Consider the following 288,358-nt stretch of genomic DNA (forward strand, 5'->3'; position numbering starts at 1 on the left):
GTTTCCTATATTAAATGTTCCCTGGTCTGGGAGTAAACTGGACCTTGTGGGTCCTCTGTGGCCAGTGAACAGATTGGTGGATCTGGAGGGTGACATCTATCCCTGGCTCCCTCCCAGGGTGGCAGTGAGGGGTTTGCTGGGAAGGCGTTTCTGCAGGCCAGGTTAGCCCATAAGAGCTCTCACCTGGTCTGTTACTCGGTGACCACCAACCCTCCATGGCGGGGCCATGGGCATCTCCATGTTAGGGCTACCTAAAAGGTATGGGTAGGTATTTTCCAATAGGAGCTTCTCTCATTCCGGGTCTCTGACATGAAGAGGTTCAACAAATATGTACTGATGACACCAAATTGGGGGTACGGATTCACAACTCATTGTCTGAGGTGTTCACAATAACATGCTCTCTTTCCTGCCCTTCATCAGTCACTGCTCTGCTGTTTCTGTGCTATAAAATGTTTCCCACGTCCAACCTGCAGAAAAAAAATATTCTCAAATGGTGTGACTCTCTAAAGAAAACTTGATTTTTATTTTGCAAGATGTAGTTTCCTAGGAACAGCCTGGATTTCTTGGGTTAGTTTGTGGGTTTGCTCTATTTCAGGGTAGAAGATCATGGCACCTGACCCTATAAATGGCAACTGCTGCAAAACCCCCAAGCAGCCCCAACCCAGCAGCGTCCAGTTTGTTCCAGACACCAAATCATGTCTTGAGATCAGGCTGCTGGATAGCCTGCCTGACCCAAACTGCTTGAAACTCCATTCTGGGTCATCCTGCAGCTATTTCCCCTCGCTCCCCAAAATCAAGACTTACTTTTAACCACTGCACAGGCTCTATTTTCTCTTAACAATAACTGTGATTACAGAACATCTCTGAGGCCTTATCTGGCCTCTGTTGCCTCAAACATGAGCTGAAAAAACACAGCAAGAAGACTGAAGAAATGCCTGACATGTAGGAGAAGGCTTTCCATGGAGAATTAAAAAAGCTGTATTTTGGTGCAAGGTCTTCTCTTCCTTTTTGTCTGTGCCAGTTTGCTCATTTGGGATGTAGTTAGTGAGTCATGAGGTGAAAGTGTTTCAGGAGGGAGGGCAAAACCTTATAAAAGGAGGATTCACAGGTTGCCTTGCTTTGGGAGGAGGTGGGAACATGTGCCCTAGGAAGCTGCCTGGCCTGATTTGTGATGATCTTGTGAAGGACAGCAGGGTAGATGCTTGTGTGTAAATTTTGCTGTGTTTCTAAAGCCCTTGCTCTTTCTAAGAGAAAATGATGTGTTGGAAAATTTCTTTCTAGAGACTGTAGCATTTGTGTGTACTTCACCCTTGCAAAGTACAAGGGTGATACCTGTTTTAAGTGCTAGTATTTTTTAATGTTAGCTAAGCATATTTTTTTTGACTGGTTGTCTCCAAACCCAATTTTTGGGCGGATGACATGGAAAGGCAAGATCCTGTATTTTATTTAAGTATTTTGGTGCGGGAGAGCTCCAAAGCAGCAGGGTAAAGGGCTGGACATGTTCTGTCATGGGCAGGTTGGGGAAATTATAGCTTGAGGTTTCTCTGTCACTAGGCTTGGTGGTCTTGGAGCAAGGCTGGCTGGTGCTAGTGGAGCAGAGGGAATTTGAGCTGGGGTGAGGCTGATAGTCACTGGTGGCTGGAGGTGGAGATGTGCTTTGCTTGTGGAAAGGGAGTTTTTCTAGGGGAGATGATGTGTGGTGTGGAGGAGCTGCTGTGAGCCATGAAGCCAGCATCAGTCTGATTTGTAGGATTCAGCTGCTGGCAATGCATTTGTTAGCACCACCCAGTCCTGCAATAGAAATATAGATGTTTTCATTAATGGCTATTAAAATTGTCTTAAAAATTTCCCTCAATCAGATGCTTCTTAAAACACATCTGAACTTGGGTTTTTTAAAAAACTTCTGAAGATAAAAGGCTTGTCTTTCCCACCCACAGCCATCTCCTATTTGGAAAATGTTCACCTACATCAGTCTGGTTTTCTATCAGCCTAACTATCAATTTACACTTACAAAATTACTTCCCAGAAAATAAACCCTCCATAAAACCCATGGCATATAGACAGGCTGCCTACTTTTAATATCTTGCAAAGAAGTACTGACATGCTATAATAACAGTACCTCGAGGTGTGTGTATGTATAAAGTTATTGTATACAGTATATAATTTGGGGAAGGATCAGTATTGTGGAAGGGAGCAGATCTTTGCCTAGTGAAGTCAGCAGAATTTGTGGTCTTAAACCTGTCTTCCTTCTGCAAGTTGACCTGTGTGCTTGAAACAGCCTAAACACAAGTCCAGCTTGCAATTGCGCAATGTGGTAGCAGATGTGGGTCCTCCTGTCATCTGGATTTCATATTCTGATGTGCCATATTTCAGGGTGTGGATGGATCCTGCCAAAGAAATACTGGCTGAGCCTTATCTTCTGCAGGTGATGGAGTCACTGCATGGCAGATGACTTCTTGTCACGCTGGGTGGGTTGTGAATTTGCTATGTTCAGGACAGGACCCTTGGGATGTACTGTCATGGTGCTGCTTTACCATGCTGTGCTCCATGTCTGAGCCCACTCTTGGCCTTTGGAGCAATTCCCTAGTGTGAGGTGTCCCTGCCCATGGCAGGGGGGTTGGAACTAGATGATCTTGAGGTCCTTTCCAACCCTAACTATTCTATGATTCTATGATTCTCTTCTTGTCAAAGCCAGGAAGAAAAGAGCAAGGTCTGACATGAAAGCAGGTTCTACCTTGCTCTCCAGTACAAGGACAATGCCAGGAAAGTGTTGGGAGCTGACCGTTGTGTCTCTAGTGGCTCAAAACAAAGCTTCTTCTGTTCAGGCACTGTTCAGTGGCCAAGAAAAGATCAAGCCAGAGATTACTTTTCGGTTGAGGACACTGATTAGATGATACAGATAGGCATCTAGCTCTGAGTGATATCATGTTAATTAACTTTCTCTTTGTGAATGCATGATACAGGAGCTTGTGGCAGATGCAGACTGGACTGAAACTCAACATGGTATTGGCCAATACTGGCTGGGTTTGAATCTGGAGATTTAAATCTTGATGGTATTTTCAGGTATTTGTGGAAGACTCGTAGTGCGTAGACATAGAAACTGGAGCAAGCAACCTTCCTGGAAGTGAGTGACCTTGGTAGCAGATGCTGTCTAGATGAAGGGTTGGATCCTTGCCTTGCTCAAAAAGTCCTGGCTCAGCATTTAAGTGAAGTTAGTGTAGCTGTGTTGGCTCCTGTCAGCTGTGATATGGGCATGAGGATACCTCAAACCGAGTAAAGAGCTTGGTGTAATGGGGATATTCATTTGTGAACCCCCGTGCACAGCCACTTCCCCAGCCCATTGGTGCACAGGGTGTATACAGGCTGGCAGGGTGGGGACTAATTTCTTGTCTAATGTGAGCACTTGTATATGAGAAGAACTTGCAGGAGAGTTTCTTGTGTACCTGCACCAGTGGGTCATCTTTCTGCACATGTGAGGTGAAGAGGGCGCAAATCCCAAGGAAGCCACAGGTAGGGTCTTTGCCTGGAACTGGACGTGGAGGGTGGCAAATGCTGTTTTTGTGGGGAATATGACAACGATTTGGTTGCTCCTGTTACCTTTCCAGGGTGAAATAATTTGCCAGATGCCTGATACCTACACTAGTGCTGTTCTGGTACAGTATGTCACCCATCATTAGAAAACACTTGTCCTATGACACATGATAAAGCTTAAACCACTGAGGATGAGTGCCTTTGCTTTGCAGTAGGTTGGTGAGCAGCATCCCAGGTTACACCAGCTGTCCAAATTTGACTTGCATTTCCTAAGTCTTTTCTTCCACTGCAAATCATCTGCATGGAACATTCATTAAAAACAAAAAACCCAAACAAAGCAAAAAAAAAAATCCTATACCTTTATAGAATGGTAAGGACTTGCAATGGAAAGGCAGGAAAAGGGTTAGAAGTTCTTCAGGTGTAAAAAGGTGAATAATGATTTCCTATCTTGTTGGAGATCAGGCCAAATTCTCGTCTCCATTCCTCTGAGTGGCAATGCGTTGGTCATGAAAAGGTTATCTTGTCAGTTGTAGGCCTTCTGAACACTGATGTGGAGGCTGACGCGCTTGTCTGATTGACGTGTATAAGTTCACAGGCTGGGGACAAGCGTATCCAACTGCAAACCATGTCAAAACACTCCAAGTGATCAAATACCGACAGCACTTTTGGTGAAGAACAGCAGATTCCCACTGCCTCGGGCCCTCTGAGCTGCTGCTTCAGAGGGGAGATCAGATTTCTCCTCTGATGACCCTGAGAACAGGGGGCTCATTCAGAGGGTTGCTTGGTGGGTTGAATTGTGGTCTTGGAGCAGACTAAGTCCGTGGCAGGAGGCAGGCAGACCCTGTGGCACAGAGACGGAGAGCTGGTGGTGAACCTCAGCAAGCATTGCCCTAGGGTTCCTTATCAGCTTGATGGCTTCAAGAGAGGTGGAGAGTCAATGACCCTTTCCTGACCAGTCTTATTTAGGGCTCTTAGAGAGCCCAGACAAGACTAGTGCTCTAGAGAGCTCAGCTTTGGTATCTCAGATCAACACTCTGGCTAGCACCCAGCAGCTCTGGCTCTCCCCTTGACTCTGTTCATTGAAGTACAAATGCAATAGTATCTGCCTTGGAGAGGAGAAGCTGGGAAGGGAGGTATCCATGGAGCCTTGGGCTTCTCTCTGCTTTCCTGAGAGCATCTGCGAGGAAAAAAGTCTGTACTCAACACAAGCTCAAAATGCTCTGGAAGCACAGAGAGCGAGAGCCCTGAGGCTGTGCATGAGAGTGAGGAGGAGATGGGAAACAGTGAGCAATTACCCATTTGCTGAATGAGGCAGGGACCGTATGGAAAATATAGCATGAGATCATGGAACTAGAGATGTAGCATAACACCTGTGCCTTGGGTGGCTGATTATGTTGTCCTGACAACCTTGCACTGGTGTCCCAGGCTTGCAGGGTTTGGCTTTGCAGCCGCGTGCATGTAGGTATTTGGAAAGTAACTGGAGAGCCCTTGGGGAGTTTGGGAAGAGGAGAGTGGTGAAACTCTTCCAAAAGGATTAGCTGGAGCATGCCAGAAGCTATAACTGACTGTTGGCTGCTCTATCTCCTCCTGGAGTAGGCGGAGAAGTGAGGAAGGAGTGGTGACATCCCAGCGCTGCCAGCAGATGACCTGGGGGCTGAGGGACATCAAGCCTCCTCCCATGGGGCAAAGAATGCCTTTGCAGGAGCTCTTCAACAAAGGCTGGGGTAGAAGAGCTGGAAACAGGGTGAGAGGCTCAGGCAGGACACAGTGGTTAAAGGACAGGAGCAAATGTGGCAGAGCAGGTCATCTGAAAAACGGGATGTTTGCTGCAGGCGGGATCAGGATGTTTGGGAAGATGAGGCGGTCACTTTTGGGTTAAGAGAAAAGGAACAGCTCCACTGTGGGTGATCAGGAGGCATGAGTGGCAGGGAAGGAGAATAGCATGGCTGTTGTTTGACCAGTGGCTTTTCCACATCAATCTGGGTTACCTGATAGTATGAGGTGGGGAAGGGACACTGAATCTGGAGAAAAATATCAGTGAGTCTTTGTTGAGGAGTTAGACCCGTGAGGATGCCCAAAGGCAGATGTTACTCTCAAAGGCGTTGCAATATGTTGGGCAGCAGTGGGGGGACCCATAGCCTATGTCATGCCCAGGAATAGTCATATAAACTGATCTGCTTGGCTTCTTTCCTGGTCTTTACAGTTCCCATTAATTAAAAGCTAATCACTTCTTTCAGAAAGACTTTAAGTGCAAGCAAGCTTATTCAAGATGATGAAATTGCTTCCTAATTGATTATTCCTGCAGTTTAACAGCTGCTTCCCTGACTTGCTTAGTTTTTCCTTTTCTCAAAATACAAATCTGCTGTTGATATGACCAGCTCACCTCCAGCCAGGAGCTCATGAGGAGCTAACAAATGTTTGCAGCAGTGCTGGCTTCTGTGAAGGGATTGACAGAAGTGCCTAGTGTATTAGCTAGGGCTGGAGCTGGTGGGGAAGAGCTTCCCCATGAAATATGAATATGCAGAGGAGAAGATGCATTTTCAATCTTCCCCATGATGGCCTTAAGGCTGTGATGTGCTGGGGGAGAAGGAAGAGTCGTTTCACCCCACTGCCCTGGGCCACCCAAGCTTAGGTGCTGCCTGACTGCGTGCACCCGGCCAGCCCCTCCCGATAGCATCGGGGTGAATACAGTGGGTGCTTTGTGGCTGGGGGGGATCTGGTTACCTGGGAGCAGCTCTGCTCCTGAGGAAGATGATGACAACATGCTGGGGGGAAGCAGGGCTTGGGAAAAAATTACAATGCCAGTTTGTGAATTACTCCAAGATTGTTTCAAGGTGCTTCCTAAGGAAGAAGTCAGTGGGCCCCCTGCAAGGCACAACGGCTTTGTAGCAGATTACCTCATCTGCATCTACCTGCTCTTGCTGTACTATACCTTGCTGTGATATCCTGAATGCTGTGCTGAGTTTGCTGTGCTATACCACAAGAGACATGTATTCCCTTTTTTAGATGCTATTACAGGTCTGCATTCCCAGCAAGGCTAGTGGTGGCTCTTCTTCCTTCCTCAGCAAATGTTTCCACCTTGCTTTTCTGCTCAGACAAGGCTTATACAGTTACCTGGCCTACACCTACCTCCTTGTGAAAATAATTTTGGGGGTGCTGTCAAATTCCTGCCAAGTTTCATAACTTAAAACATAGATTTCTGTGGGTTTTGCATAGAGAGGCTCTGAAGAGATCTATACATCTGTCCACTACTTCTCTTCCCCTCCATGCGGAGACCTCAGTGTGAGCCCTTACTGGATTTCAGGAATTGCATTGGTGAGCACTGTTATCTATGTCACACCTGCAGCTTAGGTGTGAGACCAGGGCTGTGGCTGCCCACCAGTGGGATGTACAAAGCCATGGAAGATCAGGCTTTCTGGAAACTGGGTTGCTACTGAGTCCTGGCTGACAGGTTTCTCTGCCTGAGGAACCCCGTGAGTTTAGCTCAGCTGAGCTGAGACACAGGAGCACACTTGATGTGAGGGAGCTGTGGAAAAGACGCATTGCTGCTACTGGCTCATTCTTTCCCTCTATTGGGACACCTGGCCAAAATGGGTGAGGGATATGCTGTTGTTTTTTGGCCTCTCATCCAGGTGGCTGGTGTCTTGGCAGGTCATAACAGCAAGTACTTCAACCTTCTTTCTAGCTAAATGTCTTGCTCTCCACCCCTCTTTTGGCAGCAAGTTCTAGTGAATGTGAGGCTGAAAGGGTCCTCTAGAGGCTCTCATTGAGAGTTTAACAGCGTGCAAACTTCTTTCTTTGGTGATGTCTTGAGTTGCCCTAATGCGATAACTGTTCCCGGTGGGGTTTTTTATTGCATGGGATGCTTCCGGAGGGAGCAGGACCCTTAGCTAGAAGGCAAAATTCTTGGGAGGTCTGTGGGAAATAGAGCAGTGAAATATGGAGATGGAGATGAAATTTTGCCATCTGGTACAGAACAAACCAACTGCAGGGAATATTCAACACATACAAATTTGCTTCTGTGATGTGTTTGTAGTCCTGCTGGTGCAGGAACCCACTGGATGTGGCATCTCAGCTGCTGGTCCCTAATAAAACTTACAGTGTACCTGGAAGCTTCACCATTGTCAGTGATGGGAAACTGCTCAGTGCTGGGCAGGTTGCAGTCCTATTGTTCTGAGCTGTGCTTTTGGTGTGCTGCATACTGGTGGGTAATTGGTGTGCCACTCATGCAGCAGGCACTCCAAGCTGCTTTTCCCAGGAGGGTGCACCTGGTTATCCTGTCTGTTAACATTCATGGATTGGAGGACACAAAATACCACTCTCGACACACCACCTGCATGACGCAGCCCAGACTGAGGGCTCTGTGGTAGCCAACTGATAAAACTGTCCTCAAAACCACAGTGACACACGGACTTGGGCAAACTTCCCTTGCAGGGTGAATGGATCCAGTTTCAGTGTTAATGGGTTTCCCAGGATTTGCAGATGTGAATTATTTGCATTCCTGACTCCAAGGTTAGTGCAGGTGCATCAGATGGTCCCTGTGAGCACCCCTCTGGTGTGCTGTCCCCACCTCCTAGGGCACAGGCGGCTGGGCAAGTGCACAGAGCTGCTATTGTGCACTGCTGCCTGTGTGCCAGCTACCTGCCGGACAGCCCATTGGGTGCTCAGGGTGTTACTTGGTGCTGTCTGAGTGACAGTGCTTTTTATAAAGGCATCTCTCCTTTATCTCCTCCAGGAGAGAAGCAGTTTACAAGTCAAAACCTGAGCCTGGCCCTTGGGCTTTTGGTCAGAAGTCCAAGGAAAACAGCCTTTGCTTTAAACCACCCTCCTTGCATCTTCTGTGCTTAAACTCCAGAACTATTTAACATGCTTCAGCTTCTTATGAAGTTTCTGTCAAAATGGATTAGCAGCAGGCTGACAGATTGCTATTACAGCCCCAGTGAACTTTTAATACCTGCCAGTAAGTTCTGTGAGTCCCTTAAATCCTCCTGTGGATGCTTGGGTTGTGGAGCAAAGGCTGTTGTTTATGTGGCTTTTATTCAGGGTACCTCCACCTCTTTCCAAGCTGTCAGCATTAAGAAATGACCTGTAGGGATTTCTGACATTATGTTTCCCAAGGCCTTAAAATTACTTTCTCGACACAGATTGCATCCCCTCTCCCCATGGGGTGAGGTGCTTCTGAGAGAAGGATTGGGGCTGAAGGTCCTCCAGCAGGCTTCAGGCAGAGGAGTGGCAGCAGCACATCTTGGCTCCTGCCTGTCCAGGGAAGTGTGCTGGCATATGAGCAAAAGCCAGGGTAATTTTGGGTGGGGGGAGCCCTTAGGGGCTGCTGTCTGTGCAGTCTGATGGCCAGCATCACAGCATCACTCAGGTGAGACGAGCTGTTACCTGCCCTCTAGGGAGGCTTGGCTTGATCTATAGATGGCCTGCAGTCCAGCCACTCTAGTCAGCAGGCTGGTGGGTCAAATTTCTGCCTTTGTGATTTGTTTATTTTTTTTAATTCCTTATACTGAGTTTGCATCTATGTGAATTTTGATGCACCTTTTCCTACTACTGTCGCCAAAACTGAAGCATCAGTGTAGAGGTGAGCCAAAGAATAGCTGCCAAATGTCCACATAGTGAGGTGGCTGCCATTTGAAGGAGGCGGTGCATGACAGTGGGTGTGCTGGTGTGGGTAACTGTATGGTGGTGCAACCCAAACATCTTGTCTCCAGGATCCCTGTGCCCCTGGTGGGTACCAGCACGCCTCCCACAGCTTTTTTCACCTTCTAATTCCCCAGCTTCTGGAAGCATGGAATGTGCTGGAAGATATTTGCTACACTGTATAGCTTCCAGTTGTGGAAAAAAGTTTGAAACTGCCTTTGCTGAACTCAAAAACCAGAAGTTACCTACTACTTCATTGAGGGCATGGGAGTTTTGCATGCTTAGGACAAAAACTGGAAATGGCTTTTGGCCAGAATCTTTCTAACTGTATCTGAATGTGTGCTGCTCTTTAGGTTCTCTTACTGGGATGCATGTTGTCCCAGTAGGCAACTTGCATCCAGAGTTTCATTAGCCCTTTGAAATGCCATCTTTCTCTTGTGTAGTGTTGAATGAGTTTGTGTAGCTTGGCAGAGATACAGCTGTCCAACAAAAGTCTGCAGCTGAGCATGTTGTCTTGGCATGGCCAACATATCGTAGCTGGTATTTTGGCCTCCTGCCTGCAGGATGTACCTCAAGGCACCCAGCAAGTGCTGTGGATGCTGTGTACCCCACTTCCATAGGTATGCCAAGGTGATGTTTTATGTGGTTCAAGGTGGGCTTTACAACTGCCTCATACTCTAGCCAAAACTGGACCTCTGCTTGGAGCTGCATGTGTAGCCAGCAGGAGCTAGGACACAGCAGTCCCTGTAGCAAATGTATGATGGATGCAGATACAAGGGGGAGCCCCTTGCCAATGGAACAGGATTTGGGGCGCTAGGGGAGCTAAGTCCAAATTTGCTGCTGCTTGGGAAGATTTGAGCATGAGAGAGAGAGACAGACCTTGGTTTACAGGGGGTTATCCTAGCCCTGCCTTGCTTGAACTGGGCTACCTTGGGCATCTGCTCTTTAAGCATCTTTGATATTTTTTATTGCACAGCAAAATGTCTGCGGTTTGGATTTTTTTTTTTTTTTTTGAAAGTTGGGCTATTATCCTTCCAATAGCAAAATACAAGCCCAGAAGAGAAAGGGGTGAGGGAAGGGAGGGAATAAGCACAAGAAGGGGGCCTTTGAAGTGAGCTGCCCAAATGAAACGTGTGACATCAGAGAGATGGCAGATAGCTGGCAGAACAAGGCTGCCTTTGAGCCCTCCTTGGGCCCAGCCAGCACGCACTTTACACCCCACCTCCCAAAGTCGGAGATGAAAGATGCCCCAGGCAGCCTGCCTGACCCCATTGCCTCTGCTATCTCCACTTGATTGCACAGTGTTTTGCTCCAAACAATTCTTCACTGTCTGGGCCGCACAGGTGAATCTCCCAGCTTGGCTTGTGAGTGGAGATGCCACGCATAGCAGGGCTGCTTTGTTGTGGTTGCTCACCTGCTTGTGCGGTGGTTTTCTTAGGACGGGCATTGTTTGATAGCAGGGCATGGAGGAGGGGTGGAAAGGATGGGGCAGGACTGGGCAGCCTGGGCACAGGGAAAGTTTATGGGGGATATGGAGTCTGGGAGAATCCTTAGAGATGGATGCATGCGGGGATATAGGGACAGGGACCATCCTTGGAGAGCAGATTGGTAAACCCAGCAACTTGTGATGGGTGTTCCAAGAAGGGATCCAGGCTGGATTTGAAAATAATCTGCTTCTCCATTTGTTACTGGATTCAACCTGCTTGTGTGTCTAACCATTCTGGTTTCTTCACTTGGGGTCTTTTTGCTTTAAAAAAGTGTCATGGTGGGAGGACACCTGCATGCATATCTACACTAAGAAGAAGATGCACACACAAGTCACACTCTCTGTGTGTGGAGAGTGTGTCAGACACCAGAGTTCCCCTCAGAGAGGCTGAGGATGTAAACTGTGTGAACCTTAGCTGTTTCACTGTCCTCAGCTTCTTTGAAGCTGGCATATACTCATGTGAACCATGAAACCAGCCTTCATAGGCTGCTTAAACAGCACTTTACACCTGCCACCCTCTCACTGAACTTCATAGTCCTGGGGAGTTCTCTGCCTGGAGAAAACTCGGGCCATGTTCCAAACTGAAGACCCCAAACCGTAAGCCGGGACTCAAGCAGTGTTGCCATAAGCAAGGCTAGAATAGACTCCTCCTGACTGGTTCATTTCTGAGCATCTTCCAGCAGTGTAAAGGCCAGGTGAGACCTGTCTCACATGTGTCCACTAGCTGATCGGTCATGACTGTTCTCACGGGACTTGTGTCCTTCAGCTGGGAGGGTAAGGGTAAATACCCTGCTAGTGAGAGCTGGTGGCACACTGTAAGGGCTATATAGCAGGAACAAATCAGAGCTGACCACCATCAGCCCCTAGTTAGATCAAGATGGGAAATGATTGACCACTAGAGCCAGTCTTTACAAGATCAATGGCCAGTGAAACAGTCTCTACATGTGCTCTATAGATGGACAGACTCAGGAAGGTTTTGAGTGTTCAAGTCGTACCACAGATGTGTCAACATTACCTTCTCATTTGGTCCTTCCTCAGCAAATGCAATCACAGGCAATTCCTAGATTCACGAGCAGGGCAGGCTTCAAAACCCTGAAGGGCATTTGAAAAGTTGAGCTCCTGTGCAGAGATCTGAGCACCCTTTTGACCTTTACTGAAAAGATCAGAGCCAAGTTTTCCCTTGCATTCAGTGACTTGTAAAGACTGAATGCCCTAAAATCAATGTTACTAGTGGGAACATGGAAATTAATTGTGTCACTCTATCACTCATCTTGCCCTATTACATTTAGTGATTAGAACTTGGCCTCAAACACATGAACAAAGTGTCTTCTGTGACAAGTAACTGCTGCACAGGAGATGGCAGTGCATGACTTAAAGTCAAAAGCAGAGAACAAAAGAAAAAACACTGTTTTTTTCTAGTCTGATGCAACGCTTTCCTTGCTTGGGTCTACTCAGGTCAGTATGACATCTTGGGAACAAAAGATTAAGTTTGCAGAAGTCTGAGTTGCAAAGGAAACAAAGTTTTCATGACACATTCCCTTACTGTCTCTGCTGACAGGTAATGAATAGCTTGCAGAAATTTGCTCGGTAAGGACTTGTGAAAGGGTAAAGTTAGGGGAAAAAGAAGTAAAATAGTAGGAAATTAGCAATAGGGGAAAGTACATGGAGAAGGTATGTATTCTGCTGTGAACTGTCTTGGAGCAGTGCTAAGGAATAGCACACCAGGTTGATTGGTCGTCTGCAAGTAGGCGCTGGGGCTGAGGGGGATGACTTGCAGGGCTGTGTATAGGCATTATACAGTGACTTCCCAGAAACTGTTTAGGGCCAGGCTGTTTGAAGGTGCGAATGATGTTACTGTTGTGGGCATTTTTGGATCTCCAGCTACCATATCACCCTATCCAAATCTGGCCGCAAGGCCTCAGGGAGCAAAAGGTGTTGATGGTGACCTCTCTGCCTCATCTTCATACACAGACAGCTTGAAGGCTGAGTGAAATGGTCAGGTTGCAGTCATGGCTGAACTCAGTTGAGGTTCCTGATGGCCGAAGGGTAGATATTGTTGAGCTAATTTCAAGATAACCTAGCTGGGTAGCAGTAAACAGGTATGGCAGCACAGAGCTCAGATTTGGGATGAAATGACTCTACCTGGTTACGGTTTTAAGTTCAATTCATGTCAAGCTTAGCTTTAGACTAGCTACTGTGAAGAAATCACAGCTTTCATGTGCACACAATATGCCTGAACACCTTTCATCTTGCCACAGAGCCATGACATTCTGTTCAAGTGAAAAGGTGCCTCTCACCCAAGATTAGTGCTGAACTCTAGGCATCCCCATGTCTTTTTGGCCTGGCATGGCAAGATGCTGTTGGGCTGAAGAGCTATCTGAGGGATGAGAGTCCCCTCCACTCTGTGCCACACCTCCATGGGATGGAAGTTACCTTCCCACTGCAGGCACAGTGTGGCTGGCCTTGCTCAGCAGCAGCTTGGCTTCATCTCTCCTTACCTATGACAATTGGAGGGTTACAGCTTGAGGCAGGTCAACTTGGGAAATCACTGATACTCCTAACACAAGGCTCATTTCTCTAGTGTTTCTCGAACCAGTGCAGGTGGGAGAAAAGCCTTGCTGCCCTGTGGCATCATCCCCATGTTTCCTGCTTTGGCGTAGGGCTGTCCATCAGAGGGCAGAAACGTTGTCCACTGCACCTGAGCCTTGTGAAGGTTGTGATGCTAATACCAAACATGCTTTTCTGCCTCACCAGCACCTGTGTTGGGCTGTACCCAGGCATGGAGCTCAGCACCTCTCTGTAGCTGGTGGTGATGGGACAGATGGTCCAGATTAGGAGCTCTCCCTATGTCAGGGAGGAGTTAAATTTGGGTGTTGAAATTTGGAAGGAGACCTCAGTGGGGAAGAAGGGGAGAAATGACAGCTCTAGCAGGCACCTGGTGTGCTTCTACCCCATGCCCTGATGCAAGGCAGGGTGAGATCTGTGCTTGCCCAGCCTGCACTATTTTCCAGTGACCAAGACTACAATGGTCTCCTGGAGCTGCCATTTGGGAACTTCCCCAAGTCTTTTTCTGTGCTCCCTTCCTCCTTGTAGCAAGAAAAAGAAGACAGGGAACAAAACCAAGGAGAAAGCTCCCTGCTGAGGAGGATGAACTGCAGAGAGGGGAGTCCTGCTCTGTGCTCACCCCTGGGGGTGGGAAGTCCAGGAAGACCTTTTCACCTCTTTACTGGGGCCCAGCTCTAGGGGTGACCCGGGGTTTGCAGCATTGGTGAAGAGCCTGGTGCTGAGCCATCCCATGACCCTGGGCTTTTCCAGCCTCCTGGTGCCCCTTTGCCATGAGGATGGCACCACAGCTGTCCCTCCCTGTGGGACCTCCACTTCAGAGGTGGCTGCAGCAGCTTGGTACCTGCGTGTCCCCTTCCTCCCTCTCCTTCATTAAGGCACTGATCTCTTCCCAATAACAAGGGGGCTTCTGTTCGACAAAACCTGCCAATTAGTCATTCTGGCTGGGTATAAACGTGGCACTTGAACAGCTGAGGGGACGGCAGGCAGTCCTGCCCCTTCTCACGGTGTTGCCAAGCTTGCCATTAACACAATGTGACAACTAATCTCTCTATAGCATCTGACTGAGCAATTTTAATTAATAGCTCTGTACGCTTGCACACACACCCCTACCCCCTCTGCTTCACACAGGTACCGCATGCCTTTAAAGCTCCTTCTCTTGCATAGCAGCCATTTGGACAAAAGGAGGGGGCTCATACGTGGTGAGCTTGGATGCTGCTTTAGGCAAAACTTAGCTGGAGAATGCCTGGCTTGGGCATCCGCTCTGTGCTGCACCCACTGCTATGGCTGTAGGAAGAGAGGGTCCAGTCCCCAGCATGGCCAGGTGGGATGCAGGAGCCTGGAGAAGCTGTGCTGGGCTGTGTGGGTTGCTGCAGCAGGAGCAACATAAATCCCCCACAGAGAGGGAGAAATTGTTGTGGCTGGAAAGGGAACTGAGCCTTTCTGCTAAGGACTGACAGAAAAAGATGGATACAGGAGAGAAAGGGGGAAGACTGGCAGAGTGCAAGGCTGTGGGCAGGTCCCCCCGTTCTCCCTTCAATACCTTAATTTCAGTATTTTGATGCTTCTGATCCAGGTGGTGCTGGCTAGCCAAGACCTAAGGTGGCATCAAGTGGTTGGATATCCTGAGCATGATAAAATTGATCAGGCTTTGAGCACTTGGATAACACATGGGATTGTCTCTTCCCATGGTGACGTGGCTCCACCATCACCCTCTTGCAGCTCCTTTCTGTTCAGGGGCTGCTCAGCACTCTTCCTTCAGCTCACCAGACCAAGTCCTCAATGGCAGTGAAAAAAGGTGTTTGGGCAGAACATCCGTGCTTTCTGCAAGTTCTTGTTCCCATGGTACATGTGCGGGGGAGTCTTGCACTGTCACCTTGGCAGAACAGCTGCAGTGGGTCATGCCATGGTATTGGGAACCCATAGCCTTGAGCAGCAACCCCATAAGAATGTGGGGAGCAGAAGCCACAACTGGTGGTGATCTTGATAGTGCAGTTTGATACTTAATAAATGGGTAGAGCCCTTGCTCTCAAGAAGGAGCTATACTGTTGCAATACTGTTGGATAACACATTCCTGTCTGAGAATGCCCATCTATCCTGGAAGCATTGCTCATTATGGACAAATGCAGGGGCTTGTACTTTGCTTTGTTCTTGTGAAAATCATAGGCTTGTGTCCCCAGGAGATATGCTTCCCACCCTGGAAAGATAGGAGCTATGTGGGACACTGGGGTGGTGTGTAGGAACCACTTTCCTGGAGGTGGGATCTGGGATGAAAGGACCAACTGGCCTCACAACCCTTTCGCTCTGCTTGTGCTCCTCCTTTCTGGCTTGGTGCTTGCTGGTGACACCTGGCTTGGACTCATGTTTCTCTTGGTGCCTCTCCTACCTTCGGGGCTGCCCAGGCTGTATCTCAGAGCTCTGGCTGCTGCTGCTGGAGGATGTCTCTGCTTTGCTCTGGCAGAGAACACATCCTGAATGTGGTAAGGGTTGGGACTTCCTAAGAGTACTCTTGGATTCTAAGGTGACTTCTTGTGCCCAGCACCCTTGGGCAACCAAAGCACAGCACCAAGCTGTCTCACAGTGGGATGTCTCCTCATCCTAGGACATGGGCCTGGCTGCCTTATGCTGGGTAACGCTGCCTGGGTGCTTTGAACATCTTGGCCCTGCAACAACCACGGGGGCTGCTGCACTGCACAGAACTGTAAGAGCTTTCCTGCCTCCTGCTCCCGAGACACTGAATGCCAGGACGCAGTGGAATTGCCTCAGCCAGGCAATGATGAGCTCTGCCACCCGTCTGCACCCTGGGAAACACGATGTGGACCAGCCGTGCCTCCACCCAGCCCTGGGCAGAGCATCTCTGCCCTGCAGTGGAGACCAGCGGATGTGCGGGGAGCGGCGCAGAAGCCGATGCTCTCTGGCACCCCCCAAGCACGGCAACGGCAGGAGAACACGGGACCTGCCCATCTGCCCACACGGCAGCGCAGTGGGGAGCTAATGAGAAGCAAGGTGAGAGGCAGGAGATGGGCTGACAACTTACTGGCTCCGCAAGCTGCTGGTGGCATGCGGGCGGCAGAAGGACGGCATCTGCCCCCGCTCCTCCCCAGCATCTCCAGCCTCATAATGAGGTTATTACTGGCCCGCTGCTTGACGGCCAGCACCAGCAGCTCTTGCCTCTTCATCCTCCCAATTCCCACTTGTGGCTACGGGAGCGGTGAGTCAGAAAAGCACCACCGTGCGCTTGCGCTTTGGTTTAGCCCAGGGTTTCGGTGGGAGGGAGCTACGGTTTTGACCTTGCTTGTGGAGGAGATGGTGCTCCTGTGCTCACTGCCTGTCCATCCCTGTTACATCTCTGGAAGGTTTCTGGCCCGTTGCAGCCTGGTTTGACAGGGGGAGAAATCTCAAAGATAATTAAGTTCCTCCAAGTTTTGTGAAAATAGGCAGGCAAAGGAGGGATGTGATGAGGGCTTCTGCAGTGGGGAGGGCTCCTGACTGGGAGGCTGAGCCAGGGAATGGCAGCTGCCTTGTGGAGCTTGTGGAAAGCCCTTCCCAAGACCTGACTCAGGAAATTAGGGAATGATGCTTAATTAGGGTTTTTTTCCACTTTGGGTCTGCTTGGGGAAGAATGGGATCTCATAGGATATGCCCAAGGGTGGTGAAATCCCAGTGCATCCAACAAAGGAACTTACATGGGGATAACGAAGGCAAGACTTGTCCCATCAGCTCCTTAAGATTTTCTCAGGGATAATAAGCACTCGGTGAGTGCTAGTTACCAGTACAGCACAGTGTGTGCCAGCTCCCTCTTTGCCTGCAGAGCATGGGCTAAAAGGCTCCAAATACTGTTCATCATCCCACTCCATCTAACAGCAGCTGCAAACAGCTTTGCTGAGCCAATCACCCCCAGCATGCTATTAACATTTGTATTAATCACTAATGCAGCATGAGAAACCAGTGTGTTACCAAACTCCTCTGACATCCAAAGGTTTGCAAACTGGGGTGTGGAATGGCTGCTGCTCACCTGGCTCTGCTCCTCTCCTAACATGGTGTAAGGGGCCCACTGGGAGGGACACGTAAGTGTCCCTGCTTGCTGCTCCTGACCTCACAGCTGACCATGGGGATGCACTTCCAGGTACCCACATAGTGCCACGGCAGGCGCTCCTGCAGTCAGGGTGCTGGGCAGGGACTGGCTGGTGGTTTTGCCTCTCAGAGCAGCTGGCACAGATGTCGCAGCCGATCACATCGGGGAAGGAGGTGAGCAGGAAAGTGGTGACACCTCGCTTATGCCGCCCTGCTGTCAAGGGGCAGATGTGGAAGCCGACACATGTTTGCTGCCACTGCACTGCTAATTAATCACCTCCACCACAGGGCCACAACGGCACCCTGCCCCACACAAAGGGTGGGGTGGCTCTGCTGGGGTGACAATGGGTGTTTCTCCCTGCACTGTCCCTTTCAGCCACGTTGTCCCATATGCGAAAGAGTGGGATGATGGGTCATGCCAGCAAATGTTAATGCCATTGGCTTCTGCCTACTGAAAGAGGTTGGAAAGTTAGGGTGCTTCATTCTTACCCTTTTCATGGATGTAACTACTCTATAAATCAGTGGAATGCCTCCCCAGCATCACCCCAGCTTGAGCAGCCATGGGAAATTGGGCATCCTGAGACCCAAGCACCTCGACAAGGCGACATGGTGTCTGTACTTGCAGCAGCATGCAGGAAAGGGATCTCCCTTCTCCCTGGAAGGACCAGCAACTTCTAAATCACACAGACAGCAGGTCCTTTTTTCTGTTTTCTTCTTCTCTCCTCTCAGAAAAATGATGATCCAAGTGGGACTTTGGGGAGTTTTCCTGTTTGCTCTGACCTGTGTGGCAAAAGCCAGGCATTGTTGTTCCCGTTCCTCTCGGTGAAGAGGCGCAGGAATAGCAAGCACCACCGAAGACCACCTTTCCCCAGTTTTCCTACCAACCAGCTGAAAGAAAATAAAAATAATCACAAGTGGGGAGTATCACCATTTTGCTGGGAATGTCTCGCTGAATTTCCTGACAGTTTTGCCCTAGACAGAAGAGTCTTGGGGGGAGTTGACCTCACCAGCCCCCTCTTGCGTGCCCAGCATATCTGTGTGCTCCCGATGGGGACAGTGGTGCTTGGGAGAGGGGCAGAAGCTCCCTCCTATCTGTTAGCTTCAGCTTTCCACTGGGTCAAGCAATTGGCATTTGCGGCAAACCCCTGTAGTGGCCTGGCTTCGGGGATGGAGGATGCAGATACAGTGGTCACCTTCGGGCAGGCTCCTAAGCCAGGCCCCAATCCCTCCACAGGGCAGGGCCCGGGCAGCCCCGAGGTGCCCCCAGGAGACAGGGACAGCGGCTGGGGATGCCGCAACCGGCCGGGACCTCCGCGGGGGCTCTGCGGGCGGCCCGGCCGCTCTCCGCGGGCAGAAGCCTCCATCTCGTGGCCGAGCCCCGAACGACAAACGGGCGGCGGGACAGGAGCGGTGGGGCCCGGGGCCGGGTCATAGCCCCGGGGCTGCGGCAGGACCCCACCAACCCGCAGCCCTGCTCATCGCTGACCGTACCATCGGCTTCCCCCGCTGCAAAGTCATCGAGCGTCACCCCTATTTGAGCTGTTTATTTCTATCGCTCTTGATCTCTTCTGTGTGCATCAGAAGTTGTCAAGGTTAAAAAGCCTTTTTTTTTTTTTTTTAACTAATTTTCCTATCCTCTTCCCCTCCTTCCCCCTTCTAAGTTTTATTCCTGAAGCTGGGCTCAAGGTACCCAAGGAGGCAGCAGGGTATGATTAGGCAGCAGAGCATCCCACCTCTCCTCTGCCTGCTCCTGGCTTATGTGCTGAGGGGTGAGAGGAGAGGGGGGAAACCTCCATAAGCATGAAATAACTTTTCCCTGTGCTGGAGTCCCTATTGGGCTCTGCTGGCCCTTGCTGGGGCATCAGGAACCGGGCTGTGCCTGGGCAGGATTTGCCCCTTGTTTAACAGCCACATCCCCTTCAACATTTGCAGCATTCCTGCTCTCTCATTCCTTAAATGTGAATGCGAGCAGAGCGTGGTTAGCCCAGGGTGAGGCAGGCCTGCATGCCTCTGTTTCCTAATTTCACATGACCTTGTTCTGCCTTTACTTCTCCCTCAGCCTGCCCCTATTCCAACTCCTTTCATTAACACAAGGGGTAGCTCTGCCCTACAGCATCCAGCAGGTTTTTCACTTAAAATCCTCAGCTCACTTAACTAATGAGCTCTGTAGCTTTTGTATTCTAAAGCAATGGGGCCGCTATTATAGGGCAGCTCATGCCTGACTTGGCCACCTGTGCAGCTTTTGCTGTGTGGCCCTCTTGGGGCTGATTCACATTCACCTTGGGGTCCTGTAGCCTCAGTGGCTCTCAGGAGGGGTCACACAAGCAGGAATGTCTGTCTGACCACACTTGCAGGGGAAGGAGGCCATGATGCCACCCATTTGCTAGCCTCATTCTCCCTTGTGATGGATTTTGCATGGGTTGCCTCCATATTTGGCAAACCTGGTTAGGTAAAGGACACTCCCATGGCTCTGGGAACAAAGGAGCCTGTATTAACCTCAGCAGTTGATTTCTGCCTTCCCTCTTCTTTTTAACGTCAATGAAGGAAATCGGGAGGGGTGATCCAGGTTTCGTGGTGCTCTTACAGAGAAGCAGCGTCTCCTGGTTCTCGCTTTTCCCCAGCTGTTACCAGTGGTGCAGGTACAGCACATCTGCCCAGGTGCTTCAGGATGTCATTTCATTTAAACAGTTCCCAACTGCAGCTCATCAGTTTACCCACTGTCACTGGAGACGGCTGCAAGAGACAGCACTTGGCTGGGAAGTCCATTTTACACAGATCAAGGACAAAGTTTGACAGAAAACCAAGGAGACACGGCAACAAAAAGCTAAGCCTGCTGACCAGAGCCAGGAGCCTCTGCCACCCATCAATTAAACCCATGATGTCCAGAGGGAATTAACCCTTTTGTGACCAGTGAGGACCATGGGTAACATAAGGTGACTTGCAACAGGCCAAGCACCACCTTGCCACTGGAAACATCTTGCATGTGTCCTCAAGGACCATGTCCTACCCCAGGGTGGAGATCTCACCAGCTGTGTCCCCACCATCACTGCAAAGCTCCATCCAGCAGTGCCAGTCCCATGCCTGGAGCTCCTCCTCACCGCATTTTCCCAGGCAAGTGTTCAAAATGATGGCATTTCTCTCCAACTCTTTCATTTCCTTGCTTTTCAAAAATTAAGATCTTATTTCAGCATCAGGGAAAGATTTTTATTTTTTATTTTTTTATTTTATTTTTTAGTTTCAGAAATTCCACAGGGAATTTCAGGAAAAATAGAAGCATTTGACATGCCCCAGGACAGAGAATTGGGCTGTGAGCAGCTTTCATCTGCTGCAGCCTTTGCTTCCTGCCCTGTGGGATAAAAGTCACAGCAGAAGTGACAAAGACTCATAAATTCTGCAGAACAATTTAGCTCCTTCTGGAAAAAAACTGGTTGTTCCCCGAAGTGAGAACAACCAAGAGCTGGGTGCGACACGGGGTAAAGAAAGTTTCTGCAAATGTCTGTCTCTTAATTAATATTAATACCTCTCCAGCCTTTTATCTCTGCTTTAAATAAAAGGAATCCAGCCATGGCAGAGTTCCCACCACATTAAGAAACTCATGAAAGTGGAGTGATGGATGCTTTGGAAGATGGCTTTCATTAATGTCTAATCCTTTCCATCCGCCCCACTTGTCCCTGACACTCAGAGCTTGTTAACCATTTTGGAAATGGTTTTCAGGGCCTTGTGAAACTGGGAAGGAGGTGGCATTGTTTCCTCCCCTTTGGTGACAGTGCAATGAAAACCATGAAAACGTAGTTTCTGGTTTGGGTGCAACTAGCTGCTGCTCTTCCCATCTGCCTGGCCCAAGTTTATTGCAAGAGGTCTCTCTCAGGCACATTGTGAGGCCAGAGCCTGCTGGAGGTGCTGATAAATGTTTCTGTTTCTTTATAGGCTAACAGCGATCATTTTTGAGGCTGTGTGTGCTTTATAGCAGTTGTTTCTGGGTGCAGGACCATGGGGTGCTAGGGGGCCAAGGACCAGGGCCTCTGCTCAGACTGTAACTGCTGCCTCTTGCTGCTTTGCTGTGGTGAAGGGCAGTCAATCTGGGGACCTTTTGGAAGGCACCAGCTCCTGGATTCATGGAATAAGTAAGTCACTTTTTTTTTTCTTTTTTTGACACAAAACCACTTTAGTGCATGTAGAAAATCCGATAGGTTTGGGGGCTAGAAAGGAACAGTAAGTGGGTTTGGTCTCTATGGGGTTACACCAAGAAAATCCAGCGAAGGGGCCTCTCCCCTGGGTGTAAATAGACCACCAAAGAACTTTGCTGGGAGAAGAAAACTCGTTGCGATTGTGTGTCCTGGTTTTGGATGGGATAGAGCTAATTTTTTCTTAGTAGCTGGTACAGTGCTGTGTTTTGGATTTACTATGAAAAGAATGTGGGTTTTTTTAACTCTTTGCAACCATGCATCTTTGCATCAAGGGTGTGCTTATTGCAATGGTGATAGTGAAGGCTTCTCTGCTGAACAGCATTTTTCCTCATTTATATCCAGGTTGCAATGCTATTTGAGAATATGTGGCTTGTGGTAGCGCAGATGCCCAAGGAGAAAGGTGCTCATCCCTCTGTGCCAGTCTTGCAGAGTGTCCTTCCTGGGAAGTCAGAGAGCCCTGCCAGACCTCCAGGGATGCAGTCACCTATGCCATGTCCCAGGAAAATGGGTCTGTGATCCTGCTTTTGGTCCTGCAGCCCCCCCTGGCCACTCTGCTGAGGGGGTGCTCGAGATGTCGGACTGTCAGGAGCAGTTCACTGAGGTCTTGCACAACATGGACCTACTACACCCAGCTCGACTATGCAGGATAAGCAGGTCCTGGCCTTTCTGAAAGAGAAAGGCCACCCAAAATCAGGACAATTGCTAGACTCACTCGCATACACCTATGTCTGGGCTCAGAGTGATGGGTTGTAGTGTTTTACTTAGCTAAATATTGCAATAAGACTTCCCAAGTAAGCGGATATAAAGCGCCTTGGAGCAAACGAAGCCCTTGAGGAAGGGGTACAGCCGAGGGCAGCCGCTTCTGTCTGCTTTCCACTAGAGGTAGCTGGAGTCACGCACAACCCGCCCAACAGCCCTGGGATTTCTACATCTCCAGCCCTAAATCAGCATCGATGTAAGTGATTAGCCTGCCGTTAAAGGCATATATCCCATCGCAGGGGGTTGCTCGTCCGCAGATCTCCCTTTTCCTGCTTGTCTCCTCTCCCCTGCCTGCAGCCCCGCATGCCCCGCGCCGCGAGAGCTGCAGTGGAGAAGGCTGCGTCAACACTTTCTTGGTGCAAACCCTGTAGTTCGGGGGCTTTTTAAAAGCAGAGGCAAAAATCCCCACTGCTGCTGCAATTCATCAGTTTCTCAGCCTTGGGGACAGATGTCTGCCACTCTGGAGAAGGGTAAACTGCTTTTAGCTCTTTATTCTGCAGAGGGCAATACGATAGAAGTTTGGTGGTTTAAGGCAATTTTTTTCCCCCTTATTCCCCCCCTCTTTTGCCCTTCTAGCAGGTTTAAGATGTATATTGCCAGCTGACTCTATAGCTGCTGTTTATGGAGAGGCAAGGAATAACCCCCCAGACTGGATGGGGGGCAGTTGACTCCAGCCATGGGGACCCCTCTGGTTGAAGGGATCCTGGGGTGGAAATATCTTTTCCTTTTTTTCTTTCTTTTCTTTTCTTTCTTTCCTTTTTTTTTTTTTTTTTTTTTTTCTGGAAGGGAAAGCGTGTTTCATGTAGAGCAGCTATTTCTGGGGAGCTGCAGTAACCTTGCAATGCAAGGAGGGAAAGAAGGTCAGGAGGAGCAGGGATTATCTGCCTTCTCTACTCCCAAAGGGATTTTAGCCCTGACTTTTAATAATAGCCTAGAAAGAGGCAGGCTTCATGCTTACCCAGAGGAAAAGGCCCTAATAGCATAAAGGATTTACTAGAAAAAGGACTTTTTATCTCTCTTTGCCATCCCCATGGAGACCGCTGTGCTGGGGACTGCAGTCCCCCACCCCAGCCTGCCCTGGACCCTCTACTCTGGGTTGGGGTCCTGGCTGGCACAGGGGATTCTTGTGCCACTGTGATGATGGTGATGGCATGACTTCCCTGGACAAGGTCACTGGTACAGCTCTGTGCAACATGAGGGGCTCATGCATGGGATGGAGGGAGAGTGCTTGGGGCCCCCTCTGTAGCCCCCACGTTGCCCAGTCCTTGCATGGGCTTAGCACATATGTCTCAAAACAAATGAGGTTTCATGGAACTGAATATATGGGAGGAAGACTAAATCAGGGTTGCATGGCTGGGGCCATCTGTAGCTCCTCAGAAGTCTCCCAAGCCTGCGGCATGCCACATCAAAAAGGGTTCCATGTCTTTTCCTGATGCCACTTGAGATATGGCTGCAGGTCCTTAGCTGCATCATCCTTTTTGGTCAGGTCTACTGGTCATCAGGTCTTGTTTGGTTTGGCCAAAGCCATCAGCCACCTTGGCGTTTCCCTGGCAGGAGGAGGCTAATGAGTCAGAAGCCTTTCTGAATGGGGGGGCTGTTACCTTCTTATGCTTCAAACTTCTAAACCAGAGCTGGAAGATGATCTCAAACCCTCCTTAGCTTCTTCTCCAGAGGGTTTGCCAAGGTCTGATGGGTGGCATTTGGGCACGGTGGAGCACCCGACCAGCCCCACAGGATGAGGACAGACATATGCAGGTGAGCTTTGACAGATGAAGACCGTTAATATTGAACATATAATTATGCCGGCCAAGGCCGAGAGTCCTTTCACAGTGATGTGTATGGAGGGCATCAATATTTAGGTGAGTTACTAAATGTATCTCAAAGGTGAACTGAAAGGCATTTTGGAGGTCCTGGGCTGAGTTTCAGGACTCTGCTGTGCTGTGGCCAGTGCTGAGAAGGTTCTTGCTGGCAGGGTGGTGGAGAAAAGAGCTGCTTTTACTGAGCCTCTTGAGGTATCTTTGTGTTTGACAGTTAAAAGAGGAGACAGGCACAGTCACCCCGTGCTGCCGAGCTCAGCCTTTCTGAAATCACTGGATTGGCTTAAAATCCTTATTTTGAAAGACTGCATGCTATAAATGAACCAACCTAATTAAAATAAATCCTCCCAGGGTTGGGGCTTTTAGGGTGCTTAGCTTTCTTCTTCCACCATACCGCTGGAAACTTTGTCATGGGGGGTTTCTAATGCAAGTTATTCTCACTTAAGCCCTTGGTTCCCACTGCTGGGATGCTAAAAGGCATTTTTGGGTGCCATGGGGTGAAGCTAGGGGACCTGGAAATTGTGCTGGTGAACTCCCAGATTCCTAGTGAGAACTTTTTATATATACTTATAGGGGAAAAGGAGTAATTTCTCTCTATCAAAAATGAATGAAATCTTGAAAAACCTCTACCAGGTTTATTTATTGCCTCATCTATTAAAATAGCCACATCTGTTCAAATGTGGGGGCTGTGCTTTACCTTACCTTTTCCATGAGTCACAGAATATGGGTTTTTTCAGGGAAAAGATACTGCTGAGTTTCTCACAAGGGGAAAATGAGCTGTAGGACACAGGGAGCACAACTTGTCATTGAAGCAGCCAGGCAGCACCACCGTCCTCCTGACACCTCTGTTCCACAGCCCTGCATATGCCTCAGTAGCCAGTGCCAGCCTGACAGCCCCTCGACATCCTCACTGGTAAGCCAGATCCAGGGTTTTCTCACCTCCAAACCAGGAGCCATCAACTGCTGGTGAGTGCTGGTTGAGTTAAAGAAGGCAGAGGTGCTCTGGGACCCCTGAGACACCAGCACGCCTACCAGCACTGAACATCTCAAGGAACTGACAGGCTGTCTGTAGCAGGTTTGGCCATTTGTGCCTGTTTCTTTGTGGTGGCACGAAGGAGACACACACATGCGTATATACAACCTCCCATACCTCTCTAGCTTTGCATTCGGTGAAACTGCTCATATTAAGCATAAGCTCCAAATTTCTGCTAAGCCAACCCAATGCAGGAGCTATCTACTTGTGCTGGAAGGAACATGCTCTATTATTTGAACACCAGATGCCCAAAAAATACGTTAATTCAAACCCCAGAACAGAAATCCCCTCCATGTACTTTTCTCACTTTGTCTCACACTGAATTACAAGCTCACAGCAGGACAAGAAATGAAACCTGCTTCCCACAACTGTATCCCTGTGCGTGACTCTGCCTAGGACTTAGCTGCACACCTTGGCATCCCTCTGTCCCCGGAAGCCATCGCACTGAGCAGATGCCACAGGCTGGCGGGCACCTGCTGGAAAAACCCAGCGTGGGAGCTGCTGTTGAACCAGAAAGCTGATGGAGGTGTTTAACAAGGTGGGGACAAGGAGGGGCAGCCCCCAGGACTCCTGCCAAGCAAGCCCTTCTGGGATGCTCTGCCCAGGGCTCGCCTTTCCGCTCCTTACTGTGAACAGGTAGGGACACCTTAGTGAGGGAGACCAGCAGATTTGCTGGTGAATAAACTTTATTTAGAGCTTACCCACAATACTGCGAATACTGTTTGCTGGGCTTGATATTACTAATGGTTTTTATTGTGTACAGTAAGTGCCAGTTTTGGAAGAGCTGCAAGGGCCCTGGCAATCCACAGGGATCGGGCACCAATTTCCATCACATGGAGCTGGTTTTAACTTTTCATGGTATTTTTTTTTTGGCATGAGCCAAGCCAGAGGCACAGCTTGGGACCACTGAGGCCAGTGAGTGAATGCGGCTTCGCTGGGGCTGGAGGAAAGCCAGGGTCACATTGATGGAGACTTTATTCCTTAGGGAATGGCAGGAGGGGAGGCGTGGGGCAAAAGTCATCACTTTATTTGTGTCTTTGGTAAGCGCATCAGCCTGGGGCTGGTGAAGGGCCTGGCTCAGCAGGACGGACAGTGCTTTCTTCTGCTGCCGGTGTGTTCCCATGGGATCCCCACAACAGTCCCACGAGCCCCTGCTCCCCCCACACCCTTCCTGCCCATTCCCTGCCACTGCTCAGAAAAAGCTTTATTTATACTCATTTAGCTGCTTGCCTTCTCCCTAATTGAAACCATTAACCTTCTCGCTTAATGAAGAAGAGAACCAGGGGGATGGGGGGGTGCCAGGGCCAGCAGACCCCCTCCCGGGCTGCTCCGCTGACTCCCTCGACTGGCTGAAAACGTGATTTTGAATTTGGCCACCGGGAGCTGAAGAAAAAAGCCCCGAACAACTGCGCTGTGGTCGGGGGGCTGGCGAGGTACAGCTCCCTGTGCCCCCGGGGCCGCGGCGGGGCTGACGCCGGCGTTTCATCTCGGTGGAGAAGTCATTGGCTCTGACCACGGGGGGACTTTGCCCGCCAGGTCCCACTTTGCTCCCCTATATTTAGCCCATTATGAATATGGAAGAGCGTTGAAAATGATTCGCGCAGACATCCCTCTGTCCAGCTGAATAACGTCAAAAGTGGGAGCGGGGACGGGAGTTGCTCTCCCTGACAGGGGCCCTGGCCCCCTCCTGGCCTCATGGGGCACAGAGTGGGGTCCGTGCAGCCGCATGGGGGGAAATTCACTCTTGTGGCTTCCGGGATGCCCATCACAGGGCGCTTTGGGGGTGCTTTGGGGGGACGCTATGAGGTGCTGCGTGTGGGAGCGCTCCCCCCTCCACAGCGTGCCAAGCAGGCGCCCGGGGTCTCAGCTGGCTTTGGAAGGGGCCGCGGCGGGGCTGCTGCACGGTGCCCAGCTGTGCCCAGAGCTCTCTGAGGGCACAGCAGCCCCATCCCTCCCTTCCTCCTACCACCCGACACCCCTGGACAGCTGGGCACGGCCACAGTGAAGGGCCATGCAGCCTGGAACCTGCAGCCTGGGAACTGCTGGTGCTTGCTGCTTCCCACTGAGCTCCCTCCTCAACCCTCTTGCAGTGGAGATGAGGGATGCTGCCGTCCTGGCCCAGCATTCCCACTCCACTGTGCTAGGTTCTGGCATCAAAAAGGTGCTGAGTGTCCTGTGTGTGCAATCCAATAGCGCATGACTGCTCCTCCACAGCGCTTTGCTGGGCCACCCCTAGCATTAAACACCTTTTCCCAAGGAGAGTCTTGTCTTCCTGCCCTTGGGAGGAACAACCTGCCCCAAAATCATTTGGGCATCCTCTTACTCTGCTCTGGGGCATGGACACCCCTCCTTGGGCATCTGCCCCTTTTCAGCCACTATCTTCCTCCTCCTTGCTCCGTCCCAAAAGCCATGCCCTGATAGGGAGAGGATGTGGGGGGCAACAGCGTCCGCAGATGTGCTCCCCAGCTTGACTGGGTTGGGTTGGGGTTTGAAGAGCACTTTGTGCAAAAGATGACTGTTGCTTTTGGGCATAGCAGGAAACAGGGAAAACAGCTTTATTCAAGCTGTTAATGAAATGTCATTTGCAATTCACTTCCATGCTGTCACGTGGCAGATCCACAGCACTCCCGGGTTGCACCGGTTACTTGGGTTACTTGGGTAAGGGGGGAAGGCGCTAATTCGGGGGGGGGGGCTTGGTACAAAAAGCATCAGAACTCAATTGCCCCATCCACAGAGGCTGGGGGCTCTGCTGCGTGGTTTGCCATGGGTGCTGCTGCTGGGTGCGATGGCTCAGCCTCCCCTGCTGGCTCATGGGGCAATAGGTGGGGTCAGGAGAGAGCCGGCAGAGCAATGCATCTTTTCTGTGGGGTCTGACCCCAGAAATATCCCTGGATTTAATTTTTCCCCTCCTCTCATCACATATCTCTATCCCTCACGTAGCATGTGGGCAGCCACTGAAGTTCCGCTGCCTTCTCCCCTCGAGGCTTGGCGGTGCTGTCTGGACTCCCTTTTCCATCCTTCCCCGTTACCTGCTCCCTCTCCCCTCCTCCACCCTTCCCAGTTTCTGAGCGATCCTCCGCAGCTGTGATCCGGTTTAAGTAATCTTTCTGTCAATGGGGTACTTTATGGAAATTGGAAACCAATTAACATTCATCTCAGCAGCTAATCGCATAGAAAAGCCACCACCTTGGCCTCCCTGCTCTTAAAATCATAATGGCACATGAAAGGGAGCAGGGGAGATCTTGATCAAGCTCAGCAGGTTCGGATGGTCCCAGGGACAGAGCTGGGATGCCTCCAAGACCCTGTACCTGGGGATGGGTCACCTTCTGCTGGTGCTGGACATGGCTCCAAACCTGCTGAACGCATCTCACCTATCCTTCCCTATGGCTACCTCGACCCAAAAGGTGTGGAAAGCGCATTTTGGGGCAATGTAGGGACAGGGGGTGGTGTGGGGCTGGGGCCGGGAAGGAGATGTAGATGTGTGGTCAAAGATGCTCTCGCCCACAGTGACTCATTCGGCTTTAATTGCTCTCTGAAGTTGTTGGCTGCTGGCGGCACCACATCGGAGATGTCACGTTACAGTCATGCGTGAAAAGCTAATGGTCAAGGGTGACACCATCAACAAAACATCCTCCGGGAAGCTGTCAGCGGCAGGGGGGATCAAAGGGCAGGGAGAGGGGAACATCCCACTGCCAAGGGTCAGGGCTGCTGCTGGAGATGCAGGTGCCCAGCGTAGGGGTGATGACAGTGCTCATGGGGCTTCGTGGCCAAAAAATGGTCCTGCCACATGAGGAACAATGCAGGCAGTGCCTGAGCTGAGGGTCCTGGCCCCCTTAGAATGCCTGGGAAAGATTTTCCTTGCCTTTGAAGCTTCGCACCAGCGCAGTTTGGGAAGGCTCATGCTGGTGGTGCTGTTGAACCAGTGGTCTCTGCTGTCTTGTGTGCCAAAGGGTACTTACCCAAGTATGATAAACCAGAACATGAAGGTGGATCTTGAATGCACAGATCCTGTGTCAGCAGCGGGGGTACCTGCCTGTCTCTTTGGTCATCTGTACCCTCCTGCGCCCTGGTTGGGCTGCTGCTGTGCCCAGGCTGGTTGGCACCTACCAAGAGCTGAAGTGAAGACATGGATGAGACCCCATCTCACCAGTGTGAGAGGTTAAGTGGTAAAGCATTGTGGGGTTGCTTTTTTGGATGCTGCAAACAGGACAGGTCCCAGCACACGGGTTCGCAGACTGTGCTGCACTGGAAGCAAGGTGCGCTTTACTGGTGCCCTCTTCCCCAAGGGGTGCAGAAGGACACAGGCTGCTCCTCTGTTTCACAGCAGTTCTAGCATGGTCCTGGTTTGTATTTGGCTCAGTGGTCCCATTTCCAGCTGCTTCCCACTGTGCTGCTGTTTGGTTCAGCATCTCTCCCCACACCATTGCTCCAGCAGGATGGGGCAGCATCTCCCTGCCCTCCATCATCAGGAATGGCTTGCAGAAAGCCAGGCGAGATGGCCACAGTGCTGCGGCACACCGATCAACCTGCCAGAGAAGCAGCCCTGGCTGCAGCCATCCCACCGAGGAGCGCGGCGCGGGAGGAAGAGTTATTGCTGCAGTCACACACCAGCTATTACCTCCCAACAAAAGGCAGCGTCTGCACAGCCGGGAGAAAGCCCGAGGACAGGGACCGCCCTGATGACCTTCAGAGGACACGCAGCAGACAGGCCGAAGCCCTGATCGCCCCAGACAGGTATGCCTGCAGGCGCCCCTCCACCTGGCCCTGCGCAGCAGGAGCCTCCCGGGATGCTCCCCACAAGCCTTCAGCCGCTATCAGCTTCAAAAGCCGCTCTGCAGCCCCTGGCCTCGGTGGATTTTTTATCCCTTCCAGCACATGTCAAGATTTCAGGTTTCCGTGAGGAGGCAGAGGCGAGGTTGTCGTTGGCGCTTAGCTGCTGCGAGGTGCCAGGACGCAGTGCAATGCTGGAGTTTGGATACAGCCCTGCAAAGCAGCATTTTCCAGCCCCTGCCTGGCAGCCGGTGCTTAGCCAGGAACCTGCCTATAATAACTAGGGATCAAGGCTAAGGCGACAGCACCAAAGTCCTGGGGGAGCGAGCCGGGGCTGTTAGTGTGAGACAGTGGGTCAGGATCTGCTGGTTGTATCCCCAGCCTGAAACGCCAGTGCAGGTCAGAGCTCTGGGACTGGAGGGTGATGTCCTTGTACTGCCTCTTGCCGCAGGAGTGAAGGTACCCGCAGGCACCCTCATGCCATGGTGAGAAGCCGCCTGTAAACAAGTTAAAATGACTGCCTAGCTGGGTTTTGGGTCTCTGCCTTTAAAGTGGCCCAAGTTCACCTTGGGAAGTGTTGGGGTGTGTGTACTGTTTCACTGCAGTTCCCTCCTGTTTTTCCAAGCATTAAATGCATTGCTTGTGCTCACCAGGATTACAAATCTCAGGGGGTTTATAGGTCCTGGAAGGTAGCGCACCACCAAGTCACTTGTACCTACACATGTATGCACATAAGTACATTATATAGATGATTTTATGTTTTCTATTTCTTACAGAGGTCACAGCTGTGTAGCCGCCAGCCCTTCTGCACAGCAGACTTTTCCACGAGCCCAGCCATGCTGGAAGCACAGGCGGTTTATTGGAGCCCCCTGCTTGGCACTGGGCAGCTGGCAGAAGCGGTGGCTGGGAGCCCTTGTCCCAGCACAGCCCCGTGGTGGCTGGGCTCCAGGCAGTGCTCCCCACTTCCCTTACAAACCTCTTAGTCCCGGGTTAATTAATCATCATCAAATAACCTGCATGGCTGCAGCTGGGACAGCAGCTTCTCTTTCACTCCTGCTCATGCCTGCAAAGCTGGGCTTGGTCCCAGGGGTGGTGCTACCTTTCAGGGGGCACCTGGGTGAGTGTGCCCAGTGCCTGGGGTGGCTGTTGCTGAAATACAGCTCCTGGAGGGGGGTTCTCGCTATGAGAGGGGTGTCAATAGGAGAGGAGGTGTCTTGAGAGGACAGAGGTCTTGATAGGAGCAGGGTCTTGGTAGTTGGGCCCTTTTTATTTAGCTCTGAAAGGCAATAGCTCAAAGGGCGAGTTTTGAGGCAGCGCAATAGCATTAACCACCTAATGCCACAGTCAGGCTCAGGAAATGCTGCAGACCATGGGCACAGGGTTCAGGAGCTGAAGTTCCCTGTGTTTCGTGGCATCTTCCCATTGCCCCAGGGGCCTGCAGAGCTCTGCACTGGCAGACACTAGTGGGGACCCTCCATGGGGTGTCCCTTACAGGGCTAGACTCTTGCTGCTGGGCGCTGCCTGGGAGAGGCTGGCAGGCAGGAGAAGCAGCATAATGCCTGCATCTGTCTGCACCACGCTCTGCCTGAACAGATGCTCCTGTGCCATAATAAAAGGTTAAATATTTTAATAAGCATTAGCCACATGTTGAAGGCAAAATGAGCTCCTTGCTTTTCCTCTCTTGTTTTTTTGTATGCAAATGAACTGGAAGCTTATTAACAAGATGAGAGGCTGGAGTCTAATTAGCTGCAGGACAAGGGAGCTGCGCTGGAGCTGAGTCAGCGAGTGGGAGAATCGCTGGCGTGGCCCTCGGCAATCACTGCAGCGGTCCCTGCCATGGCCGCTTCCAAAGCACCCCCAAACCCAGGAGAATTGGGCAAAACCCCCATGTTTCTGGAAGGGTCGGGGAGACGAGCTTTGCTCAGGGTCTTGCTCTGGACAGAGCTGTGTGGGTCACCTCCATCTTTCGTTTCTTCTCCATGCTGGGTGCACTGCAGCTTGGATTTTACAGGTTGAGCTAGGGCAGTGTTTCCAAGAATATATTGAATATTTAGGGGCAACGCCACGAAGCCATGTAGTGATGGATGGAGCAGAAATGAGGTATTTGTGGTGTGGGCTCAAGCATGCCCAGTGCTGCTGGCAGGTGACAGGGCTGCTTTAGTCCCCGTGTAATTTGTTATATTTGTTATAGCAAGTATTTGCCTCTGATGTTTCTTTTTTTTCCATTTTGAAGAATCATTTTCATACAAAGAGGTGGGAATGAAACAAAGGAAAACAGAAACAAAACCCCCACCAAAAAACAGGTAAACTTTTTTTTCCTTCTTTTTTTTTTTAAATCAACTTTATTTTCCCCCATCCTCCCTTCTACCCCCTTTGCCCTGCTCTGGAGGTTGCTTCAAGGGGAGGAAAGAGAGAGCCTGTTCCAGCTGTCGGGTGGCTGCAGCGGTGAGGCAGGGGCTGCCCGCCCTTCGAGGCCGGTGGCTGTGGGAGACTGGGACGCGGCTCTGAACGAGAGCCTGCCAACAAACCCTCCTTGTAATTTGCACCTTCGGAAAGTGACAGCAGCCGCGGCCCCATCGTTCATTTGCATTTTTAATTAGCTCGACTCTCCCAGCCCCGCTCAGCTGCTCTGCCCTGGGGCCAGCGGTAGCTGCAGGCAAACTGGGTTGATGCTGGGGGTGAGCGAAGCCTTTTGGTGGCCACAGGACCTGGCAAGGAGGTAATTTTACAGATATATTTCTTCCACCCGGTCTCGGTCGAGCCGTGCCTCTGTGCCATCAGCACCTGTGGTTGTGCCGAGCCAGTATCCATCCATCTGACCCTCCTCTGGGCTTCTTCCTCACCACCCTCCTCCTCTGCCAGCACCAAGCACCCCTGCACCGCTGTCCCTGGGTTCCCCCTTCCCGTGCAGCTCCCAGGGTAGCACTGCCACTCTGGCACCTTGAACAGCCAGTGCACAGAAGGCCACCACAATTTCCCTATAAAGCTATTAAAACTCTAGCTCATTAGCAATAATTAAAAGGTGGAGCACACATTCCCAATAGCTCACGCCTGTGGGCAGGGTTATTCTGTTCTATTCTATTTTATTTTTTTTAATCTTAATTATTTTAATTTGTTTCTAGGCGGCTGCACCCACCATGCCCAAAGAACGGGCAGCATCACCCCTCCACGCCATTCCCACGGTGCTGGCAGAAGAGGGACCCAGGGATGGCCACCATCCCTCTGCCCGCCCGGAGGCAGGGGGCTGCTGCATCTAAGGCACAGTAAAACATTTTACTACAAAGCAGAATTACTCCAAAGACTGATGGGCTGACTTGTGAGACCCACTCACATTTATGGAGGTCGTAAGTTATAGACTCCTGGTGAACTGGAGGAAAACATAACCCTCGCCTTTTATAGGTGATACTTCCTGCTGTATATTAAACTCTCCAGCGAACGGATGGGGGCTTTACTGCAGACAGTAACTTTAATGCCTCCCAACCACTCGGTTAGTTTGGAAGGATTATTAATAACTGGGGTGTGATTTGCCAGCCCTTGTACACCGAGGGTTTGCCCCAGTGATGGCAGTGGCTGGTGGCGTCTCTTGGCTGGAGCCCCCAGCGTAGGGCTGGGTGGGAGCAGGTAGGCAGGAGCCAGGGGATGCTGGCAGCTGCCTATGAGGGGAAAAAGCTTCAAGAGGCATTGTGTGGATCAGGACATGCCCAAGGGAGGGTGGGGGGACTCAGAATGTCCCAGGCACTGTCACCAAGCTGCTGGTTTCTGCTCGCCAAAAGCCTTTTGAAGCTTCTGTGGTGGAAATCTGCAGGGCTTGGTCCATGCCGTGTCTTTCCCCACCCTGTTTTTTTTTTGTCTAAAATATTATAATATAAATATTATAATGTGAAATAGAAAAAGTGCAGGAGCCTGCCCTCAGGGTTTGTTCCCACCAAACTTTATTGCCCAAATGTGGGAAAATACGAAAACCAAAAATCCTATTGATAAGGGAATGGCAGGGGGAGAAGGAAAAGGTGTGGATGCAGAGAGGGTTAAGAAGATGATAGCAATGAAAACACAAACAATCAAGTTTGGTTCCTGTGGGTTTGGTTTCTCTTTCAGCCACAAGCAACCAGCAAGGGCGGGGATGGAGGGAGGAAGGATGCTACACCCAGCCAGGCTCCTCCAGCTGCCCCTGAACGCTCTAGGAGGTTCCATGTGCCCTTTTCCCATCTTAAAATCATCTGCTTTTGCAGGGAAGGGGAAAGATTCGAGCTGGGAGAGGTGCAACATACTCAAACCCACCCTGACACCCAAAGGATGTGTGCCAGGAGCTGCCTGCCCAAGCAGCATTGTATCCCCTCCTCCCAGCACCTCCCACCATCTGCCTTCTTGGGGCAATGTTCTCCCTGGGCCCGGTGTGACTTCTTAGCATTTCTCTGTTTGGAGCCAGGATGAGCATTTATTAGAATTAAACAGCTGGGAGCAAGATGATATTTAAACTGGTATTAGGAGAGCACTGGTGGAGAGAGATAATACCTGGGGCGGTCTGGCAGCGCAGCGGCTGGGGGGCTCCTTGGGTCTCCTGCTGGAGAGCGATACAGTTAATTTGCAGCCGGGGCTGGAGGCTGGCCCGCGTTGATATTGCCATGTTATTTAGAAGAGAAAGGTCAATCTGGAGATTGAATAATCATTGACAAGAAATCCATAGGGGAGCAGGGCAGCAGCTCAAGGCAAGCTCCAGCATCCCTGTGCTGCCTCCCCGGGGGTTCTTTCCCTCCGCTTTGCTCCCTGTGGGGTGTTGGAGGCATTTGTGGCAGGTTCTGCCTGCCTTTCTCCAGGTTGGAGCTGGGGAATCACAGGCACCCCCTTTTTCACCTACTACCACCAGGAACACGGCAGAGCTGTTCCGGTTTTTGTTCCATGCACAGACTCTTTTGAATTGCAAATTATTTTTAAACGTAAAATGAGGTTTTGCTCAGAAATGTTTTCAAAAGGTTTCTTTCTTTTCTTTTTTTTTAACTAAAACCCCCAGGGAAACAGAAGACATCACCAACCCTTCCCCTGCTCCCCAGCCCTGCCCATGCCTGGGTGTGATAGAAAATCCCCATTGCAGCTTTTTTGGAAAGAAGTGCACTAAGAAGTCCAAAAAAGCAGTGAATGAGTAATGAAAATGAAAGACTGAAAATCTGCTTTGCACAGACAAACCTGTGTGTGCAGCAGCACTCACTCCCCCCGGCCCGGGAAACTGAGACATGGGAGGAGGTGCCGGGAGCAGCAGGAATGCTGCACATCAGGCATCACCGCTGAATCGCATCCCTCCAGCTCCCAAGTTCACACCACCAGAAGCAGGACCAAGCATCAGGCTATTGCCTTTGCTCCCGCTGCATCCCAAACCCTTCCTGCCCCCTGCACCCCCATGGGGAAAAGCCCCAGGGAACCTTGTGTTCCTCTTTTTCCTCCCCAAAAAAACGCCAGGTTTGGTCTCTTTTTTTTTTTTTTTTTTTTTTTTTTTTTTTTTTTTGCAACAAAAGAAACTATTTATTTGGAATATGCATTACCAGTACAAATCAGGAAACTGTAAAACCTACACCTTGTTAGTATCGTCATAGAACATAAAAGTCTCAATTGGGATCAGAAAGACAGAGGCCTTTTTTTCTCTTTACAGAAGCAGAAAAGCTTAAAGTTTCAAAACCAGGTCGGAACAGAGAGGTGGGTGTTTTTTTTTTTAGGGTTTTTCTTCTTTTTTTTTTTTTTTTCCTTTTTTAAATATTTGGAATCCATTAGGAAGAGGAAAAAAAAAAAAGATGGGGGAAAAAATATAAAAGAAAAAGCAACTCAGAACAATTGGATCATCTTTACAAGGGATAGAAAGGGCTTTGCAAGAACAAAAAAAAGCAAACCGACAGAACCAACCCCCAGGCAATGTCTGATTTACATAGTCTTAATAATAATAATAATAATAATAAAGGTGTATGAAAACAAAAGGACTCCATGAAACCTTGGGATTAAAAATAATACCCCAAACCCTAAACCATTCAGTGATGTGAAAAGCTGGGTTTTTTTGGGGAGGGGGCACAGGGAAACTGCTTTTAAGAGAAAACTAAAGTGGTGCCCACCAGCATCTTCCTCAGCACTTCTTGAACCCCACTCTGCAGGCACTGGGATTTCAGGCTATATCTGGGGGCATTTTGGCTGTGTCCCACCATGGCTGGGAGGCTGCCACATCCCGTCCCTTGTCCCTTATCTTTCCCAGCAACTCTGTGCCACCGGAGCTTGGGGCCAGGCTGTGAGACCCCATCCTCAACAAGGTCCATGACTGAAATGAGGTTGGTACCTTCCTTGCTCCAGATTAATTTTTCAGCCAAGAGCTGTGGTTGGGCTGATGGGTGCCTCCAATCCAGGGCTCTTGCAGCAAACCTTTGGGTGCCACTGGGATTCAGGGCAGAGCATAAAAGCATTGAAGCCCACTGTCTACACATTTTGGGGAGGATTCATGCCCTTTCATCACTTCCAAGCAGCTAAACACCTGACTCCCCATTACCCCTCAGCATCTACTCGCCAAAACCCCACAGGACTACATGCTTCTCTGGAGATGTAACTCCCCAACTCAGCCCCAAAGCAGCCACCTAAGGATCTTCTGGGGGGGGGTATCAAAAGGAGTGGGGGGCCCCCTGGAAGAGAGACAATTCCCCCCCAAACACCACCATCACTTTTCACATCACTTGGGGCACAGCTCAAAAGCGCAGGGAAAGCAGCAAGGCCGATGTCTCAGACAGGTCAAAATAAACTCAGCATCATCATCAAAGCCCCCCCCCCCCCCAAATAATGCCAAAAAAAGGTAATTTCTGGGTCTCAATGTTAAGAAACATAAAGTGTTAGACTGTACCTATTAATGCTCACTATTCCAACCATTTTTTTCTTTTTAAAGTTTTACAAAATGAATTACTGTCACTTTTTAAACATTGTGTAAGAAGAAATGAGTGTGCACAACTCTACACTTTTCTAGCATTCTTGAACTAATTCACAAATGCGAGAAAATGGAAAAAATAATGGGAAAAACAAACAAACAAACAAAAAGATGAATGTAGGTAGTTCGATGTTATAAACTATACAGGAATGAAGCGCTTGTTGCCACAGAAAGAACAGGGATGGGACCTTCCCCCTGTTCAATTTTGCGTGCTAAGAGGGTCATTTTTTATTCTTTTATTATAAACACTATTAAATTCCGACTGCGTTTTTGGTTTTTTTTTTCTCCTTTATCTGAATATACAAGAACATTCATTATCAAATGTTCGTTATCATCAATACTACAAAGAACGAGACACAAATCGCAAGAAACAATGGAAAATGTTAATAAAGCTGAAAGAATCGTCGAGTTTTTTTTGTGGCTTTTTTTTTCTTTTTTTTTTTTTTTTTTGTTTCTGCAGGTTTTTTGTTAGGTTTTTTTTGTTTGTTTTTGTTTTTTTTGTTTTGTTTTTTTGGTATCGAAGTCAGGTTTTTCTGGGCAGAAAAAAAAAAAATAAAAAAGAAGGAGGAAAAACCCCACAACAGTTGGGGCTGGGGGAAGGGGTGAAAGGGGAGGAGAAACAAAACCCCAAAATAAAGAAAGCAAAGGAAAAGGCAAGCAAGCAGCTATGCCAACACAAACGGGAGGGACCAACTAGGGAACCCAGGAGGTGATCCGCAAAGTACCATGGAGGAGCGAGCACCCTGCCCGGGACAGGGGTGCTGTGGGCAGCGAGTGCAGGCAGGAGGGGCAGCAGTTGCAGGGCAGGGGAAGGCAGCCCCGGCATGGGCCAGCTCCAGTCAGCGGGTGGTTCTGGATTGTTCCCAGTTGATTTCCAAGAGGTACCATGGCATTCCCGCAGGCACAGCACTGCTGCCACTCCAGAGAACAGACCTGACCCAGTTCTGTGTCCCTGAAATGCTTTGCCAGAATGGTTTCATGTAAAATAACCTGGAAACGGTGAAAAGGCGGCACTGGGGGAAGCCACGGGAGGAGGAGAGCAGGAAGGTGCACAGCTTGGGAAGATGGGCAACACCTCCTAACCATCCTCTTGGAGAAACCAGCTTCTCATTGCTCTTAAGATATTCCCAGCTGGGAAGCAGCCCCAGACCTCACCTGTTGCATCATGCTCTGCAACACAGCCCCCAGCCCCAGGCATAGATCCGAAAGGAACAGAATGTTTCAACTGGAGATACAAAAAACCAAGCAAAAGGCAGCTTGTGCTGTTTCTCATCTACCTCTTGCATCCTACTCTGACCCCACCAGCCCGGAAGGAGAAAATCTAACGAACTGGCACCTCTCATATTTGGGGAAAGGCCACAAATTTCAGAGCAGATGTTGTGAAGCCTTCTGGGCTTGTTCCCCATGGAAAGGCAGGCTTCAACCTCTACTTCAAGCAAGTCACATTGCTGGGCGCAAGCTGCAAGGTGACGGCACGTCAGAGCTGCAGGCACACCACTGCTGTGGCCTGCAGGCCAGCCCTCATTTTTTCCACCAGAAGGGTAGAAAATTTTTTGGCAGAGCTGTAATTTTATGTGGTTCCTGCTTAAGGCTGCTCTGCACTGGCAGTTCCCATCTTGAGATGGCTGGCACCAGCACTGGCAGGGTGGGCATGGATGTGCAAGTGCATGAGATGTGGCCAAGAGGTATTCAGATCCATTACAAGGTGCTATTTATGCTGCACCCACAGTGATCCCTATGACACCCAGGATCTTGCCACAAGACGGCTGGACCTGCTTGGATCCACTGAAGAACCAGTGGCCAAAAGTACCACTATGGTATAAAGCTCAGCCCGTTGCCAGGGGCAGACTGGTGCCTCCTCACCCCCTTCTTCAATGAAAACCGTGTTTTTCCAGCATCAGCTGCCTGAAGGAGTGTTTCAGCCATCACCAGCTGTCCAAAGAGCAGACCAGAAAATATGGGCAGAAAATCCCATGAGTTTTCCTATGGTATCGAATGCCACTGTCCAGAGTAACTGGGATAAAACCAGGAGCTTTATCGGAAAGACATCCCCAAGAGGGGCACCCCTTGTCCTACAGAGCTGTTGCTTTAACCATTACTGAAAGCACCCACTGTGCTTACCCCACCACATCAAGCCCCTTGAATCCTGCCGCCCAACCCTTGCTGCTTGCCTGGCAGGGCTTTGGGAATGCAGCAGGTGCCACCATCCTCTGAGGGTCTTGCCTGCACTGGGGAACCCACCTCCTCCTCTTCTGCAGTGCGGCATGATCCCAGAAACACACGCAAACAACCCGTGACACTTTCATCGCCAGGAAGACATCCAACACCAGCCTCCCTAGGTGCTGTGAGAAAACTGATCAGTGTACACCACCGCGGAGGTGCTCAGTGCCTTCGTAATCAGTGACGGCCATTTCTCACCTGCCTCTGCCTCATTTCCTTCTCTCCTCTCCTCCCCTCCAACAGCAAGCAGAGAAGATGGAGGGTTTCATGGCTCATTCAGCCCACAGCAGCCAGTGAGATTTGTGGCAGGGCAGACCAGGAAGTGCTGTCAGTTTACCCAGGGCTGGGAACGGGCTGGTACCTTTTGGAAGCAAAGGGGAGCATGCTGACTTCTTCTCCTACATGCACAGAGGCTGTGTCCACCCACCCATCACCAGCAGTGTGCAGGGGACAGCTCACCGAAGCAGGGCTGGGCGCAGGGAGGCGAGGTGCTGGCTGTGGCCAGGGCCGGCGGAGATGAGGTGGCAGCAGGGCTGCGGTGGCGTTTCCCTACGGAGAGGTAGCATGAGACAGGAGGAGTAAGGGAGGCTGCCTGCTAGTAAAGGAGTGAGACATGACTGAGGTACGTTTGTGGCTCCTCAGAAAGATGCCCAGCATGAGGCTGTACACTGCTTTGGGGTTGTTTTGTGTGGTGGCAGTTGATTTTTGCTTTTCCTCCTTAAAATCCTTCTACCTGTTGACATATCCTTCGGTGGAAAGGGGTGAGGGGAAGGGAGTGGTGTTGTGGCGGTGGCAGGGAGAGAGCGGCTTCTACCCAGAAAAGAAAGGGAAGAGAGTATAAAGAAGTGTCCAGATTGGCTGAAAAAAGCATCCCGACGAAGAGAAGAGAAGAGAAGGAGTCTTCTTGTGTGTGCTGATTGGGTTCACCTCCAGTCTGACTGCTGCAGTGTTAGGAGAGGCCCCCTCCCCTCCTGCCCCGCCGGGACTGGCTCAGCCAGGGATGCAATTTGCTGGGAGATCAGTTGGAGGTATCAGAGTGAACGCTGCCAGGGCCTTCTGTGGGGGAGGTCACCGACGATGGGGTAGTAGCGTCTTGCCAACCTCCATTAGCCTGTGGGAAGGGAGACATGGAGATGTCAGTCACAGAATCACAGAATCACAGAATCCCAAGGGTTGGAAGGGACCTCAAAAGATCATCTAGTCCAACCCCCCTGCAAGAGCAGGGTAACCTACAGTACATCACACAGGAACTTGTCCAGGCGGGCCTTGAATATCTCCAGTGTAGGAGACTCCACAACCCCCCTGGGCAACCTGTTCCAGTGCTCTGTCACTCTTACAGTAAAGAAGTTCTTCCTGATGTTAACGTGGAACTTCCTATGCTCCAGTTTGCACCCATTGCCCCTTGTCCTATCACTGGATATCACTGAAAAAAGCCTAGCTCCATCATCCTGACACCTACCCTTTACATATTTGTAAACATTGATGAGGTCACCCCTCAGTCTCCTCTTCTCCAAGCTAAAGAGACCCAGCTCCCTCAGCCTCTCCTCATAAGGGAGATGTTCCACTCCCTTAATCATCTTTGTGGCTCTGCGCTGGACTCCTTCAAGCAATTCCCCGTCCTTCTTGAACAGAGGGGCCCAGAACTGGACGCAATATTCCAGATGCAGCCTCACCAAGGCTGAGTAGAGGGGGAGGAGAACCTCTCTTGACCTACTAACCACTCCCTTTCTAATGCACCCTAAGATGCCATTTGCCTTCTTGGCCACAAGAGCACATTGCTGGCTCATGGTCATCCTCCTATCCACCAGGACCCCCAGGTCCCTTTCCCCTTCGCTACTTTCCAGCAGGTCAACCCCCAACCTGTACTGGTACATGGGGTTGTTCTTCCCCAGATGCAAGACTCTACACTTGCCCTTGTTAAATTTCATCAACACAATAACACACCCAACCCTGCCCAAGCCACCTATCCACCTGAGACTCTCCTGCTTCTCCCTCAGCAGGCACTGATGTAGGAGGCAAAGCTGTCCCCTCTGGCTTCCCCATCCCACTGCGGACCACATGGCTCCATCAGTGGGATGGGGCAGAAACAATTCTGTTGAAAACAGAGGTTTTGATAAATTGCAAGTGCTCATGAAAATTCTGCTCCCTAAAAAACACATCTTTCTGCAGAAACTCTGACTTCTGGTTGTATGGTGTTTTTTTACCCCCAAATATGACCCTTCCCCATATGGAAGGAGGAAAAGAGCAAACACCTCACTCCAGAAACACTGCCCTGAAACATTATCTGGACCCAGGTGCTATGAACACAAAGAACAACAGGTCCCAAGGGACTGCTGAGCTGTGCTATGTTCTCCAGCACAGCTCCATGTTCCCCTTCGCTGCCTTTCCAGGCACCCCTCCTGCTGCATGATCCTTTTCAAGGGAAGCCATCAGCTCCCAAGCCTTGTTGCAGGAAAGACACATTGTCCAAACACTTCTCTTGCCACTGTGAAAGTTGTATTCTGGGATCTGGGCCATATCTCTGCTTCCAATGCAAAAGCGTTCCTCTTCTACCTTTGTAAGAAAACCAGAAACATATTTCTGCCACCCGGGGCTGACCCTCGATGGTACCTGTAACCAATCCTTGAGGCATCCTAAGCCACAATGCCACGGAGGTGCTTGCTACCACCATATCCCATCCCAGGGTTTGTACAGCGAAGTGTGGCAGACAACTTGTTTCTTCTCCTAAAAACAGATGCAGAGACAAATTCTCCCATCTCTCAAGAGCAGAGCTACTGGAAGGCTCCACTGCTGCAGGCAGTGCACAGAAGCTGCTCCTCCACAGTTGCCATCCACTTTAGAGAGGAGCAGATGTCGCACCCAACTTCCTCTGCTCACTCTGACATTGATTCAGTGCTCAGCTAATGAATCCTTTCCAACCACTGCCCAAGCTCAAGTCAGTAGCAGTTGCTGTTGCAGTTCAAATGTGCTGTGGCTGCTTTGTCCTCTCTGGCTGCCTGTCCCACTGCCTCCTGGCACAGGGCATCCATCACCAGCCACAGTAGTTGGGGTCCCACAGACCCTGAAGTGGGGTAAGGGTAGGAAAAACCTCATGGCCCTAAGGCACAGGGCAACTGTGTGGAACTTGCTAGTGGGTTGTCCATGCTGCTGACCAGCTCCTGCCTGCCTGAAAGGCAGCTGAAATGTGAGGAAAGAGCTGGCCACAGGTGGACCATGGGAATCCATGTTTTGAGGAATGAAACCATCACACAGCAAGGCATGCACAAAGCAAAAAAGAGGCGTGCACACACACAGTGGACTTGCGTGTTCTTCCATGCGTGCATGGTGTTCCAGCAACAGCAAGGAAGACAGGATATCACGACCTAAGCCTGCTAGCAGGTTAGCAAATCCCACTGCACTGTGGGTACAAGCATGAAACCAGACTATGCACAAACATTACCAGCCCCAGGTACCCCCTGCCTGCGCAGACCATGACCACTGTGCCCACAGCCCCCATCAGCTTCCATCTGTACCCAGGCCCTGACCCACCATCCCTGCACTAGTGAGATGCAATATCCATCCTTACACATCTTGGACCGCTGCAAGAGCCAGCAATTACTGTAGATTATCAGCCCGACAATGACAGGCCACGTAAAGAGAGACACAGAGCCAACTCCACCGCCCCGAGACTGGCATATTCAAGTACACTTAGGACATTAATAGCAATTTACGTGCCATCAGTGAGAGAGAACCACAATAGCTACGCTGGCAGCCTCTTATTACCAAGCCTGTTATTTGTTGGAGTTACAAGCTATAATCACAACAGAAACTTTCAAAACCCTTATCTTCCATGACGCACCAAATCTATTTCAGAGCTGTAATTGCTATGTCACCGGAGAGTTTGCTGCTTAATGCACTCAGATGCCATTTAGTGTTTGCAGGGTCATTACGGCGAGCAGGAGGGGGGAGAGTGGAGGGGGCTGCATGGAGCAGGGCTCTGTCCCTGTTGTGCTTAACTATTTTTAGCGAGGTTTTGGCATGCCAGCCACAGCTGGAAGGAATGAGAGGGAGAGCGTCTTGACGGCAGGGACTGCAGTGCCTTGATGCTTAGCACCCTGCCTCCCACAGTGCTGGGGAGCCCCATGGCTCTCCAGATCGGGAATCAGTCTTCATGTATTGTGGGAATTCATGCCATCAATTACCATCTTGGTTGCATTCAGTAGGAAGCCAAGAGGATGCTGGGGAAAGGCTGATCCAGATCAGGAAACCTGATAGGCATCCTTTATACTCATCTTTCCTTTCCTGGAGTTCACCCTGTTGCTGCATGGACCAAGACACATTCAGGATGCATCCATAGCCGGGCCTTGCCTCCTTCTGAAGAAAGAAGATCCCATTGGGATCTGACTGAAGTAAATTGCTAGGGATCTCCTTCAAAAAAGAGGGAGTCTTCTGAGAAGGCTGCTCCTCCTCACAGACTTTTCTGAGCAGCCCCTGCATGCAGCTGTGACTTCCTCAGGAGACAGAAACAGAGCAATGGTCTCTGGGACATCTCTTCATATGTCACCTTATGGTGCCAAAGCACAGGCAAGGCCCTGGCGGCTGTTCAAGTGATGGAGCCTCAGTGATGGATGGCTGAAGCAACTGCTTTTGCTGCCCATTTCCACAAGGTCTCCCAGAAGTTTGGTCACCTCCAGCAAGGCTGGATGGCTCTCTGACTAGGCCTCCAGCATGGGCTTGGGAGATGACTCTGCCAGTTTTTAAAGGCACGTCCTGCTGTGCACAGAGGCTGTCTCGCCATCCCACCTTCTGTGACCAAATCCTTGTCCCACCATCGACAATGCAGGGTGTCAGGTCAGCTTCCAAACACAGCAGACACAAGCAAGTCTGACAGACAGGCAGTAGCCTCAAAGAGGCAGTAGCCTCAAAGAGGTTTCAGACCTCTGCACTTTTGAGAGCTTGTATCAGGGTCTCCTTATGATACACACTGGAACTCTTGCTGAACACCAAAGACTCCAGCTTTGGCTATCACTTTCCGAAGTTCACAGCAGCAGTCTTCAGAACACACCAAGGCGTCCCTAATGGATGGAGCTTTGGCACTGAAGCCCTGCCAGACAAAACTTCCATATCCCAGCTTGTGAACATGGTCATAAACCATAGCTTGATCAGGATGGTGAACTGTAGCTTGCTGAGGAAAACAGAAACAACTTTCATTTCAAGGCTCAAATTCTTAATAGAAAAGGGTCTCAGCATATGTGATAAGGTCTCACCTCCTACAGGTACCAGTGCCCAGAGATCCTCACCAACAACAGCGGATGCAAAACTCAACAGCACACCCTGCTGCTGACCACCACCATCATGGTCACAGACACTGCTCTGTAAACAGGCACAGATCTGCACAACGACATTTTAAATCAAAACCCTTGTACTCTCATGACCTTTAAAAATTGCCTCTCATTTAGATTTAAATGATCCATACATTAAATTAAATAAAGCCCAAAAAGAAATTTCTGAAATGTTTTTTCTTTAAGATTACTATAGCTCATTTCATTCATTGGGAGATAGGGGAACTAAAACGCTCGGTGGATTTACGGCCACAGGGCAGTGGCAAAAAGGGTGATGTTTTGGGTTGGGACCCTCCAGAGAACTATGCTAACAAAGATCCAGCTTGCACTGGAACCCACAAGAATCTGAACTTCTAAATGCTTTGAAACCTTTATCTTGGGACCTCCAGCTGGGTACAAATGCAGGACACTCCTCTGTGCAGAGGAACCAGACACTTAACACCTCTCACTTTATAGTGCAAAATCCCTCAACCTCAAAGCTTGCAAAAAGGGCTGGATCAGGCCCCAGTCACCCCTTCCTTTCAAGTGGGAGGGTCCCTCCTTCTCAGTGCTACCCAAGGCTGGGTATCCTGAAGATGTCTCCAGCCTCTATCAGCCACGCATCACCAAGTGCATCCCTGTCCCTTGCCAGTACTGCTGCTACTTCACACTGTCTCCACCTGTGGAGGAGAAGGCGTCTGTTCTTGCTCTGCCTCAGTCATCACTGTGGGTCACAGGGATCGTGATGGCTGGGACATCACCCATTATCCTGCTAACGATGCAGAACTGACTCCAGCCCTTTTTGCCCCGAAGAGCGGTCTGTCAGCCGTCAAGCAGCAGAGCCACAGAGAGAACTGGGCTTTGGGTACGTTCCTGCTCTCAGCTGTCATGACTTACACGCATTTAAAAATTCATCCTCCATCAAGGAAGGCAAACCCCGAGCATTGTCTCCCCTGCCAAGGTTTGCAGTGGTGGAGCTGGGCAACCTGCCTCTGACTTCCCAGCCCTGACGGGCTCTGGGGATGACTTAACCTCAGCCCTGTGCAGACATCATTGTGACAGGGCTCTTGACTAGGTTTCGGCTCATCTCCTTCCAGCAGCTCACGGGGATGCTCAGATGACGTGGGGATGGCAGCTTTCTGTGTCACTAGCAGGTTTCCTCCACATCCTGCTGCCCTTCCTTGGCAGTAACGGGTTCAGGGGAGAGGCAGGGAAGCCCTGCGTGGTACAAGACAGCCACCCTGCCTGCACTAAGCAGCTCCCCAGGACATTGCCAAGGGTCAATGCTTCCTAGAGGATGGCCACACTTCCGGAGTAGACAAACTGGGGTCCATCAAGAGACCTAGCTGGATAGGAAACCATTAAATGACAATAAAAGCTACAGGCAGGTGCATGCTGGTCAGGGGGAAGCAAAGCATTTGGGGATAGAGAGACAACCCAGAAAATACTTCCTAAACTATGCACTCAGCTCTGGACTCCCTGCCTTCCTCCCAGTGCCTACTACATATTTATGGGAAAATGAGGCATCACCCCTGAACCCGAGTTGTCTCTTTGCCCACTTGCTACCCTGCTCCTCTTTGAACGACATACAGTTTGGGCCTATCTGGGTTCCTCCTCCCCCTGAAAACCAGCCTGAGGAGCCATCAGATGCCACCATGCTGGATCCCCATTTGGGAAGCGCAGGGGGAACTACTGAGCCCCTACAACTCTCAGCTCACCAATTCCCAGTGCTAGTAACACTGGTTCTCCCATTACCACAGCCAGAAACACCAGCCCAGCTCTCCTTATCCTATACAACTTCTGAGTTTTTACTACTTCTTTCTTGTCCTTTTCTCTATTGCCCCCTCCCTGCCTCGTAATCCCCGGCATCAATCCCCCTGCCCCCCCCCAAATTTTGGCTTACCCAGCCCACTGTTATTTTCGAAGCCAACTGCAGCTATAATCTGCTCAGCCTTTTTCCTTGGGGGTATTTTAATTTATACAAAAGTATCATCTCTTATCATGATCAGCCTGCGATTCATTTACTCTCCAAGTATTAAAAAGCCAGAAAGGGAATAAATTCAGCGCATGGAGAAATTAATGCAGAACGATAGGCTCTTTCATGTGGCATTTCCAAGTGCCGTTTTTGCAATGGCTTTATGTAATGAGACATAATTATCTGCACATGTTCAATTACATTACTTCACAAATCCTCCTGCCTCTGCCTCCTGACGTCAAGCCACCCACTAAGCCCCAACACCCGCAGGACAGGGGAGCGCAGTCCCCCATCCCATTGCACCCCTCTCCCTATGCCAACAGTGGCTGCTTGCATGCCAATGGCCTGAAGATGGTCACACGCAAGGTGACGTATGGCATAAGCCTTGGCCAGGATGGTGATGGGACTGGATGGTGCACCCCGCTGGGGTGCTCACCCACAGGACCACCGTCCCACTTGGAGGATCACTGCTTTCCTGTCCAGTTTGAGATCACCTCACCTCAACCTTCAGGCTCCTCAATGGGGACCGCAGCAGCCAGCCACCCCCTCCTCCGTGCCATCCCTGGACACCACTGCCACCACCCACTTGGCGCTCACAGCCTCCTTTTCCAGGCTGCCCTCTTCTCCCAGCTTGCTGTCACCGCTGCTGAGATGGCAGACGATTGATCTGAGAAATGAAGTTGGATTGCTGTCCCGAATCTACACTGGGTTCTCCTTGTGTGTGTCTGATCGATTTCCCCCTGTGCGACACAGCTTGTCGCTACGAATTTTCATGCTAGTCAGAACCCGCCAGCGCACCCAAGAACAAGGAGAAGATGCTCTGGAGACCGCCCTCCCCCTCACATCCTCCCCCAGCCCAGTTGGGTGAGGTTTTCTTGGGTTGACATTGGTTGGCTTTGTTGTTTTGTTGGTTGTTTTTTTCTCCTTTTATTTGCATTCATTATTGCCACCAACCCCATTGCCGCCGTACTTTCGGATGCTGGCCAGGAATGGCTTATTTTTAGACGGTAGCTCTGGGATGGTGCCACTGGCCTCTGCGTGAAGCCATCTCTGGACTGGGGCATCAGCGGTGACATCCCTCACCACAGCTACACGAGGTGTCACCTGTTTAGCAGCTCCTCTCGGCCGAGCGCGTGTGGCCGCAGGTGCCAGGCAAACGCTGATCAGCTCTGACAGTCCTAGACGCCAGCTGCCTGCACAAAGCCTGCCCGGTCGCCACTTTTTTTGTGGGCAAAGCTCTGCCGCTGGCGTGACCGATACAGAAGCAATAAACTAGGTGACCGTAAAAGCAAAGACAAGTCCTACTAAGTGGCATTCTGAGCCCTATGGCTTTGAAATAATTGGCAGTGAGAGAACAAAAATGAAAAAAAACCCACCCAAAAAACAAGAACTCAAGCCTATTTTTTTTTTTTTCTTACACTGATGCCCTGCGGACTATACATCTGACTTGCTGCGAGTCCATCACTGTATCCTCCTGTCTGGCTGATAACATGGCGAAGGGTATCCACCTAAACAGACCAACAACAACAAAGACACAAATTAGAGTGAATGAAAGGTTAGTGGGCAAAGATGCTTTGGTTCATCTTTGGCAAGATAAAAACAAAGAGTTGTAGTAGTAATAATAATATTAATACTAATAATAACAATAATAACAATGGTATATATTTAAAGAGGGCAAAGAGAACCACAGTTGCTCTTGCAGCGAGAGCCGAGCCAGAGGGCTGCTCCTGCCTCCCTCATCACGACCCCCTGTCTGCCCTGGTGGCCCCATCATGCACTCCTTAGTCCCAAGTCTTTCAACAGAAAGAGCAGAGAGGGAGAACAGCATGGCAAGTGTGGGGTGGGACCTCCTGGAGCACACTGATGCAGCCAGTTGCACCACTGTGCTCAAGGACACACGTTCCTTCCCCTTCCACCCTTTGGCCCCAGGCACTAGGAAGCTTACAGCAGTGGAAGGAGATCCTTGGAGTCAGCTGACTGCCTTCATTTTGGAGGGCCCAGAAAGGCAACATACCTACCATGGCAAACGCACTGGCAGCTCTCCTCCGGGCACCCCACTACTCTCCCTCCTCTCACCCAGCCCAGCCCCAGCAGCAGTATGCATGATGAGCATGCCTAGTTGCCCATGGATGGCATGCTTGCTCTGCATCCAGCACCGTGAGTGGGGCAATCTTGGCTTCAGAGAGCTCTCCTTGCCCAATGCAGAAGTGTCAGACTGGCTGTTGTCTCCCAACACACTACAGAGGCTTAGATGCCAGAGAATAGACTCATGGCACATCTGGACATTGGATGGGAGGTGGTAAATCTGAGTGAGTTTGTGGCTATTTTAAATTCTTTCTTTTTGCCCAAAGCATGGGTTGATTTTTCAGTAATGCTGCTCAAAGCTCCCATGCTCTGTCTTGCTGGTGTGTACACGGGTGGCACTGAGTGCCTGTGCTTTGGGGAGGTGGTGAAATGTTGAAGAGTGCCTTTTAATTTAAAAAAACCCAAAACAAACAACAAACAAAAAACCCCTAGCTGTATATTTGAACATTTCTTGCCTTTCAGCAGACACCTGGTTTGGCACCAAAGGAGTAAGTGGAAGCCTTCCTTGTAAAACGAGACACCAGTCCAAACATCTGGGCCCTTCCCTTGGAAGAATAAAGCAAGCACAACCTAAACCTCAGGTGCTTTCATTTGAGTTCTTGCCTGTTCTCCTAAACCTTCTTTCCTTCTAGTACAACTATCAAGCCAGAGCCAAATGCATTCACAAAGTGTGGGCAAGTCTCCTCAAGACCATGGTTGTTGGTTTGGTTGGGTGTTTGGTTTTAGTTTTTGTTTCTTTTGGATTTTTTTTTGGGGGGGGTGGTTGTTGCTGTTGCCTTTTTTTGGTTGGTTGGTTTTTCAGTTTGGTTTGCCTTTTTAAAGTGTTGGTTCATTTGTGCTGGTTGAGATTTGTTCTTTTCGGACGGGAGGGAGAAGTGCCAATACGGTCAAAGGCTCCTCCAACACTAATGCATTCACTGGCAGTACATCGGATGGGTCCCTACCTGTGACTGCACGTTGGCTCCAACCTGGGCCCCTTGGTAAGAATCCCCATTGAGAGACTGCACGCTCATGAACAAATCTCCAGAGTTTGACATGTTAAAAGAACTGGAAGAACCTGGAAAGGAAAGAGTGAGGCACCTGAATCACAGAAAGGAAAAAGATCCACCCCATGACTCTCAGCCAAGAGGAAGGAACAACATGCAAAGCAACCACAAAAACAAAACACAGAGTCAGGTTAGTAGTATGAAGAACAGAGCAAGCAAAAAAAAAAACAGGATGCACTCTTGAGGTTATTCAAAGCCACATGTTGTTACAGCTCAATGCCAAGAACATTCTTCAACAGCTCCTCAGCTGGAGGAAGGATTCTTCATGCTTTTGACCGAGACAAACAAAGCCCAGCCTGGAGGACTCAGACAGCCTTTCCCTTAATTTCAGGGCATCAAAATCCTTCAGGCAGCTTTGAAAAATCCTGGTTGCTGGAGGTGTCCACCCGGCAGACTGCACTGGATAACAGAATTACTCAAACAAGCCTCACTATCAAGAGCAGAAGACTGCTCAGCCGGGTGAAGCAGACCCACACTACTGCTGCTTCCAAGCTCAGATCAGGGTGGGTTAAGTCTACACTGCGCTGCTCTCTGCAGGGTGAGCACATCCAGTTCCACAGCTGGAGCTCCCACTGAGCCATGGGGAGCTCTGCAAGGGTTTGCCTTCAGGACATAAGGAACCCATCACTGGTGCGAACCAGCAGTGAAGGCTCGCAAAAATGTGAAGACACCTGGGCTAGACTCCCAGTACCCACCATGCTGGCAAGTGTCTTTCATCATGATGGGCCATGAGAGAATGCAAGGGCGTCACCTCCTTTCTGGGCCAGCTTTCCCATAAGGAAATTCCCCACTGCATGCACCAGTTGTCAACGTTACACTAAAAAACTGTCACAGTGAAGACAACTGGGTGGGATCAGGATAAAAATCAACAAAAAGAAAAAAAACCTCCCATCTTTGCAGAAACAAGGTTTTCTGCTTCCAGCTTCGAGATATCTGAGCACCTCCTCAGCTACTGAATGGGAGAAACAAACCCATCACGTAACTGGAAGGCAGGGAAGGGGATTAAAAATAAATAAAAAGGTTTTATGGGATTATTTCAGATTTTATCGTGCAGATCAGCGCGTTAAGTGTGAGACAGCTCAACGTGCAAGGTTTGGTTATATACATGACGTTAGCCTTGGAAAGGAGAGACTTCAGGGGCCCAGGTCAGCTACATTTTCAGCTCCAACCCCAAATACACTCTCATCATCCCCACTGCCACTTCCAACCTGGAAGACTGGCAACCATAGTCCTGGTGGAATTGCCCAACTATGGCTCATGCGTGCACTCTGAGAAACACCTGGCAATCCCCCTGCCTCTGCTGGAAGGGAAGAAACACTCTGGACAGACCCTAGCTCTGTCCTGGAGGTGGACCAGGAAGGCTCCTCTGAAGGAAGTCACCTCCAAAAAGGGCAGGGAGGAGGTGGGAGGTCTATACTGGAGACTTCATGTTCAGTAAACTCTCTGCTGCTCTCTTTGCAACTGGCTCTTTTGTCAGGTGCTGGTAATTCTCAGCATTGAAGGAAAGCAGAAACATCACTGCTAGATACAATGTCCAAGACAGTGAAGAGAAAGACTCATCTTGAGCACAGTGAATCTTGGATCAGGACCCTCCCACTGATGCCTGAAAAGAGCAGAGCCAGGAATAGCTTAATGTCTGTGCTCATTGTCAACTCTGCCCAACCTGTTCCAGAGATCAATCCCACAGTGCTGCTGCGTAAAATAACGGGGACTAGTCAGAAGGCAGCTGTAACTATCACCTCCTCTGCTCAGCTGGCAAAGGCCTCCTGTCATTTCCCAACCTCTCAGGTTACTTGCTATTTCAAAAGCAAAAAACCTAGGGAAATGAGCTGGCAGACTGAGTGTAGCCCACCCTGACACTGCTCAACTTTAAGCACGAAAATGGGCACTTTTCACATGCATCTTTGGATGCTTCCTACTCAGTTTTCTGAACGATCACTTTGACCACTGGTATAAAAGCAGAGGTCGTGAATTAACTGTGGCTTCATCCTCCCACAGTGGCTGAGAACCAAAGGACTTTGCAGCTACTGCTCGCAAGAAGCAGAGAATATTCTCCTGTTCTTTTAAGGTGAGCAGAAACCTTTGAGATCACACAAATGATCAGAGGTAGAGCTGGGAAGAGGGCTTGGGAATCCCTGAGCACCTGACAGGGCACTGCTATCACTCTGCCCCCAGCAGAGCAACATCTTACCCCACCTTCCCCTACCAAAAGAAAATTGTAACAATAATAACAAACAAAAATGCCATAAAGTTAACTGGTATTTTATTGAAACTTAACAAACCCACCTGTGAAATTGAGACCGGGAGGGAGGAAATAAAAATAAACAAACAGCCACAAACTCTAGTTCTGAAGAGCGCTGGTGTCTTGGAAACTATGAGGAGTGCTGGAGATGTCACTTACAAGATATACACTGCTATTGGCACAGGGTATTTTTACAATATATGTGCATATCTAAACAGTGAATGTGTCTTGTTGCTGATGTGGATGCAAAGATAAATATGCGCATACCAATGGCCCCGCATGTATGGATGCATTTGTATCAGAGCCGTAATTGCAGAGAGCCCTTCACGCTGCCACTCTGCTGCTTCAGCACTCTGCTGTCTATGTACTAGCCATGTATGAAATTATGATGGTCCAAAGTCTGAGAGACACAGCTAAGAGGGGCTGATGCACTGGGGTGGGAGAGGGGGCAGGAATGTGAAGAGCCCCGAAAATTAAGATTGGTATATTCCACAGAGAATACATTTGGGAATACAAGTCAAATCCTTCAGTTAGAGAAGGCTTCACCATAAATGTAATCTGCCCCTCTGCAAGGCTCCACTGTGAACACAGTAAAGGTCTTCAGTGGTCATAATTTGATTGGGGACTCCTTAACAACTACGAAGTAACAACCACCTTTGAGCTTGTGAAGCCAGAAGGAAAGGGCTCTGATCTTGGCATGGAAGTCCCCTGATGCTACTGTGTGCAGACCAACCTCCCCCCAAAATACCAGAAACCCCAGCACTTTTAATGACTTGTAGAATAAGGAACAGTGAATCATTTTCAGCATCCAGATTATCTTATCGAACCAAAGACCTACCACCACTGTTCCTTAGTGATGAATTTCTATCAGGTCATCACCAGCTTCAGAAAGAGTGCTGGAACGTTTAGATAAGCTATGGCAGTCAGATCTTGTTACTGGATTAAATCCTACATCAAAATAATGCCCACAAAGAGGTTTCTTCCATCCCTAACGTTTCTGATGAGCAAAACCCACTTCAATTTTGCCTCCAATTCAAAAATCTTCACAAGCTTGTCTGCTGGCATTTCTTGCACCACTTCTCCAGCTCTTCAGAGAGGTTATTCTTCTCTGATGTCTTCTCTAGCGTTTTGGCAGTCTCTACTTCCACCTCAGATTTTCCAGGACCTCTAGTAATTCCTTTTCTCTAACATACCTGACAAGTCAAATAGTACCATGGATAAACAGACACAGTAATTGTGTTCACTGGAGCTGAAATAAAACCATCCTCATCTGATGCATCATACCACCTACCACCAATGAGACAGAGATCCAATATACTGAACCATTAAAATAGACTGTGGTCATGTACAGAAGGCTCCCAGTTGAAGTCAATGGCAATGACATGTAAGTCCACCCCCCCCCCCCCCCCCACTCCTCCGTAACTTTTTCCTTGTGTTTGTACCATGGCCAAAGATGAGGGAGGAACCTGATGGACCATGTAGCTCCTCAGCTGGACAAAGCCACTGAGTTTGATAGCAGGTCTAAAAGTCAGGGATGAAGTCAGCAGGGCATTTGTTCTTTTTCACTTGCTAACCAATACTCAAGATAGTGAGACTATAAGTAGAACAGCTTCTCTGCTGACGGAGGGTCCTCTCCCATGCTGTGCTCTGGAGAACTGACTGCCACAAATGGAGGAAGGCAGAGAAGAGAAGATACAGCCATCAGGCCTGTGCCTGATGACGTACATATACTTCCAGACAGCACAATCGCCTCCATCAGCAGTTTTGCAAGATTTTCACAAAATAAAAGGGTAAGCAAGAAAAGAAACATTTCAGGACAATTTTGGTTGCTCTGCATGGAAGATTTCACTGGATGTCATCACCTGTGTGTGGCCCTTGAGGACTCTGGTTGGCAAAAGGGTCTGCCCACATAAAATAACTTTAATTTGCCATGTGGTTTTTGTGCTGAGATTGTCCAGGCAATCAAAGTGAGGATGGGGAGTTGTTATCCCAAATGAGCCAGACATCTCAGCTTATTTGAACATCTGGCTGATAAAGCCCAACTGTGTGTATTCAGGATGAAAAGGTGTTTGACATTCAGGCCTGGGTGACTGAGGATGGGGGACCCTGCTTTGAACGTGCCAGATGGCTAGACAGATGCAATTCTTGCCCTTGTCAATGTGTGGCCAATCTCTTTGACTGACTGTAGCCATTCACCGATCTCCGGTAACATGGGCATCAATGCAGAGAACAGATGGGCCTGCGCAGCCATGGCAGAAATGAATTTAACTCCTGTCCCAGGTCCCATCACATCCAGTTCCACCTCCTCTTCCAACATCATGGCCCTCCAGGGACTACACTGCTGGTTGCTTCTTTCTCATGACCTGTCCTCTGCCTACACTCTTTCTTTCCACATGCCCGACAATGTATTTAAACCAGAAGGTCTACAAATTCTCATCAAATCCTGTATCTGCTCAGGTGCCTTCCTCAAAAAACTTACAGCTGATGATCTGAAAGAAGTCCATGGTGTAAAAGGAGAAGCATCAATCTATCTTAGTCCTTCACATCTTCATCCACTTCCACATTCCTCCCAGGGCAATTCAGCACATCTGGATGGCTCACGGCCCTCGAGAGCATCCTCCAGATTTTTCAGACAGGTATTTCAGACCTAGCATATACAGGTGTGCTTCTTGCTGCTAGCACCTACAGGACAACCTGCAGCAGGGGAGGTCACTCAACACTAGATGTCTTCAGGATGTACCTTTAACCCACAGCTTCACTGAGCTGTTACATCTACATGGTTCAGCTGGGGAGATCTCAACCTGGAATGCCACTGTTGGACATAAAATCCTGAGGCTCTTCCAGTATTCAAATGCACTATCTCTGCAAGCTGCCCTAGAGACTACTGGAGTGCTGACAGCAAGGCCTCCCTACTGCTGGATACAGGGAGGAGGTGGGATCTGGGCCAGGTTACAAACACTTCTAGCAGAAGAAGGATCAACACGGCCTGCAAGCTCCCCTCACACTGATGTGCTGCTTTAGAACCACCACATTAGACACCTGAAAAGAAGTTAGTGTTTCTAGAGTGCAGACAAGTGAGCCAGAAAGAGGACCCAGGAGCTCAAGTCTTACTCGTTAATAACAAGACTGTTTGTCCTTCATTGAAAGCATAGTGTTATCCAGGGATTATCTTAGCTGTTTACTGCAGGGTACCAGCCAATTTATCTTTGAAACAGCTGTCTTACTGCCTGTGGGGAAGGCAAAGAAACAACCTCACACCAGAGCACTATTTAACTGGGCAGGCACTGGGGAAATGCCTCTTCCACTGCATGCAGGCCAGACCCAAAGCCATTTAAACAATTTGAAGCTTTTCCCTTGCCATTCCAAACCTTTGGATCTGACCCCAGTATAAGAAAGAGGAAAAGAAGGAAAGCTGTGTCTAAGCTGATGTGGACTTCAGGACAGCATCACAGGCAGTAGGCATCCCCTCAACACACACCATTCTGCTGCTACTCTCCAGCTTTTTCTACAGGGGGATGTCAAGATCAAGAGACCCCACCTGACCAGGTATTTTGAGTGAGCTGTTTGGAAAGGACAACATTGTAAAAACTGCAGCTAAATCATCAGCAGTTCAAACAACAGAAGGAAAAGGGGAAAAAAAACCAAACAAAACAAAAATAAAAGAATCAAACAAAACTCCTGCAAACCATCTGTCCCTAGAGAACTCTGCTGCAGCCACCAGAGCCTTCTGAGCACCTCAGTCAAGCTGCAGCAGGCAGCCCTGTGTGAGGAGATGCCCCTCAGCAGTGTTTCTGACCTGCAACCAAAAGCTGCACCAGCTCTGCTCTAGGTGGCTCTGGGGGGCAGCATGTAACATGTCCCCTGGAAATTAAGAGGTTGTGTGTAGGGACTTCACTGCCCAACTGAATAAGCCTTCTACCACTTGTTTCTGTGCAAACCATCCACATGAGCCCCGCAAGGTGTGGATGAGCTCCCCAGCACAGAGCAATGAACCACCATTTGCTACATTAGCTCACAGATAATGGACTGCCTTTGCCTTCCCACTGAGGGACTGGTTTGGGAGATCAGTCAGAGACTCATATCACTGGTTTCTCCCCTTGTATGACCCCTGGGTCTCCACTTTTCACTCAAATCTTCCAGATCTGGGGGTGCTTCTGAGGTGCGATTCCTCTGCTACCTGCCACAGGCAGGACTGTGCTCACTACAGAAGCATATCCTGATAGCAACCAGCATTTGCACAGTGTACCACTAGTACTCTAACATCTAGCTTCTCCTGCTGCCCACCATCCTCTTTGCTCTTCCACCATTTCCTTCCTCTTAGTAGCCTACTTCATAACAGCAAGCACCACACCCATGTGAAAGGGTACCATGAGCTGACACCAAGCTGACACCAAGACTGGCACATTCCCACTCTCCCTCCCACCCCTAAAAAGAAAACAGGCACATAGATAATTTCATCGATTACAAAGTACATGGCACGCATGAAGTTCAGGTTTTTTTCTCTCCTTTTCAACAAATCCCAATTTTGCATCCCTCTTGGGAGCAGAGCACAACCAGTTGACCGCAGCCCAGGATCATTTTTGGGTCAGCCATCCTTGTGGCAGGCACTACGCATGAACTAAGCATCATTCTCTAGCGGAGGAGTTGAAATCTGGGCAAAGTGCTCTGTGCCTTTGACCCTCAAAACAAACAAATGTAAACCACAGCAAATGGGCAGGAAAGGGGGAAAGGGAACAGAACGACCCACGGGTTTCCCTGGATGGTGCTGACACAGAAGGAAAATAAAATTCAAACAGAGCACACTCTTGCAGATGATTCAGACATTGTCATGTAAGCAATCAAAGGTAACCACAACAGAAAGAAAACCAAAGATCTACCCGAAACAACCCCCCAGAGGTCATGAATTAGGACATCCTAAAAATGCTGGGGTTTAGCCATTAGGGCCACTCATGCTTTCAGCCCCAGCAAAATAAAATCATTACGCAACGAGTTCTTAATTAATTCCTCCCCCCCCCCCCCCCGCCAAAGTGCAAGCAATTCCAGCAACATTTTATGGACCATGTTTCTGGTTTTGTGTTTACCATCCATGCATATAACCCCCAAGGTGACATCAGTTACAAGGTCTTATCACATCATTTTCCCAATGAAAACAGAACAGGAAAGGGGAAGAGAACAAAAAGAGAAAAGAAAAAAGAGGGGGGAAAAGGCAAAGAAAATAAAGTACTCCCCAAAACAACCCCAAAAACCAAATCCCATCTCTGCCTTTTTTTAAAGACCACAAAAGTGAGCCAACCAAAACCAGAAAATTCAAACAACCAAAAGGGGAAAAACAAGAGAGAGATTAGGGGGAGGGGGAGAACAAACAAAAAACCGAACACTAATGACCCAAAATAAAAAATAAAACAAAAACTAACCAGCTGAATTGGGAGTTGAGGGTGAGTTAGCCTGGCTTCCATGGGCTGACACATTGGTAGCCGTGACAGCCGTTTTGGCAGCATAAATATTGGCTTCCTCTTGAAATTTACCTATGTTCTTCTTGTACCGGATTCTCTTATTTCCAAACCAGTTTGATACCTAGAGCGAGTTTAAGAGAAGACAAAGATGTTAATGTTTCAGCTCTGGCAAGTGCGGCTGGGTGAAGAAGGTGGATTAGTTCAGGTTAAGTAGTGAATATTCTTTTTTACCTCCCACTTTCCTAGCTGTGGAAGGAAGCACCTTCTACCTGTGTGTGCTACACCAAGCTCAGGAAAGGTGGTGAGACCCTCTTGGGATCACAGGGTTGTGTGAATATATCTGGTTCCTCTATGAATGGGACATCTACTAAGGGGATGCTCTACAGGAAAAGCTAGAGCCACCCCATAAAAATATGAGATGAGTTTAAAAAAACCTGAGAAAGTCGAATGACTCTAAAATTGCACAATCTGAAAACAGGTATGTGTCATTCTGGAACTTTTTATTTGCTTCCTCCTCAGTATCCCTTTGACAGGGACAGATGCCCTGATTCCCAGCTGCCCATTCTCCTCCCTTTGGATAGTGTGGCTTTCACGGAGAACACTGAATGAATATACTCAGGCCTTGCTGATGCACAAAAATACCTTGGTATTACTGAAGCTCTGCTTTTGATCCGACTGAGTGAAATTGGTGCAAAAGGCCAGAAGTGGATGCTCTTCATCTAGCTGAACTTGGCTTTGTACAGTTTAGCATGAGCCACTACATAAACCAGGAACGGCAGGGGAAGGCTAGAGAGGGAGCACAGGGCTCGTTCTAAGACCTAACTTTGGTCCCAGGGAACAAGTGTGTTCCTTGGAGAGGAGCAGGAGATTGTGTTTGCCCAGAGACCAGCATGGGCCTGACTTCAGCGCCTAGAATTGTGCTGAAAGGGACTAGGGGATTTATTTTAAAAAAATTAAGAAGCTGTATGAACTTCTTCACAAGTCATGGGGATGGCTGAAAATTATGGGCCAGATCTGAAGGCAGAATGAAGCTGTGCAGCCCTGGTCATGCCAGTCCTGGTGAAAGCTGTTTCCCTATGCCTGCAGCAGGACAATGCATGAACCTCAGAAAGCCCCAAGGAGAGGTCTGAGCAGTGATCCCTGCAGACTGTCGGAGTGATACTCTGGGATCAGAAGTACGAATGTTTGAAAGAAAGGTTGCTTGGTCAACCTGCCAGGTGTCTGAATACCCCAAAGTCTGCATGTCAGAGATTCAGCACAGTGATAGGAAAACTGTAGAACCAGGCAGTGGTATCTGGCCAGAACCGCTTGCCAGGGAAAATGTCAGAGTACCTCCCAAACAACCACGAACTCAGTGTTCCCTAAATCTACTCAAGTACCCTGCTGATGATAACCCTGTTCACATGTGGGCACCATGTCACACTGAACAATTTCAGAGATCTGGGAAATATTCAACCTATAGCTGGGGAAGCAAATCTCAGCTTCTTTTCTGACAACACCAAATACAGAGAACCAGGGGTGTGTCTTCCTACACGCAGCTCTCTAAGCAGACGACAACTTCCAGTCACTGCTGACCTTGTTTGAAAAAGCTCAGCAAGAGTAAGAGAATGAACAAATGCCAGAGGATGCTGCAACTCTAATAAAACACTCTAATAAACCATTGGCTGTTCACCCTGGGAAGCATGTGATTTTTATCTCATCTTAGGAAAATTGTTTTGGCTTGGGTGTTGATAACTGAAACCCAAATGCTTTCATTCCTACAATACTTTCTACTTGCAGTGATCCTAGGGCATTCAGCAGCTTCTGCGCAGAAATGGCTTCTTCTACCAGTTTACCTGCTACTGAACTGCAGGTATTCAATCCTGTGCTGCTGTAGAGCAGGAAGAAAATATAACCGGCAGGGACTCAGACCAGCACCCAACCCAGATCTGGGAGCGAACATTTCTATGGCACCAGAAGGTGCTGTTTGCAAGGAGCTCGATTCCATTTCTTGGTCCAGCTTTCCCATTACTGACAATGTGCTCCTTTGTGAACTTCCCACCTGGCCATCTCTACAACAGCTCTTCCAGCTTCAAATGCTGGAGCCAGTGGGTGAACTATGAGTACCACAGGGAAGGAAGTTGGGATAGATGAGCACTACAATTGATCTTCACCTTGAAACTCGTGAAGCAAAGAACCTGACTACCCCTGTCAGCCTCTGATTTCAGATAAACTCTGCCTATGACTTGCACAGATTCATATTGTCCCATGTTCCCACTTAGCCTCAGCAAAAGCAGAGACCCAGATGTGTGTTTGTTTCTACCTTCTCTGGATGAAGAAGGAAGGGAGATTCTGACCACAGGAACAAAGCAGCTTTGATACAGCACAGTCAAAAAATATCCTAAGTGCAGCATTTCTCCTGGGCATTTTCTCTTTGCAAGGTAAAAGTTGTAAGTGTGAATAGAGGAATTAAAAGTAATAGGGGAAGCATCAGGACAGCTGTAGTTTTACTTAAGCCACTATCTGCTGTTTCTCATTGGTAACTCTGGGCAGAATCAATGTTTGGGTCTTCTGACCCAGGGGATACAATTGGAGTCACTCAGCAGGCATTCAACATGGTGACAACACCTACCCTTGGATGCTGTTGTTCCTGCTGAAGGCAGACATGCTCTCACAAGGACAGCAGATGCTACTGCTGTCTCCAGTTTACTCAAGCGATGAATAGGCATAGGTCTGGGGCTGGAAAGCGGCCCAAGATGGGGAAAGCAATGGGACCCCTGAGGGTGCACTAAGCTCACATGAGGACAAGACTATCAAAGGCCGTATAGATTGGCTTTCAATTAGAAAGCTTGCCCCCAAAAGAGAGAAAATAAAGAGAGGCAGGCCTGGCCAATGTACAGCTGAACACTTCAAGGACTGACTGCACTCCTCACAAATTCCAGCAGCTCCCAGGTCAAAGCTACAGACTCCAGGAATTACATGGCTGCCTTGAATGTATGGAAATACTTCAATTTGTCATTACTGACCACCTTTCTTTGAGGGATAAACAAGTCAGGGAGATGTCATGTTCTGCAGCAGAAGCGTAACAACAGAGAGAAATCACCCTGAGAAAGCCCACCCTCCTTGACCACGAACTATAACCATTAGCCTGTTTGACCCAAACCATTCCCATCAGGACCTTGTCCATTCTACTTATCGAGCAAAATCTGCACAACTCTTTTTACTGCCTTCAAATCCCTTGGCTCAAAGAATGGACTGTCAGCTCAAACAAGCTATTCTTGCAAGCCAGTTTAGCACTAATTCCCTCAAGAAAAGCCTTTGCCTCTGTGGGTAATGCCACATCATTTCTGTGTTGTTAACACCTTGGCTACACACACAGCCATCACTCTATGAAGTCTTCATCCCTTCTGAATCTTTTCCCAAACTCTCCTTTTTCATCAATGGCTTTAAACTGCAAGCCTGCTGTCTCCTTCCCCATGCACTTACACAGACTTGTGCTAAACTAACTTAGAAATGAAATGCTCAACACTGGGACATGACTGACTTGACTGAGGTCTGGAGTGTCCTTCACCATGCTAAGGCTTCCCAATAGCAGTAGCCATCTTTGCTATATTTCTGAGCTTTCTCACCTGTGAGACTGTGATGCCGCATTTCTTGGCTAGCTCTTCTTTGGCTTCCTCACTGGGGTAAGGGTTGCTGAGATGGGAATAGAAATACTCATTCAGGATTTCCGTAGCTTGCTTGTTGAAGTTTCGTCTCTTCCGCCTTAGCATGAAGAAAGAGAGGGAAACAGAAGGAAAAGAAATGCAAATCAGTGTCAGGGATCCGGAAACAGGAATGCAATTTTAGACACTCTGACTTTCCTTGCTTCCCTTCCTCCTTCCCCTGCTCCTGGGAGCATGGAGTGCAACAGACTCATAGCCAGGAAGCTTCTCATCTGCACTTTGCTGGTGACTCCTCTCTCAGCACCCTCCACAGCAAATCTCTGTCTCAAATTACTACTGCATCACAGAAGAGTCTCAAAACTGGCACCCAGCTCCTCCACCTGGGAAGGTGACTCTCAACACCTGGCTGCCCTGGCCAAAGACAGCACCACTACTATGTAAAGCTCCATACTGAGAAAGCAGTGCTGGGGATATACCATTGGTGAGGACTGTTCCATTTGCACTTGGGCATTACTTGACTGTTCATCCCCCAGTGTAATTGCCTCTCCTCCCCATCCCAAACTGCAGCCCAAGCCACAGCCTGCATACAACCAGATTGGGCAGTGAAATAATTCTACAACAAATAAAAAATCTGGGAAAACAAAAACAGAAAGAAAAGAATAGGAGCCTAGAGAGAATAGGATGGGCTGGCGGATTAGCTTCATCCCTAACTGAAATGCACATTTTCATCACAGAGGTTTGTTGCAATATGCCACAGAATTCCACTCTGCCACAGCAAAGCCTGGATGCGCAATTCTCAAGGTACAGCTGGAAGCCTCCCTGAGACAGAGGCTGGATGTCTGGAATTGCTATCCTTTCCCCTGCTGAGCCATAGACAACTAAAGGATAAAGAAAGTAAACAGCCTCTGTGCCTCAAGACCAAGAGACATGGTCCTTCATATGAACCTGAATTCACTCCAGAACCTCAAAACAGCTCTCTTAGGCCACAACAATACTGCACAGTGAGTGGGGAGAAAGGTTTGGTGGGGTGAACTCACCGTGCATCCAGAAATCGGGAGCGCAAGATCATGACAGCTTCACACGTGCTTTGCTTCAACTGCATCTGGATGGAGCTGAACTTGCGGTGGATGATGCTCACCATCCGTTCTATCTCCTTTGGTGAGATAGGTCGGGTCCGGCTCTGCTCACGCAGCAGGTTCATCACGTGGGTGGTGAATTCATTGCACGCCTGGGATGGCAAGAAAAGCAAAAGAAACCCCAGGATCAGAAGGTCATTCGATAGCATCAAGGACAGTAGAGAGGCAACGCTGCTAAGGAAGGAGATGAAAATGGAGACCTCAATGGCTGCGGCTTTTTAGGGCAGACTCAGATCAAGAGTGTGCTGGCTCTCAGGGGAGAGAAAGCAGAGGGCAAGAGAGACTCCCAACAGACATGCTGAGAAAGGCAGGAGCCAATTTTGTTGCTCTCAGGGATCATGGATGTAGCTGAGGCACATGAAGTCCTAGGACTCATGTAAAGCACGAAGAAGTCCCAGCCACTGGTTTTCCAGATAGGGCTGGAGGAGCTATAGACGTCTCTCTCTGAGGAGTACCATGGATGTTTTGACCCACCTCCCTCCTCCTGCTGCCCCAGCTGGACCCCAGCACCATGCGTCACAGGAGCAGGTCCCAGACACAGCCCTGCTCTGTGCTCTTAGCACATCAGATAAGAAGTAAATAATGATAATTAATTAAAGTTTGAATGAGGCAGGAGCCCTGACAAGTAAGGGCAAAGAGGTAACAATCCCAATCAGTTTGCTGCTGGCACAGCACTGTCTGGCTGTTCCTGCCATCCCCAGGCTGTGCTGTGAGGACACGGCAGCGAGAGAAGTCGAGAGGACAAGGGAGGGATTTTAAGGCTGGATGGAGGCCACTTTGTTGCCCTCTCCTCCACCCCTACCTCCTCCGTCCTCCAGTTCCCAGCACCAAGCCCTGAAAACCAGGGGATCACATTGTTGCACTGGTGGTTCAAGAAGCCTTTGGTGCTTCTGGGACACGGGCAGCTACTCTAGGGACAACGGCCACAATTCCCACCCCATGATGAAGAAAAATGTGCTAGCAGGGGAAAGAAATACTGATTTTGTGGACTAGCAACATAGTCTTGACTTACCACCTCCCACCCAACCCTTTCAAGCTGAATCCCCATCCATGCCTCAGACCCAAGGAGATATTCCCAAGGCCAGCTGAGCCCCTCCAATTCATCACCAGCTTCAGCTGACAGCTCCCAGGGTACGAGAGCTCTCAGCTGGGTACCTCTGCTCCCAGACACCCAAGCAATTTCAGATTGTCTCCTTTAGAGCATTACAGGAAAAACTGCCAGTGAGCTCTGCACTGTCACAGGAGCAGCCCAATGCCATGAGAAGCCAGGCACTGAGCTCCCCCAGCCTCCAGCAATGGGACTGGAGAAAGGAGGGTGGAGGTTGAGAAACCCTGATTTTTTGCAGGACTGTGGCTGATGATACAGGACATGTGGAGCTACACAGCCAGTTGCACAGCAACTCAGTGGCAAAACCAACCCCCTGACTGGTTTCTGAGAAGCAAATATGTGGCCCACCTCACTCATGGGGCTGGGGTAAAGGCTTCTCTTACCTGGGTGCCCCTTTGGGCAGCCAAAATGATGCAGAAACAAAATCAGAAAAGCAACAAAACTCCTGCCCAAGATGAGGAAGGAGCAGAAGGTCCTTCCCTGAAGCATATCCTTGGCTGTGCCAAGGGTTTCTCCTTGGGCTTGGGTGGCAGAGGACATGGGGTCTCTCTCCCTGCCTCTTCAGCCTGGGATCTGAAAGATGAGCTGTGAGACCCTCCCCACTTCTACCCATGTGAGAAGGCTGAGGCTCCCTCATGCCACACCAGCCCATCTCTATCACTCAAGGGAGTGCTAGCAAGGGCTGAGGACAGCCACCAAAGGTCATCCTTCCAACCTGCCCCCTGCCTGCTCCCTGGGCCCTGCCACCTCCTCCTTTTCTAATGCTCTGTCAAAATGCCTTTCATGGTATGACACCACACAGCTTCTCCGACACCAGAGCCCTACCTGGCCACTCTGACTCCAGCTCCAACCCAGGGTCATCTGAGGCAGCTCCACACCACCCCTGGGTGCAGGTCTGAAGATGCTGACCAGCAGCCTTAGCTTGGCCAGTGTGGCACCTGAAGGGGTGACACATTGCCCAGCCCCACCATGCACCGTGCATTCAGTTAGCCAGGTATAATGGGAGCTGGGCTGGAGGCTGCTCACAGCCCTATCACATCAGCAGAGATGGTGCTAAATCAGAGACCTGAAACCCCACCTGGCTCCTGGCCACAGAGCCCGTCCTGCACCCAAAAAGGAGGGATGCTTTTTTGCTTGCACTCCAGTGCAACCTTGGGGTAGAAACCACATTCATCACAAAGGCAAGCTGCGCAGTGGCGACAGGAGGTCTGCAAAACATCTGGAAGCCTCCGCAAAAAAAATTGTTCTGAGCATCAGCCTGCGAAGCTTTTCATGCAATTGTCAGTGTTACCAATAGCTGCATTCATGACCCAAATAGTTTTTCATTTTGTTTACGAACCATTTTTCACAATTAAAAAGAAACTTGTTTGGTTTTGGGTTTTTTTTTTCCCTCTGGAAAAGGAATTCTTCAAGCAGAAAAAGTATTCAAGGAAGATTTTGATTCAAGCTCTGCTTGGAAAACTGCCTGCACTGAGGCGAGCACCTCAAAGAGGACTCCCACTTCATAGGGCATAATTTTTAGCAAAGTATTAGGGGAGGACTGAAAAGTGCAAGTCAAAGGGGCAACCCATGCTAAGCCTATTCTTGTGCCATGTTCCAGTGCAAAACCCCAACCCTTCCAACCCTGAAAAAGCATGTTTTCACTCCAGTACAGTCTGCATTTGCCCGTACACTCCTAACAACAGATGTCAGTAGTGATCCAGGCTGTGCACATCCACTTCAGCTGCTCTCCCAGCCGCTCATCTCCTACTCCCACCACCAGCCCTGCCTTCTTCCGCGAAAGAGCCTGTTACCTGCTCGTACTTCTCCAGCTCCGTGTGGTAGATCTGCCGGATCTGGGACAGTTTGGCTCTGTAGTCAGAGTGCTCCACTGAGTTGTCAGAGCCGGCTCCTCCTGATGCTGCAGCAGCAGCGGCAGCAGCGGCTGAGCCGCCTCCTTTTTCAGGGCCCGCTACCCCCTCGGCCAGGAGCATGTTGTCTAACCGCATCAGCTGGGGATCCGTGGGCTCCTCTTCCTGTGCTCCTCGGATGCTCAGCACTGCAGGAGACACAAAGCGGAGAGGAAAGCCTGAGTTGTGTCCAGGTCTTAACTTGGGGAAAGGGATGTTCATCTAAAAGGGGATGCTCATCCCAGATTGCTCAGTTCCCATCAACCAAGCTTTTCTTCCTTTAGAAAGTGTACCCCAATAGGCAGTTTGCATCCTGGTTCTCCCAAGTGCTCATCACCAAGCACAGTTCCTTGGCTCTCCAGCCAAGCAGCAGCGACAGGGGTACTGCAGCTTCCTGCTTTCCTCCCTGCTTCTTCCCCTCCTTCCTGCAGGGAAGAAGTAGGGCAGAACTGGCAGAGAGCTCACCACAGAGGTAACTCAAAAAGCCATGGTTTGTGTTCAAACACACTGCAAAACTGCTATCACTGGTCAAAAAAACAATGACTGTACCCATTCTTGCTGCTAGGGACTCTATCCCAACCCAAGCATAGGCTAGGAAGTTGGGAGTCTCTAGCCCAGACTTCAGATCACCCAGATAGTCCACACTCTCATGTCACCTAACAAGTAGTTTACAGCTTGATATTGCACCATTTGTATCAGCCATCAAACCCAGATGGTAGAGGAAGACACACAGATCCCAGAGCTAAACATGCCTCATTTTTCCATCTTTAAATACATGTGAAGAGTGCTTGCAAGGCCATGCTTTCAGTGGAAAGGCAAGTAAGAAATGTATGAAATAAATTTCGTCGCTCCAGTCGTTCCAGTGAAGTCTAAACCATGGTAATTAAAGGGGCAACAATAAATTAATCATCCTGAAGTAACTTTCCAAGGAGAGAAATTTCTTCCCCTCTTTGTACTCTCCACATCAATTACTGCTTCAAGTAAAAGTCCTCCTGTGAGGGCTTTCCTGGAAAAACACATGGGAACATCCTGCCTGCTGAGAGTGTCCCAGGTTGGAAGGATGGAGGCGGCCTAAGTGTCCCTGTGTGACATCTCTGCATGCATAGATGTGCACAGCTTCAAAGTAAATAAAATAAATCCTTGATGAGTGAACAAACAGGCATTTCTTAAGAGAAATTAACTGCATTTCCCCATTTCGTCTGGCACAGGAGCTCAGAGCACTTTGCAAACATACACACACCCCCCGAGCACATCCAGAGCCGGGTAATGTGGGGATTTTACTAGAGCCATACCCACTTACACCCAAGATGAATCTGACCTCCCATATCCGCAGCATAAACAAGAGCTAGTCAAAAATTAGTTCACAATAGGAAATAAGTTGGAGCAGCTAAAAATTGTGGGCAAAACACCAAGTATAGCCTCCCTCCCTCTGAAGTAAGTTAAAGACACAGCTATTACCAGTATAAAAGGGAAGCAAAAGACCCTATTGAGCGGCTTAGCTAACACTATAAAGACTTCTTTTTAAAGCCTCAAACTCTGCTGAAATCCTGATTTTTAGGACTCCAGGATTTATTGGTGTTTTTTGTGATTTAAACATTCATTGTCAACAAAGGACCAAAATTCAGGGGGAATGAAAAGACAGATAGAAGCCCAACAACCGTACATTTGCCAATAAGATGAGCTAATGATAAGTAATTCCATGCTAGAGAGGATTGTTTCTTTACGGAGGGATGGGGGTAGAGTGCCAAATTTGGAGCCTGGTGCAGTTGCTGAGCCCCAAAGAGACAAGATCAGCATCTCCCCTCACTGCAGGAGGCTTCCCATGGCACTGCCAGCACCTGGCCACATGCTTCACTGATGAATAAATCTGAGGGGAGAGGTCAGACTTCATCGAGAAAATGGTTTGAGGTCTGCGGCCCAAGAGGTAAAAGTGGCCAAAATCTGTATGAAGAGGAAAGGTGACAGGCTACAGGGGGGAGGGAAAATTGCTATGAAAATAAAAGATAATAAATTCCTCTTTTTGCAGGAAAAAACACCCAACCCAAAACAAAACCCAAAGAACCACGCACTAAATTAAAGCACATCAAAGGCCCAAACACAAATGGAAAGCAACACAAGTTAAAAAAAAAAATAATTAAACCCCCTCAAATAAACAAATCAAAAGCGGAGCTGCCGAAACAGGCGCATCTGGATTTCAAAAGGGAAATATTTTTAGATTAAAAATCTCAGGAATCATTGACCTGACAGGTAGGCACCAGTGATTAATTAGTTTATGTTTAGAGAGCTGCTTCCTGATGAAAAGCGCTGTATAACCCCTGAGCTTTATTACCGTGCCACACGCACAGACCAGCGTGTGCATCCCGAGCATCCAACGGACGTATGTTCCCACAGCAGACACCCAAACCCAGCCGGGAACCGTGTGGAGACGGCCTGGGCTTGGCTGCTCGTTAGGAATAAGGCTAGGGAGTAAACAGATGGAAAGGCCAATGTGTCTTAGCAGAACTGATGCTGCCTATTTATCCCTGGAAGGCTGTGCTCAGCTGAGGGAAAGACAAAATGATTATTTAAAAGCTGCTTTTTTATCTTCCCAGCGCTGTCCCTGGCTCCAACACGCCTCTTGCCAGGATGCCTGGGATGCTGGGCTCCTTGGAAGCAACAACCCTCTAAAATGCCCCCTGAGATGGGATGTGGCCCCTGCTCCCCTGGCTGGGGAGCCTGGGGTGAACCAGTACAGGCAGCACCCAACCTGCAGTGCCTGTGCAGCCGATTGTGAGTGGCCCCCACTCTCCCCAGGCTGCTGTTTTCACACCAAATGAAAACAAAATAAATGAAGCAGAATGATCCTCAGCAGTCCGGCAGCAAACCGGAGTCGAGAGGCTGCGGGCATCCTTCTGCCTGTGCCTCGGAATCCCCAGGACCTGCCATTTGCTGCTCCTGATTAAAGAGCAGGGAAAAGAAAGGAAGAACAAAAAGAAAGATAGCGACTGGCAGCTGTGGGGAGGAAAATTCATGCAAGACTTTCTGTCCTTGGCCGCTTTCCTGCTGGCTCGGCAACCCCCGGAGCCATGGCAATTGCCGCTAGAGGGGGCTCGGACCTCACAAAGGTCCCACACTGCCTCAAAATGCATTTTTACAGATAAATACATACATATATATATATGTGTGTGTGTATATATATATATATACACACACAGATGAAAATACATATATATGGGTTTATTTTAAATGCAAAGACAAGCCAAGCACCCTGTCCCCACTTGCACCACTGCGAGGCACTGCCTGGCTGACCGCAGAAGGGAACCGAGGAGCACGACCGTAGCAGGGTCACCGTCACCAACGCCAGCAGCGGGAGCAGCTGGGGACCGTGAAGCCACCAGCCTGCGGTCTGCTCATGGGTGCCATTAGGGTCACGGAGACCTGTTCTAGCAGCTGAGAAATGGCTCCCAGCTCACCCGCTCACTCCTTCTCCCTCTTGAGGAAGGTATCACAGCCATTGTGTGCAGAGAACCCTGTCCAGGTCCCAGTCCTGGGCTGGCTCAGTGGTGTGGCTGTCGTGCAGGACACGGAGAGGTGGCAGGATCGGCCTCAGAGAATCAGGCACGGAGACAAGCCAAAAATAGCTCCTTGGCTCCTCGCCTCTCCTGCGATTCAGGGACGCGGGATGGAAACTGCATCGAGTTGCCAAAGCTTTCAGCTGCTCCAAGATGTTTCCCACCAATCCGGGCATCTCCCAGGAGCACCTGCAGAGCAGCCAGCTTCACACTCAAATAAGATGGGCAACCAGCACCCCACATGTGTCTGCGTCCTCACACTAAAGTACCTGTGCCTGGTGCCCCACATGGCAGGGTGTCCACACAGCCTGACATACAGCCAGGGTGGGGGGCACAAGGCAGAAGAAACAGCCTTTGCCAGACATGGTGCTGACAAGGCCTTTGAAAGAGACTGTACCCTGCAGATGCCCTGCAGCTGTGAAGAGACCCATGAAATCCACAAAGGTGAATACCAGACTCCTCCTGGTCCCCTACACCATCATCCCCTCCCTTATTTACTCCATTTTCCTGGGAGCATTTTTCCAAAGGGACTTAAGAAGCCAGCTCATTGCAACAGCTGAGCACCCAGCCACTTCTCCTCCAAGGCCACCCCAAAATTCTTCAGCTTAGCAACAATTTGCTCTCTACACGTTCCAAACCCTCCAGATGAGAGGTGCACAGTCAACACAGGCAGAATAACATCCTGAAGGTAATCAAACATAATGAGGGTGATGACAGCTGCTTACCAGGAGACTGTGGCTCAGCAGTGACAAGAGAAAAGGATGCCCAAATCTCCAAGCTCTACTTTCCTTCTAGAAAGGGCAATTTTTCCTACTGTGCTCAGCTTCCTCAAGCTGAGGAGATGCGGAAAGCAGGAGCTTGTCCCAGACAGACTCCCAGCATAGGATATATCCACTCACAAGGGTATGTAGGCTGTGGTGGTACAATATTCCCCACCAGTTTTCATCCTCATGTCTCCCGTCATGCATGTGCAAGAGCCCATTCCCAGTTACGCATCAGCCAGGACTTCTGAGATGGAAGCCAAAGACCAAGCAGAAGACACCGGAGGAGCCAAAGGCAAGGTGGAGCAGTGGGAAAAGCCTCTTCAGGGATGCAGTGGGGACATCTTGGAAGATGACAACACATTGAAAGACAAGAAGCCAACCCAGGTTTGTGATGATGAAAGAAGAGATCCCCAGAACTGGTGTGGCCTTTGGTTCCTCAACTCTCCACTGACTTCAGCAGTCAAAAGTGTGGTCCTGTGAAATTTGCTGAGACTGCCTGGTCAAGATCCCCTCCATGTACATCGGGGGGGGGTTCCTCTACAGCTCTGTTTGCTGACACCACCAAGCCAAGGACTGGTCCCAGTAGCTGGACATCTAAACAAACCCACCCTAAAACGAAACTTGCTGTGTGGTTTTAATGAGTACTCGAGGAGTGCTTGCCCTGCCGACCAAGCTGGGCTGTGTCTGGATGGGTTTTCTCATGGCTGTTTCTGCCCATTCCCAACTTGCTGAATTGCCTTTCCAGGGGGACATTTTAAAGAAGAAGGAGATTTCAAGTAAATGATTGCAACTTATCGAAAATAATGTGCTACTTAGCATCGGAGACAAGCATCCTGGCAGGCAGAAATGGGAAGCAGTGCTGGAGCAGATGGGAGTAATTAGGTTGTGATTTTCAGAAGGGTTTTCTTTCCTGCCTCCACTGTGCCTAAGATGTATTGGGGGGGGGGGGGGGGGTGCGCAGGGAACAACCCACCCAGCAACAGTTTCAAGAGGCGGACAATTCCTCTGCCAGGCTGTGAGCTGGCCTTTGGTGCGCTTTTCCCATTGAGAAATCAGGGATGCCCTGCATGGCAATGCCACTGGTGGGCCACTGCTGGCTGCCCTCACTGACCTCTTGGCACAGCCACATGCAGGGCAAGATGCCTCCTTCCCCACCAAGGCGCTGTTCTGCCACCAAATCACAGACACCTCACCTGTGTACTGGATAAACAAGGTCTAGCCCAAATCCCTTCCTGGACCAGTGTGTGCCCCTGCAGGGTGCTACGGACAATGACAGCATGACAGCTCCTACCCAAGAACCCCAAAACTCCTGTGGAGACACATGCAGCACGAAGCCAGGCTTTACCTTTTTCAATTTAACCACCACCTGCAATATTTGCTTGGACCTGTGGAGACCCAGCTTCAGGAGTCACCAGTTTTCTTTAAACAGATGTTTTTACACCTCTGGGTCTAAAACAACAGCCAGCAAACAGAGGGACAGCCATGATGCCAAAAAATGTCCCTGCTAACAAGACCAGTAACTAATCACATCATTTTAAGCCGATCTCAATATTCCCTTGAGCCTAAGTCTACATTTGTGGACACTGAAGTTCAACAGCACTGGATTTGGTACAAAAATACTCCCATCTGCCTCTTATTTGAGGACAGTTACACATTAAGTGGCTTGCGGCTGGCTGGCTGCATCCTCCTTGTACTCATATGTGTAGTCACAACCAAGTCAGGACAGTTGGGGTTTGCTTCCTTGGCTGATCCATGATGGCATGGGCTTGACCTGCTCTTTCCAAGCTTTCTTTGTGCAGGAAAGCTCCCAGACCCCATTCACCTACCTAAACTCCTCTGTCTTTTTTCCTGTGAAAGTGTATTCGCAGCCTACTTTCTTTTGCAGCAGCAGCTCCTTCCCCTGCAGGAAAATCCAGGGTATTGGATCTCGTCTTCGAACACAAAATCACCTTCAAGACCCTATGCTCAGAATAAATAAACTCTCAGAGCTTTGTGGAAGCTACTAAAGCACCTCCGTCTGTGTCTTCACAGGGTCATTTCAAGGGTCCATGTGACAGCAATTCAATGTCTTCTCAGCAAAGCATATGGCGTCCACCTTAAACGGGTATCAACAATCACAGTAACCAAGGTGCAGCACTTCAATGTTAAGTAATCACAGGGAGTTTTAAACCTTGGTTCACCGTGTTTACATAAAGCCACCGAGAAAATCAACATCAAAACACAAATACCTATTTCCAACATCAATGGAAGCTGGAATTTCCAAATACACTGACATACACCCTTCCAGGATGCGGGAATTAAGAGAAGTTGTGTTTTTTTCCTTACAACTGACACAGAAGTTCCTCTTCTCACTCCAACCTTTCCAAATCTTACAAATGGATGAACAGATTTTTGCTCAGATTTTCCAAAACAGGCTGCCGTGAGATGAGGCATGGAAAATTTCAGCTGGCAAAATGGCTTTATGTACATCTACTTATTTATTTATTTCCCAGAAAAGGGAGGAATATTGTGAAACTGATGGGCTGTTTCTGTCACCAATTTTCATAGTCTAAAGCTATAAACCAAACAAAAAATCCCAGCAACAAATCAAGAAAGAGGCTCATACCCATAAACATTGCAAAGCTACCCCGGACCCTTGCAAACCCACCTCCTCTCCCAGTACGGGAGTGTCCATAAGGGCTGTTTGGAATAAAAGGACTGAAACTATTTTGTGAGAGATTATCTTAAAGGTAAAATGTTCCTTCAGCCCATAAAGCACACAAAACTGTGATAGGAACTCCCACAGAGATGGGAGCAAGTGACATCAGTTCAGAGTAATGGTCTATCTAGACCCAGAGGCCAACTTCAGCCATGGCCAAAAAGGCCTAGTGGAGACCCAACCAAGGCCATGACCAACAGCAGAAGCATCAGATTTCCAAGGCAGTGGCACTTCCCCAGCACCCTCTTACCCAAAATCAGTTTTGTGAACTTGCATTGCAACCCAAATTCAGATGAATCAAAACCGTTTCCTGAATCAAAACCGAAATCTTCTCCTCCCATTTCACGTTATCATTTTTCCCCTTCCTCTTTTTTTTTTTTTTTTTAGTAAAACTTTGCGTCAATCACATAACAACCAAACTGATTTAAAAACCAGTAACTTCCCATCTTTCTGGGGTGGAAGAGTCCAAATTATTTGCTGAATCCAACCCACATGAAAAAATAAGTCTTAATTACACTCAAACCACAATTTTGGGGTTGGAAATGGGAGAAGGGAATTTATCACATGCCAAGAAGTTTCTCAGCTCCCACCAGCAGCTCTCCATCACTTCAAGAAGATGCAGCTTGCATGTGTCATGGAAGCTACAGAAGAGAAACACATATTTCATAGCGCTGGCAAAGAGTCTGTACCAGTTTTCTCCTAACCCCATCCTAAATGCCAAATGGGTTTCCATAGTGAGTGAGGATCTGGCAGCAAAATGATCAAAAGGTCTGGAAAATTATCACTAACATACTGGGGTGGGGAAAAAATTCCCCCCAAACTGGAAAATGATCTAAAATAGCCACAAAAAAACGGCACAACACTGTAGTGATTACTGAAAACCAGATTCCCTGGGAAATGTGACCCCCTGGGAAGCTGAATGAACACAGATGAGCTCCTCTTTCCAGTCCTTCCCTGCATCCTGCTCCTGCCGACCAGTTTAGCTGACGGCTAGTAACCAACCCGAGTACAGAAACTTCTGACCCTGTCCCTGCCTGCCCAGCTATTGCTACGTTATGGTCAAATGAAGCATTGCAGGTCAAATTTAAACATTTTCTGGTTTTCTCTTCACAGTCCTGATGCCACAAGCTGTGTCTATTCATGGGTGCTTCACTGCAGGCTGGTGGTCAACTCCCATCAGCTTTGGCAGCAAAACTCTCAGCTGTGATTTCTGGGGCAAGCAGCATACAGAAGCCAGAGCTGACTGAATCTCTTGCACCGCAAACACTGAACAGAAGCAGTTTAGTGGCAGAAAGCAGGCTGGAAGTGCTTGCAAACATGAAAAACCAACCAAAGCCAAATGCCCCACCGGTGGACAGATCACTTCCTCCCTTCCCAGCTGCAAGCCCACGTTTGCTAGGCCCCACGGAGCAGTAAACCCTCACAACTCATTCTACTTAATGTTCACCTCCCCCAGTAACTCTGCAAACAACCTGTCAGGCCAGAGTTGGATTAATTTTGGTTGCACACAGGTCCCTTCCCCATCTCACTGAACCCCTCAGACATCCCCAGGCCAGGCTCATGGTCTGGCCACAAAGCAGGCTAACACTGGGGATCAATGCTGAAGAGGGCTGCAGTTTATCTCACAGAGCACTTTTTCCCCTCCTAAGCAGGGCAGGATTAGCAGGCACCAGTTACAGCTGTGAAGCCTAATCAATTCCTTATCTGCATAGGCAAGCCCAGCACATCTCAAATTCTCCAGCCGCATGGACCACACTGTAAGGGAGAGATTGTCTGTGGCCACCCACCCTCCTCCATCTCACCCCAGCCTTCACAGCAGGCAGGGGTTAGGGACCAGGACTGACCTCTAGCTGCTCAGAGCAACAGCTGCAGGAGGCAAAAGGAAAGCAGAGTAAGATTGAGCACTGCTCTGCTGGGGAGCCAGACTTCAGCAGAAGATGTAACCCAGCTAATTGACCATGGCTGACCTGGCTCAGGGGAGCAGCATCTACCACAGGGAAAAGCCAGTAGCTGTGATGGCAAATTGGCAGTGGAGAGGAGAGGGATAACACAAGCATGCATATGTGACCCCATTCTCACACTTCTTGGAGAGCGTTTGGGGCATTTTCCAACCCCAGATTGTGATATAGGGCAAAAGAATCAGATTTTGCTATCGTGATGACAAGAACAAGTGGTTAAACACAGGGCTCTGCCTCAGTGCTTCCAAAGGCAGCACCTGCTGTGCCAGGACCTCACCTCATCATGGAGTTTGGGTGGTGGACCAGAGTCCCCTCTGCAGCACCAAGAGAACAAATTATCACTAAGGGACAAAGTAAGCTATTGTCCTTATCCTAGAAGATGGCTCAGACCTGGCACTGGTCATGCCTGGAGACACATCCCAGTCTGGAACATGGAGGGGAAGTGGGGCTCCCTAAGCCTTCATGAACAAATCATCAAACAAAAGATAGGATTGCTCCCAGGACAGGTTTAGCCATAAACACATGCCTTCCTACAGCCAGTTGGGCTGGGATCTGTGAGATGCTTTGCATATGAATTCTCCTTGCTGAAAAGAAAGGGTCCTTTGAATGGCCTGAATCTGTTAATGAGAAGCCAGGGCCTCCAGAGCCCCTCTGAGGACAAGGGTCCCAATTCGACTGCCCCAGGCTGAGCCCTGAACTCCGAGAACAAACAAAGAGAGGCTTTCCCCCAGAAGGAAGCTGCTTTTCCAGCTTTCTCCCCTCTCATGAAAGGTCATCTCCCCTGGACACACAGCGCCTGCAGTCTGCTGCTCAATGCACAAAGCAGACAGGACAAGAAAGTCATAGGTGAAAAGACTGGCAAGAGCCCAAGCTGAAAAGCTGTATTTCAGATTCCTTTCTCCTGCCTTCTTTCAAAAAAGATGATCTGTGAGCCTCCATCCAAGGAAAGCTGCTCATTGGATAGCAACGTCCCACTCAAATCTCAGGTTTGCTAAAGAATTTGAGGGTATCCACTGCCCATCACATAGACGAGAGCACTGCTGCTCCATTGCCAAGTTTGATGGCCTTGCCACGGGCTAGATTCGTGATTTTGTGCAATATAGGAGAGATTTTCCAGGTCTCAAAGCCAAGTCATTGCATGAAATTAACTGTTGTTTTACTCCCTTTCTCCCTCACAAAGGGGGCGGTGCTGAACCATAACAGACATCTTTACCAAAAGCTGGGGACAGACATGTAAGAGTCTCCCACAGCAAAGCGCCCTGGGCCATGTCCTCTCCCTTCACTGACAAGGGACCTCCCTGCCTCCTGCTTACTGGCACACTCTCTGCCCAGAACCATGTTCCCATGAAAAGGTTGAAGCAGAGCTATATGCCTATGATACATGCAAGTCCAAAACACAAAAAGCAACCATAACCAACAGTATCAGAAAACCTATCCCAACTCCTCTAGTATAGCCACCTTTTAGATATAACACATAAGCCACTGGGCAAATTCAGGCACCTACTTTCAGCGATGGCCTGTACTGGGACAGTATTAGGCCACTTGACAGTGTTACAGATGTAACCTCGACGACAGGACCTGAGCCAGCCTCCCTAGAGCCCATATGCATGTCACCCCAGTGCGTTTCTGAAGTACCACAGCTCTCGTGGACTAAATGTTCCTCTAACTCCTTGCAGAAGTTCCTTACACATAAGGTCTTTCTCTCTATGCTTTACACAGATTATACCAAAGCCTACCTGAATGCTCCTCTTCCATCTGCTTGGTTTTGAAGCTTGCTCCACTCCCAGCACTACAGAGATGTCAAGTCTGCCCAAGCCTAGATGGTCCATCAAGCTCCCATGGCTAAGACACGCTATCTTGAACCAACCTTGTTGGGATTCAATGATCTCAGGCAAATAAATGAGCACGGTTTTAGCACGATGCTCCGTCCCTCACACTACCGTGCCGACCTGCGGAGCCTGGCTTCAAACCTGGTCCTTGAGCGTGCCAGACAAAGCCCGACTATTTGAAAGGCAACAGCCGGTCGGCAGTGTTTTAAGGCCAGAAAACGGCTCTGAATGTTCAGTTCCTTTTTTAAATAGAGGCCCCTTCTGTAAACGATCTGTTTGGACAGGAGGGAGAGTGCTGCAAGAGTCCAAGAGCTTGTGAAATAGGATCAGCTGCCTTCATTCCCGCTCCATTCAAAACACATGGGGAGAAGAAAGAAATCCAAAACTGGCAAGGCAAGAGGGGAGGAGAGAGCCCCTGCACCTTCGTGCTCCTCAAAGGGTATGAGACACCAGAGAAAAAGGGAAAAATAATTAAAAAGGATCAATTGGGGCATTTCTGTTTTGAGGCATTTGCGTGTGTTCAATTATAATCCATGCAAGAGGCTGCTGAGACAGATTTCCATGCTCGGTGGTGATGGTGTAATGGGATCTGTCTCTGCCTCTACCTTGGACAACCCTGCTCAGGACTTTACTACCAAGCTTACCCTCACGGTTCAGCAGCACTCTCAAGCAGAGGAGGGCTCACACCCAGCCCCACAGCACTAGCCAGACCGAGGGCTGGCTGCACAGCTCCCCTCTCCTCCTGCGAGAGAGAGGCCCCGGCCATAAACAGAGAGAAGATTAAAAAGGGAGCAAAAAGGAAAAAAAAAAAAATCCTTGCCCGACTCCGGCTGCGCCCCAGATCAAAGATCATCTCCAGTGAGGCCATCTGGTCCTTGTAAATGTAAAACCAAATTGAAAGCCCTGCCCTCACCTCCTCCGACTCCCTCGGCAATATTGCTTTTACCGTCCCGGAATGGTGAAGGAGCTCTCAAAAGGCATCTGTATGTAATATAGAGCCCCCGTGCAGCTGGGCTATAGGTTAGTGACCCCCCTTTTTATTAATCACGAAGCAGAGGTAAATGTTTTCTTTGGAGCTCCAGGAGCCCTGTTATTCCCAGGGGTTTTGGGAAGAGCTCATAGCAGCAACTCCGGAATGGATGAGGACTGTTCTGCATCCCCATCACTTCTTTCTCACTAAAGACCAGGTTGTCACCTCTGTCCAAGTTTAGAAAAGGAGCAGAAGACGTCCCCACCATCCCAGCAGTGTCCCGACCATCATGAAAGCCATGCAGCACCCTCCTTCCCCAGCTTAAGCAGGTTTCTGCTACCACCACTCCCTGCCTGAGACGCGAAGGGGGATGCAAAGGCCAGCAAATAAACAGAGAGAAAGAGGAGGACTGAACAGAGCATTTCCAAAAGGGGGATACAATGCATCTGAGCCAAAAACAACTTGTGAAAAACCCCACCATTGCCAACCCAAACACTCCAGACTCAACTTGAAAGGCAGGTGGGATCTGCTATCAAGAGGAGAAAGCTACACCGGAGACATTGCAGGCAAAGAGAAGGCAGCTTGAGGAATTCCTACCCATCAAGCTTTATTGTGTTATTTCAACTAAGCAGAGACAAAAAGACAAATCTCAGCTCCCTACTTTCATTTATAATTGAACCCAGTCCAGAAGGATGGAGCAAGTACCATCTGTAATGCAGAGTGCATTAGCAGCCGGCAGAATGAAATATTCAAATTACTGTAGGCTACCTCGCATTTCAATGACAGGGTTACAAAAACCTGACTTGTAAGTAGAGATTGGACTGGAAGAACAGAAAGTTTGTTTTCCAATGCATGAATTAACCTAACAAAATGTTACTTTCAAGAAAAAAAAAAAAAAAAAGCATTTGCATGGGTAATTCTGCAACATATTCCAAGAAGCTCATGAGAAAAAAAATATTATCCCATTTAGCCATCCTAATTGATATATTGTCCAGGGAGATGAAGAAACTCAGGGAAAAAAGCTTTTTCCTTTTGGTTGAAGATACTAAATAAATAGACTTAGATGTGCATGAACCTTACTAACATGTCCAGGTCCGGTACACAGGGATGAGTGGCAGCACGTATGTGCATCCATAGGGTGTGTTGGTGCAATACTTGCATGAGCCATAGTCTTTTGATGCCATGCACCATTTAAATATGCAAATCACCCCTTGATTTTCCTGCTTGTGCCTGAGCCGGGATCCATTCGTTTTGATATCGTTAATCAGGGCTGCCGAAAAGCCTGACACAGTAAGTGGCTGTAGCCCCTAGCAGTAGTCAAGATAGAGTGACAGGCTCCATTTAAGATGTCACAGCATATAATAAAGTGTAAAACTATACTTAAAATAAACGAGATAGAAACAATAAACTTGACTCTGGGTTTGAACTTTTTGGGAGAGCGGCAGAGAGATGTGAGCACATTTGTGAACAAGCAGGCACAGGGCTGGGGTGGCTGGAGAGGATGGTCCCCCACCAGCCTGCCACCAGATGAGAGCTGCCTCCTACATCCTCCAAAAGAGCAGAGCACCTCAGCAACCCTACGATAACAACCAGTCTGCATGTGGGACATCTCTGGAGCTTCTGGAGATAGATGCTAAGGAGGAAGAACACACAAAGCCGTAACTGGGATCTGCTGGGAACCAAGGGACGGCCTGGCCATGACAGGCATTGCGATTCAGCTGATGAGCCCACCGAGGGGGCTGAGCTTTGCCTCCAGCAACTCAGTAGAGAAGAAGGGACTTACCCACCGCAGGTGTCACCTCCAGGCGCCTGAATGAAGGTTGAGAAAACCCAGCCCAAACCACCCTTTCCTCCTGAGCACCCAGGGAGCATCACCAGCTCCTGGCCACACTTCCAGGGTGTCCCTTCCTTTCTCTCCATCCCCAGGTGGTAGTGCCAGGATGGTATGGAGAGGCAGAGATGTCCTCAGCATCTCCAGCCTGGGCATGGCCATATGCCCCAGGACTAGGAAGCACAGGAGACACTGGAGCCCTTCCCTGGCAGGATGAGGATCAGCATCTGGCCCATGCAGCCCCCTTCTCCTCTCCCCCCACCCCCTCAATACTAACAAAAGTCCTATTTTGCTCCCAAAATCACTTCTCTGCCCCTCAAAACCTCCTGCGCACCGAACAGCAGCTCTCTGTGCTGAGACAAACCAGCCACTCTCCCTCCTGCTAAGCAGTTAAATTAGAGAGTATTCAATTAATAACAGCTGAATATTCTGTCACATTTAGGAAGATGTATGGTAAGACAAGCGAGTTGTGATGTCTGTGACAGAAATGATAAAAGTTCTCCCGACACAGCCTGGCAGATACTTGGCTAGAGGAACTGCTTGCTCTCATGGACTCCAACGTCAGCACAGACACCAGGCCCAGCGCCGCCTTCAAAGGAGAGACGCTCCAAATTGCACAGAAGAACCACTGCCAAATGGTTTGCAGGCAGCTCCCTCCCATACTCCTTCTGGGATCCATCTGAGATGGAGGGATGAGACCCTGGAGAAGACTTTGGCCAAGAAAGGTCTGTGACAGAGCCTGTCAGCCCACCACGTGGCAAACACCACTTAGCAGAAGCTCAAACCCTTCCATGTCACCTAAAGGACATTCCATGACTCTTCCCCACCTCCCTATGCTGCCTCAGTTTACCCATCTGCAAAACGGACAGAGATCATACCCTAAGCAACCCAGCCCATGGGAGAATTCAGGGCAGCACTTGCATGGCATCACAAGCATGAGCAAGTGCCTACCATCCAGCAAGGCATTCTCCATCTAATTTACAGATGCAGCGTGGTCAGGGCACACGCGGGAGCAATGCTCTTGAGGCCGCCTCCTCTTCTTCTGGGGGGTTGTTTTTCACCGGTGGTGTTTGCGAACACAGTTTTGTTGCTAAGAAACTACCTTCGTATTGCTCGGAAAGCAAAGACAAAGCAACCATCAAAATAACACTGTATTTTGACAGTAGCCAGATCATAACCATAAATGATCCATTTTCCCTGCTCTCCTGTATGCTCATTAAACGTGGTACAAACACCATACTCCCATACATAACCCACACCCTACATGTACGCAGTCAGGCACTGGGGACCAGTGCCCTGTGTGCAGGGGGCTTCATCGCATCCATTCATCCTCGTGTGAAAGCTGAAGTAATCGGACCTGGGAAGAGGAGAAAGCTCCCGGGGGAGGCCCCGTGGCTCCCTTCTAGGCAGGAAGATGGCACAAAGTCTTTAAGCGAGATACATGAGAAATAACAGGAAGAAGGCAAGACCTCTGCCCATGTCCACAGCAGTTAGCTCTGAGCATCAGCCCTGATTTGGGGAAAAAAGTAATTATCTGGCTTGGCATTTGGTGGGTGGGTTGGCATTGCTTGTTATGGGGGAGGTTAAATCCCAGGGAGAAAAAGTGAAGGAAAAAATAGAACCCTTCACTGTTCAGCTTTCAAAGTGCTCTGTGCCTCTTGGTTCTTTCGGGATAAGAGATCCTGCCACACAGTGAATATCAGAGCATACCCTCACCATCACCTCAACACAGGTATGCTCCCAAGCCAAGTCCTCGGGATCCTGAAAATCAGTTTGCCAACACATCCACCTCTTGGGGCAGGAGGACATCTCCACCCTTCCTGCCTTAGCACCTCTGGCCCCTCTGCTGGTCCTACTGCCTCTGGAAGGATCTGGATGTTGTAAAAAACCAATGTATCTGACCACCCTCAAGAGGTAGGAAAGGGGCAAAAGCACCTCCAGGGCAGCAGCAGCTGCAGGAAGATACTCTTGTGCTGATCCAGGACCATCCAGGATTATACATGAAGCCAAAATACTTGGTGGATGCGTGGCACAGTGATGTCAGCAGTGCCCTACTCGCACCTTAATGCTAGAAGAAAGCAAATGGCCTGCTTGCAGACATCCCATGTGCCCAGATGGCCTTGTGGTAAAGGCAGGGGGAGAATAAAACGCCCAGACTATGCCCACCAACAACTGGGAATGAAAATTGCTTCCCTAGAAAGCTTTTGTGTCATGGGAAGTGCCCTGAACAGAGGAAGCATGCCGCAGTCAGATGCCAGTGAGACAAGTGGAGCAGAAGGCAACCACCACACAGGGAAGAACACAGACCTCAGCACCCTGTACCCACCCTGCTGCAAAAGCCCCCTGGGGCCACAGTCCTGCTGCCACCAACTTGCCACAGAGAGAAAGACAGATAAAGGCAAGGCTGAAACTGCAACTGCAACCTGTCATGCCAAAACAAACCAAGGGCCCCACGCTTTTGCAAATCCCTCGTGTAAGAAAGGATACCCAGAGTCACAGCACAACTGCAGCAGCTCTGACTGCCCCAGAACAACAGACCTCACATCTTTGACTGAGACCCTCCCATGGCAATCACCAGCTCAAGAGCTGATCAAAAACACGGACTCGCTGCCAGCAACAGGGCATGGGAGAGCAGTGCCCTGCCCTGGATGCTTCTTAGGGCAAATAAGGAAGAAAGCTGAAGCTGAGAAAAGTGACCCTGCAATATCTGCATTGTTTTGACTGGGCCAGCTGGATCATGGCTCTGGCCCGATCTCTTGCTCATGCACAAGATGCTTCTGCACATACCCAAACCCCAGCCCAGCACTGAATGGCCCATCTCCTGCAGAGCAGCAGCTTGCCACGTGTGCTTTCCCTGCCAAAAACCCGAGTTCCACCCCACAGTGGAAGGGCAAAGAAGAGCTCTGTTGAAATACACCAAATGCCAAACAATGTTTCTCCACAGTAGAACAAAGCCTTTGGAAATCTATTCTCTGCTTGGGTCCCCCGACCCACATGAAAGCAGCATTTTTCTGGGCTAATTACACAGGCTGCTCTGAGCTCCTGGCAGAATACGAGCTGCAAAGGCAGACATCAAAGGGCTCCCAACTTTAAAATAAATAGAGCGCAAGGATGGCATGGTCCACAGGAGATCTCTCCCCATTGCCTGTGTTGAATGTTGGAGGCTACTCGGTTCATGAGACCCCCGACAAGGAAAGCCAGGGAAAGCAGGAGGGCAGCTGGTTTATTTGCATGGCACATTTCCAGCAGGCACATGCAAGAAAAGGGAGGTTGGTCCTTGCAGGACCAGCCACGGCCACAGAAAAGCTTTCTGAGGCCTTTATCCAAGGGAAGGACCCACTATGGAGCCTGTCTGCTAGCTGGCATGGCATGCTGGATGGAGCAGCCAAGGCTGGGTTGTGGGAGACGATGGGACAGGAGTCACTGCCAAATGCCAATGGTGGCAATGGTGGCTGCCATCACAGCTGGCCTGAGCACCAGTACCGGGCTCATGCCTCCGTTTCCCCAGAGCTGAAGGCACACGCTGTGCCTGGAGCTTCTGAGATGGGATACTGCAAACAGGTTCCTTCTAAAGGAAGCTTGATCCTGCTCAAGCAGAGTCACAGCCTGTGCCTGCAGCTCCTGATGGACAAGAAACCTGAGTTCTGCTGCTTCCTGTTCATTTGGGAGAGAAAGAAGATGCCTTTACTGTCGTGTCGTGTCCGTCCCCCCCCCCACCCCCCGCCCCGGAAAGGAGCACCAGCCCCAAACCACTGGCACATCGCAGCCATCCATCACCCCTCCTGGACCAGAAAGTAGGAGATTCTCTTGGTTTTCAGCAGGACACCCTGATGTGACAGACACGATTTGCATCAGAGATGAAGCCATTTTACCAGCACCTCTGGCCCCCACCTCTCACCCTCTCCTTTGGGCTTCATAAGGCCTTGCAGCAAAGTCAGTACATGCTCCATAAAGCAACCAGCCCTCACTCCTTCTTGCTCATGAGCTCACAAGAGACACCTGCAAAACAGCAAGGCATGACCAGAAATCGCCTGGGTCTTCAGGTTCTGGTCCTTCCACGGGCAGCAATTACCCATCAGAGCTGCCATAAGACATTTCTACAGTGCCTTGGAAAAGGACAGGGGCAAGGAAGTCAAAAGGGGTGCTCCGACATTCAGAAAGATCAGTACACGCAGAACTGTCACACAAGGAATGCCAACTGTGATCCTGAACCCAGCTTGGTCCAGCCCTTGGTCTTCTCACTTCTCCCCCAGCTTTGGCTCCAGGGGTGCAAAGGAGGGCTGGACTGCACCTCGCTTCCTCCTAGGGATGAGAAGGAAGATGAAAGGAAGGATGAGGCTGGGATGGCTGAGCGTGGGATGCGAGGGGAAGGTGTCAATTAAAGCAATGAGGCCCTTCGCATCCCTGCGCCTGACAGCCAGGCTGAGCGGAGCTGACAGCTGGAGCGCCGGCTGGCTTCCCCGTCTCGCTCACCGAAGCACGATTCTCCTGCACACCCCTGCCTCCAAACCTGCAAGGCCGGGACACACGGACACCAGCAGCAGCATGGTGTCCCTACCCCTGCCCCCAGACTTGCTCCTAATAATGGGAATTACCATGATTTGGGGCTTAAGCAGGCCACAGCCAGCCTGGAGGTGGATGGCAGTGATGCAGTCGGGGCCGGGTGGGATGGCAGAAAGAGGCGCTCGATCATGCTGAAGTAACTAATGAGCACCGCAAGGTCTCAGCCCCTTTGCAGGGGGTGCTGGGATACAGGGAAGGTGGCAATCTAGCAGACACCTGCTGGGAACTCACCCTCCAAAGCCTCCCTGGGTGGCCAGCCTGCACCTCTGCTCCTCCTTGCTTCCCCTTCGGAATTGCTTCTCGGGAGCCCCTGTTTCACCCCCTGCCTGCCCTCCCTGCAGGCTCAATCCGATTACTGCTGATACACATCTCCTCCTGGGCTCCAAAACACGCTCATTCCCAGCTGAAGGATTCGCACGGACACGGAAAACTTGTCCTGATTGTGGCGTTAATGGTCGTGTGGCCCATGTCATCACCGAAATGGCCTTAGGGGGAGAGTTGATGGGTCTCTGAAGTCATCAGGACTACCCCACCTCATCTTGCTCCCCTTATTAAAACCATTCATCCTAGGAGCTAAATGAATATGTTTCATCTTCAAATGCTGAGACACAACAGCAAGCAGGCAGAGATCTAATAGAACAATACCCATCTAATCATGCCTATTTTTCTCTCCCCATCCTGCCTTCATATTACACACACAGCCATGAGACCAAGCTGGGGCCGCAGGCAATGGGTGAGGATGGGGCACAGCCTGCTCCCGGCTTTGCCACTGCCACTGCACCTCGTTACCCCCATGCCAGGGTCTTCCTCCTTTTGCTGCGGTGGAAAAAGCTCCAGGACTTTAAAAACTAATAAGCCCAACAGATAATAAGCCTAACAACTCTAAGGAAGCCAGGGAAGCAGGGCAGGCCCTCTGCCCCCAGGAATACTGCACACTGTACTGTCCATGAGTCATTTTGGTGCTCCTGCCCACAGCCACTGCAGGTTTTCCATGCTCCTGTTCCTTTAGATACAGGGCTGATTTCTTCCCGTTTGCTAAAGCACATTTTGCACAGATGATGCTGGTGGAAGCATTACAATTTTGTGTCTCCCACATATTAAAGGTCTCCAGCAAAATCCCTGACTGGGAACGGGTAGTGAAGGGCACGACAAGTGGGAGCATCAGGAAGGGCTGGGAACGGGAAAGGTGGTTAATCTGCTGCATCTTTCAAGAGCCTGCTGGAGACGCTGCTGGCCTCCCCTTCCTAGCCAGAGTTTGCACAGCAAATCCCTGCTCTATCTAATTATTAACAATAATAACGGTGGCTGGCTTGCTGGATGCCATCTGGAGCCCTGCCACGCGTGCCCGCTGGCCCTGGGAGGGCCAGGAAGGGGGTGACCCGTGGGGCAAGGACCAGGGCTGAGGGCTGGGCAGGTGGTGGGTACCAGCTCAGGATAGCCCTGAGGACCCGGTGGGCCCACCCAAGCTGCCGTGCTCATGTTCGCTGCTGTGGCAGGCTTCATAAGGCTCCGCTCTTTGACTGGCGTTGAGTTTATGTGAAAGTAATTAACAGTAATTAATCCTTAATTACAGTAATTAGCCAAGTCGCAGTAAATTAAACCACATCTGGAGCAGATGAGGGCTTCCGAATGGGAGGCTAGTGCAGGCGACAATCGGAGAGATGCTGAATTCATCTGACAGTATCTGATTAAGGCTACCTGTTGCAAAAGGCTCATTTACATCATGTTTTTGTTTGTACTTGGCAGTAACCCTTTCAGCCAGGCTCCCACTCCCCACCTCTGCTTCCCCCTGCCCTCTTCTACCTCTCATGTGCCCCCATACAGCTGCATGGATCTGTGAGGAGGAGGGAACAGCTCCAAACCAAGAGGCAAGGGTCTCCCCATCGTGTCCCCCACAGCCAGTCCTGGCTACCCCAGGGTGGTGGGGATAAGCCAGCATGGTGCCAGGGGGCCATCAGCCTCTCTTGCAATGCATCAGAGAGCAGGAGGGGGTATATAAACTGCCCACCCCACAGGCAGGGAGCAGGCAGGAGAGGACCAAGCAGGATGGAGGCAGGGCAATGGAGGCAGCCAGCTTCACTCCTCAGCTTCCCTGCGGCCTGTGTTATAACAGCTACAATAATATTAACAATAATAATAATAATAAAAGATCTGGACTACAAAGGGGAGCACATTAGAAGAAGGGGCAGGTTATTATTAATACCACTCAGCATTTACCCAGTGCCGCGCAACCTTAGAGACCTTTGCTGATGTTTAGCCTCACTCACAGGGAGAAGGCAATCCTTCCTTTCCCTTTCTTTCTACAATGGAGAAACTACAAGACCTGAGCGGTGAAACAGGGCACAAGAGACTCAGTTACTGCTTGTCATGTTTGAACGCTGAAAGAGCGAGCTCAGAGAGTAAATTGTGCTGTCCTGACTCAGTTTCATGCCTTCATCCCATGCATCCAGGATGCATAGTTGGCTCTGACCTATCAGAAAACCAAAATTATCTTACACTCCTCTGGTCCTCCAACTGCACCACTCACCAGCACCCCCAACCTGGGACAAGGATTTCCATCAAGGCAGGGAGATGCCAACAGGATTTCAGGAGCAGAACTGCAACCATAATGATCCAAGAGCAATTGCCTGATTTCAGTAAGCATCACAAAAGCTTCGGGGCTTAATTGCAGGCAATTAATGAGCATGAAGGTCCTGTGTGTCTTGCCTTTTCATCATACAGTACAGTGTATGGGTGGTGTACCTAGGCTACCGAAGCCTTGGCAGGCAGTGTGAAAAAAACCTTCGATACTGAAATACTGTCTCTCCTCTGGAACTAAAACTGTTCAGGACTGCCAAAGCGAACAGCTGCAACATGTCCTGGAAATGATCAGAAGAACCTCATTTTATGAAACATGGACAAAAGCTACTTTTGCCCCTGACTGCAAAATACAAGCAACCTTTCAAGTTTCCTGTGCACACAAGAGCCTTGCAGAAAAAAAACGTGGTTTCCCCAGCTCTGCTTTGACTCCACATCAGGCAGATTCCCCCTGTACCGTTGAAACCCAGCCTGAGCACTGAAACAGCTACTGACCAGTTGACGTCTAACACACGTTCAGACCAGAAACTCACTTTTGCATCTGTGACTCAGCAGGAGAAAAGTAAATTCACAGCTTTCCTCCCCTCCCAAGGAGAAGCATGGTGTCCCTCAGCCCCAGGGCCACCAGCTGCCAAACACAGAAGGAAGAATTACATAGACTGAAGTGATGCTACGCTAAATCTCACCTGATCTCGGCAGGTCTCTGAACATACATGATACTTTGAGATAGCTGCACCTGGTGCAGGACCAATGTGTGCGCACCCTGCGGGGAAGGATTCTGCAGTCAATTTAAACAAGTGGGGAGGGTTCGAGATTCACACCCCAAAAATGAACTCACACTGTCCTTTCTCCACAATTTTGCTGTCATTCAATAGTTTGCTAAATAGATGTTCCAAGAGCTTTGTACTTCAGATCCTTCACAGCTATGGCATTTACAGCAAATCACATTATCTTGCTGCAGCCAGATTTTTGGCTTAAAAAATAAAAAAATAAAAAAAATCATATGAATAAAAGATTCCCTCACAAATGTCTTCAAGAAATACACCCTCCAAATCCACAATGCCAACATTTTGTCTGGAACAAAAATAACAGAAATTGGGAAGCTGTAACCAAATAAGCAAAGCCTGCTACAGCCAGGCAAAAAGAGCACCCAGCATCACCCCACTACAGAAGAAGCAATGACCTGCTGCGATGGTAGAGGCAGAAAGCCTGGTTGGGCCAACAGCTCATACGGACCACAGATGGTGAAGATTTGGCCCCCTAAGCTGCAAACTATTCAACATCTCAACTTGGGTGAAAAAACAAGTTTTCACTGCATGGGCAGCTCAACGCTCTTGGGAAGACAAAAATTTTGGACCCAAACAGGTGTTTCATTTCAGCCTGCATGTGTCTTTGTATCCAAATTTCACCCAATCTCACTTGGTTACAAAACTGCTTCTCTGCGCACATAGGGAAGCCCCTTCCCAATGCATTGAGTCGCTTGAGAGAAATGGCTCCCAAGCCAACTGCCAGCTGTCCCACCCTGGATCAGGATGTGATGAGACCCCTCTCCCCAGGAGACAGTGCAGGCAAAGTGGTGCAACCTCCCCTGCTCACCCTCTCATTGCTCCTCTCAATGCTAGCAAGGGCTTAACAGGAATATGAGGACTGGGTCAGCGCCTCCAACATGATGGATCAGTAATGTTGCTGTGGGTCCAACTACACCCAAAGCTAAAAGTGCCGTAAACCTCCAGTGCTGCTCAACCCAGCTGCAATACTTGCTTGTAACTGGTAACTCTCAAACTTCCAAGCCTACGTTCTTCATGGTGGCTTTGACATGCTTAAGTAGCGACATGAGCCCTTTTGGCTTATACTTGTGTAGATGGGAACACACGTCCCTGCTCTTTGTAATAAATTACTAGGAAACCCTCGGATGTTGGTGGAGTGACTATTAACTCCATCAAGTTGACCTCTTCAACCTTTTCAAGCAAAAATAACCCCTTGGGACTTTTCTCTGCATAAGTCCTTCAGAGAGCAACCCAGTGGTTGCTCCATTTCCCGTAGTTTCACACCAGATCAAATGAGAAAACAAACAGAACCACAAGAAAACTAGTGACAGCATGAAGGGTGGTGGCATATCTTGCTTCTCCTCTCCAGGGGAACAGAGACATGGCCGTAGCCAGTTACATGGCCAGGCAGCCTTCCCCAGACATCAAATAACACATTTGGACCAAACACTAGTGTGGAAGTTTTAACCTGAAAACAGAAAGTGCGAGTGGGGAAATTCCCAAATAAAACCAGCTGAAACCAAGTCTCTATGCCTTACCATCCAGGAAGGCAACATGGCCAAGGACCTGCAGCTGGGAGGCAAATCTGCCCCAGCCTTGCCAGGGACCCAATGTGCCCCTCAATGCAGATGGACACGAACACGCACGTTTCACAGACATGTGTGCACTCCTTTCAGGCCTAAGACTCATGTCCCTCCTCATCTGCACAGTTCGAATTAATTATACACTTTAATTTCATGAATTATTAATTTGATTCTGACTCGGCAGCTTACGATTATCCAGCGCTACAGACTACGCAATTCCAGCTTCATTAAAACATCACCAGCTGCCTGAGAGACAGACATTAAATAGCAGAGAGTAATAATAAAATTAAGCTCCCTGCGCATAGCAACGGAGTCTTCCCCAGCCGCACGCAGCGAAGGCCCAACTGGTAAATAGGTCCTTTCCAGGAGCTTTATTTTCTTCCCAAGGCTGGTTCCACCCTGCTTCCTTGCCAGGAGAATGCTACTCCCAGGATGGATGGCAGTGGAGGACCAGGGGGCTTCAAGAGCATCCCTGAGATGGAGGGCATGGCCAGGTGATGAGGGCCAGCAGCATACCCCTCCCAACACCCTCCTCGGTGCCCACAACAAGGACGGGGAAGGCTCCAGGGCTAACATTACCTCCAAATAAATAAAGCTGGAGTGCTGCCTCTCATCGTCTCCCTGGCAAAACAATTTATAGAGGGAAAATGTCGGAATTTAGACATTCCATTTAGCTGCTTCAGAAATCTAAGGACCCCAAACCTTGTGGGATTTGAGAAATCGATGGAATTAATTAAGGGAGATGTCCAGCGGTCTCCGCTAAGTAATCAGCAGGTACAGTAGACCTGAAATTCTATAAAGAAAAATGGGAAGGGATGACATTGAAGGAGGCAGTGGGGATTAAAAAATGAGCATCCGAGTGGTAAAGGCGCACACCCATTGATCGCTGCATTACGGATTAAGGCTTCAACGAGCAGCCAGAAGATTCTGTAGCAGAAAATGGTTACAGAGGATGAGCATGAGCAGAGCAGATATATATAACCTCTGACAGCTGGGAACAACTGAGACAGAGGACAGATCTGCAGTGAACCCCAGAGCAAGAAAGTTTTGGGGTAGGGGAGGAAGGAGAAGCAGGGGGGAGTTGGAGGGAGCCATTTTGTGTGAGGGAGACCTTCCCAGGAAGAGGGAGCAGTGTCCCCTTCCCACCCAGGAGAGAAAGGGGACACCCAGAGCCAGTGCCAGAGAGGGGGATGTGAGGGTGGGCAGTGAGGTGGGGAGGAAGCACTTGGGTGCTGGCCTGGGAGGTCACTCCATCAGCAAACAGTTAATGCCTGGGAACAAGATGCAGCCCAGGCAGACACACATTCACAGACAACACCTGCCTGCGCTGCCTGCCTGCCTATGTCACAGGGCTCTCCAGGCCATGCTTCACCTCTCTGCCCTGCCATGAGCTCTCCAGGAGACCACCGCTTTTAATTCTGTGCTTCTTAGCAGTCCTGCACTTTGGTCTCTCAACCATCCCACCCTTCCATGGGATGACCATATCTGAGCACGGGAAGGCACCATCACCACCTGGACCATGTCCACGTGGCAGTGGCTTCCCAAGGCAGCTCTGCCCTGCAGTACAGCTCCAGGATGCACAGGTACCTGCTCCTGAAAGCCAGGCTGGACCCTTAAGAAGGCAGCTGCAGCAGCAGGCAGCAGCACTGTGTTGGGAGGGCAGGTCACCAGCGAGCACCATCCACTCTCAGGCAGGAAACAAGTAGGGCACAATCGCGTCTTCAGACACTCTGGGTATGTATGGAAGAGGGATAAAGCGAGATCACCCAGGAGGTGCTACAGTGAAAACCTCCAGCGGGCAGGCACCCAGCTTCACTACACTAGCATCAAAGTTGTGCCACCACTTGTGACCAATACAGACAAAATACGCTTCTCCAGAGGTTCCAGGCATCACCCAGACCACGGTACTCGACAGCATTTCATGCTGTCATGTTGGCAGCTGGTTCAGCAATGCGGTGAACTCAATTTTCTAAGCTTAAAACAGATCCTCGCTGTGAACATTACAGCTGCATCCAATGCCTTATGTAAACAGAGCTGCTACCTGGAGGAAACCCTTGGGAAGCAGCAGCATCCCACCCGGCTATCCAGCCTTCCAGGCCAAAACTGAATTGGGATTGTTAGAAGGTTTCAATCAGAAATTTCAAATATAAACCAAAACCCTCCGGAGCCACAAAGCAGCAGCTCCATATCTGCGGAAGTCGTGGGACCAGGGCCAGCCCCCTGTCACCCTCCTGCCTGCTCCTCATACATATGCATCGTTGTAAGCCAGTGCAAGCTAAATGTCAGCGGTGCCAGCATGTGCACACAGCCAGAGGGGACCCTCCCTTTGCAGGACAAAGGCAGGTATTCTGGGGTACAGGAGGCGTGGACTGGCCTGGCACAGCAGGGAGAAGGGCTCACCCCATGCACGGATGCAGCCATGGGCACCCAGCTGCTCCGGGAGGCAGTTGCAAGCTGGCAAGGCTGGTGAGGCTGAAACAAGCTTCCAGTGAAGGGCTGTTTGCATCCCTGCATGTGCGTGGATAGCTTCCACAGCTCCTGTGCCACCACTGCTGCTCCAGCAACCACTGCTCACACATACAGGAGCATCTCACCTTTCACCTCTTAAACATCTTTCAAAAACCTGGTAGTGACCAAAAAAAAGCACGCCTGAAGGTCATGGGCATTTTGAGCCAAACACAGTGAGAGTGTCCTGGTTGGGGAAGGGCTGCAAAACCATCTTTGCTTCCCACTGTGAGCAGGCCCACCTTCCCAAGCCTGCAGGAAACACAGAGCTGTGCTTAGATGTGCAACCTCCATAAAGCATCTGGGTCACCCCTCTTGCGTGGCTCTGGGAGACACAGCAGGTCACCAAGTGGACCTTGTCCCCTTAATCACTGGGAATACAGGGTCACCTTCTCCACTGCTGGTTGAGGGACATGTAAACAAACCCTACTCTGCCATGCAAGCCACAGGGATCAGGGGACACAGGATGGGCAACTGCCTGCTCCAAGCTGAAGTGAGATGTTCCTGCATGCAGAAGGCTGAACACCATGCCTTCAGACCCAGCATGACGAAACACCAGCTTAAAAGGCCATGACCACATGAGAAAGTCAGGTTTATGCAGCAGCATAATCACAGCTCATCCTTTCTGCCCAGGAAGGCTGTGTTCAGGGTGAACTTTGAAGGCTCTCTCTGCCTCCACATTTCTGCACATACTTGGATCAAGCCCTTCCAGCTCCAGCCCCAGGTTCCCTCAAGCCAACCCCAATATGCCCCCAGGCAGGAGCTGCCAAACCCACCACCCAAGCAATACCTTGAAATCACACTGAGGAGGCCTTACGGGTGCCCAGCAACACGCCAGGCGATGTGTGTTTTACAATCTATGTGTTGAAGAGCCCTGAGCAAAGGCTGTAGCAGATGCAGAGTGTTCAGCAGATTCCCTCCCCTGGCTGCATGACAGCGGGAGGCAGGGAGCAGCCCCAGCCCTCTGCCCCCCGCCTCCCAGTCCCCCAGCAGGCATTTGGCATCCAGCACCACGAGCTCCCAGGGCAGGCGCGCTCATCGCCACAAACATCCTCCCTCAAAGCGGGACGCCTTCTCCCATGGGGCAAACATTAGTGGGACAACTGGAAACGTTCAACTTGATTATAATGCTTTAAGAAAAGGTCACGGTGAAATTTCAGTGCTTTACCTTGAGCTCTGTTTGTTCTCTGTGGGATGAGATGGGAAGAGTCAGCTTGCCCTGGCTCGTGGCATCCGCATAGCTCTGATTGCATTTCACGGGCCGGCAGCAGGCTGTTGAGCCACAGCAAAAGGCCCAGCCCTGGGGACTGAGATAACTCACTGTGGTTGCTCTTGTGGGGGCAGGCACTAGGCCACTGCACCATAGCTGGACCACCACACAACTGCCGAAACATGTTTTCACTCAAAAAGCTGTCCAACCCCTAGCTGATTGTGCACTGTGCTTGCACTTCTGCTGTCAGAACAGGCCAAATACACCCAAAATGCATGTAAAGACAGCCAGCAATTCCTAGACATCATCTCCCTTGGAGCCAGGAAGGTTTTCCAGCACACCATTTGGCTTCATCTTCTCGGGCCTCAAAAGGAGCCATGGCCAAAACCACAATGAGGCAGGGGCACTGCAGGACTCAAGAATCACCCAGGCATCACCACGGGTGACCCTCAGCCACCATGCCAGCCCCACTAGCACCTTACCCTGCTCCTAGAGAGGAGGGCGAAACAAGGGCAGCCAGTACTTCAGGGCTGACAGGCTACTGCCAGCACTATGAGCAGGACCAGGTCTCAGCCTCATGAGAAGCATGTAGCTCAGGAATATTCCTAGCTTACCCAACTCCTATCTTTGCACTCTGGCAAGGGTGTTTTGTGGCTCATTAACATGACATTTTGTTCTGCAAGCTGAGGAACACAAGGACAACCCACCAAAAAGTCCACAGCTGATACAGAAAGTGGCCAGCACTCCCCCAAAATGGATGGGCACCGGAGAAAAGCAGGCTAGCATCCCTCCTCCTCTGCGCATTGGAGTTGGAGCAGCTCTGACCTGCAGCAAAGGGTTTGCTATCAGCTGGGTAAGGGGAAAACCAAGGTCAGTTTTATTTGTGGCCAACTGCCCCCAGCAATGTTCCTGTTGTGATAATTAAAGCTGTCGTACAACTATTTGCTGCCAGGGGAGTTCTCAAAAGGTCTCCAAGAAGAGCCAGCAGACAAGTGCTAGTGGAGATGGAGCCTGCTGTACCCACTGGGATCCAGGCTGCCAGGTCCAGGTGGGTAAAGGGAGGAGACAAAGCCACCAGAAATTACCTTCAGCTGGAATGTCTCCCCAGGAAAGGGCAGCCAGCAGAGGGATTTTTGAGGAGATTTAAAAACTGCCACTGCCAAAACCCTGAGATGCCGAGTGCTCTTGCAGTATCTGAAGATGGCTGGAAAGAGCTCAGCATCCTTCGCCCAAGGCAGCTGCACAATCCAGCCTGCAAACCATTTTCCAAGGGGAAATGGCTTGAGATGCTACCACAGCACAAACAATTGTTTCCTAATGCCTGCTGATGCAGCTGCAGTGGAGGGCAACCATGACACTTCTCCACTAGCTAGGATGCATCCTTCCACTGAAAGCCAACTTCGGCAAAATGATGCCTGCTTCAAAGCCAGGGAGGACAGAATCATTGCTCTGGTTTGTCAGCGGGGCCATGGTGGACCCAGAAGGCAGACAGACCCTCGTCCCCACAGTGCTTGCTCTCACTTTTCCAGAGCATGCAGACGCACCTGCCCGCAGAGCCGGGATGCTGTATTCCCACCACTCCGGCAGTGCCGCTTGCAACAACTCCCAGCTGCTGCCAAAAGGTATTTTTAGCTGCATTATTTATTTGAACACCTGCCTGAGACTTCAAGGCAGAGCACAGAGCCTGAGCAGCGAAGGGAGGGAGGGAGGAGCGGCACTGGGAGATCTGGACCGTTTCCACTGGAAGATTCGAGAGCAGAGACACAGGCGCAATGGAGCAAGACTGTGGCTACGCTGAGGAAGAGGGTGGCATGGCAAGGATCACAACCTACACAGCACCAGGTTAACCCAGCTGCTGGGAATAGCCGAGTACCAATGAGGACTGGGAAGATGCTCTAGCCACCCACACTGAGGGGCCACATGTGGGTAAATTGGGCTCATTAGGTATCCAACTGCACGTAATTTCAAGATGCTCTGGCCCAACATGGTGTCTGCAGCAGGAATACTCAGGTCTCACTGCCACACATCATCTTTTCCATGTAACCCCATTTTTCGGAGAAAACTCAGAGGAAATGCCCTCTTTCAAAATGCTTTTCCTCTACACAAAACCAATTCCACCCCAAAACTAGCCCATCACCCTTTTTTGGAGAGCCAGCCCCAGAGAAAAGAGGACGAAGTGAGCAGAAAGCAAGGGAAGGAAGGATGCTGTAAGGGAGGACAGACATACTTTCACACTCTTCTTCCCAAAGACAGAAATGCCCTCAGAGGTGTAGGGTGGGGCCATGGGGTAAATTGAGGGGCACATGGAAAGCAATGCAACACCCCGGCACTGTTTTTGCGCACCCTTCTTGCTACCCCATTTACAGATGTGAACAAAACCCGCCAGCTCCCCCCCTCCGCTTCTTCTGAAATAATCCCCCTTTTTCTCTGAAATCAGCCAGGAAACGGGGAGGGGTGGGGGGGAAGAAAGAAAGAAAAAAAAAAAAAAAAGAAAAAAGAGAAAAGAGCATCTGAAAATAAAGGCCAGGCCATAGTATACGCCTCTTGGTTGGGCTCCTGTGCTCACAGATCTGCTTATTTTGGCCTATCTCTCCCCAGCGATAAGGCAGCTAACAGCCCGTTATCAGCCAGTCGGTGAAAATGTGCTCCAGCCTGATTAGGGCTCAGTCTTTGCCAAGGTTATAAACAGCCGTTATCATTCTCCCAAACAGAATAATCCGGACAGTATCAGCTCAGAAACATATGGGCCACACAGCGAAGATAGCCGCTGACGGACACTTCATTTTAATTGTAACGAGTGGTTAGCAGCAGCCTCCAGACAACAGACACAACTGCCCAATTGGCAGTGGGTTCACATCTCCTCCTGCATCCCTCCTCCCTCTTGCTCGCAGCCAGTTTTCCACTCTCCCTGCTGTCCTCCTCCCCTCGACCCTGTAGACCCCTGTGTGAGCATCCCTGCAGTGCTGGGAGAGCACCTGCCCAGTCCCCATGGGGATGAAGAGAAGCAGGCAGGCAGCATCCTCTTTATCTCTGCAGGCAGGAAATGAGCACTTGGTAGTAGTGCCATGAATCTGGCCATGTCACACCTGATGTGCTTATGGCCACACTGGCGTGGTGTGGCATGGTGGGGAGCAGGCACAAGGCCACGGTGAATGGAAGTAGAGCAATGGGTCCCCACCAGAGAGCACAGCACCCAGGCACATGGGTCCCCCCTCCATGGAGCATCCCAGCATTTCCCTGCTGCTTGCCCGTGTGCCAGCTCAGCAGCAGGCAGGGCGCAGGAGGAGGGGCAGCAACCCCTCATTTCACATTCTCCTGGTGTCCCTTCTGTGTCATACTTTTTTTTTCTCCCCCATTTCCCCCCTCCTTCTTTCCAAAAGGGGTGGTTTAGCTCAGAGAGTCTTAAACACATTTGCATTCCCAAGACAAGCTCAGGCATAAATTCATCTCAGTGCAGGGGTCTTTTTTCTTTTTTCCCTTTTTTTCCCTCTCTACCCTCATTCTTTTCCTAGTTTCTCCTTTTCTCTCCAAACCCAAAATGAATTCAGTGAGAACCCTTGCAATTCCGGCACTGTTGTGCTGCGCAATGCAGGATTACAAGGGATCTGAGGGCTTTCCTTTTCTTCCGACTCATGGCGTGCAGTGTTGCAGCTTGGTTTTGTTGTTAACAATATGCAGGGATAAGGCTGTTAGCCCCATTAGCTGCACTAACATTCTTCCCACTTTCTTCACCAGCCAGCCCTGGCTCCCAGAAATTGCACCTGAGCTCCATCCCCTTCTGTAGGGAAAAAGCAGGGGAAAAAAAGGGAAACCCCCTAAAACACCAACAGGAAAATGTTAATATGGGGAGGCAAGCTAAAAAACCTTAGGAAGACCCAGGACTGAGCTTCAAGTCACAGATGCTTTCTCAGATAATCTGTATTCCTATCTCGGTGCAAGCAGAGCTGTGATCAGAATATCCAAAGTCTCATAAAAGATTCAGAGCTTATTGACTTCCTTGCCTTCTCTGCCTGTTTGTGGTGCTCCTGCCTGCTCCTGCTCAGCCTCCAAAGCACCCGCTGCCCCTTGCAAGTTGCCATCACAGATGCCAAAGTTGAAGGCATCTGCTTCTGTGTCTTTGCTGGACCAGCAGAGCAAAGTGGTGGAGAAAGGCTCTCCTCCTGAGCTGGAGGATGTATTCCTGGCCACCAGCCCTGGTGAGAGGTGGTTCAGGAGAGCCTCTGCCCCAGTGGACATGCCACCACAGAACAAAACCTTCTCAGATGTCCCCCAAACCTCCTAGCAGCACCAGCCACTGTGGTGGGCAGGCAATGCTCTACACACAGCGGGCAGAAGAGCAGATTTATGAGTTATTTTAATTCAAGTCACACATTTAGGTGAAATCATTCTCAAGCTGGAAAAAGAAAACCTATAGCAGGGACCCCTCAAGAGCAGGTTTCTCCCCAGTTTGTATGCAGGATGAGCTCTACAAGGGCTGTCTCCAGCAGCACTGCAGCCTGGTTTTGCTGCATAAGCAGCCCAGAGCAAACGTGCCAACCAGAGAATCTGGTCCCAGCAAATTTATGATCAGTGTTACTTGGCCACAGCCCAAAGGAAAAAGCAGAGGATGGGGGCAGGCACACAGCCCTTCGGAAACCGCCATCCCAGCAGAGGATGGGGGCAGGCACACAGCCCTTCGGAAACCGCCATCCCACCATCACTCACATGCTCACTGGTTTTAGGCACAAAATATCAGGTGAATGGTGAACATGGTATAAATCGTATAGTTTAGATACTGGAGGTCTTCACAAATGAGTTAAAATGAGATTCCTGTGAACACCACATACAATCAAGCATGGTATAACCATCACATCCACCCAGGCACCCCATTAATTGTATTTCCACATCACCTAAAAGCCTTACATGTGCACTAAGCCTCCATACTAGAAGGCACTGCACAATACAGGAAAAAAAAAATCCATATAAAAATAAAATACTACACAAGAGCACACAGATTTATACATACATATATGCTCAAACACACGTGTGCGCTTGTCTGTTCACATATTGAACGTGCACACACCCTCATACAGCACATGTGCACACACCCCTGCAAAGACATACCCAGACACGTACATATATGCGTACCTGCCCATAGATATGGACTACTTACACATACACAAACTATACAAACACTCTACACACCCTACTCAGTGACAGCTCAGATTTTCAGTAATATCATAATATTATTTTTTAGATCAGTTAAGGTATAAAATGCGCGCTCTCTCAGTCTTTAATATTAATAAGTCTTGTAACTAGCAGTTTCTCGTAGCTCCGAATTCTTGAGCACAACTAGAAAGGGCACTTATCCTGAAAAATCTAATAAATTTACAGTTTTATATACTTCCTTCAATTGTAAAAGTCTTGTTCAATAAACTTTAAAATGCCACTATAGAGCAATAACACAGACAGTATAAACCCAGCCCTGGGAAAGCTGTGCAACCAGAAATTGTTCCCCTTTCTGCTACAGCAATAAAGTTTTATATGTTTGAACTGACTGTAAAAAGGTTTGAATGTTGGCAACTGGGGAATAATCTGTCTTCTTTATAGTTATTATCATATTTCCCACAAGACCCTTTGGTCTGTGTCAATCCTTCTCGTATATGACACCTTTGTACTGTCAGCGAAAGCAAGAATACTTAACTTTTTGCGTGCATGCATGGCTGTGACTGGAGGTCCTTTACTCTGCTTTTCTTCAGATTACAGCACCCAGGAATAAATTCCCTGTGATGCGCTGTGATAGAAGCCGTTTACCAAATCAAGCTGATTAGGAGCACAAAGCTAAAAAAAAAAACAAAAAAAAACCCCCACAAAAACCCCATCAACCCAAACAAACAAATCCAAGGGGATTTGTGGACCAATTCTCATACAGCCAGGAAATAAAGAGTGGCTGCCACCAAACATAAATGCTGACATCCCCAGAGCTACAGACCACTGGGGCTCCACCTGTGGGGCAGGCAGTGTCCCACATCAATGGCATCTCCCCATTACTCTTTCATAAGAAAGAGATTTTGGTTTGAGATTGGCTCCTTCTGCCTGTCCCCCACTGCCTGAAGGCAAGAGCAGCTCCAGTGGTTGAAGCCAACACACCCAGATGCCTCCTGAACAGAAACATTTTGGGGAGTCTCACTGTATCCCAAAGAAATCTGACCTAGACCCCAAAGAAGCAGCAGACAAATACAAGGAAATTTCTCAAGCTTACCCATTTCACAAACAGATGATGCTTCAAGTGGTAACAATTTTTAACTATCTGGGAACTCACAAACCAAGATGAAGATGATTTTTGTCACCAGACATACAGCAAGCCTGGCCCTTGCCACCATCCATGCAGAGGTGATCTCTGGAGAAGCTGCTGTGGTGGATGCAGTGAAACACAGTCCTCAGCCTTCAGCAACCCAACGCCACGCTATCTCTGACCATGGGCCATCTTTCAGGTGGCAAAGATGAGACTCAATCAGAGATTGAGATGTCAGAAGAAGTGATGGTAAAGCACGCTTGGAAAATGAAAAATGAGGAGTCACCCGGACCAGATAATACCTGCCTAAGAGTTCTGCAGGGACTCAGAAATAAAATGATTGCATATTTTCATTAGCAGCTCAATCTCTCATTACACTAGAGGACACAAAGTGTCATACCCTATTTTTAAAAAATGGAGTGAGATGAGCCACAGATTCACCGACTTGAGTCTCACTTCAGTACCAGCTAAGATGATAAATAGATAGGATAAAGCCTCGAGATGGACATGATACCACCGAGATTAACTAGCCATGCCCGTAAGGAAGAAGAAATTGTACCTCACTAATCTATTACAATTGCTGCACACCCAGCAACTGAAGGCACAAAGCACACTTGGCCTTGTTTGGAGTCCCCCAGGTTTCATCAGCTGACAAATGTAACTCTTCTCCCAGCAAAAGCAAGAACTAAGGGTTGGTTAAGATGTGGAAAAGAGTAGAAATAAATGGCTTTTTCAACAATGCCATGGGTCTATGAGGTTGACCCCCTGCTGCTTAGTAAATTTATTGCCAGGTGAAGAGCATGAGCAGCAGTAGGTCTGAGGAGAACATGAGCAGTAGGGGTTAGCAAGGACCCAAAAATGCTGAAACGCTTCTCCAAGGATGTGTGAAGGAAGCTCCATGAGCTGGAGATAAGATGATGGGTAAAAGTCAGCGAGGGTAAAATGCACAAGGAAGTAATTTAATTACTCACACACACTGACTAGGACAAACTTTGCGCACTCAAGCCGGACGCCTAGTGATGCGTGAAAGGAAGGGGCAGTGAGAGCTGCTAGGGCTGCACAACGCCCCACATCTAGGCTGCCCCCCGCCCTAAGGCTTCTCACCCACTGCAATCCCATCATCCTTGTAAGGAAGATGGAGAACGACTTTTTACCAGAGCCTGTAGTGCTAAGACATGGGGTTATGGTTTCAAACTACAAGAGGGTAGATTTAAATCAGATGTAAAGACTAAATGTATGATAAGGGTGGTGAGACACTAAGAAGAGGTTGCCCAGTGAAGCTGTGGATGCCCCATCATTGGAACAGTTCAAGGTCAGGTTCAACAGGGCTTTGAGCAGCCTGATCTTCTGAAAGGTGCCCCTGCCCATGGCAGGGAGGGGGATCAGATGATCTTTGAAGGTCCCTTCTCCAACCCAAACCACTCTGTGATTCCGTGGTCCTGCAGGCAGGAGGTAATACTGCCCATGGGGTCTCCCTGTGGGGGAGCTACAGAGAGACTCTGTGAGGAGGAAAGAGGGAAGCAAGTACCAAACACTAATTAGCCTTCAAAATACAATTTGATAGTTAAGTGGATGACTGGAAAAGCCATCAGCGTGAACCAGAAGAAGCGTTGAGACATGCACACAGCCTGCCTTCCCCAGACATAAACACAGAGCTGGAAGGGCACCAACCACCACAGCTTCTCCTTACCCAGCCCTCCCCTCCCAATGATGAGAAATGATGTCTGAAGTACAAACCAAGCACCAAAACCATGGGGCTACAGTTCTGGACCCCAGCATAGCACCTTGTGCAAACAGTCCCAAATGAAGGCGAAGCCCCTCAGCTTCCCATCACCTCTGCCACCAGTGAAAGGGTAAGACCAAGCTGAGGGCCACCTCTTCCACCCCTCTCCAAGCCTGTGCTCTTCATCTCACCATCTGAGCACCCAAGACTTCTGCACCCACACTTAGAAGGACCACGAACCTGAAGCCACCCCAAATGAGCCACCGGGCTGCCGCTTTTTGAAAGCTGCACCCATTTGCACCTCCCAAGCAGCACAGGTGCCTTTGCTAACGAGCAATAAATAAATCTCTTGGTGCTCACCATGAAGATGCTCCTTCAGGACTTGTGGCAAGCCCAGCAAGCACTGCTGTGCAGGATGAGGGCCTGCAGAGACCTGGCCAGTACTCCCCTCACTTCACAGGGACAGCCTGGCTCTTCCTACCACACCTCAGCATCCTACAAGGCCAGAGACAAGCAAAGCACGTACCCCGCATCCCACCCCATCCCAGCAGCAGAGTGGCGAGGGTTAAGTCCAGCCAGCAAGGCACATCTCTGTTGCAAGAGTCCATTACCTCCCGCCACATTACCTCATTCATTTCTTATATGCGGATGGTTTATTCTCCCATGAGCACCCTCGCTGGCAGACATGGCTAGTGTAAAGTCCCCTCCCTCCCCTGTATTTCTCTATCCATCACATTTAACACTCTGACAGTAACAGTCTATAATGTTTCTATTCTACAAAACCGCTCTGTCAACTCCGGGCTTCCAGAGCAGCAACTGAGGAAAATAAATAACATCAACGCCAGGCCCGACAGTATCACAGCTTGCTTTCTGCTGGGGGTTTATTTTGGTTGGTTTTTTCTTTTTTTTTTCTTTTTTTTTTCTTTTTTTTTTTTTTGAGGAAGAGAAAGGAAGGGAAGAAAAGGAGAGTAAGAAAGGGGAGAAAGTGCAGGCATGTACTATGCAGAGAGACTAGCAGGAGTTTCCTCCCCACCCAAATGAAGGGCTGGGAGACCCTCAGAGATGAGCACAGCAGTTCCCATACAGAGGAAGGAGAAGCCTACTCCCCCCAACACCCCTCACCCCTCTCACCATGCGCCAGCATTCCCCATTGACACAGTGGCTTAGGGGAGGGGAAGGCAAGGGACCATTTCCCACCTCCTCTTCAACACTAGTCTGCCTTCACTAGCCAAGGGTGCGCACAGGCAGGCAGGCAGCTGCCCACACCTAAGGGCAGGAATGGGCTGGGCAGCTTGCAGAGGCTATTTGGGGGAGAGGGGCTGCAGCTCTTGGAGGTGGAGGATTCAACCCACCGTCACCCACCATAACCCTCCCACAGATCCTGCAGAATGCCAAACCCCATCTGCTCCATACCAGCCCCGGGTCAGAAATCACTAATCCACTTAAATAATCCACTCCATCTCATGGTTTAGCGGCTTCATGGTGTTTTCCATCTCCTTTCACCCCTGTGAAATTCCCTAGAGTCAAAATCAGGCACACTGCCACTGCTCCAGGGTTTACCTGCTCCTTTCTGCAGCTGCACGGGTGACCCCAGCACCCAGCAGTAGGGAGGGTAAAGGGGTTACTGCACCCAAATAAGTACCACCAGCAAATCCTAATACTAAAAATAATGACTACAACAACAAGAACCACCTTAAGAAATTGACTGGCACTTTAGAAAGTGAAAACCAAGCAGAAAACCTCAGCTCGTATCAATATCTTTGTTTTGCCTTCACAGGACTATACTGGTGTTTAAGTCCCTACGTGCAAGCTCGCCCGCCTTCCGCATAAGCTGCACAGGCCTGACAAACAGAGACCTGCTCAGGTGGTGTTTTTCACTGGAAGAGAAAAAAAATAAATACATGCACAAGAACTTTTCCAATCAATCGGAGAGAGACACAGCCCTTGACAGCCCTGCAGACTGGGGGGCTGTGCTCAGCAGGCAGCTTATGGAAACCAGCAGGGATGCACCCACCCGTGGCAGAAAGATGAGGAGGAAACGCATGCGAGGGCCAGAGGGGATGCTCGGAGGAGAGGTTTGGAGGACTCAGAAAACACAGGGAGCTGGTAACAGTCCACACAGCCCCCCAGTTATTCATCTTCCCAGTCCCTTTGTGTCAAGCAGTTCTGGAATCAAGGTGACACTCTCCAGCTTAATATCACAGGTTCACTGCCAGCCCTGGATGGGGCTACACCACCCTGCATCCATACTCCTTCAAGTAAAAATATTTAAAGAAAAAAAAAGGGGGGGGGGGGAAATAAAAAAAGCAACGAGCAAGCAGAAAACAGTTCCCTCTTTTGTTTACATACCTGCCAAGGGCTGACGCTGGTTGCTGTCAGTCATTTGTATGAGCTGACGGTTTCCTAGCCGATAGCAACATAAGCAATGCTAAGGCAAGCAATAAAGGGACGGATCCTGCTCCGAGAGCCCCATGCCACCTCCCCAGCTCACTCTGCAAACCCTGCTCTAGGAAGAAAATGCACCAAGCAATCAGAAAAGCTTCAGTTTTGGAAAAGGAAATGTGTGTTCCTTCAAGGCATCGCCTCTGCAGCAGGGACCACTGAGCAATGCCTGCACTGAGCTCTGCTGAGCACCCAAAATTTGGAGAACTCGGACAACATTTGCATCTGAGCATCCTCCCCAGATTCCCCAGAGAGATAAGGTTCCCCACCACAGATAAGGTTCACTGGCTAGACGCTGCCTGTGCTCTGCACCACAAGCTGGGCTTTGCTGCAAAGCCCCCATAGCCACTCAGAAAACCATGAGCCAGGAAGGATGCTAATGGAATTTGGGCTACTGTCTGGAACGGGTTAAAGGATTAGGACTCCAGAAGCAACTATCTTTGCCACAGTCCTCTGCCGGGAAGGGCCTTTATTTCACTGAAAAAAGAAACTTCCCACTTGCAAAAGCAAGAATAAAGCTTCCTGCAGAGGCCTGACAGCATAATATGCATGCAGGCCCATGTGTACACACACACCCCTATGCAGGCATGCTCACAAGGGGAACGTGCAAGAGCAATAAAAAGAATTAAGGAGCAATGAAAGGTGCAAACCAAACTCCAGGCTTTGATGTGGAAAAAAATCCCCACACAAATGCAGTTTTTTTGTCAAGCTGTAATATTTTCCATTCATAAATATCCCCCTCAATAGCTATATACGTACACAGATAAAATTTGTATTTAGCTAAGCCCTGTCACCAGGAAGTGTGTTATTTGCTCTCTGATGGTTGCTGGTACTCCATTTACAAAAAAATCCTCCCTTTGCCCAACATGAGAGGAGAAACTGGGCGCTGGGAGCAATCACAGTGCGACTGGGGAGCAGCCCTTGGAAAGAAATGTTTGCAAACAGCTCACTGTCTGAGATTGTATCTGGAACCCAAGCATGTTTGTATGATTAACCCACTTCCTATTTACTTTCACATCAGGATCTGCCGACAAACAGTTCACAAAGCTATAAAGTAAAAGCTCGGGGTTTGGGAGCTGGGCTCCCAAACTCTGGGGAGAAGCAATGCCCTGTGGATAGACACAGTTAGTTCGGCTGTTTTGTGGAACAACCAAACACTCCAAATTTGCTGCTGCCAAAGTTCAAGGCTAGAGCCTCACTTGCAGGACCAGCAGCATCTTCCACTCATGCCCACAGCTGAGTCCTCCAACAGCCACAAATGACAGAAGCAGCGGTGCATGGGGTCAGGGAAATCTATCCTTTCTAACTTCAAGAAACAAGATTTTCGGCTGGTTTCTGCAGGGAAGAAGGGAACTGAGGAAGCAGAAAATCCTCAAGTTAGAGCAAACACAACCTTCCTGGGCACCCCAGGCTCACAGCCCCGGGCTACCCACGGAGCGGCTGTGGTGCGCACCAGAGGGCAGCAGTGCCAAAGCCACCCACCTCCACCCTGCAATCTGCAACCTGACAACCACCCAGCAGAGGAGAAAATGCCCAGTCCCTGTCAAGGTATTTCTCACCAGGCACTCACTCCACAGGGGGAAAGAGACAAGAACATAAAATCACCAGCCATTTGATCTCTTTCCTTTAAAGAAAACTTGGTGCTGCTTACCAGAGTCAGGAGCAGCTGCTTTGAGGACATCCTGAAACACTGCAGGCTTCACCCAGGCACAGATGGCTGCTTGCAAGGGGCTGCTCTGCCACAGTGCTACCCATCACAGCACACCTGTCTGGGACTCATGGATGGTCCACACTCTCAGGCGTTTCTAGGATCTGAAAACCCCTGGCGCTACTGCCAAGGGAAGGTAAAGAGGGTTGTAACTGAAATTCATGGGGGAGGCCTGGCATGGAAGCAATGCACCCCTGCATTGCTGTGAGCACTCTTACATCACTGCAAGCACCCCTCCTCCCACAGCCTGCTTGCTTGAGACCACAAGGCCAGCTCAGCTATGGGTAGTGCAATGGTACCCCATACGCCCTCGCCTCAACCTGCACACCCTCCTCTTGCCATGGTCCTGCCTAAAGCCCACCTCTGGAGATGATAACAGCCAATGAAACCTGTGGTCCACCAACAACGGGAGATCAGGCAAAGCAGCGGTGGTGGCAGCAGCAGCCAGGCTGCAGAGCGAGCTGGGATGCATGTAATCAGAAGGGTTATCTAATGCTAGTTTCATTCTAATTGAGTCACTACCATATGTCACCCTGCAATAACAACGCAAGCAGCATGCAACTGAATACATATTTAATTCACATAATGGGTACAACAGTAGAAGTAATCAAGGCAGTTTGCCATAAGCCATAAAGAAGTGTAGCGTGTTCCTATCGAGGAGCAGCCTATGCTCAGGGAGAAGGGAATGGCAGGGGCATCGCTCCACTGAGAAAGCTGCAAAGGAGAGGAGGAACCCCTCAAAACGCACCCTGGCAGGGACTGAAGGCAAGGCGCCCATTCGACGTGAATGGAAATCTATGGCGGAATATTGTCGACGGATCGTTAGCCCCTTCAATATAATTAACAGTAATGGATTTATTGGCGGAAATGTAATGATTTGAATGTTAAATACCGGCCTGGAATTGTGGTGTGCAGTCCAGCCGAGGGGCAGACGCTTTGTTTCCAGTTTCAAGAAGGACCAAAAAATCGTAAAACTCAACGCAAGCCAGGAAAAGGTACAGCACCAGAGGTAGGGCCAGGCAGCAGTGGCTTCCCTGCTCCCAGCGCACCCTCCTCTTCCCGTGGCACCTGACGGCCCCGCTCACCACCTTCATTTCCTCCCGCAATAAGATTAATACGATTGAGGACCACTCATCAATATCTTTGGACAGATCAACCGGAGTTTTCATTAAAGCCATATTAATGCTTTTGGATACACAGCTGCGGACAGGTTAGGCTTCAAAACTAAGGCCTAGAGAGGAAAGAAAAGAGGAAAGGAGCAGTATTTGCTCCCAAGCAGGAATTAATGGAGAGCTGGCCGGTTCCCTCATTAGCAGCCTCTCCCACCACCATGTTTTGATGTATATTTCATGAGGATAAACAAACATTCATTTCACTTTGGGAAGGTGCTTGCTGTAATGTATTGGCAGCCTCACCAGCAATGAGGGGACATTAATTTCAATTCTGGTGTTTAAACACTTTGTTGATTCCCAATCATTCATCCCTGGCTCGGCACAGCCCTGACATGGGAAGCAACGGACAAGCAGAGCCCCAACCTCACATTTCTGCAGAACCTGCTGGAGTTTATTTGCTATTTAAATGACTTAAGAAAGACCAGACATTACAAAAGAGGCAGCTCTACCTGGCTGCTTGCACTGGGGTGCAGCCTTCACCCATCCCATGTATGATCAGAGAAAGGCTTCCAGCCTATGTTGGGAAATGCCACCCCTGGAGAACAGGCTCCGATGAGTATTTGTAGCTATGATGAACCACAGGATGTGCCAGAGATGGAAGGAGGACATCTGGAAGATCCCTGGGTCTTTCAGGATTCCTGAGCCTCCACCTCTGTATCCCTGTTAAACAACAGCAGCAGCTCTTTTCCCAGGGGGTGCTGCAGAGCAGTCTCTTAGAGACAGGGAGGATTCTCAGTCCAGCACCAGAAGACACACCTCACTTGGAAAACAGCTTGCCCAGTCCATAGAGCTTGCCTTGCAAAGACAGGAAACCAGGTGTGCTGGTGAGGATGTCCCTCCTTTCCAAACCACATGCCACTCTGGGGTAACCAGCCTGCAGCTTCAACTGTTTGGGCATTTTTGCCTGTCGGTAGCCTGCACCACTCAACAGTGTTTTGGAGATGCACAGGCCATATGTGAGAAAATGCCCAAGGCATTCCCCACGGAAATGCAGGTATGGATGCAGGTAGCTGTGTCTTCTCTCCATCCCTGGCCCTCGGCTCCCCACATGCACTGCTGAAAAAACAGAGCTGGCAGAAACTGCACAGTGGAGGAAGCAAGGGAGGCAGGGCCATAGAGAGAGGGGACATCTGGGAGTGGGAAAATGGCAAGCAAATATGGCTTGGAAAAGGACATGGAGTCCTGTTGCAAAGCAGAGAAAAGCAGGACAGGCTGAAGAAAGAGTGGTGGGAAAGAAAACGCCTTGTATTGCTCTCACGTGTCTGTAAGAGATGACGCTGCTTGTGGAAAGCCTTGGTTTTTGTTTGTTTTTTTTTTTCTTTTTTGTAGACAACCTGTGGGTTAAGATGCATGGAAAAAACAAACAGGAAAATGATGCCGTTGTGAAACAGCGACATGTTGGTTCTGAGAACGCCAAGTGGTTTGCTTATCCCACCCCTCCCTGAACACACCACCAGCCAAAGGGAAGAGAGGAGCTCCACCAGTTCCCCCACTTCCAAAAAAGAGAAAGGTCCCATCAAAAGACTTAAGAAATATTCACCTGAAGAGCCAAGGCAGAGGAGGGCAGGGAGGAAGATGCTGCACACTGGGACAGCCAGAGGTGCCCCCTTGTTTTTCCTCCCACTTTTATTCTCTTGCTTCTTTTTGTGATCACGAAATATGCAAGATACCCTACATAAAGTAGACTTAAAAGAAGTTATAGTATCTGCCAACACATCAACAGCTCCCTGGGAGCACCGTAGAGACATTGTGGTTGCTTTATATTATGAAGCATGCACTGAGACATAGACACGCTCATACTCATACTCCTATCTAGCACCACATAAATGCAGGCAATGCTACAAAAAAACATTTCTCCTTTCAATTTATTTTGTGTGATCTGCTTTGTGAGAATACTGTAGAGGCAGCAGCACTGTCTCCCTTCTCATCTACGCATCTCCTTGTTTTTAAGGGCAAAAAGCTGTTTTAAGAAGAAAACACACTAACGCCTAGAAAAGAGCTTAGGAGAGCTGCCACGATCAGGGCCACAAGGCAGCCAAGCACCAAACATCTTGTCCTCAAACACCTTCTAGGGCATGATGCCAAATGAAAGGGGTTTTGTCAATATCAGGTGGCTCAGGAGGCACAACTGCCCCTTGGTACTGAATGACTAATCCAGCCCATCAGAAGTCTCTTCCTCACCCTTCATCAGAGGCTGTGAAGGTTTATGTCCCTCCCAAAAATTCCCTCCATGTCTCCATCTTAACTTGTCCAGACAAATGTTTCCAGTAGCATTGCAATGGACATGACTAACCTGACAGTAGCCCCCTTGGAGATGCATCCAGACTTCATGCTGGTTGCATGAAATACCTTTCCTTGTGGCAGGGTTAAAAACTGCCAAATGCCCCATTTCAGCTCCCCACAAGGAACATGTACCATCAGACAAAGTCTCTATCCAAAAAAGCTCCTCATCTAAGCAAACGGGCTGAAAAGGTGAGAGGGAAGGAAGGACCCGGTCAGACTTCCATGATTCCAACTGTCCCACTACAGCTCACACACTGACATCTAGCAAAGCCACCCCAACGCCTGAAGCTTCCTTGTCCTGCTGAGACCACTGCAAAACAAAGATCCATGGTCTCAAGTCATATGACAAATCCCAGAGTCTTCCTCCCTCTGCCCCCCTCCAATGTTCAATAATCCTGTTAAACTGAACCCTAGCTGGATTAATCTCTTTCCCCAGACAAATGGGTGATTATTCAGGCATCACATTGGGATTTTTAGGGTTTGTGAGCATTTCTACTGATCTTCTCTTGGCTTCTTTTGTAAATGGCTTTTACAGCTCCCCCGACAGCACACACAATTCAATTCAGTCCCTCTATTAACATTTCAGATACAAATACCTGCTCCCCAGGGCGACCCGCAACAAGTATCGGCAGAGATTTGGGGAATCCTTCCCTGCTTCACAACCCGTTTGGTGGCTAGAAAAACCTATAGCTACTCAAACTTGTCCTTTAAGTCCTCTCCTCTCTAAAGCTTGCTGAGAGAAGCTCTGCAAATACTCAACCCGCACAGCCTAAGGCCAGAGCATTCAGAAATCAACCTCCTAACCAAGCCTAGCAAATCCAGCACATGCCTCAGGAAGCCCTGGATAAGGAAGATCCTACTGAAGTCACTTTGTCACCCAAAAAGCTGGGTGTAAACACATAATCTGACTGGGAAACACTCAGGCAGGAACATCACATGGCTGTTGTGCCTCCTGCCCAAGAGAATAAATGGAGACTCGCTAGGAAAAGCAGTAGGGAAAGCTGAAATGATTGCAAAGATGGTGCTCTGGGTAAACTGGGGTTGAAGTAGGTCCTTTTCAACCTAGCTGATTCTATGATTCAGGTTTCTTGCCTGGATAATAGAAGACAATCACCTGCCACTCCAGGGAACTGGTCCTGGGTCCCATGTGGTCACATTTTATCAAGGTCAGTCACTGTTTTATCAATAATCAAAGAAAGGATTTGGGATTGGGACACATGGTCCCTACACTGCACGAAGAAACATAACCATGGGGCTCCTCTACTCCCTGGAGCACCTCTTCAACACAGCCACAATCCACATTTGCATTCCTATATATGCAATTATGAGTGTGCATATATAGATATATGCATACATACACATACAATCATGCATTTTTGTAAACAGCATGGGACTAGGCAGCATTAAAACACCTTTTCATTCTTTGAAGAGTACGTTCTTTGAAGTGCTTCTCTGGTTGCTCTCTCCCAACCCCAAATAATGCCATGACATAAAAACCAACAAGCCCTTCTGCACTGTCCAGATGTTCTTCCCGCATGTCCTTAGCTATATTTCTGTACTTCAGTGACTACAATAAGTTGAAACTAATTTATAGTGTGGCTAGCCCTGTCAAGGCTAACTGGCTAAGAGGAGCCAGCTGGACCGTGGAGCTACAGAACTGTCTACCAAGCTGCAGCCTGCTCTGCCCATCCAAGCCCAGCAAAGTTGCAGGTATGCAAATGAGTACGCTGTTCCCTGGATGCCAGCACGACCCTTCAGCCACTAGCAAGGAGAAAGGGAAGAAATCAGAAGAGGTATCAGCTCTGCAGCTGGAAGGAAGCACTCACGGGCACTTGCAATACTGCCAGCTTGCACTTCATCAAGAAACTCGTATTTTTTGGTCATTTTTTTCCCTCAAAGCTCCAAGAATCTTGGGAGAGATGAGTCTCACAGCATTCAGTGTCAGAGAAGAAAGCAAAACACAGAGTAGTGCTGATCCCTCACGAAAGACAGCCTCAACAGTGAGGCTTCCCACATTGATTAAGACATCCTTAGAAAACACAAATCAGTACTTCCACCTTCTCTGGGCTATCTGGTTTGTGGCACTCAGGGCATATGAGACACTTCTCGACAGTGCCAGTGATCGAGGATGCTTTGCCAGTTCCTGCCCAGACTGGTGAGCTCAATGCTGAGCCAGAGAGGCAGTGGTCCTCAGGAGAGTCTCGGAGCATGGGAGGAGAGGGATGCTCTGCAACTCTCAAGAAATCCTTCCCATTCCCTTTGCAGCCAAGTACAGCCTGGGGCACCAAAGAGAACAAAAAGACACAAAATCCAGGCGCTCACAGCCTCTCTTTCCTAATCAGGATGGAGATAACCCAGGCAAAACTCCCCTTAACCAGCTAATGTGCATAGCAGTGTTTCCCAGTCAGGGCTCCTTGTGGCTAAATAACAGTCTTTATCCCCCAATTTCCCTTCATCATTTGTCATCTTCTTTCAAATCAACTCAGTATTTCCTGAATCCTCAAGTACTAACAGGCTAGGGGCATAAAAAAAATAAAACCAACCCACAATCAAAAAACCAAGTAAAGTGCTTGTGTCTCACAAAAAAACTGGTTAATTTTTCCCACCCCTCTCTCTTCTCTTAAACTTCCCCCTTTCCACCCTGGGCCTCCAAACACTTCCTGGACAGCCAGGGATCGGCTCAGACACACTGGCCTGGGGGAGGAAACCCAGCAAGCAAGAAGGCAGATGGGTCACAGCACTGGGAATTAAAAAAACACAGCACATCAGGATCTCCAGCAGATGCATTTCCTGTCCCCCCATCCCACCTCAAATCAGCCCAGCATCCCTGGGACAAACCCAGCCCCACACCAAGTAGTGCTGGGATCCTTTCACAAAGGACAAGAATCTTTCATAGGAAAGCAGCTACAGATCACAATGCAAGAGCATCTTTTGTGCAGCACACTTTCCCGCTCCACCAGCAGCCCCCTTCAAGCTGATGTGAATGGGCAGGGACATGAGTTCCTGCAGCAAAAATGGGTCTGCAAGGATGCAGGAGAGAAGGACTGTGGTGAGGGCTTGGCAGGTGTATATGAAAACAGAGGAAAACAGAACACAGCAGTGTTTCACACTCAGGGGGCTCTTCCCCCTCCACGTTCATCTAGTGGCAGTGGGGATGGCATGGGTGACCAGGCCATGGCCCCATATGGCACTTAAGGTAACTCCACCTGCACCACCACATTATGTGGCACCTCCATCACAGATGGAGACCTCCAGCTCCTACAGAAGGCAACCCAAGCCATCACCCAGATGTAGCCATGCTGCTTGCCTCCCAAGTGGGGCCCATCCTGCAGTCTCCAAAGCAGAACAGAAAGAAATTAATACTTTTTTTTACACACACCTTCCCCCCTCTTTCAGTGCTTCCTCTCCCCAGGTTCCACTCCCCCCGCCTTTGCTTTCTAACACACTGCCACAACCCCGGGTAAATTGTCTAAGGGCAGTTCAGGGGCAACCCAAAAGCAAAGCAGAATGGGTGTAGAGTAGGGAAATAAGGAAAAAACAAACAAACAAACAAAAACCAAACAAAAAAAACCCACAAAAAACAAAATGAGAAGAGAGGGGGTTTAAAAAGAGACAGGGCTAGGGAAAAAGCAATGGCAGCACAAGGAAAGAGGAAGGGAGGGAATTCCTCTGGAAATCATTAATACTCCAGAAACCTTCAGGACTAAACCTGAATGCAGACACTTAAGCTCTCAGCTCTGCCATTAACGCTAGGGCCTAAATTATTGATCTTTTGCCTTTATCAGCATAACAGTCACGTCCCGGTATCAAGATCTAACTACACTGCAGTCCCTGTGCTGCAGCCACTGAAATAATTAGGAGAAATTCTCATTAAAGGAGAGTGAAAGGTTCAGAGATGGAGACAGAGGAAAGGGTCTGGGAGGGTGTTTAATGTCTTCCACGGGGTCGAGAGCGCGCTCTGATCAAATCCCTGTGTGGGCCATGGGATGACAGCTTATCAAAAAGAGAAGTCCAAAGCCTGGGCTGGGCTGTGCCATACCAGCACCCGCCCGCAGCCACCATCACATACCGGTGAAAGGGGGAATAAAGGAAGGTAGGGGGAAAATGTGTAAAAAAAATAAAAAGGGAAAAAATTAATAATGGACGGGCTGCTGTGGGCTTGTTTGGAGTCTGAAAAATTCAGCCTGGGGAAAGAGAAAGGGTGTGGGGAAGGGAGATGGATACCAGAGACAGCCACAGGAGGAAGGAGCCCAGCCTGCCCCCCAGGGCACACAGCCACTGCTCTCGCTATCTATTTCACCCTAGACTTCACCTCTCAGGATGCTGAAAGGAAACCACGAAACAAAAAGGGAGAGTGGCAAAACCGGAGCAAAACCACACACGCAGCCAAGAGAATGGAGGGAAGAAGCAAGGAGGATGGGAGAAAGAAGCCCAACCTGGCAGCAGCACTGGTCCCAGTCCCAAACACTGTGGAAAACATTAAAAAATAAAAAATTAAATTTATTAAAAGAAGGAAAATGCACCCCCACCAACCAAACCCTGCAGGAAACACTTCATAAAGCCCGGGGTGGGGGGGGGGGGAAATAAATCCCAGTCTAGTGGGTAGCAGAAAGAAGTTGCTGGAGATTTTGGTGCGATTGGGGAAGGGGTGATGGGAAGATAAGTCAAGTGATGGCCATGGAGGGAGAAGGACAGGGATGAATATAAAAAGCCTGTCCCCTCCCCCCTGTGCACGCAAAGTTTGCCTATATCTAATGTCAACGCGCTGTAATTTAAAAGAAAAATTCCATTTCACTCAGCTAATCAGAATGGTTAGAGAGACCATTACTACAAACACTGGGAACATCTGAAATTGATTATTTTTTACTTCGTTCAGTTAATGAAATCCTCAAGCGACCGCAGGCGACTGTGGCAGAGCGGTCCGTGCCCAGCACTGGGGATGGGGAGCGGGATGCAGGTGCCACACCACCAACCTCCCTGCCTAGGGCTGTGGGGAGACGTGTGGGGCTGCCGGAGCTGAGCTGGGCTCTCTGCCCACCATTTTGTGAAGGCTGGGGATATTTAGCATGGGCGGCACATCCCGTAAGGAGCACCACATCATTAAATGTCTTGGGCTGGTGCGGCGGGGAAGAGAAATGCAGGATGTCACTGCCTGATAGGGAGAAGACTCGGAGGTTATTTATTAGCCGACACTTACCACAAACTGCATTTTCTCCATTTGCATTCAATATGCTGCTGCCAGTTTAGCGCCAGGAAAAGCTGGGTGGGATGGAGGGACTATCACCCTCACCCTTCCTCTGCTCTCCCTCCTGCTCTCCACCCATCTCAACCCCTCAGGAGCACCACTGCTCCTTGCCAGTGCCACTGGAGCCACCTGTCTACTTGCTTGGCATGACCCCATCACACCAAAGAAGCTGTGAGGCTTCCCTGTTGATACTCTCCACCACCATAGTTTAATCAACCAAGCTCTGGGGTCCAGCCGCCAGGTCCTGGGGTTCTGCCACGGTCCCCAGAGCTCTACAGTGACCGTTTGGCCACCGATGCAGGACAAATCCCTTCTGCAAAGACCATCCAGAACAGCATACCAAAGAGCCCACAGACACTAGGACACTCAGCCTGTTGTGGCCAGGTACCAAAATTTCTTCTTGGAGTGTCACAAGGGCATCCCCGCCTCAGATGCAGGCACATGCAGAGGACCACTCTCCCCTCCATCCCATAGCCACAGCTTTGCCCCCACCTCTGAAAAGTGGCCGAGTGTAATTACGCAGAAAGCTCCTCTGGAGCTATATCAATAAGACAGACGTCTGTTGTATCATTCTCTCTCAGTAAGGCATTTCTTCTCCCCAATTGCTCATATAGAATCATAGCCTAATAGCATGCTATTAACATAATTGCCAACACAACTAGTGTTCCGTGTCTCACAGCCATTTGCTTATTTTGCCATAAAGAATATCAAAAACCAGCCCAAAAACCCGCAACCAGGCTATGCGGCCAAGGGGACCGGCTGCTCAGCTCCGCCAGTGGTTTCGGGACCCAGCAGCACCAGTGGCTGGCCCAGCTGCAAACCACAGCACTGGCAGCATGCTCCGACCGGGTTCCTGAGCAGACGTGTGCGAAGATCTAAACGGATTCTGCCAGGCGAAATGAAATTCCCATTATTTTTAATTAATCCTTAATTAAAATATATTACTCCGCAGATTCCGCAAATCTCTCTTAATATGCAAATGCGGCCCATTCAAGGATATTTACATATCATTAATTAAAACGGCACATTCTTTCAGTCTAACAAGCTGGGAGCCGTGGCTGTTGCCACACTGGCAAGAAAGCCCAGCCCGGCACTGCCAAATTCATCCGCAAGAAAGATGTTAAGTGTCATGACAGGGGTAAGAGAGCACAGGATGGGGCTGGGGAAAAGAGACAGCTCTCAAGGTTCTCACCCATCACCAAATGAGGAGTCGAGTCTGAGAGATCCTGATCTGTGGCAGAAGAACCCTGAGCGGTGAATGTGGATGCACGATGGCACAGCAACATCCAGGGAGTAAGGAGAGATGTTTCAGCAGAGCAAGAGGCATGGTTCAGGCTCTGAGTGCACTGTCAGGGCTCACCCACACACAATGTTTGAAGTCAGATGGTTCCCCATGGCCTTCATTGCCAGGGACATTGTGCTATCCCACCAGGGAGTACTCCTGCTCTCCCTCTCTGCCTCAACCTCAGATCGTGGAGATCTCCGTGCTTCAGAGCTACCAAGACACATAGAATCATAGAATAGTTAGGGTTGGAAAGGACCTTAAGATCATCCAGTTCCAACCCTCTGCCATGGGCAGGGACACCTCACACTAAACCATGTCACCCATGGCTCTGCCCAACCTGGCCTTGAACACTGCCAGGGATGGAGCATTCACAACTTCCCTGGGCAACCCATTCCAGTGCCTCATCACCCTTACAGTAAAGAATTTCCTCCTTATATCCAATCTAAACTTCCCCTGTTTAAGTTTTAACATCACCTGCAACAGTCGAGTTGCCAGCACCAAATCCACTATGGGCTGCTTCACATAAAGCAAGACAAACTGCCCCATCTAAAGGGTCAGACCCTACAAGACTAGCCAGTGCTACAGCTTTTCAACAGGTAAAAGCACATAGGTGATGATGAGCTGGCTTGAGGGATGACAGTTTTCTGTCCCCTAGTAATTTCTTCCTCCATGTCTACCTGTGCCTCCTTCCCCAAGTCATAAAGGACATGCTCTTTTGGCAGCATCACAAACATGGATACCTGCATGCTCTGCGCCCACAACTCTGACCCCAACTGCCTGTTTAGCACAGCAGGGCTGAGGATCCCGAGACGCATGTGAATCAAAGCAGAGTGTGAGACAGCCAAGAGGTTAATCACTGCTCCAGCATGAGCCTAATAGCCACAGAGAATTTTTTGTTTTATCATTCTGGAGAGGCTTAACAAGTAACTGAGTCCAGGTACTCATCAGGCACAAACCCATTACCCCAAAGAGCCATCAGTTTTGCAGAGGCAATGATAACTCTCTGTTATTGCCAACTGACCTGTGTCTTAAGTCTCCCATGGGCTGGTATCAACAGACACATCAAGTACCCAAAAGCCAGCTAGAAGTTCCTTCCCAGAAAACTAAGGTCACCACCAACAAAATAGTATGCACATGTTCACGGCTCCACCAGTGCCTGAAAGCAAAGGCTGGCCAGGCCTCCACAGCAACGTGCCAAGGCAGAGCCTTACCTCCCATCACAACCTGGATGTACCACTCCTATCTATAAACCTGGAGGTTTTCATCCTGAAGGCCTGATTTCCATGAGAATGACAGCACTCTCATTGTCTCAGTATTGTCACTATGTTCTCCTAGACAGAGCAGGCAGCAGAAATTCAGCCAGCAGCTCCTCACACAAGACTGACAGATATTCTCAACAGCAATTAATAAGACTCTGTCCTTCTCCAGTGCTTTTCATTGGAGGACTTCAAGTTGCTTGAATAAACTTGTCTCTGCCACACTCCAGAATGGGAGCAAACGCATATCAACCTCTCTGCCCAGACACCGAGGCACAGTGTAGGGAGACCTGTCCCCTGCCACACAAGAATGTTTACACACAGAGCAAATCAAAAGCCACCCAGCTGGGTAAGGGAACTTGTGCTGAGCATTGCCAGGTCTGTAACTGCTCACGGCCTGAGTTTGGGAGGGACACCAGCAGAGGAGCACTTTTACTCTTGACTTGTTCCTTCCCCTGGCAGCTGCCACCAGGCTTTGGCAACAAGGGCAGCCTGACAGGTATACTTTCAGTCTGACCTGATATAGCCACTCCAAAACCCTCAGAGATATCTACACGACACAGATATTTGCCATGCAACACCTTCATGCTTTCCCAATAAAAGAGACTTTTCAGGTCGTACGAGCCTTCAATCTCCCAGGTCTTCAGAAAAGGAGATAGTTGCACTACTACCATCCAACTGAGAGGACATGATATGAACCGCTCAAATCAAGATGACTTGGCTGCATTTCAATGCCTCCCGTGGTTGGGAAAAGCGGCAATATCTCTACATACCAGGGTGATACCCACACTGAGACCATTTTAGGCCACACTTACCCCTTTGTGCTGCACAGGGAGTCATTCCTTCCTCTAGTGGGATGAGTGTTTAACCAGAGAGGTGTATCAGAAGAGATGCCCGCTTTTCTTTCTCTTGCCTTGTTTTTCAGGACAGTGCAGGGAAAACATCTCTACTTTATCGCAGACTGCCCTTTCCGCAAGTTTCTTAACTTCTTTTCACATCTTCAGTGCCATACTGGTCCAGGGAAGTCAACAAGGCCCATACAAAACAGGGCAGCTCCAGATGCTGCTGGAGAGGCTTGTCATGCCTCCACGGCATCTTTCATCCTAAGTCCTTCTCAAGAAGCAAGTGGGGTAAGGCAAAGGGGAGGATGTTTGGGCTGGGCTTGAAACACCTTCTGCCACCCTGCTGAGGAAGTGTCTGATGCACCAGGAGCCACAGACAAAACCCACCAGTATTGCCTTCCTCACCTGCAGGCAGTTTTGGAGACACTTCTGCCAACCCCCCACCACCACACCATGTTTTCAACCACTTTAAGCAGTTTTCACCCACTTTCCAGAAAAGCCTCAAAGCTCCCCAAAATCCCCCCAACCTGGAGCATGAGGACACTAGGTGGACAACACATCACAAAGTGCCAAATGGTTGATGAATTATGCCAATCAATACTCCCCTGGCATCTCTTGCAATGAAGAGGTGTTTGAACCTTGGTAGTCATGGCCCAGGGCCAGCTGAGGTGATTAAATCGTGCCTCCCTCCACTCTCCCTTTGCAGTTCCAATTGCATGTGAAATTGCTCCTCACCTCCATGTGGACCCATCTGTGTCCTGGCTGCCCACACAGGGTTAAAAGCCGCCACCACAAGCCACAGCTCCGTTATGGCTTCATGCCCAGCAAGGGCTGCAGGACAGGAGGTCACTGGAGGAACCACATGGTCACTTTGTCACCCAGGCTCATTCTCTCCAAGCCAAATCCTCCCAAGCAGCATCCACAAGCAGCCCTGAGATGTCAAACCTGGGGTGCAAAAGGGCTCTGGTTTCCCAACATCCTATAAAGGTTCATCCTCATTCCCCTTGGATTCTGCTCTGCTCCTCTGTCCCCAGCAAATACTAGGCACTTCTTAGGGGCTCAGCACAGCCTCCAATCAACCCAGTTTTGGGGACAGTGGAAACAAGCACCAGTGGAGGGGGTTGTCCCTCTCTCCCCGCTTCTAACACATGCTCTGCCATGGCACTAATCCCACATTAACATGCACAGCTGAAGCAGACGATGCAATGAAAAGCCCATCCACGAGGAGATAATTATATTACAAAACCATTTTAAATCAATAAGAGCCAAGACAGATGGGCAAAGGGGGTGGTGGGACAAGCTGCTGTCACTGTGGATGTCCTGCCACAGTCCAGCCACCTCTGAGGGCTGGACTGTCTGGCTCCGGAAGGGACTCCCCAAGCCTCCTGTACCAGGGGCTGGGCAAACTGGAGGTCAGAAACACTAGAGAAAAGCAAAATGTGTCGCAGAAGCGCATGGCCTCGCAGATGGCAGGGACTTCTGGCATGGCTTTTGGCACCCCAGTTCTCAGGATGGATGGCAGTTTGTTCCAAATTCACCAGCTCCTAGAGATGGCAGCTTTCATCTAAAACCACTTGCAAAATTCATCCCAGCTTGATGGCATAACCCAGGAGAGAGCTGAGAAACAGCCACCTGGCTTTTAAAATGGCACTTGCACACCCACTGCTGTCTCCCACGTGGGCACAACCAAGCAGAGGCAGAGGATGCCAACACGTGCTCTGCTGTGGGGACAACGACAGAGGACATCCCTCCTCCCATGCCAACAGAAGAGGACCCAGGGCCATGGACAAAACCTACAGAGCGACAACATATCCAGCCTCAAAGAGAAACCCCATCTGTGAAGGAAACAGCTTAAAAGGAAAATAGCTGAAATAAGGGGAAACCCTAGAACCAAAGGAACCCCTACAACACACGTCCTCCCCTCCTCCTTCTGCGCCTTGTTCTCTCTCTCTCCTTTCCCTGGCCAGGTTTAATTTGACACCTTGAGCTTTGGTAACGAGGTGGGGAGAGAAGAGCCACAGCGGAATTCATTAGGCTGAGCACTGCAGGGCCCGCTCTCGGCGCGCTAATGACATCGGAGGATAGGGAAACGAGACAGCCGCCACGCTGGATGAAATAAACATGAGCACTGTCAGCCCTGACAGCAAAAGGGACAAAATAAGGCAGGTAGAGACCTTTCCCAAGCCGTGCAATGCAAAGCGACAGCTTCCAAAGCCCCCTGCCCACAGATCCCCTCTGCCCTCTGCTTGGGAAAGGGAAGGATGGACAAGAAGAGGATGAAAAGAAAAGCAGCAATTAAGCCATCCTTTCCTTTATTAAACCACCCTTTCCCAGGTACTCTCATTCCTTTGGTCCCACTTCCACAGCTCAGGAGGAACTTGCACCACCTCCTTCCAGCTGGCTAGCACAATCATAAACTCCACGCAGCTGCCTCCAGGGTGGGGGTTTTGGGGATCCTGTCTTTGCCTAGGGTACACCTCTCCTTCCCCCAAACAGCACAGGAAAGGAGGAAGCAGGGTGAGACAAGTATTGCACAAATCCCCCATGCTCATCACACCAGTGAACAAGCTGGAGAAGACCAAGTTCCAGTGTGCCACAGGGCTGATACACAGCACAGGGGCATGCATGCAGACACAGAGGGTGCTCCTGGCATGCTGTGGTGATATACGAATTCAGCACCATGGCTCTGGCACAACTGCCAAAACTCACTGACTTGAATCGGGAAATACCCAGGCTGCCAGCAATGCTTTACTTTGCTCACTTGCAAAGTTTCATCCCAAGTACATGACTACCCAGGTATGTCAGTCTTGCTGAGACAGAATCATTTGAAAGGCAAGTTGCAAAGGGCAGCAAAACTGCAGGCTCTAGGAGGAAACTATCCATCTACATCAGCTCACCCATTTTGATGCCGGACTGGAGGGGCACCAGGCCAGAATGGTGCCAGCCTGCTTCCCTCACAGGATCTGGGCCTGCAGGACCATCGAGCGGTGCTGAGGCCTTCCACTGTGTACAAAATGCAACAGGATGGTTGCAGAACCGCTACCCACCAGCAAGGGGCCAGAGCAGCTGCCCATCTCAGCATTCAGTGCAGCCCCTGACACAGCACAGCCCCTATTCCATCTCCAAACACCACTGCCAGCACTCTTCTCACCTAGCTCCTAGTCCCTTCCTGAAGGTACTCTTTAGAAGGACTAGAGTTTTCATTATTTTAGGGCTGGCCCAAGCTGCACAGATGACAGGAGGATCAGAGAAGCAGACATTAGGTGCAGCAGATCAGGAAGAACCACACTTGTTTTGAGAAACCAGACCTTGGGGAAGACAGGGACACTTAACTGACCTGCCCAACATTAATTGTGCCCAATGTTGGGCTGAGCTCAGGGCCCAGCATGGATCCTTTGTGCCTTGCTCTGCTCACCACTACTACAATTCATCAACCAGTGCAACTGCCAGGTCAGACTTTCTTTCAACACCCCTGATTGGGAGCAAGGTACAATACTTCGCAATCCTAGAGCAACTGGCATTACAAGCAGATTTTTCCTTTCTCCTCCAAAAGAGACCTGTCCCATCCCTCCACTATGGGAAAACACAGCTCTTGCGTTGTGTTGGTGCACATAAGTCAGATCACTTGGATTGACAGATGCCCTCTTTCCATCAGGAATCTGAATTTTCTGCTTGGGTTTGGGGGCAAGTTTTTCTGGCTAGGCAAAGTTTCCAGAAGGCTCTTTTACAGCATCTTCACTCCAGTGCTTTTAGTGCTCCCAGTTGTTGGCACTGCTCCCAGGACACAGCAGCATGCAGCAGGGGAAGGGCATACGAGGGGAAAAAATGCAAACTTCTGGAGCACAAGAACCCCAAGCACTGCTCTTGTATCAGCCCCTAGCCTGTACCTGGTCTGAACAAGTCACATGTGCACACCTCCCTCAGTTTTCCTACCTATTAAAATAGCCAAACCCTCATCTGGTCCTTTTCTCCTCCTGAGCGAAGGATGGCACTCGGACAAACACACTGCTAGATTTGCTGCATCTTCACCACCCTCATTTTCACCCCAGGAAGAACCCCACACATTGATGGGAATAAGGGACGCATAATATGGTTTAAATGACCCAAGGCTGTTTTTCCCAAGTCCACTCAATGGCCAGGAACACTTTCAGGCTCAGCCGTTCACCCTCTGCTCCATCCTCTGCTTTTATTCCCTCCCTCCCACTCCCCCAAGCATCCCTTGAAAGCGAATGGCAATTCAGTTTGTAAGTCCCTATTCATCAAGTAAATTAATTCCTTATGCATAATTCATTTCTTTTGTCAACTTTTCTTTCCCCCAAATGCATCAGGAGTGGAAGCAGCAATGGGAGAATGGGAACACAAGAGGCTTAGAGGGAAAAGAAATGGTCTTGCTGTAAACTGACCAGCCTTATGCCCTGCACCAGCCCATCACTCCAACCCTGGGCTCCCAAAGTGTCCCCATGAAATGCCTGAGGAGGAGAGAGGCCATCACAAAGTCTGAGCTACCAATAAGCAGTCAGTCTGCTGCTGGGACAGAGATCTGTGGGGTGAAAGTTTGTGCTTTATCTATGTCGTTGCCCATGACTGGAAGCAGTCAAGCTCAGGATAGTCTCACTGTAGTTGAGCAAATCTCCAGTGATAACTGAGAGACCAAAGAATGGTCCAGGACTGGAATGGAGCAGGGGCACTATGGTGCCCAGAAGACCAAAAGAAGCAGCTCTGAAGGTGTGAAATCACAGTGCTCTGGTCCCTGAATCAAAGGGGGTGGCAAGCCTCCAATCAGGCTTTCTGTCCTCCTCATAGCATGTTATGCTGGCCTTGGACTGCACTGGATGGGGATATCTTTCAACAGCTGTCCTCTCCAGGTCCAGAGCAAGCTATCCAGCCTTCACCATATGTCTTGTCTGTAAGAAGACATGCGTACATCTGGATTGTTTATGGAGGAGAGCTCTGGAGCCATGTCAGAGCCTTGCTGACTACAGAAGCTTCGCAGATATGTTTACCTTGCTGGAAGCACAAATCTCGAAGGAGGCCTGGAGCTCACACCTTGTCAGCCCTTGGAAGGACAGCCCAGGAAGAAAAGCTCAATTGCAAGAAGAGCTGGCTGGAGATGAGCTATTGCTGCTCCCAGAGAGGACTCTGAACCCCTATCTCCTCCCAGTGCTAGGATGGGGTCCATGCATGCCATCAGCAGCATCCAGTCTTTTATTTCCCTGCAGCTCTCAAGCACAGCAGAAACAGACCAACTCTCCCTGCCAGTTCCACCTTGCTCCTTTCCAAGGAAAGGAGATCCCAGCTCGCCCTTGCATTAGCACAGCTCAGCTCAGACACAGGGACACCACCACTGAAACTCAGCCTGGAAGCTCTGGGGCCACGTGCAATGCTGTTGTCCCAGCAGAACACTGCCAGTCCAGCAGGATCAGGTACAACAGCAGCTTGGGTTACAGGGCTCGGTTTACTGCTGACCTATCGACATTTACACTCACATGTGGCCAGTAAACTGCCTTCAGATACTTGACCAAAAAAGACTGTGGCACTTGGCCCGTGCTGCTAATCCCCAAACTTGAGATCACACCCACGTACCATCACTTCGCACCCTGCAAGCTGGGAAACCCCATATAAATAAAGCTTAATTGCTGCTACTCCGACACAGCACACACAGACAAAACGTGTGGTAGCCAAACAAAGAGCAAAGCCCCAGGATTCCCCGACTCCCCCGCTCCTCTGCAGACCAGACCCTCCAGCCGATGCTCAACCCAAATCAACAGGACCATTGCCTTACCTGCAAACCTGGCATCTTGCATGACTGAATTTCTCCCTCTGCTAGGGAGGAGAAGGCATTTGTATATTAAAGTTGAATTCATTGACTGCTTCTGTGCTCATGACTCTCAGTAGCACTAAAGAAAAGGGAAAATTAAGGGATATGCTGAGATGCCACTGCTATCTCTGACTCTGCAGAGAGGACACAGCCCTGGCTGCATCCCACCCCAGCCCACAGAGCAAAAGGCAGCAGTTCCTGCTGTTCCCTGTACTAAATTTGGACAGTAAGTAACGCCACCTTGTCACGGGGGTACAGAGAGCGTTTGCAACGCCCCATTTAACTCCACTGTACTCCTATCCACAGGCTTCATCAGCATATTTCGGCAGCACTTTGATGGATGAAGATAGATGGGAGAACATCATCCTTGTTGAAATCACTGTTTTATCAAGGTTAAACCATCCTCACGCTGCAACACCTCCCTTTGTTGCTTTGTTTCCAATCAGAAAATTAGTGGCAGACATAACGCGCGTTTGCATGGACCCCGTTCCTCCCTCCCCCATTCAGCTCTCCCTTCTTTCGGGTGGGGAGGGAGGGAAGCATGGGGAAACCTCTCCCATGTCCATGCCTAAACCCATCCAGCTCTGTTGGCTCTGGGGACCCACCAAAACTCCAAATCCACATGGATTTCATGAAGTTGCCTCTGATGTAGGGAGGGTCAATGAAAGCGACAGCTATGTCATCCGTCAGGGCTCTTCAACAGCTCAACTTCTTCCTTCACCTTGGCACACCACATCCACTGGCACATTCCTGTTGGCTGAGAGCTAAAGCCATGGTGAGCAGAGGATGAAGAAGGAAAGCAGGAGGCAGGTAGGCTTTTGGTGAAGCCAGATGGCCTCATGGTGAAGGTACACGCAGAAGGGCAGAAGCACAATTAATGACCTTTCTCCATTGTCAGCCTGGCTGGATACAAGTGAGAAAGCCTGGGCAATTCGAGGGAAAGGGCACTGGAGCCAGGGAGGGAGGGAAAGGCCTTTATCTCCAGGTCAGAAGTTCAACCCCAGCCCACATCAGCAGCGACAGAAAGCTGTTGCCTTCTGACACCTCTCTAGCAGCCAGCTGGGGAGGCTGATGGATGTCCCTGCAGCTCCCAGCACCAGCACTCCCTGCATCCCTACCTGTCAGCCCGTGCACGTCTCCTCCAGCTCTTCCCAAGAGACATCCTCTCCACACTCATGGGGCATGGCCCACAGCAGCTGTGCTGGGCCACCAGGCAGACTCAGGTACCCCCTGCAAATTCCAAGCACACCCAGGTGCTCTATCAAACCTCTTCCACAGAGCCCCTCTGCTGAGGAAGGCTCGTCCCCATGCCTTGTTTTACCAGAAAGAAGAGATGCATGGCCTTCAGCATCGTCCCTGATGAACCACCTTGAATCACCCCATTTTTCCAAGATCAGACATCGTATGCTTGTGGCAGAGAAAACCTCACGCAGGGTCAACACAGCCCCAGTGCATCTTAGGCAAAACCATGAGACAAGCAGCCCTTGTGCCTCCAAGTGCTGGTCCCACTGGAAACCCTAGATGTCAGGCCCCCAAGTCACTTTGACCCAGATTTCGGAGACGTTTTGGGGCTGTCACCCCAGCCTGAGGTGAGGCCCCAACAGAGGAAAGCACCTGTTATCCCTGCAGCCTTAAGCCAGGCACTCACTGGAGCAACATGATCCTGGTGGCGTGGGAATATATAAGGACAGATGACCAAGGTGGGCAGCATGCAGCTTTTGAACAGTCCACAGGACCCCCTCTTTGCTGTAGCCCTGGGCTCCTAAATATCTTTTAAAAAATCTGTACCCCCTTTATAGCACTGTTTGTCTCTGCAGGGCGCTATTAAGTTACAAGAATATCTCTGGGCCCAGGGCCAGCTGCCGTATTGTGTGGTCCCCATTAAACACAGATGGGTCAGAATGCCTCCTGCAGGGAGACCTGCTCCAGCCGTGGTTTTGCATCCCCATCATGAGGAAGTTAGCTTTGGTGACTTTCTAGCTTTCTAGCTAGCCTATCAGTCCTACATGTTGCATAAGCCCCTTTGTCACCTTTCAACCAATGCTCAGTGGCATTCTGCACCCAAAAAAGCAAAGGGTAAGATGGCTTGCAAGATCACTGGCTTTACAGTGGGGGAAACTGAGGCACAGACACCTGGGGGGGGCAGCTCAGGCTTACTAAAGGCAGCACTGACCACTGTGATTGCTGTGTAGCTGCCTCCCTTCCCTCCTCCCACACCTCCTCTGGAACAGCTCCAGACACAGCCAGCACAGCGGGTCAGGTCTGCCAGCCCTCCCCTCCTCCAGTGGGATCTCTCCTCTGCTCTTTCACAAGCAGGGAAAAGCATCCCTGATATGCAGCTGAGCAGCCAACTGACCCTGGCAGGCAGTGACCCAGGAGAAGGTCACCCACTCAGTCCGGCTGCAGTATTTTCTGCCTCCAAAGTCACCCCACCTGCTGGGAGCACCCAATGCCCTTGGCAGGCCGCGGGTACATGGCCACACACACACCCCCACAGACTTTGTAAGAGAGGTGTCTGGTTTCACACTCCAGCTCCTTCAGGGCTGCTTCCCCGCATTAACAGCATCCAGCCGCTGTCAGGAACAGGGCAAGCCCTGCTTGCTCCCCTACCCCCTGCCTGTCCTGCCATCCCCTTCCTGGTACAGGCAGCCATAGATTTTGCAGGCACCATCACAACAAACCTGGTGGAGAATGCTCACAGGGAAGTTTCCTCTGAGCTCAGTGTGCAGTGGTTGGCTTGCACTCCAAAGCACCGTGGTTTATGGCCCTTGTAAAAACATTTATATAGAAACTGCCTGTTCCTATGCATATAAGGCCAATGCCTTCAGACTTGGGCAGGCCTCAACACCATATTCAGGCACAGGGAATAACCCAGCTTCCCAGTGAGCGAAGCACATCCAAAGCTGGACAGAAACAAGCCAGCATTTCTCTAAGAGCTATATATGGATTTTGTAGCCCAGTCACAGTTCGCCCTGGGAAAAGAGGCCAGGAGGGCTGTGCTGACCAGCACTCTTGAGACACAGCTACAGAAACATGTTACCAGAAAACTAAAGAAAAGGGTTTACAGCAGCAAAAGCAAAGCAAAAGGCAGAGGTCTCCTTCACTTCACCCCATCCCCAGCACAGGCAGGTAAATGAGAACATGGATTAAACAGATGCAGCTTACACTGGATCCTCAAACAAAACAAAAGCAAGACTTTCTGCAGTATAAATATGTCATTAGAAAGCACAGCTCTCGGCAACAGTACTGCAGCAGCAGACATTCACAACAGCCCAGATCTTGCTTAACAGGAGACATCCAGGTAGAAAAAAGCCCAGCTCCTGAGTCTTCCAGTTTTGCAAGGATCCCAATCCATGCACAGCAGACAGGACCAGTTCCCTTTCTCCCATTTCATACTGATGGCCTCCAAATCTCTTTGTGTATCCCACCAGGAAGAGCAGAAACATCTTCTCTCAGTTGCTGCTTCATATGCTATCACCAAGAAGATCCCTCCTTCAGTTTCCCTGTGTACCCCAACAAAGTGCTCAGTCACACGGCCACCCCAGCCCAGCCCAGAGCCATCCCCATGGCAAACTTGTCCCCTCCTCCCAGTAACCAGCAGTTTGCTCCAGACCCATGCAGCTTTCATTAAGAGCTCACAGATGACACTTGCCCCAGGCTTCTCCACCAGACCTCAGCTGGGCTGTTCTCTGCCTCAGAGGTGGCAGCACCTCAACCACAGGGCAGTCGGGCATCTGCCAAAAGCAAGAATGCTCTCTGAAGCTTTGCTGTCTCATGGGAACATCCACTTCTAAGACTCAGGGACATGCAGGCTTCAGTTCCTGGAGACAATTAAGAGAAATAAATCTGGTTGCTTTAGCCCCAGCACTGGAGGGGGAAAGATTTTTCCTAGTGCTAATGGAGCTACTTTTCCTTACATATATATCAGCTGAGATGATGTCGAGGCAGAGCATTAAATTAGCCAGCCTCTATTAATTACAGCACTTCTATAGCTCTTCCCATCTTCCAAGTGCTTTACAAACAGCACTAATTCCTGCACATGTTATCTCCTTTCCAAGAACCTCCCCGAGGAGCTGGTAAAGTCCTGCAGCCTGGAGCAGCATTGAAGTGAGTGGTCCCCACCCAGCCTCGAGGTGCCCTGGACAAGCAAAGGCACAGTAGGAGCCTGGACACAAGACTATTGTTTGGAGCAGGAGCCTGGCTAATTTACGAGTCATCAGAAGGGCAAGGACTCCCCAGTGAAGTCTGTCTCCAGCTGGTCTCCCATCGGCTGGGACTTACTGCTGTCCTCCCATCCCTGAGGGCTGCTGGCACTCCAGCATCTCTGCCTCGCGTCTCTCCCTGGCTGCAGAATCTCTCCCACCATTAAAATTAACGAAGTGGGTTTGCAGAGATGTGGCTGCTACAGAGCCCCTCCTGTTCCTGGAGTTTGGGGTTGTTTTTAAATTGAGTTGCAGTCCTGTAAGTGCAAAGTTATACCAAGCGTCATTTACTTTACTGCTATGCAATGAGGAGCAGGGAGGGAAGCAGGGCGCTTCCCTCCCGGCATGCTGTAAAGTGCCCGGCACATGCCGACACACAGACGCTGCCTGCAGTTTTCTGCTCCGGTCCGGCAGCACTCTCCGTGCCAAGAGCTACAGCCTGGAAAATGGCACTTGTGCTAAAGTGCCCGCATTAATCAAATCTTCATTCACACCAGCAGTGAGAGAGAGAGGGAAAGGCAGAGAGTGCCTCATCAGCTCCTCGACCCCAGCTTTCAGTCCAACCAGGCTTGGGAAAGTGCACTACAGTACTTTGCCAGCCAATAAGCTCCATGCAATGCAATGGAAGCCATTACAGCAGAAAAGAGCAGCGAAAGCCTCTGTATCACAGCTTTCAGAGACCTACGTGTTCCCAGGAAGAAAAGGAAATTACAACTTCCCAAACCAGATCCAGCAGCACGGACAAAAAGGACCTATGGCAGAAGGGGGCCATGGGATTCCCAGCAAAATCACCAAGCTATGCTTTCACACGATGATTGGCTGCTACTTTCCCTGGGACCACTGGTCCAGCATGCCACAAAGACAAGTTTAGCAACAGCAATGAGGTCATCACGTATTAGACCCCCAAGGTCAAAGAACCCATGACAGCAATCACTAGATATGGAGCTACCCTTAATGCTATCCAAATATAGGGCAACCTCGGCCTCTTAGCCACAATCTGCAAGGAGCAGAACGGATGCTAACCACATCAGCACCAACCTTGTACTGGGAAACCCAACACCAGGCTGGCCCCTCACACCCCCCATCAGCAGCACAAAGGGTGGACTGACCTCTCCTCCCACACTGGAAGACGAGTATCCTTGATGGGTATTCTTCTAACCTGTTCTTGGACACTCATTACAAAGGTGAGTCTACTATCTCCCAAAATGGATTTATACTTTCACTCACAACCTGAAGAGATTGAACAAATGTTCAAACCTTGCTTGAACACTGTGTTTGTTACTAATTCTCACCTGGCTTTTAGTCTTATATACACTCCTTCAGTCTGCAAAGCAACAGTATATTTGCTGTCCTGTTTGGACTAAGCAGAGAAAGAACCACCCTGATTTTAGTCTGCCCGAGAGTTTAACTCCTGTACACTCCCACCTAGGAGACTGTAAGACAAAGTCTCATCCAAGCTTACACAGCTATCTGTGACACTGGAAAGAAATCAAATACAGATCACCCAAAACCCAAGTGACTGCACTGCCAGGTAAATCAGGGGAAAAAGCACTGAATACAAAGTGCAAAAAAGGGATGGTGGAGGAGGAATTCCCCGCCCTCCCATTTTAATAACACAAGGTTGCAAGGACAAGAGCAGCTCTTCAAACTACACCAATCTGGGTGCAGCAGCATCATGACCTTCACCAGTTTTCCGCTCATCGGAGGGGAAACGAACACAACATGCTCCAGTTTCTTCCGCTCATCTGCCTTTTTCTGTTCCTCACGGACCCTCTGGACAGCCAGACAAGACAGATCTAATGCTCAAAGGGGAAGTCAGCAGAGCACAACCCTGCCAAGATCTTGAGAAACCTGCCAGGCAGACCTCAGATCATACCTGTCCCTTCCCTGCTGTGAAGGTACAGCAGGAACCAGTACCCTAGCCACCAGAAATGAACCGAATCTGAGCAAAACCCTGGCACCTATACTTGTCAGACACTCATAGCTTCAGCATCCCTGCACAAGAGATGGGAAGATGCCCTGCAGGTATGTTGGGACCTTGTCCTCCCAATATCAACAGCTGGTTTCAATCCTTCTCCCCTCTACCCCATTATGGGGTCTAGGGCACAGGGCAGCAGCACAAGGCGAGGTCTCCTGCAGGGTTCAGTTACAAAGTAGCCTGGTATACAACCTACAGAAACAGTGGCAGGTGGCTCTCAGCAGCCCTTCCCCTCCAGAGCCACCACCTCCCAGATCCCCAGCAAGCGGGCCAAGACAGCTACAAGCTTCCCCTGAGCGAGTCGAACCACGACACCTTCGCTCAGCACTCAGAAGGAGTCTATCCAAAGCCACCTTCCAACCAGCCTTAATAAGTTAATGCAGAAATCTTCCCAAAGAGCCTGGCTATAGGAGACACTGGTCTCCACTGAATCAAGATCTGTTATGTTGTAATATAATAGATGTAAATTAAAACAGAAAATCTATCATGCCTCTAATGTAGCCTGATAGCTGAACGTGTGGATCCGTACAAGCAGAAGCACAGAGAGGAAGGGTGATATATGGCGAAGCTGGATGGAGGGTGAAAAGCGTGGCGAGACGAGCCGGAGAATGGTGCAGCCCGCTCTACGCTCCTCAGACCCAAGGGCAAGAGAGGAATAAATGTTGATTAGTGTTGATTTTGTCCGACGAACGCTTGTCGAGTGACAGTTGGACTAAGCTGCTCTGAAAGAGAAGCATTAATCTTGGTCTGGTTTAAGTAGAGTATATTAATTTGTGTCATTTTTACTAAGTCGCACTGAGAAAGGCTTCTTACTGCTTTGCATCTGACTGCTTTGGTGGTTTAGCCTACTTTATTTTTTTTTTCCTTCCTTTTTCCCTCCTTCTCCCTTTTAAACAGATATGGCGGCAGCGGCAACATATTCAAATAGCTCAGCAGGAGAGCGGGGGACCAAACGCCTCACTCCTGGATTAAGAAAATAAACTCCCAGGGTGTTGGCATAGCAACAGCATTTCAGATGAACTGCTATATATTCCGTGATTAATAAATTAACATTTTTTTCATATGGTTGTTCCTCCTTTTCTTTCCCCTCCTTCTGATGGCAGGAACAAGAGCAGGAAGACGGTTGGCAGCAGACAGGGTAGGCCAGCACTGATGTCCCCATGAGCTGGGGATGGGGCTTTGCCCAAGCAGGGTGGCAGGGTCTCCCTCCCTCTCCATGTGCCCAGCTGCAGCATGGAGCTTTGTGAAGTCTACAGAGGCGCAGGAATATGATGGGAAAGCAATGCCCCACATGTACGGGCAAAGGAGAAATAGGCCTCAGGTGGATGGGCATAGACAAGGAGGCAGGCGCAGGGGTAGGGTGCAGGCAGCCCCAGTGGAGGCAAACCTCCTTGCAGGCAGGGCTGGAGGTGCTGACAGTGCTGGGATGGGGCCCATTTCAATTCCCCTTTCAAGGGCTGAATAGCCCTGGCAGGCCAAAGAGTATGCACACTCTCACGATGGAGTGAAGTACTCCTACAGCCACAGGCACCAGCATGGACACAGGCTGCCTGTGCTGCCAGTCCTGGTTTGGTTATGCTCCATTCCTGCTCTTAGGGGGCCCAAGGGCTTCACAAGCAGGTGTGTGCCCCTTGCTGGCAGACTGGACCTTTTGCAGCCATGTTCTCCTCTCCACTGCCTGCCTTCTTTCCTTTTACTTACTCTTATGGAAAAGGGACTAGAGGGAGAGGCTAGAGAAAATACCGTGAATTAAGAGCAAAAGACTGCGAAGTTCCCCAGAGCAAACTGAATACACAGAGTTAATTTTCCATGGCTGGGGCAGGTAACAAGAGCTCCAGCACGTTTCACAAGCCTTTCTGAACAGAACTGGGGATCCCATTCTCTGACAAACAAGAACCAGAGCTTCCCTGAGGACTATTGGTGAGTGACTGACCCAAATTCAAACACTTTCTTCCTCCTGCCAGTGCTGGAAAGTGACAGGTACTGCCTGCCTTCAGGCCCTTGCTGTGCCACATCCATAAGAGCCTGAACACAGGAGGGAGAAACCCAGTGAAATCAAGATTCATTACAGCCCCCCCAAAATAAGTAGGTCCAGGGACATGAGCTGGAAAAGCTTTACCAAGATGGCAGGCTTTCACTGGGTGAAGGCTGGTGGCATAAGCTATGCCCTGTATTCACTCATGCTAGGCAGTCTGCATGCCATGGGATCGCCATGCCAAGAAGGTCCAGGCTTGGTCTACATGCTGTTCCCACTGAATTCAAGAGGTTTCAAGTTGTTGGGTTTTTTGGTGTTTTTTTAAATTTTACTGCAATACCTCTCACATCTGCAAATATGCCCTAAACATCCCACTGCCTGTGCTGCTTGCAGCCTCTTTGGCACCACTGCAATCCTCCCCCAGCTCCACCACCCAAAGCTGCTTTGTTTCAGACACCAGCTGAAATTGAAACATTTCCTCTTATTACCAATATCTGAATTTGTCTAAGTTTCATTAAAGCATTAAATCATTTTGATGAGGCTTGAGTTACAACCAACACAAGCTGAACGTCCACATAGGCACACTGCAGGCACATACTCTGCACACCTCTGAGAATTAAGGTCCTGAAGAAGAATCAGTATTCTTAAAATCATTTCAGCTGTTTGAGACCCCAAATCTGCTTTTCAAACCTGGCTAGGAATGAGGCTTCTCAGCTTCTCCCAAAAGTAACACTTGTGCAATCCAGGAACATTACCAAATGGGGTTAAACACAAACCAAACCCATCAGTTCCACACTCGCTGCCCCACACACAGCTGCAGGCATGCAGCATTAAAACAGGGCAAGTCCCAGCTGGTATAAATGGATAAAGCTCTTTCATCACCAGCAGGAATACCCTGGTTTAAGCCCACTGCTGATCCCTTCCAGTATCTTTTGAGGTCTTAACGAATCCCCCCACCTCCTTCATAGCACTATTACCTCCAAGCATGGGAAGCCTTGGCACAAGCTGCCCCATTGTGTCAGGTCCCTCTGTGTTCTCTATACCAAAGTAGCATACAGCAGGGTCTCCACCCATGCCTCGAGGGCACCCTCTCACCCAGGAGACCTTCCTCTGCTGCTAAAGAAATAGAAGCCTTTAAAATTGGAGCCATCAGGGAGAAGGAAGCAGAGCATGGCCCTCCAGCACTTTCCTCTGCTCATTATTGCTGCTGCTGGGGATGTCAGGCGAGCAGCACCACATCCTCCCCTTACTGTTATCTTACACTACTTAGAAGCACAAAGGACTACTTATAAAACCCTCACTGGTGTAATGCTGTTTCTCAATGACTATTCTTATGGATCCTGAAGGATAAGCCGTATCAAAGCATTTCTACAGCTGCATACAGAGAGCTGGGGGTAACCTAAGCCTTTTATTTAAGGGATTGCCAGCCTCTTAGCCGAGTACCGGTAGTTTTTAGGGGGAAAACGGAAGCGAGCATGAGCCCATGGTGACATGGGATCACCAAACTTCAGAGGTGTCTTTGGATATTGGCACATTCCTCATCTAATCCCATTTGAAAACATATCCTGACTTGCAACATGTTTATTAAACACACCAACAGTCAGTCTACAAGTAGGGACTGAGTCCCAGATCCAAAATATGCACAGCCTGGGATTTATCTACACACCTGAAGGTGGGAACATTCTTCATCCCTCTCAAACACCATTTGTGAGAGCCCACATGGAGTCACTGCAGCATCAACACTACCCAGTCCTTCACTAATGCCTTCCATCTAACCCAAGAGATTTTAGAATAAATCAATGCATCAAAACACTGAGTCCAAGTGTCTGCCCCTTCACTCACAAGGAAGGAGCAAGACCCCAGCAGGCAAAGTGCACACACACATCACAGCTCATTTTCCCAGGGCTGAATTGAGGGGAGCCACGGTCAGCACAAGAAGAGGTGCAGCCCCTGCTCTCCAAGGTGTATGGCCCAGTAGAGAAAAAACGAGGCACTGCTTGCCCATAAAGGACCATGACTTAGGTGCTTTTCCAGCAGCCTAAAATGGTACAAAAAAGATCCTATTGGCCCTGCCTTGATACCTGAATGCTGCCAAATGCAGAGGCTGTGTCCCTCCAGCAGGTGCCCACTGCTGGTGCCCACATGTCATGCTGGTCCTTTACATGATTAGTCTTTAAATTTGTCTGCTGGACCACATGGTTCTCAGCATCCTCATCAGGGACAGCATCAAGCATGAGGTCCTCTCCTAAAAATCTACGTGGTCAACTAGCCAAGACTGGGACAGGGAAACCCACAAATGAACGTAGAAAAGAAAACAAACCCCAAACAAAACAAAACAAAAAAAAACAGAAAAGAAAAAAGAAACAACAGAACAGCATCCTGGAATTTGTCCTCGATGATCTACACTAGGTTATTGTGCTTCCCCAATTTCCCCAGTTTAAAATGAATCCTGCAAATAATTGAGAGCTCGAACTAGAAGGGGAGACATGTAAAACAGTGCCAACCACACAGCAAGCTGCAAAGTAACTCCAGCCCCTTATAGCTTTTGCCTCCTGCAGTATAATCCCCAGCAATGCTATTCAGACCCTGTTTCTGGCCTCACTTTTCAATACATCCCTTGTTCATCCTGAATTTCACCGCCCAGTTCCTAGTCCAGGAACTGCTCCGTGTGACCCATGCGGTAGTTCCTTACCATCTGACATCCACACCCCTCATCAGTTCATCCAGGGAGAAGCAAAGCAGCAATGCTTGCTCTCTGAACATGGCAAGAAAGAGTTTCGGGGGGTGGGGAGAGATCTTTAACCACCCCCAACATCTAGAGGAAGGTCTGAATTCTAACTCAGATCAACAATCCCAAACAGAAGACCAATCAGACCATTAATCATTAATTCCATACTGCTCAAAAGTCCCAGTCCAGAGCTCAGCCCTGGACCATGTCCACCCACATGCTTGGTTTAGGAGTGCCTCTAACTTGCTGGGCTCACCATCAAGCTACCCACATCATGCTTATGCAGCAACATTAATGCACGCTCATACCTGCTCTCCATAGCTTGCAGCCAAGGCCACAAGAGAGATGCCTGCAAAAGGTCTTCTGCTATTATTCTTGCATTTACAAAAGACCTCACAAAACTCCAGTGCTGTGCAAAGAAACAGTACAAACAGGTAAAATGCACTCATCTAACAAGCTTCTAGCCAGCACCCTGGGAGTAGCTCATTCATTTCTTAAGTTTCTCCTGAATCAGGTGTCCCCTATCACATCCTAGCATCTAACATCCCCTTGGAGAGTGGCTGCTGGTAGGTCTCCTGGTCTGCCACGGAAATTAGTAAGGCTCCACCATGAAAGGAGAATTTCACTCCCTGGCTCTCTAGCTCCAATTCCATACACCTAGAGCTCCTGAAACTCCCTTTATTCCACCAGTACCGTGGCATTAATAAGATGTCTGGAGACACATGCTATAGCCAGTTAGAAAAAGGAACTAAGATCTCTCCTGCTCCATCAAGTGTGGCCTCTGCAGCCCAGAAAGCCCACTGCTATGCTTTTTGCCAAACCACACTGCAAATAACACATCTAATTTACTCTCTGCTGTGCTCCTTAGGTCTTTTGCAACATTACTGATTTCCAAGAGCTTTCTTCCCACTGAATCTTTCCGGTTTGGATTGTGAGGGTAATCTTTTGCAATTCCTTCCTCACACATTCATGGAGTGTTGCTGTTTGCCACTAAAAAGCTGCTTGCTGGGCGCTACCCCGAAGGCAGCTGCGTTTCAATGGTCAGGAAGTTAATAATGTACATTACCATACTGGTAGGCAGGGAGAGACGTGAACTGATGTTTGTATCTTCCACACATGACCAATGCACAACAAGGACAGTTTTTTTCAGAGGATAATTGGGAGATGGAGGGAAGCACACGAGACCATGGGAGCGAGCAGCAGCGCGCCGCCAGCACCCTGGCTCCCGATCGATAGGCCATCTGTAATAGAAGATCAATCGCTTCCATTTTGCGAGGTGTTAAGTGTGACACGGATTGAATTAAAGCCGAGACCATAAGAGCAGCTATAAGTTATGCCTTTCTCCTTCCCCCCTTTTTTTTTCTTCTAAGAAACAAACCCATAAAACAGTACTTTTTTTCTTTCCTCTTCCCTGCCCCCTCCCTTTTTTCGCTAAGATTTTCAATTAGGTGAGTGGAAGGACGAATGGTGCAAATACATTTTGCTGGAGTTCTAAGTGCTTTTGAAACCCCCTGTCAAAGCATTTAGTAACGCAAGATTTAAGATGCCCAATTAATTCTTCCCCAACAAGGAGCCAAAAGTAGATGCAGGAGGAGGTTAAAAGCTAAGTGTTTAATTAATATTAAATTTATATGATTCTTTACCACCAAAAGCATTGTAAAATTGAAAAAGCAGTTAATTTTATGGTCACTGTGTATTCCTCTGCTTTGATCTTTGATCCATGGAATGAAATCGCAGAGTGTAAAGATTCTCCTGCTTTATTATACCTGTCTCATGGCAGAGATGCTGGGTGAGGTGAGCTCATCGAGCCCCAACAGAAACTAGGTAGGGTGGTACCCAGGCACAAAACCCACACACTGCCAGGCACTTGGGGGTGCACAGTTTGCAATCACCCCCAAGGGGAACTTTGTGCCATTTGGCCAAAGACTGCGTGAAACTCTTCGTAAGCCACCGCTGACTTGCTGCCGATTCCTGGCCTCCCCCGTGCCTATCTGCCAGCGAGACAAAGAGCTATTATGCAGAATGGATTGCACTGGAAAGAAAAAAAAAGGGGAGAATAATTTCTGCAGGGTTTTTTTTTTTTTTAATGTGCTTTTTTATATTTTTAAACACCACTGGGAGCCTCATTATAATTTACTTATTAGCAGAGGGGAAAAAAAACAAATAAGTAAAAGGAATTTAACATCTTAAAAAAATATTTAAAGGGAGGAGAAAAATCAACAGGATGAAAGTTCTCCAAGCTTCAAAGCAGTTGCAAATTTCCAATTCAAACACTTCAGGCAGCCTCACTGGCAGCAAGCTGCCTTGGGGTCAGCTCCCCATTACAGATCCATCGCTGCTCCCAGCCAGACAGGTAGGGTCCCTGGACCACCAATGCCCACATTGCCCAGATGGATACCTGGAACAGAAGCACATCTCCACACTGAGCAAGACCATCTGACCCCACTCCTCTCACCCAGCACTCCACTTAAAAACCATTTGGAAGATCACATACATCTTCCCCTGTCCCTTCAATTCAGTGCCTCCTTCCCAGAGAGAGGGGTATTGTGCATATATTCATATAATAAGAAAATGAGAGTTTATATGGGAATTTAATCTTATTAAAGTCTTGATTTTAGGGCAGGTACATAAGTCATACCTTATATACGAGGCACAAAGTAATGAATGGTGCAGCTCTCAGGATACAGATGAGAAAACTGGAAAGTCATTAAGGATGGGCAAAAATTAGGCTTGATATCAAGAAATAAGATTAATAATTGGCACTGCTTCATAAGCAATGGGAATTAATACTGTTAACCCTTTGCCCCTGTTCCTCAAATTATTTTCAGTTGCTGACAGAGGACAGTCACCTTATCCTCACAAGAGGTTCCAGCACACGAGTAACACAAGTTGCCTCAGGTCATGCAGCAGTGATGGAGCAGATCCTGGCAGAGAAACCAGGTTTCTCCTCTCCCATGGGATGCCAGAAGAAGGTTCCTCTTTTACTAAGCCGAAGAGATGTCAGACACACAAAGAAACAATCTATAACCTCAGGGAGTCTGAAATGGGATTGATAAGAACCTTGCTGCTGTTAGCAGGTCATCTCTGTTCACACCCATGACAGGGAAAGTATGAGACAAAAGTGTTTTTAATATCGCCAATGGAAGGGCCATGGAGTCCAGTCATCAGAGATGCTGGCTACCAAATCACACCCTCCAGCTGGCACTTCTCCAAACCCATACTCAGCTTGTATTTTTAAGGGTCAAACTACACTTGGTCCAGCCAAGACAAGACGTCAGATTTCCGAACACTCAGGCATGAGCTCGAAGCAGACAACCAGCTTTTAAGGCTTGCATAAGGCACGTCAACCAAAAAAAACCTGGGAAGTATCGGCAATTGTCCATGGGGAGGTACCTACAGCCAGACTGCTCTTTCCCTTGTTCAGGGAAGAGAAACAGGTAACAAGAGCCCACGTCCTGCTAACATCCAACTCTAAGGTGGTGCTTTCAGGATCTGCTTGATAGGAGTCCTACATGACTTCTGGTCCTCTCCCATGAACCAGAAGTCATGTAAGCTCAAGCATGTCTGTGTATCTATCTTGGGAACAGCTGCCCTTAAGAGAGATGTTCAGGGAACACAGCACATGAAGAGACCTGGTGCTGTTCTGACAACTCCTCTGCCTCCTCCAAAGCAGAAGAGAACAGCAGGTCCACCACAGCTATGGCCATACACAGCGCAGACTCCCCACACAGACAAACTGACTGTATTTTATACGTGTGCATGCAGATATTGACAGATGGGGAGAGAAAATTACTGTGCCCATAAATTGAAGCTTTGGTCACATCAGCTCAAGAAGCAGAAAAGAAAATTTAGAGCCAAAACCCAGCTTGTGTCAGTCAAGCTGATGAGTGCAGGCGCCAAAAAACACACCCCTTAGCACAGGGAGGCGAGACGCAAGCACATGCACGCACAGACCCCGCTTCTCTTCATCTATTCTCAGCAACTGTTTGTCTGAGGCCACATGCAACTGGATTTGTCAAGCCCCCTTTTAACAACTTCTTGTCACAGTCCATTACCAAATTGCATATAGTTATATATTCCACTAATTAGGCTTCTAAAATATCATTAACATGTCTCTTGATCATTAGCATAACGTATGAGGCGTCCTCGTTAGGCACGACTCGAGTTTGTTAATGCGGTAATGAAAGGCACGGGGCTGGTACTGCAGGAGCCATGCAGAGATAGGAGCTGGGAACATCAAAAGCATCAGTGCCAGGATTAAAAAAGAAAAAACAAAAAACAACAAGATCAGCAAGAGGCAGGGGCAGAAGCCAATAGCTGGGAAACCAGGGGGATGCGGAAGGTAGAACAAGCATCTCCAGGCAGGCAAATACCGCACATACACTGTGCCATCTTCCCCGGATTAAAATAACATTCCCATGATCTGGGTACAGTGCAGGTCAGGGATGAGTCAGGATCACAGACCTGAACACACCATTATCAGGGTCTGAATAAAATGGTAGTGATGACCACAGTCTATGTGAGACTTCAGCCCCAAGCCCTGTGGCACAGATAAGTGTCCCCATTTGAACCCTTCTTGTCTGGTTGAACCTGTGACACCCCTCACATCTACTTGGGCCAACCCTTCTACACACAAGGACATCCTGCACTCAAAACCCACATGTTCCTCCCTCCACCGAAACCAACACTGAGTGCTCCGTCTCCCCAGCCTTATGATAAAACTGGTCCGATGCGATGCTAGGCACCACCCTCACCCAGCCAGCTCAGACTATGCAACATTGAGCAACCACCCCAGTTAAACTGACAATGAAAAACCACCCACCCACCAGGCATTACACAGCAGGAGATCAAGGGCGTTAGAGACAGCAGCTGGGATGGTGCAATGACATGGTCAGGATCATAAGAGAAAGATCTGAAAGGTCTCTGGTACCTAAATGTGACCCCCAGACACCAGTATTTACATATGTGCTTCAATGCATCCAAGGCTAGGGGGCGAAGGATGTGAATTAATAGCCAAAGGTTTGACCAGGACAGATGCTTCCACGTCCAAGCCAGCTCATGTATCAGTGGTTACCACCCTTGCTATAAATAAGCAGGAACTTCTTTTATTTTTTTCCTTTGAGCAAATAACTCAATAAGTCACCGCATGAAAGATATTGTAAATAGCTCCAGCAGAGTGCAAGTCAGGGCTGCTTCCAATTAGCTTTCACTTACACTCCTCCTGCCTGTGCCAAGTTTGCAGAGTTTGTTCCCAACACGCTGCTTGCTGTCTGGGGAGAGGTGAAGAGCTAACCCCACTGCAAGCCAGGCCACCGCTCCACCAAGTTAGAAATGATCTTTTCATTAAAGCTGTGAGGGTGTCACAGCAAGTGAAAACAGCCCACATATACATTAATCTTTGTCCAGATGTTAATGCAAAGGTTGGGGGGGAGGAAACAACCAAGAGCTTTTCTTCAGCTGCTGAGAGCAAACACCACCACCACCGCAGCAAAAAATATGAAGCAGCATACAACTTTTTATTAGAACAAAGACATAAAACAAGCTGGGTGAAGGCAGCCCAGGGGCTTTTACACATGCATCTTAAGCCCCCCCCCCCCCCCCCCCATCCCTAAGAAACAGGTAGGAAGCATCCTCATGGGTTACACCACTGCCAAAATAACAGGGGAAAGATAGATGATTTTGTGACTCTTCATCAAAAAATTCCTCTTTCATGACATAAAGGCAGTGTTAAGGCTCTTTCCAAGTTTTTGCTCATTCATACACACAACCTCTGTGTCGTGCACATGCACATGCCTTCACGCAGCAGCTGGTCCCGATACAAGAGGAACATCACAGCCAGGAAGCTATCAGCAGGCAGATGAAATACAGGGCAGGAGAGTGCAGGATTTGTTGGTAGCCTATAGGAGCAAGAATCCTGGGGAAAGAGCTTAAGTCCTCACTACCCCTCACCTTTGCCATAAGGACAGTGTTAGAGGTGCCTAATCTGTGCCGGGATGTGGAGGGGGACCAGGAAAACAAGACCTGCTCATCACATATTTCACCCAAATCTCCCTTCTTAAGTCACCACACAACTAGGTACCATGCCCACCAAGGCATCTTGCAAGGAGGTCAGCAATACCCCAGAGCAGGACCAGGAGGTCTACCTAAGCAAGCAGGTGTATTCTTTCACACCGAAGCAGACTCCCTTTCCTGCCACCCCAAACCATAACACTGCATTGAAATATGAACACTGGAAAGCAACCGCTGTTTTGGGGAGAGAGGGTTACAGCAGTAAGCACAGCACATACCACTTTTGTTTGCTTCCTGCCTTTCAAGCCAAAAGCAACAATCACAAAAAAGAAAAGCCACGAGAACTTGATAAAGCTTTTCAATTTGGAAGGAATCAGGAAAAAGTTCCAGGAAAGGGAAGAGAAACAACCTTCTTTTAACCCTCTAATGCAGTGAGAATCAGTTCTCACCAGCTACAGGTTTATATTTTCTCCCGTAGTTTTTCAGCCATCTTTACCCCCTCTCCATGCTCATCTTCCCACTCCCTCCCGCACTCCCAAATGGTGGCAGTGCTCCAGTAAAATGGCCAGAGAAGGTCTTCTCCCCTGCCCATGCAGGAGGGCACTGGGTTGACCTCTCCACATCTGGACATGGCTGCAGCCTCCAGTTTTCCACAGCAAATGCCGGCAGCACAGCAACTTCCCCGAAAATGCGGTCCTCTGACCCAGCCACCTCCTGTCCCTCTGCTGAACTTCACCATCCTCCGCCCAGCCCAGGGTGGGGACAAGGCACTATCTCATGAGGGGCGCAACTCGTCCAGACAGGGCCTTGACAGCTCTCACAGGTCCAAGTCCTGGGTGTATTTGCTTGGGAGATTGAAGTGGGGTCAGAGAGAAGAGAAAGAGAATCCAGACAGCGAACAAGCCAGATTTAATTAACTAAAACAAACAACCTCAACAGCAACAAATCCATTCAAATCCTAGAGCTGTTTCACTTTTGATCACCTGGAGAGTGCTTGCCACTGCAGTCCGCCTCTATCCACTGCATCTATTGTATAACCAAACCTGGAGGTGCTACAGACCTATCAATATCGCTGTTGGTGCTGTGGTCTCCTTCCTTCTTGTGCTGCACAAGTCCACCATGTCTCACCACGCTGTTGAGCCATATGAACATGCCTTAGCCTTCTGTGGGCAGTCCAGCAAAAGGTGGTCCATACTCTGGCTTTTCCAAGCCACACATGGTCTGGACGGTCACTGATACTACAACACATTCCTTCTCTGTGCAGGTCCAGCACTCCCTCCTCTACATGCCCTAGCTTTCCCACAACAAGCACAGACACATTTCTCCATGGGACTTGCCTCTCCCACAACAACAATTTTAAGACACTGAAGCATTGCTGGAAGACCACAGTGATGTGCCTATAGAACACGAGCCCTCATCCCAACAGGGTCCACAACCAACCATCCCGCCCACGTGGGATAGTTTTTTCCAAATATCCACTCAGACTGCATCAGCCCAAGACAAGCCAGAGCTCCCCTCACCTTGGACCATCTTGGCTGGAAAGAGCATAACAGAAAGCAGAGCCCATGCTAATGGTGAAAATGCCGTGACTCAGGGCAATCACAGTACCAACAAGAAGGGCTCACACCAGTGCCATTACCTGCTCCCAGACAGAGGAACAGATCTTTGCAGGGCACAAACAGCTTTTCCCACTTACATCACCACCACCAACCGCTACTTTTGCAGCTTCCCCAGCAGCAAACCTACTGATTTCTTGCCCTCCTTGCTGGGCAAGTGTGGAGACCCCATCCTCACCCCCCAGCCACACTGGGGGGGAATCACATCAATAGAGCCTCACACATGCAGTGAGACACAAGCCTCCCTGCTGCCTGCAATCAACTTCATTTGTTTATTTTTATTTGAGCAAAACTTTGGCTGGGCTGGGAGGAGGCTGAAAGGGGGACAAAACCCTGGAAAGCCAGACTGTGCACTGGTCTCCAAAGGGACTGAAACTGAGGATGGGAGGAGGGGCCAGCTCTCCTTTCCAAAGAGCTTTCAATAGGAAACAGATGTTGAGGGCCCAAGCACCAAAAGCAGGCTCTGCAGGCTCTCCACGCTCCCAACAGAATCTATTTTAATTAAAATATTTCAGTTTGAGCACGAGGCAAGAGTTAAGGGGAGCAGGGAAAGGTCCAGGGGTGATCTGCTTGTTACCTCTCTGCAGGCAGCAGGGTTTGGCAGGGCTGGAAAGGGTGCCGAGGTATGTAAGGGCAGGGACCCCATCCCGTACCCCCAGCCCAGGATCCCTCCCTCCCCTCCAGCAGGGCTCGACATAAATTCTATTGACCTCGAGTGAAAAATTGCCTCATTTCAGTACAGAAAAAAAATAACATTACATCATGTAGGCTGTGTCAGGTTCTATCAATGCCCCCTTCCCACCCACCCCCAAAGTGAGGGGGATGTAACCCAACACTATGAAAACAACAGCCTGGAGAAGAAAAGGGGCCTTTGTCATGGACTGTCAGCTCCCTGCTCCTGCCTGAGGTGAAGAAAGATCTCCAAAAATGTTAGGCTGGGAGGTACAGACTCCAGACATGTCCCCCCCATGGCCCCTTTGCTTCCCCATCTCCACTTTCAAAACTCCTGCTTCTCCCTTACCTAAAAACTTACACCTTTACTAGGATCCAGAGCTCCCTTCTCCCCCAGATGCCTTGGCAAAGGTCAGCCTCTTGAAAAAAAAAAAAAAACAGGGTGCCAGAAGACTGAAAGCCCAGCCATAGGATCACTAAAGCCTGACATTAAGCCTGGATGAGTCAATAATATTCTCCAGGTTAAGATCCGTTCTGGCTTTCTTCCCAAGGGCATCCAACTCCCTTGCAGGAAGGGACACAGAACAGAGGATACAGACACCTACACCCAGCTCCTGGAAGAACTAGTGAAAGGCCAGGACTCAAACAGCAAGGAGGGGAGTCAGCAGGGCCTATGCCATGGCCACCTGGGAGAAACCATGTGCCCTGACAGAGCAGACACAGAGAGCACCTGCCCATCTCATGGGGACAGGCATGAGCCGACAAGGAGAGGGAAGGAAATCAGGGCCCACAGGATCTGATAACCAGCATCAGCAACACACTGCGTTAGGTCCACGAGGTTCGGAGTTCAGCGGGGCCAGGCACAGGCTGCGGGGCTCTCCTGTGGCTGCTCGGGGAGCAATGTGTCAGGCAGATGGGAGGCAGGCTGTGCCACTCGCATCCGTAGCCAGGGAACAGGCCCTAACCTGCTTTATTTACTGGGAGAAATGAGCTGCACAAGCCTGAGGCCCTCCAGGCTTCCAGGCTGAGCATGCAAGTGGGAATACAGGAGGGTGCAAACGGAATGAGCCCATGACCATACACAGCGCAGGGCAGGGTTGTGGGGTTTTTCTGCCTCCCTGCTGGGATCATGCTTTCCTTTGTCACAGGTTGGGGGAACAGGGGCAGGCACCCCAGCAAAGCATGTCTTACTTAAACCATGCTCATTGGCAGTACCCCAGCTCACTGGGCACAGACCACAGCAAAAGGGAAAGTAGCTGCTGCTGCCCACAGGCAGCACAGCACCAGGCTACACGCAGGTCAAGGGGAAAGGGAGAACACCCAGCTTGCCCCAGGCCCTCGGCTCTCAAATGTATTTTCTCATTAACGTGTAATACGGTTTTATTGTCTCAAACAATGTCTGTTTTCGATCAGTTCCTTTATCCCAGACACTGCCACGCGGAGAGGCCGAGGAGGCCAGATGGTTCGTGTTGCAGGAGTCTTCCCGCTCTTACCCGCCCGCCCCCTAATTCCTTACAAATTCCTGGAATGCCTGCACCCCCAAAAGCCAGCCCGAGCAGGGGCAGGCATCGCCCTCCGGAGCAGGGGCTGGGGGCCCTCCCCTCCTCACCACCATCAGCTCTTACAGGGCAGGTCCCTGGCACCAAGCAGTGGCTCCCGTCTTGTCGTCTCCTTCACGGGGCTGCCAGCAAGTTGTTTGCACCCAAAATTAGAGATCCTCCTTCACAAGTGTTGGGTCCTCTACTTACGGAGGGATGCGCAAGCACCCAAAACACACACGTCCAGCACTGAGGCTGCAAGGAGGCAGGGAGGACATCTGCCCGTAATCCCCACCACGTGCCCAAGGCCACTACGCCCCCGCTGCAATGCTCACAGCTCCAGCTTTCACCCACGCCTCCCGGCGTTAATCCCCACACCGGCAGCTGGATGCAGAGATTCATTGAGGCTTTCCCAAAATCCAGGGGCCTATCCAAGCCTCAGCCTAATCAAAGGGAAGGCTCCCGCTGGCTTCAAGCAGCCTGCTTCCCCTCTGTGCTGGCTATCCCGACAGGCAGCTAGGCTGGCGGCTCCAGCCCACCCTGAAACACCTCCTGGAGATCCAGCAAGGCTCATGCTCCTCCTGCCATCCTCCCAGCACCCTTGCAAGCACCTTCTTCTTTGGAGAAGGAAAAGCACCAGCCCCAGGAAGAAGCCCTGCTGAGCACAACGCAAGGGGGAAAAATAAGCGATGCCAAAAGCGATTGTTCAGCCTGGAAGAAGGCCAGGAGACCAGTGTTCACACCCTTAAAACTCAGGAAAAGGACCACAAGAGCACAGAAAATCCCATCTGGGAAAAACCTGGATCTGGTAGAAAAGATGGCACTTTCTCCAAGGCACTGAAGCACTGCACAGCACGGCTGGGCTGTGGGTCATCCCAAACCAGGCAACAGATGCAGGTCTCTCTGATCCTGCAGACCTTGTCCTGTCTCCCGGGAGCTCCATATGATCCATCTTTTCCACCCATTCATGCTCCATGGCAGCTACTGCCCATTGGAAAGTCTCCACCATTTCTCAGTGGGCTGGAGGGGACACACAGCACACAGCATCACGGGGCTGACCACCACTCTCCAGGGTTTGGAGGCCAAAGTTTTCCTCGAGCTTCTCAGAGACCTACCAAGCAGATGACTCTGTGCTCCCAATCCAACTGAATTTTCACAAGGATGACACAAGACAGCCCCACTGCCAAGTTTCCACAGCTCTTCCAGAGGGAAGGAGCCAGAACCAGAGCCTAAGCCTTGAGAGGCACCTCCAGAATGTCACACACACAACCAGGAGGACACCTTTTTTTCTCCATCCCTTTGTTTTTTTCTTTCCCTGAGCCACTCAGATCATTTTAGCAAGCCCTATGCCAAACCTGCCTCCACCCACAGAAATGCCAGGGCACCCAGTTAAAGTCCTGCCAAGTTCTGAGTGATAAGGAAAAAAAGAAGGGGGATGGAGGTTTATAGTGCATAGATTTATACCTGTAGGATCATGCTGTCTCCTCCAACACCCTTCCTAAGCCTTGCCCATGAGCACTGAGATGGAAGAAGCTGTTCTTGCCCCATCATGGTCAGATACTCAAGGGGCAAAGCATCCAAAAGCTGACAGCATCCGAGATGCCACGTTTCCACCCAAGAAGCCCACAGGCAGAAGAAAAGCTGCTAGCGCCCAGAACTGAAGGATTAAGGGAGTCCTCAGACCCCAGGCCTGAAAGAACCATCAAGGGGGACAAGTAGCGGATGCACCCTTGGTACAGTGGAACAAGAGGGCTGGAAATAAGTGATGGTGAGGAATATGCAAGCATTTTGGTGATTTTGTGCTCCATAGCAGAGAAAAATATCACCTGTCACATTTTGGCATTCCCAGTGCTCAACTTCAGCTCCAACTAGCAAGAAAAAACACATCAGGAAAGAGTGAGCTGAAACCTGATCCCTTGAAAGGCCGGACTCCACGTCTGGCTTTTCTTACCGGCTTGGCCGACCTGTACGTGCCAGCCTGGGAAGGCGTAATGGTTCCACCGACAGAACTTCATTAACTTTTTATACACTTGGCCGCTAATTTATAATCATTAGCAGACAAACAGCCAACAATTACACAAGCAGCACGTTAAGAAGAGAGGGAGAGAGCTTGAAGGAGCAATGGTGGAAAAGTGTTCCTGGTCAGGAAGGAGCAGGGATGGCATGATCCCCATCCCAGGGCTGGCCTGTGACAGGGGCAACCTCTCCCAAGATTTACTGGCACACTGTTTCATGAGCTGTAATTAAGGCATTGGACAGGAGAAAAGAAAAAGGTGCAGGTGAGCACAGGGAGGGGAGAAATGTCACAAGCCCTCTCACCTTCAACACAAAAGAATAGAAAAAAAGATGGGAACAGGAGAAGCACACATATTCCACGTTTCCAGCTCCTGGAGCAGGAAAGCCCCCTATTTGCAGAAGAATGGGAAACTGCACACACAAGCAGGACAAATTCCACCCTGATTTAATGAAACCTTCAGACACAGGTCACATAACCCCAGTGCCCTTCCATGCATCCGATCTCCTCCTGATGGAGGCAGCTGTGTGCAGGAGGTAGGAGATGGTGTGGCAATGCACTGCCCTTGCACCCTGGGTGAGCCATGCTTGCAAATACCCAAATCCTGTGAATTCATCTACCTTGAGAATGGAAATATGAAAGTGGGGAAAGGTTTCAAACACCTCTGTGATCTCTAGTCTTGATCCCCAGAAGAAAACTCAAAGCTAACTCCAATATCTCTCTTGCCCAATATTCCACGCAGTCCCTGCCAGTAAAGGTGCATGACTTGTGTCACCCAGCCAGACCCTTGCCACACAAGGCCACAAGCAGAAGACAACAGGCATGCTCCCTTCTCTTGCAACAGCTGGAGCTGTAAGATCTGCAGATGCAGGCATTGTCACCACGCAGGCAGGCCAGCAAGGAAGCAGAGTGACCTGACCAGGATCCCTCAACAATACACGATGCCCAGAAACCAAACCTACAGCTTTTTTTTTGGCTCCCATGCAAGGAGCTGAGCCTGCTCTCCTGTCCCACACCAGGCAGGCCAGCCAGCTCTTTTTCGAGACATAAGCTTCCTGCTAAACAGGTCTAATGAACACCACGCACACCTGGCAAAGGATCTGCTCAGGCACCTCTGAGCAGCCAGCGCAGCTCAGCAAAGCACTCGCTGCCTCTGATCAGGAGAAGAAAACTCGTTTCCAAAACTCCATGCAGCAGGGGGGAAAGAGCAGCACTCACTGAGAAAGGCAAATGAAACGGGTGGCTGGCCACAACCCACCCAGTTCCCCTCCAAAGCAGGAGAGGGAGCATGGCGCAAGCAATGTAGCTGGCGCGCAGAACCCGCCGTGCCTTGCAAGCCGCGGCTTGCCAAGCATGCGGAGGGCAGGTAGGCAGAGCCCCGCGCCCCAAGCGCACGATCCCGGGGCACGCTCGAAGCTGGAAAAAGCCTCCGCAGCCCACCAGCTCCACCCTCTCCCCCTCCCGCTCCCGCAGCAGAGGCGTGCAGAAAGGCTCACAAGCTGCTTTTGCTCACAGCAGGGCCCTTCCCCGTCCACACTTGCAAGAAGAAAAGTGCAGGTCTAATGCATGCTATCACCATGTCAAGAGACCAAACTGTTCAGTCCAGAAGGATAAATGCCTCTGAGATTACTGGGGACTAAACCCAAATTTCTCATGTGACAAGCTCCCTTCCCTCTGCAGCAGCTTAATAACCACCCAGCAATTCATGGCAATTCAGGTGATCAAATGGTAAATCTGATTGCAACGCAAATTCAGACCATTCATCCTGCCTGGGATAGCCCCACACCTCCACCCAGCTGGATATAGCTGTAAAATCATGTTGCCTACCTATACTGGGGCAAGCTTTCAAGAAAGCCTCTACCTGATCTACTAGAAATACAGAGTACATTGCTTAGGTTTTTTTCTGTGGCTGTTCAATACCCACGGTACCATGATACCCTCAGTCTGTGCATCTAAGAAAACCGGGGGGGTTGGAACCTACACGATAGGCCATCATGCAGTCCATAGGGGGTAACGACCACAGATCAGTAGTGGCAGAGAGAGAGGAGGAGGGAAGAAGGTTGCTCTTGCAAACTTCGTTTTGGCATTCCTGCCTTTGAGTAATTTTTGCACAGAATTGCCCAAATACCTGTCCTTTCAGGACTTTTTGTTTTGGGGGTTTTTAACAGCATCAACTTGAGAACTGAATTTATCATTAAGGTATTTGCAATATGAAACTGAAGTCAAATTTCAAAGAAATACTTTTAATGAAAAAAGCAAAGGTTTTAATTTAAAAAATGTAAATACAAAATGCTTCCATCTTTTTTTATGCTTCCTAAAAGCAAAGCAAGAGAGTCTTTGTTACTGAAACACGTTGGGAAATTGAGCTGCACAAATGCGTACAGCATTTCTGTCAACCCAAATACATATTACAACTATTTCTTCTTCTTCTTGAGATCTTTTAATCTGGGAGGGGTGAGAGAGTGGGGAAGGTGTGGTTCGGGGAAGACCTCACGTAGCCCTAAGGATGCCCTCACAGCATGAGAGGTGCTGTCAGTCCTGTGCTCACTCCTGGCGCTGAACCCTCACTAACCCAAGCAAGGAGGTGACAATCTTTTAAAGGACGGACATAGTGAGCTGGGCAAAGGGAGCCTGGCAGCATCCACTGCATCGCAGTAGCATCAGCAGCATGGCCTCATGCCGGGGGGGCTCTCCTGGAAGGGCCTGCACACAGAGCCGGGGCTGCTCCCCTCCCTGCAAGTTTGGGAACACTCTTCTTTGGCTTTCAGCGCTCCATTATCCAAAGGCTCCAGCAAACAAGGCAAGACCAGCAGTGGCACGACTTGATGCCTCCCGGTGAAGGGGCCAGCCCCATCTACCTCCAGCTTCCCAGTGAGCCACAGGAAGGAGAAAGAAGCAGGGGTAGGGGGGTGGGAGGTGAAGGGGGAGCTGACAGCATCCCCTTGTCACAGCCAGCCCCATATAAACCTTATCCAAAGCCTTCCTCTGGGAGGGGGAAACTGCACCACCAGCACTCCTGTGTGCAACCCCCTCCCCACTACCCCCTATCCTTTTCCCACCCCCTAAGCTCGCTCTCAGACCCGTCTTCCTGAACAATCTCACTGCAGGCTGCTTTTGTAAGCCTCCAGCCCCAAAAAGAAAAATGATGGGTTTGAACTCTTAACCCCACCCCAGAAAAGGGTTGGAATTAAAAGGGGTTTATGACTAAGTATGCAGATGGGAATACTGTAATAACAACAGGCAAAATGTTTGCCCAGCAGTTCTGGGCTGGTTTCGGATGGAGGGAGGGAGAGGGGACAGGGCGGCTTCTGGCCGGAGGATGACGGCATGGAGAAAGAATTTGGCTGCTGGGAGGGAAGGAAGGTTGCTGATAAATGCTGGGGCAGAGGCGGGGAGGGGGGCCAGGACCCGAATGCCGCATCAGTGGCACTTCAGGGAGGCTGGCTGCGGCGCTGCAGGTTTCTGGCTGGCTGACAAAGGCACCACCATGGAAGAGGCAAGCAGGGGTAGAGGGAGATGGTAGGAAAGCTCAGCTCCAGCTTAGCACTGAACACAGGTCTTGTGGGACATTGTCACACTCGATGTGGCTGGAATGCCCAACGGGGAATGGATAAAGGCAGATGGCAATGCTCCCCTACACCCCAAATCCCTTCTGACAGGGGAGGCCCATGCACACAGGCTGTTGCCAAGGGGGAAGCCCACAACCACAAACAAGTGGCTAATTTTTACCAGCCCTGGGACTCTAACTGTGCTGAAAAGATGGCAAAACATCAGTGCCTAAGTCACCTAGGAGGGCATTTTCAGGACACCACTCTCCTCTTTTACCAACAACTTGCACTGAGGCTCTCTCTGCAAGTGTCAGGCTTAGGCTAGGGGACACCCAAACCACAGACACCATCCCAGAACAGTGTACCCCACCACTGGCTTAATCCTTCTGCAAGATGGGAGAGTGCTCCTTCTCCAGCCCCCAGTCCTGCATAAGCCTACTCCTGCTTCTTGGAAACACAAGGGCATCCAGGATTCCTCTCTCTGCAAGCGACCAGCTATGTGAGGCACCCTGGCAGCTCCCTGTCCCACACAACAGGGAGCCATCCCGACACCACTCAAGAGCTCAAAACACCTCCCTACCACTCTAAGCGAGGTTGTTTGCTTCACAGCTCACTGGAAATGAGAGTCCTGATAGTACAAAACCAGCACCTGCCTGTTCTCTTGAGCTCTGAAAGAGCTACTCACAAACTTCATTCAAGATGCAAGCCACTTGTGCAACATCACATACGGCCTTGCAGCCACAGGCCAAAAAAGACACCAAACACACAGATCTTGCAAATCACCAGGACTCAACGGAGAGAAATTCAGGTGTGGCACATGGAAGCAAGCCACAAAACCAAACCTTCCTAAGCACCCGAGAGGAGCTACAATACTTAACTGTAACTGAGCAATGCTCCTGTCACAAGCATGGGGACCTTCCCCCCATGCTCACTGGGCACAGCCCTGCCTGATGCAACAGCAGCCCTCTGCCAAACCAAGCACCTTGCAGGGATATGAGGTTCTGATGGGAACACACCCCAGCAGCTTCCCTCCAGGGGAGTGGAAGAAAAGCCAGGTGCAAAAGAATTCATGGCACAACCGGCAAGCCAGGAACTCCAGCAGACCTCCCCAGCTTGCAAGGCAGGGGGTTTCCAGGCATGTCTCACACCCACCTTTGCTCAACACAGACTTCAGCTTGCAGCATCATCACACAGAGTTTTGACTTGACTCTGGTAACCTCCTGCTGACCCACTCCATTACCAGAGATATGGAGTGCTGGAAGGAGCCTGTGCATAGTAAAATGCTCTCCTCCAGGTCCGACCTGTTGCATTTATGAACAGAAACACAGCAGCACTACAGCAACCAGGAGAGAGGAAAGCGAACCTCCAAACTACCTCCTATGGTACCCAAGTGCTACTGCTACCTGCAACACAGCACAGGGGACAGGGAAAAAGCAAAGCCACAAAGCTTGCTCTTCTTCACAAGCAAAATCTTTATTTTGCCTCTCTAACAGAGCAAATGTCTCTGTAAAGACATTTATAGACCACATACAGGGTCAGGAAAGACAGTCTCTAGCAAAAGGAGCATTGCATTGCAAAGGGTGACAGGGAAGACCCAGAGCCCAGTCCCAACACCACACGCTGCAGCAGCCTGCGGCAGACACAAGCTGAACAAATGCACAGCTCCCTTCACAGCCGCTGCTCCACGATGGCACAGCAGTGAGAGCCGGCACACCAGGAAGCACTCAAATCAGGTAATGGAGGGTGTAGGAGACTTGCGAGATGATTCCTGTGAGTCAGACAAGCTGGCCAGGGCCCAGATCAGCAACCTCTGCAAAATCAGCAAACAAAAGAGGGCAAAACCTGGACCTCCCCAGCCCCTTTCCTGCTGCTTCTGAAATGACCCCTGCAAGTGGCCTGAGCAGCAGGCTTGATGACAGTGGCCAGAGCCATGTGGAATGCTAGAGCCAAGGCTAGGGGCAGAGACTCAAGCTGACATGCCCTGGGGTGAGCTGGTCACCCCAGCTCCCTGCTCAGTTCTGGGACTGCTGAGCAATTTGTTTTTTCCTCTGCCAGCAGAGAAGCCAACATTATTCTTGCTCATTTAAGCTGTGAGCAGTCTCTCTCAACATGTAAACTGAACCCAAGAGATCATCCTCTCACCCAGAGCTTCCAGGACTCTTCCGAGCCTTTGAAAGTCCTTTTCTGACAGCAGTGTTTCCCCTCCCTGCCCAATCACATACCCGTGCCTCAACAGCCAGGAGATTCACATCTCCCTGCCAACAGGGTGGCCCTGAGCAGTTGAAGCCCTGCCTTGCACCACATCCGTGGAGCTTGTTCCAGAGGCTTTAACAGATACCGTGTTCTAGAAGGCTGCAGCCACCTGCCTGCACCAGAAGGATACCCTTAGGAGATCAAGGGGAAGGCCCTTGCTTCCTAGAGACAGACATAGGGTATTCAGTCACAAGATGATCCTGGACCGAGAGCCCCAGCCCAGCACATCTCTGCAGGATTGCAGCATCTCCTGAGAAGCAGCCCAAGCAAAGGGTTACCATACATTTTGTGGAGACCTCCTCTCCCTGGAGGCTTGAGATCCTTACGCTCCAACCTCTACCAAGCTTCATGCTGCAGCACCAGTGAAAGCCCCCACAGAAGCTCTGGCATAAGGTGCTGCCATCTTTTCTTCAACTGGGACTTCCAGACATCCCAGTTATCATTTTTCATTTAAAAAAGGAAAGAAGGTGAATGCTGGGGAGGACATCTGGAAGAAGGATAAATACCCATCAGGAATCTTCCCAATCTGAGTCAGAGATGTGCTAAAAAAACAAGCTAAATTGTTCCTTTCCCTTGCCTTTTCCCTTCCTGACAGGCAGGACCAAATCTCCTGAGTGCCCCAATTGCCAGCTCAGGAAATGGTACCTTCCCAGCTTTTGGTAATAGGGAGAAGCCCAACCTAGGCAGCTGCCCAGCAAAACCACCCTGTGTCTCCTGCCTGCCAGCACAGGGAGGCCTCTGACATTAAACGCCACTCCCCTGCACCCTCAGTGGAGTACTACCCACCCACTGCCCAGAGGGGCGCCCTGAAGCCAGGTGAGATGGAAGACCAAGCCAGGACCAGACCAAGCCACCTTTCTTGGAAAGATGGAAGACCAAGCCAGGGCAATGCAGCCTTTACAAATGGATGGGGACCAGGACCATGTACGCACTCTTCCCCCTGTTCCAGCAGAGAGGTGATGCAGGCAGATCTGTAATGGCCCATAGTCCCTTCCTTGCCCTGCTCCTGACAGGAGGCACACCCAGTGCTAAACACTCCATCCGGTCCTTCTTCCCTATGTCTATTGACACTAAAAATTTATCCGGTTTCTGCCAGAAGAAAAAAGGGGGAATCAAAAAAAAAGAAAAAAAAAACGAAAAGAAAAGAAATCCCTTCTGCCCTTCAAAGTAAAAGCAGCTTTGCTCTTTACCGGGGGGAGAGGGAGAGGAGTTTAAACACAAGTCCCCCATCTATCCAGCACTGCTGCACTCCTCCTCCTCCTCCAAGGACTTTCACACAGCCCTGTCCCGTCAGCCTGTCTGTGGCATTTGATTCCTGTCTGTCACTAAGTGATGAGGACAAAGGGTGAGGAGTCAGGAAAAGGTCTGAGCTACTTTGTTCATCGTCTGGATACGAACTTTGGATGAACTCCATGGGGAAAGAGAAAAGCCGCATGGAGTGGGACGCACCGTGCATAGCACTCGCTCTCCTCCACGAAAAAAAAAGGGAGGCTTGAACAAGGGGAAGGGGTGGGAGGGAAAGGGAGAGGAGAGCATTCCCCATCCCCATGGCGGCAGGCAGTCCTGAGAGCTCCCTGCTCGGAGGAGACAGAAGGATATTCAAACCGCCTTCCCAGGAGGCATGTTCAATAAAGCAGGATGCCAACGCAGCCTTTTCTCAAACAAATCTGTTAGTGGCGGGCCAGGGGCCAGCCACAAGGGCTTGCTTTTTAAAGCAACCAAATGGGAATTTCCTAATAAAATACAATTTTTAAAAAGCCCCACCATGGCACAGTGAAAGGGAAGCTTGCTGGCAGCAACAAGAAGTATGCACAGACCTCTCTGGAAGCATGGGAAGATGGAAATACAGTGAGGATAGGGAGCTTTGCTCTGCATCCAGGGCCAGGGTGCCAAAGCACCCAACCTGCACAAGCTGGGGGAGATGACAGCCCACAGCACAGTTACATACCATGGGTGAAGGTTTACCAGAGCGATTTCTGCCATACTGAACAAGCAAGAATGCTCACCCTGTGCTGCAACAGAGGCAATTCCCCTTGTGTCAGCCTCAGAGATGCAAAAGAGCCACCACAGGGCACCATCGGCTCTTTTGCTTCACTCTACTTTTCACAGCAAAACCAAACCAGTTTGCAACTGGAAAGCCCTGTGGTAGTCTGGCAAGCATTCATTAAATCAGCCCCTCCTGGGCAGCAAACCCACACAAACTTTCTCCCCAATGGTTCTTGTGAAGCAGCTAAGATGCCGGCATCAGACACAGCCTCCATCAAGGATTGTTGGCAAAGCCTAGGCACAAGACGTGCCAAGCCACACAGGAAAATGGTTGCAATTGTATGTCAATTGTGTGTGCAATTCTGCAGCATTCACAAGCAGCACCCTGCTGAGTGTGGGAGGTGAAGGGTGCAGTGGACAAACCACTCCACCACTGGTGCACACTGCACCTGAACACAGGAGGGGACCCACAGGCTGGCTGGGAACACAGCTCTGGCACCTTGAAAGTCTCTGCCTGAGGCATGAGCAATTGTAGATCTAAGGGTCATTCTGGAGGTTGTTCACCACCAGCCTTCCCAACACATCCCAGTAGAGTGGGTGAACTTACTCTCCAGGACTGGGAATCTTACATAAAACAGAGATTAAGAGGGTTACAAAACCAAAGAGCAATCCACTAGAACATGCCAGGAGTTACCTTGGATCCCTTGTCTTTCTACTTGCCACTAGCAAATAGAAAACAACTCTGTATGAGAAAGCTCTGCCTGGGACAGAACCACAACAGCCCTGTATGCTGCAGCAGCCCATCTGCAGAAAGCACAGTTAAGACCTCCCTGACTGGGCACACAGCAGCATGCAGGGCACACGTTCACCTTCAAGGTGGGAGAACTTCATCCCTTGTGAGCTGGCCAGCACAGGAGACCGAGAGCTGCAGAGATGGTCATGGGAATCATTAATCCCAACTTTAGTTTGGCCTTTCTGTTTGGGAAGAGGAATTACCACCAGGACTCTTGGAAGTGGAAGAGATCAAAGGGGTCGGCTTCATTGACCCACAGCTGCACACAGACCCCGCCTGCCCAAGGGCTACCTGATGTGCTGCAAGATGATGACCAGGGAAAAAAAGATGGAAGGAGACACATTTCAGCAGGGAAACAACCCATTTGTGGAGGCCGGAAGGGCAGGATCCTTCCTTGCAGCCACCAGCCACCACCACATCCCGGAGGAGCACATGTTAGGAGGTAATTCAGGCATCTCAGAGGCACTGCCCAAGATCTCCAATGGAGAAACTTTTATCTCCTCCAAGCATGGCTAGCCACTGTGAACTGTCTCTAGAGTACACAGCAGAGCATGCCAGGACAAACTGACTGTACAGAGAAAACTTCAGCCTGTTTGGAGGAGTTTCTTCCACTGCTTACTCTGGAAAGTCCAGATAGCTCCTCTGGCAGTGGGAGTGACCCATCCCAAGCAGCCCAGCCAAGGCAGGCTGGCTCGAGGTGACAAGCTCCCAGCAGGGAGAACCAGACAGGAGATGGGAAAAGACGGTCAAGATGTCAGCTGGACTGGCCAGTAATCCCATTTGCAGAAGGTGAGAACTTGGGCAGGAGATGCTGGTGCTGTGGGATCCAGGGCTGTTTTGAGAACAGCGAGTAAAAGGAAAAGAGAGGAGGCTGGGGGAGGAGAAGGTAAAAGAAAACAAATCTGCTTTATTATTGCCTGAAACCCAAGGAGACTGACTAAAGCAAACAGCCCCCCCCTGCCCCTTCTAAAGGGTTGTCTCGTCTGCTTCCTAAATCTGATTTCCATTTGTCTTTATATGGTTTTCATTTGTTCTTCATTTAGGTCTCCTTCACGCTCCTCACCAAGTCTAAGAGAGCCTCTAGAGAGCCACAGGGAGGGGCTTTCCCCAGGAGCCTGTGAGGGCAATTGCTAACCAGGGTCAGACCCAGCACCAGTGCCTGTGTAGAGGGAGGAGATGTGGCAAGAGGGAAGGCAGCAGGCTGCTGACTACATGCAATGGGCAAGAGCCCAAGATGATCCTTGGAAAGAGCTGCCCAAGGGAAGAGAGCATCACTACCCAAGGGTGCTGATGGAAGCCTGGCTGCTGCTAGGGCAGCAGATTCAGCATCCCCAAAGGGTTAAGCAAAAGCAGTTAAAAAAGCAGAAAGGACCAGGAAGAGGGAATGCAGCATGACAGGAGACCCACCACACAAGCATTGTCCCTCTTAAACAGCAGACAGCCTTCTGGTTAAACAGGAGCTTAAAAATTATCCTAATGGAGCTTCTTTCAAACACAAACCACAGGCACCTCTCCAAGTTGCAGCTTATGGATTCTGAAGCAGGCCCGTCCACCACCCCTGCCCGCAGCCACATGCCTCAGCACGCAAAACCGGCGTGCTCCACCAACTGTGCCCACAGCTTCCGACCACGTGTTGGGGCTGGAAGCACCGCACCATCACAGCCCCCCTGGCACTCACCTTTTGCCCTGGCCCCTGAGCACCCAGCCAGCCAGGCATGCTGCCTTTGCCAAAGGACGTTTCCAGATCTAACCAAGCATGGCAGAAAAAACGGAAATAAAAATCTGTCTTTCCACCTGCACAGACTTTGCCACCTGCCTCGAGAGCATGGGAAGACCAGGAATTTCCCTTAACACCACCCTTTGCTGCATTTCATCTCCTTCCACATGTGGGTTTCTCATGGTAAACAATCCCTGTTTGCCCTTAGAACAGTCTCAACCTCCAGCCATGCCATTGCACTGCTGCCCATGTCGCCCTGCCCCAAAAATCCCATGAGTCAGGACCCCACAGCATTTTAGACCCGGATGCAAAAAAAGCCATTTCTAAGGAGAAATCCCACCCTGGGCTGCACACCTCCCTAGCACACACTGCAAATCCAAATGGAAATATAGCACCCTTTACCACAATAAAAATCGACCAAGCACCCACTGCCCAGACCTGCCTGCCCAACCGATCCATGTGCCACAAGAGAAAGCTAAGCAGGGTCTGAGCTCTCCACAGACAGGGCCAAGCCTACATCCACCCAACATCAGATATGGGTCCATATAGTTGCACAGATAACAGTTTTCCCTCTCCTGCTTGAGCCTAGGTAGAGGACACAGTATCCATCAGCTGCTCTCCCTGCTCCCTCCTGCCCATAAGGAAAGCAGAGACCCCTGACCTTCTCCGCCGCATCCCCCCAGCCCCTCTGAAGCTTAAGCAGCCCAGGTGCGCAAATGTTACCCAATGCCCTCGCCAGGCAGAAAGTAAATTCCACCGAACAGGGGAAATGCCAGCTGCAGTCAGACACTGGGATGTGCAAATAGCAGCCAGGGACCTTTGGGAGAGGAAGAGCCCTGGCCCAGGCGCTCCTACCGATAATCCTTCTTGGGACGCCCCTGCCAGAAGCTCCTGTAGCAGAGGAAGGATGCTAATTTGACTATTTGAGATAGTGGAGGGAAAAAAAAAATAAAATTAAACGTTTGCTATTACGCTAAATGACCTTTTCAGCCGCTTGGGGACAGAATTGCACTGGGGCTTTGGAGCGAGCTACAACAAGCACTGCTCACTCCCTGCTCCCATGCTCAATGCTTTGTGCCTCCAGATGCATTTAAGGGGTCCATGTCCCCTAGCCACCTCTGTCCATCCAGCAACAGAGGCAAGAAACAATCTCTTCAGAAAAATCTGCATAAAGTAGGAAGGAAGAAGCAGTCTGCTAAGAGCTTGCTGAGCAAAGCGCTTCAGACGGCTTCATTTCACATCGCTGAAAGCATAAATCACATAATTGCTCCTTGGGTTTTCCTCCATTAGCAAAGTATACTGCAAATCCTCTTCCCACCACCAATACTGATCCAACACTTCACATCTGCTGACCAGACCTAACAGCCAGGGTTTTCTGGGGGAATAATACATTCGCTGAAAACACCATTCCTGCCACCTGCTCCCCCCAGACACAGAATGCACCAGGAGCATGGCCACAGCAGGCACATGCACAGCACAGCAGCGAGAAGCTTCATAAAGTCATACCAGAAATAAATAGGTAACCCCTTGCAAAGCAAGGGTCATAAACCCTTCAAAATATCACCTCCACCATGGCGGTGGAGCATGTCCCACTGCTTGCAACTTTCCTATACCAAATGCCCTTCTGGAAATCAGCATCTTTACATAAAACATACCGAGGAGGCTGTGCCCTGAGCTAGGAAGTCAGGATTGACAGCTACGACTCCTTCCAATTCATTTCTTTTGCGCTGTGAACTGTGTCCCTTGTCTAGAGATTTGCAATAATCATATCATTGCAGTATTTGCAATTATTACTGCAACAATGATTTTGCATACAAATATCCCCCTCCCAAACAAAAAAAAAAAAACCAGAAAAAAAAAAAAGACTAAGTTAAAAACACTTGCAACCTTTTAAAATTAAAGACTTGGAGTTGAAAGCTAAATTCAAAGCATAAGGCCAGGGACTAATCCATCCGGAGGCTCCAGGTATTGTATCATTCCGAGCATTTCACCAGAGAAATACTGCACAGGGGGAAAAAAAAAAAACAAAACAAAACCAAAAAGGATGTGTGTAAACAAGCAAACGTACACTCACTAGCAGATTGCATTTTGAAACATTGATGTTGAAATTCGAAAGCACATTTCAGAAAGTTATGGGCAGATCCACTTTCATTTTGACTCCAGCCTTGTAAATATCAAATGTCAAAGGAAACCATCACACTGAACTGAGAGAAAAACTCCCATGCCGGACACATGTCCGGGATTGGGACCGCTGGAGCTGGGAAAGGAGCAGTGACCAGGAATGAACACTTCACAACTGGAAGGGTATTTTTGCCGGTTAACCTGCCACTGCTAATTCTGCTAATCGACATCACTCTGGAATTTGAAAATGTTATCCAACCAGGAGAGAAACTTGATTTTCCTCTTCTGATAACAAGGACGGGCAGGCCAGCCAGGCTGGGCCAAACACGACATTACAAAACGCTGCCTGTGAAACCAAAAATGGGATGTGGAAACGATGAACTGAATTTCTGGGCTTGCACTCCAGCAAGAAACAAAAATCCAGCCACCAGCGTTTAGACAGTCTGATCCCGCTTGCAAAGGCAGCTCCGCTCATTTTTCACCAAGGCTGAAGTAAAATGACAAAGTTATCATTTTAGATTAGAGTGGCTCCTCACAGCACTGGCTTCCGAGGGTTTTCAATTTATCAGTATATTTAAAAGAAAAAAAGGAGGGAGGTGGGAAACAGCCCATCAGCTTAGGGAAAGCAAAAAAGCTATTTTGGGTAAGGCTTCTCCTATAAATAAAAGGCAGGGCAGGGAGAAGACAGTGACAGTGTGCAGCTTGCTCAAGGTGTTAGAGGGGATTTCTATTCTCTGTGCTGTGACCTCCCTAAAACACCCAAGAAGCAGCGACAGCACACAGCTCTTCGGCAGCACTGCAGCCCAGTGAGGCAGCTTCCCCAGCCAGCCATCCCCTCCACTGGACTGCTGGCTCTCCAGCTTAAAATAATGAATATACATATATGCACACACACACAGGGGTACAGCTCACAAACACAAGGCCAAGAGACTTAATTCTTTAGTGCTTTTATGTATTTATTTATTTTTTTTTTTTAATCAGCATGGTTGCAAACTGCTAATTCCAGCTCCAGCAATCCCCCAGCATCAGAGAAAGCATCACCCGAGTTCCTCCCCAGCTCAGCCGCTGGCCTGAAAACACCACACTTTAATGTATTCAGCCCACAGCCTCCTCAGGCCACAGCTTTCTGTAATTTATCCCTACACTGCCCGCCACCTTGTATTATTTAAGTCACCGGGCAACACAACACCTCCAAGACAATTTTCAGCAGAAGCTGCCAACCACCTAGCCCTCAAACCCATCATTTTTTTGTTCCAAATGGGGTTCCTAGCAGATGCCCCCCAAAGGCAATGTGATAATAGGAGGGATTTCATGGAAAGCCCATGATGTCAGTGCCTCCGGAGCACACCGGGGAGGCGACAGTCTGTAAAAACACCATGCAGCACCTACAAACATCCAGCACACCCAAAAAGCAATGGTGCTCACACAGGCCAGGCTCTGGTGGAGGGCATAGTCTTGGCACCCAGTACCCACGGAGAGCATTGGGGTGCCACATCTGACCCCAGGCCAGCAGTAACAGCGCCAGACACTGTTCACAAACAGCTTCTCCCATCATGGGGAACACTTACTAGTCCAATGTAACTGGGATCATCTCTGGGTAGACACTTGGGGAAAGCAAAGGACACAGATTGAGGTTGGTTTATTAGATTATGGACAGCCCCATGCAAATAGGGCCATATTGATCTGGTCTGCAAACACCTGGCTGGGAATACAAGCAGCCCCTGAGTATACAGAAGCTGCTGGAGATTATTAACCAGATCCATTGCTGTAAATCACATTACCTCCTTCCAAACCCTGACCCAGCACGGAGTCCCCTTGTGCTAGGCACTGTACATCCTTGCAGTGCATGGGAGCATCACTTCTCCCAGCCTGGCACCCAAAAGCCCAAAGATTCAGCCTAAAAAGCATGAAGCTTGGCAGGGGCACCCTGCTCCAGGGTGCATGGAGCCAGGGCTGCATAGCCCACCTGCCCCACAGAAATTCCTAAAACAAAGCAAAGCATGTGTTACAAGGAGGGTTAAACTCACTGTATGGGAAAACTGGCACAGGAATGCAACGCAGGAATGGGGGGGGGGGGGGGGGGGGGCTGTGGATGGTAGAAAGATAACATCACATCTTCAGATGGAAACTCACCCCCTGCTCCTACTGGGTACCTGGTATTTTGCACTAGCTGCACAAAGAAAATACAAGAGGCTCTCCTGCCTCCCAAAGCACCCCAATTCCAAGTAAAGGAAGGGGAAAAAAATTAATAAAATGCTTCACAGCAGATTTCCAAGAGATCCCAAAACCCTTTGCAGAGCTTCATTAGCAGAGAAGGCAGCAGCTCCTGGATTAAAGGAGGAACTGGGGAATGAGGTGAATCAAAGGCAGAGGAGGAATCCCACATTCCTCCCTTCTCCCCACCAAAATGCCCAGCTCTGATTCAGCAGAAGCACCACCAGCAGCATAGCCTAGTGTATCTGACTGCAAACTAAGCCATTTACATTTAAACCACCACCCTACTCCCCTAAAGAACTGCTGCATGCAGTAATTTCCTTGTGACAGGGGAAAAAAAGCCAGATGAAATTGTCTCAGAGTTTCCCTGCATTTTGTTTACAGCCACTGCCCTCAAACCAAGGGCCGGCAAGCAGCGCAAGCCTGCTAACAGGAATAAATCTAGCATTTGAGATCATTTAGAAAAGCTTTCCTCATAGACAGTCAGGGCTCCGAGGGGGAAATCCCTCTGCAGGTCTCAAATAAGGGAACTTGAACCATTTCTCCCTGGAGAAATTTAGGCCTGAAAGATCTTTCGAGTTTCTTGTTTGGAGCTACAAGGCCAGGTAACAAGATTGCTTTCCCTGATCTCACCCACAACACTCGACTGCTGCCAAGACCATGCAGAAGCACAGGGAGATGGACTGGAGGGAGACCTGTGGCAGCAGGGAAGACACCTAACATTCACATAAGATGATGTTCTGGTTAGTCGTTATTTATGCATGCATCTGGTTAATATAGCTATCTTTCCTATAATAGGCATGCATTAACTGAACGTGAAGATTCCTTCTTCTCCAGTGCTGTTAGCAGGCAGCATCCGAAGAACAGGCTGCTGGCACAGCAACTTTCCAGATCCCTCCTTCCCAAAAAACCACGCACCCAGTGGCCACCACTACCCAAAACCTGGGGAGGCTGATGCTAGCAAAGGCTGGGGGACATGGAAACATGGGATCAAGGGGGGGAGGAGGATGAGCTCATCCATCCCCCAGGAGCAAACAGATGGGGCAGGCAGTGATGGGACCCAGCAGATCCTCCAAGAGCATCCTCCCAGCCTACTGCAATCACAACAAAGTTTAGTTAGCATCAGGCAAACAAAAAAAAAGCCTCGAAACAAAACCAAACAGGCTCACTCCTGTGCTCCTCAAATTGCGGGGAGATCCTCAGGAGCAGTAATGCTGTGCCAAAGCCGGGCCTGGTTCCTCTGCTTTGCCAACAGGGCTGATGGCGGGGGAGAAATGGGAGGAAGAGCCCACTGGCAGCCCTGTGCTTCCCACCTCCTCCCCTGGAGGACTGCAGGAGACCAATTTTGATTAAACTAATTAAGCCTGCTCCGTTCAAAGAGCTCCAACCACATGCTACCAGGGGAGAGGAAGAAAATATAAAATTAAAAACGAAAAAAGAGAAATCTCCCTGCAAGCACGCTCCTCCAAAGCTATCCGTCCCTAGCAAGGCCCTGATGGACAATGCCACACTGGAAGAGGAAAGACCGAAAAAAGGACTTGCTGCAGTGACACAGTTCCAGCCCTGAAGACCTTTCTCCTCCCAGTCACCAGGACCTACTGGGGCGTGTCCCACTTCCTATCAGGGTGACTGGTTTCTATCCCCTCCCAGCCAGTCCCCAGAGGTAGCACCTGCTTTTGCAGAAATACAGCCCTCCACCAAGCCAAGGTCTCCCAGATGCTACCTTCCCTCCTGAACCATCCCTATCTTCCAGCTCCACGCACATTCACTTCCCTCCTTTCCCTTGAATGCATCAGGTTTCTGGAAGCAATTTTAACTGTGAGCTGCAAAAAGGCTTCCTCAGGCAGTGCCGGCCAGCCTTCCCAAAATGTTTTGCTTGCCCCAAGGGCAGCAACACCAGGGGACCTGCCAGACTGCCCCTACAGACCTGCTGTAGGAAGCCTGCTCAGCTGGAGGAGAGAAGCACCACTTCTGCCTTCAAAGCCTCTCAACTGAATGAAAAAATAAATAAATACATAAATAAAAATCAAAGCAAGCGCAGGAGGGAGAGCAGCCAGGGGAGAGCTGGACCTGTCGAAAGCAGATCGGGAACCCCGATCCTCCAAGGCTGGAGAAGCAGCACTTTCATTATGAGCTTTTACAGAAGCAGAATGAAGCCTTAGGTGCAATAATTGCATTGAAATTCAAATCGGGGTGTTTAACTCTCCCCTGCGCCTTGGGAAACCTCAGTTGAAATGCAGGATAAGGAGGAGGGCAGGGTTTGAAAACCCCAGAGAAGGGCTGGGGGGGCACAAGGAAAGCAAGCTGCCTATCCTGCCCTGTGAAAGAAAATCATCCAAAAGGCCTTGGGCTTGCCAGCATATCCTGCTTGCAGCTCTGCCCTGGACCCCAACACCAGCACTGCCTGCACCACAGCTGCCCCTCTTCTCCCTGTGCCACTCCTGGCGGGGCTGTAGTTGAGGGGGGAGAAAGGGTAAAGAAGGGAGGGAGGAAGAAAGAAAGAAACCCCGTATCGTAATTGCTATATTAAAGAGAAATAGCAGGCAAGAATAATAAGAGAGGTGTCAGAAGTGAAATACAGTAACAGACATTAAAAAAAAAAAGAAAAAAAAACCCTACAGTTCTGCGATGGGGGTGTTAATTGAACACAGAGCTGGAGAGAACAAAGGGGTGTTAAGGAAGAATAGAAGGGGAAAAAATCCTACCTCCTCCAAAGATCTGATTTGAGTTAAGTTTGGTGAAGATAATGCACAGGGAAAGGCAGCTAAGAGGCACCTTATATAGCTATTATGTTCTAAAAATTTAAAAGAAAAAAAAAAGGAAAGAAAACACACCAACAAACACCATTATTCAACAACATTTGCACAGCTGATCAGTGCTGTCTATAAATATTCCACTTTGTAAATTCCCCCCACTGGTGGTACGTACATTTTTCTTTTAAACCTGAATTCCTTCAGCACAGAAGGGTGATGGAGGTAAGAAAATAAAAACTGGGGGATTTCAAATAAAAAGACCCTGATTTTGTAAGAAGCAGAATTTGCCCGATGCCCTCACCTCCCCCAAAAGAGTAGAGAAAGTGAAACGATGGGAAAAGCTCTTAAGGAGGAGGAATCAGATTAAATGGTCATATATCCTGCGCTCAGCCTCTCTCCGCCAGTGCCCGCCGAACGAGATGGGAGTTGAGAAAGGCTCACAGCTGAAATAGATGCTGCTGCATTTTGACAGCAGATATTTTCCAGTTTGCCATCCAAGGACCCCACGTCTGTGTACGCATTGCCTGATTCTTCTGCTTAGCTATTCTGCTCATGCAGAGAACAGCTTAAAGGAAAAAAAAAAAAAAAGAAACATACCGAGAGAGAGAAAATAAAAAAAAACACAAGGCGGGGGACACATAAAGACAGAGCCCCTGCCTTCAAACTTTTTATAAATCACCATCGCCATTTCCGATTTCAATCCCTATTGACAGAGGAATCAATTGTATTTAGGACAACAATGCCTTCCATTTCCATAATTATTATTCCAAAAAGCCAGCCAGCCATTTGAAGGCCGTCCTGCCCCTTCCCTCGCAACAAAGCGACCAACAGCAAGTGAAAACACACCAAATGCACGCCGACAACTTACACATATATTTAAGCCGTTTTTCCCTACTACATACTCCTGCTTCGATCAAACCTCTCAACTTCTATTACTTTTAAACATACATCAAAAGCAGCAATCTCCAGGTTGCAGACAAAAGACAACCCACCGAGCTTTTATTATTATTATTTGAAGTGTTTACAATGCTTTAAAATAACTGAAGAGCTCAAGTGCAAAAGGGAACTCTCTTTGGCCAATACAGACAACCTCTTTTTCTAAGAACTTTATGGACACTTTGGGTTTCCTTAAGACAACGTTAACTCTATGAAATATTAGCCATAATGTTGCGAGACGCAGTGGTAAAGTCTCCGTAAGGCTCTGGAGTCACTTAAATCAGGCAGCGGGGTAACTGAACGCACATTTCTGCACATCATAACGCCAGGGGGAAGATGTACGCACGCACTTTCAAACACCCACCAGTGACCACAAACAATCACCAGGATTTCAAACGCGACACATGCAAAAGTCTGGGAAGCAAAATGGAAAGTGGGAAGAGAGAAGTTGGCTCAACTTTCATGCTCCTGCCCACAAGGAAGGGGTAAGCAAACGGAAGCAAGCAGTACCCTCAGCTCCCCAGAAAAACAAGGCTAACTTCCTCCTAGCATTGGGCCCACAAAGCATTAATAATAATAAAAATAAAAGAAAATAAAACAAAACCATCTGGCCATTTGCTTCCTTACAAAGTGTGACTTTCAGGGATGCAGATGGGGGAGAGCGGAGGAGGCCTTTGAATTTGCAAAGTAAAACAATCCACCATAAACATATCTGAGGGTAGATAAACAACACTCCAAAAGCCACCTCAGTTCAAACTCTGAAGAGACCTCTATACAGCAGCCCCATAGTCAAATACCTCAGGCACAACAGCAACAAATAAGATTTAAAAGCACATAAGAAGCCCCAGTCCACACCTGAACATTCTTTATTTCCAGCAGCACACTTTGCCCTACACCATTCTCCTCAATTTTCTGTAGTAAACAAACTATCCTATCCAGTCACTATGGCTCTCCATCCCTCCCCAGCTCACCGGGACCCTACAGCATCCCCAAGGTCACCTGGATTTCCCACCAGGCTTGGTCCTAGCAGATTCCCCATGCCTTCCCCAACTTTGCAACTGCACCAACAGTAAGCCCAAGCTGGGATTAATCGGTTACCCTGCCAAAAAGTACCCCTGCATGGGCAACGTACACATCATTACACACATGGAGAAAAATCGGACAAACATTTCCTTTGGCTCACACAAAGTAAAAGGAGGAGGGCGGAAAAGGAACTTCGTGGCGTCTTTTTCTTTGGGGCGGCACACAGGGTTAAAACCCATAAACTTGATTTCTAGGCAGGCTCCCTTATGCTACATCATAAGAACTGTATGGAGGTTCCCATACTGAACCCACTGCTTGATATTATGGGAACTCTGTAAGGAAGGACTCCTTGGGAAGGTCAGACCCAGCCATGCAGCCATGAGGACTTCAGAGAGCCGAATGCCATCAGTAGGTGCTTTGTCTGGGCTACACGCTGCACAAACAACGTTTAACAAAGGGCCCCCTTAGTCTTTTTATATATATTGCAAGAGTCAAGTAATTGTATTTTCAATCAGCTGCTCATGCTAGGAGGTTTTATATATATATTTACAGAAAAAAAAAAAAAGCCCCAGATTCAGGTTTCTGAAAGCTGTTTCCCTTTTATGTGTAACTATCAATGTATATCAACTGGGTGTGCAATCATATTTATTGTCACTTTCATTCATGTCATGCCCTTGCTTATATGGCTTAGATATGAATTATTGACTGTTACAGTCCTTGTTGAAACGGGGTGGGGGGAAGTCAAGTACTTGCAGCGTGCTAAAACAAGGCAGCTACATCGGCATGGAAAAGCTGATCAACTCTGGTCAGCTCAGAAAGCCAACAGCAGAGATGAACACCGCTACCCTCCCACCACTGAATTTCCATCATTTCCCCCCATTTTTTTTTAATTGAGAAAAAAGAGTTTCCAACAAATACATAAGTGGTGCATGTTGCTAAATGTCCTTCCCCAAGCATCTGTTGTTTAAGATCACCCTTGATTGATGACTGCTATTTTTTAATTGTTGCTTTTAAAATTTAAATGCCCCCCTGGGATGTGTTATAAGTGTGTTAGTACATGGTAGGAGGTCTGGAAAGTGGGAAACGGCAGAATCAACGCTCTCATGCCATTAGCTTCTTTAGAAGCCTGAGAACACCCCATGCCATAAAACAACAGTACCCTAAAGTAACTAACAATCTAATATATTGCTTTCACTAAAGGCAACTGACAATGCTCTCTTACATGAACTAGCCAGGATGATTGGCAGAGAAGAACATTTTAACCCTTTCTTTAAAAAAGTAAGAAACCTTTATGTTCACCTGAATAGTAATAGTAGTAAAAGTGCACAACTTCATTTTGTTGGGTTTCCTACGCTACTCAGTACTCAGATTTAATTTTTCTTTTCCAAACAGTGCCATGTCTTAAAGAAGAAAAACTAGAGCAAGAGAGAAATTGCAAGGCTTTTGAGTTTTGCTTCTCCCCAGAAAAAGCAATAAATAAAGAGGCTGTACAATAGAAATTAAACCACGATATTTTCCCTTCCAAACACAAACCACATCATGCAAGTCTACTGCCAGAAGCATTAAATACCTGCAAGTTATTTCTTCCCACTTAAATACTTCGGGGGGGGGGGGGGGGGGGGGTGAAGGGGGGGACAACACCACAAATCTGGTGGAATAAAAAAACCCTGAAAGACCAAAAATAAAAATAATAAATAACCAACAGCATTGATTTCCTACCTGTTTTTTCTTTGATTTCACACAAGACATTAAAAAGGGCTGGCTTCATCCTGTGGCAGTTTAAAGCATGTTTCCTGAAGAGAAAAGAAAATAGGGGAAGGTGAGGTTACAATGTCACCATGAGGAGTAACTTTCCAAATTCAACCCATTGGCATATGCATGCCAGAGGCTGGGGGACAGGTTTGAGCCCCCCTTGGCCCCTCTAACATCCCTGCTAGGACTTGAGCACCAGTGCTGCGAACAGTCACCTACTTAACACAGAGGAGATGAATTATGCCAATTTAGGAATGGCTTGAAAATCGCCTTTGCCACCGAGCGGCTCCCACCACCAGTGCAAGCCAGGCGATGCACTGAGCAGAAGCCAGCAGCATTTGGGAGCCAAGCTGGGTTCGACTGTCTTATTCAACAGCGAGAGTGCACTGAGCTCTCTCCATCCCCCACCTTCGATATTAAACTCAGCCATGTGCTTTATTAGGCTCATCCTGCAAAGCAGGGGGGGAAAAAAGCCCCCCATTGCCCCAGCACTGGGAAGATCCTCTGCTTAGAGCTGTCAATTCCGGGAATTTCAGTGTGCAACTTGGAGCACAGAGACATGCACACCTATGGAGAGAGAAACCCATTCCTCTGCCTCCATGCTAATTACATCCAGCTTATTTTCAAGTGTTAAAATTTAATTCTTTACAATTGGGACAGTAAACATTTAAAAACACAGCCGGCTGCTTCTGGGCAGGGGAGGGCATGCTATTCAATGCCTTTCTTTTTGCCTGCTATTATTTCAGAGCTGACCGTTCTCCTGCGGCTTTTGAGAGTCTGGGGGAGAGCTAATTGGCTGGTTTTTAAACCCACCATGTGTCTGTTGAGGCAAATAAACTGTATTATTTTATTTTTTCTCTTAAGCTATACAATCATTTAGCCAAGGGTTTGGTTGTATAAAGGGCTGTTGCTACCAGGCGCCGGCTACGGGATTTCTGTTTACCAACCGAAATTACACGCGAAAGACAATGTGAACATCTGGCAAACATTCACACTACTTACCCCACCACCCACAACATGTTAAAAAGATTTATACATCTGATGAAGTCTCTCAAAGGTGTATACCCTTGCAGAACCACCGCGTCCCCTTATCAGCACCCCCAGATGGGTGCAGACATGGGTATGCACAAATCATGTATATATGCTATAGGAGCCCTCTTAAAAATAATACTGGTACTTTGCATCTTCCAAAAACTTCATTTAAGAAAACGAAGAAAAAAAAAAAGGCAGCAAAACCACAGTGCAATAGTAGAACGGATGGAGGAAATGCAAAGCCAAACATCACTGATTAATACAGCGCATTTGGCAGCTCAGCATTAAAAATAATAAAAAATAAGCACTGTGAGGAAATAGCTGAAACAGTCCAGCAAGGCAAAGCCGTAAAGGCTTCTCCCAGCTTTGTTCTGCTTTGGGTTTACTGATTTGATTAACTACACTAAATTATCCAGGCAGGAACACACACAATTCCTGCAACTTTCCGAAGGAAGCTCCCCTCACTTCCCGGGACCAGCCGGGGAGAAAAGGCATGATTTCCTCCTCTTCACAACTACTCTGCCTCTGCAAAACCGCAAGAAAATCAGCCCAGCAACAAGCTTTTTTGGCAAGCGGGAGTTTTACCCAAGCTGGGGAGGAACAGAGGATGTAAGCTGAGGTTTGGGGGATGCTTCTATCCTTCTGAAAGTTCTTGCTAAGCGAGTTTCAGGGCTGAGAGATGCATTTTTCCAGGAACAATGTATTCTAGCAATCTGCTCCAGCTCAGGGCACGAATGCCAGGGGCAGGACACCACACCTAGGAGCTTCACAGCCCAGAAGAAATTTCACATGTACCCCAGGCAATTCAGGGCAACTTTTTAATTATTTATTTTATCTTAATTCCTTCAATTGCGCTTTCAGCTGGGAGATTATTCCCCCCCCCCCCCCTTAACTTTTGCTAGCGTCTTTGAAGGTGCATATTAGGTTCTTGCTGCTTGCAGCCGGGGGACAATTCGGTTACTGTCTTTTACAGCCTTTCTCTTTAATCTTTCTAAATACCTCTGCAATTAAGAAGAAAAAAGGATATAAGGAGAAAGCTTCTACGTGCATCCTTCAAGAGCAAAAAAATGACGGCCTTAAAAATATCACCGCTAAAGGGCCCTAAAGAACATTATTAACGCCCCTAACAAACGGAGCAGCACTTTGCGCCCCGCACGCGCAGCCTGCTCCAACAACCATGCCCCTATGGGATTAACCCCCACCTCAAAAAGGCTGAGAAAAGCCAGGCCGCCCGCCCGGCCGAGCAGGAGTTCGGGACCCCGCCGGGGAAGGGGCCGGGGATAAGCGGGAAGATGGGGAGAGCGCGGGCTGGGGGCGCCGCGACCCCCCAGAACCGCCGCGAAGTTGGACGGGGGCGTGGGGCCATTACCCCATCCCCTTTTCTCCTCTTTCCCCCCATGTCCCCGCAGCAGGAGCCCCACTCCCGGCTGCGCCTCGCGGCCGGGCGCGCTCCCCCCCGCCGGACAACAAAGGCCGGGCCGGGGCGCGGGGGAAACTTCCCCGGCACCTGTCCCCCGCTTCCCCCCGCCGGGACCGGGCCGCCGCTCTCACCTGGCCTGCGCCTCGTCCAAACTCTGGTCCGTGATGGTCATAATCTGCTGTAAGATGTCTCCGATGTCCTGCTTCCTGCCTGCCTCCCCCTCCGCCCCGCCTGGTCCATCCTGCATGTGCTGGGACAGGCCCGGGTGCCCCGGCATCCCCACCCCGCTGTGCGTGTGCATCAGCCGCGGCTGGTCATCCATCGCCGGCCGCCGGCCCCCACTCCGCCGCCGCCTCCTGCCCTGGCTGCCGGGAGCGGCGCGGCTGGGCTGGCAGCCTGGCTCCTCGCTTTCTTTTCTTGCTCGCTTTCTTCTTCTTCTTTCCTTCTTCCCCCCCCACCTCCTCCTCCTCCTCCCCCCCAAGCCTCTTCCTCTTCGCTTTTTATTTATCCTTCACGCTGGCGCCCAGCTCCGCGGCAGGGAGGAAGAGGAGGAGGAGGAGGGAAAAAATGAAAGAAAAAAAAAAAAAAGGAGAGAGAGAGAGAAAAGAAAGGGGAAAAAATCCCTTTGGCTGCTGGAGGAGGAGGGAGGGAGGGAGGGAGCGAGGGAGGAGGGAAAAAGGGGAAGGGAGGAGGAGGAGGGAGGGTTCCGGGGAAGGGAGGGGAAACGGCGGCGACTCCAAAAGGAGGGCAGCTCAGCCCCGCGCCCGGGAGGCGGCGGGCGGGCTGGGGGGGGGCAGCGGCTGCGCCGGGGGAGGAGGAGGCAGCAACGGGCGGGGCGGAGCGGAACGGCCGCCCGCGATGGCAGCGCCGGCGCTGCCGGGGCCGGAGCCCCCGCGCTCCGGGGGAGGGCTCCAAACTTTCCCCCACCCTCAGGCTGAGCTCGGGGCTGGCTGGCGGCCTGCACCGCTCCACAGCCGGCAGCAGGGGCCCCCCCGCTCTCCAACGGGCCTGCGCGCACCGCTCCCGGCCCTCGCCGCCTGCTTTTGTTCGGCTCCGGACTCCTCAAACTGGCACGGAGGAGCCCGGGGGGCGGGGGGAGGAAGGGGCAGCGGCGCCTGCCCGCCCCGCCGTCCCCATTGGCGGCGGCAAGGCCGGCCCCCGCGGCCGCGCCGCCTCCTCCGCGGCAGCCCGTCAATCTCCGGGTTCAGAGGTGGGCCGGGGGCCTCGCCCCGCCCGCGCCTTAAAGCGGCCTCGGCCGCCGAAAAGGAGGGGAAGGGGTAGCGCGGTGCGGCGGCCTGCAGGGGCTGGGCGTGCGGAGCGCCCCACGCACGGCTCTGCGCGCCTCCGGCCCCGGCCGGCCTTCCATCTCCTCTCAGAGCTGCACCCCTCAGCCTTCCCTCGCCCCCCGGGCTCATGTCTGCCCGCACCCCGCTGCTCCCCTCCCCACATCCCGCCAGCCTTTCCCCAGCCCTGCTGCACCCCGCTCCCCTCGGCCTCCCCGTGCCCCACCGCCGGCCTCCCCTGCTCCCCACAGCCACCCTGCGCCCCTCAGCAGGGGTCTCCTTGCCGTCCCCGGCCACCCGCCTGGCTCTGACTGCCCAGGTGTCCCCACGTCAGCTCCATGTTCGGGGTGGGCGCAGTGACCCCTCTGAGGTAGCCCCCCCATGGAAGAGCCTTCCCTCACCTCTGCTGCGAGTGGCACCTCATGGTGCTACTTCTCTGCTTCGTCCTCGCTGACACACGTGATTCCTACAAGTGGGGCCACAGGACAGTGGGGCCACATCGCACATCTGCCTGAACAGGGCAGGGGGAGCTAGCAGAAGTCCCAAGGCTACCAAGGCTGCCCTCCAGACCTAAATGTCACGATATAATGCAGTGTGGAGGGGGAGCACTTCCCCAGCCTCTTTGCTGGTCATCTGGGGCTGTCCTGTGGCCAAAAAGACCTCTGTAGGCATTAGCTGGTGAGCAAGGATGGCCCTGGGACCAGACTTGCCTGCAAATTATATTTAGAAGATAATAAATAAGACAGTTACGGTGATAAAAACATTTCTTGTGTGGGAGATGATTTCATCAGACTGTCCCTTCCTCGGATCAGAAGGTTCCCTGCCCCAGGACCCCTGTAACACAAGGGAAGATGGGCCCAGCCCTGGTTCCTGACCTCAGCACAGGTTGGGGAAAGAGCCATCGGGCTGACTGGAAAGAAAAAAAAGGCAATTGTTTTGCTTCTGCTCTTCCTTTTTAATGAAACACTTTCCAGTGTTTTAAGCAAAACATGACTTTTCATTTTGAAATTTCCTTTTGAACCATTAAAATGTTTTAAAGTGGTTGAAGGCGAAGTGAGATGTTTTGATTTTTGTCACTTTGAAATGTTTCACTCAACATATTCTTCGTGTTTCTCCATTTGCCAAAATTTCATACAGGTTTGTGCTTTCTCACCCAAGATGTATCTACATATTTTTTCCTTTTTTGAAAAGAAAGTAAGGGGAGGTAAAATAACCTTTATCTGTATGGCTCCACAGGAAGCAGAACTTTATCCAAGAAACAAAGAGCCAAGGGCCTCCTCTCCAAAGTCCAAACTTCCAGACACTTAGTCATCCCTTCACTTGCTTGCTCACACACCAAGTCTAGACATACGTTGTCTCAGACTCTGGTAGGGACTCTCGCATCCCTGGAGGTTGGTCCAGGGTCTTTTGGGTTTGATTTTGAGTAGCTCTGAGGAGAAGCAGCGCAGCAGAGCTGAACATGCACAGTGAAAAAAGGCACCAGTGGCTGTGCTGGGACAGAGAGGGACACTAGGGCATGGTGGCCTGCTGACCTCACAGGTTCTTGTATTGCAGATCCTTCCCTCGTTTCCCAAGTCATAACATGGTGCCTCTCAGCACATCAGGTAGACACACAAGAGCAGGAGCCAAAAGACCCTTCATGGAGCCAGCACAGGTAGGATATGAGCACACATGAGGGTGAGGTGCATTGTGTGGGGGGCCCCAGGCAACCACACGGTGTCTCAGAGGGAGAGGAGCAGAGCAACCTGAGCAGTTCCAAAGGAAGCATAGCATCACGGGGCCTTGGAGGAGCCATCAGACCAACACAGAAATGGCCAGAACTCTGCCTCTGCTGTCTGCTGGAGTCTGTAAAATCCATCTTGTCAGAGATAACTAATCCTGAGGCCTTTCCAGCACCTCTCCTAAAAAGCATATTTCATCCCTCTGTCTTCTCCTGCTTTCCAAGTGCATGAGATTGCAATGAGTATTACTGAAAATATTCCCCATGGGAGCCGACACTGGTCTCCCTTAAAACCCAAACACCATCACCCCTCCTTCCCCAAGTCACAGGCGAGCGCTATGCTCTATTATCTCTACACCCACTAAATCTTTCTGAAATAAAGAATAAACATTTCCACCACACATAGTGTAAGTGTATGTGCCAAGCTGCATCGCTTCCTCTCCTCTGTGGTTGTTATAAAGTGGTTTTGTTTCAATGGTGAAACAGATGGACAGATTCCAAGTCTGGCGTCCCCACTCTCTCCAAGTCTAATGCTATCTTTGGTTTATCACAGATTCCTGAAGAAAATGTTTACGGGAGCCTCTTGTTTAAAATCTTGGCTCCAAGCAGCATGATTCCTATTATTTATTAAATGAAAATCAAGCTGTTATTAATGCACCATTACTGTGGCAAAGTGGAGCCCTGGAAAATGAAGACCAAACACACTCTATTTCTCTGAGCATGAGGGAAGCTTCTCCCCATAACTGTCTCTCAACACTCACACCACAATGGGATGAAAAGCAGTTTCCTGGCCTGAGACTCTTTCAACATTTTCTTTTTGGTGAGGAGAGCCATGGACTCTTGCTTCGCTGTCCAAAATGTGACATCCCAGAGTCAGACAGCATATAGATTGTACATAATACTGTTGGAGGCCATTTACCTAAACGTCTTTGTAGCAATTCCCTTCTCCATTCACCATGACCGAATTAGTTCTCCTTCCTTTTCTGCAATTTTCCTCTAACGTATTCCATCAGAAAACCAAAGCTATTCCTATTTCCCAGCCAGCCACAGCCCCCATAATACCATGAGCTCCATACAGATGGTCTCTCTTTGATTGAAGCACAGTACAGTTTAACATTCCTAACCAGTTTTCAGAGGAGATTCTTATGTTTTCCTAGAAATGTTATGTTGCTGCTTTGAACTGATTGTTTATTTGTCAATTTAGTCATTAACCTTCTTTCTTACTCCTTTGGCTTTTGGTAAGGCAGAAAATGTCAAAGGGAAGGGAAGTAGGCTCAGAATGATTTCCCCTGGTGAAGGATCCCAGTCCCCAGAAGCAAAGGGAGTTTTCTCATCAATTTTAGCAGAGACACAGCTTCACTCACAGTGCCAGGTTAAATCAGCATTCACGTTTTTTCAGGGTTTGCGTGTTAGACTTTAGCAAAGTACATGGGTCTTCAGGAGTGATCTCAAAGCCCTTTCAAAATGAGCTAAATACCTAATGATTGCAGTTCAGGTGGGAGATGCGAAGAACTGGCCAGACAGTGGGAAAGCCAGAAATGGATTCCCACTCCCAGCCTCACTTTCAATCCTCTGCATCACACTGACTTTACGTGGTCATAGTCTATTCTATTAAGAAATGCATATCTTAGTTAATGCATTGCTTATTAATATTTCCTGATCATTAAAGTATTACAAACAACCTGAACACAGGTAAAATACTACTACCAAAGGAAAGGGGATCAACTTCTGTTCATGCAAAAAATTGTTGTGTCTAAACTTGTTGTTTGTTGCTTACTCAAATGCAAGTAACAAAATTCTTACCATCAGAAGTTTACCAAAAAGGAAAACTGCTTTTCCCTATAGCTGACATAAACAAGTAAGTGCTACCAAACATACTTACATGTTTGAAATAGATGGCATAATTACAATGAGTTATAGTCAATATTCAGTCTTTCCCTGGTTTAAATGCTACCTTCTGATATAGCACAACACATCGTTTAATTGTGATCACATGCTCTTTCTTAGAGACTGATGCATTTTTTTTGTTCCACAAAAACATCTATAATTGAAAAGAAAATGGCAGTGTTTACAACAAATTCTTTGCCCTCCTGGAAATAAAAATGTGACATCCCTTACAGAATGTCCTATTTCTGGGGCTTCTGCATCAGAGCAAGCCACCTGCAAAATAATTTTGGACATTTTTCCAGACCCCAAATTTGAATTTTAGCCAGGAAATGCAGTTTTTGAAGACTGAAAAAAATCCACAAGAATTTTGAAAACAAGTCAGGTAAAAGCTATCAGAGGAAATACCAACAAAGGCAGTCATAGATCCTCCAGTAAAAGCAGGTCCACTCCAGGCTCAACAAAAAAAGGTCTTTTTCCCTCTTTCAGCCAATACCGATGTTCCTCAAAGGATACAAAATAGCTGTTGAATTCATTTTTATCTAGGGTGTCTCACATTCTGTTCAGCACTTAAAAAAAACAGAACGCCACATTAGAGGGACAAACACATTATTATATTCCACAGCTTCTCCATGAGATCTCACAAGTCAGCCTCCAAATGAGACCTCCTCTTCACCACCAGCACTATGGGCTCACTTTGTAATAATTGCATTTTCAGATAATTTACCAGGAAGGTGTATCCCTATTCTTCTTTTACAGGTGGGGAAATGGAGGCAGAAGAAGAAGAAGGGCCTTACCTCTGTGGACTAGTAGAAAGAGCCAAGGTTATCACTCAAAGGTGATCATGTTATATCTACCTTGATCATAGTGTCTGTGAAAGAAATCCTTGCTTCCTCATGTGAACTATAGTAGCTAGAATGACTTTGTGTCTCATTTGCAGACTTGTGGTTTTGGAATGTTTCTGCCACATCATCAACCTTCAGGTGGTCTTTATGGAGTTCATCTGCAGCTCTCTTGAGATTTCCACAGATTTACAAGGCTGAGAAAGGCTGCAAAGGAGAAGGTTCAGCTGCAGGTTTCTGATTTCACCTTAATTAAAAAGAGGGTTTTAAGGCTATTCCCAAAGACAACTTTCATCAGATCCAAATCAAGTGATAAACATCCTCTGTCCCTTGCAGCAGTAAAGTTGATGCCCCCCCATGCCGAGGTCTGCCAAGAAGACCCTTGCTACGCTCTGAGATAGAGCCCTGCCATCGCATGCACCGCTCAAGCTGGCCATCTCCACAAAGCAGTGAGCAAAGAAGTCACAATGAGACTTAGGTCTATGGCGGTAAGCAAGCCAACAGCTCCAGTTTGCTGACTCACTTTTCAATAAAATCCCACATCCCTCCACCCCTCTTGGCTTGCTCACAGATTCCTTCAGTCTCTCTCGCAGGGGTTTTGACCCAGTGTTCCTTCAGGCTTTCCTATTATCAGCTGTCCCATCCTTTCTATACAGCTGCTGAAGTTGGACCTTAGCCTTTTATTTCATTTTCATTTGGCTTCTTCCCCAACTTCCCATATTTGAGCACTTTGCTTATTATCAGTCTCGTCCCTCCTGCACTTTGCTTAGCTTCATTCTACTAATTGATTCAAGTGTAGGCCCAGCATTCCCTAAAGGAGAGTCACTTCCCCTTGCACACAGTCACTGCCACACATTCAACATCCTTTCCAGGCTCCCAAAGAAGGAGAGGCACTTCATTTCCAGAAGGTGCTGATGTCCTTGACTGAAAGGGTCTAAGACAGTGATCGGTATTATCACTGATATATGATTGTGTCCCATATTGTTTTTTCACAGCCTAGGAAACACATCTCCTGGCAGGTCCTGAGGCTTATAGGACAGAGAGGCTTCACAACCAGACATTCGTTTTCACAATTGTTCTTACCAACGCTTTTCCTAGTAATACTCCTACCTAATACCACCGCCTTGGGAAGACCAAATTTCAAATAGCCAGCAACCTAAAATTAGGGTGTTCACTTTAATTCCTATGAATTGAAAATACCTGGATTCTCACACTGTCAGACAAACCAATTGCACCACCCTTGTTGATGACCTTGTCTTTCCAGAATGCAAGTCACCACCACTTCCCTGTGGCTCCCAGGTCATAAAGAGGTATCAAAACCACTCACCTTTCACTTGTAAGGAGGTAGTGCTGCAGAGAGAATAACCAGAAATCAGAGCAGCAGCTCTCCTGCCCCTAGACCCAACTCAAGTTCACCAAGGACTTTATTTTCCCTGGTTGACTGGACCGAAAACCTGTAAAGCTTAATTTCTTACCATGCTTTCCCAGGAGGAAAAAATCTCACCTAGATGTGCTGTCAACTCGCATCTCTTATCTCACCCCAAAAAGACTTGGGCAGGTTAAGCCTGGAAGAAAGAGAAAATATCAAAGGCTGCTTGTTTGATAAGGGTACATCTATACTCCAGCAGCACCTGGTTACTGTGGGACACGTGGAGCTGGAAGCTAGGCTGGGAGAGCAGGTTGCCCTGCCTAGGCACTGTTCTCTCAAGGAAAAGCCAGAAAGGACAGGTTGTCGCTAGCTCTGAACAAAGTGCAAAGCCTACTGAGCAAAAACTGTTCTCATCTTGCAGTGAGCTCAAAGCCACCTAGCACTCACATTCAGTGGGTGTCTCACTGACCACATCAGCTCAGCACCCACTACGGGGGGAAAGCCACAGCCCTGAGGATGGAAAGTCAAGTTCGCTGGGACTGTGGCTTTGGAAGGAGGTCCTGTTGACTCAAAGGAGGTGAAGGTCTGAGACATTGCTCTGAAATGAGCCTGCAGCCTCCCGCGCTGGTCTGTTTATCAGCAGCTTCAACTTTCCCATCTTCCGTTCGATGAGTGCAGAAGTCAAGGTGTCCAAGGGATGGGATCTTAGGGAAAGGGCCAGAAGATATTTGCCAGAGGGCTGGAAAAAGCATGCGGGTGCCATGGTCGCAGCAATGAGAAAGACTGAAGGACACATGAAACTCAAAAAGCTACCCACAACTCTAACATGTTGCTTTTCCTCAGTCTCATACTGGGGAAGTGGCTCAAAGGATGTAAATTAATAAACCTTGTTTGAAGCAGTACTAATTTACTTACAGTAAAGATCTGGCTTTCAAATTTTAGAGGCCCCAGGTAGGTTTTGCACAGAAACCTGAATATCAAGGACCACACTGGGAAGACCCCAGTCAGCTCCCACTGCTCTGGCTTCAGAGAAAGAACAAACTCCTCCTGTGTTCCAGGCCACTCAGCCCCTTCCTCCAGCTAACTGTTCTTTCCCCATTTGGATAGTGTAATTCTGGAGCAATACATGAGTCAGGACAGAGAGAAAGACACTGGCAGAGCCCAAGGAGGACCGGGAAGGAGAAGAGTCATCCCAGGTCCCTACTGTCCCCATGGAACAGGCAGTGTAATGCTCCCAGCAGGCAGAAGGGATGGGGTGGGAGGAAAGAAATGGGAGCAGTGTCCTGGGAGATGCAGAGTGCCATGAGTGGAGGGGAAAGGGAAGAGAAGCAAAAAAAGCCACAGCCTTTTGGTTTTGCAGGGAGGGAAACACGGGTATTCTATAGTCATCACACATACACATCCTGTCCCGACTGAAATGCATGACCTGTGACACGCCCAAAGGTGGGCAGGAGATGCAAAAGCAGCAAAGGGATGTGTGCTCACCCAAAAATGCCCTGTACATTCTCCTCAGAGACTGTCCCAATGCAGAGCAGCGTTTGGCATGTTAAACCACCACCAGGCCAGGGTCCTGCTCCATCTCCCTTCCCAGCCTGCTCAGTGTTGAGAGCTGAGAATGTAAACCATCCCACCAAGATGTGCTCTCAGCATCCAGCTCTTTCTATTTCCACTTCTTCCTCCCATTTAGCTGAGACAGAGACAGACTGAGAAGGGTCAGACTTACCACATGAGCCCCAAGGCTCAATGTAAACAAGGGAGAAAAGTTCCCAGGGCTTGGGCTAGGGAGTGGGGAAAGGATAGGCATGCCTCCTGAAACGTCAGAAGCTTGCCCATCTTGTGACCTGAAATCAAGGCCGTCAGGGCCTGCTCAGAGCTAAGAGCAGTATTTACTTGCATTTGAGCTAAGGGGCTGGCTTGGAAGCCTTAGGCAGTCACTGTTCTAGATAACCAGAAAGGGTCCTCCTTACATGCACACCCTGGACACATCTGGCCAGCTGCTGCTCCTTGGCACTGGCATGTGGTTGAAGTCAAAGGCAGAGCTCTGTGAGAAATAGTAACATCTATTCCTTTCATAACCTCCAACTCTGCTGGTAAAAGAGAAATGTAAGCTCTCTTTTGGGAGCTGGAAGGGCAGAGTGAGGCAGGTAGCACCCTGCCTTCCTCCTTGACCAGGTAAGTGTTATCTATCAAAGCATGCTCACCCTGTTTTCATAGTCTATATACTATAGCATTCTCTAACTCAGTGCCTGGCAGATAGACTGCACGTGGACTGGAGGGCACAGTGCTGCTCTTAGCCCTGGAGTAACATCCCAGAAGAAAACAGCTTCTGGGAGACTTCACCATCACAGCCTGCTTTGGAAGAAGATAGCCTCTGCCAGATCTTCATCACAGGCAGGACAGGAACCTTCACTGCACAGTGCACCATTAGTCTGTGAGTGGATGGACCTAAGCAACAGTAGGAGAGTCCTTCGCCAGAATCAATGTTCGGTTCACAGCAGTAAAGACATATCTGCATTTTGATATGAAGTTATCAAAGAGTCATTTCAATGACAGAGCAAGCTAGAGCAACGGCTGCTGTGTAGACATGGTTAGGCTGACTCCATTCAGTCACAGGTCTGCCTCTACACCAGAAACCCCAACTATACCAGTGATATGAGTATGGCATTGCACCAGATTTGCTTTGTGGAGCTGGGATCAGACTCTAACCCCAGGCTTTTACACAGCTTTTTCATCATCTCCCCTCACCACCAGTTAAATCCAACCCCAAGCACTGGAATAACCAAATAATATCAATTAAATTGCCTCAGAGGAAAAAACATGTGCATTTTTACAGGGCTGAGCCAGAGCCCTGTTCTCATCCTTCATGATGAAAGGAGTTCTTTAGGCTGCACGAACACTTGCATTAAAAGGCAAATATTATAACTTCTTGCTTTTTTTCTTTGGAACCCAGAACAGATAATAGAGAATTTGTAATGTGGAATCAGAGATGCCCCTTAAAACAAGAAATCAATGTATCTAGTCCTCAGCCAATATAGGACTGAGTAGATCCTTCTTAAGGGTAGAAGAATGGTCTTGGCTTGGTGTTGGAATTGCAGCAGGAAAAGTCTGTGGTGGGACACAAGAGTAAAGAAAAAAAACTTCTCAGTCTCCCCCTTAGGGAAGTGTTTCTGCACTGAGCATCTCTTCCTACTTTCTCAAACACCCTTCCACTGCCTAAAGAGTGGCAGTGTTTGTTGCACACACATGCACATAGAAATCCCATGTGTTCTTACCATCCCATTTGATACATGGCTTCCCAGACTGTATCAAGTACAAAGTGAAATCACCTGAAGAGTGTCGCTTTAAAAGCCACGGAAGTGCAGAGAGCAGCACCAGCAGCAGTCAATAGCAATTTCCACTGCCAGGTCGATACCATCTGATGGCTGTGTAGCTGTAAAGATTGTTTCACACACATATCAGGAGGTGGGCAGGGGCAGGAAAAGTGGAATTGGTTTTAATGATTGCAGGATTCAAAGTACTCCTGGCTCCCTCTCCCTCTTCTTTCACAAGAAATACATGCACAAAGAGTCAGAAATCAAATTTCCAGCCCTGTCAGTTCCTATCACACCAGCTCCCCAGCTTGGACTCCTTCCCAGTTTGCCGGGGAAGCTTCTCCTAATCCACTGAGGAGTGCATTACCAGGAGATGGAGTTGCAGCCTGTGTCCAAACTTCCCTGCAGTTTCAGGTCATTAGCTCCACCAGTTTGGACACAGAGCTACAGCAGAAGCACAGCACTCAATTCAAACCCGAAGAGTTTCCACATCAGGTTAATTTGCACCGTTCACCTCCCCAGACGAGATCAGCATCTCCTTTTGCTAGGTGCTGTATGGGCAGGGAATAGTAGGCAAGCACAAACAGCTCAACAGAAAAAAAATAATAAAGAAAGAAGGGTACCCATTTTGCAGAGAAAACGTGTGAATGGCTATAGCCTAAAATATAATAGCACATTGTGTTTCTGTTGCCTCATAAAGTGCTTTTCAGACAGTGACTCCAGGGCAACACATGAACAAACATGCCTTGGTCAATGTTAAGAGCATTGCGGTGGGATGAAGGAGGCCCGTTCTAAGCCCTGGGATTCCCAGGGCTGCCCCCACGGCCCCAGCTCTGCTCTTTGGCTCCTATAAACGTGCTGAAATACCAGTCACTGCTTCTGTTTCCCTTGCACTGTCTGCCCGCCTGCCTGCCTCCTGCCTGAGGCATGGATTCTTTCTTACAGGGTTTCACTAGCTGGAGCTCTGATCTCTGCTAGGAAAACCTCTCAGTTGCTCCTGCAGTAAATGAAAGCCAAGACTGTGTCTGCTCTTCAGAAAATAAAGAACATTTGTTTGATTCTTTGCCTTCTAATTCATTAACTCACTGACAGCTAAACACAAACTTTTCCCTCGCCATCACAAGATGATTTTCCAAGAAGCTGAGTCCCCACCATTGTATCTCCTGACCCTTAGTGCCTGGGTACCAGGGCAGGAGCAGAGCTGGGTATCTTCCAGCATCTCTCTCTGACAACCGGGCAAAGCAGCTTCCCCACAGTTCATCAGGTTATGCCAAGTAGATACAACCTACCTTCTCTGCTCCCCAGATCATTTAATAAAACACAAGTCGCTGGTGTCTTACATGCCCATCATAGATTATTTTGACACCCTCATTTGGGCCTCATACAATAACTGAGGTGCAAACACAGTAACTATAGGTGTATGCTGCCAGTGGGTCTTTCATCTTGGAGGATTCCCCATGAACCTGCAGATGTGTAACACACGTATGCGCACGTCCTTGCTTCTTTTTCTCCCAGCCCCTAAATCATCAATCCTGATTTGCTGCAGCTTTTTTTTTTTTTTTTTTTGGTAATAAATACACAAGCATTTTAGGGCCTGACCACCAGCTTGATTCTTTTACGGAAGGCGCAACACATCTGCGCAATGGTTAGAAGCATGCTCCCAAACTCCCAGTCTCCAGAGTCCTTTTAGAAGCAGAAATGGCAGGTAACAGTATCCAAATCTTGAAGCCTGGAAACAGTGAAATGAGGTAAAGCTTCACTGCAAGGGCTGGAGAAACTTGAGAGGGGGAGGCTCCAATTAGTAGGGCTTGCTTAAGTTTTAAATCAACAGAAAACCAGCTGGGTTTCAGCCACCAGAGCTGCTATTGCTCTGGATCCAACTTCACAAACAGTTTTTTTCCTGGGAGGAAATACAAAGAGAGGAATGAACAGAGGGGAAACACATAATTTCAGTATTTTTAAACACAGCATCTTGCTCTTTCAGTTTGAAACTCCTGGTTTATACTTGCCCCTTTCAGAGGACCTACCAGCTTTTCCCCGAGTGTGCTGTGCTCCATCCAGCAGCGCTGCCAGGAGACACAGGGAGGGTGACAAACACGCTGGAAGACAAACAAAGCCCAAGCTGTGAGATTATTGAAGCACGTTAGCTCAGCGAAGGAAGGTCAACACAATGCAATGGACATCTGACCTTCTAAGGAAGCTGGCAAATAAACTCCATTTCTCTCTACATGCATGACAGTGATGCTGAGACCACTTGTGCCCTTCAGTCTGGCCAGCAATGCAGGAGAACCTGCAGATAAAGGCTTGAACTTCAGAGCTGTTGTGGCCGGACAGGCCGCCAGCATCAAGTAAACTTACTACCGTGCAGGTGGAAGAGCTGTAGGAATTTCAGGTCAAGGTCTGCCTTGCCTGCAGAAACCACACATACATGCAAGGAGAGACCTCCTAAGCCTCATGGTGTCTCCTCAGTGAGTTCATAATTTGCTAATTAGTCACCAAGCCAGCACCCACCACCCTTCTGCTTACAATAAACCAAAACATCACAAAACACTTGATACATTAAAAAAAAAAAATCCAAAAAAACCAAAATCCCCAAGTTAGTATTATTTTTGTAGTTTGGGTCACATTTTCAGGTTTCTGCAAAAATAAAGTGGAAGGCCCTTGTAATGGTGCAATTCCAGCGGCTGGGACTTTAAATAAAATCCCACGCACTAGGAGATGCTCAAGGCAGTATCGAGCCCAGCTTCTGCTTTGCCTGTGCTCAACCCTGCAAAAGACTGAAAGGGCTCTGTCTGCTCAGCAGTCAAAGAAAATCTTTGTCGTGACTTGATCTCAGATACCCACAGAGTGAAAATAGCTGAGATTGGCATGTTTGGTAGGCTCACAGGTAAAAAGCTCAGTAAGCAGCAAAACCCAAAATAAATAGTGAGAGTTGACAACACTGAGTGAGGGAACCTTGTACGGGAAATAAAAGACAATTTTGAACGGTGAGGGTAGTTAATCACCAGGTCCGGTTACCAAGGGAAGTGGCAAATTCATCATCAGTCACAGGTTGTGCATAGAGACTGGATGTCTTCCAAAAAGCGGCACTCTGGTTCAGGATCAAGTTTTTCTGTTCAGGAGCATCTCTCAGAGAAGAATAACACCTTTCGTCATAGCCTCTGCGGGTGATGCTGGCCTGAGCTGCCAGGCAAGCGGATAAGAGCACAGCGCTGCAAAGCCCCCACCTCACAGCCCAGCCTCTCCCCCCAGCCTGGCTCCCCCCAGTCACACCAGGGCTGGCTTGCAGGGCCCAGCCAAGCGCCGAAACTCTGTACTGACCATGGCCCTTCTCCGGACACCTTGCCTGAGCCAGGCTCCAAGTCCTAGCCTCTGTCATGCTCAACCACAGCATGGTGCTCCTGGCCACCATGGCAAAGCTGTGGCACTGACCTCCCTGCACCAGAGCACTGACTGCCCAAGGCAGCCAGGGAAGCATTATAACGATCTCTTCTTTCCTTTACTTCTTTTAGTCTCTGCATCTGCCCCTTCCTTCCTTTAGCTGCCACACAAAACCAAACCCACAGTACATGCTATGGCTCCCATTTCTTATTTCAGGCAGTTTCCTTGATGCCCAAGACACTGATTTGAACTGACCTCCCTTTCAGTGCCACCTTACCACCAACCCAGCTCCACATCCCTCTGTGGAAGCAGAAACAAAAATCAAGGGGCAAAGTAAAGTGGCCTTGGCATCCCTGATGTGCTCTAGCACCTTGATCTCCCAACCATCACATGGGAAAAAAGCAAAATGGATCAGGGTCTGACTTCCAGCCTTGATTGCGGACGCAGAGAGCAAAATGCCAACTAGTGCATCATGATGTTGCAGTTCCTACATGGAAGTGACTCCCCAGATCCCAAAGGGCAGAGCTGTGCTCTCTTTCCTCCTTTACCAGTCAATACAGCCAATTTAAACAGGTTTCAGAAGAAAGCAGGTGCCTGCAGCTCATGCTGCTTCCCTCACCCTTGTAAATCCAGTCTCTTGAGTGAATGGCTTGTTTGGAGAGAGCCCTCCATTTGTTTGTCTGGGCTCTAGTGATAATAGCTCTAATTTATCTCTGAGCTGGGCAGGCATGTCTAATGTGTTTGAGTATTTAGAAGCATTACGGAGGTTTCATTTGGTCAATTGTTTCTTGAAATCCTTTCCCACACACAGAACAGCCCTGCAAAGGTGGAACTGCTCCACCACGGGCAACCCCAAGAGCCACAGCCTGTGCTGCCAGCCTGGGAGGGGCACACATGCCAGGGCTGCTGCATTCATTGAAGGGGAGGAACAGCAATCCCAAATGCTGTAGTAGCCAGTCTTGGAAATTAAAGACCAAGCAGCTGACCTTTGAAAGGGGCAATAACAAGATGGTCTGGAACGTGCCACTACACCTCCTCCTGCTCAGACCTTCCAAACCTCTTTGCTTTATCATCTGTCTCCTCCATGTAGACACACTCCATCTTATCTCAGACTTGATTAGGCAGGGTTAGCTTAGCATCTGCATTGGGAAATACAGCACAGTTGGCCAGCACATTGTACCTAATCTTAAACTAACCCTTCCTGCACTCCATTTCAGCTATAACCAAACACCAGCTGAAGACACCAGCTGCTAGGTCCCAGCAGAAGGGGTTAACCTGAGTCAGTGCTGGGGAACGGTGGGACCAGGCCACTGGTAGAACATGCTATCTGGCTACTGGGTTACTTACAGCCCAAGCTTAACACACTACTGCACATCACCTGTGCTGCGCTAGCAGGCCCATGCGTGCTTCGGCCCGTGACAAATGCAAGGTCACGTGCTTTGGCTTAAATCACTTTCGTGGAGGTTTCAGCAATTCTCTTCATGCCATTTCAGCTAATTTTAGCTGCGAGCTGAGAGGCCGTTACAGAGGTTCAGCTGACTGGTGGCAATTTATCAGGTCACCCTGCTGGCGTGGGAGCTGGGTCCGACTCAGCTCTGCCCTCTTTGCTCTCCTTTTTCCTAACACGGGAGCAGAAGCATCGAGAACCAGACCTGTTGCACAGCACCTGTACACCCAGAGCAACTTACGAGAGTCAGCATAACCAAGTCCACATTGCTCCCCATGTCTGTCCTCCATGCCACCTCACACACCAAGGTGCAACTGGTGCCCCGCTGGAACATGTCGGGCATCGCACACCATTGCCCAGCCAGGAGGAAATGACGCTGCAGCTCCCGGGCTGTGACCACAGGGCTAATTTAGAGAGGCCGAATGTAATTACTTACCCTGGCACGCAGCCAGGACACCAAGGTTAACACCCTTGCTCTCCAAAGAGTGCCAGAGGAATGTTAGAGGGATGCTGCCAAGTCATTTTATATGCCTTGACTTCAGGTGTTGCAAACAGCAAGTTCTAGCAAAGGCCAGTCAGGAGGAAAAGGGCAGTCATGGAATTATTTAAAAAGCAAAATAAAAAAGGGGCTTGTTTCCTGCTTGGCTGATTGGGTTTGTTATCTTAAACTTTACTGTGCTGCACTAAGGATCTCATTACATCAGCCTTGTAGAAAAGTTAGGGCTTGCAGATGCATCCTTCGGTTGCTTTGGAAAGTTTCAAGCCTCTCTTGGCCTTGCTAGGAAAACCTTGTGAGGCCTTGAAAAACTTCATCTCTGTCCCTGAGCTCCCTGTCCCTCTTGACGGCCTTGGCAGTGTCTGAGCTGTCATCTCCCAGAGCAGGGGCTGGCACAGACACCACATCTGTGCTGCGCTGGATGGAGTGAGTGCTCAGCTTGACAGTCCTGCAGTGCTGGGAAAAGTTTCTCATTGCCCCATTTATTATTTTTACATGGGTTTAAAACAGATTGAAATAGCCCTTGTTAAAAATAAAAGCCACCAAATTTAGCCTTCCTTCCCTCTTCCCCGCCTCCTGTTTCCTGGAGTATTTGCAACAGGCAGCTGGCTGGGAGGTTTTTCCCCAGGGGTTTTGTCTGTAATTTATAAAGCTTTGATGAAAAATGCAAAAGAAAGGGAAAGAAAAAAATACATCAACTTCCAGGTGACCTCTCTCCTTCTGCAGCAGCTCTGCTCCCTTACAGCAGTGGGGCATTGTGGCAGCCATGGCTTCAGGGCCCACATCCAGTATCTTTTAGGGTCAAGGCAAACCTGCGCTCTGCCTTCCCTGGCGATTCTTTCCAACCCCCCGATGGATGTAGCAATGAGGGATACAGTTCCCTTCATCTAGAGTTTACTAGTTCAGAAAAAACATCACAAATTCCCACCTTTTAGCAGCACTGTGTTACCATCAGGTGTCCCCGGAGCTTACTTGTCTGGAGGACTTCCCAAAAACTGTTAGTGCAGGACCTTGGAAGAGTTGGACTGCTGTCCCCTCCTGGTTTTAGGGCAAAACAAAGACAAAAGTGCCACAAATACATCCCTCCTTACTACCAGGAGGGGAGCAAGGCTAGTCCCACAGCACCCAGAGCTGATGTGATCATTTCATGTCTGCTGATGAATCAAAAAACCCAAATAAGTGAAAACCTCTCTGGCCTTCGCCTTAGTAAACCCACACAGGAAAGGGCAAGGCAGAATGCCAGTCCCTTTACCCTCTGCGGGTCACCTTTCCAGCAGGAGAGCAAGGACAAGCACAGCTAGAACAGCAGCTTTGTGGCAACAGTCCTCTTTACAGGGCTGTGACGTTTGCACCCTCTGCTCAGCCTGACGTGGGGCTTGGGATGATGCCTAATGTGGGAGCACTACTCCATGCTCCCTACTCCTGTAGGGGGGAACGCTGCAGGAGTGCATATGCATGTATTTATCTACATATACATGTGGGTATATACTACGGCATTCATACAATGCATATTCAGATAAATAATATTTTGAGAACAAATATTTCATTTGAAAAGTCATTGTATGACAACAAGTTAATTATCTATCATATCATCTCTCAAACCCAAACATTTTGAAAGCTAGGAAATATCTAATTAAGATCATCATAAATCTTACTTTGTCTTACAAGCCCATTTTCCTAAGAAATACATATTTCATCACAATGCAACATCCGAAACTCTGACCTATATTAATGACTAGTTCACATGGTTTCTCTATCTAAACACCTTCTTGCAGAGGTTACCAGGAGGTAGCACAGGATAATTATTTGGTAATGCTCTCCCGGCAACTTGACTTCCAATAAATCTGTAGACAGAGAGTTAAGAGAAAAAACCCCACACCAGTACTGGGATCCTCTTGCCTAACACAAGACTTCCTCAGATCCATTTTGCGTTGAACCAGGACAAATCTTATTAATGAATATAATTTACTGCTCCCAGTTAAAGCTTCCTCCTCCAGACAACTGGTCCTAACAAGCTTCTTATACCCAGCCCTCTACCCATTCCTGGGGTTTTCCTCTGATGCCCATTTAGCCACAGCTTTGGTGAACAGCTAGCCATTTCTAGAAGACAATGTCCATTTGATCCTCAATAGATAAGTCAAGCCCACTGGAGAGGATGTGCAAAGCTAGGCCAGAACTACAACACAATTAACATGCTCGACATGACTGAAGAGCTTAAGGATTTGAACATGGAGGAAATTTCAGATTTTTTTGAATTAGAGCGTGAATCTTTAATGGTGGGGCAACCATTCAAGTGAGGCTTTGAGCCTGAAACCATGTTTAATAGGAAAAAGGTGTCCAAAGTTAGCATCAGGACTACAAAGAAAGAAAGGATGAGGTAGAAGAGATCAGGAAAGGAAGACACATCTGGAAATCAAGAAATTCAGGAACAAGATGAAACTTGGCAGGACTCAGGCAGTTAGACCTTGAAGGGGAGACAGAAACACAGCAAAAAGGGCTGTCATTATAAAAGGAGAGCAAGGGACAAAGTACAGCTGCTCTTCACTCCTGGTGGAGGTCTGTGTTAGGGTAGTTTGGACATGGCCCCCAAAATAAATTAATGCTCAGTACCTGGTAGGGGCAAAGACAAGTAAAGCACATGTAGAAATGGCAGCAATCCTCATACATGTGATGGTCCAGAGCAGAGGGAGGCAGATACTCCACACAGGCTGTCACTCAGAGAGCCAGCATCCTGAAGCCTCCCTCTGTGACTGCAGGGTAGGAGACGTAGCACCTCCACTCAGCTCTGCAAACCCAGTGGGCTGATCTCATAGTCTGCAAGACCTCAAAACAAGTTTTGAAGCTGGGATCATTTGGGACTCAGAGCTCGCTACAGGGAAAATGAGCCAAAATGCAATATGGCTCTAGCACATTTGGGTCTTAGTGGGAAAATACCCAAACCAGCTTTCTAGATGAAATGGGGAGGTTCAGCTGGGAGGCACTGAATAGTGCCTCATGGGACACATCCTGTTGTGGTGGGAGGATGGGGATCATGGTACAAGTGACTGGGAAGCAAAGTGGGGTAGAGCAGGGTTAGGCTGAAGGACTTCAGGAGTGCCCTGCAAGGTCATGTGCTTCCATTGGGCACAAAGAGCCACCTCCAGCCCGGCACTGCCAAACACCAATCCACCTCCATGTCCCTGAGCCAGGGCTATGGCAGGAGCAGAAACCCTGGCCTCAGGATAGAGCAGACTTTGATGCAGTCTATGGTGGGAATTCAAACAGGTCTGAACATAATGCTAAATATAAGGAGGCTCTTACAATGATGAAGCAGGCCCTGATTTTGTGAAGGACATTTGCAAATGAATTTAAGCTAAAGGAAAAAAAGGCCCTTTTTATACTGGAATTAAGATGTCTAGACAGAGCCTTCCTGGTGTAACTGGATCTGCATATACTGATCATGATACACCTGATAAAACTTCCCATGTAGACAGGGACTAGGAAATACTCTAGCAGAAATTCCAGCAGGAGCCATTTTAAAAGTCTTTAATCTCGAGAATTACTTATGCTATGTAATGAAGCCTGCATTACGGCTGTGTATTACATAGACCCTAAACACTGAAAAGCAAGAGGATTCTCTTGGCTTTATGGCAGGAATTCACAGCATAGACGAGGCTGGCCCTCAGCGTGAGGTCATATCTCCCTCTAGCTGCTGGTCCTGGGGACTCAGCAGCCTTTGACCACCCAATGCCCATACAAACTCCCCTCTGACCTCTCCTACATGCCAGAGCTTCCAATGCTGCGGGTCTTGGAGTTGCTTCTTGCTGGCTGCAGTGCTCCTCCAAGGAGTGCAAAATAGCTCAACTTTTGGAGAGGAGATACTCTAAAAGGGAAAAGGGGAGGCCAAGAGTAAAAGCCACAAGGTTGATGGCTTCTTCAAAATAAGCCAGCATAGATTAGTCAATGTGGCATGCAGAGAGCCCAGGGTTCTCTGCAGAGGAGACATCCTATAGCCAAAATACTGGTAGCTTATGCTCCCTCTTATCCCAGCTAAATCCTCAGAAGACCTTCTAGTCTCTTTTCTCCCACTAGAACACAGCAGGGTCCAAGCAGTGGAGCCTGGAAACATGCAGGTGCTCTGCCTTCCTCCTCCTAGGTCTCCATACAGCCAGAGAAGATATATTTGCAACCCTTCTTCCAGCTTTCTGGCTTAGAGAGGGTCACACTTAAATAGTGGACCAGTTTTCAGTGGAAGCAATTTAGCAGCAAAGCAATAGAACATTGCTTCCTTGTCTCCTGGTTGCTCTCTTTCCAGCCACTCTCTGGTGTGAGGCCCCGTAGTGGCATCCCTGGTGCTCAGGAAGAGGACACAAAATGAGGCAGCAACAGCATGAGCTATGTGGGGTGAGGGAGCATGTCTGCATGCCACCCACCAGCTGACCTGCTAGGGAGCATCCCTGGCCTATGTGTCTTGAGAGTGTCCCTTTAAAGCAATTTGTAGACTGTTATCCTGTATCATTAACCTAATTAGTGTAATTGCTGCCATTTATGTAATGAGTATAAATACTGGAGGAATCCCATAATTAGAAGATGTAATTAGGTAATTAATAGATGACATGGTAACAAAAATCCAGGGGAAACTTTGCAAGGTGGACACTGTGCGTATGTTTGTGCATGTGCACATGTGGCTATTCAGATACACTCCTCCTACCAGGGTCTGTCACAGATGTGCTCTGCAGTTGACTTCAGCCTGGAGCCCCTCTATATTACACTGGCAATGCAAAGGGACCTTCAGGTGACATGTTAAGGCTCTCTCAGATTTCTACAGATCTTTCAGAGGGGCTCTGTAGTTGCTTAAGGGGAAGAGCAGAGCTGTGGCCATTGCCTTGCCATACGGACGCTCTGTTTTCAGATGCTGGGAGAAGCAAGGTGAATTCAACAAAGGTCTGAGACTTTCCCCTCTCTCCTCCAGCCATTCCCCCAGGAACTGCAGATGGACATAGTGGAGGAGCCAATTTCCTTCTCCCTTTGATCTTCCTACCTAATCATGTGTCTGAGGAAGACACAGTGATCTTCAAGCAACACTCCCCCAAGGACCCAGGGATGAGATCCTCCTCTGGGATTGCTCTTCTGGGTGATGATTGTCGCATTTTGATTGCAAGGTCTGCTGCTAGGCCTGAAGATGGGAGTGATGTAGCAACTGGTCCACTATTTAAGTGTGACCCTCTCTAAGCCAGAAAGCTGGAAGAAGGGTTGCAAATATATCTTCTCTGGCTGTATGGAGACCTAGGAGGAGGAAGGCAGAGCACCTGCATGTTTCCAGGCTCCTTAGCATCACTTCTGAATGTAACCCAAGTCCCTGAGGCTCGATCAGCTGGTTGTGTCCCAATCTCTTGCCTATAGGCATTTCCAAAATGGCAGGTTTGCAGAAGAGAAATACAGCTTCTCTGCTCCAGCAGGATCCCTGGAGCTCCAGTGGCACCCTGCAAAGCCAAGTATGTCCTTGGAGTGAAAGAAAACCCACAGGAGGCTGGAAGGAATCTGTTTTGCTCAGCACCATACTTACCCAGATTTGCTGGAGACTAAGCAGCACATGACAAGGTGCTTGCCCCTATATCTCACCCAAAAGGATCCTAAAGAAACGCCAAGCTCCATTACTCTCTGGAGTGGCCTTGAGCATGGAGAGGAAACTTTCTCTCTTGGATTCAAATACAGGCACTTCTCAGGGTGGAACACGGGAGCCCTTTGCAGCACTTTGGAGTGTGATGAATGGCCCTTTGTCCTGCAGCCACTACAGAAAGAGACTGTAATTACCCAAACTGGAATTCGGCCAGGACATAATTTTACGCTGAATGAATTTCTCTCCCCCTCCTTAAAGTGTTTGCAAATCCCCCTTTAAAGATAAAATCCCAGAATAAAATCCAGTGCTTACTTCAAAATTGGCCCAATTCCATTATAAGTCAACTGAACAACTCCATTTCGCACCTTAAAGGCCATGGAGCTGTCTATGTTGCGCAAGAGATTTCATTATTGGCAAGGTTGAGGAATGCTGATTTCTGCTGCTGAAATGCTGTCTTAGCCCTAAACTATATCCCTGTGTCAGCTGCCCGAAGACATGTGTAACCAGGTCCATTTTCTGAAAGATATACAGCTGCGTCCGGCTTTATAGCCTGTTCCAGCAGGACATGGCTGGCACTTCCAGTGGAGCAGGCTGACCGGTCTCCATTCTAACAGGCAGGGTCTATGGCTCCAGCGGGAGTCTTGCAGGAGCGTATATCGATTGTAAATAATGTCTCAATAACCTATAGTAGGTCATAAATCAAAAAGGGGTTGAAATATCTTTTCTCCAAGGGACTTTTTTTTAAAGGAGTCTATTTCTTGTTTAGTAGTTTTCTTTTTAGAGTTACTGCATTGACCTTTTACCCCAAGTGCCAAGTTTGAATCGTGGCCAGCGATCCCTGCTTGACCTTCCCCACGGACATGCAGCAGCTCTGAGTCTAGGTCTTGAGTATCCCGTGAGAGAATAGTCACATCTCTCACCCGGGCCAAAGCCCTCACCTCAGGTGGTGCCCTTGCCTTGCTAAGCAAACCAAGCCCCACAGCAGCCACATCTCCTCTGGCTGCAAACTATGGCCTGGGGAAGAGTCTCATACCTAGCAGCATTAGAGACACTCACCATGGAGATGGGTGTCTCGTGGGGGGTGCAGGAAGCAGAGAACCTCCCTGCTGGCTATGAAGCAACACTACCTTCAACTTCTATGGAGCTCATTTGGCAGATCCCGGTCCCAAAAATAAAAACAAGCTTTGAGCCAGTGAAGACATCAGCCTTTCTCCTGTTCCACAGGACAAGAGAAATTCCTCCGAAAGCCTAACCATCAACCCAAACCTCTCCTTTCCCTCTTGGGAATACAACTCCATGTGCCTCCAAACCACATGTGCTGGCACAGGAATACGGCAAAAGGAATGGCCTCAGGGTTTTGTTCTGCTGGACATGCCATTGACACTGGCCCAGGGCTTGCACCCACATGTCATCAATGTGAGACATAGGACAGATACAGCCTCCAACACATGGTGCACAGCCCTGCATCAGTCACCTCCTCAGTGGTCATGACTTGCAGACCCATTTGACATGGCTCAGGACAGAGACACCTTTTTTGTCATATCTCTATTACAGGGGCCTTTTTGACTTGCAAAGTGCCAGTTTCTCAAATTGCTTCAGTTTTCTGTGGAAAAAGAAAAAGGAAAAAAAAAAAAAAAACCAAACCCACCACAAAATAAAAAAACAACCCAAAAAGCCTATTTTGGGCCACTTTTAAGGGGTATTGAACAGAGGGAACTGAATACCTGGCACAAGGACAGAAATAAACAATAGTTTGCTGTCTAGAAAGTCCTCTAAAGTGATCCAAGCTGAGCTTCCCTGTTGCTTGATGGCATGTGGCACCTGGGGAGACTTCCAGTCCCTCTCCCAGCATCTCTTGTATGCCACCAGCACCGAATAGGAGGCAGGTCACCCTGATGGCCATGGACAGCAGGACATGGTCCCACTACACCCCCTCCAGCACTGCCTTGGCAGGACCAGGGCAGTATTGATTTCTTAAAGTCCAAGAAGTATTTGAGCTTGATTGGCAATAAAATCAAGCCCAAAGAAAGATGTGGCAGGATCTCTTGGGACTGAAACGAGAGCTATAATCCTTAAATAAGCCAAGAGGGAATAAAAGGGAAGGAAGGGTGGGAGGGGAATAGCATTTACCTGCACAAAAGCAAGAGCATTGACAGTAGCCCAGTTCAGCTCCAGCTTGCACAGGAGACTTTGGAGAAGGGGGTGGGAGGCAAGGTGGGAAATTACTAGGAGCTTAAGAAAATATATATGTAAAAATTAAAAAAATAAGATAAAACTGTATCAGCATTGACTAATAATTTCCGGGCTCCGCGCAGATGTCATTAATGACCCTTTTTATTCATGCAGGAGTTCCCAAAGAGGAGCATAATGTTCCATTAGTAATAATTGAGAAAGTCTCCTGTCGGGATTATGTCAAAACCTAGAGATGCTGCTGCTGCCAAAACATTTTGGTGACAAACGTGTGAAGCGTTTGACAGAAGGTGCCACAGCAGGTTGAGGCAGCTTCAGGAGGGGAATCCTAGGAGGAGAGAAGAGGTGGGAGACAGCAGCAGGGTGAGAGCTGAGCACAAATTCACTCAGGGAACACAGTTCAAGGGATGAGCCCACCTACTGCAACAGCTTTGGGGACAAGATGGCACCTCAGAGATGCTCCTGGGGACTGCTTAGGGTTTTGACTGACCCATCTCCTCCCCCACTCCAAAGATTTTGCAACACATCTGCAATATATACTCTGCCATGGCTCAGTGTGGCTGAATCCTTTCATCCAGAGATGACTGTGTCCTCAGCCACTGGGGAAAGGGTGTTGCGACACCCTGAATGTTTCTTGCTCTTTATCATGGCCCATGGGCCAGTAAGGCCTGGGGACCACCTGGTCACTAGCACAAAGGGCAAACCTGGGACAAAGATGCTGCAAGCAATCAACCCAGCCTTTCCCGTGCAAAGAGGATGGGGAGAATTTCAGGCAATGCAAGTGTAGTTTCCTCCTTCATTTTTCAGCTGAAAGTAAGGCTGGACAACACCTCTTGAGCTATAGAACACTGGCAAGATTTAGACAGGTGGGAAAACATATTCCTTCTACCAAATCTTTCCCATTTACAATTGGGCTAGTTCCTGTTTTACCATTTGACTGCAGCTGGTGGCCAATACAAGCATTGCACAGTTGCTGCAGACACCACTAGAAAACACAGGAAGAGCAAGAGTTTAGCCTTACAAAAGCCAAAATAACACATTTCCTCCTCAATTCTCACCCCTTCTCGCCAGGCCCCTTTTGGGACTGGACCCCCCAATACCTACTGTATACACTGATCTCTTAAATCAGAAACCAGCTACTGCAGCCCATGGCTCAGGGAGCTGTGCTGCAAACTGGTATTGCTGTGAGGTGCCTGGACCAGGCACTGTGGTGCACAGAGATCTGTGTTGCACTCCTGGGGCTGGCACACCTCAGCTCCATGACATCCTCAGGCTTAACAGACCCAAGTTATGGGGGTTGAGGAGTGGGTCAAGCTCAGGAAAAGAGCACCTGTGAGATACAGGAAGGGGTTCCCATGCGCTTGGGAAATGGGGGATAAGCTAGGCAGACAGGCAATGAAAAGAGCTGGGGAAGCTCCCCTGGCTCCCCATCCCCAGCAAGGGAAGCATTGTCCCCCTTGATCACAGCTCCTCCTGCAACATAGCCTGGCATAGGGAAGTACCCATAGGTCAAGGGCCATAAGCCACACATTCCCAGCTTGCTGCACAAAACCAGGTGAGTCACTTTGCCAAGTCAGCGCCTGCTACCAGAGGGGTGAAAGAAGGGATTTAAACGCAAGCATTGTCCTGGCTGCAGTGATACAGCTAGGGAAGCTCAAGCCAAAGCACCTTAAAGTCAGCATTACGCAGAGCCATGGACAGAAAAAAAGTTTGTCACCACTGTATTATTTGCCTTTTTAGAGCAGGGGGTATTTGGAGGTATTTGGAGCCAAGACATCAGTTCAGGCAGCATGTAAAGCCATGAGATTTCGATTTGGATCCAGAGCTGGAGTCTAAAAGCCATCCCAGTTTGCAGGGTTTGGTTCAGGCTCATTTCTAGTCCCCAGACCACAGCAGAAGGGCCTCTCTTCCCTGGGGCAGGAGCAGAGCAGCTGGTACTCTTCAGCCCAGTTAACAGACGAGGTCTGGCCACCACAGCCAAGGGCTGCTCCAGATTTGTTTTCTAGTGGTTTATTCATTGAGAGGCTGCCAAAGCGTTAGCAAAGAGAAATGCACACTGGCCTGATTCTCCCCATCCCAGCCCTGCCTTGCACCAGAGCAAATCTGCTGCAAGCTGCAGTGAAGACCCCGCCGAACAGAGCATGTGCTTATCTCTCTACTGTAGCCACATTGTTAGAAGATGGAACCAGGCTACATCCCAAACAGTTCCAGTTAGGGCAACCTCCTCAGACAAGACCGTGGGCCTCATGCACCATTTTGCATGCTCACCCCACAGAGTCCAGCCTGCAGGTCTGGTGTAGCGGAATTAGCTGTGTCCTCTCCCCCAGTACCTGTGGGGAAGCTACTACTTCTGGCTCCATCACGGTGGCCTTATGGAGTCGGAGGCAGAAGTGGCATTGAAAAGAGCGTGAAGGCTGATTGCTGTAATTAAGCCTGCCAGGGGAATTTTGGTCTGCGGAATGCACAGTACATCCCACCCTGCAGGAACAGGGGTGGAGAATATCCGAGCTGTTCCTTTTGAGGACTAATGATGATGGGTTTTTGCTAGGACTCAAGCTGGCATGGATGAGAGCTCCCACAGAGCACAGAATCAGCTAAATTAAGTGCTGGTCCTCCCCTGGAGAAATCCAGTCTAGGAGAGCTGTTCACAGGATGTTGCCAGCCTGGGTGCAGGCTATGCAGAGAAGGAGGCAGCAGATGAGGAGTCTGCATCCTTGCTGGGTTCCTGCTGATGATTCAGCTAACACTGGTCCTTCAGCCCTGCTATTTAGGTGGCAAGACCTGAGCAGTGATGGCAGAGTGATTCAGGAGACGTGGGCAAAACGATGCCACTAGGAGACATGGTAGGCTTGCCTGGAATTAACAGTTGAAGAGGAAAAATGCATAGCCCTGCACGTGCAATGCATACCTTTGTGTGTGCAAGCACATGTATGTGTGTCCATAGGTACAGAGAACCTGCACCACGATCAATGCCCTTTTTACCATTTGGCCCCTTTCTCAGGTTCTGCTGGTCTTATAAAATTTCCTTTCCTGTGTATAAGCTTACTCCAACATATGGTCAGATATGTGGAGATCATTTAGTAACCATTTCTAACTGGCTGAATGTAAAGGATTTCAATCCTGACTAAATGGGAGATGCACATCTCATCTCAGAGGTCTGTGGTCTGAAAGGTGAACATGGCAAATGCACTGCTTTCTTGCCTAGCTTGGAAAATTACTACTAAAAGATTTAACATGACTGTAAATAATTTTGTACCAAACTGATTCTTCATAGCTGAATCCAGAGAGAAGAAACACACGGAACACATTGCTGGTACTTGTGGTTAATTGCTGCCTTTTCTTTGGGGTCTACTTGGTTTGAAATATTAAATGCAGAAGAAACCATCTATTTTTCTTCCATAGCCTGTCAGTAGTGGAAGTGAAATATGTTCCCCCTCCCTTTTTTTCTTTATAAACAAGGAGTATAAACTGTTTTATAGTAACTAGATAAAATTACACAGTATTTTACTCAGTGGGGAAAAATATGGATCTCTGCATGGCGGTATTTCTCCTATCTTTCTTGCTGACTGTACATTAACATCACAACTCTCCGTAATTCAGTTTTGCAGAGCTGTCATGGACATCTTAGAGCTCTGACACTGTCTGGTCTGTCCATCATTACCACCTCCAGAGCCACGTGCTGGGGACAGTCCTGCTGTCCAGAGCGGGTCATGCTTTAAGGAATTTTGCACCTCGATGTCCTTCCCTAACACCCCAATAACTTGGGAACAGTTTGGACTGGCAGTCACAGATGTAAGCCTGTATTTCACCTCCAGCCTGCTGTGGTATACAGTCAGCCTTTACCCCACAAAGGAGCTCAGGTCTGGCGAGCACAGGTTCAGCCCATGTTATTACATCGTCACTTAGAGGGAACATCTCTTGGAGAAGAGCAACGACAATAAATCAGGAATTTTTCTCCTCAGTACCAACCAGCCTATAAGCCAGTACCTTTTTTGCTCTGAAGGAGCAAACCTGCAACCAGCACCAGCTCTTTTGCCTCAGCTTCTTGAGCCTCTGTTCTGCACTGCGAAGTGCTGTGACACACCTCCTGCCGTCGGCAAACTCCGTATCTTCCACAAAAGCAGGGAATTTTGAAGGTAAGATTTCACAGCCATGTTTCTCTCTGACCCTGAACCTGCTGTAAGGACATGCCAATATTTCAGAATCAAAATGCTTCTATAGCATTTTATGCCCTTTCTGATGGTGACTGAAATTTTGCCTCTTCATCGCCATGCTAAGTAGAAGCATTTTGCAGATCTTTCCCAAGGGATTAAAACTCAACATTTTCCATCACTGCCTAGCAAACAGCTGTCTTAATAGAGTTCATGCTAGCATCTGGGGTGGGAAATTCAATGTATTCCATATGAGTCTGTTAAAATTTGTCTGAACAGTCAAAACCAGTGTGTCTGTAGGACAGCACACAGCTGGGAGTTGGGCTGCTGTCACCCCACATTGTCCTATCTGCTGTCCTTAGCTAGGAGGGTATGGCTGCCACTCCTCAGCTCCTGCCTTGCCCTGGGAGATCAGCACCAGCTTTGATTCAACCAAGCTGAACATCTGAAGCCACCACTAATTTTGCCAGAGCCACTTGCAATCAGTGAGAGAACGGATGCATCGGTGTCCTTACCTCTGGGCCCCATCCTGCCAGCTATGCTGCTTGGTGAGAGCTCTGGTGAAGGCAGAGGTACCGGTTCTCCACTGTGGCTGTGGTGGGAATGCAGACCAAGTTCGCTGTCAGTGCCTTCAGCCCTTTAGCACATGCATGGCTGCAAACCCTCTGAAAGGAGCGCAAAGTGCAGAGGAAGAAAGTGTGTAAATGGCTTTAGCTTTCCCCACCAGGCAAGAAACCCCCACCTCCTTTACAAGCAGAAATTCAGAAACCCTTTCCTAACCAAGTAAGCAGGTTTGCAGGTGTTAGCTGTAAAAACACACGATGAAGATTATCACAGGGAGTTGAACACATCCATCCCTTTTCAGGGTGTTCAGAGCTCCTTGCATCCCATGCCAATACCGTCTCTAGTCCTATCAATCAGAGCATCCTACTGCTTCAGATAGAAATTAAAGATTTTTGCGATTATTTTTTAATTCCTATTTTTCCAGGGAACTAAAGAAAAAAAAAAGGGGGGGGGGGGGTTGCTGTTGAGAGGATGTAAGCTAAAAGTTTCACAGTCTGGAAGTCTCAGCTGCTCCTGCAGTGTTATACCCGCTGTGCGAGGCCAACCCATGGGATTCCGGTGCAGGACATGGCTGTGGCGCGGAGCTGGAGCAACGCTAGCGCAGCATCGCCCGTAGAGGGAGCTTCCTCGGGGAGCAGGGCATGGTTGACATCCTTTCATCAAAAGTGTTGAGCTTCTAGAAGAAAAAAAAACAACCAAAAACCAAACAACAATATATATATATATATTTTTTTTCCCAGACAATATGAAGTATTGATTTTAAAATTCTTGGGTTGTAGTTTTGGGCGTTTTTATATTTTTTCTGCCCCTCCCAGCAAAACAGACAGCTCTGGGTTAAACCTACTGGGAAAGGATATTTTGAAAGAAGGGAGAAAAAAGAAACTGTGAGAGAAATGCTTTGGCCAGCACTGGGTGTTTGCAGTCGGTTTTCAGTTGGATTAAATCAAGAAGATTGCAAATGGTCACTTTTCCATTTAATTTTGTTTTAATGAAGGGGGGAAAAAAAGCTAATATTTTAGTAAAAATGAGATTCTGCAGTCTCACAATGCTCAAGTGTAAACAGCTTCTCAGACCTACTGGGTACCACTCTGGGCTTGAAATGCGAAGCCCAGCGGCTGTTTTTCTACACATTTTTAGTTTAGTTTCCTTGCAAACAGGCTCCCAGGCTCCAGTTACTTGTCTGTGAGATCCCCACTACCCTTTGGGCACAGCCACGGGATTCCCACAGCTCCAGAGCTGGTGGAAGAACATTTTTCTAATTCACTCTGTGGACGGCCCAGTTAGCATCCAAGTAAATTATTGCCTCAGGGAAAACTCGGTCTCAGGACTCAGCAGCCAGCTGTGAAGGCAGCTGGCATGCGCCCTGCTTCCCAAGTGGCACAGGGAGAGCCGAGAAGATGGAGGGCATTTTATCCATGAGGCAATGGCATTCAGGTGGCCAGGCAGAGCAATTAGACAAGGAGAATTGTAGATTATCTCTGGTTTATAGTTCCCTGATAGAAGGGAGGGGGAGAAGCACAATAAAACCATGAACAAATCATTTGTTCTGCTGTTCAAACTTCTGGACAAGGTGAGAGATAACACACAGCTCCATCACCAGCTGCATTTGATCTATCCAGCTTTGAAATTAACTATTCTCCCTGCAACAGGCATAATTGGGTGCTGGTGAAAGCTGCTTCTGCAGGCTCTCCCATCAGTAGGGGTTTGAGGATCCTTCCACTCAGCATATTAAGCATGAAAAGTCCCAGAAGCGGCTGAGACACCTCTGGTTTGGTTCATGTGTAGCACAAGCAAAGGATGGTCCTTTCCAGCTTGCAAGGCAGAGGCAAGAGCCCTTGCCTGCTTGGGCAAGGGTACTGAAAAACACCAGGGGACCAGGCCATGCACAGGAGATATATGTCCCAGCAAGGACACAGCCCAGATGTTGATACGGTCCACCATGAAGCTGTTCTTGCACCTCAGTAACCTGTTGCCACCTCCTTCTTGTGAAGATCCCTCTCTGTGTTCTTTCTCTCCCAAGTGGTTTTGCAATTCATGTGAGCAAGGCACAGACAAACAAAACCACATAGAGCCCACGCTGCTAACAAAAACTGCTACCCTGTTGAGTTCACTGTGGAAAACAGGAGGGGTGGTGACAGGTAAACTAGCCATTTACACTCTGAACCTGAAAAAAACCTCATTTTACATGAATAAATTTGGCACGGGTATCCTCACCTCAGTATGTTTTGGCTTCAGAAGGGCCAGATGGATTTTCTCTCCTAATTTCAGCATCCCGAAGTTCCACCTCTGAAGGTTTGCCAGCTTCAATATTGCAACAAACAGCTATTTTCATGAAATTATTTTCCAGTCTATTTTCAGCTGAGACAGTACCACCACACAGATGCTAGCACCTAGCCAGTGATGTTTTGGCTTCATGAAATCTCTACAAGCTTCAGAGGATGGTATAGTATTTATGAAATGCCATTTTTCAATAACCTGGCAACTTGGGACACATCTCCTAGGCTCTCGATGTTTCTCAAAACTGGCTGTCAATGTTTCTGCAATGGGCCACTTGTGCCTTTTACCAGCTTTGGATTTATACTATGGTATCCCCATTGATTTTGATAGACCTACTCTTGACAAGGTCACGGTGGGAAAGGGGAGAACACCATCCCTCCATCATGCACCTACCAGGGGTTCACTGTTGTACTGAAAAGATTGCACAGGGCAATGCTGGCATCTGGTGATGTTTTCATCAGTGACCTGGTAACTGCGTTACCTGTTCTCGTGCCCTTGTTTTCTCCTAGGTTTTCACAAGCTTGACTATAGGTCCCAATGCTTTTCTGTGAACTGCAGTTAGACTGAAAACTGCATAATTAACCCATTCTTTCTTTGCTCCCTTTTTAAGGATAGGTGTATTTTCCCCCAGTACTTGACTAGGATAACAGCAGACCTTCTTAGGGGAAAACAAATGTGATGCCATTTCTTTGGCATCATCTACTGAGTGCTTTCCCTGTCCCCAAGTGCCAAACCAACACCTCTGTGCTCTTCCTGCAACTGCTGATGTACTGCTAGAGCAATCTTTCGTTACACTTGATGTCCCCTGCTAATTGCATCTCACCATGTGCCTTGGCTTATCTGATCTTGTCTCTGCATGTGTGTGCTGCAGTTTTGTACTTGATCTTCATGGCCTGACCTACTTCTAATTTCCCCCAGGTTTCTTTCTCAGATCAAGGTTCTTTCCCTATGCTTCCTTTCTCCTGCACACCATACTCTGAACTGTGCCCACAAGAAGTGATTGACTCTCCTTAACAACTTTTCCCCCCTTAAGGTCAGCTTCCCAAGGGGCCTTGCCTCTGCATGATCGGCCTGTGCTGGGGTTCCCAGATCTGTACGTAAATCCAGCACTCTCATCATTACTCCCTCCTGCTCCTCAGCACCAGTTCAGTCATTTCCCAGCAACTCTAACAGTCACATTTCACACCCCCAGCCAGCTTCTCCTGCAGGAGTTACCATCAGAAACAGGCGCTTCCTTGTTATTCCACTCTTTGTGATAGAGATGGTCACACACCCTCAAGACCCACTGAGTCCTCTGCATCTTCTATCCCCAGGAACAGATATCCCACATCAACTAAATGATGCTGCTAGCTGCTCACTAAAGCCTTCTTTACCTGGTGAGCTTGAGACCCGCTCTTGTGGTAACTGTCCTGGTGTCTTTCCTTTTACCCATCAGCTGAAGACCTGCAATAAATTTAATCCCCCCCAAATTTTCTGGCCCTCCACACAAACACATGCACCTTTGACACATGAAACCCACCTTCTCTGTGATGCCCCTGCCTGCCTTCACTGATCCAGCCATATCCTTTTAACGTTGCAATTCCAGAACATGACTTTTCATGCTAATTAAGTCTTGTTGCTTTGTTGCGAGCCAAAGTCCCCAGCTCCCCCCACTCCCATTCATCTTGCATTCAGCTGTTGGGTACAACAACCTCCTCTGCTCCTTCTTGGCCCTCCTTTGATCTTGCTTTGAATAGAAGAGGTCAAGCTACATGACCACGGTTTCTTTCTTCTCTCCTTATAGCCTGTGACTCTGCCGTGATGGCTGGCACACTGAGCTCCAGCGGATGGCACTTCCAGTGGCGGGTCAGGGCTCAATCACCACAGTGGGCTGCCTCTGCAGGGGAGCACCCATCCCCAGCTATCGCCATCCTTAGTAGGGCCCCGACAGTCAGCGCTTTCCCTCTGCCATAGCAGCACAATTCAAAGCCCATTGAAGGCTAGAGAAAGGCTCCCATTAGCTTCAGCAGGCTTCAGATCAGGGTCATGAACCCCAAAGGACAATAGTCTTTACACCGAGGCTGCCAGATCAAGTTAGTAAATTGTCCTCAGCAGTCAGGTGCCTGCCAGGTCCTGTGATAATGCAGCTCTAGGCTGTATGCCCTGGTGCAGAAAGCAACAGACCTGGGAGTTCTACTCTGCTCTGGGTCTGTTGCACAAGAGAAGTCCTTGCTAACCACACCAGCACCCACAAGGGCGGTATCTAAGCCAAGAGGCAGGAAAGAGAGAGAGGGGTGAATTACTCTGGTTTAAATCCACCCAGCTGCTCTTACCAAGAAGATTTACCTTCTGAGACAGGATCCTGATAGCACTTGGAGCTGAATCCCCAGCCTGAAGTGTATGAGGTTTAATTACTGCAGCTTTGTTAAATCAGCTCAGTTAAGCCCCTGTGTAATTGCTTTCTTATGGCCCCAGCAACGGTTTATCTGAGGACAGCCCAGGCTGCTTTTCAAATGACTCAAAGCTGCTCCTGTGCTGTTAACATCATCTCCTTTAAATTGGTTTAAACCCACACCTCTTGAGAAAGAGCCCTTGAAGAGGTGGGGCCTCAGCCTTTACTCTGGTTTGTGCTGGGAGAAAACAAAATACTTATTTTTTTCCTTTAAATACATGAAGCCCAATTGTACCCAGTGCTATTGGTGTGCCCTAGACAGTATGTAAAACCATCACCCTTAGGGAGAGTATATAAAGAGACCCCAAAAAGAGAAATGATACCTGGCAATGGGGCCAGGGCTCGAGGCTGGGGCCAGGGCTTCTGCCTGGAGAAAACACCATGGTGCCCACAGGAGCCACATCCCAAATCCTGTTGTGCTTGCCACCACTCTTGCCTGGCTGGGAAGAAGCCCAGGACACGTGGCACCCTGGCAATGCTCCGCTCCACCCCTGCATCCTGCATCTGTGCTGGTTGCTACGGTTACAGGAAAATTGGTGTGTTTTGCAGGGTGGGAGGGGGTGGTGGACAGGACTGGGGTGATGGGGGCTGTAAATGAAATGGCTTTTGTGGGAAGGAGGTCCTTTGCCCAGTCCTCAGCAGTTCCATGCCGCAGAGCCGACCCACGCTGGCTGCGGGCGCCTTGCACATTTGCATGGAGCTGACAAGATGACAAGGTGCAAATACGCCAGGCTGCTCGGGAGTAATTTTTACGGCAGCTCTGCCTTGTGCACGTTTTTATTGCAAAGAGGGTAATCGGGCCTCTTCATTATTGAAAACATATTTACTACCCCTCGGCCGCTCTCTCCCATTTTTGCCAGCCCCTTCCTTTCCCCCGTAAGTACCCTGTCCTCCACGAGATATGATCTCATAAATTTACAGTGTACTTGCTGTCTGCAAAGTGGATGTTCAGTTTCATTTTTATTGGACTTTATGATACAGGCGGATTGCATTTTATTTGTTGTACTGCTACCAGAAGGCCTGAAACCATTGGTAAGTGCTGGCTGCAATAGGGATTTGGCCTGAGAAAGGGCTGTGGGATGGGGCTCCACATACCCTGTGAGAGCTGCCAGTATGGGACACGTTGGCTGCAAGCAGGACAACTGCAGGAGAAGGTAGTGCTTTGTGGGAAGGCTGCCTTCCTCATCCTCTGCTCTAGGAAATGCTGCTCCCTCTGCCCTGTGGTCCTCCCAGCTCCTCTTAAGAGGGATTGGGATCAATGTGGGAGCTGCACCTGTCTCCCCGACAGCAAGTGTGATTGACAAGAGATGCACAGCAGGAATACAGCAGCAGTTTCTCATCGCTCACCACTCTTTTTGTAGTTTGTACCCTTCCCAAAAATACCTTTTCCAAGGTTGCTCTCAGGCTAAACAGGTTTATCCAAACTTGCCTGTCCAGCACTGCCCTTAGCATGACACTAACATACCTTAACAAAATTGCCAGAAACCACAGGGAACAGTAGCAATGTGTGTGACACAAGCATCTATGAAAACATCTATCGCAGTCAGGACATCGCTCCAGATTTACCCTGCTGTAACAGTGAGCAAAGAATAACCTCATCCCTTTAACTCCAAACCGCTCAGATGGCTCCTACTTACTGCCTGGCACACAGGCAAAAATCCCCCTGACACCGAGGGACCACTGCCTGATGGGCAGGGGCAAAGGGAAGCCCATGCCTCTGCTCCCACTGACACCAGCTCCGGACCGACTGCCGAGCCAGCGCCTGCCATCAGGGATGCTGCAATCAATTGCTAGTTCTTTATTTAAAAGCTGTCTCGCTGGCGTACAAGGAATTTGTTAGCACCCAGCGAGCCACGTGCCCTCTCGGCATCAGGTGGGTGGGGTGGCACCACATCTCACCACAGAGCTGCTTTCTTCCCTGGGGAAAAGGCTTTGCAGCCCTTTCAGCGGCTGCCCAGTGGGCCAACAGCACTAGGAGCCCAACACACTGTTTCCACCTCATCTTGGTGCAGCACAGTGGAAATAATAAACTTGTGTCATTTCAATCCAAAAAAATAGGAGGAATTTTTTTCTTTCCCAAGGTAATGGGGAGAGGCCAAGCAAAGCACTGCAAAGCAACATAAATGATTTAGCACCCAACAATTTTGCCAGGGAAACACTAAAGATGGAGTCTAATCTTTTCATCTAACCCTGGTCCTTCTAAAGGCTTTAAGCTAGGAGTTGACTCAGCATGTCAGTGCCAAAAAGATCCATTGACCTCGAGTTCAGTGCTGAGAAATTGAGAAATGTTCTTTTTAATGTCTATTCAATAAATACAGCATCACCCTCTCCGTGGGCTGAGCAATCCACTTCAAATCCATTACGGCACGTTCTCACAGACTGACAAGTTGTCCTGAGACAATAGTGGCTGCCAGATGAGGTTAACCCTTGCCGAGGGGGTGTAAATCTTTGTAGCCACAAGCCTTTTGCTCTCAGAAGTCCTTGAGAAGAGGGGAGGGAGATATCTGAATTGATGACGAGTGGCTGCCGTGTGCACTCCTTGCTGGACCAAGGTGATTTGCATTGGTAAAATACATGCCCAGTCAACAAAGTCAGGCTTCCAAACATCTTGATGGCAAGGAAGAGAGTGTTGCTGCCCAGTGGCAGCAGTGTTACTCCCCAGTGGGCTGGTGATGCCCCCAGGTAGTCGTGCTCCCAGCATGTACTGGCCGTTACAGCCCATCGGTTTGGCAGTGGGATGGATGCTGCTGAACCAAGGTTTTGTTGTGAAGCACTATCACCCTTAGGCAGCTCTACCAACAGCCAAAAGTCACCCCTGGAGCTTGTGGTGCCCGAGGAAATTTGGAAATGGTTTGGAGACCTTTAGCACAGGCACAATGGGTGTGAGGTCCATGCTCAGCTCCCCTGGGGACACCTCCCAGGCTGTGTGGCTATGCTCTGCACAGCACCAAGCTGGCTGGATTAAATACACAGTCAAGGAGATGACAGCACAACTCACAAAGCAACTCAGCTCACCTGAGCCCAAGCACTCCTAGCAGCAGTCCATGGCCTCCACTCCTCAGAAAACATGCATCTTAACAAAGTGGCTTTTTCAGAGAGCCTAGGGCCAGCAGCAGCACAGGCCCCCTGCACAGGGCATTGTACCTGCAGGCTAGACTTTCTATCCAAAAGCACATCCATGCAAGGAGTGACAGCAGTATGACAACTACTTCACCCGCCATCACACACCTGTACCTCTATCCAAGGCTAGCAAACACTACTTTTCACTAGCTCCTGATTCCCAGGTGCCCCAGCTGGTGGGTGCTCATGGCTGCCTATAGATATTCCGACACTGGTTGCCCTGGTCATCTCTGATTCATCTATGGTTTGTGGAGTCTGACCCAACCAGAGGGCTGCTGGCCTGTCCTAAGGTCAGAGTCACAAATTACTGACCTAGGCAGACTGGAAGGAGTGCTGGTCTCCCTCCATAGAAGACACCTGCTTAGCCAATGTAGTCCATCAGAGCTCAAACTTGAAGAGTGAGGAGTCCCTGCATGGCCCCGAGGGGACCCTGCAGCCAGCTAGACCTTTCTGATGCAAAGTCCTGGACTGCTGCAGCTTCCATCAGTAAGTCGTTAATGAAAATCATCACCTTAGTAATGGTAATAATACAGGAATTCCAAAAGGTAAAGCTACAGGTGCACAGTCAATCTGCAAGAAATTGGAGCAGAGGCAGCAGGGGAGCTCTTTGTCTTCAGTTTCACATTTGGTTACAGGTATTTTACGATGCCCCTTTCGTCCTCCCTTGTTTCAAGCTGCTGAGCTTTGGCTCAGTGACACACAATGATGTTGGGGCTGTGGCAGGGTTGAAGGGATGATGGGGCACTGTCCTGGGTTTACCAGGAGCCGTTTTGCTCCTTCTCAGTAACTGGTGCAAGCTCTGTGTTTTGACTTCCAGCCTGGGCAGAGAGCTGATAACACCGATTGGTTTTAATTGTTGTTAAGTAATGTTTATTCTGGCCAAGGACTCTGTGAGTCTCATGCTCTGCTGGGGACGAGGGGAGGCCGGGAGGAAGCAGAGACAGGAGACCTGACCCAAACTGACCAAAGAGGTTTTCCATACCACAGCACGTCATGGCCAGGGAGGTAACTGGGAGTTACCCGGAACGGCTCACTTTCTCTTCGGGGGGTTGAACTCGTTTGGCGGTGGTATCATATTCTCTTGTTATTTTCTCCTATCAATATTATCACTGGTGGTAGCAGCAGTGATCTGTGTTATACCTTAGTTACTGGGCTGTTCTTATCTCAACCCATGGGAGTTGCATTCTCTCGATTCTCCTCCCCATCCCTGCGGGAGCGGAGAAGGTCGGGGTGTGGGGGGGTGTGAGTAGACGAGCTGTGTGGATCGGTTTAAACCACGACAGGCACTGCAGCAGCCGCCCAGCCTTTGCAGGCCTCTCCAACACACCGAGCTGTATGAGGTAGCATGAGCTGGCATTTGAAGCTCTCTGCTGATGGAAGGAAGCCATCCTGCGCCGTCTATATCTGGGCCACATTTACAAATTCTCTTTTTGGTTCTGGAGGCTGCAAGTTCCTATTTTTAACCTCTCTCCCTTAGTTTGTATGTGCCAGATGAAGGCAGCTTTGCTACGATCTGCAGCGTACAAAGGGCTTGGCCGTGCGATTGCACTGGTAACTACTGCGTGCTGGTTGACTAGATCATGAACAATAGCAAATGTTTATCTTTTATTAGATAAACAATCTAATCTAATCAATCTAATCTGCAAAATCTTCAAGATGGCATTCCTTACTCATAGAGTCTTTAAAGATACAGAATTCCGCTGGAAATTAGCAACAAACTTTTGTTTATAGAAATAAAGCTTACATACACACTTGTATAGCTGCTGAGAAAAACATGGGCAGGACAAATGCCTGCATAGACCGGAAGACTTGCTTTGGCCATACTCACATTGCAATGGGATGGGGGACATGCTAATCAAGATGCTACATCCATAGCTGTGTCCGAGAAGCCTTGCCAGAGGAAATCTCTTGGAGAGACTCCTTGCAAAGTGCGAGCCCTTCAGCTCACTCTTGGCTGAATTTCAAAGGGAGATGCAAAATTGAACAATTAGGTATTTGGGCAATGATTTCCAAGTGCGAGGTCTCTGTGCAACTGTCTCAGGAGTGTTTCCAGAGGTCATCCAAGGTGACAGAAAACAGGCAGGTAAATTGTGAGCATCATCACCAAAACAAAACCGTGCAGGAGGAGATACGAGGATGGTAAGGGAGACACTATTTTGCTGCTGTACCAGGCACAGCCAATTCATCTGAAGACAAGTTTCAATGCCAGGTTGTTACCCTGTGATTCATACTCCCTTCTTTGGCCACCAGAACCAGCTATGATTCTGGTGCTTCACAAACCCTCAGCCCATTAGGCCACCTTCTGCTGAAGAGAGACAGGATATCTCTCTTTCACAGAGGGACAGTAGGCAATAACAAAACCATGGGAGAGCTGATGGTGAACCATCTCTGTGATGCTGCTCATAGAAAAGGACCAGGATGGCAGGACTCAATGCACCAATCTTTGCTGCCATGCTGACCCATGCACACCATAGTGGCTGACTGGCCACAGGCTTCTTTTTTGGGACCAGGCTTCAAGAGTCTCCTCCAAGACATTTGCTGACACTGCTAAATATGGGCTGGGCTGACAGCAGCTTGGTGCACCATAAGAATTTCCTGATTGCTTTTTTGGGGAGGGACAGGAGCTTTCCTTCTCCCTTTGTCTCCGTGGTGAAGGATGTACTCTTGAGCTGAAGTCCTGACAATCCAAGCTGCGGAAATGAATCCTCTTCAGTCTATTTACTTGATATTTACCAAAGTCTGCGATCAACAAGAAAACACATCTCAGCAGCTCACTTGGCAAGAGAACGAATTGAGGCAGCACTGCAGCTGTCATATTTATTTCAGTGGCAAAGCAGGTCAGGCAAATTGATAAAATTAATCATACAAACTAGCAAACACCGGGAGTGAAGGAGAGGGAGAACGAAGGGGAGAGAATGAGAGTGAAGGAGTGTTTGCAGCGCCAGCCTGCACCTGCTTTTATTTCTTTTAATGGATTTTTTTTTTTTTTTATGCAATGTCACAGATAAAATTGGTGCAAGGTACAGTATTTTATAAGTAGGTTTGGGGAGGGGTGTGGAGATTACTACAAGAGATGCCTATTACATGAGGGCTGAGCCCTAGCCACAGGGTTTGCAAGGAAATAGGAATTCAAGGGCAGAAGTGATTTTTCAGGCAGTCCCTGTAGACCAGGTGGGAAGGTTCTTGGAAGCAATAGCTAGAGGTGCTCTGAGCAGGCCGGGGTTTGGGCCAGGGCTCCAGGTGGCTCCTCAAGGTGCTCCCAGTTTTGTCCTCGGGGCCATGTCCCTACGACCTCTGCCAGCTGGGTGCAGATATACCCCGGGCTTGTGGCAGCTGCACCCACCAACATCTCTGCAGCCACAGAGTTCCTCGCCCCTGCAAGCGAGCAGCTCTGGGGACACCTCACCAAATGCATCCCCCCTCGGTTTCCCACCTTGATCTCAGGAAGCCTAGATGAGGCACAGCTCCGACAAACCCCTGTGCTCCCTAGACAATGGTCTCTATAGCCACCCATGCTGGGTTAATGCATAATGAGGATTAACACTGAGTTTGCTCTCAGAGCAACTTGCGGGTCCATCTGGAGAAGGAAGCTTGCAGACACTAAAAGCTTTTTGCTATGGGCTACTCTGAGTGGGCACCTGCCTGAGTTCAAACTAGGGGTAGCCAAGCCAAAAAGATCCACCTGACTCTGGGAAAACCTTTGGAGAAGGTTTCAAGCAGGGTTTTGAGCAGCAGGTTCAAGCATTAAGCATCTCCCTCCCCTTCTCTCCCCTCCACCCCCCCCCCCCTTTTTTTTTTGGAAGAGTTTTTAGACCAAGATTTGAATTTTAAAAGTTGCCATTTCAGAATGAAAAGTGGAAGAGTGCATTTCAAGGATGTTACCAAATGGCATTTTGTCATTTCTGCTCTTTAGTTTTCTGTCATAAAAATAGCATTCACAAATCGCAACCCAAATTCAAAAATAACATTGGTCCCTCTGAAATGTTTCCTTCTCCTCTCTCCCCTTTTCTCTTCTTTTCCCTCCTCTCTTTTCTCATTGTTCCTCTTACAGAAGGAAGATTCACTGAAAAATGTCTCTGCCCTAATTTTGAGTCCTTTTTCTCTGGCTTTCCACCCTCCCCTCCCACACTTCTTCAGGCCCTCACTGCACGTCCCTATTCCTACCGTGAATTACTGTTCTCATTGCTCCAAGCACATTAAAAGTGAAGCTAATTAACCAGCAGAACAATTTGCCTAACGATGTGGTAGATTCTCCATCACTTGCAGCCTTCAAGTCAAGCCTGAAAGTCTCTCAGAGCTTTAGCAGGCTGGGGAAATTTTAGGAGTGAGTGTCTCTGATCCACATGGGGCTGCAGGACATGCGAGGTCACCTTAAAGACTTTGGGACCCTAAAATAAGGGGTTCCACCCGCATCTGAGGAGGGCATCCATCAGCTCCTGATTGCTCATCTGCAGTGTCACACTTCTGTCCTTGCCAGGGATGGGGCTGCTGAGGGCGGTGACAGTGATCTTTGCCAAGCTATGGCTGAGCAGGGATAGTGGAATGGACCCTGAGGTGGTGAACCCTTGGGGATAGTGACAAACCAGCAAGAGGCCACCAGAAACACAAACACTGCCATGGAAATCACAAGAGTTAACAAGCGTTTCAGGAAAGAAATCCCCCTATAAGATCTTGCTGACAAGCGCTATTAAATATTCATTCTATAGAGTGCCGAGACATCATTAGACACATACATTCAAGCTCTCCATACTCGCGGCTCTGGCATTTGTTTTACGCTGCACTGATGAGCTGAGGGGACCTCAGGTGGACTGGTGCCAGCCCCATTAGTAAAGCTGGGCTCCACAGGGGAAAGTACGGCTTGCAAGGAAAATCCCATCCTGGAAGCTCCAATGACACCCACATGAGGGAGGCAGGAGTAAGTGGATTTGTGAGATTATGATGTTTAAAGCACATTAACTTCCCCAAGGAAGAGCAGCAGCAGAGGTTGCAGAGATAGCCATGCCTATGGAGTCACACTAATCCCAAGGAGCCACAGAGCCACAGTCTTACCACCAACATCCTCCTAGACATCCCATATGGATGTGAGGGTGCAGGAAGGAGGTCTGCCTTGCCTTCATAGGCTGCCCCAAAGGCACACCCCAGCACAGGCAGGCACTCCCTATCCCGCAAACCCCAAATGAGCCCTCTCCAGCTGGTTAACCCCACCAGGGATCAAGGAGAGGGCTTATAGGCACCCTGGCAGATGCCACAGCCCTGCCATCAGCCCCCTCGGCAGCCTCACCAGACCGATGCTACCAGCCACATGACCCCTTCCCAGCTCAGAGCTGCCTCTCCCACACCTAGGGGAAACCCATATGCTCACCCCAGCCAAAGTTGTTTCTGCCCACAGGAGACAGGGCTTGCACACACATACATATATATGTGTGTATATATATATATGTATGTATGTATTTTTGCATACATTTGTGGTGAAGGTACCATTTTTCCTTAAAACAATCCGTCCATAAATGTCACCGAAAATCTCGGTCTCCTTTTATTAAACCTGAAAAATGCGTATAAATGTAAATAACAAATGACTGATACAGGGAGAGGAACCAGAGCGTCTGCTGGCGTCACCCTCCCTCCCTCTCTCCCTCCCTCACGCTCTTTCCTCCTCGTGTAATTTGCATTAATAAAGAGGCTGTTCCTTGTCGGAATGTGTTTCATCCGGTTTAAAATCCCAGGGCGATCCACCAGGAACAGCTCTGGGAGAATCCGACTGTCAGAGCCGACAAGACAAATGAATCCCGGTGTCAGGAGCGTGTGGTTCAACGATGACAGATTGAGAAGAACTGTCCCCCTCTCGACAGGCGGGCTTCATTTTCAAATTAATAAATCTGAATAAAATATTTTCCCTTTCATTACGAGCCGAGCCCGGATGACAGTTCCCGTGACAGGAGGGAGTCGCAGTGTTGATGAGGAGACTTTGCATGAATTCCACCTGGGCTTCTTCAGCTTTATTTTTACCTGCAATTTCATCCCTGTTTACTTCTCTTCCCTTCCCTCCTCCCCTTGCCCTCTCTCTCATGCTTCCCCCTCCCACCCTCCCCTTCCTTCACCTGCTCTCAGCCCCTTTCCCATTGCTCTTCCACTCCTCCCCTCCCTACCGTCCCCTGGTGATTCGGAAGGCGAGCCCTGGATGTCACTCCTGCAACACACACACCAGCTGTCTCACACCTCGAATGCATACATGTATGAGACGCACCAAGGTTTCATGTTCTCGCTGTGTTCACACTGTTTTATTTCCACACGTGCACAGGTGCCTCAGCCTCACTGAAATCACACAGCCCACACACCTAAAGAGAAAACCCCCACCGGGTTTCGATCCTTTTTACACAGAGCTGGAACTTGGCTTGGGGATCAGCCAGCAATGGCTTCTCCCAAGGGGGCTGGAGCCAGAGTCACACCACAGCCCAGTCCCAGGGCACAGGCAGCTGGGTCAGCAAGGGCTGTGCACATCTGGCAGCATGGCCAGCCCCAGCTAAAACATACAGCTCCTGCTCTGTTGCACTCACAGTACCACCACACTGCTCAGAAGGCGGAAAGTATTTACAGACAGGTTAATAATAACCTTTTCTTGGCTTGCTGCCTCAGGTACATTTGTAAGTCTCCCAAGCATCTTTCTTTGAGACAGCAACATGCCAACCATGGTCGCATGCTGTGTTTGCACAACAGTATGACTCAAGTTGGTATCGGGCTTTGCCTCGGCCCAGGAGCATGTTTCCCCTCTGACACCAGCAGCCATTCCCAGGAAGGTGTAGTCTGCAGCAGCACTGCAATGTCCCTCTGATCTGCCCCTCCATAGCAGGCCCCCCCTTTTTCTATGACTGCTACAATACCCAAATCACTCCTTGCTCCAGAATATGCCTTTGGATGATGAGGGCAGGCAAACAGCTAGGCCACTACTGAGCACACATGACACTCAAGTTTCTGATCTGCCTCTGCATCCCACTGTGACCCACAAATACGGCTGGAGAGCCCATAAACTTTTTTACTGCCACGTAGCCTCCAGGCAGCGATGTGGCCCACTTCCCTAGGATGCAGGGAGATTATTCAATGATGCTCCCTGTGCAACTTCAGCACAGCAAGTGCTAGCTGAAGGTGAGGGCTAGAGAGCGTTTTTCCATCCACGAAGGATGTCCTGGTTTAGGTAAACCTCCCAGGCCTCCTGCACAAATGCTGGTCTTCAGTTTGGACAGCCCTCTGGATCATCCCCACCGAGGAGTGGCACCCATGGAAGACCACACAAACCCAACCCAAAATTTGGACTGAGCTGGCAGTGGCATGCAGAGAGCAGAAATAGGAGAGACCACAGTAGGGGAAATGGAGTGTTTGAGCTGGCTTGGGAATTGCAGTGACTCCAGGGCATGTTATGGAGAAAGCTGGCAGAAAAGGAGGCACCGGCTGATTCTTTGCAAGCCCAATAACCCCCTCCAAAGAAATTAGAAACATTCCAACAGCTATAGCTGTTCCTGACAGTAAATTTGATTAACTTGCCCGTGGAGTTAATGATATAGAGGGCCGTGTGGATTTTGTTGTAAAGAACACAGAAAAGACAGATGAGAAAATGAGAAAACAAGAAAGTAAATTTAAGCAGCTGGAAGCTTTAACAACTGGCATGATAAATCCAATAAAGAACTGCTCGATAAAACCCAACCACTGGAAAGCCAAACATGGGCTGGGGAGGGAGTGGATGTAGATGTGCTTCGGATTCACAACTGAAGCAGGAGCGTGATTCACTCACAGTGGGAAAATGCTCCCAGGTCACCGGCTGGGCTGCCAGGAATGAGGAGGCTGCAGCCCTCCTCAGCTGCTTGCTCCTGGAGCACAGGGCAGTGATGCTTCTGCTATGGCCATCCTACAAAGACAAGGCAAAGCCAGGGACCTACTGCCCAGGCTCACTCCTACCCCTTTTCCACTCTTGTTCCAGTTTCCTCTTCAGTTCTCTCGGGACCCAGATGAATCTGCTGAGGCTGAGGAGAGCCTGGAGCGATTCACACCTGCTAAGCCAAACCACACTAACCCTGGAAGGCAGCACAGTATCATAGACACACTTGCCAGTGAAATGCAGACCAGGTATTGCCAAAAAGCCTGAAGTAAAACCCAACATTTGGACATCCATATTCTTAAATTCTACCTTCTTTAAAATTTAATTCTGCTGAACCTGCTGGAAGTCACAGCCAAGAGGAAACCTCGAAGAAAATGACTGATGAGGATACATCTCTGCTTATCCCAGTAGCAAGAACTGTGGATCAGCATCTCATAGCATCCTATTATTCAAAGCATACTTGGAGCACCACTGTAACACAGATGACCCTGCAGGATTCTTGCTGTCTGTACAAACTTTCTAGTTTTGGCATCCTCACACCAAGCTCATTGGTGTTCCCCATCCGGTTGACTGTGCCACGTAATTCCAGAGGTGCCAATCTGGTCCAGCCACACCACTGTACTCATGCAGGGGGAAGGCAGAGACACCCTCCACGTGGATCCAAAAATCAGGAGCGCAGGGAAACAGGGACCAGGGCCACCCATGCAGTACCAGCTGCAGCTGGCAACAGTCCAGCAGCTGTGTTAGCTCTGGCACAGCTTCCCCAGGCTTCTGTATTGTGGGAGGTGTTAGCTGGGCACAGTCTGACTGCACAGAACTGGCCTTAAATCCTAAACAACCAGCCCTCCTCAGACTAGCCTGGCAGCATTTAGTGCATTGGATGCAGGACCATCCAAGTATCTTGGCCTGGCATTTCTCACCATCCATATCCTCCGGCACCTTCATTTTTCCAGCCTTCTGTGGCCCTGGGCAGCAAAGGACCTCTGTTCCCAACCAGCACACTCAAGCTGGCCTGTTGACCTGGATCTGAATTTGGTACTTGGACTTTGACAGTGGACCATGGCTTGGATAACATAGACCAATATCTACATTGCTATACCACCTACATCCAACTTTGGTGGGTCATGGTCAATCAGAAAATATTTTCTACATAAAACAATGCAGAACAATAGCACCAGATGTTCTCCCTGCATTCCTTAATGGGGCAAAAATACAGATGGAGCCCAGTTCCCTAGAGTCTTAGTTTGCTTCCATTACCCTAATTCCCAAGAATATCCCCCAGGTCTCACTTCAGGTTTGGAACTGGAGACCCGATGGGGGAAAGGCATCATCATGAACTTCAGCTGCAGGCTATCAGGACTCTCTCAAGCAACCTTTGGTGAACAAGGAGAGCAAAGGAGACCTTTGGAACCATCTCCCCCATCCCCTGCCACTTTCCTGTTGCTCAGCCGCCTGCAAGACCAAGTGGCTGGAAATGTGCAGAGTGCTCTGAATTGAGCTGTAAAGAATGAAGGTGAAGTTTTAAGCCGCTAGATTCATGGCTGGGATTTTTATACACACATAAAATATGAATCTCAGTTGTATACAAAGCTGAGCCCATCGTGCCAAAAGGATCCCAGTCAAGCAGGCCTGTAAAATGAAATCCTCTCGGACTAATTTAAGGAGACCTGAGCAATATAAATTCTGGCCTGCTCAAATGCAGGAAATAAAAAAAAAATCTGACTTGAATACAGGCTTCTCTCTCACTGCACTTGGCAGCCCCAGCGTGCAAACAACGGGAACAAAAAGCAGAGCTAGAAATTAGCTCTGGGGTTGTGAAAAACACTGTTCCACCTCCCCATTTATACCACTCTTGTGGGCCTAATGACACCCTCTTCAGCAAAAATTTAATGCAGAGATAAACTTTGCAATAAATAAGGAATGCTCGTATTTGCTGGCTCCTGATGACTTTCCTGACCTGCACAGTCACTTCCACTGAGCTGCTGCACATGGAGAAAACACTCATAAAGATGCTTCTTATAAAAGAAAATATTAACTTATCTGCCAGCTGGCGAATCTTGACTTGCAGACCTTTATCTCCTTGGGTTTAGTGGAGTAAGTCTCCTTCAGCAAGTCACCTCCCCGGAGGCTGGAGAAGGACTTGCTTGTCCTGCTCCTGCTGACAAGTGCAGCTAGAGGAAGGTCACAAGGCTGGAGGAGCTTGCTCTGAGCCATGGCCACCAGAGTTCAGGTGCATTGCACAGTTTATGGCTAGCCACCTTTGACAGATGGGGCAAGGAGTGGGTGAAATAAAGCATCCATGTCCCCTTTTCTTTCCTTAGGGCTCAAGAGGAGGTGAAGAGACTTTGCTCAAGGCAAGAGAAGCCTCCTGAGGTCCGGAAAATGCACCCAGATATCCCTGCAAGGGCCAGCGATAACATCATGCTTCCCAGCAAAATAAGGAGCCAGGTAACATCTAATTACAGGATTAGAAATGCCTTAGCTGAAAACACTGTCTCCTTTTTCTAGAAAATGTGCATGGCTGTTTTTTGAGGGCAGGGAGAAGAGCATCATTCAGATTTGCCTTGAATTATCTGCCAGCTCGCTGTGACCACAGCATAGTTGTTGGGGCACATGCCGCCAGCTTCATGGCGTGGTGCATAGCAACTCCCTCCCAAGCAAAATAGCCTGTTGACAGCTCAAATGAGGCACGTATGGCTGTGCTGCAGTTGCCGATGGTCCCTCAGCACCTCTGGAGTTCACATGTCCTGTGGTCCCCTTGTCTTAGCACCATCACCACCTCCCCTGCTACAGGAGCCCTTACTTCCCTCCTATGCCTGAGGTCCTCCTCACTGCACCCCCGTCCCCCCCTCGCCATGCCATAGAGGCCTGAAATGAGTGGGAACACTGAGGAGCCTTTCTGTAGCTGACCAAAGGCATGAGACATTCAGCAAAGCTATACAACAATGCCGGGGATGATCGCCGGTGGCAGGATGATATGGTAGCAAGCTCAGCAAGTTTTCTGGGGCTATTTTTACAAGCTTTCTCCGTTAAAAAGAAAAAAAAAATTAGACTAGAAGGGACCCAAGCACTAGCCAGGAAAAGCCTCCCTAATGAATGCATCAGCTTCAGCTCCAAAGCTGAAGGCGACTTCCAGCCCAGCCCATCTTTGTTCCTCAGGGCCTTGGAGAAAGATCTCCTCTTGGGCAGCCAAGTAGCAATTGGGTCACAGTGCAGGATTATCTGCTAGTAACAAGCCGCAAATGTGCTCTGGGACCAGTGATTCATTAATGCAGTTCATGGTGACATATGAACCAGAACCCGAGGGAGCCTTTATTTCTGCCCTCTCTATCCATTCAGTTGAAAGACAGGGAAAAAGGTTCCAGCACTGCACTGATTTCTAACGCTGATCAAATTAGCACTACCCTACAACCAAGGCAACTAATCAAGGACATCGGGGAGAAGGTGTGGTTTGAAGTGCAGAAAAACCCTGGGTCTCTGAGTAATGTTGCAAGACAAATCTTCACTGTTTATAGTGACTAGGAGGAAAGAGGACTGAAGAGGCAGGGACGGAGGCTTTGCAAGAAGACGGTGCTGCAGGGAACCTGTTGTGGACTCTTATGGCTATGGTTACAGGGTGCAAGTCCCTCCAATCCTCCCCCAAAACCCTTCCCACAGACCCTGAGCCTGCCAGCTGTCCTTGGGAATTGGGAGCACAGATGCTCTTCCGGAGATGTACAGTCCCTCTGGAGGCACATCACCTACCCACACCACATACCACCACCCTGCTGCTTTATTGTAAAAACTGAGAATGAGAAGTGAAAACCATCCTAACAACAGGAAAAGAATACCCACTGCCTGCCCTTGGCTGCACAAGTTGAGTGCACTGAAGGCACGCTGACCGCACCAAAATGTTTTTTACATCTTTTAATGGCAGCTGCCAAATATTTCCTAGGAGGCACAGGTACACCCTTTCAGGCCAACCCTTGGAGGATTTTCAGGACAAGGCCCTTCCCTGAGGCCAGGATCTCCCTGAAATGCATGGGGAACATGCTACCTGAGGCTCGGCAAGTAACCCAAAAGCCAATGTCTCCGTAGCAAGGCTGAAGGGCAGTCCCAGCTAGCCAGCTCTATGGAGAAAATCCAGAGCTACTCCAGCCTCATGCAGTGTGAGAAACAGTGAAGTTTACCCCAGGCATTGCTCATCATACAGACGAAAGGAACAGCTCCAACATCCAGGGAAAACAAGGCCGATGCTACATCAATACAGTCCTCACCAATTCAATGTTCCTGTAGCAGCTTTAAATACTTTATTTCCTGACTTTCATGCAATTTGATTCTTAGCCGTAATAATTCATTAACTTTTTTTTTTAATTATTGTTACATTTTGCCCTCCACACTGCCTATATGTGCGGGTTATAAGAGCAGTGCACGAGGGTGGATTCACAGCTGGTGAGACCAGCACCACCTCACCAAACCCCACAGGAGGTGCTGACCTGGACAGTGGTTCCCAGAGGTTTTGGCACCTGGGCGTGCTATCCCAGAGGTGCTGGCACTGCAGGGCCACTCTGCCCCACCTGTGTCCTGGCTTGCACACAATATTTGCACTGCCCTTTCCAACAAGGGATCTACAGGGCATGAAAGCTGGCAGCATCTTCCCATCCCCTCCTGGTGTGGCAGGTGTTCCCCTGAGCCAGGCTGCAGCAGAAGATGGGGCAGCCACCCCATGGACATAGACCTGAACTCAGCTGGGCATAGCAGGTGATCACATGCCTGAGGAGGGGGAGGATGGCAGCGGGTCCACGGGGCTGAACCACACTGTTCCTCCACCCCAACTGACCATGTCAGGATGCACACCCTATCAATACAATGAAAAGGTTAATGGGATCATCTCCTTCAACCTCTATCACAGTAAATGTGGGATTTATAGCAACGCTAAAATACTGACCTCTATCTGTTTTATGCTGATCATTAACTAAGATTATCTCACACCAGAGATTTGCTATACCACAGAGCACTGACATCACCAACTGCTATTAAGTGTATTATACTTAAACTCCATAAAGGGGAGCAAAAAACCACTGTCAGCAGCATATGGAAAAGGCACATTACAAGGCACGCTCAGATTAAATACAAAAACCAAAAGAGCAGTTGCCTGCAGCTTTCTGTGTGTGTCTGGCATTTAGCAATCGCAATATTGAGAAGAATCCTTGAAAACATTTTCAGACTCGGAAGCCCTCTGCACACAGTCACCCAGATGAATGCCCTGTAGCTAACAGACAATGGTGGGTATGGCACACATTGCATGAGGTCTCCAGAGCCTCATCGCAGTAGGTGCTATATGTATGGGGCATAGGAAACAGTGCCTGGTCTGGGAGCGGTGGGTGAAGGCACCCTGTGTCCCTGGATGCCTCTGGCTGTCTTCTCCAAAGCCCATCACCCACACCAGCTCCGCTTGCCGCCCTCCTCAGCTCTCCCAACCACATGGCTGTTTCTGGGCAGTGGCATATTTGTTGACTTGCTCTTTTGGTGACATCTTCTTTTAATAAGGAAATCTGTCTCTTAGCAGCTTCTTGCCTAAGGCTGTGCTTAGTTAAAGTGTAAAATGTCAAACTTTAGCAAGGATGACAATAACCCTGCTGGGCAAAGAAGAGCCAACCACTATATTATTAGCTACTCCAGGGAGAGGGGAGGAATATTGACCCGTTCCATGAGGAAAAAAAAAATCCACACTAAAATCCCCCAGCCTCCCCACCCAGCCCCTCCCACATGGAGACCAGCCTCAAATCTGCTTCCACATGATCTTTCCAGCAGCCGAAGCTCATAACTAAAGCTGAACAACAAACAGTACACCCTTCCTATTTGATCAAATACATGTACATACACAACTGTAATAGGTCAAAGCATCCTGGCCATGCCCTTTCATCTCCCAAAATTCCCCAAAGGCAAATCAGGAAGCAGGCATGTTGCTGGCATAAGACATGATGGAGAAAGTTGTGCTGTTGCTGAAAAGCCTAAGGCAGAGAGTTGAGCAAAGCCCACTGGGTCCCTTGACAGCCAGTGGCTTAGGCGGAGGAAGGAAAAGCCAGTGGGCACTGTCGCAGGCAATAACCAAGGGCAGCTGCACAAAGAGTTTGCCAAGGGCTCACAGAAGCAGCCGGTAGCAGAGCAGAGGAATGCTTTATCAGGCTTATGGGTCTTTGGGCAAAACTTCTGTGCTGCTGAAGGACTCCTCTGTACTGCATTTACCTTCACACACACGCACTGTAACATATGTAGGTGCAACCTTTTCATCTAGAGTGCACATGACTGGTACAAACCTAATTTTCTGACTAGTCATTCCCTGACCTGCAGCAGAGCAGAGCCATAAATTCACATCTCCAAACTTAGGAAGGGAGAATATTTTTATCTTTAAGATCTGAGACTGGATAATGTTCACCATTAGATCAGCTTTTCCTCTGGTGGGTTGTAGTGAAACCCTGACACACAAGTTAAAACGGGCTTTGAGAAACAGAGTCCACATGTGGATCTAAATCTGTATTCCAGCTACATAAGAGCAGATCTGCTACTGGCTTTGTGCAGGAAAGATGACCTTCAGATGTGCAGAGGTACTAGAAGAAGTGGGTGAAGTTTTTACTACTACAGTATGTCCCTTGTACCCCTTCGTGTGAGCACAGGACCTCCCGTGATGTTCTCCCAATCAGGTGCCACCAGAACCAAGTCAGGTCAGAAACACCACCCTGACTACTCGCAGCACCATCCTTGCTCCTTCAAGCCTCCAGTCTCTGAGCCACACACACCAGGGTGCCCCTCCGCTCCTCAGACCCTTAGGAAGGTCTCCTAAGTGCCAGGGCTGGCAGGGAGCCCCAGCACAGCCCTGCCCTTTTCACTTGTATTCTTTTGAAAACCATTATTTTAGTAACAAAAAAAAAAAAAAAAAAGAAAAAAAAGAAAAATCAACAAAAAAAAAAGTTACCAACACTAAACCAAAAAAAACCAACAACAAACTAACAATAACCACACAGTGCAACACACCTACATCACTTACCCAGGCAAAAAAAGGTTGTAATTCTGGCTTGGGTTAGAGACTGACCACAAGCCAGCAGGAGCCTGAGATCCAAATCCCAGAGATTGCCAGAAATTCAAGTCTCCCCTGCCCCAACCCGTGGCAAAGACACAGGGCCTCTGAAACCAATGGCGCAGGCTGGATGACACAAGGCATTTCCAGCAAGCCCTGTTCTTTGGAGACATCTCATCAGTCTCTGGGAAAGGAAGCAATCTATTCCCTCCTCCTCTCCATCTCAGGACAGAGGCAACCCAGGGGACTGCCTATGTGGTTCTTCAGCAGAGCCACCGCTTGCAGCTCTTACCTCTGCTTCCTAAAAGCAACCATCACAACCCATCTCCCTCTCCATTGCATAACAGTCCTGCCAAGTAAAGAAATACATATGTGTGTGTGTGTGGTGCACACACGGGTGTGTTGTGTTTTCCCAGCTAACACATGTCAGGATCTGTTTAAGCCTCGCTTTATGCTCAAATGTCACCCTGCCAGAATTCATTACGTCCCATTTATTAATTAATTAAAATATATTTATACAGAACAGGCTTTATGAGACAGAGATAAAAATAACATTTTGAGAGCTGTCCCCTGGACGGAGCGGGTGCTCTCTGATGGCAGCAGCAAGGACAGTAGCCACAGCCTTCCCTGTCAAGTGCTGACTCGCAGGGAATTGATGATATGGAAATTCAGTAATTAAGGCTGAAGAAAAAAAATCAGAGGCAGGCTCCAGTGCTGGTGCTGGCCATGCAGCAGCTCCATTGCCCCATCCTCTCCTTTCTGTTGGGCAGTGGGATAAAGTTATCTCCTCCTCACACAGAGGACCTCAGTGTGTAAAGCAAAGGGGCATGCAGCACTTGGTCTCCAGCACCTGTGCCACCCATCCCTGCAGCTCAGGGCTTCTCAAAGGTGAAGGGATGCACAAGCTTCCGCAGCCCCCTCCTCCTGCTCTACCAGGTACCCACACTGGAGCTTGCAGCTGTACTCTCCCTCCCAGCTCACGACAGCAGGGCTCCAGGGCTGGAGAGAAGCATTTGCAGCCAGAGGATGCGGCAGGCTCACCAGTGAGCTGGTGAGGGACTTCCAGCACAGTCACAGCGTGGCAGCAAGCGGTGATGGCTCACCTGGCAATGCTTTTATGGGATAAAAGCTGGTCTTTCCTAGCTAGGCATTGTCTGACTTATATTGGCAAATGAGGGATTTCCCCTTTGCTTTCCAACTTCCTCAAGAGGTGCCACAATCTCCTTCGGACTCAGATCTAGTGGCACCAGAATGGACTATGCTGGGAAGATGGCACAGGAACCCTGGCAAAAAAAAGAGGAGAGGGAGGAAAAGGGAGTGCAAGGCTGGGGAGGTGACACCTGGAGGGGACCAACTCCAACCAAGCCCCTTATCCAGGACCAGGCCAAGGGGGGCAAATGAGCTGCAGCTCAGTGGGCCTGCCCTCTCTGCCACAGCAGCGGCCACTTCACTGCATGTGCTTTGGCTCTGTTATCCTTTTGACAGAACAACAGTGACATTTCTACTTAAAACTCTCTATGACCTTTCCCTGGGAGCCTCTTGAGTTTCACTTGTTCTGGCGTCTCCTGCCTGCTACCCCCTCCCGGAGCACCTTGCTCTCACTGTAGGGAGAAGGGGGGCATGGGCTCCATCCTGGCCATGGCCAGGACCAAGGCTAGTTCTGGGTTTTTGGTGTCCACCTTTACCTGTCAGTTACCAGCAGCATGGGGATTAGCTCATCCTGGCCAGCAGCCAGCCTACCCCAGGACCCTGGTTTGCACACTGAGGGGCAGTGAGTGGCAAGTCCCCCTGCCTCTCCCCAGGCACCAACACTATTAGCTATCTAACCATGTCCTGCAGCTCCCCTGGCTGAGGGGACCCTAGACATGTCAGGGCACTTTAGTGGATGTGCTCACCAGACAGCCACGCACACAGCTTCAGTGGGCACCCCAGGAGAGCACACGTGCAGCAGCTCTGCACACTAGCCCACTTGCTGGGAATTGTGGGGCCAGGCAAGGCAGGGATTTCGGTCTCAGAAGGTAAATCAGCTCTGCTGCCATTGCAGCAGCTGCCAGCTAAAGATTCCCCAGGCTCTGCATGCTGCTGTATTAGCTCAGAGCCACATGGCAGGGGACAGCACTGCAGCTGGGGCAGCCGTCCTATGCCATGGCTGGGTATTAGCGTGCAGAGAGAAAACAAGAGCTTTGGAGCCATTGTGCCATGGGAGTCTGCAGCCAGGTCTCACCATCTACCAGGCTCAGCTGGCACCTCTCACTTTGTTCATTCAGCAAGAAATGAGAATAATCACTTCCCTCCAAAAGCATTGAGATGGCAACAGAAAGCGCCATGTCCCACAGACCAAGGAGCACTCCTCTGGCTATGCTCAACCCTGGTCCTCTACTGGACATCACCCTCAATGGAGCTGTCAACTTAGTGGAGGTATGGGAGGAAGAAAGATCTTAGGGTACCTATTGCCTCAGGGGGGAGGTGGGTGCTGGATCCAGGGTTTGAAGATCAGAGATGGGAACCAGGGACAGCTTGTCCTCAGCACAAGAGTCCCATGCTCCCCAAAGAGCACCTTGATTTAGCCAGGGAGCAAACCAGAGTATCAAAAGACCAAGTGGTGCTGTAGCAACTGACCCAACTCCCACACTACTTGGGACAGGCAGAGGAGCCCCTGGGAGGTGCCAGTCTCTCTGCATTGGCTGAGAAGTGGTGGTCCTCCATCAGCAGGCACAGACCCCACCTGTAGCTGAGATAACTTGTCCCACCTGTCCTAGGACAGACACAGGAGCTGCAGTCCAGACTTCCAAAATCCTTCATGAACAGGACCGCCTTCCTTTCCATCCTCACCCTATGCAGCTACTACACTTCCTTCTTGGAAGGACCAGGTTCTTTCCCCAGGATATCAGGCAGCGCAGCTCTGCTGACCTTGGAGGAACTCTGCCAGCTTACCCTCGCTGAGGACATAACCATCTATTATTTAGATAAGGAAATACACCTGCAGGTATAAATGGAAGTAAATCCTACTTTTTTTATGTAGGCAAATATATCTGAGCAGATCATTACCGGATACTGTCCGGAGATTGTAGCAGCAAGGGAGGAAGCCTGCAGCTCTCTTGTCCTCCCTTACAGAAACAGGGAGGCAGAGGGGGGAAAAGCAATGGCAGGACGAGAAACTTATCCACTGCAGTAGCTTAGACATCAGCCAAGGACTGAGCCTCCAGCCTCACAGCTGTGGGGACCAACCTTCAAGGCTCTCTTGCATCCGAGCATCCTCCATCATCCAGTAGAATACCACACCCCAGAAAGCACACATGGCCCCCTTCACACAGCCCAAATTCAACACAGCCCAACAGCATGCAGCTCTGCTCACAGCCCACACACAACCCTTGCTTGTACCTGGCATTACCTGCCAAATCTCAACCAAACAGCCCTTTTCATTGCACAGGGATGGCTGTGAAGCATTTGTCATCCCCAGGCTGGCAAGGAAACCACACGCACAAGAAAAGAGCTTCCCTGACTCAAATGATTCTCATTTTTTGAAGGGCAAATTTCCTTAGTCTGCCCACTCAGTCTTGACAAGGACAGCAGGAGACCCACCACATGAATACTAATGGCAGCGGCAGCAGCGACACGTGGGGACAGGAGCGCTGGGGCTGGGCACTGCTGGCGGAGTGGCAGGGAGACAAGGAAGGAGGGGTATCTGAGATGCCACAGTGAGGGATGCTGGGATACCAAGACCCCTAGTGCAACGCACATAGGATGGCCAGACCCATCCTTGCCGCAGAGGGCAAGGAATGAAGGCAGAACTCCAGCAGCAGCCAGGAGGTCATTATGATGCATTAGGTGTGCTGGATAAGGCCAACACGAGGGCATCACTGGTGCAGAGGGTGTAAAAGGGCTATGGTCTCCCCAACACCATCTTTGTCCTTGACCCCTTCTATGCCCCCCAAGCAGTTGCAATATCCCTTGTGCTGAATTCTTATTCAACTTCAAACTGACAAACTGTTTTTAATCTTTTCCTTCCATCCAGCTTGAAGATTGGGAAGCAAAAATCAATACAGGCTGGCAGGTGATCAAGTTGCTTGACAGTGGCGCTGAGGAGAGAAACAGAGAAAAAAACAGAGGGAGCAAGGACAGGCAGGAGGATGGGGGTAACCAAGCACCCTGTATTAGAGACCCTGAGTGGGAGGGTTGCACTTGTCCCCATCACCACTGGAGTTGCTTGATAAGACAGCTGGCATGAGGGTGTTGGTGCCCGTATGTAGCTGGTGGGGTAGAAGAAGAAGGAACTGCAATCACACCTTGCTCCCACTCCTCTGTGCTCCCCAGCACTGGCTGCCCAGTGTCCCATGCACCAATGGGGCCTGGTGTAGTGCCTGGCTGGCTCCCAGTCAAGATCCCCACCAGAGACCTCCCTTATATCACTCCCCCATCAGATCTGCTGCAGCCTTGTGGCAATGGCAGCTCAAGGAAGCCTCTTGGCATCTAAATGCGGAGCCTGAGATGCGTTGGTCATCAGGAGAGCAGCACCTTTTTCCCAAGCCTGCTTTTGGCAGGGAGGGAGTTGTTGAGGCTGAGAGGGGAGCAATCACAGCAGAAAGCCTATTTCTCAAAAAAGTCATCCAAACTGTCGCTCCTGTAGCCTCTGCTCCTGCCATGCCCCAGTCCAGTCCCCACCACCCTCCTCCATCCACTGCCCAGGGGACACCCCAGAGGCCAAGAAGGGTGAGGGAGGCCAGAGCTCCCAAGTAAGAAGCTGCTCCTGGGCTGCTCAAAAGATGGAGATGGAGGCACCACTTGAAAGAAGAGTGGCAGCACCCCAGGAGGAACCCAGCAGCCCCTCAAGTTGGCAGCACCAGCACTGGGTTAAGGACAAAACCCCACGGAACCACCCAAAAGGAGCAAAGACTCTTCAGCCCTAGGGGACTAGCAGGACCAAGCTGGGCTCTTCTGCCCACACACCTCCACCTCAGATACCTCCTGGCATTTCTGTAAGCCACAGGCTCTGCTCCCAGAGCCGCCAGAACCCCCGAGAGCAGAGCTGACATTTGAAAACGATCAGTTTAGGAACTTCCCCCCCACCGCTTTCCTTCGCATCCCCCTTCCTATTGTTACCGTTCCTCCGAGCTTTCATCGTCTAACTCACTAAATCTCCGGGAAATACGGCTGTGTTTCTGTTGTCACTTCTGATCAGAGGGATGCCAGCGGGGTGGGGGAAGCGGGGAGGGGGAAAGCAGGGGGAAGGGAAAGGGAAAAAAAGACTGCCTGGGGCCCCACACAGAGCCGGCATGCAAATGAGTGCCAGCTCCGTAAAAATAGCCCCAGCAGTCACATTTTATTACAACCAAATTATTGAACCTGGGTTAGTGGGAACTGGCACTGGGGAAGGCAAGAGAGGGAACGGGAGGGAGAGAGGGAAAGGGTCAGGCGTCATTTATTTTGAATATCTGAACTTTGAGAGCACCAAGGGGTATACCCCCTCCCCAATACATTTGAGCGTCTGAAACCGGATGTGCCGCAGCCTCCCTCCGCTCCAGCGTGCTCTCCCACCCTGCGAAGCACCAGCAAAACACATCCGGAGGTTTTCAGCCCTGCTGGACTTCACGCCCCCCCCCTTCAGACCCGTGCCAGTTTGCGGCAGGGGCACCCACTACAGGTGCTGGCACTGTTCCCGGGGGTGCCCGCACAAGCGAGCCCACTGCCGCCCTCCCACCCTGGGCTGGGAAACAAGGCAGGGACAAGGCACTGACCCTGCCCCTCAGTTTCTGCAGCACCCTTCAGCCACCGCCAGTGCTCACGGGGCGGCTGAAGGTATTTTACAAGACAGTGTGGGCTGGAGGGGGGGGGCACTTGAGTTTGGAGGTGCCTCCCCTCCTGGTGACGGTGGGGGGGCAAGGGGATGTTGCAGACCCTGGCACAGAGGGGAGGTGGAGCAGGAGCTGCTCCCACACACACCCCAAGGGCAGCAGCAGTGGGAGACACCCACTACTGCCTTCCCCTGGGGTCTGGTCACCTCCTTGCGTGCCCCCCTGCCCCGAAAGCACTTGCTTAGTCAGCGCTTCCCAAGCGGGGACAAGGCACACAGGGACTCGCTTTGTCACCCTTCACAGCCACACTTCCTGGTACACAAATGGCAGCAGTGAGATGTGATGAAACAGGCACAGTTTTCCCTCTGAGGGAGCTCCTCACAAGAGGCCGAAGCAGGAAAAAAAAAAGATGCTGGGGACAAGTTAAGGACTTTGGAAAAAGCCCTCTGCACCTGCATGCACTCGAGTCCCAGATGCTTTCAAACCAGAGCAACCCCAAACACTTACTGCTTTTCCACCACCGCACCCCTGCCCCAGCAGACCTGTCCTACGGTGGTCTTTTTGGCTGCATTTCTTGCAAGAACAGTCGCGAGCTCCCAGGGCCGCGGCCACGCTGGGAGAGGCGATGCCCTCCTCAGGACAGACACATTCTTGCAGTGGTTCCTTGAGCCAGGCGGCTGCTCAGGCTGGCAGAGCGGCACGGCAAAGCTTGGCAGGGACACAGCACTCGCTAACGCATTGCCTCCGAGTGCTCCAGAGGAAACTGGGTCAAGATTTTCTAAAGACAGCAGCTTGATGCTTGCCTCTCCATCACAGCAAACAGCATCACAGCAGAGCAGGAGGTGAGCAGGGGCAGTGGGACTCCACACTCAGAAGAGCCGGACATGATGGAGCAGAGAGAGCATGCGATATCCTCCTGTCTCTTCCACAACCAGAGGTGCTCCAAGGATGGCTGGTGCTTCCGGGAGAGCCACTACCTATCCACCAATTCCCACCAACATACAAGCCTCTGAAAAAGCAGATGGAGTCACTATTCGGGTATCTGCTGGAGGATTTTGCTGTCCCAAGCACATTATGGAACCCAGCAAAGTCCTACATGACTGCGCACCACCCTAGGCAGAAGGATGATGGTGTAAGCTGAGGTGCTTACCATGACAAGCCACAGAGAGAGACCCTCAGGGGTCAACTTTAGATGTGCTGAATTATAGGACCCTGAGAAAAGCTTCCCACACAGCCCTAACTCAGCCCCTAAATTACCCCATGTCCCATGGCTGCAGGGCTATTTAGGCAGCTGCCACCTTCTCAGCCTTGCAGAGCCACCCACCCCATTCCTTTGGGATTATAGTTGTGTGATGGTTCAGGGCATGGCTATGGGGTATAGAAAAATGATATGCCATCCTGGGAACATGTCTCCAGTTTCTTTGTCTTCTCTCTCATTTCCACCCCCGCTCCAAGGCCCTCACCCCTAGTTTGGCAGATGTCTAAATATTCACAAGACAGACATTGCCATCACCAAATCTCTGTCTGGAATGCCAAGATCTCCATTGCTGAGTGCATGTTTGCAGGAAAACATTGATTTTAGAAAAGTTCCTTTACTGCAAAGGTCAAAGCCCTTCAGGGGAATTAAAGACGGGAGAGCAGAGCTCCAGCCTAGGCCTTACAGTTCAGAAGCTGGGTTTGGAGCTAATTTGGGTAAGGCCTGACTCATTCTTCTGAAGTGCCCAGGACTCATCTTCTTGCTGATGCTGCAGGAGCAGAATTGATGCCAGCCAGCTCCTGTTATCACCTCTGTGGGACTGGCTTGTGATTAAAGGCATCTAAGTTGCAAAGCACGGAGGGAACAACATATGGACAGGAGCAAGGGACTGCTTTTCCAGCCTCTCTTTTTTAGACTGTAACTGTATTTGCAAGAGGATCCCAGAGCCACAGTGCAGTTCTTATTCAGTGCTATTAAACTTCATTAACTGATATATCGTTTCATGTTGACTCAACAACTCTTAAACCTTCTTCTGAGGGACTTCCTCAGACACGCTGTAAATTGCCAGTAACTGCCTTCCACCAGGAGCAAATGGGTCCAGCCCCAGCGTGGTCCCACTCCTCCACCCCAGGATGGAACAGCAGCGCAGGTGATGATGCTGCCCAACAGCTCCTGTATTTATTACCCTCCTGCAAACCGGGGAAGGCAACCAGAGAGGCAGGTACTGCAGAAAAGCCACTCTCCTGACTCTGCTCCAAATGCAGAGAAAACCTCCCCGGCAAGTTCTAGATCCTCAGTGGAGGAAAAACTCAAAAAAAATTCCTCTCCCAGTGATCAAAGCGCTTTTTTGCCACAGAATTGACAGCTCCGCTTCCAGCTGAATGCTTTCAAGGTTCGCATTGTCTTACGTCAACTATAATCCAAAATGATCTCAATCCAAAAAAAGCTCTCAAAATTAAAACTTTTGGACCTAAACCCAAATGGGTCATTTTGGCAGCGTATGATTCTGATTTTTAGTGTTTTTCACATCACTCTGTACACCAAATTCAAATATAGTAAGACCGACCTCCTTTCAGAGAGCTCTTTGATGCTGTGGCGTACACAGATGGAATATATTTCAGCGTATTCCAAGACACTCTAGGATAGCTTTGCTCACGTAATTATTCAGATAAGCTAACCCGAAAGCAAGAGTGTGCACTGCTCATTTGCCAAATTTGAGTGACTTGGCTTTCAAAGCATTGTTAGGCTCTTCCCTCATTGCAGGTGACAGCTGCCAGGCTATGGTCCCCAAACTGTTCCTGTGTGGGTAGTGGGAGCCCCAGGGAAGGTGAGGAACAAGGGGCAGCTCATAACCCAGTGCTTGCCCCACCAGTCTCAGCCCTTCCAAAGTGGGGAGGGATGCTGAGGATGAGATACAGCACTGGTGAGAGGACTGGATGTCCCCATGGAGAAGCTTGCATTGGTGGTAAGTCAGTGCAATGGGTTTGGCACAAGTGGGTGAGGCAGATGAGATGCATGAAGGAGATCCCCTCCATGACTGCAAGCCTGGCCATCCACACAGCCTGAACTGCAGCAACTGCCTGTGGGGCACCTTGCACCTCTGCTGCAAACCAGCACTCACTCCCCTCCCCATCCTTTAAAGCCAAGTGCACTTTAGGAGCAATTTTGAAATGACTCTGAGGTCGTGAGAGGATGGCTTTACTTTTAACAGCAAGGCATGACCAGAGCAGCGTCAGGCAGGATAATAGCAGGGCTGCATGACTGGCAGGTGGGCCACCACGCCATCCATTTACCACTCGCCTCAGCCAAGCGCAGGGTGTAATTATCTCAGGCCACCGTATCACCATAAAGCGCCTTTCTGCTGAAATTATAACGTGTCGCCTTTAATTACGCTAATTGTTAATAGGGATTCTAATTTTGGGTTCATTTTTCACTGTTAAAAAATAATAGGCAAGGCAGCCCAGGCTTTTCTGCCTTCCCTGGGATTTCTCCTGCCAGCACTAATTGAAATGTCCCCCCGATCCATGCTGCTCTGCACTGACAGTGGTTTTGCCCCTTGTCATAAAATCAATGGTCTTCCCCTGCCCACCCTGTGCTGGCTTCTCTCCGGCTGCTTGGGCTCCTTTTCCCACTCACCGGCTCCCTCAGATCATCAGGGTTAAATGATCTTTTCATACCGCCCGGCCAGACTGTCAGGAGGCATTGAGTGACTTTTGAAAATGAACCATGTTAAGTGGACTTGATGGGGGTTACAACCGCCATTATTGCTATCACCACCATGATAAAATGGAGCTGTAATGACGGGGGAAGGTACTTATCACTGTCTTTTGTAGATCACTTAAGATGGTTTGGGTCTGAAGCTTCTCACCGGAGATAAATGGAATGTACTGAAGACAAATGGCACCGGGACAGAGCCTCCTACCACATCTGGGACACACGACAGGAGAGACATGGATGCAGTGGCCATGTAAAATGATGAAACTCCCAAACCCCACATTGCCTTTTCCTGCAGGAGCCAGAGGAAGTGCCCAAAACCACCTGCGTGACAAGATTTGTCCAGGCAGCTGCCAGCGCTACGTGCAGAGAACCAGGATGAGAAAGAAATGGGAAACCAGCTCCTTGCCTTCCAACCTGCCTGTGGGAATCAACAGCAATGCCACCCAAAAGCTGGTCTGGCAAACCAGGTCCTTCCTGCTCCCCTGAAGCCTCCCCCAGAGAGCTTCTGCTTCCCCAGTCCCTCACCAAGCTGTAGTAAGATACTAAGGATCACCTTCCCTTCTCTTCACCAGGTTTTTCCCCACCCACCCTGTCCCAAACTGGACCACGAGCAACATCAGCACCAGCAGTCAGCACTCAGCCCTGCCGGCACCCTCCATCCTTTCTTTTATCCTATCCCCAAAACAGGTGATCTCAGCTTCAGCAGGAGAAGCCCAGCAAAGCACATGCCTGTCTGCTTCAGCACTCAGCTGATCTGCAGCAGAGGAACCCCAGAAAAGATATTTGTGCAACACAAAGTGAGGTGTGAGCTCATGCTAAAGGATTTCTCATGTGGCATTGCTGGAGATAGACACAACAGGAGAAAGCCCACTTTGTGTGTTTACTGCTGTCAGTCCTATTGCACATCAGACAAAGCCAAACCTGACCTGCCCCAAAACTCTTGCAAGAGCTGCAGCCTGCCTAGAGTGGGCAGAACAAGCTCCTGCCCACACTGCGTGCAGGGGAAAGACCAGCAGGAGCCAAGCACGCCACAGGGTAGCAGAAAGCTCAAAGAGCACCTCAAAGCACCAGCAAAAGCAGTGCAAAGTAGCTCCCATCAGCCCAGCCTGGCTCAGTCAGGGCAGTGCCAGCAAGGCAGACTCACACCGCACTCACCAAAGAAACGGGAACAGTACTAAACTCTTTGAGCAGGGAATCCCACCATTTAAAACAGGCAAGGAAAATGCTTAGAAGACACTGGGTGAGTAAACAAGCAGCAACACATGGCAATACTGTCCTCCCCCCCACCCTCCCAGTCCCTGCAATGCTCACTCACGGTTTGTGACCCACAAGCAGGAGAGTCATCCCCATGGGGCCTGATGACTCTGCTCCCCCAGATTTCCAACGCTGCACAGAGAAAGCTCCCAGGACACTGAGCACCCTCAGGGCACCCCTCCGTGCCCCAGGGAAAAGGAGAAATAGAAAAAAACAAGGAGCCACTGAGCACTCCTTATATCACCTTATATCCCATCTCCTTCCTTCCTCTCAGCCACACCAAGCTGAGTGGTATTGTATCATTATCACTTAGCTGAGGTACAGGTGATTCCCTTCCCTCCCTGGCCACCTGGCAGCCCAGGTTGCTTTCTCCCTGCCCTGAAAGCATGGGAGAAGACACCACCAAGGCCAAGCTACCCAAAAGCACCACCTCCAGCAAAAGTCCTGACTGCTATTGCAAGGGAAAGGAGAGGATGGTGGGAGAGGCAGGGATGTGGAGCAAGATGGCAACTCCTACACGGGTGTGCAGGGGAGATGCCCCCCGGCCATCCTGCTTCCCCACTACTATCGGCATCTTGTGAACTTGAAGGTTTCCTCTGCAAAGAGGCAAGACATAAAAAGGAGCCCATCTGCAAATTGGCTGAGCCCCCAGGAGGATCTTTCAGGCAGGGAGAGGATAGAGAAGGGCTGAGGAAGGAAAAATAAAACAAATAATCTGTCTGGGAAAGTGGGGAAGGGGAAAGAGGTGAAGCAAAAAACATTTTCTGGGAGCTGCAAGAATGCCATTGACTCAAGTCTCATCACGCCGGACGTGTCAGCTCTGGTTGGGCGCGAGGCTGAGACGCCAGTCCCGGGGTGCCCAGTTTCTGCAGCCCCCCGCTGGCCCCCCTTTCCTTGTCATGGTGATGGTAACGCCGCTGGCAATATTGACAGCCAGAAGGATTGCTCATTTCCCACAGCCCCACAAGGTAAATTAAAAAAAGGAAAAGTCAAAGCTATCTCTGGCTGCTCGCACTCAGGGAGTCCCAACTCAATACATCTTGGTTACTCAGAAAAGATGCTTATTAATAAGCTAGAAAGGCAAAGTTAGTTCTGCAGGCTGTGGGGTCACCAGTTAGAGGATTGCTTGGGTGCCTGGACCAAAACACGGGCTCCGGCCTCCCCTGCTTCTGCAAACTCTTGACCATGTGGGTGTTTTGTCTTGCCACATGTAAAGCTATAGAGATGAAACAGCATTGCCTTCATCCACTTCTGTGATACCAATTGCCTGAACACCACCTTCCAAGCTTGCATAAATATGGCAAACATTTAGCTTTAACTGCAAACCAGGCACCAAAAAAGCTGCAGTCAGAAACCAGGAAATTTTAGCCTGTGAAATTTTATCCTCCGCAAAACTCTTGTTTCCAGACTGACTTCAAGGCAGCAAAGCCTGTACAAGTCATACTCGTGGCCATGTGCCTTTTATTCAAGCAAGGATTTCCTGCTGTTTTCTAACCTCAAGGCAGAAGAGAAAACATTCATCCTTTCACCAGCTTTATTTCCATCCCAGATGAAGAGCTGATCCTCCTTTTTTTTTTTTTTTGGTGTCACAAGACAGTCCCTGCAGCATTGCCTCCAAACAGCACTGGTGGGAAGCATCTTGCCCAAGCACAGCCAGATGCCACCTCACCAGGGCTCTGCAGGAGAAGCCCATCTGGAAACCGTGGCTGCAAATACTGGATCATTCAGTGCGAGGGGTGTGGAGCCGGAACAGCGCAGCATGCCAGCCCTAGCGAATTTTGCTCTGAGGCATGGACCAAATACATGGTTTGGCAAACGAAAAAAGCTGTGAAGACAGAGGAGGGCTTTTGTCTTTGAACATGCGTTTGGGTGTCCCACACTGGTTGTCCAACTACCTTGGTGTGATGAGCTTGTTGAAGATTTTTCCTGCAAGGATCGTTGTTTGCATTAAAACAAAGCAGGGTTTCCCAAATACTGACATGGGATCCCCATTCCATCAAACCCCAACTAGGAAATGTTCCCAGGCCCCCAGCCCCAGTCACCCAAACATGGGATGTTTAGCTGTAGAAATACTCTGCTTTCCCCTTTCGCTCTGCAAAACAACAGAGAGGAAGAAAAGCCCTCAGCCAAACTAGACCTCAAGGTTTGCCTCCCACTAGTGAACTGCTTGGAGGTGAACAGAAAACAGGGTGAAGAAAACTATAGGGTTGTGCACAAGAAAGGAGGAACCATGCAGTCACCACAAGCTGCAGACAGGCCCCTAGAGAGCTACTAGGACCCGCATGTCCCCTTTGCAGATGAGGTTAGGCAGGTATCACTAGGCAGAAGGTGAACCATAAGCATGCAGCCCAGTGCACAAACCCTTCTGTGCCTCCAGAAACCCTTCCTATGACAAAAACGGTTGTCCCAAAAGATTTAAATCTCACACTAGCGAGCAGCAGCCCTTGAAGACCTGGAAGAGCTGGTGGGTGTTGTCCCACTGGGCTTGGACCACCACATTATGGTCTCACTGGACCTCTGCTTTCACTAAACCCATAACCTTTGTGCAGCATAGAGTAACCAGCAGCAACAGCATCTCCATCTCTCCCGGATCACCAGAAGCCAGCTCCCACAATGATCTTCTTCAGCAAGGGACTTTCACAGCTCTCACAGCGTCATGCCCTGGCCCACCAGACATCTTCCTCCCAGAATTTTGCTTATTTTCCCTCGGCTGCTCAGAACTCTGCTGCGGAGCAAAAAGCATCCAAACCGCTGAGGCTGTGATTTTCATGACACCGCTGCTTGGCTCATTTCTCTGCTGTCCTCTCAGTTTTGTGAAGGTTAAAGGCATCCTTCCTCAGCGACTGTCAGACCGTTATCTGGGCTGGAACCAGCTACATGAGCTCCACAAGGAATATTTTATGCAGATTCTCTGCTGCACCTCAGATAGCTCATCAGTATCCAACCTGCTCCTGGTGTTTCGTGGCTTCATTTCCTCTGAGCCCACCTTTTGCACCCTCACCCCTTTTACAGGTATAAAAATGAGAATTTCCACATGCGTAAAATGTAAGGGCTTTTTTGTTTGGGCTGATGCAATGCAGGGAGCAAAGGTTGCTCTGTGCTGCTCTCAAGGGAGGGATTGGGGTGAGCTGGAATGGAGATAGGTTTTTTTCCTCTGTAAGACCGGAACATCAGGAGATCCCTACTACTCTGCATCAGAATTTGTCTCTCAGCCCTCTCCTCCCAAAAACCATGCCAGGACAGAGGAGTCCCTGTCTCTTTTCTGCCTTCCTCTTGGGAGCTGTGAAGAGAGCAGACAGGCAGCACCGGGCACCCAAGCTGGTCTCCCTGCCTCCTTCTGCTTTCAGAGGGATGCATGAAGAAAGGGAGGAAGAAAGTCCAGCTTGCTCAGATGGCTGCAAATCTGAGAATGATTTTCACACTCATGCGCCTGGCAAGGCACATGACAGCCCGTTGCCATCCCAGCTCGCTACATGCTTTTTGGGTAGAGAATTGCCCAGAATGGGAGTTCATCCCCAGCTTGGCAGCTTGAGCACCAGCCCAGCCAGGTGAGCCCAGGCTGGAGGAGTTGGAGGGCATGCACCCACCAGCATCCCCACAAGCCCACCTGGCCTCTCTGAGTACAGGGGCAGAGCGTACCACTCGGAAGGCTTTCCACTAAACACTGATTATAAATGTCATGATTTCAGAGGGAGAAAGAAAACAGCTGGATTTGTCAGACAGCAGCAGCGGCAGCTAAAAAAATACCATCTTTTAATGTGTGAGCTGAGTACAGAGAGTGCAAGAATAAACAGGAGACTCTGTGGTAACATTTTTACAAGTCCCCTGGCTGACTGTTAGAGCCCTTTAACTAGAACATGACTGAACGTCCCGGTTTTGGGATCTCAGCAGCACGCCCAGCTCCTCCGGGAATCACAAGGCTCCAACAACAGATGGATCCAAGCAACGATGCTCCTGTCTGGATGGAAAGTCAGGGGGACTTGCTTTTAGACCCATCCCCACATCTAGTTTTAAACTGCACTGGCATGAGAGGCTGTGCTTCTTTGGCCATGCTTCCTCACGACCATAAATCCAATTTTACGGCACCCAGTCCAAGCCTGAAAACAATGCAAAGCGCTGAACAGATATAAACTCTTTCTGCTGCTTCACAAGATCTCCAAAGGGGCCAGGAAGACTTTCTGCTGAATCAGGTATTGTTTTGTGCTCCCGCCGCTGGCGGGGAGCCAGATGCACACCATATTGTACGAGCTGGGTAATTTGGCAAAAATGCGATCATGTGCTCACCCCTGATTCAGACCCAATTCCTCCCATGGGGTGACCGGGTAATGTGCAGATCTGGTATTAATTAACAGGAAACCACAGCCCTAGGCAGCGATCTGTCATCCTCTTTTGGATGCAGCTTGTGCCTGCTAACGGCTTTCCCACCCCAGTCTCCCCCAGCCTGTCCCCCTCTCTTCTGGCAGGTACCACCACTGGTCTGGGTAATCCCCCTGCTCTCTTGAGTCAGCCTGAAGACCCAGCAAACCCAGCGCCTTGTCTCTGAAAGCCACTAAATCTGCACTCCTGCTCCTGGGCATGCCTGCACTCCTCAGGGCTGGGTAGGAGGAATTTACTCTTCTGGCTGTGAGCAGGTTTGGGAGCCGCAGCAGCACTGAGCTCTCACCCAGATTCCTGTCCATGGCACAGCATCTCCGCTCAAGCTAAAGCTCATACTACACTGCTGACGGCTCTGACAGCAGAGCCCAGGCAGCGCCAAATGCTTTGAAAAAGAAATAATCTCCCAGGCTCCAGTGGAAAAGGCGGCACTGGTACCCAGCGTGCCAGAGATTAAGCAATTTACTGAGTCAATTGTCTTTTTTCCAAGGACAAACATGTATGATAGAAGATCTCCAGATCTGCTGGCACACTGCGAGCTCTGGGCCATCAGCCCTTTCACTGTCTCAATTCATCTGTCAATAAACCACCAAGCCCATTAAGGCTGGAGTAATGGAAAGGGATGTTTGTGGTCCACCCAGCAAGGATCAAATGCCATGCTGCACAACTGATGGTTACTCAAGATTTCTCAGTAGAAGTGCTGAAATTCCTGACCCTGACTCAAGCTGCCCTCCTAAGCAAAGCAGGAGGGACAATAAACAGCAGGGACATTATTTGGAACGATAAAGCCCTTGCAAGAGGTGATGTGACCAGGATAGGATCTCACTGCTTCATAGAATATCTGGGTAGGAAAATTATGTGGTGCTGAAACAAAGAGCAAATTCCCTTCAACACATGGGGAAGACGCAAGGTGTCTGCTTGGTGGAGGTCAACCAGTGATGTTCAGCTTTGTCTCCAGTGCTAAACAGCATGTTTAGACTTAGCCTTGGACACTGCTCGGGCAGTCAAACTCCACTCACCAAGCTTGCCCTGGGTGTGTCCCAGTGCTGGTGGCCTGAGGAATGTCACTGCCACCTCCTCTGATCCTACTCATTTGATAACGACCAGTAGGTGAAGTCAAGATCCAGCTGATAGCATGGCAGGGCTTAGTGGAAAGGCTGCAGGGGAAAGATCATAGAATCATCATAGAATCATAGAATAGTTAGGGTTGGAAAGGACCTCAAGATCATCTAGTTCCAATCCCCCTGCCATGGGCAGGGACACCTCACACTAAACCATCCCACCCAAGGCTTCATCCAACCTGGCCTTGAACACTGCCAGGGATGGAGCACTCAACCTCCCTGGGCAACCGATTCCAGTGCCTCACCACCCTAACAGGAAAGAACTTCCTCCTGATATCCAATCTAAACTTCCCCTGTTTAAGTTTTAACCCGTTACCCCTTGCCCTGTCACTACAGTCCCTGACGAAGAGTCCTTCCCCAGCATCCTTATAGGCCCCCTTCAGGTACTGGAAGGCTGCTATGAGGTCTCCACGGAGCCTTCTCTTCTCCAGGCTGAACAGCCCCAACTTCCTCAGCCTGTCTTCATACGGGAGGTGCTCCAGTCCCCTGATCATCCTCATGGCCCTCCTCTGGACTTGTTCCAGCAGTTCCATGTCCTTTTTATGTTGAGGACACCAGAACTGCACACAATACTGCAGGTGAGGTCTCACAAGAGCAGAGGGGCAGGATCACCTCTTTCGACCTGCTGGTCAAGAGAAGGCTCATCTCTGTGCAGGACAGTTCCAGGGCAGCACATTCTCCCAGGCTGCCCCCTTAACCTGCAGCATGAGCTGCACTGAAGATAAACTCTGGGGAAATTCAAAGAGAGAATTGACATTTAAATGGGAAGAACATCAAGGGTTGCCATATATGAAGAAATACGTTTGGAAGGACACAAACCTTTCTAGGATTACATTATTCTCTAATGGCAGCCCAGGATGGATTTGGCAGAAGGATGGGTAGAGGGATAAATTATCTGGGAGATGCTCGTTCTGGGACAGTTTGGGTTTATTATTCCTTTTTTTTTTTTCCTTTCTAAGCAGCTTCCTCCATGGCATACTCGTGGGACCTGCTGGAGATGAGACACAGCAGCAGGAACAACTCAGACCTGGGCCTCACCATCAATGCTATCATTTCCCATAGCTGCCTTTGCAGACCCCTGTGCAGCTATGCAGCACCCCTGCCCAGTGCCCCTAATTAAAGCAAAGTGCAAATTGAAAGTCAGACCTCAGTAATGCCCTGGGAATGGGGACTTGCTTCCTTGATGGCTCAGAGCAAATGCTCATGGTACTTTGTGATGGTAGGGGAGCAAAGCAAGAGAACCTCAGTACGATGTTTGCTTTTGTCTGTAACCTAAATCCCAGGCTCTACCCTCTCCCTTGCCAAGTGCTAAAAGAAAAAAAAAAAAAGGAGTGGATTTTTTTGGAGTGCATAGCAAAATGGCTAATTTAAAACAATTACGCAACAGCTAATTAAAATCATCTCTGCGTCCTAGAAAGGCGACTGGCCAGGTGCTCAGCACGAAGCGTTTGGCTTTACGGAGCAGCATCTTGTTAAAGCCCTTCATCCTGTGATCCCGTGGCGGTGGTGGCTGGACCCATCCTGCGTGTGCCTGCGGAGAGCGGCTGATGGCCTTCCCAGTGTCAGCCAAGTAAGTCCTCCCTCCCCTCCCACCCGGCTCAGCACCGCCATGTACCTGAGGCACCGGCTGTGCTTTATGAAGTCTAAAATTTTCAACTGGTTGTGTCTTTCCATGCAAACTCATTAGACACTATTTACACCCGCTGCAGCTGTGCAGAGAGAGGTTTTGAACTCTGGCATTCTACAGTAGGCTTTGTTTCTCATTTACATTTGCATATTAAAGTGTTTGCCTGAAATAGGCTATTGAAATTAATTCAGGATTAATTGGTGTCTTTATCTCATTAGGACAATCTAATTTAAGGATGATGAAATTGTTTAGCCTCCCGTTTGCATAATTAGATTGCTTTGAATTGCTGTCATTATTGTGCTCTTTAGCATCATCTGTAGGCCTCAAACAGACAAGAGTTTCAACCTCATAAAGACCAATCATGTGTTACAGCAGAGAGCTGTTAACCCCTTTTAACCCAAACTCCCTCCAACACACTGGCACACAACGGAGCGGAGGTTTTGCGGCAGGGCAGGGACACAGAGGTCTCCACACCCGGTGTAACAGGGCATCCCCTCCTTCCCTGTACGCACCCAGGGCAGTGAGCTGCAACTCCAGGAGCTGTGGGTGGGCAGCCCTGTTTTGCCTGGCCTTCTTATGAGAAGGGCAGGGGCTCTCCTGGCTGGTGCTTAACCCTTCACGGTCAAATGGGGCCATGGGCTGCTTCTTCCACGAGGCTGAGTAGAGCCAGAAGTGCTCACTCAGACCCTCACATCACTGGAAAGGGCTGGTCGGAGCATGCCCAGGGACAGCCTGGTCCTGCATGGCTTCGGGAACATCCCTTGGGCTGATAGCTAAGGCATCTGGTGACAGCTGGGCTCCCCCTCCATTGGAGCTGGAGCTGCCAGGGATGCTCATGGCCATGGGCACCATAGTGTTTTGTCCCCTCCCAGGACCTACCAAGCTCCATCTCTTTCTTCTGCAGTTTGAAAACTGTTTCTGAACCTCCAACTGACAAGCATCCCCTGAAGATACCCTGGCCAACATGTAAGGTCCAGTAGCAACATACTCCTACTGCTTCAAATAGAGCTCTCCCCTCTGTGCTTACCTGAATGCTAAAAGGAGTGAGGAGACCTGCCTATGTAAGCGCAGTGGGAGAACACATATGAGGAAGTACCACCAGAGCCCTCATGGGCTGGGAAAGAATGAAAGAAAAACTAATTGTAAGGCCAGATCTCCACAGTGGATCATCTTCAAGGCTAGACTCACCCTGCAACACAGTGGGCTGGTGCTGTGAAGGAGCAGACAGAGACATGCCAGCCCAGTGCAGGGCTCAGTCTTGCACCCAGGGCAGCAATGACTACCAGCATTGGAAAAAGGAGATCACATTGAAAAAGCCCTAGCAGGATGGCTGTACCCAGGGATTACAGTCAGGGTGTGGATCCCTCTGATGCTTAGTGTGTGCCACAAAGCATTGCCCACTATGTGTGCACCAGGGGATATGAGGATGTGGGTTGCAATGGTAGCGTGTGCAGAGGACATTGGTGAAAAGCTGCAGCTGTCCTGAAGACCCTCAGAACGCATGAGGGACACATTCTCTGCAAGTAACCCTTTACCTGCTTTTCAATGAGACCTTCCCCAGCCCCAACAACCTGCCCACCCAGGGGATTTGGGCACCTGAGAGCTATGGGGACATGTAGGCTGGAACCACCTGGAAACAGGCATCCCAAGTCAACACTCTTTTCTGGAAGAGGGTACCAGTTAAGCATCCTGAGCTAAGACCTCGCTTCCCCATGGGTCTCTCCATTACAAAACAGCCTGTTCAGGCACACAAATGACCCAAAACATGCATCTCAGAAGTATTTTTACATGATAAAGCATCATACAGCATTATAACCAGCTTCCTTGCTACCAAGGAGGACCATGGCCTTGTGTGTTCCCCCCCTGTACCACCCTAAACTATCTTTCCAGATGGCTGCCAGAAGCCGGTAGTCACCGAAGTACCTGAATCCAGCCCTGGAGATGCTCTCCGGGCACTAAGAGCAGGAAGGGGGTCGAGATGGCAGCTCTGTAGTTGCTCCTGGGGATGCTTTCCGTCTGTCCTGGTCCAGCTCAAGGCAAGAGACCTGCTTCTCATTAGCGGGCAGCTGACTCTGGAGGTGGGGGCTGCACCAGGCAGGCTGCTTCGCCAGTCGCTTCACGTATCCTAACATCTGGTTGTGTCTCATCACAGTGCAAATTTATGACCCTGGAAACAACATGTTGATGATGCACTGGGAAAAGGAGTCAGAGCTGTAATACCATGTCCAGAGCAAGAATGAGGGGAATCTCCACCTGAGGACTTTGGTGGGGAGAAAGAGGTGCGGAAGCGCAGATCCGCGCTTCCCCAAATGATGGGGGTGAACATGGGAGGGGGATGCAGCTCCCGATGATGCAGCACATAGAAAGCAATGTTTCCCTCTCTAAATCTCTCTCTTCTGGGGAAAAAAAAATGCAAATTCAGCAACAGCCAACTTTGAACAACTTTATCTCAATGAATTGCCAACTTCCAAACCAGCCAACAGGAAAGCTTCAAGAAAATAAATGAAAGATTTCGTTCGAATGCTTTGAAAAGGAACATTTCCACTTGCAGTGACTGGGCAGTTACACTTTCCATTTTATGGTTAAAATTATACAGACGTTTAAAATTATTTGAAATGGAAATGACAGATTGCATTTCAAGTCCTCTAAAGGAAGTTTTGTTTGCCTAGGATAAGTAAATGTTTGATTATTTTTTTCAGAGATCAGACGTATCAGTTGAACCAGAACAGAGTGGGACTTGGGAAGTCTTGTTTGCAGGTTCACACTAAAGATGTTTTAAGTTTTCAGTTTAGCCCAAACAAGTGTTTTCAGTTATGTTGCTTTGTTGAAGCTGCAGTGGAAAAGAAAGGAAAAAAACCCCAGCTCTTGCCATCACAGGCAACCAAAGAAGAAAAAAACAAACCCAGACATAAGAGTCAGTGCAAGAGAAAGGTCTTAGTGTGGAAGAATTATGTAAAGCTTGCCTAAGCCTTTCTGTTCTGAAGACTATTTCTTAGACCTTTGGTACCGCTATCAGGCCTTTAATATATTGGAGAGGAAAATCCCTGTATGGTGCCACAGAGATATATCAGCATAGGTGTACTTAGTGCAAGGCAGAAGTACAAACAGGAGAAGACGTGGTCATCAAAAGCTAGGATGCTATTCAAGAGAGGTGGGGTGCAGTTTCTTCCCTTGGCTGTCCAACAGCAGGAGAGCCAGCTGGAAAACAATGAAGAGAAGAGGAGCAGCCAAAGATCACACAGGACCATGGGCAAATGAAATTTGAACTGATGCAACAAAGGCTTCTCAAACAAGATAAAGCACAGCTGGAGCAAGCTGGAGGAGGGAAGGGAGTATGTCTGAAGGTCCGGGAACTGGCACAAAGGGCAGTCATGATACAAACATGCCTTCAAATACACCAAAGGCTTTTCTTCATGTTGTCAGTAGCAAATGCATAAGAAGTCATAGCCCAAAAAACCTCCATGAAAGCTGAGATGAGATCTCAGGAAAAGCTGTAAGTGGTGAGCACCATCGGGCAGCACGCAGCAGCTTGGCCATGTAGTCTGGAGCATCCACAAGCACAGCAGACACCCTGGCAGCAGCACCAACATACCTACCATGGCCTTCCACCACTGCCCATTTGTGAATCCACATGGCTTTATGGTGAACACACAGGTCCTGGGTAGTGAAATCTGAGCAGAGCAACCCAGCTCCAGAAGGTTTCACAGCCCATGGTGTGGACAGCTATAGAAATCAGTGGCACAGCTCCCCAGCAGATTGGCTTACCTTCAGCCAGCTAGCCTGGCAGAGAGGTCTTAAACAAGGACATTGAAATCACTGGCAAATGGATCTTTCTCCGTTCCCTCCAAGCTGGTGATCTCCAGAAAGTGACTTTTTTAACTCTGCTTTGGTATTGCTGCTGCTGGGCCTGCAAGGACAGAAACAAGCAAGGTCACAACGATGATCAGGGGACTGGAGCACCTCCTGTATGAAGACAGGCTGAGGAAGTTGGGGCTGTTCAGCCTGGAGAAGAGAAGGCTGCGTGGAGACCTCATAGCAGCCTTCCAGTACCTGAAGGGGGCCTATAGGGATGCTGGGGAGGGACTCTTCATTAGGGACTGTAGTGATAGGACAAGGGGTAACGGGTTAAAACTCAAACAGGGGAAGTTCAGGTTAGATATAAGGAAGAAATTCTTTACTCTGAGGGTCGTGAGGCACTGGAATGGGTTGCCCAGGGAAGTTGTGAATGCTCCATCCCTGGCAGTGTTCAAGGCCAGGTTGGATGAAGCCTTGTGTGGGATGGTTTAGTGTGAGGTGTCCCTGCCCATGGCAGGGGGGTTGGAACTGGATGATCTTAAGGTTTTTTCCAACCCTAACTATTCTATGATTCTATGAACCTTCCACAGGAGCCAAAGATGGTTAAACCACCTGGAGCCACAAGGGCAACCTTCAGCTCGCACACACCAACTGAGCTGGCAGAAGGCAAAAGAGATATACAACTCTTACTGCTGGCTCCTCAGACAGCCAGGGCTGTCTGGAGACAAGGATGACCCCATATCAAAAGGACAAGCGTGCCTCTGTCATCTGCTGGGGTACTCTGGTCTGTTGTACTGAACAACAGAAGAAAGCACAGTGCTTGCCAGAAGTCGCACAGCGTGTCCAGGAGCCTTTCATCAAAGACCTGGAGGAGTTTTAAATACCTTTTGGAGGAGATGCAAAATGCCATCAGAAAACCTAAGCTGGTTAAGGGATAAAGTAAATATGCTAGTATGAAGTAGCCAACTTTCAGCTGCAAATCAGGTCGCGACCAGTAGTAAACATCTGCAGCCAGTAGCCACAAACAAAAATGCAGGGATTTTGGTTAATGGTCCTACACAAACCACAGCCTGGCTCCAGGCACACTGCTGGATGAGGAGCACAGCACCATGTATTTCAAGGGACTACGCTGTCTCTTGGCTCAGCCCGGGCCTGCTTTGTGGGGTTAGCAGGGGCCAGATGCAGATTTACAGCTACTGAACCTCTGTCAAGCCTGTGTACTTCAGCCTGTGTGGTTCAGCTGTTATTCCCAGGAGGACTTTGTTACCAGAGTTCAACATCAGATCTTTATGTTCATTTGTAGGTTGCTTTTTAGAAAAAGAAGGAAAAAGAAAAAGAGAGAAAAAAAGAAAACCCCCAACATTACAGCATTGGAGGTTATGTAAGACATTGCTTTGGTCTTGCGAGTTGTCAAGAAAAATAAAAAACCATCAACGAAGCAATTTCAAAACAAAAAGTTTTTTCAAGTTAGAAAAATCGGACAGCCCCCTTGAGCAATGACAAAACAGAATCTTAGGACTTCTAAATTCACACACACATGCACATATATACTTACCTATGTACACATTCACCAATACATACATGATTGCACGCTGCTTTTACCCCATGGGAGGGTACCCAGCAAAACTCATCTGAATGAGGGGACCTCTTGTGTACTCCCAGCTCACATCAGGGGAAATGTGCTCGCACACTCCACTCAGGTCCCATCACCACAAGAGAGTGCGCCTGGAAATGGTGGCCCTGGCCACGGCGAAGTGATTTGCACCATAAACCAGAGTGGAGGGGACCAAATCCCGGGCTGGGACCCTAGGCTCTCTCCTGCCAGAATAAGGAGATGCCCAGCCAGGAGTCGCACCCACCTTCCCGGCTCAGATATGCGCCAATGGAGCACAAGCCCATTGATCCTTTCCCATCCACACCAGCGCCCAGGCACATGCACCTAGGAGTGTCCCCAGACCCCCACAGCTCCCAGTGCTAGGGGGTCAGCACGCTGAGCTGTGGCTCCGGCATTTGGGCAGCAACTCCTGACCCATGTAGGTTATTGGTCTCATAACCACCCACCTTCCGTTTCCAAGTGCCAATCAGGCCTCTCTTGTGATCAGTGTTATAATCAGATACAGCACTCCAGCATGGATTATTAAGTTTCAACAGTTGACACATCATTTCTGATACCATAATCTGGCAGCACTTTACAATAAGTGACAGGTCCTCACTAATTCCTTTTGTATTCACTGTAGCAACGTTAATCATGAGTGATGAACTTTGCGTATTCATATGGATGTAATAGGCAGTTCCCAAGGACTGAGACTGTAATTTAGCTTTAACCTAATGGGCACTGATTGTAACAATAAGTAATTATGTCAGCTAAATGCAGTGTTGATGGCAATTGATGACAGCACCAAAAGCCACGACACCATTTTGGAACTAAGCTTGGAATAGTCATTTGTAAAACCATAATGGCCAAGACAAGGAACAATGTGTCCTCTCCTGTGTACCCTACCATCCAGCTACCTTCAGCCCGGCAAAGACAGTCCCAACTGTGACAAACACTCTTGTCAGTTTCCTATTTTACTGTCTGGCAGCTAATTTCAGGGTAGCAAAAAATCCAGCTCACCCTGAAGCTCAAGTGAAAGGGGAGAGGCATCTCATCTTAAATGAGATGTTGGGATCAATCCCCTGGATCACCTTCAGGTCCTTTGGACAAGTCACATCGGGTGACACCTGGCCAACATCTGGTAGTGTCACCTTTCCACAAAGCAACGTTTGCTGCTCCCCACAGCTGCAGACCCTGGCTCTGTACCCAGCCAGCAAAGCAGGGACAGGCTGCAGAAGACTGAAGACCACTGCTGAGCTCAGACACAGCTGAATTCAGCAGTTGTACAATTAGGAAAACACAGGCCTGAGAAGCGTGCTTAGTAACCTAAACCACAGCAGAAGTAAGTCCATAGAAAGATGTTCTTCTATTACCCAGAAGGGCTGGTGTGACCTCTTTTTTGGTTAGAGAAGAGAATGAGGGTGGGATATTTTAAAGTCAGAATATTTGGATTTGAATTGCTTTCTTTAGAAAGGGGGAGCATGGCAAAGTCATAATAATGATTTTGTTAATGACAGTAATAAGACTGTAAGTGCTGGTGTCATCTTGAAAAAGTGATTTGTGCTGCCAGTAAGAATCCTGTTTCACTGTAATCATTAATGTGATCAAAACTTGGAAAACACAAACACAAAGTCGTTACAATGTGGTAGAAAGGACGTCTTCAAGGAAACAGTGGGGGGGGGGGAAAGGGGGCTCTTGCAAGATGATGTCCCTACGAGACTGTGAGGACAAAACTGGCTTCCTTAGCAGGAGCTTTGGGATCCCATCACCAAGCACCTTTTTAAAAATACGCAGTGGGAAGACTCAGGTGCTCAGTTTACTTACTATTATAGTTTATTTCCCAAATTTGAAGCAATTTCCTTTCTTTTGAGAGAAGGAGTGAGAGGCTTGTGGGTAGATGAATGAGAGGTTGGAGAAATGCCTCTTGGTGTTCTGTTAAGCTTGTAGCACTCTTTCTAACCTGTCCTTAGTATGGCTACAGCCAAGACGTCACCTGTGGGCAGGCAGCTGCCTGCAGACCTTGCTTACTTTATATGCTGGAGCAGCCAAGGCAAGAAAAGGGCAATGCTGGACTTCAGGCTATTGCACGATGCTTTTGTCACCATAGTTATACCATAATTTCCATAGTTACGGAAGTCAAGAATAAGATGGGTCCCTCCTGACCCCTGAAAGTCACAGGGCTGTCAGCTTTCCCACATGATACAACTATTCTGTAATATCTCCGTTTTGGTTTAGAGGTCCTTGCCATGATTTCTAGTAAATGGCGAGACCTAGCTGGAGCTCAAGCTATGTAGAAAGCATCTTTCTTTAGTAAAACCCTCCTGTTCAGGGTGGCCTGGCTGTCACCACCACAGCTGTGATGAAAACAGGCTCCTCAGTTACACTCCTTTGCATCCAGCTGCTTGCTCTCTTGGTCCCTATTTCTGTTCCTGGGGTGACCAATCGCACGCAATTCCAGAGTCCAGCTCAAGGCACACAGGAGGGAGGATCCTGGGGAAAGTTGAAAGAACAGGTGATACAGTTGGGTCTTGTCATTGTGCTTCAATGGGTTAAAATCTACCTGGCAGAAAACAGCAGGGCAATGCTGTGCTTGCAGGGACTTGCACAAGGCAGGGAGCCGAGCCCTGGCAGCCTAAGCCCTAAGGAGTGGCAGCCCAGCAGCACTTCCACTTGCTCAGGGAGTGGGAGCTGAGCTATGATGGTCGAAGCCAAGTTTTTCAGCAGAGCAGATGCATCAGCAGGGTTTTGGTAGCCTCCCAGGATGCCGAGAGCTTCAAGGTTTGCACTTTTAAATGGGCTGTTTGCCAGATTTAGGTCCCCGAGGTTGCATTGTGAAAGAGGGATATCGTAAAAAACTGAGCTCCAGATGCCAGGAGGCCTCATGGGAGGGAAAGTTCCTCCAGTGGAGGAAGGCACCTCAACCAAGGAGAAACCACATTAAGACTTCGTAGTGATCCCAAACCACTGACATCCATCATTCACCCCAGTACTGACCAAGTGTCAGTCCGCACCACTTGCCACAGAGAATGGTGACAGCATAGTAAAAAGCATGAGCACACAAAGCAAGAAACTTGCTTGATGCTTTCTCTTGATGACCAGCTTCAAAGCCAAAAAGAGCTGCCTAAATCCCTGATTGCAAGACACTGGATGAAATACCTAAGACGATGCTGTTATTGCTGAAAATGGGTAAAAATGTGCAGCTACAGGAAAAAATGTCCCCCAGTAATTACAGATGTGCTGTCATGGGGGGATGCATTGCTCTTTATGCCATGCAACCAGCTGATCTGGAGCCAACAGCAGCAGCAGCCCTCATGAATGCAAGGAAGGCATCATATGCTGTCTCCCAGGAGGTGGGAAGATGAGAAGGGGGAGCAGCTGGCAGCAGATTAGCATGCCAGTGATGGAGAAGACAACATTCCCACCTTGCTGGTCAGCCTCAACACCAAAAAAAGGGCTTTCCTCGCTATTGTAATCACTACTGAGATGCATGGCCCCCACATCTCCAAAGAGATGAGGAGATGAGAGGAGCTGGGGAAAATACGCAAAGGACCCTTGAAAATTACAAAATTGAAGAAAATTAGAGAAGCAAGACCTACAGGCGGAATGATGAGGAGAGGTGAACTCCAGCGCTGATGTGAGGATTGGCACACCAGGATTTACAGTGTTGCTCCTGTTGCCATCAAACAGACATCCGTCCCTCTGCAGCAGCTCCATTCTTCCTCTAGACACACTTGGCTGGCATGCAGGTGCCCTTTCCCAACTAAAAGCAAGACCAGACCCTGCAGGAAGCACAGGCTGCCAGCAGAAGCTTGGTCATGCTGTTCCCACAGAGACTGAGGGGGCCCATTGGCACATACGAAGCAGCAGCATCGTGCCCAGTCCTGCTGCTGGGGCACTGTCTGGCAGCAGCATTTGCAGCCACCTCGGCAAGGTGTCAGCCACACCTACAGCAGGCAGCTTTACGAGTGCATTTAAGCATCTCTAAAAGTGTGTGCCAGACCCCTTTGAGACATCTGCAGCCTGATGCTTCTGAAAACACCCTCTGAGTCGCCCCGCAGCTCCTCCACCCTGCCTATGGCTGGGGCAAGCTGGCAGGGCGAGGCCAGTTTACCATTTTACCCCAGATGAGAACCAGTGTCTGTGATTGCCAGAGCATGCCCACTGCAAGCGGGAATCAACACCTGGCAGGTCTGTCTCCACCTGAAATATCTCGGTGCTGGAGCTCTTCCTCGGATGGCTGCAAAGTCACTTTGCTGCTTCCTCTATGGCCTTGGCAGGACACGCAGTGGAGGGGGGACTCAATTATCACTCGTCACTGCTGCAGCATGGTCCAGGCGTCAGGTCGATGTCAGAGCAAACCGCGACACAGCCGATGTGATGCCCAGCACTGCAGCAGGAGCAGGGGAGTGTGGGGTGATTGGCAGCCTGCAGCAAGTGGTGCTGAAAGCACTAACCCTCTGCAATTAGTGCCAGAACATTTTCCCCCTCCCCGCGCAAGGAAGGAGATGAGAGCAGCTCCTCACTAGGGATGCATCCTGGGTGGTGCTGAGCACCAGGCAGGATTCGTGCCCCAGCCATGCTCCGGATGAAGGGCTGCTATGCGGGGAGCAGACAGCATGGAGGTGGGCAGTGAGTCCTGACTGGCAGCAGCCTCGGAGGCCAGTGCTAATGACAGCACTTGTCACAAGCTGTACTTCCCCCCTGCAGCAGATGTGACAGCCCCAAAGTAACCAGGTACCCTCCAAGTCCCTGCTTCCTCTCACACAAAAGTGACAAGAGGGACAGGTAATAAAAGTCCAGGCCAAATCCTTGACAATCTGATGGTTTGAGCTGGCTCAGGATGCTGATACGTCCCTGCCAGCTTTGTTCCCAATAAATAGTCACCAAAGTTGGAAGGGTGGCTGGCCAGGGCATGCAGCATACCCCCAAATGCCATCAAAACACCCCAACGCCAACTCCTCTCTTCCCTTCAGCTGGCCCACAGGCTCCCTCTCTTGACACTGAGAGGGGAAACTGAGGCACGGCTCATGCATCTCCTCCCAGTTACCCTCATCTCCGCAGCTGTGCTCTAGGCTAGGCACAGGGAGCCATCCTGGGAGCAGTGAGAGACCAATGCACCGGGGGAGGCAGTGAAAGCCTGGCTTAGACCTGTAAAACAGCATCTCCTGGCCACCCAGATGTCTTCCTCCCAGGTGGTTTTCCACCAGGCAAAGTCAAACATTCCTCGCACCATAAGTCCTGCTTAGTGCTCCTTTGTTGACTGAAAACCCCTCTTTTATTCCATAGCCCAAATTATACAGCATAAAAGAGAATTGTGGTGGTAACAACATAAGAAAGCAAGAATAGCATCAAGATGCCAGTGGCTTGGACAAGGCCACTTAGCAGCCCTGCCTACACCCCCCTTGCCTCTGCACAGCGGCTGGTGCAATGGGAAAGGTGAAAAATGTGGAAGAGCGCGAGGCCAGCAGCAGTGAAGGGCCCTTGCTGCTCCCTACTACTGAACCCAGCCCACCGCCAGCTTGGTACTACCCCCATGCGGCTGACCACCCTATGTCCCAGCTGTATCACCTCTGCTCACAAGGCTCGCTCTTCATGCCATGAGATCCGGGGAGTGCTCTTTCTTCCTGCTTTGACTGGATCTGGGCAGCCACTGACCCATGACTGGAACTGATCCTCCCTTTTCCCACAGGATGAGCCTCCTCTTCCACTGCTCAAGCACCTGTAAACTCTGGCTAATTTACAGCAGCAAACCCTTCTGCACCTACCGTTCACATCTGCTGTCTTGTTGCTGACCTGAATTCCTCTTTCACATCAAATTGGAGCAGTGGGCACAATTTTAGGCTAGATCTAGGCTCCCTCACCAACTCTTATTCTGTGTCTTCTCTAGCTTCCTCCCTGGGAAAGCTCTGAGGGTTTCTGTTCTCCCGCAGGTCTCCATCATTCGGTACCAGGAGAGAGCTGGATTTCCCTTACAGCATTGTGTTATTTCCAATTCTGTCACTAGTCATGAACTTCTGCTCTTCTTTAAGCCTTAGGAGATACATCTTAGAACAGAGGAAAGACTGCCTACCAAAAATTCAGCCTCTAAAAGGTACATGAAATGAAACAGAGGGTCAGAAACATTCCGCAGCTACGAATATTCCCCTACCGGGCAAGAGATGCATCCCTGTGAGTTGCATCCCTGTGGGTCACAGGAGGTGTCAGCTGCTGCCTAAGCCCCTGCTGTGCTGAGAATAAATAAAGGACTTTAATTTCCAGCGCTGGAATTCACACAAAAAGCTGGAAGTTGGAGCGAGCTCAAAGGCAAAGCTTGTTGGTCTCACATAAAACCTCCTTCTCCCCACTTTCACTTCCCCACAGGACATCTCCCAGCTGAAAAACCTTTGGGCCAGCGCAGACCCTGCTGAGATGACACCAGGTTTCCAGCAAGGCGGATGCGTTCCTAGTGCAGGGCAAGCAGCTGAAGTGCCGTCAGGAGAGACAAAGGCGCCTGGCAAACTTTGAGAAATGCCTCTCATTATTTACAGAATGACACAGGAAAACTTCAGACTGAAACAAGAAAGGCAATTAGTTTCCTGTACGGAAACAAAGAGACATCTGTGCCAAGTATGCTAACATATACACAAGGGGCAGGTATACAGTACATGAGGAATTTCTTCCAGCTGCAAATCCACCCCCAAATTCTCAAGTCAATCTTGAGTACTACGATGCTCAGCAATCCTCTTAAAAGTGTCCAGATGCTTTAATAACTTAATTCTAATCTTCTCAGACACCATTTTCCATTTAACTGCTGAAGCACTGGAATAAGACAGAGGGGTCAGGACTGAAGAGTCACAGTGGGGAATAGCAGGCTTGTTTTGGAATTCCAAGAAGCCAAATGCAGTTATGTCGGTCCCCAAGTCATCACAGGTTTTACAGGGTGTACAATGCATTGCCTGGACTTAGAGATCGTGAGCAGGTTTATGTACCCCAAAGCATTCTCTCCCTTCAGCACTGCTGACTCAAAGCTGCAGTGGAGTCTGACAAAAGGCTGGACCTTGCAAATAGGAAGAGATGAACTTCGCTGGTGGATTGGGCTCTTGGGCACATATCTCAGCTGGGTCAGACACATTCCGATCCCATCAATGACAGCTTGGGTTTGTGCTAAAAATGATAAAATTGCTTGAGGTCTCATCCTCCAGAATGACTTGGTTAAGGCAGCCTCTTCCCTGGGGGCTGAGGGCTTTGGTGAGTGAGATTTGCACCAGGAGCCTGGGGCAGCAGTGGAACAGGCTGCCTTGAGTGGCTGTTAACTCTGTGCCCTCAGAGGGCTGCAAAGTTCAGCTGGACCAAGCCATGGCCAACCTGATGTAGCACTGGGGACAGAACCACTCCCAAGGACAGTTTGTGCTGGAGACCTTCAGGTATCGTTTCCAAACAACATTTCAATGAGTCTAAGCCTGGTTTTAAAAGCGGCTTACCTCTGTGCTGCTCTGGGCAGGCCTGATCCAGCCATGTGGCACATCACCTCCCAGCCACGGATACTCCCAGTCCCCACTTCTAACAGTTCCCTCCAGACTTCCCATCTCAGCCAGCTGCCTTTTAGACAACATTTTCTTAAGATTGTGTTAAACAAGTGAGGAAATTTTGGTGACACTTTAATACATAAAGTGCTCCTTATTTTCTCTATGCCAAAGAGCAGTGCTTTCTAACACACTTTCTGAGTTAACATCAGGTGTTAAACAGACGCACACGTTGTTTTAGCAGAAGCCCACGTTTTATAATAGGCTTTCTATCTAACAGCTTGATATAGCCTCTTCCATTAAGCATTTACTGCTAATGCATTGCAAAGTGTAACATGCTATATACGCTATTAAAGAATGAAGCTGCCACGTACTCGCCCCTTAATAATGAAACACTTATGAACGGGAACCTTAGGTTAAAGAGTTGTGAATTAAGTTTAATCTCAAAGAGATCATCTAGCACACTGCCAGCATACTGCAGTGTGCTGTCAGCGGGACCTGCGGCCTCTGGGAAAGTGCTCCTTGGCTTTGCTTTAGAGAAGACCTTGGTGGAAATGGTCCCCAAACAAGAGTTTGGCTAAATACCATCAGACTGCTGGAGACCCAGAAGAGCTAGTTTGAGCTGTTCCTCGGAGGGACTCCCAGACAGCCACATGCCCTGGTTATTGATTTTCTAATAATTCAATATGAAACTCAATCATTAGAAACCCTTTTAGATGACATACTTCTCCACCTGAGCATTATCATAATTTTTTTTTCCTTACTATTCAATAAAAAAAGAAAAACATTAACCTTTCAAAATGGAGCAAACCCCCTTCCCCTGGCAAGTAGCAGGGTTTTTTTTACACAATCTTTGTCTAGATAAGTGAGCCCTGGGCACAAAGAACAATGACTTTATAGTACAGGGCTCAGCCACGAAAGCAAGCAGCATTGAGGCTGTTCCTCTGGAAAGAGAAATCATCTTGATCTCTCCTGCTGGTCTCACCCTCACAGGGATCTATTTATACACATGCTGTTGCATGGCAAGTCTTGCCTTTGTTCCTTTCTCCTGTTTATGAGTTGCTAAAAAAGCAAGCCCCACATCTCCAAAAGCACTGGCCCACAAACCTGACAGCATGATCTTGGATTAACATAAAGCATGAGAGAGGGACTTTCAGTTAGTGCAAGAAATTCACATTTGTCACACCCACCTGGCCCCTGCCCTTCAGTGGTGATAGGACACTCAACTCCTTGTGTGTCCTGGGGGATTTATACTTATCAGGGTGGGACTGACCTTAGGCTGCATTAGATGGTGTGTTCAGAGAGCTTGTTCTGCAAGGGTCAGCTAGGGATAACTCAGTTTCCTTGTGGAAAGAAGGAAGACTGGTCTGCAGTGGCACTTGCTCTAACCAAGCTCGTGCCTGACAGGTTTTTGCCCCACATTTTGAAATTAAAAACACTGGCTTTTTCCAATGACAGGGCTAAGTGACAAACCCAAGACCTCAGTGTCATCTCTAGGGCAAGCTAAACGGCAAAGCCTTTTGGATGGTCTGGAGTTTGGTATGCAGTTCAAAATACTTTTAAACAAACGCATTCTGGGTGCTTGGAACACCCCCAGAAATACCCTCAGGTTCTTGAATAGGTTTATATGTGGTGACGAAGGCCAGTCCTGCGCCCGTTTGCTCTCCCTCTGCATTACCAGCAGTTGTCTCAGTGGGAGTTCAAAATGAAAGCCCCCACATAGCATTGAGGGAGATCTTCAGCACATGGTGACAGTTGTGCTCATTGTGCCAGCCCTTGTGCAGCCAAGATGTACCACCTTAGGACAATCTGCATCTTGGCATGGAAGAGCAACAAGGGGAAGCCATGTAGCTTCCATAAAGCCACAGCAGCAGTGCTAAAGACACAGCAGTACAGGCTTCAGGGACAAAACATGTACCTCGAGGGATTAGTGTGGTTTCTAGCTATGTTCCATGATGCTGCTAAGACACTCAAGGGCTCATGTACACAGATGGCCACAGCTCATGAGGGAGAATACAAGTGGGGTCCTCCACCTCTCCAGGAGCAGCTCGCACCCATGCTCACCAAGGATCTCCTGAGCCCATCAGTATCGGGTGTACTTCAGTTATACACATGTTCAGCTGCTGTGGTTAAACAGGGCACCTAAACTTACACAGACTAGAACACAGTTGGAAGAGACAGAGCGGATGAACCCTCTCGTCACTTCCAAAATCTCTTCCACAGTCTTGCAAATATTTAAAAGAAGAGGCCCTCACAGCTGACTGGTCCTTGTCCTGGAAGTCAGATATAAAAAGTCAACAGAAGTTTCCCCACACCTCCTCTTTAGGGTGGTGCATTTCCTAAACTTCTTCCAAGTTTTTTCAACTGAAGAGAGGAAAAGTCCACCTCAGGCTGACATACCAGTGCCCTCACCACTCACAGTGGAGAACTCAGGGAGGCTCACTCCTCTTGGCCCATTGGACCTGGCATGGGTGTGGGTACGAGACAACCCTATAAAATCTCCCTGGACAGAGCTCCCTGAGTGCCAGGTCTTGGGGAGTGTGCCACAGTGTTGCCTTCCTCCCCCCATGACAATCGCATTTCTTTTCAGTGCCCGTGGTTCCCTTTGTGTTTACGATAACAGAGGGATGCTTTATTGCATTTCGCCCGGCCCGCTGCCATGGCAACAAGCAGTTGCTGCGCGCTGTAAAAATAACCCTCCTTCTTTGATAGATTTCACTTGAGTGAAAATAACCCTTAAAAATAGGTTGAAATTTCCATACTAACTCTTCCAGGAGGTTCCACAGAGGCAAGGATGAACTGCTGAAAGGATGCATGGCGCCATCCCATCACCCTTCAGCCTTGGCACCAAACTCTCGCAGAGAAGCCTGTAAGGGTGCTTTTTGGGAACCACTGCGAGCCAGTTCCCCTGGGTTCTGGTGGTGCTGATGACAAGGGGGAAGGGCTGTGTCCATCATCATTGATGTGGCCTGTGGTGAAGTTTCTGCATGGCCACATCAATGGACAGGCCAGCAGGTGAGGTGGATCTCCAGGGCTTCTTAGTATTTATTGCAAGAGAAGAGTTAGTGTCTCCTCAATGACTGCTATAGGGGCCTGGCTGGGATAAATCTCAGCTTTATCTTCTCAGCTGCTGTGCATGATGACCCAAAGAAAAAGATTTTGCCTTTTCCAAGGCTCAGGGACCCTCTGGTAGCAAGCTGGTGCTCTCCAGCAGCACATAAGCATTTTACAGTTGGCCATCACCAGGAAGCTTCAGCTTAGGTTTTGGATGAATAGATCAGAGCACATGAACAGCCAGCACTGGATCACTCCCCAAAACAAAGCTCCTGTCATACCCGAGAGTAATGTAATGGTCATCTCTTCACAGGTCCCATGCCCAGGCTCTCAGGGGTAGCAATGCAATGAGATTCATGGGCATGAGACATGCTGATGCTAAGAGAGGTTCAGGTCTCCCTACTTTGCTTTGGAGCATCTGTAGTGGTCCCAGCTAGCATACAGGTACTTACAGCATCGCTCTGGAGCAATGAGGGTATTGCTTTCACTCCTGCTCTTGACTCATCCTCAGTCAGCCAGGTCTTTTTATTTCTTTTTTGGCTCATTTCTTTCCTTTTTGTTCTCCCAAACATTCAACTCTTCTTCCTCCAAATAAAAGCCAATTCACATTTTAGAGGTGGCCCCCGATTCCTCCCATGAGTTTAGGTGAGTCGAACCATAAGAAGTAATGAGATTATGATTAAAAGCACACCTTGATAGTGGGGCATCCATCAAGCTGTCATAGAAATCGTATCTCGGAGGCTGCTCTCATCAATCTGACCTTTCAATTATTATCCAGAGTTCATGACTCTAAGTGTATATAATTCCTACCTCAAATCCGAGAATACACGCCTTTGGTTTTTTGTGTGCCTTGTGCATGGCTGTGCAAGGTTTCCTCCACCTGCACATCAGCAATGCTTCGCAATGTAAATTAGTTTAAAATAGCTCTTCTCTCACACAAAAGATTGAGAACAAGATCAAGACACCACCAGGACACCAGAAGAAGGCTGAAATCTTTATCAATGTCTTTTTGGCTTTTCTCAGTATTTTTAAAGCCAGTGACCACCAAGGCTAACTCTAGTAGTGCTCACAGCCCCCACCCTTCTTTGGCTTATGTCCCCAGAGAGAAACAAGGTGGCTGTAGCCAGGCTACAGCACATCCACAAAGCAGGGAAGGCTCCTCCAATCCAACCAGGACAAGCTTAGCCAGACATCAGCATATATGAGATTTTCTGCCAAAACACCACTGAAAAAGCTCCTTTTTGTGAGCTACACCCCAGCCAACACAGTATTTCAGGAGTGGATTAGAGCCTAATTCAGTTTTTCATTGGCTGAATCACTAGAGGGATTCCTCTACATTCTCTAGGACTAGAGCACCACTCGCATCCAACCAGGTCCATGCATCCCACCCTATCATCTCTCCAGTTTGGGGCCTCTCAGATGGATGTAAGACACAATTCGCTTGATGCCAGCTTGGCACTTTTCTGGATCCAAGTGACTTTCCATAGGGCACAGAGTTACCAAGCAATAAAATACTGCCCAAATCTGATTTGTACCTTAACACATGTAGGACATCAAACTGTTCCCACAAAAAAACCCCACAACATACGAGTTGTAGGAGAAAAGAAATCTCTGACTGGTACAGAAAAGACAGAGGAAATAGAAATGCCTTGATTTGGAATCTTTGACAAATTGAGCCATAAAGATATTTTGCTGGTATTTGTAACATTGTAGGGTCTGCACAGCCTCTGATCACAGCTTTCCTCTATGAATAAGAACTGAAGGGAAGATCTTTTGCAAAAATTTCTGTGTGGCTCACGTGAGTGAAATTGTAGGAATTTCCACAGTAACAGACTCAAAACCAAACCAGAAACTTTCAGTGCGACCCACAATTCTGCAGCGAGGGTATCCAGGTGAGGTCAGGGGAGACCAGAGATTTTGTGAGTCAAAAAAGACACTCTCAAAAAAAGAAGCAGCTTTCACAAGTGATCCTATGGCCAACTGGACATACAGGCATCTATCTGCCAAAACCTGCTAATCCATGCAGCCCTCCTAGTGAAACTGAAGATGGACTGAATACCTGTTCCTGTGCCATAGGATAAACCTCTCTCTATGTCAGTCCCACCCAGCTGGCAGCACTGCAGACTCATTTTTAAGCCACTGTCTTTATTGGCAAACAAAACATCTTCTCCAGGGAGAAAACCAGCAATATTTCAGGCACAATTCTGCTTAAAAACCTTACTCAGTGAAATATTAAAGGTAAACAGTAATGCATTCCCAGTGCCCAATTCAGTGATGGGTGAGCCAGTCTTGACAAGCACAGGACAAGAATATATCAGCCATGCAGCTATCATGGTCTCTTTTTTATCATAGAATCATGGAATAGTTAGGGTTGGAAAGGACCTTAAGATCATCCAGTTCCAACCCCCCTCCCATGGGCAGGGACACCTCACACTAAACCACGTCACCCAAGACTCCATCCAGCCTGGACTTGAACACTGCCAGGGATGGAGCATTCATAACTTCCTTGGGCAACCCATTCCAGTGCCTCATCACCCTAACAGCAAAGAACTTCTTCCTTATATCTAACCTAAACTTCCCCCGTTGGAATTTGAACCTGTTACCTCTTGTCCTATCACTACAGTTCCTAGAGAGAGTTCCTCCCCAGCATCCCTATAGGCCCCCTTCAGATACTGGAAGGCTGCTATGCTGCAACCTAATTCACCAGCCCTACATTCTGCACTGCAAAGCTCTAAGAAGTATCCCACCAACTCCAGTTTAAATACCTCCATAGCATGGACTTCCAAAAGCCACACAAGAAATTTCATCTAGCTGAAGGACCAGGTGCCTCTGCATCACACTACTCAGTGTGAGCCTTGAGGCTGAGCCCAGCACTCATGATCCAGCTCCTTGAGCCTTGCAAACCTCATCCCTTTTAGGACTGGTTCCATCTTGGTCCTGGAAATCCACTGCAGGTTTTCCTCTGTCCATGGAACAGGTCATATGGCCAGATACCACCACTGACGTTTCTCTCCTGATAGCCACATAAGACAAGCAGTCTGGAGGCCACTAAGTCTGCATTGTGGCCACAGGTTGCTCCCTCACAGCCTGACCTCCCCATGTCTCTCATGCCAAAAGAATCATGAAGCTCCTGATGACAGCACCAGCTGGAGCACCTTTGCCATGAAAAGGAGATGAAACCTGCAAAAGCACCACTTCCATTTTCCCATTCTCCCTCTGCTGTTTCCCCAAACAAACTCTCAGCAATCAAGTCTTTTCTGCCTTAGAGAAAGCCATTTCATTTACATCTTCGTAATATCCCAAAAGGAAGAGGCTAATTACAGTTTTCACCTCTGGCTGCTACACAAAACAAGCTGATGGGCTCGTGCATGCGTCTGAGCAGGGAGCGTCCACCTCATCCACCACAAAATTTGTCACCAGCAAAAGGCAGCCCCTTCAACAGTGGACAGGTAGGGAGGAGAGGCCACAAGTAGTGCTGCTACCGAGAGCAAAGCTCTCTTTCACAGGAGGGCCAGCGATCTTGCATTTCAGCTTCATTCTTCACATCATTTGTGCAACCAAAATGATGCTTAATGCCTCCCTTAAGGTGGTAACCACAGTTGAGCTATGCTGTGCAGGAAAGCTCTAATCCTGTGCTAATTTATTTTATCAAATTAAAAAGACGAATATCCATGGAACACCAGAGACCTCCTGTTCTCAGGGTCCAAGCAGAAAGCTGCATGATCCCTTTGTAAAGAGGGTTAGGGGGTTGTTGTTTTTCTTCTTTTTTGCCAAGAATATAAAATTAATAAAACAGGATTAAGGGAGATATGTTTTTAACCGATTCCTTAATCCCAGAGAATAATTAATGAGAGCAATGCACCATTTGGCTCGACTCTCCCCACATTTGAATAATAAATAGCATCCACTAAAAAAAAAAAAATAGGAGGAAAAAAGAGCAAGAAGAAGGTTGAGCTGTAAATTCTTATTACAAAGAGCTTTTGCCATATGTATATGTGCATCATTTTCTGGTTTTGGATCCAGATAACAAAGTAGAGACCAGTTCTGGCCACACACAGATACATTTAAGCCAAGATTTACAGTAATCTCCACACATTTAAGAAACAAAATACCACTACAAGTCTAGATAAATTGCCTGTGTTAGGCCCTGCATGCTAACATCAGCCAACACTGACTTAGGTACTGTGATCCCAAAGCAAGGTGCTATCCTCAACCACAGCCACAGCTACTCTATCTTAATATGCCAATCTGTATAAAATACCTAACTTGAACTCCTGCAGCACTCATCCTCGTGTTCCCGACTACACCATGTGCCAAAGGCAGGTCTGGTCTACTACAGAATAAGCTCTGTAAAGATGCTGCAGATGGGATTTTTAGGCCACTAAACTCAAACCATGTAATAGTTGTTTAAGTATATGCTTATCTGCAGGGTCTTCTAGTCAATGGATCAAGGGTACCTGGAGTCCTTCAACTTTGACACCTATCGTATGGTCAAGAGGAGCCATCTTTTGGAAGTGTCCCACAGAAGGACAAGGAGCTCTCTGAGACTGAACACATCATTTAAGTTCAGTTGTATCCCTACTGCCTTGACTTAGAGATGGAACATGCCTTCCTAGGGCTTACTCCAAGAGTTCCCAGCGATCACGATGTCTCACAAGTATCTCCCAGCTTCTGGCCGCTGCTCACCTATAGACCAAGCACACAACCCTGCCCTAAGGAGTGTATTGTCCCAGCATGCATGAAGAGGGTTTATTGCCTGAGAGAAACACAGCTTCTCAAAGGCTGGTCTCACCACTGATTCCTAAGCTTCTTGACTCAAAGAAGAACCTAAGATGCTCTTTGAGGAGTCATTTTCTAACTGATACATAGATACCAATGGTGGACCTATGTCAGACTTTCATATGACATCACCCTGACCTAGCCAAGACCAAGGCAGCCCATGTTTGAGGGTAGAGTGTCCTCGATCCTCAAAAATCATCTTAGCTTCGGAGGCCCACACCAGTTTACTGGGCAGGAGGTCAGAGACATAAGGAGGAACATCTGAATAAACATGGCCTCATCCCTGTCTGCAGCCCTTGTTAAGACAGGCCTTTGCTTTGAACTCCCTCCTGATGAAATGATTAATGAATGTCATGCAGACCTCTTCCCTTCCTTCCTCTGCTTTCACCTGCCACACAGAGCAATACCAAACGAGGTGATCATGACAAACACAGCTCTTAATTCTTTATTAATATTAATCAGAGGCAACCTTTCCATTGACACCAGAGCCCAAGAGTGTGTTGGCAGGGAGGGGATAACACCGCTGCAGTGACATTTCTTTTTTTTCATTTTTAATTTTTTCTAACTTGTACCTTCCCTTCCTCCCCTTTAATATGGGCTAGTGATACCTTGTACAAACAGGGGAAGGAAGAAGCTGATTAAATAGCAGAGTTGGAGCATAATGAAAGAAAAAGCCTACTGCAAACATGTGCTGATTGTTTTAAACAGGAGGCACCGGGAGGTGGATTTCAGGTGGCTCCTTTCATAATCCTGGCTAAGGCGGCATTACAGTTTTCGAGCTCAGAGTGAATTTCATCCAGTCCCTGCTGGTGGGGAGAGAGGCTTAAGCAGGATAGCAAACCCCAGCCCCATCTCGGGCAAAAAACAGAACAGGGCTAGGACAACCGCAAAGCCAAGCAGGTCCCCTTAGCCAAAAGAGGCCCTTTCCTTATGCCACCACACCAAAATGGAAATATTATGAGTAGTAGTATGGACACATCTGTATTACCTTCAGGTACTCAACACACATATCTGCAGCTCACATGTGGCCTGGCTTAAGAGCCAAAGAGGGAGATCAGGGTCATTCACACTCCTCCAAGATTTGCACCTTTATGTGGCAGCTGCAGGTGAGTTCACACAAGCACACACTTCTTGGGATCTGCACTAAGGGAACAAGCACAACGTTTTCAGGGGACGGAGAGATGTTTGTGGGAGAAGCCATCCAGCCCACATCCCCCTCGTTATCCTGGGGGAGCTGGGGCACTTTCCTCCAGCTGGAAGGAGGATCACTGAGTATGGCAAAGAGCCCTGGGCAGACAGGCTTCCTTCACTGTCCCATTTTCTGGATTTCTCCATCCTAATGACCACAGGACTGCAAGGAAATTTGTACAGAGATAAGCCCCTGGTTCTCAGCTGAGTACAACTTCTCTCTCTCTCTCTCCCTCTGTCTCTTAAAACAAATAGATTTTCATTGAAATCAACATATCTTTCTGAATTGAATAGGTTTTCATGGGGACAATAAATTTCTTCAAAACAATGCATTTTTATTACAACATATTTTTGTTCAAACCAATACTTTTTGACAACCAGATATTAATGACCAGGCCAAAGCCATAAATTTGCCTCAAACTATGTGTTTTCTCATGGAAGGAAATAATTTTTCTCATACAAATACATTTTTATTTGAATCAATCCTCTTTTTTTCACCCCCCAAAATCAGAAGTACTTCTGGAAGGGAAGCAGGAAAGCTGTGTGCCCAGGAAAGCCCCTTCATTTCAAGAGGGATTGAGTACTTCTGAGGACCGTCTTACTCCCACCCTCGCAAGCCCAGAAGTTCCACAGGTCACTTGAAGCTTAACCATAAACTCTGCTTTTCCCATTGCAACATATCTATCTACACCATCACCCAGTTTCTAGTAGGTCCTACAGAAACACAGCTTATGTCTCGCTTCCCTTGCTTTGCTGTTTGCTTTCTGTTTGAAATTGTATTTGCACAGCCTGGTTAAATAATCATCTCTAGGACCTCTCTGCACCAAGGGCGCCTGAGGCAACACAAACATTGTCACAGTGACTTGCTCAGCTCACCTGGGCAAGTCCTGCTGCAAGCACTGGGCTTGCTGGTGTAGAGCCAGTTCAGGTACATGTCTTACGAGCAGAAATCACAGCCACACTCAGAAAGCCTTTTCCTTAGCAGACCATCACCATCGCCACTGAAGAACCATTGGGTTGCTCTTGGTTTTGGGAGACAGTTTATCTGAGGTAGCTGCTGCAAATCACTGGGGACATGCACAGGAGACAGACATGTATCCGTTTAGTCCTGCATCTTTCCTTGTAACTCACCTCTCAAACCTCCATAAAGTCTATTCAAGGGGCCCAAGTCTCGCAGGTACAAGCCTTAGGACACCAGGAATGTCAGTCCTGCACAGCCCTGGCCTTTCCCTTCAGTGGCCTGAGCCCAGCAGAGCTCAGCACTTACCCAAAGCACAAGATACCAAACTAATTTCAGAGATATGTAGCTCTAACAGCATAGGCCGGAGAGGGGCAGGAGGAACAGGGACAAGAGACTGGTGTCAAGGCAGGGTTGGCTAGAATTGTGAAAGCTTTGTCTCCTACTTCTGTTACTGGTTTAAAGCCAAAGCAGGAGCAAACCTCTTATCTCCTCCAGACCCCTGTTTCCCCAGCTGACCATGCATATCAGACATGGGCTCCCGACTTCAGCAGCTGTCCACACTTGCACACCCCTGAGCCCTAATAAAGCAAAATCATTTTTTGTTAGCAAGTACCTGTATTCAACTGCTTCAAGCCACATTTCCAAGCTTAGGCCTGGGTCAGAGCCCGGGGATCCCGGGGCACTTAGAACATCAGGGCCTGACAAGGGTTCATTTCCCATGGCCCCCGTTGGCCACTCTTTGTTGAGCTTCCCCAGTCCATGTAAACATGCTAATTGCTTGGGCTCAGCACAGGGCTGGATGCTGCGCTGTTTGTTTTCCATTGAATAGGATTAGGGATTCTGACACCAATGATTAATCGCCATGCTGCAGACGGCTGACGAGCCCAGGGAAGGCGTCCTCTCCGAGCGGAGAACGCATACAATCTCTGCCAAGCAGCTGCTGCTGACTTCTATCTAATTCTCTGCATCTTGCCCTTTATCTTCCCTCTTCTCTCCAGATCTCTCCCATTTACCAAGCCAACCCCAGGCTCCCCAGAGGCAAGGGGAGACGGGCCTGGGCACCCCCAGAAGTGATGAGCAGCCCTCTGCTCAGCCGCAACAATGACCATCCCTGCGCCACTTTCCTACATCGACTTATCCCCTGCATCCTGCACTGCCAAGAACCTCCCAACATGCCGCAACACCTTGGCCAGCCCTTCTCAGCATTCACCTGGATGGCCAGGAAGATTCACACAATTCTTCCAGCTCCCTGGCATTGTGGCACGTATGCCATCAGAGATGTGGAAACGCCTCTATTGGCACACAGCAGCCACACCCCCTCACCTGGCTCTACAAAGCCACTGCGCCCATGGACTGATGTGTGTGTGGAGGACCCAAGCCCCTCTTTGGGTCCTCCAGCCAAGACCTTTATAGTGCAAAATATCAACCCCTCAACTTTCTGCACTCCCAGGCATATAGGGTCATGTAAGGGGGACCCACGCCCTCTAGATGAGCCCAATGCTCCCTGTTCCCAGCTGTTAAGAGCTGTTTGTGCAGCATTCCCACAGCACCAAGCTGCCCCCATGCATGCCAGCAGCCCGTCTCTACAAACAAAAAGAGGGCACCAGCAAGGCCACCCAGTCTAAGAGGGACCATGCTCAGACATTAAGGTCTGAAGGAGTTGTGCTCCATGCTGCAGCTCTAAGTCAGCTTTTTGGGATGCTCCCAAACACAGCTCCAGAATCCCTTCTGCTCATCGTCCTGGCTGCATCTTATACTGCAGCCCTTCCCCTCCCACACAGCACCCAGGCACACAGGTGTTCCTTTGCTTGCACAAATGTCGCCTTTCAGGGTCTCATCAAGGCTCCCCCTACACTTGGCCCTACTCACTCTCCTGCAGACATCTAGGGTTAAAGGTGCCCTGCAGCCAGCTTCAAAGCCCAAAGGACCACCAGGGACCTGAGCAAGGCAGAGAAGAGCAATGGGAGCACCAAACAACTTTGCCACCTCCACTTCCTTCTCATGTATTCAGCATAACCTCTGTACTCCTGTTTTACGCAGCAGCAGGTTAAGGGGTGGCAAGGAAGAGGAGGAAAAGGAAGAAGGCTGCAGAAAGCAGCCTTGCAGGGGGCAAAACATGCCCTCAAAAAGTTGCAAGCTTTGGGATTGCATCTTTTCTTGACCTTGCAGAAGGAGTGCTGGAGTCAAATCCACCCATCTCTGCCGGTGCCTTGTGCAACATACTGTCACTCAGACAAGCGACGTTCTTAATGGGTTTGTGGGAAAGGCCTGGCCTGCCTTTCCATCTGTACCTTCTGCCGGCTCCCCTCTCCAGCACTGCCTCCCCATACGACATTCCCTTGAATTATTTAGACTGGTAAATCTTCCTGCATCTCACATCTTTAGTCCATCTGTTAGCCGGGGCTTTGCCTTTATAGGAACTGTCCTTTATGCATGCCGGCATCTGTCAACAGTACACTTGCCTCTTTTATTCATGATCTTCCGTGGGAGATGGTACAAGCTGCAGAAATGCCTCATTTCTGGTATGCATTTCATTTTAATGGAAGATTACATGACTGGGGCCCATTTTATTACTTCTTGCCCTGCACATTCATCCATCACGAGCCCCATTTGCTGAGCCTGCACTGGGACGGCAGCCATCAGCCTGCTCATGTCAGATTCCTCCCATGCCGCTTTCCCCCCCCCTTTGGGATGGGGAGGAAACGCATTGCGTTTGAGGAGGGGAAGGTTAGCAAAGGGGAAGCAATCCGCCGCCGGGGCTCAGAGTTAAGCCAGAGCAGTGGCTAAGCCAAGCAGGTTCTGGGAAATGGGCCCGGGAATCTGACTGATCTCACCCCGATGCGTGTCCCCCGCACCCGTATTCACCTTCGTGCAGTCCCTTTCCCACCCACATCACTGATGGGTGTTAGGGGCATGGCTGTCCAGTATACCAAGGCTCTTGGGAAAGACCCCACACCCCCAAATAAACACACACACACACTCCTTGGTTGCCTTCTCCAGTGATTCACAATTCCCTACACAACCCACTCTTACCTTGCACACACACTGCACACACGCAGCACCAAGAGGAGCATAAATAAAATCAATGTGAACCAGCAGTGGTAATTAAACTGCCGGTGGTATTTGCAGTCTCTCTCTCTTGTAGGGAAGGTCGCATGCAATTAGTGAAAACATTTTGGACTGGGAACACTGCCAGTTTGCTCTGTCCTTTCTTTCAACTCCCACAGAAACCTGAGGACCCCTGGTTATCCCCTAGACAGCCAAAGTAAAACCCCAGTAGAACTATCCACATCTTCACTGTGTTTCCCTGCATTCAGGGCTTACTGTGACAGGAAGCAGTGAGCAGGGTCAGAGGGGCCAAAGACGGAGGTGATCTCTTCAGAGATGTGGGAACCTTCTGCAGCCCACAGTCCTAAGACATCATGAGACAGGTTGCCACTTAACCCAGAAAACAGTATCTGTCCTCAAAAATCCCAGCCACAAGACCTTTCCTTAAGAACAATTGCTTCACTATCTTGCTCACATGAGAAGCTTGCACCATTTCTACCTAAGACATGTTCTGCAAGCAGGTTAGGTTGGGCCTGGCATCTGATGAGGATTAAACAGTACTTCTTGTTTAGAAAACCAGACTAAGATGAAGTAATATGAGACAGTCCTCAGCCAAGGCTCCAAGTCAGTACTTGGTGGGCTTCAAAGCATGGAAAACCTGAACCATAATCATCACTTCTGGCTGGGATGCCAGTTCTGGCTGAGAAGGAAAATGAACAGCTTTTGGATGACAAGGAGTCCTATGGAAAAGTCAATATTCTTGTGTAACTTACAATATTAGTATATACTACAAAAAAAATGGGAAAAAAATTTGCCATAAATAATGTGCCAACTACCACACTGGAAATTCAGAGAGATAGAACCCAGATGTGCCTGGAGAAGAAATACTTGAGGCAACTGTCTCCAAACTGAATAGGATGAGCTAGAAGAGGCCGACCATCTTCTGCAAAGAGGGGACAAACCTTCACCAGCAGCCACTCCTATGCACACATATAGCACTTTGGAGTCAGTGGAGAAACCTGCTGGTGATAGCTACTCACCCACAGCCAAGAGGAAGCAACACCATGTGTGTCCCATATGGCAAGAGAAACCAAGAGTCTGGGCAAGCAGCTATAGCAGAGACTAAGCAAAGCAGAGAAAACATGCTCAGAAATGTTTTATGAGGTTGCTTAGCTATGGTCACCATAATTTTAATTGAATATTCAAAATAACCTTAACTCTGTCTCTATTTCCCATCCAGCACCCCCCTTTAGTAGATACCCTCCATATCATAACTAGTCCACCCTGATGGAATAACTCAGCAATTTCCTTTCAGGAATCAATGAGAACAAATGAAAATTTAATACATTCTCCAGACAACCCAACTCCCTTCTCTCCCCCATGGTAAATAAATAATGTGCTAGTCAAATGATGGATGGAGTGCTCGGAGATTGGTGGCCGAGTGCTATTAGGGGCTGGGGAGGTCGACAAAGTGGAGATGTGGTCTAGCGCAGGATGAGGTGGTGTCCATGGGTGATTTGAGAGCATAAAGAAGCTGGGAATGAGATGGGAGATGCAGGGAGGTTTCAGGAAGGGAGCATGGAACAGACTGGGCTGTCTCATTATGGATTACTGCACAGGGGGCTATTTGGTTTCTCGACCGCAGACACAGCTAAATCCAAAGCCCAGTGCTGTAGATGAGAAAAACCAAACTAAACTCCTCCTCTCTTCATCAGGTTTTGGATCAGGAGATTTTGCTGGATGAGGAAGGTGGATGTGAGATTTTGGCCTGTCTGGCAGGAAGTGGATGGAAGAGGTAAAGAATGGTCTGGAGGACCTTCAGCCTGCACAGGAGAGGGACAATTGAGCACAGATGCACCACAGGTCTGTCAGAGCAAACAAGGAAGGTGTGTGAAAAAATGAGCCCGAAACTAATGCACTAGGGAGGGGTACCTGACCACAGCATCAGCTGGACAGGAAAGAGCTGAAGTTTCTTACTTCTCCCCAGCATGGGTGATCTTGCATAACCTGCCTTCTGGGACACATGCTTGTTAAGGAATTACATTTCACCTTACACTAAATGGGGAGGTTTGCCTTTTCCTTTTGCCTATGAGATAAGGCCATGAGGATCCCACAGGACATGGCCAGGTGGGGTCAAGGCTGTCTGTCTTCAAGGGCTTTTGAAGACAGAAATGGGATGCACTAGCAGAACCTGATGGAGAAACAATTGCCAACCTGCATATGCTTTCAAAGCATATGGTGGGCAGGACAGATGGTGGCTGCCAGGAACATTAGCCTGGGCCAGATCTCCACATCTTCACTAGGACAAGCAATTGGATTCCTTGTGTAAATCCGTACCTTCAAATCCAGGTTTGGGGCTCAGGTGTAGGAACATGCGGGAATGCTGCTGGCCCCATTTCTCACTGCAAGACACTGAACTAACACAATGTCTATGCCTTGTGGATGCTAGATCCCAGCTGGTATGTGTGGTCCTGATTGCATCCCCCTCTCCCACACCACACAGCTCTGGCTTTTAATCCTGTTGAACTTCAGGATGCACAAACAACAATGCCTTCTCCGCCTCATCCTGTAGTTCCGCTTATCTGCTGTGTACCTCCTTATCTCTGGGGAGAGCCTCTGTGTAAATATTGCTGTAAATTCTTTGGCTTCCCTTCCAAGTAGTGCTGCTCTTTAATGCCTTCCTTGTAAGACCCGCTTGCCCTACCCCAAGCCATTAGCTGTAACAGTACGTTAATAAGGAGGGGGTTTGGTATCTCTCAGGGATGTTGACCTCTTTCACTAGAAGCAAGGCACCCATTACAGAGCAATGATAAATCACAAGCTTTCCACTCCTTCCCCAGCAGACACTTCTTTGCATGCATAAACATAGTCAAGAGAGGCACACACACTCCCTGCATTAACTCTGGCAACACCCAAAATCCCTGCCAAGGCAACATGTACAGGACCTGTGGCCTCTCTAGCCCATCCCCTTCAGTCCTCCGCCACCTCTGTGACCTCACAGCACAGAGCACTCTCCAGCCTCTGGGCCCTGGTGTGGTCCTTGCATCCTTCGCACGGGTCTTAGCTGCATGCATGTGTGGTGCCCATACAATGAGCAAGAGTGTCAACACTTGAAACCATGGTGCTACCAGAGACACCATGGATGTTCATGCAGACCCAGATGGACATCCAATGGGCCAGGGCAGGACAAAAAGATCGTAACTGTGATCCCCCTGGGGTATGTCAGCAGCTGTGTCCCCATCACCTTCACTAGCCATGCTGCCCACTCCAACCCCCACGGGACAAAGCACAGACCCTATCTACAGCTTTCCTAAGCAAGCAGCGTTTCTCCAGACAGCCTGTCTTCCATTATATTGAGGAGCTATTCTGTTTAATGTTGAATGCAAACATTGCCAATTGAGCTGCACCAGCAAGGAAGACACAGCAGGCCCTGCAACCCAGGTATAAAACCCACACAGAGAATGGGACACACCAGCAGGGACCTCTGGATGTCACCAGAGTCAGGCTGCCACTGTCCGTGTCCCCAAGCACTCTGCTCCATCTGAACCACTCTTAGACTCACAACTACAGACCAGGAGAGAGACTTTCAGACACCAAGCCTCCAGAAATTTTCCTGACATCCTTTAACACACATTTTTCCACTGTGACAATCAGTTCTTAAAAACCTTCTTCCATTCCACTATTTTTTCTTGACATAAAAATCAACAATACATTTAGAGACCTTGCTGGCTTGAGCTTTCAGATTCAGACTTCAGTAGCTGACAACCATGTTGTTTTCAGTGCTGCTATTTAAGCAAGGAAGAAAAAATAGAAAAGCACCAAAAGCAAAAAATTTGGCTGAAAATTGACATGTTCCGAGAAAATTTCTGCTCCGGCAGAAAAGAAAAAAAACAATGCCTGTTTGACAGAGAATTGCTTTTGACAGCAAACTATTGACCAAGTCTAACAAGCAGGCTCAGACCTGTTAGAGAAGGAGTACGGGTTTCCTCATCCATCCCACAGCCCGCTTGTAACTGGGGAGTGTTGAGTCAAGCTGGCCACTGTCTGCATTAACAGCCAATTTGCTTTCAGCCCTTCGCGGCGGAGCTGGAGAGCATCCGAGCGCTGTGCACATCCTTGCCCAGGGGTTATGCTCTGGTGCAGCAGTTCAAGCAGGGGAATGGAGCATCTTCCCGGCATGCCCTCCTCCGCGCTCATAAACAGCCACCTCCTCTTGCAGCCATCTCTGTTCATCCTTTAATTACATCAAGGGAAGATTTCTGCTGAGTCCAGCACAAAGCTGGATGCACGGGGAGAAGTGGGGGCTCCTCCTGGTCCTGGCCCTGCTCACCCCGTCCTGATGCCCTGCCTCAGTTTCTCCAGTTTGACAACAGTGTTCCTCACCCCCTGGGGAGCTGCCACACGCTGTTGTTATCGTCTGCTTGGAATTAAATACTAACCCACCCTCACAGCAAGTTGGGGTTTTTTTTGGTTGGTTTTTTGTTTGTTTGTTTGGGGGTTTTGTGGTGGGGTTTTTTGCCTAATTTTAACGAAGAAATTTAAAAAGCTCCAAACCATCACCAGCCAATTCAGAGCAAAAAGTCTAATCAGAGCAGATTTTGATGATTGAAAGGTTGGATCCAAACTGCTGGGGATGGATGGAAAAATCCCCTCCATTTCTGCCCTGCCGCCATGCCTCCAAGCACGGCTGTTTCCCTTGCTGTTGCTCTACTCTTGGACTCCCGCTGCTGTATTTAAAACTTCGCTGCTTTTCAGTACTCACCTCCTTCCTGCCAGCTCAAGGGCTCTCGCTCCCTGGGGCTGTCATTAATCGGTTGTGATCAGAGGTCGGCTATAACCCTTTCACAGCAGCCTCTTGACTTCACTCTCACCCTGGGGGATGCACTCGGGGACGGAGCAAGAACCATGGTGAAATATGGCTCTTTTTTTCTTCAACCCTCCCCTACTGTAAAGCCCTCACTGTCATCAGAGCAAGGAGCCGTTCCCACTTGTGACACAAAGCCAGGAAATCAGGGAGTTTTTACTCCAGAGTCTGTAGCTGGTAAGTGACCTTGGGCAAAGGGCTCTGTCCCTGTGGCTTAGCTGTCTGTGATACTTCAAAAAAAAAATGGGGAAGGAGAGTCATTATATTTCTAATATGGATACTGGCTCCAAAGATGAGACCTGGAGGGCAAAATCTGGCTGTGACACCGCTAGGACACCATGTCACCAGCTCTTGGTAGCAGGGGAAGTTCTGAAGCTGTAGGATGGGAAGACACAGGCTGACCCTGAGACCTGGGATGGGCAAGGCTCACCAGCCCCCCGGCGAGCACAGTGGTCACTGGACCGCTCTGCAGACAGGGTGGGGGTGATGTGAATGACAACGAGGAATTCACTGCGGGATTAAGCTCCATTTAACTCGCTGTTAAAAGGAGCACTTGCAAGCAGGCAGATCACAGGAACAGCCTCTGTGGTAGCTCGAGCAGCCCTATAAGGGCAAACATGACTCCAACTATATGTGACTGCGGATAAGCAGCTTGGTACAGAGGGGTTGGCACCTACCCGGAGGTAAAGACCCCTGTGCCCTGAACCTGCAGCTGCCTCACCATGTAGCCTATTTGCCCTCAAAGTATTTCCATTTCCTGCCCCACCTAGAGCTACTTCGCAGAGGGAGATCTCTCTCGCATGGAGCAACAAGACCCAGGATTCAGCTATGCACTAATGCAATATAAATAACCACACAGCCATCAGAGGTGCAAATCCACTTCACTCATCTACATGATAACACGCTTATAAAGGGATAACTCATTTGGCACGTTATTCCCAGCCACGATGAGGAGAATCATAAGGACATTGGCTCTTCGTTGATAAACTGATAGGAGGTGGATTCCAGAGAAAAACCATAAAATTAAGACCTATAGATCAATCTTTCTTCATCTGTTTTCCTGCAATTACCTGGAAGGCAAAAATATGCACAAGTGCTGATGAGGTGTATCCAATTTTCTGCTAGCGGGAGGCAGGTTTCCGTTCAAGGCCAAGACTTTGAGATGCCCATAAAGGCAAGCCTTCAGCCTAGTGTGAAAGAGATCCTTTTACATCTCGTTACACAGACAGGTAAATCGTCCCATGGTAAGTCATCAGTTCTTCTCGCCCTCTGTGCTAACTGGACAAGGATGGTTGAGAGGACCTGGCAGAGGGAATCATGTGGGGAAGGATAGGGAGCAGAAACTGGTACAGAGACGTCAGCTAAGCCATGATCTCTGCCTCCCTTGTGGGGGCCAGGGGTTTCTCAGTCATGGCCCTGTAAAGCATGCTGCTGCCAGGTTGCAGCATGAGGGTTCAACAGCATCCACCACCACTGTGGTGGTGGACAGCTAATGTATCTGACCATCATATGGACACAGGTGGGCTGACACCTATCGACATGTTCAGCTGCCCAGCCAGACCCTTAGCAGGTGAAAAGTAGAAAGTTTTAGCCCAACCCCATGGAAAACTGGAGCCTTACCAGGAGCTTTGTCCCTCCTGAAGACTTAAAACTGCACCCCTGAGAGGGAGGCAGTACCATCCCCACTGCAGGGTGAATGAAACAGTGGGTACTAATGGACCCTGGTAACAAAGCTTTGAAATTATGTCCAGCATACATCTGGACACCTGAGTGCTGCTGCAGGCAGCAGAGGGACTCAGAAGCAGGTTTAGCAGTGGGAGGGAATGACAGTTTGCTAAGCACAAATGCAAGGGCCTCAAAGATGTGCTTGTACTGGGGACAAGTTTATATTGGCTTTGGAAAAATATCAGGCATGGTACCTGCTGGAGTCAGAGATCTTCTCCAAGATGGGGAAGAACTCAGCATTCAATCAAGCAGGAAACTCCTTCTAGATGTATTAATGCTGCAAATAATTTAATTCACTGGTCACTGGTGGCTGAGAAGATTGGGGTGAGAGGCAGGAATCAAGAGGCATAGGCACCACGTGGCACAGAGTCAGGGCAGCTCAGGATCCTGGAAGTCTCTCCTTCTTCTCCATATCACAACAGGGAAAGGAGGGACTGGGGCAGGCAGCGTGAGAGGCGAAGGCCAGGCAGAAGATCCCTGCAAGGGGGATGAGAAAAACACCAGAGGGAGCAGAAGCAGACAAGGAGTAAGCAAAGGGCGTTCAGACCAGCTGGGAAAGGAAGGGTGGTTGCAAACTCCACCTAGAAAGCCAGATCAGCCCACGTTAATTCTTCCCACTCACACAGCTGTTCCATAGAGACGCACTCCCAGCCGCTGGAGTCAGAGGCTACAGGTTATAGGAAGCATCTTGTAGAGCTGATGGATTTTTTGGCTATAGCTCTTCTCAGTGATCCCTGCTTTGCTGGTAGGAAAAAGCACAAAAAGCAAAGGCTGCTGCATATTCTTTCCTAGTAGTATGCACGTATCTATCCATCTGTACACATCTGGAAGTCAGTGGTGTTCAGCACTAGCTGTACTTCCCCAAAAGAAGAGGACAAAAGAAGACATGGTTTCATGAGAAACAAGGGCATTTGTAACAGACTCATTCTGCGAATCATTTGAGCTGAAATCCCCAGGAAGCCCTTGCATGGGTTAACTCCCGTTAAGACAAGAGTGTCAGTGAGCAAGGGCCACTGGGACCTGAACCAACAGAGCCGCAAAAATCTCACTCCCCAGCAGCCAAAATTCTAGCTTTTTAACAGTTACTGTTCTGGCCATGTCAACTTCATTCAGCTTCCTGGCCTGGACACAGGACCTGAGCAGGTCCCCTTATAGAGACCACCTCATGGTCCAGCCACCAAGTCCTGGAGGCTGACAAAGACCCTGGACAGGATTTTTCTAACCTAAAGGGGGTCTCCAGCCTCAGAGCAGCATGTTTGTGCCATATCTCCCACTGAACACCAGTACCAGTTGCCTAGCCCCTGCAAAGTTAGACCCACTCTGCGTCAGAGCTCAGCCTACCAGAGCCAGGTTTGAGCACTTCTCTCCCTGGACCCTCTCTTGAGCTGTCAACAAAGTGAGGGGGAAGGAGAAATGTACTGTCAAGGAATGTAATCTCTGAAAAGTGCAGAAATCCAACTGTGGGAGGATTTACAGGAGTTTAAAACTATGGGACGCCGGGAAAGACAGCTAAATAAACACATAGATCATGCATCTTGAAAGCTGATGTCAAGATCATAAAAAATCAACTCGATTATAGGAGCAGACAGGTGGTGATTGGTGCAACCCCTACACATCATGTCCTGCAGCCTTCGGCTGGCCCTGTCCACTGGAAAGAGCACCCAGCACATGTTTTCCTGAGTATAAATGTTGTCTAATTTATAATCCACAGCCTTGCACTTAAAATAATCCTGGAGCTGTTGGAAGACCAAGGGGTGGGGAGGCCAAATTTGTCCCATTCCTTAATGCAAACAGTCCCTATCACTCCCTAGTGACACAGGCTATACCCATGATGTGTTAGGGGCTGTGTGCTCTCAGCAACAAGTACAGGGGGCACCTTTGAAGACTGGTTTGATGCTGTCAAGATACTACTTTTCAATCATGCTCCAGAATCACCAGCAACATCCCCCATGCAATGGAAGCAAAGGTGTGTTGCTCCCAGGAAGAAAAATCTTTCTTGATGCTATGCCAGGCTCTGCTAAGGGCACTTGTAAACTTGACTTATCCTTTTTTTCCCTCTTCAGAAGCTGACTGAGCCTTGCCAAGGCATCCATGACAAGTTAGCAAGTGCTACACCTCATGTCATTCAGAGTTTGGAGAGCAGCACCTAGAAATGGAAAACACAGCCCTTCCTCCCCCTTGAGAAAAATCATACATAAGGGCCCATGACAGAAAACAATGAGCTGTAAAAGCATCCTGAAAATCTCTCATCTTGGCACAAAATACTGCTCTGGCTTTTGCTAGCAAAGGAATTTCAGCACCTCGAATGCCTGGTTTCAGAGACAATAAACAGACTTGCTCCTGATCAGCTGAAATTGCTCCAGCGCCAGCAATCCCAGCAGCCTGATGTTCCTCAGCAAATCTCAGTGCCTCCTCTTCGCCAGCACCCAACACCATGTGCCCTGGGCTGGACACGCAGAGTCTTTCCCCCACTCTCACTTTGCAGCCACCTTGTACAAACCAAAGGACACGCTCCCTGTTACGTCATGCAGGAACACAGCATGAAGGGAGGGATTTCCTCCCAGGAGCCAGAAGACCTGATGGGGTTTTACACAGATCTGCTTCAGGTGGTTTCTGGCTTGCGTGTGGGCAAGACAACTGTCTTTGGGTGACCACAGTTGTCTCCCAAGTTACAAAGTGTTACTGGAGCTGACCTGATAAATCCGCCATGGGCTCCCCAGCTTGACTTCCTGCTAGCCCAGGATTGCCAGCCCACATACCCACATTGCCATTGCAGGAAAGCAGAGTACACGCAGGCAGAATGTCCTGGCTTGCAGATCTGACTTTCCCAAAGGAATTCGCACTGAGGTTGGGAAAGACGCTGAAAACACGCTGAGGGGAGGGCAAGGCAAGGCCGGGCTGGCTGAACACCGCGGGGCTCAGCCCAAAGCCCCCGCCGCGGGCTGCCCTGCACTGCCCCAGCCCGGGCAGCCCGGCTGTAGGGAGCCCAAGCCCGCAGTCTCTGACCCCCCTCTAGTGGCTATAAAACATAGCAAAGTTCACGAACCCCCTGCCAAAGCCGCCTTCTCCGAGCGCAAGGCAGGGGCTGAGTGCTGGGACACAGGGTCTGGGCCCGCTGTCCCCACACAGGGCAAAGGCAGGGCTCTAGAACAGAGACCGCAGCTCAGCCCAGCTCCAGCTCCTGGCCCCAGCGCCCCCTCCAGCCCTGCTGGGGGGAAGATGTTGAGCGATGGAGAGGAGGTGATATTAGGGCCACTTTCCTGCCTTCCTCCTCCATTTATTAAAAGACAAATACATTAAGAAACTAAAGCACAGATCTTCCTCTGAGTCCCCATAGAGTGGTGCAGGAGCCACTGCAGGCCATCTCCCCACATAGCACAGAGCTCTTTGGGGCTCTGAGTCTGCTCTGGAGCATGGGACATTCCTGGGCAGAGCAGCCATATCTGAGGGCTGCCCACACAGGGAAGCTAGAAGTAACCATGCCCCTGCTTGACCTCAGAGGCACAGCATTCTCCAAGGACAGTGTTGCTGCCACTTTCAACTGAGTCAGGGCAAAGGAACGAGGCAACACTTCCCTGATGCAAGGCCCAAAGAAGACGCAAGCTAGAGACATAACCATCCTGTGGGGAAGCAGCAGAGGGTAACAGCACCCCCTGATAGCTTCTTCACCCCCAAGAATGCAACAGAAGGACCAAAGCTGGATTCAGAAGAGACTGTAGGTAACAACAGGCACAGCCACATCAGCAGGATTGACAAAAGCTTCTCTGCAGGGCCAGGTTCTCAAATCCCAAAGGCTTTTCTGCTGCAGCACGCACACATCCACATATGTCCTCCAAAGCAAGACCATCAGCTATGTACCCCTCCAGCATTCCTGAAGTTCATGTTCAGCTGGAACCATGAACATTGAACTAGATAGATACAAAATGATTGTTTTAATAAGTGCTGTAAAACACACTGACACTTTTTAGCTTAGTTCCCAAGGAAAGTGGCTTATGCAATTATACTGTAGGCTTGTGTATTCCACTCACTTTGGAACCTGTCAGCTAATTTTAACCCAATTTAGAAGAGATACAGAAAACTCAGATAGTTTTAGTTTCACTGGGCTGTCAGCTGAAGGACAGATAGATACCTTCTTAGTATCCTCCCTTGAGCAAAGGCTGCAGCATGAGCTCAACCTCTTAGTAGACAGCAGAGATGCCCATGACTTTAACAAGCAACCAAGGACAGGAAAGGGAGTTTATAAGAGGTCCCATCCCTCACTCAAACTCAAGACAAAGTTGTGAGAAAGCTGCCTTTCCTGCCTAGCTACCTGCCTCACTTCTAAACACTAAAACCCATCATATTTCATTTTTCTCTGGGAAGTTTAATTCTTTTCATCCTAAAGTTCCCTGTAAACTAGAAAAGTTCAGTTTCTTCAATCAAATACCATTAAAAGAAAAGCTTGAGAATGCTTTTCAGTAGAAATTCCTGGCATTTTTTCCTATTTTTATTTTAATCCCCCACTAAACAAGAGCAAGAAAATAAATTGAGCATTTTCAGACAAAAGTGGGAAAAATCTGATAGAAAAAAAAGACAATCCAGTCTCATTTGGATGGAAGAAACGTTGTACCAGCTACAGACAGTTGGCACCTGCCAAGCATCTGACCTTGAAAGATCAAGCCAGCTTTAGTATGCGCAGTACAGGCAGGATTTTAATATAAGAGTTTCAGCTATATATAGGAACAGATCCATTTCATTCTTTACAACAAAATGCAGAAGAAAAGCCTTGGTGGAGCTAGGGTGTTTGGTAGGCAGCATACCCTGGCAGCGCTGAAATGCTGACGATGCAAGAGAGCACGAAGGAGGGAGCCCAGGAAACCTCTCCAGGGTACATGGTGTGAGACCATGGTTAGTGGTCAGCTCTCAAAACACACTCTGCTTGTGTTTCACTGCGGGTGTCAAGATGAAATTAATCTTGCCTGGACAGTCAAAGTTTGGATCTGCCTTCGCTAGGCTCTGATGAAAAATGCATAGTGGCAAGCACTGGAAAATCCCTGACACTCAGCACCAGAGGGTACATTTAAATAATTCTATGAATATAGATCAATAAAACTAATGTACTTATAGCCGCTGTGTGAAGTATTCAAACTAGAATAAAAGTCATCTTGTATTACAAATCCTTGTATTAATTCTTAGCACCTATTGTTTTATATATTCAATTAATCTTAGTCAGCAGATAGCAACTCATACATGATATTAAAAGCACAAGGCATGCAAATCTGTATTAGAGAGTCCAGACATCTTCATAGCCAAGAGTGAGCTTGGAGGAAGATGTCACTTTAAGAGCCTGCCTGCAGGGCGCAGGATAAAACACCTCATGGGCTGGAGACATGAGAGGACAGCTACAGTCATACCAGCACCTCCAAATGCATGTGCGTGGTCTCCAGGAGGGCACACATCTCAGGGCTTCCGCAGAGAGAGATCTCAATGCATCAGGAACTGTACAAAGAAGCACCTTCACAAAAGAGATAAAGATGAAATGAAGACCTAGAGCAGACATCCCTGGCCACTAGAAGACCCAACCATTTGCTTGTCATTTACTTTCAGTACCAGCCAGAGGAGCAGAGGAGGGGTGAGATAATCTATAACATTGGACTAAGAGCCCTTCCAAGTCTTTGTCAGGCTGGCTTGCCAAAATCTCTCTATTGCCAGCACCTCTCTCACTCAGCTGCAGAGAAAAGCTATTCATTGAACAGTTATTTTGGAGAGCTCCCCAGGGAATTTGGAATAGAAATCTGTTGGACCTAATAAAACATCACATTAGAGGACTAGACCATCAAACCAATTAGTCTAAAAGCTGTCAGCCCAGACTTGCCAGCCCCTACAGTTTCAAAAACAGCTCCTACCTTGGGCCGCTTTGCATCAGCCTGTGACCCCTCGATGCCACATGGCTGTCAGCATTTGAGTGTCCCACGCTCCTGTGAAACCAGACCCGCCTTAAAGCCAGGCAATCAAATTCAGCAATTTCTTTGGAAAAGTACGCCAAGGTGACTCAGGGAAGAAGAGGCAAAGGGCTCTCTACTTAATCTCCAATGGAGCTACAGAGGGCAGGAGGTGTTGACTCCAGCCACACTTCAGGTCTCCTTCTCAACAAGCTTATTCCAGCAAAACATCTGGCCCTAACTTTTTTGCTTTGTGACATTTCAGAGCATCATCTCTGGATGCACTGTCCAGCGCTTCGGAGAAGGCTGCAAACACTGAGCAGCCACATGTCATTGCTGCTTCCCCCATCACCACAGAGTTACTTCAATAGCATTTGGGTCTCTTTCTTCAGCAAAAGCCATATTGACACTCTGGCTGCTGAGACTTTCATTAAGCTAACATTGGCCCTCAACACACTGTTGCTATGATGAATCTGGTGTTAAAGGGCTGCTCTGCTCTCAGCCACTGGGCAAGACAGTGCCTTTCACTGGCACAGCAAGGTGAGGTCACTAGTGTGGCACCACTGGGCCGAACCACCCTCACAGCTGCTCACAGTGTTTCACTTCTGACTTACTCAGCACTTTACAAACCAGCCCTGGACTGTTGACCTGAATGACAGCACACTGTACATCAGGAACAAAATGTATTTGGTACCTGCAGAAAAGCCCTATATATGGATCTCAAAAGACAAAAGAACACTTAAAAAAAAAAAAAAACAACTAAAACCAAACAAAAACCACCTGCCCAAAACACAGCATCCAGCATGATCTAGTGAACAGAGAGCACCATTGATAGAGATCTATGTTAGCCTATTAATAACATGATGCTACGCTTACATCTGGACCCATTTTGCTTGCATATTAATCATGTACGTTCTATATAATAAGCCCTGTGTGTTGCCACAAGGTAGGACACCCTTATTCCCACATGACAGGTTTTATGACTTTGCAGGGCTAACAAAGCTCTGCTTTCTGAAAGGAGGCTGGAGCTGGGTCCCTACCAAAGTGAAGTTCTCAGGAGGTAATAAAACACCAAGGAGATGCTATCTAGTGGATTTGGAGCCTTTCACTCCCTTGAAAGTCAAGTCGACAGCTGATTTAAAGTTTCCAGCTAGGTCATACAAAAGTCAACAGCGGCTGCATCCAGCCAGGTTCAGAGTTTGAATATTTATGGTGTCAATCTGAAATCCAGATAACCACAAATAATCTAAACCCATTAATTCCCTGCCCCCCTCCTCCCCCCGCCTCACACCCTCCCCCCATCCAGAGGAGAAAGCTCTCTGGACATCAGTGCCCATACTGCCGGGGTTACCGTGGGATCATGGGCAGAAGGCTGTTTTTTCTGTTTGGGTTTCTTTTTCTAAATAAAGGTTATTACGCATTGATGGCGATGTGTCAGGCAGTTCCCGCCAGATCAGCCTGCCTTCCAGGAAAGCCGGCATGGGCACCACGTGAGTGAAGCTGGTTGGAAGCACTGAGGCACTCTAGCGTTCAGGTCAAATCCAGTCCATCAGGGAATAGCCTGATAAATTGCAGTCATCACTACACTGCAGTGCAGAAGTGCAAGGTAATAATCATCGCACGCTGGCCAGCAGAGCTGCCCACAGCGGAGCCACAGAGCAAGGCATGCACAGCTCTGAAGCATGCCACCATGGAAGCACACTCACCCAGGAGATGAAGAGATCTCTCTCCTTTTTTCTGGAGAAATTTGTCTGACCGACCGGTTCTGCTCACCTCCAGAACTTCATGAACAGGAGATGTAGTAGGTGCCCCAGGGCTGGGCTGCAGCACAGTTAGTGAGGCAGAGATGGTTTGAGCATGTGACTAACGTACTGCATCCCAACAAGATAGAGCAGCTTCCCAAGGGAGGCCTAGAGATGATGTGGGCTAGCAGAAAATGCAAAGGGGAGAAGAAAAAAAAAAAAGCAAAATACCAAAAATAGAGTCCCTTCCCCTGGATTATCTGAGCCTGCGCAAGGCTGGCATCCCAGCAGAAAGTCTTGCTGAACAGAGCTGCATGGAGAGCAGAAAGCTCCTTCCCTACCCACCCAACAGCTGGATCAAGCTGAGAAATTACATTATTGTGACATGCCAGCCCTTGGGGGCAGTTGTGCCTGAAGCATGGTAGAGATCCTTCTGCAGACATCCCACAGCATGCAAAATACTCCAGTGGGTTAGAACAAGGGTTTCATGAACAGGAATCTGCAGTACTACCCCAGACAAGAGCCATCCCAGGAGGTCTTGGCACACTGCCTCTGGCCTCTCTGCAAAAGCTCCTGAAGAAATCAATCCTAGAGCTTTCAGTGGTGCCTTTGCATCTCCATTGGCAACTTGGATCACCCATCCACAATGGCTGTTAAACCAGTTTTTATGGCTTTTCCATCCCATAAAGGCTTAGAAGAAAGTCTTTCTTGAAAGACAGAAGTGCTGCTGGTTAGCCAATGTGCTCAGGAGACCTTTGTGCAGTGTCTAGGTATGTGCATGTCCAGGGACTGGAAACAAACAGCTGGAGCAGCATGCAGGGCATGCACAAGCAGCAGCATCCCAGATTTTAACATGACCACTACAGTGACAGCCCCACACAGATGTGTGTTGGAACCTATCTGCAACACATCTGCTGGTGCTTGCCAGAGCCACGAGCAGCTCAAGGCATTTGCCAAGTCCTGAGACTTGCTACGGCAAGGTTGCTGGTACTGCAAGCCAAAGGAATCAGCAGGATGTTGGCAAGAAGGGCAGAACAACTTGAGACGAGAGAAGAACCAGACTGAACTGAAGGGGTTATTCTGGCAAATATCTCCCTATCCAAAAATATCCCCCTAAAGACCTAACTGAGTTTTCCTCTGCAGCAGAAAAAGAGTTAGTGCCCCTTGGTGAGTTTTAGGAGGATTACTGCAAGTATTAGAGTTAAAAATAGTTTTGTAACTGTCTTAATGGACATACAGGAGCATGCCTAAATATAATGTTAATTTCCATATGTCATCCAAATGGCTGCTTAATAAAAGCAGAGACCAGAATAATGAAATGCAGTTTTCCCATCGACTCACATGGACTACATTGAGCACCATATTGCATAAACGAAGTAGCTCCCGGTGAAATCAGCAAAATTGCTGTAGGCTGGAAACATTTTGCTTTTCCACCTTAATTCTTCTCTCCTTTTTACTGGCCCAGCTATCAGGCAGCTTTAGGAATGGCCTTTACCAATACGATGTTGGATGTTACGAATTGCAACAGTTTGGGTTTTGTTTTAGTACCCAAGACACAATGCTGAACTTGAAGGTTTGGGCAGGTAAGATTTTGAAGAGAAAGGCAGGTAGAGATTATGCAGCAGTAAATCATTCTACCTACTGCGCGATTGTGAAATTATGTTGAAAATAGATTCATCTGAAAGAAAAAGGAAGTTTGTTCCCCCTGTTGTAACAGCAATTTGCAATGTTGATATGCATCTCTATTTTGACAGATTTGTGGGCAAAGTTAAGTTTGAGTGGGTGGTGCAAGTCATTCAGGGTGATAATGAGCAAATAATAATTATAAGGCAAAGGGGGGAATTGGCTGGATACCTTAATTATGCATTTCCAGACTTTCTAAACATTAAAGGATCTTATTAAATCAGTATGCTATTTTCAGAAAGGAAAATACTATTGTGTGGTCAGAGTGCCATCAGAGGAGTGCATGGAAATACCAGTATGCACAGTGTAATTACACTTTATTCCTTTCAGGCCCAGCAGCATTAAGGAGAACTTCCCTGTTCTCTCGCCCCAGCAAACAGCACCACACAAGGCGCTACTAGGCTTCACCAGGGTTGCCTGCTCAGAACACCAGGCTGGAAGCAAAGCAGAGCAGCAACAAGTTGCCTGGACCTCAAGCTGCAGACCCTCAGGTGGAGCATTTTTCCTGGATGCTTGCAGAAAGGTCACACAATCCTTCAGCAGTGAAGAGTTCAGATATGGGAGAAAGGGTTGCCAAAAACACCATTCCAACCCTACTGAAACATGTCACCAGCTCACTCCTTTTTATCAAACTGTTACTGCTAAGAGAAAGATTTTTTTCTTAGAATGAAAATCCTCCACTTCAACTTCAAAATAAATATTTCCATCTTCTAATTCTTAATTTCTGCTTAAAGCAAATCCTTAGCTTCAAAACAAAATGCAGCTTCTAGAGTGAAACTAAAATGTTTCAACTTGCCAAGAACTTCTTCCCCGAAAGAGACTGTTTCAGGTCAAGCCAAAACATTTCTTGGACCTGCCAGCAAATTCAGCGACACAATTCTTTGTGCTGTTGTAATTAGTATGAATGGGCTTCCTTAGCACCATTGTTTCAGGAGCAGCTGTGCTACTTTGATGAATACCCATATTTTTGTATGTCACATGCATTTGCTATGGCCTGTTTATAAAGTTTCAAATCATACAGTCAGGGAGCGGAACAGAAATAATATCAGGAGACTTGGGCAATTAATCACAAACCGTGAACAAAGAGAAAAGACAGGGATCTTGTCATGGGACACAGGACAAGGACTCGGAAGACCCAGCTTCAGTTCTTGGCTTGGCCAAAGACTGAGCTGGGCAAATGAAAAATTACTCTTTTGCTGGCAGGCAAAAGTATCCAGAGGTGAAATAACTTGCCAACTTGTCTATTTAAATACTAAGCCTCTTCACCAAAGCACTGGGCTACCTACTCATTTACTGTAGAAGCAGGTAAGAAATGTTCCACTACCATACATACATACTGTGTACATACCCTGGGAGAAATGCAGATAGAGCGACATGAAAGTACTTCTCAAATCACTCTTGATGTCTTCACATTGAAGGCTCTTCACAGAGAAATGTTTAAATTCTGCAAAATTAAAATGTCTAACTGCGATATTTCTGGGCCTAGCAGTTCAGTCTTCCTCATCTGGAAATGCCTTTTGCTTCAAATTCAATTAAAATTATATTCTGAAAGAAACCTTTCAGTGACAGCATTTATTACTAAATATCAACAAAAATATCAGCGCTGTTGTCCTATCAAAAAATCTATTAATTATCCAAAATGAAATGCTGTGTTTCCTTTTGGCTCAGACCAATTGTAAACCCTCAATTGGTTGTTTTTCTTCTGAACCTGAACAAATTTGTAAGATTCAGACTTGCCAAGGAGCCAAGCTCAGCAAGGCAAGGTTCAGCTTTACCAGAGGGGCTGCTGTAAAGAAGAGAGCAATAAATGATGCAAGTCAAAACCTGAAGCAGGATTGGTTAGGGAGGTAGGAAAGAGTCTCGGGATGTTGGGGGCAAGAGGGGCTGCAACATTATCCAACACATCTTTCTCCAGAGACCTAGGGACTTGCAGGTAACTCATTGAAGTTAGGAAATATTAACAAAACTGACCAGCCCAAAATACTGAGGGGCTTAAGAGAAAATATTAGATGTCATGCCCCTCCTTAGCAGGTGAAAGCACTTAGTAGGATAAACAGAGAGTTATCAGGATAGTATTTTGCTTTCTACAAGGACAGAGGCCACACAACTGGTAGTCACATGCACTCATGTCCATGAAGCAGCCCTCATTCTGCTGTGGAAAGAGAGACATGATTTTCTTTGCCATACTTGTATTCCAGCATCTGAAGAGAAGTGCCTTCACAGAACTCCTTTCAAAGCATCTTTCAGAAGCCCTAAATATGCTAAGAAAACCTTTAAAGAAAACACGTGGGCCCATTCAGCAAAATGCAGCCCTGCAGCAGGGTCCATCTTGACTCCTCACTATATACTTAACTATCAGAAGTCCAAGTCCAGCAAGTCACAGGATGAACAGACTCTGCTTCTCTTGCTCAAGTCAATAAGCCTCCAGACATGGCCCAGACAAGATCAACCACAGCCACTCTGGCTGCCAGGGAGTCAAATGTGACACCCCCAGATCTCATGTGGGGACATCAAGTCAGGCACTACCTAGAGCCAGGTCAGAGCTTGCAGCTTTGTCAGTCCCACCCCAACTCCGTGGAAAACACCAGCCACAGCAAGAGGCCATGGCTGCAAAATGAGGGTCATTTGCCACCGTTGACAGGTACCCACCATTTCAGTCACACATCCAAGCCAGCTGTCTGCTCACAGAGTCTATGCTCTGCTCCTGGGCGAGCTGTCTTCCACCTTTCAGTACACCAGAGTTACACATCAAAGAAAAAGCACGCCTCACATAATCTGTTTTAATTACATTTTCAGCAAGTATCTTAAACAAATCTGACAATTGGTTAACAACCCCCATTAAAACGAGATGCAGACAGCACAACTGTGGAGTATCCCCATGTTCCGTAGAAGGGTTCTACCACCAAACTTTCTTACAATGTAGAAAGCTGGGACGACAGCAGGAGGTGACAACCTTAATGGATGAGGGGCCAATAAAAATAAAGGCAGCCACACAGAGCACACGGCTGTGCAGCTAACATTTCATTTCTAAGCAGGATGTTTTTCCAGAGGGCCCCATTAATTTCTCCAAGGTCCATGGGCCTCACTGTCTCCCATCTGTCTAGCATGGAAAGAATATAGTGCTCTGCCTTAAACACTTGGAGACCTCAAGTCCCCTCTTTGCTCCCTGCTCAACCCACTGGTTAAGTCACTAACCCTCTGCAATATGGACACATTAATACTCAGAGCTATGAAGGGAGTTCAAGGCTGATTCATAATTCACCTGGCCCCAAAAGACAGTGGGTTTCTTAGGCCTGGGGCCATAACTTTAAAATGTAGAAGCTGTCAAAAAAAAAAAAAAAGAGGAAAAAAAAAGAACAGCAAAAGGCTGTTAAATTTGCACACAGCAAAATTATTTCCATTTTGCAAGGTTCATTTAAGAAGTTACTGTAAATAGTTCCTGCAATTCACACACAGAACAACATTTCCAGAAGCGTTAATGAAACATTTTTTAAAGCCCCCCCCCGAGTTATTGCTGGCAGAAAAGGGGAAAAGAGGCAAGCTGTGGAGTCTGTGACTGCATAAGGGAAGAAGCTGTCGGATCCCATCTGTCGATGAGGAGGATAAACAACCACACACATCTCTCTTCTGTGTTAGCTCTTAGCCCGAGTTTGAGAAGGAAGACTCCCAGGTCACAGTGTTTGGCAGAGTAGGCAGGGATGGCAGCAAGTGGGAGTTTAATCTGCAAAGTAGGTCTTCTTCCACATACTCCTGCCATCCATACTTTGGAAGCTAACAGACTCCAGACTGGGCACAAAATTAACTGGTGTGAAGGAAAATGAGCACTCCACATGGCAGCAGGGATGGCATGAAAATTCTCCACCACCAAAAGACACACTCTGCTGGCAAACCTCAGTGGGCTCCACTAGAAGTAGACCCTGCCTGTGAGATCACTCCCATGCCGCCACAGACGGACACTGAACCAGAAAGAGCCGTCTGGGTCCTGAGTCCAGAGGAGAGGGTCAAACACCACATCTTCCCAGGGAGAGACAAGCTTTCTAGTATCCTTCAACACTATTGAAGGAAGACACTTGAAGCCACACAGCAGTGCAATAGGCACTGGCTAGGACAACATGGGTCAGTGCTTCGGCATATGCCGGACTGGCATTTGACGTTTTGGGATTAAGAGCCTGAAAATTGCAGTATTCCTCCAAGGCTGTGTCACTGGAAAAGAGCTAAGATCAAGACCAGGCGATACCTAGAGGTCAAAGTGCTGCCAAGAAAAATAGCTATACAAAGCCCAGGATTTCTCCAGTCAATTGCCCAGTCATATAAAGGCAGCATTAAACTTAAAGTAAGAAATGTGCAATTCACTTTAGACATTTACCTTCCTTATTTGAAGTAGGCTTTTCTCAGCACAAATGCTATTTTTTTCCAGTAGCCAACCAAAACCAGCCAACACTAAAGTGGTCCACAGTTAGTTTTCTATCTTCCTTTGGAAGTGTTTTTGGTGGATTTTTGTTGTTGGTTGGTTGCTTTCTTGGTGTTTGTTTCTGGGGTGAGGTTTATTTGGATGGTTGATTTTGGGGGGTTTTGTTGTTGTTGTTGGGGTTTCAAACATATAATAGACATTTGACGTATTTGTGTGGAGTTCTGGTGGGTTTATTGCATAACTGGCCTACTTCCACCCTGCAGCTCTCAGTACAATAGCAAAGTGAGATCATGTGTTCAAGCAAGAGGTGGCCAAGCCTCCATCATCTCCACTTCCACAGGCCCATAGGCAGGTAGAGGCGAATCTCTGGCAATAAGAGCAGCCACAACTCACTTCTGCTAATACAATCTCAGCCTAGTCTGCAGTGCCATCCCAGCACTACAGATATTGGGTTAGTGGCTCCTGAAGTCTCTCCAGGACCCACCAATATGCAGGAGACATTTTCTGAAGGGGTTTGCCCATAACTACAGCCACAATCCTCTTCCTCACAAGCCAACCACATCCATACAATAGCTGCTGTCATTTCTTACACTGCTTTATCTACATGCAAATAGCAAGACAGATTTTTATTTAAACAGCTCCCAGCCAAAAGCCTGCTTTGGGAGTAAGGGAATCTCTCTGACAAAGCTCTCTTGTATCAAAGTTGTGATTTCCCAAATATTCAAGTCAATGTGTGTGCATGCAAGGCCACAACAGCATGCAGGAGTCCTCAAGCTGTGGCCTTGCTGGAACAGTGACTGAAGTTAAGCCAACCTAAGCAAGTTAAGCTTTTTCCTCCTCCCTGTGCTTTTGCAACAAGGATGTGAGTGCAGTTTGCATGTAGGACAGACAGCACCTTGTTCCCTAATCTTCCAGGCCATTCAATACCAGGTTTCTGAAAATCCTTTTGCACACTAAAGACAGTATCTCATAAAGAACCCAAACAGAAATAAGCTCTTCTCCCTGTTTTGAAGGTTACCAGTGAATAGAATTACCTTTTGAAGGTGTTTGGGCTCTACTGGCTTAAAAAGAAATATTGCACCCTCTACTGCATTACCAAATAGAACCATTACTGGTTTCCCAATGGCCAGTCTACAACCAGTTCAGCCTAGTCCTAGCTCAGACACCCCAGATAATCTGCAACTTTGTGAACTCAGCAATTAGCCCCTGAGCCCAGGGAGAGTTTGTCAAGATCCCATTGCAGGCGAACAATAACACAGAAATGCAGCTTTGAGGGGAAGATGATTTATCAAGCTGACCACAGACATCTCCCTCATTTTTTCTTTAATAAATCCAGCCTCGCTCTTGGCTGTGTTCAGTATCTTGTCATTGCTTTTGTCTCCTTTCAGGAATGCCTCCCACCTGCAGTCTTCAGGCCCTTTGCAATCCTGGAGCCATTTATTTTCCCCAACATTTCTCCATAAGGAAACCCAGACTTTTCTCGCATGGAGAGGGGAGAAACTGAGGCACAGCAAAGCAAGCTGCCTGGCCCAAGGTCAGGGAGGGGAACAGGAATACCCGCCACTCGTTTGAGCTGGGCTGATTTGTGCTGGTCATTTCTTCATCTGCACAATGAGCATCAGGAGGCCTTTGCTCCTTCTCATGAATTAACTGTTTAGGAATTACTCGGATGGTCTTTGCCATCAGATTTTAATCATCAGAGTGCCTTCCTTGTGGGACTCCATGGGGCCATTCAGGCAGCCAGCCAAGCTCCTGAGAGCCAGGCCTCATCTAAATACATGCACCGATTATTCTTAATAACGGCAGGCAGACACCGGCTTGGCTCCAATCTTATCTCCATCTCTTATCACCAGTGGGGGATTCCTATCGCATCCCAGTGGTCCTCCCAAGAGGGCAACAGTGAGCTCCAGGTGCAATTCTCTCCTCCAGTCCTTGCAGACACTCCTGGGAAGAGCCATGTTGGGAGACACGTGGGTCAAATGCTGAGGTCCAAACAGGAAGGTCCACGCAGGTGTGCCAGCTCTCAGGAGCACTGGGCATCAGCGCTGCAAGGCTGCCGGCAGATGCGGTTGCCTGTGCTAATTTCATGCCCATCCTCTTCACTCTTCACAAAATTCCAGGCAGGCCTTCAACTTTGGCTGACATTCAAAACTGTCACCTCTCTGCAGACATTAACTTGGAGGCCTCTGTCATCTCTCACATTAAAATGCTATCACTGGGAGTCAGCACAGCTCGACTCAGCCAGCTAAAGGGCTGGCTCTGGCCACACGGCGGGGACAGCCAATTCACACTTGACACCCATGGTCAATTTGACAGTGATGGACATGCTACTTAGGAGTCATTTGCTGATCTCATTTCCCCAGGTGGGAGGTTGTGTCATGGAGCTGCCTTCCCTGGGTAGGAGAATTGGTGATGCTCTCCAGCCTCTCCATTGTGTGGAAACATACACACATGGGCTTGTCCATCTGCTCTCTGAGCAGGAGGTGATCCGCAGAGCCTGCCAGGAACCCAAATGCAGCCATCCCATCCTCCACCTATGGAGGTAGCTTCTCTCACAGACTGTGTCACCCTGAGACTTTGCTCGCTGCTCTTGTGTCAGTCCCCTTCCCCACAATCATGCCCATTTCTTTGGATCTTCCCCACATCCTTGCCAGAGTTACCCTTTCCCTTCTTGGTCAGGACAGGGAAGAAGTCCTCAGTCTTCTCAAACACTGCTTTTGTTTTCTGAGCCCATTTGCTCTTGCTACATATGCTGTCAAAGGCTACAACAGATTGCTTTCAAACCAAGACACACCTTTGCTCCCAGACAGGGCCTAGCCACTGTACCCTGACATTCCTTATAGCAAGGAGAGGCAGAGGCGTGATGCTCATTAAGCTCTAAGACAGTTTTTAATGGACACGTGCAGCCTCCTTTTACCAGGTCATGTCTCAGTCTGGAGAGGTTCACCCCGTCACTGTACGTCCTTCCAAACAGGCAATGATAAAACAGCCAATGGCCAAAAGTCTTCACAAGCCTCAGGGAAGCAAAGCTGCAGGAAGGAGGGCTTTATATGCCTTCACCCCCTACCATGAGCCCCAGGCATCACAGTAGGTGCACCCAGCCCTGGGATGGGTTAGCATGGCATATGTTGACTTCAAAGCATTGGCTCCTTTGTGCCCACAGGCCTCGTATGCACTGGTGGTTAACTCAGCAGATTCTCAACCCAAGCTCAATCACACTCCCCATTGACTGAACTCCGCTCAGCGCCTGCCTCTGCCGATGCTCAAGTACATTGCAGCCATAGCTCTGTTTCTGGAAAGTTAGACATCACATTCTCTAAAAACAAAGCCCACCTGCAGGTCAGGGGGTGACAGCTGTAAACCAGCTTGGATATTCTGGTGCATAAATTCCAGTTAAACCAGGCTGATTCTAGGTAAACTAAAAAAAACCACAGGGAACTAGTTAAAGCTGAACGGAAAATACAAGTTTCCATACAGACATGAAGCTATAAGCCACCAGAGCTGTGGTCGCCTGCATCTTTATGCCACAGGAGAGGACAAAACACTTTTGTTTTTTTTAAACACACAGAGCAGTTTAGAGTCTAATGACCTAAGAACTCCCTTCCACTTACTGCCCTCGCACAGTGTCATTGCTAACACACTCAAATCCCAGGCCTGCAGAAGATTATTACAGCACGGAAACTCAGCCAGCTACCACTGGGATCTACTTCCCAGCCTTTTCCAGTTCTTGGAAGCCTGAGCTGAGCCCCATCCTAAACACCCTGTAAAACAGATGTCTTATGCAGTGTGCCCAGAAGGCCTTCCCCGGAACTAGGTTCTTTTGGATCAGACAAAGAGAGCAAATTCCAGCATCCTCCAGCCCTTGCAGTGAACATGGCTCCTTTGAGAGCAAGACGCAATCAAGCTTGGAGAGTGCCTTTCCCCACAGCTGTGGCTGCCTGGCTCTGGGACAGTGGTACACTTTATTTCTGTCATCAGTGCCACCTGTCTCAGATGAAGAAAGAGAATGAGGAGTTTTATTCCCCTCAGAGATGCCCACAGACTTTCTCTTGAAGGTGACCAGGCACCAGGGGTGCAGCAGCAACATCTTTACACAGAATACATTTGTCCTTTCCTCACCTCCAAGCAGCAGAGCCAGCACAGCTGCCAAGCTGGCCAGGGTGGATGGAAAGGGACCGACTGACAGACCAATCACAGACCCGATGGCTTCAGAAACAAAGTCCAAGGCCCTAACATTGCTACTGCTCTCCCTGCTGAAGAGTAACAGTCTCTGATGGCTAGGGCAGCCTGGCTTTGCTCCACCACTGCCCATTCCCAGCCAAGGCAAGATGAGGACAGCACTCGCCTCCCAGTTACTTGTTCGGTCCTTTTATGGGGAAGAAAGATCCTTTTATAGCAGGGTCTGGTAGAGTACTCAGCTTTCTCTTCCAGACTCCAGCAGAAAGAACTTGACCTGTGTCCTCAGAACCTCTTAGTCATCAGGCTGAGCCTCCTTTCCCCTCCTCCCACTGTCCTCCTCTTTTATGGAGCAGCAGCAGCAGAGCATGGGGTGAGAAGTCAAGGGAAGGACAACTTGACTGATGGAGCTCAGGTTGTGGGGTCAGCACAAGGCGTCGTGATCCAGGCTCAGACAGAGCCATTTCCTCTGTGATTTTATCCGCTGTGATTTTTATCTTTCATCTGTTCACACGTCATGCCACCTGGACGTAATACAGAGCAAGCTGAGTGCTTAGCTCCAGACTTAACCCCTTCACTGCTTCCCGGGAAAGCAGGAGGCCCCAGGCACGGCACAATTCTGTGCTTGTGGCTTTGCCTGGCAATGAGGACCTTTTCTTTACAGGCCCTATTTATTGCCTTGAACATCTGTAAGTGGCAGGTTTATCCTTCTCTGCTGACCCCATGGACAACATTATGATTTACCCACAAAATTCACATTCTTGATGGCAAATCATTAGATGTAAATTTTGGTCCTTGTTTTAGGAGAGACATGATGGTTTCAGTTACTGCTCTAAGCTATGTGAGCGCAACCCTGGTAGGTTTCAGCAAGGGCTACTCAGGTACAGATGGGCAAGGTACAAGGGCACAGACGTAAAAGGCAGGCAGAAAAAAGTTCCTCTCACTGCACAAAAGGTATTCAGCCTTAGCAGCTGCTTATGAAGGGCTGGAGTAATGAAGACCAGCCTTCTGCTCCACTGCACCCAGG

The 288,358-nt window shown here is 49.1% G+C and overlaps 1 protein-coding gene and 1 long non-coding RNA gene across 4 annotated transcripts; both read right to left on the bottom strand.

Moving 5' to 3' along the window:
- Positions 1-33,771: 33,771 nt before the first annotated feature.
- Positions 33,772-169,194, bottom strand: PBX1 (PBX homeobox 1). Of its 3 annotated transcripts, XM_065674001.1 has the most exons (9): positions 168,169-169,194; positions 165,553-165,626; positions 64,808-65,052; positions 61,808-61,998; positions 60,735-60,870; positions 57,088-57,247; positions 49,330-49,442; positions 47,719-47,808; positions 33,772-40,136 (listed from the first exon to the last, which is right to left on the bottom strand). In XM_065674001.1, exons 1-9 carry the CDS (start codon positions 168,357-168,359, stop codon positions 40,044-40,046), a joined length of 1,293 nt encoding a protein of 430 aa, XP_065530073.1. In that variant the 5' UTR covers positions 168,360-169,194; the 3' UTR covers positions 33,772-40,043. The 3 variants fall into 3 exon arrangements, with proteins under 3 accessions (XP_065530073.1, XP_065530074.1, XP_065530075.1); XM_065674002.1 differs by lacking the exon at positions 49,330-49,442 and having other exon boundaries at positions 40,048-40,136; positions 168,169-169,191; XM_065674003.1 differs by lacking the exons at positions 47,719-47,808; positions 49,330-49,442 and having other exon boundaries at positions 40,050-40,136; positions 168,169-169,193.
- Positions 169,195-193,002: 23,808 nt separating this feature from the next.
- On the bottom strand, positions 193,003-200,937 carry LOC136010870 (uncharacterized). The gene is made up of 4 exons (XR_010611038.1): positions 200,877-200,937; positions 196,802-196,950; positions 196,226-196,375; positions 193,003-195,736 (listed from the first exon to the last, which is right to left on the bottom strand). It is a non-coding gene; the product is annotated as an uncharacterized LOC136010870 (long non-coding RNA).
- Positions 200,938-288,358: the final 87,421 nt, after the last annotated feature.

Source organism: Lathamus discolor, chromosome 3 (assembly GCF_037157495.1).
Source record: "Lathamus discolor isolate bLatDis1 chromosome 3, bLatDis1.hap1, whole genome shotgun sequence".
Taxonomy (NCBI): domain Eukaryota; kingdom Metazoa; phylum Chordata; class Aves; order Psittaciformes; family Psittacidae; genus Lathamus; species Lathamus discolor.

Excerpts from the sequence above, each read along its gene's own strand:
- PBX1 (XM_065674001.1), bottom strand. The coding sequence starts at position 168,359 with ATGGATGACCAGCCGCGGCTGATGCACACGCACAGCGGGGTGGGGATG. Across the intron at positions 165,627-168,168 it reads TTGGACGAGGCGCAGGCCAG|GAAACATGCTTTAAACTGCC; the intron begins GTGAGAGCGGCG and ends TTTTCTCTTCAG. Across the intron at positions 57,248-60,734 it reads GCGGCATCACAGTCTCACAG|GTATCAAACTGGTTTGGAAA; the intron begins GTGAGAAAGCTC and ends AACTCGCTCTAG.